This window comes from Ictidomys tridecemlineatus, chromosome 13, assembly GCF_052094955.1.
Source record: "Ictidomys tridecemlineatus isolate mIctTri1 chromosome 13, mIctTri1.hap1, whole genome shotgun sequence".
Classification (NCBI taxonomy): domain Eukaryota; kingdom Metazoa; phylum Chordata; class Mammalia; order Rodentia; family Sciuridae; genus Ictidomys; species Ictidomys tridecemlineatus.
Window position 1 is genome coordinate 43,575,807 of NC_135489.1, and position 288,358 is coordinate 43,864,164.

At 36.5% G+C, this 288,358-nt stretch overlaps 2 protein-coding genes, 2 long non-coding RNA genes, 1 other non-coding gene and 2 pseudogenes across 10 annotated transcripts; 4 read left to right on the forward strand and 3 right to left on the reverse strand.

Annotated features, from left to right (window-relative positions):
- Positions 1–27,541: 27,541 nt before the first annotated feature.
- Positions 27,542–83,311, reverse strand: Psma8 (proteasome 20S subunit alpha 8). 2 transcript variants are annotated; one of them, XM_078030219.1, is made up of 7 exons: positions 83,101–83,311; positions 70,363–70,489; positions 64,003–64,127; positions 61,720–61,842; positions 32,735–32,854; positions 32,440–32,502; positions 27,542–30,371 (listed from the first exon to the last, which is right to left on the reverse strand). In XM_078030219.1, exons 1-7 carry the CDS (start codon positions 83,200–83,202, stop codon positions 30,354–30,356), a joined length of 678 nt encoding a protein of 225 aa, XP_077886345.1. In that variant the 5' UTR covers positions 83,203–83,311; the 3' UTR covers positions 27,542–30,353. The 2 variants fall into 2 exon arrangements, with proteins under 2 accessions (XP_077886345.1, XP_005329106.2); XM_005329049.4 differs by having other exon boundaries at positions 27,542–30,991.
- A 1,381-nt stretch (positions 83,312–84,692) lies between these two features.
- Positions 84,693–103,828, reverse strand: LOC101972965 (small ribosomal subunit protein uS17 pseudogene; annotated as a pseudogene).
- A 605-nt stretch (positions 103,829–104,433) lies between these two features.
- Positions 104,434–190,338, forward strand: Ss18 (SS18 subunit of BAF chromatin remodeling complex). Of its 4 annotated transcripts, XM_013360223.4 has the most exons (11): positions 104,506–104,665; positions 107,726–107,802; positions 118,982–119,066; positions 151,910–152,063; positions 155,694–155,915; positions 169,430–169,597; positions 170,227–170,331; positions 173,184–173,276; positions 173,986–174,108; positions 176,939–177,072; positions 188,505–190,338. In XM_013360223.4, exons 1-11 carry the CDS (start codon positions 104,597–104,599, stop codon positions 188,529–188,531), a joined length of 1,257 nt encoding a protein of 418 aa, XP_013215677.2. In that variant the 5' UTR covers positions 104,506–104,596; the 3' UTR covers positions 188,532–190,338. The 4 variants fall into 4 exon arrangements, with proteins under 4 accessions (XP_077886346.1, XP_013215677.2, XP_077886347.1 ...); XM_078030221.1 differs by lacking the exon at positions 173,184–173,276; XM_078030222.1 differs by lacking the exons at positions 170,227–170,331; positions 173,184–173,276.
- On the forward strand, positions 116,006–116,923 carry LOC106145004 (small nuclear ribonucleoprotein E pseudogene; annotated as a pseudogene).
- Positions 190,339–191,157: 819 nt separating the features above from the next.
- On the reverse strand, positions 191,158–191,264 carry LOC120886687 (U6 spliceosomal RNA). The gene has a single exon (XR_005729766.1). It is a non-coding gene; the product is annotated as a U6 spliceosomal RNA (small nuclear RNA).
- Positions 191,265–236,630: 45,366 nt separating this feature from the next.
- On the forward strand, positions 236,631–246,282 carry LOC144369832 (uncharacterized). Its single transcript, XR_013429625.1, has 2 exons — positions 236,631–236,730; positions 241,575–246,282. It is a non-coding gene; the product is annotated as an uncharacterized LOC144369832 (long non-coding RNA).
- Positions 246,283–261,289: 15,007 nt separating this feature from the next.
- Positions 261,290–276,447, forward strand: LOC120886218 (uncharacterized). 2 transcript variants are annotated; one of them, XR_013429627.1, is made up of 7 exons: positions 261,290–261,795; positions 261,885–262,003; positions 266,830–267,465; positions 272,943–273,051; positions 274,197–274,252; positions 274,779–274,917; positions 275,622–276,447. It is a non-coding gene; the product is annotated as an uncharacterized LOC120886218 (long non-coding RNA). The 2 variants fall into 2 exon arrangements; XR_013429626.1 differs by having other exon boundaries at positions 261,290–262,003.
- The last annotated feature ends 11,911 nt before the right edge of the window (positions 276,448–288,358 follow it).

A 288,358-nucleotide genomic window follows, 5' to 3' on the forward strand; every position in this document is an offset into this window, starting at 1 on the left:
TATTAAAATAGGAACATCAGCTGGGCAGAGACATATGCCTGTAATCCCAGCTTCTCAAGAGGCTAAAGCATGAGAACTGCAAGATGGAGTCCAGCCAGGCCAGTTCACCAAGATCCTATGCCAAAATTTAAAAAGAAAAATAGAAGGACTGGGATGTAACTCAGTGTCCAAGACTCTGAGTTCAATTTCCACTATTATATTACTAACTTCAAAGATGAATAATCAGCCCAGGCACGATAGCACATGCCTATAATCCCAGCAGCTAGGGAGGCAGAGGCAGGAAGATCACAAGTTCAAAGCCAGCTTCAGCAAAAGCGAGGCACTTAGCAACTCAATGAGACCCTGTGTCTAAATAAAACACAAAATAGGTCTGGGGTGTGTTTCAGTGATTGAGTCCCCTGAGTTCAATCCCTGGATTCCAAAATAATAGCCAGGCACAGTGGCATATGCCTATAATCCCAGCAGCTCAGGAGGCTGAGACAGGAGGTTCATGAGTTCAAAACCAGCCTCAGCAACAGCAAGGCACCAAGCAACTCAGTGAGACCCTTTCTCTAAATAACATACAAAAAAGGACTGGGGATGTGGCTTAGTGGTTGAGTGCTCCTGAGCTCAATCCCTGGTACCCAATAAATAAATAAATAAATAATCAGAGATGGGATACAGCTCAGTTGATAGAGTGCTTGCCTTGCAGGAACAAGGTCCTGGGTTCAATCCCCAGCACGAAAGAAAAGAAAAGAAAGAAAGAAAGAAAGAAAGAAAGAAAGAAAGAAAGAAAGAAAGAAAGAAAGAAAGAAAGAAGGAAGGAAGGAAGGAAGAAAAAGAAAGGTTCAATAATCATCATAGATAAAATAATAATAAAAAAGTTTGAAATATTCCAAGAATTACCAAAACATGACACAGAGACATACAAAGTGAAAACAAAATGTTGGTAAAATGGTACCAACATACTTGATAGATGCAGAGATGCCACAGAAATTCAATTTGTAAAAAAAACAAAAACAAAAACAAAAAAACAGTAGCTGTGAAGCATAATAAAACAAAGTGCAATAAAATGAGATGTGTGTGTGTGTGTGTGTATCTACGTGCTGTCAAATATATATGTGTGTGTGTGTGTGTGTGTGTGTGTGTGTGTATAACTGAGGATTGAACCTAGGGGAATGTTACCACTACTGTTTTACCACATCCTCATTCTTTTTTATTTTTTATTTTTATTTTTCACACACAGTCTTGCTACATTGCCTAGGCTGGCTTCAAACTTGTGATCCTTTGCCTCAGCCTCCTGAGTTGCTGGGATTTCAGGCCATTGGATTCAGTTAGATCAAGGAAGAAAAGGGAGTATAAGTGGAGAATTCAAGAGGCAAGGGTCCAGGCAACTCTAAAGTTCAAGTTGATAAGGAGAAACCAACAATAAAGGATGGCAAAATAATCTCCATTGTTAAGAGGAAGATTAAGAGAGTGTGGAATCCTGGAAGGCAAGAAATGACTGAGTTTCAGATGAAGAAAGTGATCAGTTGTGTCAAATGCAGTTGGTAGGAAAAGTAAACTGAGTGCTTCTTATGCCCTGGGGATGTAGCTCAATGGTAGACTACTTGTCCATGCACTAAGGCCCTGGGGTCAATCCCCAGTAACAAAAAAAAAAAAAAAAGGCAGGTTCAGAGTGCTCTTTATGTACAACAATGCAACGTGGAGCCTTCAGAAACCTTAATAAGAAAGGTGGAACAGAAGGTGAAAACCTGATTAGAGTATTTCCAAGAAAAAAGAGAGAGGAAAAGGTTGTATTATGAAGTTTGTTTGTTTTTTAATTTTTTTTATTTGTAGGTGGACACAATGCCTTTATTTATTTATTTTTAATGTGGTGCTGAGGATCAAACTTCACACGTGCTAGACAAGCACTCTACCACTGAGCTAAAACCCCAGCCTGACTCTGAAGTTTTAATGCAAAGTGGAGCAGGGAAATGGGAAAGTAGTAGGGTTGGGAGAGGCCAAGAGAGATTTTCTTTAGGATAACAGCATGTTTGTATGCTGATACTGTAGGGAAAATTGCTGATAAAGGAGTCAATAAAAGAGATTTGTTGAAACCATGTCCTTGAAGGCAAAATGGACTAGATTCCCTCTCTAATCACCAGGACCAGGGTTGGAACTCAGGACCTACACACATGCCTGGCAAGCACTCTACCACTGAGCCCCATCCCCAGCCTAGGTTGAGCTTTGGTAAGAATAATAGGCATCCAGGTGTGACTCCAGAGGTTGAGGGAGAAGGATCCAGGTCCAAAACTAGTCTCAGCAACTTAGCAAGGTCCTAAGCAACTTAGCAAGACCCTGTCTCAAAATAAAAAATAAAAAGGGCTGAGGATGTGGCTCCGTGGTTAAACACCTCTGGGTTTAATCCCCAGCACCCCACCCCTGCAAAAAAAGAGTAATACGCAAATCATGTATGGCAACAGAAGTTCTTGGTCACAGCCACTGGCAGATGGATATTTGTAATGATGGAAACTTGAGTACGTTCTCTTTTAATGGGCTTGCCTTCCTCCAATCCAGTCCACATCCCTCACTCTTTCTCAGATGATCTTACTACCATGCAAATCTAATTAACTCTTCTACATAGAGCTTTTTAACATCTTCCCAGTACCCACAGGATAATAATTATGAACAGTTAGCATGGCACACAAAGTTCATTATGATCTCACATCTGCTAAATCGTTCAAGAATTTCACTAGGCCATGTTCTCATGAGCACTTTTCATTAGCATCATAGTTAAATTAGGAATTTCCCAAATATCCCAAGAACTTTCAGTTTCCTTCTTTGCATACAAGGACACCTCTCTTTGAAAACCTTTCCCCATTTGAAACCCTTGTTTTACCTGGCCAATTCCTATTTGGCTTTCAAAAATCAATAATCAGCTAAATGTGGTGGTGCCGGCCTATAATTCCAGCTATGCAGGAGGATCACACCTTTGATCCTGCCTCCATATAAAATTTAAAACTGGCCTGGGGATGTAGCTCATGGTAGAGCACTTGCAAGGCCCTGGGTTCAATTCCCAGTACTAAAAAAATAAGTCAAAGCCAGGTATGGTAGTGTATGCCTATAATCCCAGCAGCTTGGGATGCTGGGGCAGGAGGATCACAAATTCAAATCCAGCCTCAGCCAAAGCAAGGCACTGAGCAACTCAAGTGAGACCCTGTCTCTAAATAAAATATAAAATAGGGATGGGGGGCTGGGGTTGTAGTTCAGTGGTAAAGAACTTGCCTCGTTATAGGTGAGGCACTGGGTGTGATCCTCCATACTGCATAAAAATAAATAAAAAAAGATATTGTATCCATCTACAACTAAAAATAATTTTAAAAAATATAGGGTTGGGGATGTGGCTCAGTGGTTGAGTGCCCCTGTGTTCAATCTCCAGTACTCCCCCCTCCAAAAAAAAGTCAATAATCTACCTTGGCCCCTGTGTTCGTCAGCTTTGCTTTGTCACTGTGATCACAATACCTAATACATACAACTTAAAGGAGGAAAAGTTTATTTTGGACTCATGGTTTCTGAGGTTCAGTCTATAATCAGTGGGATCCATTGCTGTGGGTTTGAGGTGAAGTAGAACATCATGGTGGAAGGGTTTGGTGGAGGAAAGCTGCTCTGCTCATGGCAGCAGGAAGCAGAGGCAGGGAGAAGTGGGTGAGTAGGGTAGGAAGAAGACAGAGAGGAGCCAGGGATAACAAGTAGCCCAGGCCACACCCCCAGTGACCTAGTGACCTACTTCCTCCAGCTATGCTCCTCCCACCTAGAGTCACCACCCAATACCCTTTCAAACTGTTAATCCATCAAGTGAATTAATCCACCAATGAGGTGGCAACTCTCATCATCTAATCATTTGGCCTCTGAACATTCCTGTATTGCGGAACACAGGAGCTTTTCAAGGGACATTAAAGATCCAAACTATGACAGCTCCCCTGAATAAGGTCAGTGCCTCTTTCTTCTCCCATAACTTTTTACCAGACCACTCACTAAGTTTCAAGTTGCTTTTCTTGTCTATCATCTCCCAGTAAACTGTGAACTTTCTGATCACTGAGACTGTGTCAGGTTTTTCATGTGACCAGAAGAGAGAACCTAATATATAACAGAGTGTGTGTGTGTGTGTGTGTGTGTGTGTATGTATGTATGTAGTGTGTGTGTGTGTGTGTATGTATGTATGTATGTAGTGTGTGTGTGTGTGTGTGTGTGTAAAATTTTTTTCCAGTATGGGGGATTGAGCCCAGACATGCTCTACCAGTAAGCTAAAATCCCAGAATCTCTTTATATTTTATTTTGAGTCAGAGTCTCACTAAATTGCCTAGGATGACCTGGAACTTGTGATCCTCCTGCCTCAGCCCCCTAAATTGCTGTGAGTACAAGAATTTTACACCAGGCTTAGATTCATCAATTTTTAACATTTTGACTTGTTTTGTCCTTTGCTTTCTCTCTTTTGTGTTTATGTGGGTGTGTCTACAAAGATACACACACACACAAAAAAAATCTAACTTATTTATAGATTCTGTAATTGTGAATTTGCCTACTCGCTAACATTTATTTGTAACCCCCAAATCAGTACTTGAAGCACATTTGCAGTCTTTTGTAGAAGGCACAGAGCAACAAATATTTTCAGTCCTGGCTTGGACATTCTCTGCTGAGGCTGAACTTCTTATTTCAGTGTTCATATTGCAAACAAATATCTTTTTTGCTGTTGGGTGCCACATTTTTTTTTTGTGGGGGTTGAGTACTGAAGATGGAACTCAGGAGCACTTGACCACTGAGCCACATCCCCAGCCCTTATTTTGTATTTTATTTAGAGACAGGGTCTCACAGAGTTGCTTAGAACCTTGCTTTTGCTGAGGCTGGCTTTGAACTCACAATCTTCCTGCCTCAGCCTCCGGAGCAGCAGGATTATAGGTATGCGCCACCGCACCCAACTTTTAGCACCACATTCTTCATATTTTTGTGCCTTTTGTTGGCCCACAGGCATGACACTAAAGAGATATCTAGTGTTCATAGGTGCAATTAGGCTGCATTTACAGACAAAATACACACACTGGAGAATTTCAGTTCAATCACAAATTACAGTGCTGTTGGCTGTGAGCACAATGGTAATGGATCATTGATATATGCTAAACAAGGTGCCTTTAAACAGAAACACACATAAAACAAGATTATATATTGATAATGGACTCTAAGTGTTATAACTGGAAGTCACAAGAGCCTAGCCCTATATTTCTCCTGAGAGCGACGGTCCTAGGTCCTAGGAGTGTTGCTACTTCAGCATCTGCAGAGGCTTACAGACCAGAGCAGCCTTGAATGAGGAGATTCAACTGTATATACACTTTTTCCTAAAATCACTTGAAAGTAAGTCATACACATGCTCCTTTACCCTAAATACTTGAATGTATATTTCCTAAAAACAAGGACATTCACTGAACTAACCACAGTACAATAAACAAAATTAGGAAACTTACTACTGACACAATTATTTAGTCAACAGTTCTTAAATCAACAGTGATTCTTCAGTTTTTGCCAAAGGTCCCAATAATGTTCAGATAGTAATTTTTTTTTTTAAATTAGAAACTTTTTTTTTTAAGAGAGAGAGGGGGACAGAGAGAGAGAGAGAGAGAATTTTAACATTTATTTATTTTTTCTTAGTTCTCGGCGGACACAACATCTTTGTTGGTATGTGGTGCTGCTGAGGATTGAACCCGGGCCTCACGCATGCTAGGCGAGCACGCTACCGCTTGAGCCACATCCCCAACCCCAGATAGTAATTTTTGCTAGTCCAGGATCCAACACCAAATCGTATATTACTGTCTATCTATATCTTTAATCTCCTTTAATATAAAAAACTCAGTCTTTCTTTGTTTTTCATGACATTGGGTATTTTTTTTTTTTCTTTCTTAAGAGAACAGGCCACTTATTTTGTAGGATGTCCTCAATTTTGGTTTGTCTATTTTTTCTTCATGGTTAGATTCAGGTCATGCTTTTTGACAGGAATACAATGTGAGTGGTATTTTGAGCTCTGTATCATATTAGGAGACACATGGTATAAGTTCATTATTGTTTATGCTAAATTTGATTCCTTATTTATTTATTTATTTTTGATGCTAGAGATTGAACCCAGAGCCTTGGGCATGCTAAGCACTGTGCTCTGCCCCTCAGTTAAAACTCTAGCACTCCTGTATCCTTTTGATGTATTCCCATCTTTCTTCCTTCCTTCCTTCCTTCCTTCCTTCCTTTCTTTATTTTGGGGGGGGTGGAGGGGGGTTCCAGGGATTAAACTCACATTCCTAGATCCCCAGCTGTTTTATTTTTTGAGGCAGTTCTTGCTAAGATGCTTGGGGCCTCACTAGGTTGCTGAGGCTGGCTTTGAACTTGCAATCCTTGTGCCTCAGTTTCCTGAGTTGCTGGAACTACAGGCATATACCACTGTGCCTGGCCCCCATCATTTTCTTTCCTTTTCTTTAAGTAATTTGAATTCCTAAATGACCCTTCTAATTCTAATTATGATGTGGAGAATAGGCTTGGGGAAGGCATAAAAGGAAACCAAGAGACTGCTTACTTACATACCTCTTGCAGCAAATGAGTTGAGAGATGAAGGTGGTTTGAACAGTGGTGGCAGTAGTGGATATGGAAAAAATGTGCAGGTTTTAGAGGTAAAACCTATAGACCTTAGGTGTAGATTGAATAAAGTAGCTGAGTGTGTGAAGTTTTAAGAATGTCTCTCTAACCTGTACACTCAGAAAAATGAGAAATTATACCCCATCTGATTCAAATGTATGATATGTCAAGATCATTGTACTGTCATGTGTAACTAATTAAAACAAATAAAAAAGAAAAAGAAAAAAAAAGAATATCTCTCACATTTCTTCTAGCTTAAGAACCTGGATGGATGGTAAGTGATTTCATTCATGGTGATGGGGAAGATTGGAGATGAAGCAGCTCTCATGTGAAAGATCAAGAGTTCAAGTTCAGAAAAAATCAAATGGAACTTGAAAGTGAAAAAGCAGTCTAGGTTTCATGTTACCTTTACACTTGCACTTCCTGGTACAATATAGATTATACTTGAAGGGATGAGATTCGATGTTACCACTGAGAAAGAAAAGGTACTACAAAGACAGAGAAACCCATATCGAAGCTCAGCATTTCTCAGTAGCATAGAAAAAAGAGCCAATAAAGGAGACTAGAGAAATAGGAGAGGCTGCAGAGGTAGATGAAAACAACCAGCCAAGATAAAAGCTGCGGAAGAGAAAAACTAAAAAAAAAAAAAAGAGTAAAACTGTTGTTTTGGTTTCAACGTCCCCACCAAAATACATGTTGAAATATAGTCCTCATGGTTAGGTATTGCAAGGCAGGACAAGGTGAGAACTTTATTTTATTTTACTTGGTATCAGGGATTGAACTAAGGAATGCTTAATCACTGAACCACATCTCTAACCCTTTTCATTTTAAAAAAAAATTGAGATAGGATCTCAGTTGCTAAGGCTGGCCTTGAAATTGTGATCCTCCTATCTTGACCTCCTGAGCTACTGGAATTATAAGCGTGCACCACTGCATTCAGCAAAGTGGGAACTTTAAAGGCGATTGGGTCAGAGGTTTTTTTCCTCGTGAATCAATTAATATATCCATGGATTAATGTATTATCAAGAGAGTGGTTTTCTTGTTTTTATTTATTTATTTATATTTATTTTTGATATTACTGGGGATTGAACCCAGGGCCTCACACATGCTCTGGGTAAGAGCTCTATCCTCAGTTTTTTTTTGTTTGTTTGTTTGTTTGTTTTTTGATTTTTTTGTTTTGTTTTTTTTTTTTTTTTTGGTACCAGGGATTGAATCTGGGGGTGCTGAACCACTGAGCAACATCCCCAACACTTTTTATTTTTTATGACAGGGTCTCACTAAGTTGCCCAGGCTGGCCTCAAACTTGGAATCCTCCTTCCTCAGGCTTTGAAGTTATGGTTTCTAGCTAGGTATGGTGGCATATAACTGGAATCCCAGTGTCTTGGGGTTTGAGGAAGAAGGATTGCAAGTTGGATACCAGCCTCATCAATTTGGTGAGTCCCTGTGTCAAAATAAAAAATTAAAAAGGCTGAGGATGTGGCTCCTTGTGTAAAGCATCCTTGGGTTCAATCCTTATTACAAAAAGACACAAAAGGAAAAAGTAGGGGGTGGGAGGAGGGGTTCTTGCAAAAGCCAGCTGTTGTTGGGCATGGTAGTGTAAGCCTGTAATCTCAGTCTGCTACTCTGCAGTCTGTGTGGCAGGAGGATTCTAATTTCGAGGCCAGTCCGGACAACTTAGCAAGACCCTGTCACAAAATTCAAAAAGCAAAAAACAAGAAGGATTGTAGGTCAGTGGTAGTGTGTGTCCCTGGATTCAAGCCCTAGTACTGAAAAAAGAAAGAAAGAAAGAAAAAGAGAGGAGAGGAGGACTGAAGGAAGGACAAAAAAGAAAGAAAAAAGGAACCTGTCTCTGGCTAGCTGGTTCTATCTCTCTATATGGTGCCCTGCATCATCCTGGGACTCTGCCAAGTCTGTACTACCAAAAAGGCTCCTGGCAGATGCTCCTTGATCTTCAACTTCCTAGACTCTGGATCTGTGAGGAATCCATTTCTTTCTTGATAAGTTCCCGGTTTGTAGTATTCAGTCATCACAACAGGAAATGGACAAAGACAACCTAATGTAGAATGAAAGTCTCTTGTGACATGCCCACTGTCTGGCATCACTTCTGGCTTCCTGCCTTCCCACACTACTGTCCATGGGAGACCATGTTGTTTTTTTTTTTTGCCAGGGAAAAGAAGGGGAAGAGCTTTCCACAAGAAGTCGTTGATCCTAGCTAGCCTTGACAAACACCCTTCCTTGTATTCCTGTTCTCCGTCTGGTATGTTCATTACTTCCCTCTCTTCCCCGTAGGCTCTGGAAGTTCCTTGACAGAGGGTCTGGGTTCTTTTCCTGTTTAACATGCAGCTTCTTCACAATATGGCAAAGATTTTGTGGTCTCCACCTACCATCATCTCTCTGGAATTTTTTCCCTGGGCCTCCCCGGACACTCTTCCCTATCATAAGTGTGAATATGTTTCATCTTCTTTTCCCTCTACTATGAAGCAATGCATTCCATTTTGATTATATTGTTAGCTAATAAGGTATAATAAGTTCCTTTTCTTCTTTTTGTAAAAAAAGCAACTTTTGAATGAAAAAAGAAAGGCTTCAAGTTTTAAAGTTTAAAAAATCGTGTTTCCTATAGTTTTTAATACATTAAATCTGGATTTAAATTTAAATTGCAATGAGCATCCATGTATCAAGAACTATTGAGAAGACTCACAGTAAAGCAGCTATTCTCAAAATATTTTTTATCGCCAGGCATGGTGGCACATGCCTGTAATCCCAGTGATTCTGGAGGCCAAGGCAAAAGGATCACAATTTCCAAGCCAACCTGGCAACAGTGAGACCCTGTCTCAAAATCATAAAAATGGCTGAGGGTGTAGTTCAGTGGCAAGTCACCCCTGGATTCTATCCCCAGTACAAAATAAAAGAACAAAAAAATCTTTTTAGTCTTAGGAAATGCTTATACTTTTGGAAGGGGCGGGCAGGGTATACTGTGGATTGCTCAGAGGCACTTGACTACTGAGTCACATCCCTAGCCATACACACACACACACACACACACACACACACACACACACACACACACATCTCTTAAGTTGTTGATGGGCCTTTATTTTATTGATTTATATATGGTCCTGAGAATCAAACCCAGTGCCTCACACATGCCAGGCAAGTGCTCTACCACTGAGCCACATCCCCAAACCTTTTTTTTGTATTTGTCTCACTGAGTTGCTTAGCACCTCCCTGTTGCTGAGGTTGACTTTGAACTCATGATCCTCTTGCCTCAGCCTTTCAAGCCACTGGGATTACGCATGTGGGCCACCGTATCCAGCTTATACTTTTAAAGTTAGTGAGGAACCCACAAATATTCCATTTCTATGGGCTATGTCTATCCATATTTGTCAGGTTAGAAATTTAAACTGAGAATGTTATAAATTATTAATTAGATCATTTAAAAAGAAGAATGCAAAAATCTCATTACATGCTATTTTAGAAAGAGTCCAGTCAGGAGGCAGATATTGTACTACTTATTTGAAGAAGCAAATTCTAATATAGAGAATTATTAGCTGGTAGAAGATGGTTCAGTACTATAAAAGGTAGAAGAGAACTCCAACATGTCCAGACGTAGCAGATGCAAAACTCATTGCTGTGGTTTGAATGCATCTCCCCAAAGTGCACATACAGTATTTTGGGATCATGGTGTCTCCTTTGCTAATAAGTACCATGTGTTGTACAGTCAGTCCCCGGAGTTAGCAGTATTGAGAGGTGGGGACATTTAAAAGTTGATGGGTCAATACTGTGACCTTGGGGATGGGTTAGTTATCTCAGTGCTGGTTCCTAATGAAAGGATGAATTAGGACTCTTTATTCTCTGACTTCCTCTTCCTTAGGATGCCTTCGACCATGTTATGATGCAGAAGGAAGGCCTTCACCAGAAGCAGACCTTCCACCTTGGACTTTCCAGCCTTTAAAACTGTAAGCCAAAGACATTTCTCTTCCTTATAAATGACAGCCTATGGTATTGTTATAGTAGCATAAAGAGGACTAAGACAACCTCTTGAGAGAGAGTGGGCAATAAATAAGCCACAGACTAGGAGAGGACTACTCCCTGGACTGAGATTCAGATCCTCAAAGAGATGCTGATAGCGAAAAGAAACTTGCTTGAGGGACTGGGCCTCCTCGGATCTGTAAGCCATTGCAGGTGGGGAAAGCATTGCCTGAGGGTGTAAATGGAGTCCAGCTGTGAATAATAATAGATCGCCAGAGTCCAGAAGCCCTGGGTGTACCTGCAGCTATAGCTCTGCAGTGTCCCTCCAGTGCCCTCTATTGACCAAGTTTATCGTTTCGCCATTTGGAAAAGGACAAAGTTTTTCCCTTTAGGCCCAGCTCCACTATCACAAAGGAGGGCAAAGGAAAGTGGATTTCTAGTCTAGAGGAGAAACGGATCATTAGCATACATTATCAATATTTCATAAATATTTTAATCAAAGTAAAAACCCTCCCCAAATAGTGAGAATAAGGTGGTTTTACATTGTTGCAAATATCTTTTTTTTTTTAAAGAGTGAGAGAGAGGTAGAGAGAGAATTTTAATATTTATTTTTTTTAGTATTTGGCGGACACAACATCTTCGTTTGTATGTGGTGCTGAGGATCGAACCCGGGCCACACGCATGCCAGGTGAGCGTGCTACGCTTGAGCCACATCCCTAGCCCCTGCAAATATCTTTAACATCTGGAATAACTTCAGACAGCTAGACTGCATATCTATTTTTTTTTTTTAAAGAGAGAGTGAGAGGGGAGAGAGAGAGAGAGAGAGAGAGAGAGAATTTTTAATATTTATTTTTTTTTAGTTCTCGGCGGACACAACATCTTTGTTTGTATGTGGTGCTGAGAATCGAACCCGGGCCGCACGCATGCCAGGTGAGCTCGCTACCGCTTGAACCACATCCCCAGCCCTGCATATCTATTTTTTTTAAAGATTAAAGATTGTTGTGGATATTTTTCATGCGGCACTAAAACTATTGAGTACAATAAAATATTTTGAGAAGGAACTACATTTACATAGTTTTTATTACAGAGTATTGTTATAATTGTTCTTTTTTATTATTAGTCATTGTTAATCTCTCATTGTGACTAATTGATAGATTAAATTTTGTAATAGGTATGTATGATTTTTTTTTGTGTGTGTGTGTGTGTGTGTGGTGCTGGGGATGGAACCCAGGGCTTTGTGCATGCAAGGCAAGCACTCTACCAACTGAGCTATATCACCAGCCAATAATAGGTATGTATGTGTAGAAAAGAATCAGCAATATATGGGCCTAGGTACTGTCTGTCCATGGTTTCAGGCATTCACTGAGGATCTTAAAGTATATTGACCTGAATAGAAGGGAGTCTTCTGCATTCTCCATAACATCATCCATCTTACCAGCTTTATGTATAGGAAAGCTGTCAATCTCATAGTAATATATATAAGTCTTCCAACTTTTTTTTTTTTTTTTTGTACTGGGAATTGTAGCCAGGGGCACTTTACCAATGAGCTACATTCCAGCCCTTTTCTTTTTTGTATTTTGAAACAGAGAGTCACTAAATTGCTGAGGCTGGCCCTCAACTTGCAACCTTCCTGACTTACTTCGCCTCTCAAGTTGCAGAGATTACAGGCGTGTCCACCATGCCTGCCAAGTCTTCCAAAATTCTAATTTCTGCTTGAAATGTTAAACTTTGTCATTGTCAATAAACAGTATCCGTGGTTTCCTTGAAGTGATAGGTTTACTATTTTCATTTTTGAAAAAGTGTTTACCAACTATTCAAATCTGAAAAAAGCAATTTGTTCCTCCACAGTTCTTTTAAGAAATGGTGTAACAGGTGTGATGGTGACTCGGAATGCCAGCAAGGAGACCAGTCTCAGCAGCTTAGTGAGACTCTGTCTTAAAATTAAAAATAAAAAGGAACCGGTGGTTATACCTGTAATCTCAGTGGCTCTGGAGGCTGAGACAGGAGGATCACAAGTTTGAGGCCCTATCCAACTTAGACCCTCTCTCAAAATAAAAAATATAAAAAGGGCTAGGAAAGTGGTTCAGTGGTTAAGTGCCTCTGGGTTCAATTTCTGGTACCATAAATAAATAAATGGGGTTGGGGAGGCAGCTCAGTGGTAGAGCACCCCTGGATTCATTCCTGATGGTAGGGGCGGGGGGGGGGGTCGGTGGGGGTGGGAGGCAGTTCATTTAAAAGTGGATAATCCAGGTGGTACTTCAAAAATCACTTAAGGTGCTTTTCTTTAATTCAGTTATCTTATTGTGGTAAATATGAATGTCTCACTTTATTACACAGAATATTAAAAAAGACATCTAATTTTACTGCTTCATCAAGATCACTCTTAAGTAAAACTACATTTAAAAAAAAAACTGAGGGCTGGTGTTGTAGCTCAGTGGTAGAGTGCTCGCCTCACATGTGGAAAGCGCTGGGTTCGATCCTCAGCACCACATAAAAATAAAATAAAGATATTGTGTCCATCTACACCTAAAAAATATTTTTAAAACACTGAATGTGTGGCAGTAAAGAATATAACTACCGTGCATGTACAATATACAATACTACTGCATAGTTTGGTGTTTACATTAGGGTTCTCCAGACAGAACCAATAGGATATTTTAAAGTGATAGACATATGAGAAAAGATTTCTTAGGGGAATTGGTTCATATGATAGTGGAGGCTGACAAGCCCATGATACACTACCTACAAGTTGGAAAACCAGGGAGGCAACAATGCAGCTCAGTTCAAGTCTGAAGGCCTCAGAACCAGGAAGTCCATGGTGTAACTCTCAATCTGAGGCTGTAGGACTGAAGGTCTGGGCAGACAAAGGCAGGAGAACTTGCCATCCTGATGTCCAAGGAGAGGAACAGAACAAGGTTCCAGTCTTGGAACAGTGAATGTGCCTTTTCTCTGTCTTTTTTGTTTTTGTTTTTGGTACCAGGGGTTGAACTCAAGGTCACTCAACACTGAGCCACATCCCCAGCCCTATTTTGTACTTTATTTTGAGACAGGGTCTCACTGAGGTGCTTAGCACCTCCCCGTTACTGAGGCTGGCTTTGAACTCTTGATCTTCCTGCACCAACCTCCCAATCAGCGGGGATTATAGGTGTGCGTCACCGCGCCAGACTCCTCTGTCTTTTTGTTCTGTCTGGGGTTGGTAAATTGGATGGTGCCTGCTCACATCAGGTAAGGGCAGATCTTCTTTACACATCCACTGTTTCAAATGCCAATCTTTTCCAGAAACTCTTACGGACACACCCAGAAAGAATGTTTACCAGCTACCTGGATATCACTTAGCCCCGTCAAGTTGACCCCCAAAATTAACCATCACAGTGTCCCTGTTCTGATTTGTCCTGAAGCCCCAGCAAGGATATCCATCTTTGCTTTTGCATCATCAGTGGAAATGTCCAAACTGTAAAAAATTAAATAGCATTAAATAAAAATAATTAAAACACTCAAATGCTTCTTGAGACGGTCTCAGATACTAACTGGTAGACAGACTCATTTCAATAACCACTGCAATAAAGAAAACTGCCTTTCTCTCTCTCTCTCTCTCTCTCTCTCTCTCTCTCTCTCTCTCTCTCTCTCTCTCTCTCTCTCTTTCTTTCTTTCTCTCATACAGGGCACTTAACCACTGTGCCGCATCCCTAGCTCTTTTTAGTTTTAATTTTGAGACAGAGTCTCACTAAGTAGCTCAGGGCCTCAATGAATTATTGAGGCTAGCCTTGAATTTGTGATCCTTCTGCCTTAGCCTCCGGAGTCATTGGGATTACAGGCGTGTACCACTGCCCAGCTGCTTTACTTTCTTTAAGCCAGTGTTTCAAACATTTTCTTTACCAGGAACATGACACATGACATTCATTAGCATCCTACAAGGGATGCTTTGTGGAAGACAAGTTTTGGGAAACTGCTGAACTGCTCCTTTGCCCCGCTATCTTGCACTTTCCTACAAGGACCAGTTCTTAAGGAGGGTCACCTCTTTAATGGTATGTGTACTTTTCCTGACAGAAAGGAAAAATCCTTCTGCACTATCTCCTCTTTTTCAGGAGTCGGGAAGCATATAGGTTTTGTTTCCTGCTTCAGTACAGTTAAAGCTTGCTTATTTAGTAATCTTATTTTTTGGGGGGTGGGGTGGGTACCAGGAATTGAACTCAGGGACATTGAACTCTGAGCCACATCCCCAGCCCTATTTTGTATTTTAGTTAGAGACAAAGTCTCACTGAGTCACTTAGGACCTCGCTAAATTGCTGAGGTTGGCTTTGAACTCACGATCCTCCTGCCTCAGCCTCCCGAGCTGCTGGGGTTACAGGTGTGCTCCACTGTGCCCAGTTTATGTAGTAATCTTAAGTTGAGGCCCATATATAAGGCCTTACACCTGGACCCGAGAGGTCTAGTAGGAGACACAGCACGAAACAAGTTACAGCAAAGAGCTGTCAAGACACATTGGTCAGGCTTTCCACCTCGCTTGTGGGTAAGCTTCTTGGAGTCAGACTACAGAGGTGAGTCATGACACATCCAGGCTGCTCAGAGGAAGGGAAGAAACAAGTGTTCCTGATGAGAGGAAGCACGTGCTTACACTGCATGGGTCAGACATGATTCCCATTCTCTCACTTGCAGGAGAACTGCTTTACCTACACTGAGGGCAACTGCTGGTAGAAACACTTGACCCCATACCACTGACCACTGCTAATTGGACAAACAACAGAAAGTTGGTCCAAGAACAGCCAATCCTTTGGCCACAGTAACCCTTATAAAGAAAAGAAAAGAAAAGAAAAAAGGAAAGTCAGCGGGTCCAAGGACACTGCAGAATTGGAACTGAGAACCTTGGAAAGAAAAGGCAAATTAACCATGACACTGTTCTAGACATTCGCCATGTTACCAATGAATAAAGTGACATGGTTAGCATATCTGAGGAACAGCAAGAAGGCCACTGTGAATGTAGCTGAGGAAGGAAAGAAATGGCAGAAGATGAAGTACCTGGGGAGTTGGGGGAAGATCATTAGATTAGTTAAGCTTTCCATAACTACCAGAAAATACCTGAGGCAATTATAAAGAGAAAAGGTTTTTTAGCTCACAATTCTGATGGTTCCAGTCCAAGATCATGTGGCATCCATGCTTTGGGTTTCTGGTGAGGCACTGGCTGGCAATGGCAGGGGGTACACGGTGGAGCAAACTGCTTACCTCATGAACCAAGAACAACAAAGACCCCCTGGGAGACTGGGTTCCACAGTCCCCATTAAGAGCACACCCCCAAAGACCTCTAAAGGCCCCACATCTTAAAGGTTCACAGCATTTCCCAAGGAAAACATCCTAGGAACCAAGTCTCTAACACAGATACCCTAGGGGACATACTATTCGTATTCAAACCACAGCAATCACCTGACTATTCAGCTAATGAGTCTAACAGGTTCCCACTTAATGTTATTCTATCTTATTCTTGGGCTATACTGTAGGCCTATAATGGGAGCTTGCATTTTAACAAAATCCCAAAGTCTGTATACATGCTACAGCAAAAAAAAAAAAAAAAGTAATAGTTTAGATTACTTTCTTTTACAGATAAACAAATTACAATTAGCATTTTAAAAAATTTTCATATTAGGATGGAGTTTTCTGTTTCTACAAAAGACATCTCTGGGGCTGGGCTCAGCGTGCCTATAATCCAATGACTTGGGAGGCTGAGGCAGGAGGATCGCAAGTTCAAAACTTATTGAGACCCTGTCTCAAAATTTAAAAAAAATATATAAAGGGCAGGGGATGTGCCTCAGTGGTTCAGTACCCATGGGTTCAATTCCTAGTACAAAAAAAAAAAAAAGTTGGGATTTTGATGGGAATGGTGGTGACTTTGTATATAGCATTGGGTAGAATTGACATCTTAACCATATTAAGTCTTCTAGTCTATGAACACAGACTATCTTTTTCTCTTTTGTCTCATTTCTCTTTAACAACAGCAACGCTTTGCATTTTATAGTTTACAAGTCTTTTACTTCACTGGTTTAGTTACTCCTAAGTATTTTATTCTTTGTGATGTTATTACAAATAGAATTGTCTTCTTAATTTCCTTTATGAATTATTTATTGTTAGTTAATAGAAAAAAACCCTATTATTTGTGTGTTAATTTAGCATCCTGCAATGAATTGCACTGAAATCGTCTATATGTGCTAGAACTCATAAACAAATATCTTCTGTTTACAAAAATAATTTACTGATTTTTTTTTTTTTTTTTTTTACAATTTGTATGGTTTCTTTTGGTTGCCATTGTTGGTTTTGTTTGTTTGTTTGCTTGCCTAATTGTTTTGGTTAGAGCTTTGCATACTTCAAAATTGCTCTTTAGACTGCTGAGGAGCTTCCCTTTTCTCCTCCAGTTACTGAGTATTTTCATCAGAGTTGATCCTTTAAAGGTTTTCTCCATCTTGTGGCTTATCACCGATAAAGAAACCTTGAGTGTGTTTGAAAATGGGGAGCCACAGAACGGAACAAGTTGTGACTCCTAGATTTTTACTTGAAGATTGCTGTCTACAGCAGTGGAATTTGTTATTTAAGAAATAAACTCTATTATGTGGATTCACCTATCATTTAGTACTAGTACTTCTTTAATGCAAAAGAAAGAGGGTAATTTCCCAAATATATAAAAAGCTCTTATAAATCAATGAGAAGAAAGACTAAAATCCTATTGGAAAAATTAAACATAGGATCTGAACAATCAATGGAAAAATTCAAAAGGCTTTAAATGAACAAAATATTCGATATCATAATGGGAAAAGCAAATCAAAAAAAGCAAATTGTGTTAAATTTTTTTACAAAAATAAAGACACATTGGGGCTGTGTTGAGAGCCACAGCCGAAGAGGCCCCAGCAAACTTCCAGCTGCCAGCAAACTTCCAGCTGCCAGCTGATGATTGGCTCACAGCGGCCCCAGCAAACTTCTAGCTGCCAACTGATTGGCTCCTCTGCAGTGATGCTCATTGGGCTGTTTTCCCGCCCTTTCAGGCCACGGAGCTGCTCATTGGGGGACTTTTTTGGCTCCGCCCACGCGACCCAGCCAATCGGCCTCAAGAGCAGGAGGAGTGGGGGGAGGTTGAGAGGCTTGTGGGAAGCTGGTGGTGGCAGTTGGGCTCTGAGGGTTTTCCTGAAGAGCTGTGTGGTGTGGTGTGTGTGTTCTAAAAATAAAGTTCGTTTCCTTTGACAAGTGGCTCCTGAATTGTGCCCAGCCAGACTTCAGCAGGGCTGAGATTGTGGCTCAGTGGTAGAGCGCTTGCCTAGCATGTGCAGGACCCTGGGTTTGATCCTCAGCACCACATAAAATAAATAAATAAAGTAAAGATATGGTGTCTAACTAGAGCTAAAAAAATAAATATTAAAAAAAATAAAGACACATTAATTCTTAATGTGAGATTTCCTCTATTTTGGAAAAAAAAAATTTAAAACTACTGTATCAGATTGGGTTCAATTAGTGAAGCAAAACCACTGTGATATAGAAAAAGCAATTTCTATGGCAAATACACCTCACACAATTGTGGGAGTCTGTGTAGATTACGCAAGACTATTGCTCCTTTGTCTGGTATAGGGACTGAAGGCACAACACTCAGCTCTGTCTGGTAATCAGAAAAAAAAAAAACTGGATATGAATTGGGAGGAGAGAACCCACAAGGTCAAACTGGTGCCCACAAGTATCATTTTACTGTTTGCAAATATGATACCAGTGACCTTCAGGAAAAGCTGATGTTCTTTCCATGAAGATACACACACACACACACACACATACCTGGTCTGATTGCCAGAGAATCTGAAGGAAGAGAAGAGCAGGATTTGGAGGAACTAGAGTAGTTATAGGCTTGAATGTCTCTCCACACCAAGGCAAGCCAGCTAATCAACATTTGGGAGTGCTACCATGCCTAACACAAGTCGCCGAGCTGCTTCCCTTCAGCCTTTTGAATCCTATTCAAATTTCCCTGATGGTCAACCCTAATCTGGAGCTATAGAAGAAAGAGAATTCTAAGAAACAGAACTCCTGTTTAAATGTATTAAACTAAGCCAGTGTAACCACAATGGGAAGATGTGAGAAAGAGGGATTGTCACTGTTAGAAGCAGCCTAAATTCATGTAATTGTATAAAATACTTTGATCTTGCAATTCTACTTCCAGTGATTTACTTTATAAAAAATACCCTCACAAATGTGACAAATGCAAGTTTATTCATTGCAACATTATTTGCAATGACAATATTATGAAAACTAATGCTTATCAATGGAAGATTGGTTATTAAGTTGTTATATCAATAAAATGGAAGGAAAGACACATGAAAGATCCTCAGTCTTCCACTTTCATATTGTTGGAAAAACAAGGTATAGAAACAGTGTAGAATGTGCTACCATTTATATAAAAAGATATTAATATTTGTGTGTACATATATGCATCATATGTGTGTATACATATATGTATACATATCACTTGATGAATATCAAAAATATCAGTGGAAATTTATTGATAGTATGAGTTGCCTCCAAAAGAGTATCTTAGTTGCTGAAGGGATAATGAAATGGAGACATTAAAAATATTGGGCTGGGCCAGACGCAGCAGCTCACACCTGTAATCCCAGTGGCTCAGGAGGCTGAGACAGGAGGATCATGAATTCAAAACCAGCCTCAGCAATGGCAAGGTAGTAATCAACTCAGTGAGATCTTGTCTCTAAATAAAATTCAAAACTGGGCTGAAGATGTGGCTCAGTGGTCGAGCACTCCCCTAAAAAATAACAGTAATAATATAAACCAGGCATGGTGATACAATCCTGTAATCCCAACAAATTGGGAAGCTAAGGCAAGAGGATCACAATTTTGGGGCTGGCCTTAGAAACTTAGTGAGACCCTGTCTCAAAAGAAAAAAATTAAAAGGGCTGGGATGTAGCTCAGTGATAAAGCAACCTTGGTTTCAATCTCTAGTATGAATGAATAAATAATTAATTAAATAAATAAATAACAAAAATTCCTTTAATGAGAATATTACTATTCATTTCTTCAAAAAAAAATTTTTTTATCTCATATATACCTCTATGTGAAATTAAGATCTTAAAGAAATCTAGTACCTGTATTATTGTCCTTCTCCTTCTTGTGGGGGGACTGGGAATTGAACTCAGGGGCACTCAACCACTGAGCCCAATCCCCAGCTGTATTTTGTATTACAGGGTCTCACTGAATTGCTTTGAGTCTCGCTTTTTGCTGAGGCTGGCTTTGAACGTGTGATCCTCTTGCCTCACCCTTCCAAGCTGCTGGGGTTACAGGAGTGTGCCACCATGCACAACTACCTGTATTTTTTAATATGTAAAATGTATAACACAATGTACCTTTATATACATGAACTAAAACTACAGTGAAAAATCTTTTTGTAGTTAGGTTTTTTCATAAACCTTAGTATACCTAAAATTTGTGGAGTTATGACAATTGATGAATTTCTCCCTAAGGGAGTTAGTCTCAGTAGATGTACATAAAAACAAGCACACAATCACACACACATACAGAATTTTTCATTAAATTACATAAAGCCTAGAAATAACCTCTTGTCTCTAGGAAATATGAAATACATTAATTTTTGGCAAATTTGGAGAAGCATATATTTCAATCATACCCTTTTGTCAAAGATCAAGTAGAAATTTATTAAGTTCTGAATGTTCCTTAAGTCTTATACAAATCTGTTTCCTAAGAGGGCTGATAAAGAATCATTTCAAATAATGGTGAGATTGTTATTATTTCACTCACTTGTTCATCTCTTAATGTACAAGATGAAAAAATAAATTTTAAAGTGCTAAGCCTTCGTAATAAATCAGAGAAGACTTTGGCTCTGTTAGACAGTAACTTGAACATCTTGAAGACATACACAAATTAGAGTGAGTATTACAATGAGCATTCCATCCACTGTTTAATAAATATTACGTGTTGTGATGTACTGTCAAGTGAGGGTGGGAAACACTGGAAAGAATCCACTGCTGTAAAATTAGCCCAATTTATGTCTAATAATTTGTGATCTAAGCCTTACCACATATATAAACTCGAATATGTATAACCTCTTTGAAAATCAATTTCCTCATCTTCAAAAGAGGAATGTTGACATCATCCAAAATGATTTTCATGAGGATTCAATTATAGAAAATGCAAAGTTGTAGCTATCTCAGGTGTTATTATTTTTGAAAACTTGGACTTTTTTCCCCTAGTCTTTTCAGTTTTGTTCTTTTTTTTTTTTTTTGGTGGGGTGTCTTTTTTTATTGATTTAAAAAAATAACAGCAGAATGCTCAGTTTTGTTCTTGCCAAAAGAAAAAATGTAAAAATTCTGAAACAAAAGGAATGCAAATATTAACAACTTCTTTTTCAATGTAAACAATAGTAGAATCAATTATTCATCGATAATGTATTTGAGACATAAAAGATCCCATTCAGATGACCAGTAAACCAAATAATATCGATATCTTTCAAATAGAACATCCCAATTGCTATATTTCAATTTCATTAAAAGAAACAAAGTGAAAAAAAATACTGTGTATTAAATGCAGTTGAAACTTTATGTTCCATTATTTTTTTTTTTTTAGAGTTTATTTTTTAGTTGTTGATAGACCTTTATTGCTGAGGGCCATTGCCAAGTAGGAATGACGCATCAAAATTTCCTTGTCAGCGTACCCCATGTTAAATGGACTTGCCTTGGAAATTTGCTATGACATTGCATGTGTCTTTGAGAAAGGTGACCCTGCTCAAGGACAAGGGTGGATCCAGGTTTAAGGTGTATCCTGCAGGTGTATCCCGCTCCTTGGGTTTAGGGCGTTCCCAGTTTAAGACAAGTTTATGGCGGTCCCGGTTTAAGACAATCTGGGTTTAGGGAAGTTCCAGGTTTAAGGTTATTGCTGCTGGGAATAGGGTGTTCCTGCTGCCTGAGTTCCCGTTGAGTTCTCGTGGAATTGAGAAAGTATTTGGGACGTGAATGTGCGACAGAACTTGGGTTTCCCCAGAACGTGTGTAGAGGCCGGTGTGAGTTCGGGAATAAAGAATTGCTGTTTGAATCTACAAGGTGTGTGGTGGCTCGTGATTCTGTGCCCAGCCAAGACATTGGCACTTTATTTTTTTTTTATTTATATGCAGTGCTGAGAATTGAACCCAGTGCCTCACATATGCCAGGCAAGGGCACTACCGCTGAGCCACAACCCCAGCCCTATGTTCCATTCTTTTTGAAGCTGATTTTGCTTTTTGTTTTTACTACATGTAAATATATTCATAGACATCACTTGACATATTATTGTTATGCATGCTTTTAATTTTTCTGTGTTTCTCTATGGCAAAGTATGTTTACATTTTTTTCTAAACTTTTTATCTAAATTGAAATTTTTTGGATTTGTAATTGTGACAAACAGCACATAGTAAACAGAGTAGATAATTGTATGTGCAGTTTAGGGAATAAGAAAGTGAACACAAACAAAAACCAACACCCAGCTTTCACCAGTTCTTGTGCATTCCCCTCCCCAGCTCCCAATAGAAGTTCTCACCATCCTGAATTTTCCAACTATCCCGGCTCCTTTTATTTTTTTAAAATTTTATTTCATTTTATCTTTTAAATACTATATTCAGCTTTGCAGATTTTTTTTTGTACCCAGGATTGAACTCAAGGACACTCAACCACTCAGCCACATCCCCAGCCCTTTTTTATTTTGATAGGGGGTCTCTCTGAGTTGTGGACCTCACTAAGTTGCTGAGAATGGTTTGGAACTTGTGATCCTCCTGCTTCAGCCTCCTGAACCACTGGGATTATAAGGTGTGTGTGACACTGCATCAGCCTGGCCTAAACTTTTTAGAAATGTTATTGTGTATTTGATGTAGTTTTTGCTTAATATTGTTTTTGAGACTTATTCATGTTGACACATGGCTATAGTTCCTTCCTCCTTTCCCTGCAATATGGTATGCTCCTATATGAATAAATCATAATTTGTTTGCTTATTCTATTGATGACTGATAATAACTTCTCATTTTTTTCCTGTCAGGAGGAATTTGTTATTATTTTATTCACATATGCAAGTTTTGGAAAGCTTATATACCTGGAAGTAGAACTGCAGGCATATGCCTCTTTGACTTTACTAGATATCACTAACTTGCTGCCCCAGACTGTCATTTCATTTACTGTTCTAAAAGCAGTAGATAAAAGAGTTTTTTGGGTTCCATGTGTTCACCAACAATTCATTTTTAAATTTTTTGGGAGGATTGAACCAGAGGCACTTTATCACTGAGCCACATCCCCAGCCCATTTTATTTATTTATTTATTTTTATTTTGAGTTAGTGTCTCACTAAGTTGCTTAGAGCCTCAGTAAATTGCTGAAGCTGGCCTTGAACTTGTGATACTCCTGCCTCAGCCTCCTGAATTGCTGAAATTACAGATGTGCCACTATGCCCAGCATAACCAACACTTTATATAGTCATTTAAAATTTGTATAAATGACTTTATACAGTCATTTTTATTTTACAGTCTGATGGTTATAAAAAAGAGTATTTCAACATAGTTATGTGTTTGCTTGATTATTAGAATGGGAAAGCATCATTTAATAAGATCCTCACAAGAGAAAATAATGTGGGTGTCCCCTCCTGTAAACTGTTTATACATTCCATTCACTTTTCTGTTGCATTTTATTCCTTTGAAACAATAGTTCCCTGAGCTGGACTGAGAATGTAGCTTAGTGGCAAAGGACCCATCCAATATGCTTGAATTTCAGGGCTTCATCCCCAGAACTACACAGAAAGGAGAAAACAAATAGTGTTAACATTAGCAACAAAAACAGATCAAGAGCTGGGCTTAGTGGTGCATGCCTGTAATCCTAGCAGTTCCTGAGGCTGAGGCAGGAGGATTGTGAATTCAAAGCCAGCCTCAGCAATTTAGTGAGACCCTAAACAATTCAGCAAGACTCTGTCTCTAAATAAAATATAAAAAAGGGCTCGGGATGTGGCTCAGTGGTTAAGTGCCCTAGTTCAATCCCCTGTATCCCCACCGCCCCTACCCCACCCCAAAAAACAAAAAAGATCAATGGAGTAGCTGGGGCTCGGGAGGCTGAGGCAGGAGAATTGTGAGAACAAAGCCAGTCTCAGCAATGGTGAGGTGTTAAGCAACTCAGTGAGACCCTGTCTCTAAATACAAAAAAATAGGGCTGCTGATGGGGCTCATTGGTCGGGTGTCCCAGAGTTCAATTCCTGGTATCCCCTCGAAAGAAATGAAATAAAAAATTTAATAAAAACAACAATCTCAACACTGCCACCAACAAAGGGGCAAAAATAATATGCAATAAACAAAAAAGTAAAAAAATAATAATAAAAACAAAACATAAAACTTTAAAAAGGAAGAAAAATAAAATGAAAAAAGAAAAATTAGACAATTAAAAAGAAAAAATGAGGAAAGCTGGAAAAGGTAAGCAAGTGAAAAAAAGGGAAAAATTAAGTACTAAAAGAAAAATATTTAAAAATTAAAGTTAATTTTTAAAAATGTATGCTCACTTGCTCTCCTTCTGTTTCGTCTTCTTGGCTGCCATATGTAAGAAACTGTGCTATTCTTGTGCTCTCAGAAAAGTAAAAACCAAACAAAAAGAAGTAATTAAAGAGTAAAGTTTTCTTCTGGGTTGAGGTGCTTAATAGTATTTTGCAGAGTGGATGATCACAACCTATGTTCATCTGAGCTTCTTCCTATGGCTTCTTAGGCTGCCTGTCCATTGGCAAGACCAAAGGCTGGGGGTTATTCACCCCTCTTTTCCTTTGTTGTACTCACCAGACAACCAGTGAGAATTATTTGTGGTCAGTAGAACACCTCCTAGCTGCCCTGCATGGAGAAAAAGCCAATGCAGAACCAAGCTTTCCAGGCAAAGATTTACTCTGGAGTTTGGGGCTGTGCACTCTGAGGGCCAAGCAGGTGCCTACGCTGCAGCAGGTCAAGGACAGTGGAGACTTTTGTGCTGTTCACTCAGAGTTCAGGAGAGGTTATGGAATCTGTGACAGTTTGAATATGTAAAATCCTCTAAGGGCTCATGTGTTGAAGGCTTGGTCCCCAATGCAGCGATGTTTAGAGGTGGGGACTTGGGGAAGTGATTGAATTATGAGGGAACGGATCTTATCAATGGATTAATCCATTTGATGGCATTGGGAGATGGTGGAAACTTCCAATGTAGGTTTTTTGGAAGAGGTAGGTTACCGAGGGCATGCTTTGGAAGTGTACACTGCTATAGCGTTTTATTTTTAAGACAGAGTCTCACTAAATGGCCCAGGATATTCTCCTGCCACATCCTTCTGAGTTGCTGGGATTACAGGCAGGAGCCACTGTGCCAGCAGGAGCATATGTTTTATCCCTGGCCACTTCCTTGGTCCTTGGCTTCCTGGCTGCCATGAAGTGAGCAGCTTTACTCCTCCACAACCTTCCACTATGATGTGTCTACAGTGGAGCCAACTAACCATGGACTGAAATCTCTGAAACTGTGAGCCAAAATAAATCTTTCCTCTTCTAAATTCATCATCTTTGTCAAAGTGACAATAAGCTAACACAGTCTCTGTGCTGGGTGTGGTGGTGAGCCCTGTGTAGTCCACTGCCTTCTGCTCTGATATTCTTTTATTTGTGTGTGTGTGTGGGGGGTACCCAGAATTGAACGGGGGTGGGGTGGGGTGGGGTGTGGGGTGTGTCTTAACCACTGAGCAACATTCCCAGTCCTTTTTTATATTTTTATTTAGAGACAGGGTCTCACTGAGTCAATTAGGATCTTGCTAAACTGCTGAGGCTGGCTTTAAACTCGAAATCCTCCTGCCTTGGCCTCCCAAGCTGCTGGGATCACAGGCGTGGGCAACTGTGCCCAGCTCTGCTGTGATATTCTGATACTTAGCTCCCTTGCAAAATCACATATGAATGCTCATTTCTCTAGAATCCTGCTTATAGAACCACTCATTTTTAAGGGGAAGCACTCTCCATTCCATGTTACAGTATACCTTTCCCACAAGAGAATTTCCAGCAGCTTTGTGTCTGGGGCCCAACTCTCTAGACAGCTGCCCATTGAGCCAGTACAGTAATATTGCCACAGGGACCTGCAGTCAGAAAATGTTCACTCCCAGAGCAGTAAGCTCAGATAAGACCTTCTCAAGGTTGCCCCTTAGAGCATCATGAGACTACAGTGCAAAGTGAACTTCTCCAGAACCAGTTTCATGGGGATATTAGCTCTTTAGACTATTCCTACAAGGTACAGATTCCTGTGCTAGTGTCACTCACTGAGACTCTTTCATCCCTACCCCTTGCCTTCCACCACACTGCTGCGTGGCATGTATTAGGATGCATGGGTGTGGTGGTGGGCCCTGTGTAGTCCACTGCCTTTATTTGTGTGTGTGTGGGGTACCCAGGATTGAACGGGGGTGGGGGGAAGGGGGTGGGGGTGAGGTGGGGTGAGGGGGTGGGGTGGGGCTTAACCACTGAGCAACATTCCCATTCCTTTTTTATATTGTATTTAGAGACAGGGTCTCACTGAGTCAATTAGGACCTTGCTAAACTGCTGAGGCTGGCTTTAAACTTGAAATCTGGGGGTTTCTTCAAGTCTTTGTGTATTCACCATTGAACTTCAGCATTCTCCCAGTCACCCATCTTGACTAAACTTTGTGGAGAAATATGTGAGTGCTGGGTGTGGTGGTGCATGCCTGTAATCCCAGATTCAGGAGGGTGAGGCAGAAGGATCACAACTCAACAATTTACTGAGGTCCTAAGTAGTTTAGAGAGGTCCTATTTAAAAAAAAAAAAAAAAAGTCTGAGGATCAGCTTGTAGTAAGGTGGCCTTGGGTTTAGTACTCTCTGGTACTAAAAAAATGTATTAGTGCTGGGTGCCTCTAAATCTACTATCTTTTTCTAAACTTTTTTAGTAGTTGATATAAATTTATATGTGGTGCTGAGAATCAAACCCAGTACCTCACACATGCCAGGCAAGTACACTACGGCTGAGCCACAGCCCCAGACCCTGAATCTACTATCTTTTAAACCTCAACCCTAAGTGATGTCTTAAATAATAGCAGTAATGTTTGAGTTTTTTTTTTTTTGTTACAATCTTACATTAAATAAAAAATTGCTTTGTTGGGCTGGGGATATTGTTCAGTGGAAAGCAAGCACTTGCCTAGCATAAACAAGGCCTGAGTTCAACTCCCAGTATTGCATAAACAAACAAAAATTGCTTTCTACAGATGAATAAAACTTGGCCAAAATAACACTTAAGACTTCCAGTCAAGTAAAGCAATGAGCCAAAATATAACCAGACTCTGATGTCTGAGAATAACTGAGTCACTGGAGAAAAAAACCCAATGAGATAAAAAAAAAAAAAAAAGCTCTTGCCTCTCATAATTTCTCATGATTTATCTTTGTGAGGGAGAGACTGGTGAGAAATTACTCCATTTTGATGGACAGTTGTGTTGGCAAAGCATTGTAATCAGCAGCACCAGGAGGGCATAAGTTATAGAATTTGTCTCATGAGGGTCATTAAGAAAATTAAATGAGTGAATGTTTATAAAGAATTCAGAACAGTTTCTAGCATGCAACATTTTATGAATATTTATTTGTCAAGTAAAAATAATGGGTAGAATTACAACCATATCCTGAGACAATGTATCTCTATTTCTCCCAGATAGGAAATGTGGAAATGCACAGAGCTGAGCTATGGTTTATAAAAGAGCCATTAACATTTTATCTATTTACGTCAAATCCATCCAGAGGTGTAGAATGTTCTGTTTTCAGATATGTGGTGGAAACTGGGATACAGGGAGGTCTCACTTCCTCTTTTCTTCATTATCACCCAAAATAGATTTAATTTCCTTTTTAAAAGATCTGGTGTTGTTTGCTACATTTATCAGGGAAGATTCAAATAAGTTGCTCAGGAAACACTAGCAACCTACCATACTTTATTAAATTCACAGTTCATGAGGAAATAGACATTTTAGCATTCATATAACTCAAAGAATAGGCTTAACTATTTGGCATTTGACTTCTTCAGGATAAGGACTGTATCTAGGTCATTTCTGGTACCTGCACAGAGAATGTTCAATGAAGGATGAATAGTATAGAATGTCACTTCAAATTACTGCACCTTCAGGTTTCCCAGGATGTAGGGACTTACTTTGTTGCTTGTAATGCAGTCCTCTCTTCCTGGAAGTACTCCCATTTTTACTTAACTAGAGCCTGAATCCACTGTTAAATATGTATTTATTGACTATGTGGTATCTTACCATCACTATAATGTTCAACGAGTGTCAAAGAGATTAGAAGTTGGCTTCTACAGTGAGTAAGTGATTAGACTAGTTGATTAGTCTCCTCTTTCTCTCAATATCTGATTTCTTTTTTTTTTTTTAAAGAGAGAGTGAGAGAGGAGAGAGAGAATTTTTAAATATTTATTTTTCAGTTCTCGGCGGACACAACATCTTTGTTGGTATGTGGTGCTGAGGATCGAACCCGGGTCGCACGCATACCAGGCGAGCGCGCTACCGCTTGAGCCACATCCCCAGCCCCTGATTTCTTTTTTGAAAACAGGGACACTCTAGATACTTTTTTTGGAGACAGGATCTCGGTAAGTTGCTTATGGTCTTGCTAAATGCCAAGGCTGGCCTCGAATTTGCAATTCTCCCACTTCAGCCTCCTGAGTTGCATGGTCTACCATACCTGGCCAAAAATCTGATGTTTTAAAGAATGCAATCTGCAAGTTAACAGTCCTACAAGCATGTATTAAGTCATAACTTCAGGCGGCTGTGGAAACAAAGATGAAAAAGACTCAGTTCTCAGCCCTAACATTTCTTACATATCTTCTATTTTAAAAGGGAAGACAGAACCATACACTGGAGAAGATAGGGTTTTCAACAAATGGTGCTGGGAAAACCAAAAATCCATATGTAGAACAATGAAACTAAATCCCTCTCTCACCCTGTACCAAAATCAATTCAAAGTAGATCAAAGACGTAGGAAACACTGCAACTGCTAGAAGAAAGCAGAGTCAACACTCCACTAGTGCAGGCACCAACTTCCTTAATACTCCCTAAAACGCAAGAACTTAAACCCAGAATCAATAGAGGGTTTATTAAAAAGCTTCTGCACAGCAATGAAAACAATTAAGAGCATGAAAAGAAAGCCTACAGAATACAAGAAAGTCTTTCCAGCAACTACTATTCCAACAAGGGATTGATATCCAGAATATATGAAGAACTAAAAAAAACAAACAAACAAACAAAAAACCACACAACAAAAAACCAAAACAAAACCCAAATAACCCAATCGATAAATAGGAAAATAGACTAAACATACATTTCGCAAAAGAAGAAATGCAAATGACCAACAAATATATGAAAAAATGTTCAACATACTTGGCAATTAGGGTAATACAAATCAAAGCTACAGTGAAATTTCATCTCATTCCAGTTATAATGGCAATCATTATGAATACAAATATCAAATGCTGGTGAGGATGTGGGAAGAAACACACATTCATGCATTGTTTGTGGGACTGCAAATTAGTACAACCACTCTGTAAAGCAGTATGGAGATTCCTCAAAAGACTAGGAATGGAGTCACCACATAACCCAGCTATCTACTCTTTGGTATTTACTTGAAAGAACTAAAATCAGCATACTAAAGTGATACATGCATACCAATGTTTACAGCAGCACAATTCACAATAGCTAAGTTATGGAACCAGCCTAGGTGTCTGTCAAAACCTGAATGGATAAAAAAAAAAAAAGTTTGTATATACATAATGGAGTTTTACTCAGCCAAAAAGAAGAACAGAATTATGTCATTAGCTGGTAAATGAATGGAATCAGAGAATATTATTGCTAGGTGAAATAAGCCAGACTCAGAAAGTCAAGGGTTGAATGTTTTCTCTCACACATGGAAACAAGAAAAAAATAAGGATTTTTAAAGAAAGGGTATGTCATGAAAATAGATGGGAGAAGAATGGCATAGAGAAAGGGGGAAGAAGGGGGATGTGAAAGAAGAGCGACTATGGAATGAAACTGACAAAATTATGCTATGTACATGTATGAATACATTAATTCTACTTTTATGTATAACTATAATACATCAATTAAAAATAAATAAGTAAATAAATTAAAGACCAATAGAGTAGAGTAAGGGGACTGGGGAAGGGAGAAGATGAGAGAAGGGGTAAGCACTGGAGACTGAAATGAAGCAGTGTTATATGCACTTATGAATATGTCAAAATGAACTTTACTATTATGCGTAACTCTCATGCACTAACACAAATATTTTTAAAAAACCAGCATTGTAAGGGCACATAAACCAAAACTGTATTAAATCAGCATTTCTAATGATCTCTGTAATAGGCAGGGTAATGACATTATGGAAGTCATTCTGTTTTCTACCCAAAGTTATCCAGAACCACTGGAAATTCCGTGGCAGCAAAGGACAGGAAAGACTACACCAAGGCTGCTGGTAATCATCAGAAGCAATGTAATTTCCTCAGGAATGTGTCCCCAAGCAGTGAAAGTGCAAAGAACCTCACAGGGAATCTTCCAATCAGCTTCCATGGAAGCTACTTTGAAGATTATCCATACAAAATGAGTGACTGATGGTAACTTTCCAGGGAGCTGCTGTGAACTGAAGGTCTGCCATATGCCCATGCTGCTGGCTGGCTGCATACAGAGAACAATGACCTCATCTTCTTTATTGCCTTCCAAATTTTAGATGAAGGTATGTCATAGGTACATTCCAACCTGGAACCATATGTAGAAGAACATTTTGGAAATACAATTCTTATTCCTAGGAAGGGGTGGGAAGGGATGCTGAGTTGACAACTTGTACTTATACAGCTTGCACAGAGGAAACTGTTGTTTTTTTCCTCTCTGTTGGTTTTTCTAATTGTATATACAGTCCTTCTAATATCTTCTTGAATGAATAAACAACAGAGAATAAGCTAGGAAAAAATAAATGCAACTCAGTATTACATTCAATTTATTGTGGAATAGCCAGCTCTTTAACTGAGGGTGAATACTCAAACTTCACCCAAATTACTCATTTCTTAAAATTAGAATTTTTTTCTTAATTATATCTGCTTATCTAAAGAAAACCTTCACACCAATCTATGTAAGACTGAAGACAGCCACAAATTTGGCATTCTCAAAGTAGCACATTTGAGTACTAAAGGTAATACTGCAAACTAACTTATTTCTTTTAACTCTTCATTAAGTAACTCCAAGCAGTACAGCAAAACATAAAAAGCTCCTAATGCTCATTCTAAGAATTAGGCATTTTTCTTTGATTTTTTCTTCTCTGCTTCTTCCTTTTCCTTTTCTATTTCAGTTACTTGTAACTCAATTTCTTTAGCACTAAACATCTGAAAAGAAAAAAAATTAAAGCAAATTTCAATTATGCCAATGTCTAAATATTTACAACATAAAGCAATCTCATTTTCATAAGCTTATATTTTGCTTATAATTTAGCATTTTATACCTTCAAGTGTACAACAAAATGGTTCAAAAGGTTTAAAAGCCACATATGTGTAATAATTATTGTAAAGATATTAAGATAAATTTAATTATCTTAATAATAAAAAAAAGAGAGTCTGGAATTTGAAAAAAACATAATCAACTTAATGAGAAGAAATATTGTCAAAGATGTTAAGAAAACAAAGTGATTTTAGCTATTAATTCACCACCAGATTTTGCAATATAAAGAAGTTTAAATTCATAAAGTTTATTTATCTGGTCAAAAATTGAAGAGGGTTTAAAAATCAGGTCTCTGTGACTCTGATTTCAATTCCAGAATTCTTTTTATTTCACCAATAAGGTATGTGGCAGAAAGTCTATATTTGTCAATAATCTGTAAAACATATTACCTGGACATATTATATTTTATGTATTTTAAATGTAATTTTCCATGATTTGAGTGCCTTTGTACTCTCAGCTAGAGAGTTCACTGGCAAACTAGATTGAACAGAGTTTTACCTAATGAACCCTATTCCAAATGCTATTTTAGCTAATAAGTCCTCTATCAAAATACTCTGAACAGTTTATTTTGTGGCTCAATGGTTTTAATCCATAATGGCTGGAAAAGGCATATAGATAATGTCAGATTTGCCACAAAAGATGTATGGAAAGATTATCATGCTAGGTACTAAAATGTAAGCCTGAAAGAGGTTCAAGGAGCTCCAGGTGAAATGTAGAAAAATAGATCAAAACCAGCAGACAGAGGCTGAGGACACAGCTCAATAGTAGAGCCTGTGCTTAGTGCACACAAGGCTCTGGGTGCAATCCCCAGGATGGCAAAAAAACGAAACCGAAACAAACCCCCAAACCAGTACACAATCAGAAGAGGGTAGGAGTTTCCTTGATATAAGGAAGGATAACATTTATATTAGAAACCTAGAGCATCAACAATTATATAAAAGTAGTAGCTGAATGACACTGATACATTCAGGAGATCTAAAAGACAGGAAGAGTAACTGCTCTCTTAAGCAATGAATTTACAGAGAGTACATGTTCTCTAATGGCTAGGGGGCTGGCTCAGTAAGCCTTCCTTACAGAAACATAGTAAATGGTGGAGGTAGAGATCAAGTACCTCTAAGTCTTCAAAGAGAGCCCGGGACTCATAACTGCTTGAAATGAGTATGTATAAATGAGTACAATAGCTTACAGAAGCTAATACTATACAAAACAGAAGTCATCATGGTGTCAAAGGGTATGAAAGGATATCTGACACTTAAAATGAAGATTCATAGTTTCAAAATTTTAACTTCTCAAAACTATACTACTGATATTTTTTCTTCTTTGGTTAATAACATACCTTCAAAGGTTGATTTCTTCTTATTATAGCCAGTTCAATGTTTTTTCCACCAGACTGGACAACCTAATGTAGAACAAGTATATATCAGAACTACTTCAGCTGGCTTGGGGTCTAGTTCAATGGTACAATTGTGTGCCTAGCATGGGCAAGTCCCTGAGCTTGATCCCCAGCACTAAAACACACACACACACACACACACACACACACACACACACACACAATCATTCAGTAAATGTGTTTAGTAAATTAAAATGGATGAGGAAAAGTAGCTAGTTTTCTGAATGTGATCACTTACTTCTAGCAAAGCTCTTATTGCTAATTTAATAGCTTCGTTGTCATTTGATATAGCATCTTCTGTGTAATTCTTTTCTAGAAATTCTCGGACAGTTTTAGCACTTCGGCCTATTGCATTTGCCTTTCAAAATAAAAATAATAATAATTAATATCATTACAATATAAATGAATTTATGATTTTGAAGTTATGATTTTGAAGTTTTTTATTTCTTAGTAAAAACTGTGGACTTAATAACTTAGTAAACATCTCACAAACTCATTTGGTTATTATATGAATAATCCATAATGGTGACATTACTTTTATTTGCAAATATACCAATGTTTTGTCCTGATAAATGCTTTATATTAGTTCGATGGCTCCTAAGTCCTTCATAAAAGTCTTTTTTAGTCATTAGAAAACACTGAAAAAGTTGAAACTCCAAAAGGTATGGAGAAGAAAGGAGGCATAACTTTTCAATAGGATGCAAAAGGAAGAGAGAAAAAAGACATCAATGTCAATGTGAAAAAGAAAACTATTAACATGAATAGAACCAAACAGCATTTTCTTAGACTAAATGTGTACTTTGAATAGGTGTACTGGGTCACTTACTCTTTATTTCTGTAACTCTATAAGCAACAAGGGCTTCTATCCATTCTCTATTCTTTAGAAATTTCCCTCAGATGAAGGAAAGCGGTAAACTGATTTCCCTAGTTGCATGGCTATAGGTAGCAAATAGTGTGTTCTTTTAATTCAGATTAAATATCCAGATCAGTATGGATGAGGATGATGATGATTCATATTAACAGAGCACTTAAGAGCTAGAAATCATGCTATTTTAAGTGGATTGTCTCATTTAACCATCATAAAAATGATTATGAACTCCAATTCTTGGATGACAAAATGGAGGCTTGGAAAGGCTAAAATACGATTTCTGAGCCTTAGCACTATTAGTATTTTGGCCAGATAATTTGTTGTAGGCTGTCCTGTGAGTTGTAGAATATTTAGCAGCCTTTACTAATTGGATGCCAGAGGCACTTTGTTATATATATGCAATGTCTCCCAACGTATCATATGTTGCCAATGCAGTAATGTCCAGAGGTGGGATTTTGGGAAGTGACTGGATCACAAGGGCTCTAACCCCATCAGTGGATAAGTCTATTGATGGCTGGATGGGAGGTGGGATTTGGTTGAAGTAAGAAGGTCATTGTGGGGGGTGAGGGATGGAAGGATTATCTTTTTCCAGTTTCTTCCTTTCTCTGCTTTCTGGCTGCCATGAGTTGAGCAGCATCCTCTGCCATCTTCTGCCATGATATTTGTCTTACCTTAAACCTAGAGCAATGCAACTAGCCAACCTTTTCTAAGTTTTTTTTTTTTTTTGGTACCAACACAACATTTGATCCCAAGGGCACTTAACCACTGAGCCACATCCCCAGGCCTTTAAAAAAAAATTTTTTTTTTGAGACAGGTTTTACTAAATTACTCTGGCCTCACTAAATTGCTGAAGCTGGCTTGAACTTGTGGTCCTCCTGCCTCAGCCTCCTGAGCTGCTGGGATTATAGGTATGCACCACAGTGCCCAGCTCTTAAGTTTTTTCTTATCAGATATTTTGGTCAGAAGGGAAAAACTTGACTCATACCCTCCCCCACACCCAATAGAAGTTGTGACAACCAAATGTCTCGGGACATTCTCAAATCTCTTTTTTATTTTCCTACTGGGGATTCAACCAGGTGTTTGAACCACTGAGCTATATCCCCAGTGCTTTTTATTTTTTGAGACAGGGTCTTGCTAAATTTCTGAGGCTAGCCTCAAACTTGAGGTCCTCATGCTTCAGCTTCCTGAGTGGCTGGGATTTTAGGTGTACGTCACCTCACCTGGCTCAAGTAGCTTTTAAACAATCCCTGTTAACTATTGGCTCCAGTAATCTTGCCCTAAATCACATAAAACTGGGTTTTGAAACCAAGTTGTCTGAATCAAGTGTCATGCATTTAACTCTATACATGTCTTGCCTTACGCCCCTTTGTTATGATGAACTATAGAGGGGAAAGAATCAGCAGAAAGCCCATCATTTTACTGGTGTTAAATGGGGGAATGTCATAACAGCTCTACTGTGATCACAGGAAAGGAATCTCAAAGCAGATTTTAGGAAGTGGTCATGAAAATATATCTTTTTACTACATGAGATTACACTGTTCTGGCTAGAAGAAGATTTTTCTACTTCACTTTTTTCTACATTATTATATTTCAGAGGATTAAAATAAGCAACTGTGAATTTTTACATAAAATTTTGCAGCCCTGAAACTTTTCTAAGCTCACAGGGAAAGCCTGTGATTTTGGATTGTACTTGCTTCTAGGTCTTTCTATTTATTTTTGATTCTTGCAGTACTGGGGCTTGAACCCAGGGGTGCTCTACCACTGATCTATGACCCCAGTCCTTTTCATTTTTTATTTTGAGACAGGGTATTTCTAGTTTGTGATTCTCCTGCCTCAGCACTGAGTCGCTGCTGTTGCAACTGTGTGCTCTGCACTTAGGTGCTTATAGTATTTTGTTGTTTTTTTTGCAGCTGGTTGCTGCCCAGCAAGGAGGCACTTTAATAGTGGTTTATCCAAAAATATCACTGGGGGCTGGCGATGTGGCTCAGCGGTAGAGTGCTCGCCTAACACATGTGAGGTGCTGGGTTCAATCCTCAGCACCACATAAAAATAAATAAAGGCATTGTGTCCAACTACAACCAAATATATATATATATATATATATATATTTTTTTTTTTTTAAATCACTGGGTCCTTAAGGTCACCCTGTAAATTCCTGGTGGCTTTTTCGTTTACCTTCTCCAAATGCTGATGTTAAAATTCTTTAACTCTTAACAGGGCAGAGAAGCTCACATCTATAATCTAAACTACTTAGGAGGCTGAGGCAGGAAGACTGCAAGTTGATGGCCAGCCTGGGTAACTCAGTGAGATTTGGCCTCAAAATAAAATATAAAAAATACTAGGGATGTATCTCAGTGGTAGATGCTTCTGGGTTCAATCCCTAGTACTACATAACAACAATAACAAAACGAACTTTAACTCTTACCTTCCAGACTGGTTTCCTAAGATCTAGCCTGTTTCTAACACTCATATCCTCTGCCCCCATCACCTACTCTAGCCTATTTCAATAAAGGCTCTGATAGTTTTGCAATGTTTTTCCTTCCTATCTGCATAGCACATGATTTTTTTTAATGTGGTAAATACTAACAGTGTCAAATTTAATATTCATTTTTCCTTTGTGATAGACCTCTAGATAATGTGACTGCAGAAAAATGTCATTGTCTAGTGTGTGCTAATGAATAGTGGAGCCCAGTGGAGGGCGGAGAGTTCCCGGGGAGTGCGCGGGAAGTGAGGAGTGCTGGTGGAGTTCGGGCAATAAAGGAGTTCCTGTTTGAACCTACAAGTGCCTTGTGGCGGCTCGGTTATTTTGTGCCCAGGCTGCGACAACTGGGATTATATGTGTGGGACACTGCACCCAGCCATGCTAGATTTCAGAACTACTAAGCAAAAACCTATTAATTCCCTCAATTAAATGTCTATATTATTTTGAAAAAAATAAATAAAACAGGACTACAGAAAAGGGCACTTAGAAGTAGAATTTCATGCTCTGAAGGCTTTAAGTGTTTTAACCATAAAACATGAGTAGTGATTACTGTAAAACAAACCTTATATGCTTAAGACATAAACTTTCCCTCATAAGTTTTTAGTTAATAGAGAAAATAAAATAAGCAAAAAAGGAAAACATTACTTGCTGGGCACACTGGCACACGCCTGTAATCCCAGTGGCTCATAGGCTGAGGCAGGAATATCTCTAGATCAAAGTCAACCTCAGCAATGGCAAGGCACTAAGCAACTTAGTGAGACCCTCTCTCTAAATAAAATACAAAATAGGACTGGGGATGTGGTTCAGCGGTAGAGTTCCCCTGAGTTCAATCCCTGGTACCAAAAAGAAAAAGAATTACAAATGCTTCAGAAGTTCAAAAGAGCCAGTCACAGTGGTGCTGTAATTACAGCAACTCAGGAAGGTAAATCAGGAGGATCACAAGTTAGAGACCAGCCTCAGCAATTTAGTGAGGCCCTAAGCAAATTAGAAAGAACCTGTCTCTCTCCTCCCCCCCAAAGAGGCTGGGATGCCATGGATTCAAGGATCTGATTACTGTTGATGGGGCAGAGGAATATGTCAGGACCATGTTAGTAGCAAACAACCTAGGAGGTAATGTCTCTCTGCAGAAAGAAGAGACTTGATCACTAAAAGTTGTAGCTTCCCCAAGTTTAGGGTTTCTTGGCTACTAGGATAACCCATTGGTCCATCTGGGTTCCTCTGTTTTGCTTATGGCATTTTGAAGAGCATGGAGAACTGGCACAGTCATTGAGTTCATGCTGCTTGTTATGATGAGCTTGAAAGATGTAGTGTGATTGACCAAGGCTTGGCTCTTCTTTTTTTCTTTAGTGAAAGATAAAAGAGTATTTTTAGGTTGACTTCTTAATTTGTTGTTTTTAGATATACATGGCATTACAGCATATTTTGACATATTATACATACATGGAGTTTAACTTCCCATTCTTGTGGTTGTATATGATATGGAGCTACACTGGTCGTGTATTCATATATGAACATAAGAAAGTTATCAATTCATTCTACTGTCTTTCCTATTCCCATCTACCCTGCCTTACCTTCATTTCCCTTTGTCTAATCCAATGAACTTATACTCTTCCCCAGGGCACACACCTCCACATTGTGCATTAGAATCTGCATATCAGAGAACATTTGCCCTTTGGTTTTTTGGGACTGGCTTATTTCACTTAGCATGATAGTCTCCAGATCCATTCATTTTACTAGCAAATGCCATCATTTCATTCTTTTTTTATGGCTAAGTAATATTCCACTGTGTATATTCAGCACATTTTGTTTATCAACCCATCTGTTGAAGGACACCTAGACTGGTTCCATAGCTTAGCTATTGTGAATTGACCTGCTATAAACATTGATGTAGTTGTGTCACTATAGTATTCTGATTTTAAGCCCTTTGGGTATACATGGAAAAAATTTTCTAAGGAATCTCCATCATATTACTTTCCAGACTGGGTGCACCAATTTGCAGCCCTACCAGCAATGTATGAGTGAGTATTTTCCTCCACATCCTCACTAACATTTACTATTATTTATATTCTTGATAATTGCTATTCTGACTGGAGTGAGATGAAATCTCAGGGTAGTTTTAATTTGCACTTCTCTAATTGCTAGAGATGTTGGGCATTTTTTCCTATATTTGTTGACTGATAGTATTTCTTCTTTTGCGACGTGCCTGGTAAGTTCCTTTGCCCATTTATTAAATTAGGTTATTTATTGTTTTGGTGGTTTTTGAGTACTTTACATATCCTGGAAATTAATGCTATATCTGAGGTGCAGGTGGCAAAGATTTTCTCCCATTTTATAGGCTCTCTCTTCATGTTCTTGATTGTTTCCCCATTTATAGATTCTCAATTTTATTTCTTCCACTTTAGGAGTCTTGTTGAAGAATTCAGTTCCTAAGATGACATGACGGAGAAAGAGTTGGGTCTACCTTTTCTTCTACTAGGCACAAGGTCCCTGGTCCTTGATTTACTTTGAGTTGAGTTTTGATCAGGGTGAGAGACGGGGTTTAATTTCATTTAGCTACATATGGATTTCCAGTTTTCCCAGAACCATTTGTTGAAGAGGCTATCCTTTTCTCCAATGTATGTTAATGGCACCTTTGTTTAGTATGAGGTAATTGTATTTATGTGGGCTTATCTCTGTGTCTCCTATTCTGTACCATTGGTCTTCATGTCGGTTTTTGGTGCCAATATCATGCCATTTTTGTTACTATACCTCTGTAGTATAGTTTAAGGTCTGATACCTCCTGTTTTTCTACTAAGGATTGCTTTGGCTATTCTGGGCCTCTTATTTTTCCAAATTAATTTCACAGGTGCTTTTTCTATTTTCATGAAGAACATCACTGGAACCTTAATAGGAATTGTATTAAGTCTGTATAGTGCTTTTGGTAGTAAGACCATTTTAACAATATTAATTCTGCCTATCTAAGAACATGGGAGATCTTTTCATCTTCAAAGGTTTTCTTCAATTTCGTTCTTTAGTGTTCTATAGTTCTCATTGTAAAGGTCTTTCATCTCCTTTTTTAGATCAATTCCCAAATACTTATTTTTGAGGCAAGTGTGAATGGGATAGTTTTCCTATCTTTCATTGGTTTATCACTAATGTATAAGAATGCAATGATTTGTGGGTGTTAATTTTATATCCTGCTACTTTGATGAATTCATTTGTGAGTCCTAAAAGTCTCCTGATGGAGTTTTTTGGGTCTTCTAAATATAGAATCATGTCCTCAGCTAATAGGGATAGTATGAGTTCTTCTTTTCCAATTCATATTCCTTTAATTTCTTTCTTCTAACTAATTGCTCTGGCAAAAGTTTCCAGGACTATGTTGAATAGAAGTGGTGAAAGACGCCAATCCTGTCTTGTTCCAGTTTTTAGAGAAAACGCTTCCAATTTTTCTCCATTTAGAATGATGCTAGCCTTGGGTTTAGTATATATAGCTCTTACAATGTTGAGGTATGTTCTTACTGTCCCTAGTTTTTCTAATGATTTGAACACGAATGGATGCTGTATTTTGTCAAAAGCTGCATCTAATTACGATAATCATGTGATTCTTGTATTTAGGCTATTGAAGTGACTGACGAATTATGTTTATTTATTTCCGGATACTGAACCAACCTAGCATCCCTGGGGTGAACTCCACTTGATCATGGTGTTCTATCTTTTAAATATATTTTTGTATGCAATTTGCCAGTATTTTACTAAGAATTTTTGCATCTATATTTATCAAGGATATTGCTCTGAAGTTTTCTTTCCTTGATGTGTTTTTGTTTTTTGGTATCAGGGTAATACTAGCTTCATAAAATGGGTTTGGAAGTTTTCTATTTCATAGAATAATTTGATTGGTGTTAGTTCTACTTTAAAGGTCTGGTAGAACTTGGCTGAGAATCTGGTCCTGGGCTTTTTTTTCCTGGTAGGTTTTTTTTTTTGTGTTGTTCTCATGAGTTACTTTGGTAGGCTTTTGATGGTGTCTTCAACTTCACTGCTTGAAATTTATCTGTCTAAATTTTCTATGTCCTCCTGACTCAATTTGGGCAGGTCAAATGTTTCTAGAAATTTGTCATTGTCTTCAAGATTTTTTATTACATTAGAGAATAAATTTTCCAAATAAGTTCTGATTATCATCTGTGTTTCACTAGTGTCCATTGTGATATTTCCTTTTTCATAGTGCATTTTAGTAATTTGAGTTTTCTCTTTGTTAGCTTGCCTAAATGTTTATATCAATTTTCTTAATTTTTTTAAAAAACCAACTTTTTGTATCATCATGTTTTTGAATTTTTATTTGTTTCAATTTCATTAATATCAGCACTGATTTTAATTACTTCCTATCTTCTACTGATTTTGGTGTTGATTTGTTCTTCTTTTTATAGGCTTTGAGATGTAATGTTAGGTTACTTATTTGGTGACTTTCTGTTCTTTTAATAAATGAGCTTACTGCAATGAACTTTCCTCTCAGAATAGCCTTCAAAGGATCCCAGAGATTTTAGTATAATGTATTACCATTCTCATTTACCTCTAAGTATTTTTTTATTTAAACTGTGATTTTTTTCTACTAAATAATTTATTATTTAGTCTCCAGAGTAGCTTATTTTATCTTTGATTTCTAATTTCATTCCATTATGATATGATAAAATGCAAGGTATTATCTCTATGTTTTCATATTTGCTGAGAGTTGCTTTGTGGGATAAGATATGGTCCATTTTAGAGAAGGATCTGTATGCTACTGAGAAGAAAATGTATTCAGTCCTTAATGGATGAAAAATTATACATATGTCTGTTACATCTAAATTATCAATTGCATTTTTTAGTTCTATAATCTATCCAGTGATGAGAGAAGCATGTTAAAGTCATCCAGTATTATTTTATTGTGGTCCATTTGATTCTTGAAATGAAAAGGGGTTTGTCTGATGTACATAGATTTTCCATTGTTTGGGGAATAAATATTTGCAATTGTTATGTCTTGTTTATGTATAATTCCCTTAAACAGTTATGAAATGTCCTTTTTATCCCTTCTAATTTATCTTGAAGTCCATTTTACCTGATATGAGGATGGAAACCCCTGCCTGTTTACATGATCCATGTAAATGATATGTTTTTCTCCATCCTTTTACCTTCAGTCTGTGGATGTCTCTGCCTATGAGGTGAGTCTCTTAGAGATAGCATGTTGCTGGGTCTTGGGTCTTCGTCCAATCTACCAGTATATGTCTTTTGATTGACAGTTTAGGCCATTTACATGCAATGCTATTATTGAGAAAGATTTTTATTCCGTCATTTTAAGTCATTTCTGGTTTTAATTTGTATTAGTTTCTCCTTTGATTCACTATTCTTTTAGTGTAGTTCCTCCCTTTGCTTGTTTTCAGTTTTACTTTTCATTTTTCTTCATGAAATATTTTACTGAATATATTTTATAGTGCAGGATTTCTTGCTGTAAATTCTTTTACCCTTTGTTTATCATGAAAGATTTTTACTTCTTGGTCAATTCTAAAGCCTAATTTTGCTGGGTATAGTATTCTTGGCTGACATTCATTTTCTTTCAGAGCTTGGTGTTTATTATTCTATGATCTCTGAACTTTGAATGTCTTCCTTGAGAAATCAGCTGATATCTGTTTTCTTCTAAATATGACCTCTATGACCTGCTATTTTTCTCTGGAAGCCTTTAAAATCCTATCTTGATTCTGTATGTCAGGCATTGTACTTTTGCATATTTGGGATTCTGTAGCTCCTGTATTTGACTTTTCCATTTCATTCTTTAGGTTTGGGAATTTTTCTGATATTATTGACTGTGCATTCCTTTGGTTTGCATCTCTGAGCCTTCATCTATCCTGATAAACCTTAAATTTGGTCTTTCAGGTTATCCCATGTTTCTTGGGAAGTTTTGTTCATCAACTTTTTTTTATTTTTTAGTTTTAGGTGTACACAATATCTTTATTTTTTATTTTTATGTGGTGCTGAGGATTGAATACAGTGCCTCATGCATGCTAGATGTGTGCTACCACCAAGCCACAACCCCAGCCCTTGGTTCACTGTCTTTAACATCTTTTCTCCATGGTCAACTTTATCTTCAAGATTATATATTTTGTCTTCTTTACCTGAAAGTCTTGTCTTCCAAATGATCTAGTCTGTTGGTGATGCTTTCCACTGAATTTTTAATTTGGTTTATTGATTCCTTCATTTTTAGGATTTCTGATTTCTTGTTCAGAATCTTTCTTTATTGAAGTAATCTTTCACTTCCTTTATTTTCTCTAATTTCATTCCTTACATTGTCCTTTATCTTGCAGATCAGTTTAACTATGTACATTCTAAACTCCTCTGATGTTTCTTCCATAGTGTGCAGAAGGATTCTGTTATTGAAGCATCTTAGTTTGTTTTTAGCAGATTTGCTCCCTTGCTTTTTCATTTTGTTTGTGTGTCATTGCATATAACAGTATGGATCTGAGGCTGTAGAGTTTCTACCCTGTGGACTTAATATTGTGTCCCCAAAGATTTCCAGTACCTCACCATTTAGGGGGAGACAAATAATAACAACAATCAATGCAAACAATATAAGAATTAAATCAAATAATTCCTGCTATGACATCTACAACGTCAATTGTCACAATAAGTAGGAATGAGGTGATCAGTTACTGCCTACAATAAAAACAGTAAATCTGCAAAAAAGGTTTTAAATTTCAAATGGTAGACAGGGAGAGAACAGATGTGATACAGAATCTAATGATACTAGGGAGGGAGGAGAGAAGATAAAAGTAAAAAAATAAAGGAAGAGTGAAAGAATAATAGTGATTGAATATTAGTAGAAGAAAAGAGAGAAATGGAAACAGATAAATGAGAGTAAAAAATACATATAAAGTAAAATTTTTAAATAAAAATAAAAGAAACCAAAACAAAACTGAAATATACTTATCAAACATCCTAGTCCTCAACAATTGATCCACGAAAAATAACTAGCTTCAAAAATACTAGAAATGAGAAAAAGACAAATATAATTATATATAAATATCTATGAACCATTAAGGTTACAGTTAAACAGAGAAAAGAAAAAAGAAATCTCAATGAAAAGTTAAAGAATTATTTCCATGGTGTTCAAAGATTCTCAGCTTCCTTTCTCAGCAGTGTTAGGTGGGGTCATCTGGATTATGATGCTTGTTCCACCCTCAGGGCAGGATTGCTTCAGTTAGTGTGGTAATCCCATAGGCAGAACTCCTGGAGGGAAGTTTAGGTTTAGGTATGCTCCAGGTTCTTCACTGAATGCCAACTGGTCTGGAGAGTTTAAACCAATGTTCTTCCAGGGCCTAGCAATTGTCAGTCCACACTGGAAGACTGCATCCCAAGGATCTCCTTTGGGTTCCACTTGTGTGGTGGAGGAGCCAATTCTTAGTTCACTATGGTACCTGTGGACCACATGTTTCCTGGTCTTTGAGTTCTATCTCCAAACTCAATCTCTCCTGCCCCTGCCCTTTCCAATTCCTGGCCTGGCACCTCTCTCCCAGCCAGCCCTGCAAGCAGCTGGATTAGAGCAGGAGGGGAAGAGCTGGGTAAGTTTCCATGACTAGTAGTTCCCTGTGTAAACCTCTCTCCATATTTTATTTTCTTCTGGTGACTTAGGCACACTGTGTCGTGCAGTGTGGGTTTGCCAGGAGTTTGCTCCCATAGCTGTCAGCCCCTGCTCTGAGGCTGCAAAATGGTTCCTTCCTCTGTCCTCTACAAGTACCTGGGGGAGATGCAGCTTCTTTCACACACTAGGATATTGTGCAGTACACCTTTCAGGTAAGTCGGGCAGCGTCTTTGATCTCTAAACTCTCTGTACCCACACACACTTCAGTCACCCACTAAAAATGCAGGTTTCTTTAATTCCCTTGTCCCTGGCTTGTGGAGGGACCACTCTGGCTGATGCTTCTGGCCATGGCAGTGGCTATGGCGCTAAGGATTTCTTCCTTATTATATCCGATCTCCTGAGTCCCCAGTCTCCTTTGAATGTCCAGTATTATATTCCAGTAATGCCCCCCACTTCCCTTTTTTGTTCACCCATTTTGCTGAGAAGCTGCCTATCTGCTTTCTTGGTTTCTAGGAAAGTGACGTTCTCTATTCTACCATATCGAAATCTCTCTAGATTGATCTTATTAAATAAAAATAGTCTGATTTATGGTTTTCCAATTGATCTCTAAGAAAGATTATTTCCATACATAGCTTAACTTTATGTTCAGGAACCTTTCTCAAAAAGATCTGTATCAATGTATTATAGATATATACACCAGTGCTAAAATACAGGGGTCAGAAATTACAGCTTCTGGGCCAATTCACTGTTTTTATAATAAAGTTTCATTGTATATGGTCACACACACTCCTTTACATATTAACAATTTCTCATTTTATGCTATTACAACAGAGCTTAGTAATTAGAGCAGAGACTATCCTATAAGCCTAAACTATTTACCACTGGGCTTTTAAAGACAGCTCATTCCTACTATAAATCAGTAGTTTATACTCCTAAAAATTACAGAGACCTCCAAAATGCTTTTGTTTATTTTACCTATTGATATTTACCAAATTAGTGTTAAAAGAGTTCTGTTCCTTGGCCCCAAGTAAGGTTCTGTTTTTCAGAGTTGTCTATGTAGTTGGTAATCTTTATTTTTTTCAAACAGGAATATCTAACTTCTTTTATTTGCCAGACAGCATCCAATATAAATTTCCCCCAAAGCATTTAAGAACTGCAAATTTCTGACCAGTTTACAAAACCACAAACTGACACTTTATCATGATGGTCAACAGCTGGAGATCTTGATACAAGGTAATGTCTTTTTTTGGATACACAGCAAGCTAGCTTAATCTTTGCTCTAAATGCAACTGATTCTCTTTATGTTAAATGTTCCTCAGCTGTGAAGCAAACCAATGGTGTATGCAGCATTCAACTAGTACACATGACATCAACTATGTGGGACATGAAGACAAAGGGAATCTATGAAAATATGCTGATACTCATGCCATTTGCTGTGTCATTAGGAATAAATTCCTTTGTTTCAAACCCAGTGGGTCTTGTGGTTTGGGCCCCTATCCTTGAAGTAGCGGCAGGCTAATTATTAGCATGTAAGTATTATAGTATAAAATCAAATCCAGACCGAATTAGAAATCAAAACTGAAAATTTAAAAACAATTAACTAATTTATAAATACTAAATTACATATTTATTAGGCTCTCTGGTCTTCCATAACAAAATACTGGGTGGCGTAAACAATAGAATTTATTTTCTTAAAGTTCTGGAGACTAAAAATCTAAGGTCATGGTGCTGGCAATTCTGGCTTGTGGTAAGGGCTCTATTCATAGCTTGCAGACAGTCACTTTCTTACTGTGTCCTCATATGGTCTTTTTTCTATCTATGTGTACACGCAAAATGCAAAAGAAATATCTCCTTGGTATATCTTTGTCATCTTGTAAGGACACCAAAATTAGGGCCTCACCTTTACATTTAACCTTAATTATCTCCTTAAGGCTCTGTCTTCAAATACACTAGTTCAACATATCAATTTTGGGGAACACAGTTTAGTCCATAACATGTAATGTAAATACCATTTTTAATGAAAAAATTATATTTCCCCAAACAACAACATATAACTTCATGAAAAGATTGATTCTGTTTTATATTTTTGTAATGAAGTTTACTGTTTGGCTTTATTTTAAAAGCTGGATTCTTCTGTTCTGCATTCAACAATTTGCAATACTATTATTGCGGTTAAAGTGCAATCTTATGCGAATGTACAGTTATGAAAGGGAGAAATATTTTAATACCCTTCTCAGAAAGTGTGCATATTCAGAGCTGACCATGGTGGTACATGCCTGTAATACCAGTGACCTGGAAGACTGCAAGTTCAAGACCAGCCTCAGCAACTTAGTAAGACCCTGTCTCAAAATTTAAAAGTGCTGGGGATATAGCTCAGTCATAAAGTGGCCTTGGGTTCAAATCATAGTACCAGAAGAAAAGTATGAATATTCTACTCAGAAGGTTGTTTGTTTTGGGTACACTGGGGATTGAACCCAGGGACACTTTACCATTGAGCTACATCCCTAATACTTTTCATTTTTTATTTTGAAAATGAAAAGTGAGACAGGATCTTACTAAGTTCCTGGGGGTTTCACCAAGTTTCTAAGGCTGGCGTTGAACTTGAGACTCTCCTGTCTTAGCCTCCTGTGTGTCTGGAATTACAGGTGTGCATCACCGTGCCCCACCCTGGGGATGCACCAAGACTTGAAGCCAGAGAACATCATGGTAGATGCCAGAGGCAATATCAAACTCAATGACTTTGTCCTCAGAGCTAGGTTCATAGATGGGCAGAAGCTGAACAATTTCTGGCATACTCTCACATACCTTGCCCCTGAAATTGTCCTAAAGCAGGAGTATGTGAGAGTTCCCCAGTGGACATCTGGAGCCTAGATGCCCTTCTGTATTTTATACTGACAGAGAGCCACCCATTTAGGGGAACCACCGCTCAGGAGATGCTGATGCAGTTATCATGTCCCATGTTTCCATCAAAGCACAAAGGCTCATCTGCAAAATATTCACCATGAAACATAAGAAGTGGCCCACACTCAAGAAAATCTCACAGCATCCATGGCTAAAGCAAGATGAGCAGTGTGTACCCCATCATTCTAGCGAGGCACTCCCCAAAGACACAGACCCTATGATCATGATCATCCTGTTTGACATGGGTTTTGATCCATACCAAACCTGGGTGTCTCTGGCCAAAAGGGAATGTGGCAGTGATGGTCACATACCTGATACTGAACCACAGCAAGGCAAGGGGATAGGGTGAGTGTTCCAGGGAAAGCCTGTGCCTCCCAAGGATCTTTCAGATGTCCCTGTCCTCCCAAAGGGGAGTGCAGCTTAGCCTGTCCTTTGTACCTTTCCCTTTCCCTATGAGTATCAGCTACCTGAGGAGGCCCAAAAACTAGAGCCCAAGTGTGAGCCTGTCTATCATTCCTCCCATTTCCTGCCTGCAAAAGGCCCCAACTCTCAGCAGTTCCTCCCAGTCTGATTCTTCTTCCACATGCCCGATCCCTCTGCCACCTTCATTAGGCAGTCCAGAACAGAGAGCAGCAGTTCTTCTTCTCAGGATACATCCACAGAGCAAGACCCTGGCAACAGAAATGGTTGGAAGTGGGTGAAGAGGAGGATCACTGCCTATGTCTGACAAACGTGTTGCTGCATGACATGCATCAGCAATAAAGTGGCTCCAATGACATAGAAAAGAAATGCATTACATCCATAAGCAGCAGCATCCTTCCAAGGAAGGGGAGAGCTGATTCAGACACCACAAGTGGACAGCTCATCTCTCTTCTGTCCCCACCTGTGGAAGACCTCAGAGACTTTTCTGCCTGGGACACTTTGCCCTGCCTTGCCCCTCTGTTCTTTGTCCCATTTCTTCTGACCTGTTTCTTAAATTGGTTTTAGAAAATTGGACCAGAACATTTTTGTTCCAAAGATTAAAATGTAAGCTGATGAAAAGAAAGGTGGGGCCCCAAGCTGAGGGCAGCATCCCATCAGCTGTCCTCTCCAAGGTCTGGACCTCTATGCCTCTCTCTGCAGTGTAGATACTCACTGGCCTTGATCTAGAATACATGGGACTCACATGCCTTAAGCAGTATAGAGCATTCCTCTCCATAAACTAGTGCAGACAGTTTCACTCCCCCGACCTGGTGTGGAGGGAGTCTCTCCCCTTGAGCCAGTGTAGACATGACTTTTAGTTGGTGACCTTGGCCAGAAGGAATTCCTCCCTGAAGGTGTGAACAAGGTAGGTGGTAGCTGTTGGTGGCAACTGAGAATGTGCAACCTCAGTGTTCTATGGGGCATCTTCATGATACTGTGTTCAGAGAAGGAAGAGATGGACCAGTGGGCAGCATGGACCTGCCTGACGGAGCCAGGGCAGAGATGAACAGACTCAGTGCCAAGATGAAGAAGGAAGAGTTGTAGAAAGCATTGCCAGTGCCAGGAAGGAGAGACTCGAGGACGGTACACCCGGGCATGTGTGTGCCCAGCTCTGACATGGCAAGGTCCTCTGTCACTGCCCCATTCAAAGCTATCTTGATGAGGGGGTGGTAATTTCTTAAAAGTTAATTGCAATTTGGAATCTGCAACCATATGAGTGAATTGTTTTTGTACTTTTGTTACATTAAAGTATGTTGTCTTATTATTTTTTAAATTTTAATTTATTTTGTTAGTCATACATAACAGTAGAATGCATTTTGACATATAATACATACATGGAATGTACATACATCAATCAAATTGTCAATTCTATTCTGCTGCCCTTCCTATCCTCCCTACTCCTCCCCTCCTCTCCCATCCTTTCTCTTATCCAATCTAATGTGACACACTTTTTAAAAATTTTTCTCATTACAACATCATATATGTATTCTGTATAACAATGAGTTTCTCCTTCCATCTTCTGTGTAACTCCCCTTCTCCTTCTTTTTCCCTCCCACCTCTCTTCTTCCCTATTAAGTGGTAGTCTTCTTCTCATGCTCTTCTCCCTATCCCATTTTGAGTCACCCCCCTTATATCAGAGAAGACATTCAGCATTTGTTTTTTAGGGATTGGCTAACTTCACTTAGCATAATCTGCTCTAATGCCATCCATTTGCCTGAAAATGCCATGATTTTATTATTTCTTAGTGCTGAGTAATATTCCATTGTGTATAAATGCCACATTTTTTAATCCATTCATCTATTGAAGGGCATCTAGGTTGGTTCCATATTCTAGCTATTGTGAATTGTGCTGCTATAAACATTGATGTGGCTGCGTCGCTGTAGTATGCTCTTCTTAGGTCTTTTGGGTATAGTCCAAGGAGGGCAACAGCTGGGTCAAATGGTGGTTCCATTCCCAGCTTTCCCAGGAATCTCCATACTGCTTTCCACATTGGCTGCACCAATCTGCAGTCCCACCAGCAATGTATGAGTGTACCTTTTTCCCCCGCATCCTCACCAGCACTTATTGTTGTTTGACTTCATAATGGATGCCATTCAATTTCAATTTGTTGCATATGGATTTCCAGTTCTCCCAACACCATTTGTTGAAGATGCTATCCTTTCTCCACTACATGGTTTTAGCACCTTTGTCTAATATACGGTAGTTGTAATTTTATTTATTTGTCTCTGTGTCCTCTATTTTGTACCATTGGTTTACCAGCCTGTTTTGGTGCCAGTACCATGCTGTTTTTGTTACTATTGCTCTATAGTATAGTTTAAAATCTGGAATTGCGATACCACCAACTTCACTCTTCCTGCTTAGAATTACTTTAGCTATTCTGGGTCTCTTTTTTTTTTACAGATGAATTTCATGATTGCTTTTTCTATTTCTGGAATGAATGTCACTGGGATTTTGATGGGAATTGCATTGAATCTGTAAAGTGCTTTTGGTAGTATGGCCATCTTAATAATATTAATTCTACCAATCCATGAGCAAGGTAAATCCTTCCATCTTCTAAGGTCTTCTTCTATTTCTTTCTTCAGAGTTCTGTAGTTTTCATTGTATAGCTCTTTTACCTCTTTTGTTAAGTTCATTCCTAGGTATTTTTTTTTGAGGATATTGTGAATGGAGTAGTTGTCCTCATTTCCATTTCAGAGAATTTGTCACTGATATACAGGAATGCCTTTGATTTATTGGTATTGATTTTATATCCTGCCACTTTGCTGAATTCATTTACTAGTTCTAGATGTTTCTTGGTTGAATTTTTTGGGTCTGCTAGGTATAGGATCACGTCATCGGCAAATAGTGCTAATTTAAGTTCTTCTTTTCCTATATTTATGCCTTTAATTTCTTTTGTCTGTCTAATTGCTCTGGCTAGTGTTTCAAGAACTATGTTGAATAGAAGTGGTGAGAGAGGGGATCCCTGTCTTGTTCCAGATTTTAAAGGGAATGCCTTCAATTTTTCTCCATTTAGAATGATGCTGGCCTGAGGCTTAGCGTATATACCTTTTACTATTTTGAGGTAATTTCCTGTTATCCCTAATTTTTCTAGAGTTTTGAACATAAAAGTATTTTGTTGAATGCTTTTTCAGCATGTATCGAGATGATCATATGGTTCTTTTCTTTAAGTCTATTGATGTGGTGAATTACATTTATTGATTTCCATATATTGAAATATATTGAACCAGGCTTGCATCCCAGGGATGAATCCCACTTGGTCATGGTGCATGATCTTTTTGATATGTTTTTGTATCTGATTTGCAAGAATTTTATTGAGGATTTTTGCATCTAAATTCATTAGGGATATTGGTCTGTAGTTTTCTTTCTTTGAGGTGTCTTTATCTGGTTTGGGAATCAGGGTGATATTGGCCTCACAGAATGAATTTGGAAGTTCTCCCTCCTTTTCTATCTCCTGAAATAGATTGTAGAGTATTGGTATTAGTTCTTCTTTAAAGTTCTTGTAAAACTCTGCTGTATATCCGTCCAGTCCTGGGCTTTTCTTGGTTGGTAGTCTTTTGATGGCTTCTTCTATTTCCTCACTTGATATTGGTCTGTTTAGGTTGTTTATATCGTCCTGACTCAATCTGGGTAGCTCATATGTCTTAAAGAATTTATCGATGTCTTCACTATCTTTATTTTATTAGAGTATAGGGTTTCAAAATAATTTCTAATTATCTTCTGTATTTCTGAATTGTCTGTTGTGATGTTGCCTTTTTCATACCATAAGCTAGTAATCTTGGTTCTCTCTCTTCATCTCTTTGTAGTGTAGCTAGTGGTCTATCAATCTTATTTATTTTTTCAAAGAACCAACTTTTAGTTTTGTCAATTTTTTTCAATTGTTTCTTTTGTTTCGATTTCATTGATTTTAGCTCTGATTTTAATTATTTCTTGCCTTCTACTGTATTTCCTGCTGATTTGTTCTTCTTTTTCTAAGGCTTCAAGGTGAGTGTGAGGTCATTTATTTGTTGGCTTTTCCTTCTTTTAAGGAATGAACTCCATGAAATGAATTTTCCTCTTAGTACTGCTTTCATAGTGTCCCAGAGATTTCAATATGTTGTGTCTGAGTTTTCATTTACCTCTAAGAATTTTTTAATTTCCTCTTTGATGTCTTGTGTAATCCTTTGTTCATTCAGTAGCATATTGTTTAATCTCCATGTGATGTAGGATTTTTTCTTTCTTATTTTATTATTGATTTCCAATTTCATTCAATTATGATCAGATAAAATGCATGGTAGTATCTCTATTCCTTCATAATTGCTAAGATTTGCCCTGTGACATAATATATGGTCTATTTTTGAGAAGGATCCATGTGCTGCTGAGAAGAAAGTGCATCCGCTTGAAGTTGGGTCGTATATTCAGTATATATCAATTAAGTCTAAGTTATTAATTGTATTATTGAGCTCTATGGTTTCTTTATTCAACTTTTGTTTGGAAGATCTGTCCAGTGGTGAGAGAGGTGTGTTAAAATCTCCCATGATTATTGTGTTGTGGTCTATTTGACTCTTGAACTTGAGAAGAGTTTGTTTGATGAACATAGCTGCACCATTGTTTGGGGCATATATATTAATGATTGTCAAGTCTTGTTGGTGTATGGTTCCCTTAAGCAGTATGTAGTGTCCTTGTTTATCCCTTTTGATTAACTTTGGCTTGAAGTCTATTTTATTTGATACAAGTATGGACACCCCTGCTTGCTTCCGGGGTCCATATGAGTGGTATGATTTTTCCCAACCTTTCACCTTCAGTCTGTGTATGTCTTTTCCTATCAGATGAGTCTCCTGTAGGCAGCATATTGTTGGATCTTTTTTTTTTAATCCATTCTACTAGCCTATGTCTTTTGATTGGTGCATTTAAGCCATTAACATTTAGGGTTACTATTGAGATATAGTTTGTACTTCCAGCCATATTTGATTATGTATGTTACTTAACATGATTTGTTTTTCCTCTATGATTAGTTTTTCCTTTACTGTACTACCTCCCGCTGTTGGTTTTCATTGTTATTTTTCATTTCCTGTTCCTGTAATGTTTTGCCAAGGATGTTTTGAAGAGCTGGTTTTCTAGCTGCAAATTAACTTTTGTTTATCGTGGAAGATTTTTATTTCATCTTCAATCCTGAAGCTTAATTTCACCAGATACATGATTCTTGGTTGGAACCCTTTTTCTTTCAGTGTTTGAAATACGTTGTTCTAGGATCTTCTATCTTTCAGAGTCTGTGTGGAAAGATCAGCAGTTATCCTGATTGGTTTACTCCTAAACGTAATCTGCTTCCTCTCTCTTGTGGCTTTTAAGATTCTCTCCTTATTCTGTATGTTGGGCATCTTCATTATTATGTGTCTTGGTGTGGATATCTTATGATTTTGTACATTTGGTGTCCTATAGGCTTCTAGTATTTGGATTTTTCTTTCTTTTTTTTTTAAAGAGAGAGATAGAGAATTTTTGTAACATTTATTTTTTAGTTTTCAGCAGACACAACATCTCTGTTTGTATGTGGTGCTGAGGATCCAACCCAGGCTGCACGCATGCCAGGCAAGCATGTTACCGCTTGAGCCAAATCCCCAGCCCCTCTTTTTCATTCTTTAAGTCTGGGAAGTTTTCTAGTATTATTTCATTGAACAGATTGCTCATTCCCTTGGTTTGGACCTCTATACCCTCTTGTATTCCAATAACTCTTAAGTTTGGTTTCTTTATGTTATCCCATAATTCTTGGATGTTCTGCTCATGATTTCTTAACATTCTCACTGAGCTGTCTATGTTCTTTTCAAGTTGAAAAACTTTGTCTTCGTTGTCTGAAGTTCTATCTTCTAAGTGTTCTACTCTGGTGGCAATATTCTTGAGTTTTTAATTTGGTTTATTGTTTCCTGCATTTCCAGGATTTCTTTTTTTTAAATTTTTTTTAAAGATATGCACTTTATTTTTATTTTTTTTGAATTTTAATATTTATTTATTTCTTTAAGTTTTTGGTAGACACAACATCTTTGTTTGTATGTGGTGTTGAGGATCGAACTTGGGCGGCACGCATGCCAGGCGAGCATGCTACCGCTTGAGCCACATTCCCAACCCATTTCCAGGATTTCTGTTTGTTTGCTTTTTATATTCTCTCTCTCCCTATAGAGTTGATCTTTTGCTTCTTGGATTTGTTTATTAATTCATTGTCAAAGTGATCTTTCATTGTCTGAATCTGCTGTATAATGTCTTCCTTGAGACTCCTGATCATCTGAAGCATGTATATCCTGAACTCTTTGTCTGACATTCCATCAGCTGCAGATATTACCTCATCTAATGTTGAATTGACCTGTATTGTTTGTGGTCCTTTCTTTCTTTGTCTTTTCATACTGCTCATGTTTCTTTCTAGCTTTGTGAAACTGTTGTGTTAATGGTTTTCCCCTTATATATTTATATTGTTCTTGTATAGCTCTAAAATCCCTCTTTTGCGGAGAAAGACAATGTTAACAGTTCCCAATATCAACAGTACATCATCTAAGCACAAGTTTTCATTATGAATACATTTATAGTTAGATTCTAAGTCTATAGATATTGGTTTTAATTATTATTTAAGAATACAGTCATTAGCTTCATAAAAGGCATACCATATCTGGTGGCATATAGAAAACTTAATTTTAGACGAAGGATGTTATACTTAGAGGGAAGGAGTGAGGGTATGAGGTTAAACTAACTTACTCAGCAACTTTGGAGAACTCTAACCAATAGACTGGTAATTTATGGAAGAATGTATAGACTCAACCTCCTATCTATATTTAGATAGTTACCCTATGTATAGATAGCAAAAGTTAGGAAGTTGAAAGTGGGATAGAGGGAATATGAATGAAGAAAAGAAAAAAATAACAAGGAAGAAAAGTGAAATAAGAGAGAAGGAAAAGGAAAGTAAGATATAAATAAAGAAAAAAATGGGGGGAAGGTGGGGTATATGCAATTCCTCTATATTATATTACTTTGGTAATTTGGTTGTTCATGCACAATTCTTGGTTTCACATATGCTGAAGTTGTGAAAGAGAGAGGAGAGAGAAAGAGAAAAAAAAAGTCTCTCAGAACACTGTTTTCCTTGCTTCCAGTAGGTGGCATTGTCTATTCCTAGCTTGAGCCTCTGTTTTCAGGGTGGTGGGTATAGCCAGTGTGAAAGGACATGAGCTTCCACCTGTATCTTCCCTACTCTAGTCTCTGAGGTGGAAACCAGGTGCCTGTACAGTTGTTGTTTTGCGTTGATAGCTGCAATCCCCCAAAGCTTGTGGGAAATATTTTGAGTTATCGCAGCTAAGGGTGGGGGGGGTTGGAAACCGGGTACCTGGATTAGCCGCAGAACCGTGCTGGTAGCCACACCCCCTTTGATGGGTTTTAAGGGTTGATGGGCTTCCTCCAGACTAGCACTCAGGGCGGGGCCAAGCTTCCTCCTCCAGTCTGGGCTGGGCTTGGCGCTGGGCTTCCTCCTCTGTTCTGGGCTGGGCTGGTGCTGGGCTTCCTCCTCTGGTCCTTGTCTTATTATTTTTAAATAAGTTAATATTTAAACAGGTTCACTACATTATGCAGATCTTTTAAATATTGACCTATTTGATTTCTAATATCAAATAATTATGCTTGTTAATTTCTCTATCAAATATATATATATATGTCAAAATATACTTTACTGTCATGCATATCTAAAAATAAAAAATTTTAAAAAGTGAAATACCATGTTGGTATTATTATGAAAATCGGATTTTCCTCCTTCATGGGTCACTGAGATGTTTTCTTTTGCACACAAAGCCACTGAGCATCTTCCCTACTGATACCTTGGAAATTACATGGGCCATATACCTGGTTCTAAACACGAAGTGGTTAGAAGAAAAAAACAATGTTTTGAGCCAATGGCATGATCACAGTGATGGGGTTTCCAGGAGGGTCCAAGTGGTCAATCTTCACTTTTATATAAGTTGTAAGGAACCAATGAGAACATCACAGAGATGGGAAAGGGGAGATAACTACCATAATTCTTGGCAAGTACTAGTTGGGGGTCTCAAGCTGCCTATGTCAACATCAGGGACAGGAGCTAAATAGCCAGCTGGTATCTGCAGGTCACCGTGAGATCATTCCTGGTAAAAGGGATCTTTGATAGACAATACTGGATATTCCTTGATGAAGAACTTGTACAGGCTGGACAGCTATCAAGTGTGATGTACCTCTAGTGTTATCAGAAGACTTGAAGTCCAACTCATACTTCCTAGACCTGAAGAACTCAGAGACAACTATATCCATGCTAATTACAGTCTAAACAGTATAACAGGTTTTTATTGACTTTGATTTTTTCAGTAGCTCCAGGATTTCTTAATTTTCATGATGTTAGGTGCAAACATGCACTTGATCCCACTTTGTAGCATCTTTACATCTCTCTCCTTCTTCTTTTTTTTTTTTTTAACATATTTTTAGTTGTAGATGGACACAATACCTTTATTTATGTGGTGCCAAGTATGGAAGCCAGTGTCTCACACATGCTAGGCAAGTGCTCTACTATTGAGCCACAACACCAGCCCCACCATCTGTCTTTTTGATGACATTTTTCAGGTTATGGTAGTCCTCTACTCCAATATGCATGGATGAAGTTGGCTGCACTGACAGGATCATGAACTCCTGCCTGAGTTCTGACACCATGAAAGCCAGCAAAAATCATACTAAAAGCTGGAACTGGCAGGAGGAATTCAGAACTGGCAGTCTTATTTTGGAGTTGCCAGTAAAGTCTGTGATATGACAATACAGTGTACCTCCTTCTCAGTGGTGACAGTTTGAGAGAGCCCCAGAATGGGACTCACATGAACTTGGAAGTCTGTGATATGGCAATACAGTGTACCTCCTTCTCAGTGGTGACAGTTTGAGAGAGCCCCAGAATGGGACTCACATGAACTTGGATTTATTTTCTATTTCACCCATTTTGATCACCATCAATTTTCTGTCCCATGACACTCCCTTTATTGCTAACCAGGGAAGGTGCAATACTATTGATGTGCTCAGCAGCCTTTTAGACACCCTTCTCCATAGAACAAGACTTATCAAGATCCTGGTGCTATGGCCTCCACATATACCAGTTGAGACACTACTGGGTATAGCAGCTCTAAAAAGATTTTTTTTTTTAGATTCTTATTTCTATTTTATTTTATTTCACTTGTGTCCGTTTCACTGATATAGTTCCAATAGTTCCAGAATTGGAAATTTTAGGGTTTAATGGGCTCAAGTGTCTTAGGACCTATAAAGGGCTTCTTAGATGTCTTTGTAACTGGCTGTGGAAGCTCCATCTTAAATGTGGATTTATTGTTACTCTCATGTCTGCATATACTTCTCTCTTTAATATAACCGTTGTCCTTGCTCAATCCCACCCTTCCATTTTTGCCTTATTTCAGTATGCATTCTGTGTTGTGGATCCAGAATCCTGAGTCATTGTTTATTCCTTGTACACATTTTGTTGTCTGTGTCTTTGGTTTGGTTTGGTTATGTATCTGTAGTGCTACCCAAGGAATATGCTCCAGAGTCTGTATTTTGATCTCCCACCCTTTACATCTGTCTTCCCTTTCTGCTTGCCTGTCAGGTGGACTTCAAAAGAAATTTTTGTTGCAAAGACTGGAATATTGTGTTCAGTGTTCTGAGTTGAAAGGAAGCTTTACTTTTCCCAGATTCTGGAGATGGTTTCAGAGGTCTTAGTCCAGAAAAGGCCGGCTCCATTCTGCTGGGCTTGAGATGAGGCTTAACATCATGGTGGAAGAGTGTGGTGGAGGGAAGCAGCTCACATCATGGTTATCTAGAAGCCTAAAAAGACTGTCTTAAGGTGAAAAGAACAGCTTCAACATGGGATTTTCATAAGAGTTAAAGATCTCCCTGGGATGGATTTTGAAACAGACATGATGAATTTTTGACCACCAGCTCTTGTTGCCCAGGAAAGAATCAGCAGAGGGTGCTATGCTGCAAATGAAGCAAGCATTAATCTAGTGAGGTCTCTGAAAATGATTTTTTTTTTAACCTTATGGACCAGGGATTTGCAGATGGAATTTTGAGAACTGCCACTTTAGAATTTTCCTCCTTTTGAGTTCAAATATACATTTAAAAACTTATAATGGAAGTCATGCATGGTCATACATGCCTAAAATCTCAATGATTCGGGAGACTGAGATGGGCGGATCACAAGTTCAAGACCAACCTCAGTAATTTAGCAAGACCCCGAGTAACTTAGAGAGACCCTATCTCAAGATAAAAATAAAAAGGGCTGGACATGTAGCTCAGTGGTAAAATGCCTCTGGGTTCATTCACACTATCAAAAGCAACAACAAACCTCATAACATAATGACTATTCTATTCTAGCACTGGAGGTTTTTATAAAAGGATAGTTTTTAGTTAATGTAATTTGACAAACCCAGGAACCCATTACAACAATTTTAAAGAAGTTTCTTCTAAGTCCCAAAACGCAAATATTCAATGACCTCACTTACATTGAATCTAAAATAATCAAACTCATAGAAACAATAGAATAGTGGTTACTAGAGGCTGGTGGAGGGAAGGAAATGGGAACTTTCTGGTTGAAGAGTACAAACTTTCAGTCAGGATAAATAAGTTCTGGATATCTACTGCATAGCATGGTGGTTATAGTTAATAATAATAATATACTGGGGACTTAAAAATTGCTTATAGAGAATAGATTCTAGGTATGGTGATAGGTGTGTTATCAAAACATCACATTTTCACCAATACATAAAATTTTCATTTGTCATTTTTTTTTAAATTGGGAGGCCTAGAATGCAGCTCAGTGGCAGAGTGCTTACCTAACACATGGGAGGCCCTGGGTTCAAGAAACAAAAATTTAAAGTTGACTTGCCAACATGAGTAACTGATTTTGCTGACCTCTTCCATCATGGAAGGAGTAGCAGCATTATCTCACTGGAAGAGGAACTTACAGTTTACCCTTACATATGCCAAATGTACATTTACTGAATGCTTTTCAGTATTATACATCATGGTATCCCACAAAATATTGCTTCTAAGCAATGAATTAACTGTGAAGAAGCAGGGAAACTGACATATGCTCAGGGCATTCACTGGTTCTTATCATATTTTTTATAACCTTGAAGGAGCCTGTCAGATAGAAATATGAAGACTCAGTTACAGCAGCAGTTATAAGACAACATCTGTCAAGGCTAGGATTCTGTTCTATAAGATCTTGTCTGTGTCCTGAATCATGCACCAGTAATTAATTTCTTCCCAAACCTACAGATACAGAAACCAAAGAATGGATGCGCCTCATTAATATCCCTAATGGCCCACTTGTAAAATTTCTGCTTCCTGTTCCCATTTGGTTCTACTAATTTAAAGTCCTAGTCCTCAAAGTGGGGAAGGGGTTATATTGGTACCAGGAGACGTCATAATTTTAACGAACTAGGAACTGAGACTTCCTCTTGGCTATTTGGGCCTTTTCATGCCGTTGAACCTATAGAAGGAGTTGTTATCATTGTAAGGATGCTGTTTTAGTCAGCTTCTTTTGCTGCTGTGACCAAAAGACCTGACAAAAACAATTAGAAGAGGAAAATTTTATTTGCAGGCTCATGGTTTCAGAGGTCTCAATCCACAGATGACCAACTCTGTTGCTCTGGGTCCAAGGTGAGGCAAAATATCATAGTGTAAGAGTGGTAGAGGAAACAGCTCAGGACATGACAGTTATGAAGCAGAGAGATAGAAACTCCCCTCTACATGGACAAAATATATATTCCAAAGGTATGGCCCCAATGACTCATATCCTCCAGGCACACCCTACCTGCCTACAGTTACCACCCAGTTAATCCCTATCACAAGATTAATGCACTGATTAGATTAAAGCTTTCATAACCAATCATTTCACCTCAAAGCTTTCTTGCATTGTCTCATACACGAGCTTTTGGAGAACACCTAAATCTAAACCATAACAGATACTATGATTTATTCTGGTTATCAAAATTAAAAATGACTACTATACAGGGAGAAGATATTAGAACTCAAAAGAGATTTTCTGAAGGTTTCTCTTAGCACTTCCACATAAAGTGAAAAAGTTAATGGAAGGCTCTATAACCCACTAAGGCAAGATCACTAATGGACCAGAACCTTCAGAATTAAAAGTTGTGAGCTGGGTTCAATGGTACATACCTATAATCTGAGCCATTCAGGAGCTTTAGGGAGGATCAAAAGTTCAGATGCTAGTTCCAGCAACTTAATGAGACCCTGTCTCAAAAAAAAAAAAAAAAAAAAGGTGGGGTTTCCTGGGTTCAACCCCCAGTAACAAGGAAGGAAGGAAGGAAAGCTGTGTCATGTGCCAGGTAATGATCCCTCAACAAACTAAAGTACTGGCATTAGCTACTTCTATTCTCATTTCTATAACAGGTCATGAAGACAGTTTATTTTTATAACTTCCCATTTCTATTACCTATTCTACATGTTATTCTTCCTGTACCTTGTAAGACTAAAATCTAGCACTGCAAAGTGTTGTAATTCCAGTCAGTGCCATGGCTGCTCCCAACAGTCCACTGTACCATTTTGTTAGGCTACGTGAAATAATATGTCATCATAAAAACAAACAAATGGAACACAGAAAAACAAAACAAAAAACTTGATCATAGATAAAATGCCATACTCCTTCAGAAGTAGAAATCCAATCAGTTTTTATTCTATCTTTCAAAAATGGATATCAGAATTTATATAATGTGTACAGAGTGTCAATTGGCTAAGGGCGGTAACTTGTTATAGTGGAAAGAATTAAATGTTTTCAATATTGCTTCAGTATTTACTGAGTTTTAATTTTAATGTTGCTATTAAATAGGGATTAGAACCTAAATCAATCTCTTAATCCCTGAATCTCAATTACCAAATTCATAAAATAAAAAATTTTTCAAATGTTTTATTATAGATGAGTTTTTAAGTTGCATAATACTTCTTTCAACCAAAGCCTTACAAAAAAAAACATAGTATAAGAAGTGAGTAAAATAACAATAGTGAGGCACATGTGTGTGCATATTCACAACTGTTCACATGTTCTTAACTCTATCATGTGGCCTGAAGACACCACAGCAGATCACAGTTCAGATCAATGAAATGATCAATAAAATTTACAATAATTATAAGAATTCCAGGGCTGGCGTTTTGGCTCAGCAGTACAGCGCTTGCCTAGAACGTGCGAGGCCTTGAGTTTGAGCCTCAGCACCACATATAAATAAATAAAAGTATTGTGTCCAACTACAACTAAAAATAAATATTAATAAAAAGAATTCCATAATTTTCCCAAGAGAAAATTAAAATACTTCTCTGTAAGTCCCCAGAAAGCAATTTAAAATGAAAACTTCATGTAAACTTAGAAATTGCTGTTATGGTATTGAAATAAATACTAAATGTAATGATAAATGCAAACAGAAGATGGCAGGCTTTAAATTATTTAAAGATGGGAATATACTAACTTCTTTTGTTTAGGTCACTGATTTGGAAGGCACAGAAACCTAATAGATGTTAAAAAATTCTTGGCATGAAAAAGTTCTGATATTTGCAGCAGGTAAACCATACCTTCTGTTACCAATTAGATTACACAAACAGATTCAAAGATTTCATCTGGCACAAGTATTCTGGTATTTGTTGGAAGATTACAATCCACTGTTTTAGTGATCTGGTTAAATGGATTTATTTTTGTGGTACTGAGGATTGAAATCAGAGGCACTTTAACACTGAGCTACATCCTCAGCCATTTTTATTTTGAGATGAGATATCTCTAAATTGCTTAGGGATTCATTAAGTTGCTAAGTCTGGCCGCAAACTTGGAATCTTCCTGTAGTAGCCTTCTGAGCCTCTGGAATTACAGGTGTGTGTCACTGCACCCAGCTGGTTAACTGGTTTATGAAACAGTATCTTACACATATGATCAGAGTCAACCAATTTCTTAAGATATGCACAAAGACCATAGCAGTGTTTCCCACTAAACTTTTGATAAAGTCACATTTCTGAACTGTCATCTTATTCTATAAGAATATATAAAAATTCATTTCTAGAAACTGCTACTAGTTTTTCTGGGCTTTTTTATTGGATTTGAGTGCACTATAAACAATGCAGTTCGGTACAAATACAAGAATAACAATTTATTCAAGAAACAAATTACATTCCACAAATTATGTAGAGGTCATTGCTGTATACTAACAAATAAGTATATATCAGAGTTTAGGGTGCTCTGACTGACTTAGAATAGAGAACACATTAAGCATTTCAGTATGGAGTTTAAGTGCCCATCTAGTTCTTCACTAAAAGCAAAAACACTATTTTACTCAAAACAAGCATCTATATGAAGCAATACTAATTTGGAAAAAAAATGAATGCTCAATAGAAACTAGACAGTATTTCTCTTATTTGGCCATTTAGGTTTGTCAGTTAGGTCTGTCACATCTTTTCAAAAGTAAGGAAAGGATCCTGTGATTAATAAACACCAAGGCATTTCATTATCCAAAAATTGTAATTTCTGACCAGCTGACTATATTTATAAAGGTTTTGACAGTGCAAACATTTGCTTTTTAATTTTAATTTGTTATATATGACAAGATTCATTAAATTTACATTATACATATAGAGCACAATTTTTCATATCACTGGCCAGTGCAAACATTTTAATGCAGCATAATTTTGTCATGTTCCTGAAAGCTATTAAGCATTTATTTATTTATTTATTTATTTTTAAAAGATATTTTATTAGTTGTTGGTGGCCCTTTGTTTATTTTCATGTGGTGCTGAGAATCGAACCTAGTACCTCACACATGCTAGGCAAGTGCTCTACCACTGAGCCACAACCCCCGCCTGCTATTAAGCATTTAAAAGTGAAAACATTTTTTCAATTTCTCAAAAAGTATTAACAAATTGAAGACTCACTTTCCATGCATGGTAAGTACCAGAGGGATCTGTCTGATATAATCTTGGGATACCATCATCATCAAAACCTACAATTAAGGCAGAGATTCCGAAAGGTCTTCGCCCATTGCTCTGGGTATATTTCTGAAAAATAAAATTTATTTTTAGAATAACACTATTAATTATTACATACAAATTCTAATAATTAATAGAGCATTGCTATCAAAATGGTTTCCCTTCCTAATTCTTATTCTACACATTTTTAGAATTCTTTCTGGACTAATTTCAATTCATAACAAATTTTGAAAGAAATTAATGTATACAATCTATAAAATAAAACCAACTTTATATAAACTGTATAAAATTCTGTGTCTGTGTTTAATTATGTGGCTTGAAACAGCTTAATAGTAGCTTTCTTCCTGGTCTTGTCTATATATTGTTTCTATTTTCCTTTCATTTTTGCAGGGGGAGGTACTCGGGACTTACATGTTCTCAAAATGTTTTCCTATTGTGTTGTGTACATTTTGGTAACAAACTAGACTGTAACTTCTTTAATAGTAGAGAACAGTGTTCATGCCATACCCATCTTGGTTCTCAGCAAAACTGACTTCAATGAGTTGTATACTTTTGAAGCACATCCTTGGTTTACCTGGAGGAACACTATAATTGCTACTATTATCATCCAGTATCCTTACTTGATACTATTATTAACAAATATATTCTGTTCACTTATACTAAGTTATCTTTACTTAAAAACCCAAGTGAGATATTTCTTTCAGTCCCAAGACAAGGAACCCTTTGTTTCTCTTGAATAAAAAGCATGTTGTTTTTTTTCTCTCACAGACAAAGTGGCACTGGAAACCAATTATATTTCTTATTAATTCAGTGCCAGGGAACTTCCTGGATTTGTGCTCCAAGGATGGAATTCACACTGAGACTGGTGCTCCTACATGTCATACAAAAAAGCAGCCATGATAGAAAGCTAAGGACTAAAAATTTGGGCAACTTTATATAAACTGTATAAAATTCTGTGTCTGTGTTTAATTATGTGGTTTGAAACAGCTTAATAGCAGCTTTCTTCCTGGTCTTGTCTATATATTGTGTCTATTTTCCTTTTTTTTTTTTTTGCAGGGGGAGGTACTTGGGACTAAATTCAGGGGGACTCAACCACTGAGCCACATCCCCAAAATCCTGTTTTGTATTTTGAAGACAGGGTCTCACTGAGTTGCTTAGCGCAACACCTTTGCTGAGGTTGGCTTTGAACTTGTGATCCTCCTGTCTCAGCCACCCAAGCTGCTGGGATTATAGGCATGTGCCATGGTACCCAGCTTTCTATTTATTTTCTTACTTTTCAATTTTATTATATGAATTTTTAAAAAGCCACTTCAGAATTCAATGTTAATAGTTAAACTTGAACCTCTTTGAAAATAAAGTTTATGTGTTAATTCCTCTGTACTTCCTAATGTGCCTAGTGTACCTCTAGGCATGAAGTAGTTGCTCTGTAAATATACTTTAGAGGAGAAGACTTTTTACTTTTTTTTTGCTTAATCAACTTTTTGTGTGTGTGTGTGTGTGGTCCTGGGGATTGAACCCAGGGTCTTGTGCATGCGGGACAAGCACTCTACCAACTGAGCTATATCCCCTTCATCAATTTTTTTAAATAAAAAAATTATATATGCACAGGGTTAAAATAATATAAAAGAACAAAAGGTGCTCATGAGATCTATCTTCTGCCCCAGACCTTACCAGTCCCGATCCCATTGTTACAAATTTACAATTCTTTTCATAAAAATTCTATGCACAGCCTCTGCTGCCATAGACAAAATGCACATAAAACAAGAGAAAAATAATACTTGTATACATCATGATTACATTTATCATTAAACCACGTATCTATGCATGGGTTCCAGAAGAAGTCATATCTAAACTTGATCAGCTGTGTTTAGGTTCATAGGTGAAAAAAATGGGCATTTCTTTGGAAAAAAAATTAAAGAATGCTAGTATCTGTATCTCCAGAAGTATAGAAATTGCCTTAAAAGATTATAGACTTATGTTCTTTTAAGTTTTATATAATTTCCAGAATTGAAATTGACTGGGATATCTATTGATTAAGTCAATGCATTTTTATCTGAATAAGAGTGTGACTGTGAATTAACTGTGAGAAAGAATAAAGTATCTAGTAGATTAATAGATCAAATGCTTGGGGTAGCTGTACTGTTTCTATGACAGAACCTAAAACAATGGATTATTACTAGATTAGATATTTTAACTGATTTGAAGAAACTTAATAGAATATTAGCTTACCTGCTTTAAAGTTGCTATGAAGCGAGTTATATATTCTACAGTTACTGGATCTTCAACTGTAAGCTTATGGCTCTGGCACTCCACCCGGGCTCTGTTTATTACTACTCTAGCATCAGCAGTCAATCCTATAAAAATAGTCAAAATTTTACAAAAATACTTTTTTTCATTATACATATTTTCCTTCTCCAATCAAACCTTTCTTATAACATCTTTTTTCTCAATACATGACCTTTATAAAGGAATTATGATATAAGGTGTCACTTAAACATTCTGATTTATTTCCTTTTCAAACTTAATTTGATGCATTCTTTTTTGTAAAGAAAATAGTTTTCAAGATTTATGGTTTAGGGGCTAAGGATGTAGCTCAAAAAAAAAAAAAAAAAAAAAGACCCAGACATGGTGGCACACACCATAATCCCAGCGATTTGGGTTCAGCTCCTGTTAAGGCAGGAGGATCACGAGTCAAAGCCAGCCACAGCAAAAGCAAGTTGTTAAGCAAGTCAGTGAGACTCTGTCTCTAAATTAAATACAAAAACAGGGCTGGGGATGTGGTTTAGTGGTTGAGTGCCCCTGAGTTCAATCCCCAGTAAAAAGAATGATTTAAACAGTAATAATAAGCTGGATTTAATCTCCTGAAAATAAGAGTTTTACTTTATATTGTGAAACATACTTCCACTGAATTAAAACTGCATTTAATAAAACCATAATTTTTTTGGCCTAAGATCAAGATTTAAAAATCAAGATGTTGAAACAGAAAAAAGAAACTTTTTTTTCAATGCTGGGGAAAAATCCAGGGCCTATAACATGCTGTGCAAGTATTCTACCACTGAGCTACAACCCAACTCTAAATTTTTTATTTTGAGACAGTCTTGCCCCATTGGCTGAGCTTGTCCTCTTCCCTCAGCCTCCAGAGTAGCTGGGATTATAGGTGTGCACCACTGCACCCAGCCAGAAAAAGAAAACATATGACTTTGCTTTTACAGTATCAAAATGTCTTGTGATTAGTTCTCAATACTTCCATAAGGAAACAGATGTGTTCTATCAAAGGAATAACAAACTGACTACAAACTTTAACTGATAAAATGGTCACAAACATTTGTATTAAGGATTTATTTAGCATTTGACTTTTATTTCGCCATTTTCTTTCCCCACTCTCTTAATACTAACTAGATTGACAAAAAAACAAAAAAACAAAAAAACAAAAAACACAGTTTTATAAAATCTTTCTCACATAACTATCCATCTTTCATGGATTCCCTTCAACAGAGTTTCAAAACCTATTTCTAGAAACCTGAAAGAATCTGAAGACAGATAATGTTAGCTAACAATGAAGAAACTGTCTGAACCTCTGTTTGCAATCCCCCTAACACTCATGTAGGGTGTGAATCATCATCACATACACAGTCAAAGAAAAGAAACCAATTCTCTTCTCTTTGCGAAACTTATTTAAGATAAAGAAACAGCAAGAGATTGATTAGTTTACCCTACAGATGAAAACTTCAGTCAGTTTGCTTGGCATGGTGGCACATACCTGTAATCACAGGCACTAGGAAGACTAAGCAGAACGACTAAAAGTTCAAGGCCAGCCTGGGCAACTCAGCAAGGATCTGTCTTAATTAGTCAATTAATTTAAAGCAATGGGGATGTAGTTCAATGGTAGAACACTTGCCTAGCATACAGGAAACCCTAGGTATAATAGTCAATACTGCAAAAAATTTAAAACAAACAAAAATCTTCAATTAGAAATATAATCAGATATGTAATTTTGTATTGGATCAAATATATGATATGTCATTGTATTGTCTTGAGCAATTAATAAATTTTTTTAAAAAGGAAATATAATCAGATATGGTATGCCAAAGTATTTTCTCTTTAGAACGTGAAATGTGATACAAAACTAAGTGACATAAAGAAGTAGTAAATATAACTGATTCAAAGAAAAAAAATCAATGATAAATTTGCCAAACTTTATAAGTAATACAGTTTTATATGTCTGTTTTGAATATAAGTAGCAATTATATCCATCATTTGGTTAGGCAAAAGAGAACAAATTCTATTTGGGGAAAGCATTTAAAATCATAATTTCATTTTGTTTAAAAGCAAGCCACACATAGAACAAATGAGCTCTCAATTTATTTTAAATTTATACCACATTATCTTGAAAATACTATCATCATATAAAATTTATACAATGGAACTCCATATGATACATAATTTAAAAAGATTCTTTCATTCTTCTGAAGGTTTGTTTCCTAAACATTTAAAGCACAGTATAACAATATCAACAAAATGTCATTTTTTTCAAAGTGAAACTATATTTTTTTATATATGCTCACTATAAACTAGGAAACAAAAGCTACCATTCCAAAATTCATAAATATAATTATATTATACATGTTCTTCTGTAACTTGCCATTTTATATTATAATTGCTTTATATTATACATGTATATTCATATAAATATAAAATGGATACTTTCTTAAGCTAGTACATATTTTGCCACATCCTTTCTTGTTATTTATTTATTTAGGTACCAGGGATTGAACTTGAGGGTGCTTAACCACTGAACCACATCCTCAGCCCTTTTTATGTTTTATTTTGAGACAGGGTCTTGCTAAGTTGCTTAGGGCCTAGCTAGTTTGCTGAGGCTGGCTTTGACCTCATGATCCTCCTGCCTCAGCCTCCTGAGCCACTGGGATTACAGTCTTGTGCCATTGTGCCTGACCTTTTTATATATTAACCATATATGGTACTACTAGTAGTAATAATAATATCTGTTCAACACACGTCAGACATCTTTTTTTTCTTTTTGGTACTGGGGATGAATTCAGGGACACTTTGTCACTGAGCCACATCCGGAGATCTTTTCATTTGTTAGAGACAGGGTCTCACTATGTTGCTTAGGGCCTCACTAAGTTGCTGAGGCAGGCCTGAAATTTGTGATTCTCCTACCTAGCCTCCTGAGTCGCTGGAATTACCACTGTGCCCAGACACTATTTCAATGAATCATATGTATTACTCCCTTAATTCTTGTAACAAATCAATGAAGTACTCAAATGGATGAGTAAAGCGAGGAAAGGGGCATTCAAGTACTCTGTCCATAGTCCAGGTATAGTAGATAACGAAGTCTGGCTTTGAACTCAGTGGGAATAAGGACTTCAGAACGTTTGTGTTTGTGTTTTGGTACCAGGGATTGAACCCAGGGGTGCTTAACCAGTGAGCAACATCTCTAGCCCACGTTACTTTTTATTCTGAGACAGGGTCTCACTAAGTTGATGAGGTTGTCTTTGAACTTGTGATCTTCCAGCTTCAGCCTCCAAACTGCTGCAATTACAGGTGTGCTCCACCATGCCCATTTGTATTGAGGTCTTTTTAAAAAGGTACTTATTTATTTTTTTTTAGTTGTAGTTGGACACAATATCTTTATTTTTATGTGGTGCTGAGGCTCGAACCCGAATGTGCTAGGTGAGCACTCTATCGATGAGCCACAATCCCAGCTCTGTATTGAGTTTTTAAATCAAGAAATATGAGACCTCCAGCTTTGTTCTAAGATTGGGCAATTCAGGGCCATTTGAGATTTCGTAAATTTCAAATAGATTTTATTAAAAATATCATTGGGATTTTGATAGGAATGCCACTGAAGCTGTATACTGCCTTGGATAGTACTGGTATGTTCATAATAAATTAAGTCTTCCAGTTCATAAATGAGGGGCATTTACTTCTTTGTTTCTTTAATTTCTTTCAGCAACATTTCATATTTTTCAGCATAGAAGTCTTTTACCTCCTGTTAATTTATTCTAAAATAGTATCTTATTCTTTTTGATGTTACTGTAAATGAATTCTGTGTATGTGCGTGAATACAGATTGAAACTAGGAATATTCTGCCTCTTAGTACCATCTCCTGTCAGAATTTTGAGACAGTTCTATCTCAAAATAAATAAAGAACTAGTAAATGGTGCTTACTAGTTCTTTATTCGAGACAGTCTCTCTAAGTTGTTACAAGTTGAACTTGTGATCTTCCTGCTTCAGCTTCCTAAGTAAGTAGGATTAAAGGCATGCACCTCTGTGCCTAGCATGACAAAATTTTTTAAAGTTACTATTCAAATTTCTCACTGTTAGGTTTAGAAATGACTGAATTCTTTTATATCTTTTTTTTTTCTTTGCTGTACTGGGAATTGAACCCATGGCCTTGAGCATATAGGGTTAATACTCTACGAGAGCATGCACCTGATTTTTTGAGTTTTGATTTTGTGCCCTGCAACTTTGTTCAATTCATTATTTATAACAATATTTTTGTGTGGAATTGATAGAGTTTCTACTTATAAGATCACAATGTCTGTAAACATTTTACTTCTTCCTTCATAATTTGGATGCCTTTTGTTTCTTTTTCATGCACAACTACTCTGAATAGGACATTCATTACTATATTGAATAGGAGCAGAGCAAAAGAGGCACCCTTGTCTTATTCTTGATTCTGGAAGAAAAGCTTTTCAGTGTTTTACCAATAAGATGTGGGTTTTTCATATGTGATCTTAATTATGTTGAAGTAATTTCCTTTTATTCTGTAGTTATTGAGTGTTTTTTAAAACTTTTTTGTAGTTGTAGATGGATAGCATGCCTTTATTATTACATGTTATTACTATGTGTATTTTTTTATGTGGTGCTGAGGATCGAACCCAGTGCCTCCCTTGTGCAAGGCAAGTAATCTGCCATTGAGCTACAGCCCCAGCCCCTATTGTCTTCTGAGGAGTATAATTTTGAATTTTGTCAAATGCATTTTTCTGTACTAAATGATAAGATCATGTATTTTTTCCTTGAATAGTCTTTTCCTGTTAAGATGATGTATTTTATTGATTAGTTTTCTTATGCCAAACCATCCTTACACTCCAAAAATAAATTCCACTTGGTCATGAGGTATGATCCTTTTAATATGTTGAATTCAGTTTGCTAGTATTTTGTTGATATTTTTATATCACTGTTCATCAGCAACACTGTTTCTATAATTTTATCTTCTTGTAGTATCTTTGCTTTTGGCATCTTGATAATATCAGTCTCATAAAATTAATTTAGAGGTGTTCTTTTTAATTTTTTGGACAAGTTTGAAAATGATTTATTAATTCCTCTTTAAAATGTTTGGTAGAATTTACCAGTGAAGTCATTAGATCCTGGACTATTCTTTGTTGGGAATCTTTAGTAACTGATTCAATTTCTTTGTTATGCCTATTGAGATTTTAAGTTTCATATTGAGTACTTAAAGGGATCTGTGTATTTGAAGAAATTTTGTTGGTATACAATAGTACTCTCTTAAAATCCTCTATTTCTCTAAAATTGGCAGTAAAATTCCCTTTTTTTCTTATTTTGATTCAATAATGGCCATACCTTCAAAACCCATAAATTCTTATTTGTATATTTAAAGAGTTTTTACAGATTTCACCAGTTTTATATGCATTCAATTGCATGTATATGTGCATATTTGTAGTTATACTTACCACAAGTATAAGTTCATTTAGTTAGGTATGGCCATTGAGAGAGACTGGGTAAAGTTAAAGTGAACTTTCCTGAGATTTTTGGAAACTTTTTGGGAATCTATAAGTATTTCAAAATAAAAAGTTGATAGTTAGAAGGTGCAGTGGCACACACCTGTAATCCTAGTGGCTTGGGAGACTGAGGCAGGATGATCACAAGTTCAGAGCCAGCCCCAAGCAACTTAGAGAGACCCTGTCTCAAACTAAAATAATAAAAAGCGGGGCTGAGGCTGGGCTCAGTGGTAGTGCACTTGCCTGGCATGTGTGACACTGGGTTTGACTCTCAGCACCATATATAAAGAAATACAATAAAGATTTATCAACAACTAAAAAAATAAAATAAAAATTTTTTAAAAATGAATAAGGCCAGAGATGTGAGTTAAGGATTGAGCACCTCTGGGTCCAATCTCCAGTATCCCCCCCAAAAAAAGTTTATAGTAGCTAGGTATATAGCTTAATGTTAGAGTGTATACCTACCATGCATAAAGTCCTGAGTTTAATCCCTAGCACTACAAAAACAAAACAAAGTGCGTGTGCGCACACATACACACACACACACACACAAACAGCTTAAAAGGAGAACTGCTCCCTAAAGTTCTAAGTAGTTAAAATACTTCTTCTAACATTTATGCTTTATTATCAAAGCATTATCATAAATCCCAGTTTATAAAGTCACAATTTTCTTTTACAAATGTTATATTGTTTGCTTTCAATAAGCTATGAAGTATAACTATATAAACTGCATATATACAGCAAATTGCAGTAGTAGGGCCAACTGTGTTGCCCCACTGCACTAGACTACTATTATGCATCATTATTGTTGGTCCATAAGTACCTGCAAAAGCCATGCAGACATGATCATCAAGAGCACAAATTTTCCTCACAGTTCTTTCATCTTGAAGTTTAGCAACAGATTTTTTTTCTACTCCAAGCACAACTATATTGGTGCCTCTAATTCCAACCTGTTGAGTCATTAAAAAAACAGTTAATTTGAAACTTAAGACTGACAAGTTATTCTAATAAATGACTTTTCTTTAAGTATTCAATAAAATGAGAAAAGCAGACTTCTAGGAAAATAGTTGCATAGATACTAGCTTATGGGAGGCCCATTCCCTAAACTCAAAGCAAAGAAGATGGGTAGAAATTGCAAAGAAAACACCACCACTGAGAAACTACATGAACACCCTAATCACACACAACGCAATTGAAAAAGTACTATCTAATTATAGTACAAGTTTAACTAAAACAAGATGGTAATCTATGTGAATTCCTTATAGAGTGGCAATAGCAGAACTGATAATGAAAGTAGTTAAAAAAAGAAAACCTGAGGTATACAAAATTCTGCAAAAGCTCTCTCATGTATCTCACAATTTGGAGGGATAGAAATTGGAGGTTGTTGTAGCTCCACTCCAAATACACATGTTGAAATCCTGATCCCCAAAGTGATAATATTAGGCATTCGGGCCTCCTGGAGATAATTAGTTCATAAGGGTGGAGTGCTCACAGATTGGATTAGTGCCTTAGAAAAAGATCCAAGGAAGCTCATTTGCTTCTTCTACCTTGTGAGGCCAAAGCAAGTAGGCACCATCTGTGATGTAGGAAACAGGTCCTCATCGGACACTAAATTGGCCTTGATATTAGACATCTCAGTCTCTGGAATTATGAGAAATAAACTTCTTAGTTTATAAGCTAATCAGTTTATGGTACTTAAAGCCAAATGTGATGACATTAAAAATGCTTTATATAACAATGCAAAGAGGTGTTCTCTGAATCAGCATTTTTGAAGTATAAGTACACAATAGATTAATTAGAAAGACAGACTTGAGATTAAATCTTTCAGTTAAGTAAAACATAGACAATTTTTCAAGGCATTTGCTTTTATTGTTCCCTCATTTCATTTAAATCTGTCTATCCAAGAGACCTTTCCTAATCATCCTAAGATGATCAATGCTCTCTGCATATCCCATCTTCATCGAATGGACAAATGTTTAACTTTATATACTATAGGTACTCTTCTCATGGACATTATAACAATTTAACATACATTATGACTCAAAAACATCCCAGCATATTCCCCAGATTAAAACAAATCAAATGAAATTTATTGATCATAAGCTATTTCTATAACTCTCATCTAAATAATTTAACTCCCAAGGCAGATTATTTAGAAAATGTTGATAATAAATATATTAATATTAAAGTCTTTGGGATATGGCCAAAATTATGCCCAGGAGAAAATTCATTATCTTATGTATCTAATTAAATAAGAAAAAAATTAAAAATAAAGTAATAAAGCATTCAAAAAGTACAAAAAATTTCAAATATTTAAGCTTAGCTAAAGAGGAAAAATAAAGAAGCAAAAATGAATGTTTAAGGAGAAAACAATAAAATTGATAAATAATACCAAGAGTTTTTTTAAACAAAAGAAATCTCTCTATTAATCTAACCATGAGGACAGAATAAAAGAAATGTATTCAGGGGCTAAGGGTGTAGCTCAGTGGTAGAATATTTGCCTCGTATGGGTAAGGCTGCCTCACACGGGTAAGGCACTGGGGGTTTAGTCCTCAACACCACATAAAAATACATCAATCAATCAATAAAAGGTTAAAAAAACTATTTAAAAATGTATTCAAATGTGAAAAAGTAGCAATTTAAAAATTATAGCAATAATTTAATAAACTTGAAAAACTGAAAAGGATGACAGGGAAAAAATAAATCGACTCCAGAAAAGACAAAGCTGGGGTTATGGCTCAGTGGTAGAGCGCTCACCTAGTACATGTGAGGCCCTGGGTTTGATCCTCAGCACCACATAAAAATAAATTAAATAAAGATATTGTGTCCAACTACAATTAAGAAATAATTTTGTTTAAGAGAGAGAGAGAGAGAGAGAGAGAGAGAGAGAGAGAAAATTTTTTAATATTTATTTTTTAGTGGACACAACATCTTTATTTTTATGTGGTGCTGAGGATTGAACCCAGTGCCCTGTGCATGCCAGGCAAGTGCGCTACTGCTTGAGCCACATCCCCAGCCCAGAAATAATTTTTTTTAAGAAAAAAAATACAGACACCTTAGTCTCGCTAATAAATACAGATAATATTCAGAAAAAGTATTGTTCTTCAAAAATAAGTATGAGACTTGGAGGACTCAATGAATGGTGAATTCTTTTAGTTTTCTGAGTAATTCCTAAGCTATTTAAATTATTCTACGTTAAAGTTAAAACTATAGTAACACAATTATATTAAATATAGAAACAAATGTAAATAAGAAAACTTACAAAGGTATCTGATAAAATTCAACATCCATACCTAATTTACTAACAACAGAAAAACAGAAGACTATATTCCACATGATTAAATTTGTCACAAACTAGAAACCAAATTAATTTTTCTGATTCATCTCAGAAAATGAATCTCTATCTGCTCAACTGTTTAAACAAATGCCCAGTTGCTATGTGTAGTAGTCAGTTTTTTGTTATTTTAATAAAATATCTGAGATAATTAACCTATGAACAGAAAAGGTTTACTCTGATTCATGGTTTTGGAGATTCCAGTCCAAGTTCAGGTGGACTCATCATTTTGGGTTTCTGATGGGGGTGCTACATGGTAATGGTGGGAAGCAAACTACTCACATCGTGAGCCAGGAAGCAAAAGAGAAAAGGAAGAGGAAAGAGATCAGGATCCCATGATCTTCTTCTATGGCACAATTCCAGTGACCTATGCACCTCCTACAATGTTCTACCTCCTAAAAATTCCACCATCTCCCAAAAGAGACCAAAAGTAAACACATGGGTAGGGGAATGACATTCAATATTCAACTATTAGCACCATCCTTTATCACTCTCTGTCCCTCCCGATCCTTTTTCACAATTACCAAGCGTCTGTCCATTTTACCTACAGAAACTACCTACTACTTTCTATCACCATTGCAGTACAAGCAACTACCATTTTCATCATCAGGCTACGGCAACAGCCTAATAAGATTTCTCAGTTTTTACTCTCGATTCCCGACTATCTGAATCTACACAGTCCCCACTGGACCTTCATGCGGTTTCCATAAAACAACCAAGGTGGGCATTTTAAAACATCAACAGAGTCAGATTATGTTCCTATTGACTTCCCTTCCACAATTTGCCAAGGCGCTTAGTTATCTGACTCCTGCATGTGTCTCCAACAGCATGTCATATTCTTCCTTATTCATCAAGTGCCAGCCAAACTAGTGTGTTTTCTTCCTCCAAGTCTTCATGTGTTACATTCCTTCTACCTGGAACACTTATCTCTCTCAACTTAAATTTTAGCTCAAAAAGTCATTCTCTTAAAAAAAGTTATTTTCTTCTAATCAACAAATTTATAATTATTTGCTTATTATAGTTATCTTTCTAAACATTAATTCTGCAAAGGCAAGGAAACCATGAGCTGAATCTAGAAAGTGCAACACTCTACAAACCAATTAGCCCAGTCTCTTTAAGTCAAGGCATAAGAATAGGGGAAGATGTTGTTCAATAATAAAACAGAAATATTTAACCACTAAGTGCTATAAAAAGATATTTTGTGAGCAATTAGAAAAATCAGAACACAGGCTATTATAATATATTAAACAGTTATCATTAATTTCACTCATAGTGAGAATGGTTTTAAGAAACATCTTTATATTTTAGAGAAATATACTGAAATGTAATGATTATCTAGAATTTGTTTTTAAATACTTCACCCAAAAATAAATTTCATTCTTAAACTGACACCTACATAAAAATTAATTCAAAATGGATCACAGATTTAAATATAAGATGTAAAATAATAAAATTTTAGAAAAAAATAGAAAAACTTTGGAATTTAAAGCTAGGCAATAATTCTTAGAATTGATACCAAAAACATGAACTACACAAAGAAGAAATTATAAATCTTCTTTGAAGTTACAATTTATCCATGAAGTTCTATAAAAAAATGATGAAAATATATGCAACAGACTGGTAGAAAATATTTGCAAAACACATATCTGAAAAGGACTAGTATATAGAATATGTAAAGAACTGTCAAATATCAATAGTATAAAAATAAGCCATTCATTAGAAAATGCTCAAAAGATGCATTTCAACAAAGAAGACAGATGGCAAATAAGTACATGAGAATATGTTCAACCATCTATCATTAACCATTAATGTCCAACTTAGTTAATTTAATTAAAACCACAGATACGAGCCACTACACACTTATCAAGATGATTAAACCAAAAAACAGTAACACCACCAAATGCTGGCAAGGATGTAGGGAAACTAGATAACTCATACATTGCTAGTAGGAGTATAAAACTATGTAGTTACTGTAGGAAACCATTTGGCAGTTTCTTATAAACTACCCAAGCAATTACACATAACCTGCACACTGAGGCACTTATACCAGAGAAACAAAAACTTGTTTTCATTCTTTGGCTTCCTTTCTAGGGATTGTTTTATCATTAGGAAAGGATCAATGCCATCAATGTGCTGCTTTCCTCTTTACTCCCTCTTCCCAGACCACACTATTTGGGGGTTTGTCATTTTCCATATCTAATATTAAATGTGTAAGATATTTATGGCTATCCTTTGATTTTTGTTAACCAATTCACACCTGTGATTATTGTTACCATACACTCTGGATTCTAAATCACTCTTTAAAAGTTAAGCTCAGTTAAATGTAAACCTTTGCCAAGCTGTGTTCTCCAAACTAAAAGTTATGTGTAGCAAAAGTCTTGGGTTTGTACGGAAATAACAAGATTTTGTTGGTATTTATTCATGTATTTGATGTTTTAGAGCTGGATAAAATAAACTATTACCAATAAGTTATAGATACAATTTGTGTTATTCTTCACACTGGAATTAGATTTCAAATTTTTTTTGGAAGGTATTAGGAGAGTCTGATTTAAAGGTGATATTGTAAAACATGGAAGCATTCTTCCACTCTTTCCATAAAAAGAAAGTTAAAAGCTCTTAGCCTTTCTTTGATGTATCAGATATAATATTGTATTGTGTTATTTGTGAAGAGCCCCTCCCTACCTGAGATAGGGCTCTGGCTCCCACCTTACAACATGTTAGAATGGCTCCAAAATAGGCTAGACTTCAGCTCATTTAAAAGTTTTGTTTAAAAGATTGATTTCTGTTATAAAGATTACAGTGATCTCAAACAGGAGATATAATATATAACTAAGTAAAGGTTCAAGATTTTAAAAATTTATTTTCACACAAAGCCTGCATATTAAACTATAAAATGTTTTCATACTATGAGATACTATTTATATAACATTTCTTTTTTTTCTTTCTGTGTTGTGTGTGTGTGTGTGTGTGTGTGTGTGTGTGTGTTAGTTACTCAGAATTGAACCCAGGGGTCTCTACCATTGATCTAATCACCAGTGCTTCTTTATTTTTCATTCTGAAACAAGGTCTCACTACATTACCCAGACTGGCCTTGAAATTTCGATCCTCCTAACTCAGCCTCCAAAGTCTCTGGGATTACAGGTGTGTGCCACTGTGATCTGCCTATGTAATATTTCTGAAATGGAAAAATTTTAGGTATGGTGGACAGATGAATGCTGCCAGGGGTTAAGACATGATAAGAAGGATATGATGACTAGATATACAAATGTACATGTACAATAAGATCTGATACAACTTTATATACACATTAGTACAAAGAAAACTGGAGAAATCTGAATAAAATCGGTGGTGTATCAATTACAATAACCTGGCTGTGTGTGTGTGGTTTTTTTTTAAGTTGTAGATAGACACAATACCTTATTTATTTATTTTTAGGTGGTGTTGAGAATTGAACCCAGTAGCTCACATGTGTGAGACAATGAGTCATGGCTTTACCACTGAGCCATAACCCCAGCCCCTGTGTTATTTTTACTATAGTTTTGCAAAATGTTATCATTGGCAGAAAATGGTAAAGCATGCAAGGGCTTTCTCTATGTATTATTCCTTAAAACTACATGTGAATTTATAAGTACTGCAATAAAGATTTCAATTTTAACAAACTCCAGGGCTGGGAGCTAGGAAGTGGAATGCTTGCCTAGCATGTACAAAGCCCTAGTTTCAATCCTAGGCACACCAAAAAAAATAAATAAATAACAACAACAAAAATCCCACAAAACTCCAATAGAAAGAGAAATGAGTTTAACTGGAAGCAAACTGATAAAAATGTTGATAACTTTATTGAAGCTGGGTGATGGACATAGAGCAGAAATTCATTTTTCTATTATGTCTTTTTTAAAAAAATATTTTATTTTAGTTGTAGCTGGACACAATACTTTTATTTTATTTTTATGTGGTGCTGAGGATCGAACCCAGCTCCCCACATGTGCTAGGCAAGCGCTCTACTGCTGAGCCACAACCCCAGCCCTCTATTATGTCTTTATGTATTTAAAATAATCCATAATAAAAGGTTAAAAATAAACTTCAAAATAAGTAAACCTCAACTTTCTCTATTAGCCCTTTCTCACCAACATTTAAACTTATTCTAGTCTCTCTTAAACATAATCTTAAAAATCCACTCCACTTTAATCCAGCTTTTTTCCCCCCTCAACCCCTCCAAAGTCACATATTGTCATCTTCTCTCAGCTCACAGCAACCTGATTTCTATCTCCTATCTCCTCTGAGAGTTCAGACACAGGTCATTAAGGTCCTTCAAGGCACAGGCTATCCTCTCAAAGGAATATGAACAGTACTCAAGAATTTTCATTTATTCAAACTTAACATAAGTGTTAAGAATGGAAGAGAAATGATACACTTCAAAATTATAATCTCCAGGAAAGATAAATTTCCTCAATTCTAAACAGGTATATTTCATAGCCTCACAGTCTCTGTGCGTCAGGAATCTGAACATCTTTTAGCCAGAGGACTCTGGAACTCACAAGGCTGCAATCAAGTTGTGTCCCAGGACTGCGTTTATCTCATGGCTCCATTGGAAGAGGAACCATTTCCAAGCTCACACATATCATTGCTGGCAAGATCTAGTTTCTCCTATACTGCTGGATTAAGGGTCTTGGTACCACACTGAATTTTGAGCATATGTTTCTCTAAGGTCCATTGCCACGTAGTTCCCTTGGTAGGGCAACTAACAACATAAGAAGCTGGGTTCTATGACAGTGAGCTAGTAAGAGAGCAAGTAATGGCAAGCAAAAGTGAATCATCTCTTCATAATCTAATCTCTGAAATGACATTTCATCAATTTTGTATATTTCATTCCTTCAAAGTCACTCATACAGGGGCTGGGGTTAAGCTTAGTGGTAGAGCACTTGCCTAGAATGCTTGAAGCCCTGGGTTAAATCCCAGAACCACACACAAAAATTAATTAATTAATTAAAAAATGGCTGGGGATTTAGTGGTAGAACACTTGCAAGGGTTCAATCCCAGGACTGAAAAAAATTAAATCATAAGATTCATCCCACACCCAAGGAGGGGCATGAAAAACCAGGAAGTAGGGATCACTGGAGGCCATTCTGGAAGTGCTCAGACATATCTCAATTTCAGGAAGACCAAAAATATTATATTCCTGCTCAAACCTGGTGCTTCATATTCTTTATCAAAAAGACAACACTATTAACTTAGTGGTCAACCCCCCAAACAAACAGAAGCAGCATCTTTGACTCTTCCCTCTCCAATACCTCTTTTTACCCCCTCCCACCACCAGCAAACACCATCCAAATAATCATCACATCCAATACTGCTGACATCTCTTTGGAATCTGCTGTATTTCCATTTCTGCATCAACCCTAGCAAAAACTAGTAACATCTTTCATCTACACTATCTCCATAGTATCCTATCTCCCTGCTTCTAGTTATGATTTCATCTAATCTACAGATCACAATGTAGTCTGAGAAATCTTTGGAAAATGAAATGAAAGAGGAGAGAGTGTATGCACACAAGCACACAAGAGAGTAAAATGAAAACCTCAATGTGCCATTCTTCTACTTAAAACTTTACAGGTAGGAACCATTTCTCACTAGGCAAATCAAGACAGGACAAACTTGGACAAGAGGATCTATGAATTATAATATTTATTCTTTGCATGTTGTCCTTTAGCACTTCTAAACTAGAGATTTTCTCTCTATAGAAGCAAATATGGCTACCAGCATCTTGAACTCATATCCCAACAGCTCTCCCACAGAATAAAAGTTACCATTATCTCTAGTCAGAATTAACTCTCGAAGGTGGACTTATAGCACTGAGTCATGTGCTCATGACTTCTGGCCAGGAGGAAAGAAACTATGATGACTCTACCTGGCTTATGTGAGTACCTACGAGGTTGGATAAGTGTACTCATGCTACTAGATGGATAGAATAGCAATAATCTAGAAAGTTACAGTAGTCACATCAAAACCTTTTAGGCCTCTTATCTCTCAGGATCAAATATATTCTACTAAAACAGTTTTAAAAGTATTCCATGATCTGGTTCTGCTTTCTAGCTTCTTGTCTTCATATATTTCCATTACTTCACAATGTTAAGTGTCCTCCAGTTCACAGAACACAGATGTCTTCTGCTACTGGTCCTCCCACATGCTATTTCCTTTGTCTAAAATATTCTTCACTTTTTTCCTTTTTAAAATATCACTATCTCAATGGGGCTTCCCTTATACCTAGAATTCCCATAATTATATTTAATATATCCAATATGATATTCTCTATTACTATATTCATTATTTATTAATTTTCTCAATCATCTAAACTTCCTACTAAATAGCAAATTCTATAATAAAATACTGGGGTTCAACACCCAGTTTAGCATGTTAAAAATGTCTTGAAGAAATAAATAAATGTGCTTAAAGAATTATAGACAAAATTGAACTGAAGGAAAAAGAGAAAAACCAAAAGAACAGTAAATAATAATGTCTTCAATTTATTAAGTACTTTCTGTGAACGAGGCACTATGCAAGATGCTTAACATGTTTTACCCCAACTCTCACATCAACCCTAGAAAACAAGCATTATTCTGATGTCTATTTCCTACTAAAGACATTGAACCTCAGAGAAATTAATTGCCTTAAGCAACACACATCTATTTCCATATTCATGATAATGACAGCTTATTGATATACAAATATTTACTGAACAGAGTAACTTTGAAACTAGAAAAATATAAGTATGAATATGGACTCCTTCACCTTCTGGCTGGGTACTTTCAGCAAACTATGAGTGCTTCCAAATCATGTTTCTCACAAATGTAAAAAAGTGGTTAAATGCTGTCCTTAATACCAGATGTGGTACATAAAATGCCTATTACAAAATACTGCTTAAATGTTAGCTCCTTCCTACTACTTATACTGTGCAGCAGAATATAAAACAGAAATTACACCATTTAGAACCTCAAAGATCTTACTATCCGGTTGATGAGATTATTTCATTAAATATTCCTGAAATTAAATAGAATCTGATGTGAAACAGTAAACATGTACAACACCCAGCAGTACAGATTATAAAGTCAGAAAAAGAAAATGATCCACGATGAGTGTGTGAATTAGAAAAAGCTTTCATGAAGGAACAGAAATGTGTGGAGACTCTTAAAGTATAAGTAAGGGCTGAGAAGGTAGTTCAGCAAGAAGATGTGTGCTTAGTATGTGCAAGGCCCCTAGGTTCAATCCCCAACATTGCAAACAACCACCATCACAAAGTTAAAGGGATATGTAAGATGTACAACAGTAGAGAGAAAGGTGTTTTCCCCTCTTCCTCCTCACAGGGGAAGAAGCATATATATATTAATGAAATCAAGGAACTGCTCTTCAATTAACGAAGGCAGATTTAAAACAAACAACAACAACAACAAAAAACTAGGCATAGTGGCACAAGTTTTAATCCCAGCTGCTCAGGAGGGTGAGGTAGGAGGATGACAAATTTAAGGTCAGCCTAGACATCTTAGTAAGATCCTGCTTCAAAAATAAAAAATAAGATGTATCTCAGTGGTAGAGCACTCCTGGGTTCAATTTTCAACACTAGGGGGGAAAGAAAAGAAGAGAGAGAAAGAGAAGGTGGATAAGGATTATGGAAAGCTTTGATGGCAGAATTGTGGAGCTGAGATTCATAAAAGAAAGAAATATGGAGCCAATTAAGAATCTGGGGTCAGGGAAAGGACAGACTGAGGAATGATAATAAATCTTATATTTTTTTCCACAGAAATATCATGGTTTACTTTTTTTCCCTAAGAAGGAAGGTAGTACTTCTCCAAAATATTATTCAACATATTTTGCATTTAAAGAAAAAGAAACTAAAACCAAAAAAAAAAAAAAAATCCAACAGCTTTCTCACCCCATTTCATGCTGTCAGGTAATCATCTAGAGAGGAGAACCCAAGCCCTCTAAGTATGGCCCATATAACTTTCGTATTACTAAACAATATAACATGTACATACTGGCCAAAATTGGCCAATCCTGGTTTATCTGTAATTCTTCATATTAACTGTTGTTTATAGACATACTAATTTACAACCTCTTTTAATAAACAAATGCCAGTATAGACTTTACCCTATGCAAAAGGTCATAGCACCCTCAAGGAAACACAATGAATAACTTCATACAAAGATGCAAATTATAATTTCAGAATCGTGAGACAAAATTCTCATTCTTCCAATGTATCTTTAAAAATGCCCACTATAGGTATTTTTATATCCTTACCCTTTTACAGCTCATTACAAAGGAACTATCAATCAGTTCTACAGCGTTCTTAAAACATTTTAAATGAGCCAATGTGGTTTCTTATTACACCCCAGTCTTCTCCCATTACACCCTTTATTTTAGGCTCTAAAACTTGGGCATTATTTTCTAACCATATGCTACATGTCATGCTGGGGATTATATAACTTTTGTTTTTATCAAAATGGTACCCTTTTGGTTTAAGCTACATCAGGCTTTTCTTAAATTTACAATTCTAAAAAAATTACTTATAAAACAGAAGCTAAACTAGTGGGCCTAATTAAATAGAAAAATACTTTAAAATGATTCTGCTTTCTAATGTTATTTTTGCCCCATCATATTTGATAGGTTTATAATGAGAGTGAATTATTTCCTTCCATTATCAAGTGGGTAAAGAAAAGTGAGAGTAAAGACACTTGTAGACTCAGAAATGCTGTGTATTCTCACAGCTACTGTCTAATTTCCAAAACATACAACAAACATGCTCATGAAATTTTAGATATTTTTAAAAAATCAGATCCTTTTAAATTCATAGGCTAAGTCTTGAAAGTTTGGGGATAATAGATCTTTGGTCACCAGGGCACTTTTGTCCTTTTTAATTTTTATAAATCACTAAGCTTACTGAACGTAGTTAAAATTTGGCAGCAATATTACTGCTACCTTGAGTATTTGAAAGTTTTTCAGTAATGTGGTACCTAAGTCAAACAAAGTATAATCTCTCATGAAACTTCCATTATCACTTAAAAACAACAACAAAGGTGGCAAAAAGTGGAGATTCTTGGGATTTTGAGCCTCTAAAAGGCCACCAAATATTGGGGTGGAGATTTTGGTACAATTATTTTTCATGGATGTATCTGGACTACCATTTTTAGCTGTTTCCTCACGAATAAGAGTTTAATATTATGTAGGTTTAAACCATATAAAAGAAAAATTTTAATTTGGGTGGGGGAAGGTACTGTGGATTAAACCCAGAGGTGCTTTATTACTTAGCTACATTCCTCTTCTAAGTGCCTTGCCTAGCATCTGGGTGGCCATTTTAAGGCTTTCCCGCCCTAGGGTTTTTCAGAGAAAGGCTCACCACTCCCTCAAACCAATCCAACCCTGCAGCACCTGCATTCTTTCCCCGGCCAAGGGCATATCACCACTCCCTCCTACCAATCCCACCCTTAATCGTCCACATCAGGACCCGACCTGTACGGCTCTGCATTCCTGAGCCACCGCCATAAATCTCCAACCCCCAGCCTGCGTGGCCTCTCACGGGCTATGGACTGATGCCCTTTGTCAGCTCTGACAAACTCTCCTGTGTATCTCCACCTGGTCACCGTCTTTCATTTCTCGCTGGCCCATCCGGGTTCCTCGCTTTCCTGTCACCCAGTTCTTTTTAATTTTCAGACACGGTCCCTGTGAAGTGCTTAGGACTTCTCTGAATTACTGAAGCTCGCCTTGAACTTGGGATCTTCCTGCCTCAACCTCCTGAGTGGCTGGGATTACAAGCGCGCACCACAGGATCTGGACCCCTTTTTAATTTTTATGATGATTTAAACAACGGCCTCTGCCATAAAGGTACCGTTACGTTTCCCATGATTGTGTGAATTCCTGAGGCAGTGGGCTATGAGCATTCAGGTTAGCTGTGCTAGCCTTATTTACGGCCAGACATAGCATTAATACTCGTTGGGGTCCAGGTTATCAAACACAACTAGTCTTTGGTCTGTAACTATCTTTAAACAAAAACCAATGAAATCTACCAGATTTTACTCCGCCCAAATCTCAGAAGTAGCATCTCCTTCAATTAAAAAAAAAAAAAAAAAAAAGCACTTTCCACAAGTGCTGGACTCTCCCCAACACTCAAGCACTAAGCTGGGGCAGTGCGGGCGGCCTGCCAAGACCCAGGGGAATGAAGGTCGGGAAGTCGCTGCTCACCGCAGTGGATCCCTTCTTCACTGCTTCCTGGGCATATTCCACTTGGAAAAGGTGTCCGTCTGGGGAGAAGACGGTGATCGCCCGGTCATACCGAGACGCCATCGCATAAACTAAGATTCCCGCGGAGCCTAAGACGCTACCAGAGCTACACGTGGCTGGAAACCGCTTGCACCGCCACGTGCTGGTTCCCGGAAGTGCTCACGCGCGCCTCGAGCCGCCTCCCAGAAGTCTTTGCGTCTCACGCACGCGCACGCGCCTGGAGCCGCTTCCCAGAAGTCTTTGCGCCCACGCCTTTGGCTGCCTCCCAGAAATCCTAGTGCTCGACGGTCTAGGTGACCTCAGCCTCTTCCTTTGCCTTCTTGTCTCATAAATCTCCCAGATTGCCATCAGTGTAATCCTGGGCGTGATGACAGCTCACTGATTTATAAAAATGATATGCAAGATTAAGGGCTTAAAGATAAAATCTTCAAAGGTCAGGTATTTTTGTATGCACTTAATAACAGAAAGAATGGTACGTACAATTTCAGCCTCTTGCCTTTGGTTTTAAATTCTAAAGTCCCCTACCACCACCCCCTTTTTCTTTCTCTGGTTATCTTTGGTCACTTGAATCCAAGAAATGATAATTTTCAAAATAGTGTTGTTTATTCTTTTTTCTTTGTTTGTTTTGTTTTGCCTTGTGAGCAAATAGATCCTGTGAGCAAATGGTCCATTAACTAGAGGAAATTGTCCATCAAACTAATACTAATGACAGTAATTAAGAAAATACAGCAATCTGTATACGGGGTAAAGTTGGGAGTTCATAACCCACTTGAATCAAACTGTGAAAGATGATGTATTAAGAACTGTGTAATGTTTTGAACGACCAACAATAAAAAATAAATAAATAATAAAAAAATAAAAATAAAAAAAGAAAAAAAAGAAAATACTCTTTTCATTGAAGAAAAATTAAAAAATCCAAAGATGTGACTTGAATGATTTATGGGAGTTTAGCTATATCTGTATTATGTTGTAAAACATTACTACCTGTGAAACAACTCTGTCTTTATCAATAATATGAGAGTATTAAAAAATTCTTCAGCAATGTGGTCCAAAGGTCGAACATTAAATGTGCATTATAAAAATGATTCCAGGAGGTGCTAATGACCAAGTAAATTTGGCTATTATTACCTACTCTGTATTGTTTATTAGATGCTGTATTAAAATGGACAAGATCTTAAAGTTGGTGAAATCAACTTGGACTTAAGAAAAAGAGCTAGGCATGGTGGGGCATGTCTGTAATGCCAGCAACTTGGGAGTCTGAAGCAGGAGTATCTTAAGTTCAAGCCAGCCTCAGCAACTTAGCAAAATCCTGTCTCAAAAGGGTTGGGGATGTGGCTAAGTGGTTAAGTACCCCTAGATTCAATCCTGGTACTGAAAAGAAAAAAGAAAGAAAGAAAAATTATCCACAAAAGAGGAAACTCATTTTTCTTAATTCCAAAAAGCTAGAATTGAGTTGACTCTTGAGAGCAATTTGTATTCATTCCCCTTCTGGTCTCTTTTTTTCCATTGGAAAATAAGATAATTCATTTTGGGGAATGGGCAGACATCCAATCTCAGAACTTCTGGAATTGCTTCTTGGTGCCAGCAGCCTTGATGACCTTGAGCACATTACAGTGCACTATCTTGTTAAGGGGCCCGCACTTGACCAATGTGATAATATCACCAATCTGGACATACCTGAAGCAGGGGGATAGGTGCACAGACATGTTCTTGTGGTGCTTCTCCCAGTAACTGTACTTGCACATGTAATGGAAATAGTCCCAGAGGATAACAGTGGTGCCTGCATCTTCATCTTGGTCACCACACCCAAACAGAATCTGCCCTTGGATGAAAATGTTACCAGTAAAGGGACATTCTTATTAATGTAGGTGTCCTCAATGGCCTCCTTGGGTGTCCTAAAGTGCAGGCTAATATTATTGTGGTATTTAGAGGCGTCTCCTTGCCAGTTTTTCCCAGCAAGACCCCCTTCTTGTTTTGAAAGATGGTTAGCTGCTTTTGATAAGCGCACTGAGTCTAAATGTCTGCCACCTTCTCGGCTACCTGAATAAAGAACCCCTTTTCTTTAATGTGGGAAACTCTAGAAAAGTTTGATTCTACTAAGAAAAACAAAAATTTCCAACAGAACAATTTATTTTGTGGTTACAAAACTGTTGTTTGCCAGAAGATGTTTTTTTGAGAAGTATTTCGTTATTCTTGTTAAGTAACCCCCTTTTCTGTTCTATATTGAAATAATAGAAAAATAGTGGAGAGAAGTCTCCTACTCTTCTCCTAGTTTGGTCCAATGGTAATACCTTACATACCTATAGTACAATAAAATAACAAAGCTATGAAACTGACATTGGTACAACCCATAGAGGCTTTTCAGATTTCAGCAATTTTACATGCACTCCTATGTGTGTTTCTGGGTAATATATTGTGTGCTAAAACCACTACCACCATTAAGATATAGAACTGTTTCAAATCACAAAGATCCCTATACTGTCCACCTTAGAAAACATATCTTTCTACCTCCACCATCCCTGACAACCACTAATCTGTTCTCCTTCTCTATAATTCTGTCATTTCAAAAAATGTATATAAATGGAATTCTACATTATGTAAAGGTTTGTGACTTTTTTTTTTTAATTATGGACTCAGCCAGGTGCGATACCAAAAAAACAAAAACAACAAAAGAACTTATTGACTCACATTTAAGGACATTTTACAGAGGGTCTTTGTACCATTCATTTAGTTCTCCCAGTTGGTGACATCTTATATGCTTATGGTATAATATGAAAATGAGAAAACTGACATTTGAATAGAGGATTTTTGTAACTTTGATTGAAAGGAATTTTATGAATGTTATAATGTGTTATAGTGTACATTTTAGAAATATTGACAAGGATTAATTCACACATTCAGGCTTCATATTGAGACTACAATTTTAACAGTTTTGTGGTTTGGGGTAGTGTTTTATTACTGTGACCAAAAGACCTGACAAGAACAATTAGAGGAGGAAAAGTTTATTTGGGGGCTCAATATTAATTTTATAGAAGTCTAGTTCTATTCCTTAGGGCTTGAGGCAAGGCAAAACATCATGGTGGAAGAGTGTGGTGGAAGGAAACAGCTCAGAACATTGCACCATGAAGCAGGGAGAGAGAGAGACAGAGAGCTCCATTCTTTAGGGATAAAATATATACCCCAAAGACATGTTCCCAATGACCCATTTCTTCCAGCCACACCCTACTTGCCTACACTTACATTCTGGTTGATACCTATCAGGTGATTAATTTACTGGTTGGATTAAGGCTCTCATAACCTGGTCATTCCACCTTTAAATCTTCTTGCATTGTGTCACACATGAGCTTTGGAGGACACCTGATATCTAACCATAACAGGTAGATAAAATTAATTTTACTAAAACTCAGTTTCCTTACTTGTAAAATGGGGATAGTATCTACTTCACAAGGTTGTTGTGAAGAATAAATGAAATAATACATTAGTCCCCAGGTCTACTTGATACAGAGTAAATGCTTACAAAATGGTAGCTATTGTTATTTGTCATTGAGTTAACTGAAAAGTTGATTACTCTATAAAAGAGAAATTTGGAAGTGTAAAGCTATAGCATGAACCCATTTATACTTTTAAAGAATATATGTCTACAAATATATGATCCTAAATATGTGGGGAAAAGAGTGAAAGGACATACACCAAGTTGACAAAAGTGGTTTTCTTTGCAGGAGGACAGAGATTGGAAAGAGAATAGAAAGACATGGTAAACAAAGAGAAGTCACCATTTTAAACTGTTTATGTGTAACTATATTATGTTTTTTTATAGATTTTTTTTAGAGAGAGGGAAGAGAGAGAATTTTAATATTTTATTTTTTAGTTATTGGCAGACACAACATCTTTGTTTGTATGTGGTGCTGAGGATCGAACCCGGGCCACACACATGCCAGGCGAGTGTGCTACTGCTTGAGCCACATCCCCAGCCCTTATGTTATTTTTTACAACAAGCATAGTTTAGACTAACAAAAACAATGGTCAGAAACAATTTAATGCCTAGAGATTTTTAACGATGGTAATCTTAATGATTTGACCCAAATCTTCTATTGAGAACAACTAGAAATATGGGACAAAATATGTTTTCAAATCCATGTTGCAGGGTGCAGTGATACACGCCTGTAATCCCAGTGACTAGAGAGGCTGAGGAAGGAGGATCCCAAGTTCAAAGCCAGCCTTAGCAATTTAGTGAGCCCGTGAATAATTTAGCGAGACCCCATCTCAAAGCAAAATGTAAAATTCGCTGGGGATGTGGCTCAGTGGTTAAGCACCTCTGAGTTCAATTCCTGGCACACACAAAAAAACAAATAAACCAAAACAGAAAACAAAATCTATATGCTATTCCTAAAGAGCTAACAAGGAATGAACATTTGTGGTGCTTATATTTAAAGGAGAAGGAAAACCCAGAGATATTTGCCTGTTCCTGATGCCTAGTTTAGAAGTTAAAGCAAATCTTTTTTTAAAAGTGTCCCTGGATTGAACCCAGGGGTGCTTAACCACATCCCCAGTGCTTTTTATTTTTTATTTTGAGACAGGATCTTGCTCAATTGCTGAGACTGACTTGCCTCAGCTTTCCAAGCTGTTGAGATTATAGACTTGTTCCACTGCGCCCAGCTAAAGCAGATCTTAGATTAGACAAAAATTGGAGTTCAAAGCATGACGAGATGTTATGCAAATCATTTAAGCTTTTTTGTTGGAACCATTATCCCACAAGAGTGAAGTTAAAAAAGACCTATTCTACATTCTGACGTGGCTCCTACATATACCTTGCTTGCTCATATACCTTGTTCTGCTTTTTCTGCAACCACGTTTGACAAACTTTGTATGATTGAGATTGAGAAATTGAGAAGTCAAAATTGAAGAACACAGAAACACAAAGTAGTATCCTTCAAAATGCCGGGTTTCTGTTCTCATGACTAAAACGCTCAGGGGTCACTCCAGTTAAACTGGGCTAATTGGGCTTCACGAAATAACCACACAAGAGACACAAATACCTTTTTCCTTGGGGTCACTGTGACAGCTCCTCTGACCTTAAGGGTCCACAGGAAGAGAGAGAGAGCGAGAGCACACCCTGACCCCTTTTATTGAGGGGAAGTTATTTAAATGAGGCAAGGTATCAGGTTTCAGGGGGCTGAGTCTGTCTTCATGATGTCCACTGTCAGCAGGTTGACTGATATCTGGGTAGGCCACACCCAAGGACACCCTAAGAGATGGGGACACACACAAGGCACTTCCATGGAAGATTCTATCTTAAACAGGGCAAGGGGTTATATTACAAAGGAACAGGTGAGCATAGCTTCACCCATGGAACTGTAGCAAGACATACCCATGCATGAGACACCGACCCTCGACCCTCAGACCCAAGAAGGGTGGGAAAAGCTCTGCCACATTTCTGTGACTGAGCACCTCAGCACCCAGCCAGGGAGTGTGACTCAGTCACTGTAAGGTTGGTTTCCCACATCAAAAGAAACAATGGAACAGGAGTGCTGCCAACATGCCTTGTGTGAGCACTGCCTTCATATTTTACTTCTTTTAGCTGTTTAGCTTATAAGATGCAAAGAGGTTGGATCAAGTCTAAATAACTGTGCTGCCCCTTTCACATCAAAATATTGAGAACTAAATCAGGTGCGGTGGTGCACACCTATAATCCAGTGGCTTGGGAAGCGGAGACAGGAGGATTGCGAGTTCAAAGCCAGCCTCAGCAAAAGCAAGGTACTAAGCAACTCAGCAAGACCCTGTCTCTAAATAAAATACAAATAGGACTGGGACGTGGCTCAGTGGTCAAGTGCCCATGAGTTGAATTCCCAGTACAAAAAAAAGAACTACTGACAGGGAAGGCCATGCCTGCTCCTCGAATATGCCTATCTAGCTGGCAGGTAAAGAAAAGAACTTGAATGTTGATGTAAGAAATGGGGTGGGATGATAATTGAAATCCAGAATAAAAACCAGACTGATTCAACGTGTTCTGAAGGCTGTAAAATGCAGTCTAATAGATTCCTTGTGGGGTTTTTGTTGTTGTTGCTCAAAGATTTTAATTATTGGAATGTACAATTTTACAATATTCAAATAAAGTTTAAAACTTAAAAAAACCTTTTTTTTTTAGAGAGTGAGAGAATTTTAATATTTATTTTTTAGTATTTGGCGGACACAACATCTTTGTTGGTATGTGGTGCTGAGGATCGAACCTGGGCCCCACGCATGCCAGGCGAGCGCGCTACTGCTTGAGCCACATCCCCAGCCCCAGCCCCCCAAAAACCTTTTTGCAGAGATAATAACTAAGCACAATAGAAATGCTTTATTACAGTGCTTCCAATGCTTTGCCTTTTAAAAAATTACTGAAGACACCAGAGTGCTTTCTAAATGTGTGTTATGTCTATTAATATTTATCATATTAGAAATTAGAAATTATTAGTTCATGAAAAATAATAAATTTACTACATAATAATAATAAGTTTTAAATTCACCTAAATCCCTGATTGAAATAAAGCAGTGGTAGTCCTAAACTATTACATAGTTCTTTGGAGCAATACCAAAAACTTTGAAGGGAATCACAATGTTAAAATTATAATAATATTAAGACAATATCTTGCTTTTCATTACATGAATATGTATATTGACAATGAAAAGCAAAAGAATCTACTGGATTCTTATCTGTATCAAGGCAGTAGCACCAAACTTACTCTAGTACATGCTATATTCTTTATTCCTAAGCACTCACGGGGGGAAAATAACCAATTTCATTTTAGAATCTGATTTACTAAGCATTAAGTTATTAATTATTTTGTTTTTGACTCTTGAATATCTATATTTTTTAATATTTATTTTTTAGTTGTAGTTGGACACAATACCTTTATTTTATTTATTTTTATGTCGTGCTGAGGATCAAACCCATGGTCTTGCATGTGCTAGGTGAGCGCTCTACTGCTGAGCCACAATCCCTGCCCCAGAATACCTATCTTTTTACTCTTCATAATGACAAAGAGAGAAGTCCATATAAAGCATTTTTACTGTCTTTAAAACAAGATGGTTAGCTTGAAGCACCTGTGTAAATCTTTTAGTTGCTGGCTAAATCAGCCCCCTTTCTCATGGAACACCTTTTATATTAGAAAGAATGACTGACAAACTATGTTTATTCAGAGTTACTTATTTAGACAGACATTTGAAGATGAACAAAGTGAGTCTGTCTCTTCAAGAAAAACAACGTTTAATGATCTTATCTATTTCCAAAGATAAAAATTCAAGCTTTTAAGCAACAGTTGAGATTTTTGAAGACTTTTATCACTATGAACTTAACTGTTTCCCAATGATGAAAGACTACTGATAAGATTTATGGTGATGTGATTTTTTTGATGTACTAGATTTGCAAGATATAAGATATTCATAACTTTGTGAGCCAGTATTTTCCAGAACTAAAGTATGATGTACAGTTGTGCATAAGTAAAAGCAATAATCAAAGGGGTTTTTTGTTTGTTTGTTTGTTTGGTGTGTGCTTGTGTGGTGATGATGGGGATCAAACCCAGGGCCTTAGCACATGCTAGGCAAGCACTCTACTACTGAGCTATATCCCCAACCCTTAGAACTAATATTCAAATAGACCAGTGGATTTTAATGCAAAAGAGTACTAAAAGTTCTTTAATAGGATTTTAGATTACATACTTCAACTGATGTCTAGGAAACTAAATAATTGTATACTTGCTTTGAAGGGATCTAAAAGGCCTATTTAAATAATTATCTTCTTTGTTCTACTATGTATCTTTGTAAGGTTAGATTTTCTCCCTATATTTCAAGCAAAATAACATTGCAGCAGTTTGAATATAGAAGCAAATATGAGAATAAAGCTGTTTTATTGAGCCAAACATTGAGAGATTTACAGGGCTGGGGATATAGCTCAGTGGTAGGGAGCTTGCCTAGTATATACAAGATCTTGGGCTAGTTTCCAACACACACACACACACACACACACACACATAGGCAGAGAAGAGACTTGCAATGTCATTCTCATTTTTTTAAATTTGGAAAATGTAATTATCACAAAAATGTGTTAACTGTGTAAATGTATAATGAGTTTATTACTTTTCATGAACTAATAAAAGTAAAGCTTCTTTTAATTTCTAATATGATAAATATTAATAGACATAACCCACATTTAGAAAACACTCTGGGTTCTTCAATAATTTTTTAAAAGGCAAAGTGTTGAAAGCACTAGAACAAAGCATTTCTAGTGTGCTTAGTGAGTAGTTGCCTACTAGAAGCAAAAGTAAATTCTGTGCATTGAAAGATAATGTCATGCAGAGCTGCATATAATTGTTGTATTGTTGCATTTTTATATGCAGTATTCTGTGCTCAATCAAAAATAATCATGCACACTTAAAGAAAAGATGGATCAAACAACAAGATAAACAATAGGCAATAGAAAGAGGCTCATATAATACATTAAAGTTATCAAATACATATTTTTTTTGTACCAGGGATTGAACCCAAGGGCACCTAACCACTGAGCCACATCCCTATTTCTTTTAATTTTTAATTTTGAGAAAGGGTCTCACTAAATTGTTGAGGCAGCTTTGAATTTGTGATCTTCCTAAGTCTCTGGGGTTACCACCACACCTGGATCAGATATAGATTTTTGAAACAAATAAGATAATTATAATCAAGAGATTAAAAACTAGATTGAGGGGTTTGTTTATGTTTTTATTTTTGTTTTGGTAGTACTGGGGATTGAACCGAGGGTTGCTCTACTTCTAAGCTAGATCCCCAAACCCTTTTCTTGGTCTTTTTCTCCCCCATTAAGCAGTCTATCTTTAAGCTACATTCCCAGTCCTTTTTCTTTTTGTTTTGAGACAGAGCCTTCCTAAATTGTTGAGGCTAGCTTCAAATGTGGGATCCTTCTGTCTCAGCCTCCTCAGAAGCTGGGATTACACGCTTGTGTCACCAGGGCAAATCCCTTTTCAGCCTTTGAGACAGGGCCTCACTAAATTGCCCAATATGGCCTTGAATTTGTGATCATCCTGCCTAAGTCACTTGAGTAGCTGGAACTACAGGTGTGTGCCACTATGCCTGTCCTGATTGAGATTTTTTAACAGGAACTAGAACTATTAATAAATAGTCAGTTGGAAATTGTAAAAACAAGAACTATATTAACTAAAATTAAAAGGTCAATGAATGGGGCTGGGGATGTGGCTCAAGTGGTAGCGCGCTCGCCTGGCATGCGTGCGGCCCGGGTTCGATCCTCAGCACCACATACAAACAAAAATGTTGTGTCCGCCAAATACTAAAAAATAAATATTAAAATTAAAAAAAAAAGGTCAATGAATGAATTTAAGATTGGAGACCTAGTTGAAGATAGAAGTGTGGATTATAAAATAGTATAAGAAGAAAAATCTATATTAAAGCACAGAGAAAAGAATAGGGAACACTGAAAAAAATATCCTGGATATGTTGAAAAATCTAATGTATATACAGTTGGGGTGCTAGAAGATAGGAAATAAAGGTCAAAATAATACATAAAGATATTTGGTTTGGAATTTTTCAAAATTACCCAAAGAAACAAAAGATTTAGGAAAAACTGAACACTGAGCAGGATAAAATTCACATTTAGAAAAACCATAATAAACCTGCTATAAACCAAAAATTTACAGCAAGAAAAATTTAAAGCTATCCAAAGGGGGGAAATTAGCATATTACCAATAAGCAATAATTGACATTCAACTGATTTATTTCTATAATGACATACAGGATTCTATCTTCAGCATGCTAAAAGAAAAAATATGCAAGCAAGATATTCTGTATCTAGTGAAAAATGTCCCTCAAAATTGAAGGTAAATGAAGGTATTTTTCATACAAAGAAAACAAGAAAACATTACTTAAATACTTTTTAAAGAAAATACTAGATAATGTTCTTTAGACAGAAAAAAAATGATCAAAGATGTAAGTTTGGAGATGTAGGAAGAAATGAAGAGCATTAAGGTAAATACATGCCTAAATTAAAAAAATAATTGACTAAAATAATAATAATCCCTTATGTGTGTATTAAGATAAGAGTATTAAAATCAGTGATGAAATATAACTTGGGAAAGAGTGCAAATGAAATTAAGGTGTCCTCAATTGCCTTTCATTGTTGCACAGTGTTCAAAGAGTAAACGTATGTTCATTTCACAGTACTGGGGATTGAACCCATGGGCACTCTGACACTGAGCTACATCCCCATCCCATTTTATTTTTTATTTTAAGAAAAGGACTTGTATGTGTTAACATGCCTGTAATTCCAGCAACTCGGGAGACTGAGACAGGAGGATTGCAGGTTCAAAGCCAGCCTCAGCAACTTAGTGAGATCCTGTCTAAAATAAAAATTAAAAAGGGCTGGGGATGTAAGTGTCCCTGGATTCAATCCTGTACCAAAAATAAAACATAAAAAGATAGTGTCTTGCTAAATTGCCCAGTCTGGCCTCCAACTTGTGATCCTCCTGCTTCAGACTCCCAAGTAACTGGTATTGCAGGCATATACCACAACGTTTGTAATATATTAATTTTCAGGTGGTCCAGAAGACATGTTGTAATCTTTGCAAAAATCACTAAGAGAATAATGTAATATTGTGTAAAAAATATAATAATAAAAGATATCACTAGAAAGAAGGGGTTGGGAGTGTAGCTCAGTGGTATAGCTTGTGCCTATCATGTAGAAGTCCTTGGGTTCAGTCTCTTTCTTTTCTAAAAAAGATAGAAAAGAAAGAGAAAGGAATAATTACAGGCTGGAAAAATAGAAAGCAAATAGTATTTAGTAGATTTAAAGATAACTATATTAATACTTTTATTATCTATAATTATATAAACATTTTAATTATAAGAAATAGTTGTAGGGGCTATGGCTGTGGCTCAGTGGTAGCATACTTGCCTGGCATGTGGGAGGCACTGGGTTTGATTCTCAGCACCACATATAAATAAAGAAAATAAAAGTCTATCAGTAGCTAAAAGAACAACATTTATTAAAAAAATTTAATAAATAAAGCATTTATTAAAAAATAGTTTAGGGCTGGGGATGTGGCTCAAGCGGTAGCGCGCTCGCCTGGCATGCGTGTGGCCCGGGTTCCATCCTCAGAACCACATACAAACAAAGATGTTGTGTCCGCCGATAACTAAAAAATAAATATTAAAAAATTCTCTCTCTCTCTCTCTCTCCCTCCCTCTCTATTTAAAAAAAATAATTTATAGGGTAGATAAAAATAAATGCACTTATGTACTGCTTAGAATAAATAATAAGAGTTTTAAAAAGTGAAAGTGAAGAAGATACATCATGCAACATTTAACCAAAAACTCCCCAAAACAAAAAACTGCTAAAAAGTAGATCTTACCTCAAGATGCATAGCAAGGAGTTGGGCATAGTGGCACATGACTGTATTCCCAGCAACTCTGGGGACTGAGGTTGGAGGATCACAAGTTAGAGACCACCCTGGGCAATTTAGCAAGAACCTGTCTCAAAATTTAAAAAAAGTTCTGGGGATACAGCTCAGTAGTTAAGTGCCCCTGGATTTAATCCTGAGTATTGAATAATTTTTTTAAAAAAAAAGTATAGCAAGAGATTCTGACAAATATTTTATAATGACAAATCTAATCTGGAAGATCCAACAATTCTAAATTTGTACCCAATACCAAGTATTATAGGTGGAAATTTCAATAGTTTTCTTGGTAATTGATAAAATAAGCAGACTAAAAAACAAAGAAACAAACAAAAAACCCAGTATATACTATTCAAACAACATGATGAATAAAATTGACATGCTATCTCTGTCAGTATCTTTCCCATCATGTATGTACACACTAAATATATTAATCAATGAATGTAATTTACCACTTTATAGTGTGTATAAAATAACTGCAGACTTCATTTACATTTTGAACAAACATTAGATATTTACAAAAATTGACTGTATAATAGGTTTTGAGGAAAGTTTGACAAATCTCAAAGGATTAAAAGCATACAAAGTATTTTCTCTGCCAGTAGTGAAATTAGGCCAGAAACCAGTAACAATATAAATAGAAAACACCACATATTGAAAAATTTTTAAATATTTTTCAAAACTATGGATCTAAGAGGAATTAATAATGGAAATTAGTAGATACTTTTAACTGAATCATAACAAAAACATAATATGTAAAAGTTTTGTGTTAGGGCCAAAATAGTGTTGGAGGGTGGTGGTTTAAAATAGCATTAAGGGTGCTGGGGATACAGGTCAGTTAGTAGAGTGCTTATTTCATATGCACAAGGCCATGGGTTCAATCCTCAGCACCACAAGAAAAAATTAAAAAAGCATTATAGAAGAAGAAAGGCTAAAAATCAATTCCTTAAGCATCCATGTCAAGATGTTATATATATATTTAAGATGGTATATTTTAAAAACAGCATATTAAATCAAGGAAAGTGGAAGGAAAAAATAAGAATAGTGGCTGTGGCTGTGGCTCAGTGGTAGAGCACTTGCCTAGCACATGTGAGGCACTGAGTTCCATTTTTAGCATCACATGAAAATAAATAAAATAAAGATATCATTTCCATCTACAGTGAATTAAAAAAATAGAAAATAAAGCTAAAATTTGGGTTATTGAAAAACTAATAAAACTGATAGATACTGGAAAACCAAATCAAGAAAAGAAAGTAGGTATGAATAATAGTAGTAACAAGATGAATCTTAATACCATGAAAATTTTTTTGTAACTTAATGACAGTAATGAAAAATTGAGGTAAAATGAGCAAATTCTTAGAAAAGCATCAAAAACCTAACACAAGGTGGGGTGATGGAAAGAAATGTCTTGTATGTCTCAAATTTGTTAAATCCATAAATAAAAATTCTATCTTAAAGAAACTCTTGACCCAGGGATATCATCACTTGTGAATCCTATAAAACAATACCAATCTTATTCAAATTCATCAAGAGAATAGAAAAAGACTTCTTCCATACTTGTTTTATGAAGCAGTATAATCTTAACAAAACCTGATATAAGAGAAGAAAATGAATGCATACAAAAATTCTAAGCAAAATAACAAATAGAAACAAGCAACGTACAAAAAGATAAGTGTATCACAAGTTGAATTTATTCTATGAATTAATCAATGAATCTAATTTACCACTTTATAGTTTGGATGTGAGGTGTGTCCCAAAAATTCATGTGTGAGACAATGCAAGAAGGTTTAAAGGAGAAATGATTGTCTTACACCAACCTTAATCCAATCAGTGATTTAACCAGTGATGGGGATTAACTGGGATGGGGCTGAAGGTGGGTAGGCTGTGGCTGGAGGAAGTGGGTCATTGGGAGCGTGGCTTTAGGATATATATTTTGTATCTGGCAAGTAGAGTCTCTGCTGTCTTACCATCAAGTGAGCTGCTTCCCTCTGCCACTGTCTTCCACCATGATGTTCTGACTCACCTAGAGTCCTGAAGAATGGAGCTGGCTGTCTATGGACTGAGATCTCTGAAATTGTGAGCCCTCAAATAAACTTTTCCTTTTCTAAAATTGTTTTGGTCAGTCTTTTAGTCACAGCAGTGAAAAAGTTAACTGAAATACCACATTAACAGACTACAGCAGAAGCTGGCAAAGTACTGCTCCGGGACCAAATCTGTCCTACTGCTTCCCTTGTTCTTATGAGTAATGTTTTATTGGAGCACAGTTGTGCCTGTTCTTCTTTATATTGTCTATCCTTGCTTTCCTGCTAAAATGGCTAAGCTGCATAATAACACAGGGCCTGTATAGCTTGCAAAACCTAAAATATTTACTATCTGGTCCTTTATAGAAAAGGTCTTCTGATTCACAGAATAAAGGGGAAGTTTTTACTCAACAAATGCAGAAAAGCATACAATTCACCATCTCTAGCAATCTCATTGACTCAAAACAGTCTAAGAATAGGAAGACATTTCTTTAATGTCCCAAGGTCCCTCACAAGAACCCTTAAAGCTCCACGTTCCATCCCCATCACTGGGGGAAAAAAATTAAGCCAGGCACAGTGGTGCATGCTTCTAATCCCTGTGACTCAAAAAGCTGAATCAGGAGGATTGCAAGTTCCAGGCAGCCTGGACAATTTAGCGAGACTCTGTCTTAAAATAAAATGGACTGGGGAAGTAGCTCAGTGGTAAAGTACCTGTGTTCAATCCCCAGTGTGGTGAGCCGCCTCTGCCGCTTATGCAGATTGTGGTCGCCATTACAAGATGGCGCTGGCTCCGCTGTGGTATGTGACAAACAACTCCTTATTTGGGAGAGTTGGCGCATGGTTTTTCAGCACCCTATGAGAAAGTTCCACGTGGCAGCTTCGCATTGGGCCTTGAGATGCTTTATTAAGGTTGAGGGGCATCCGAGGGATCAGTAGAAGAAATATCAAGGGCCTGAATAAACCACTGAAAGAAGATTCCCAAGTTGCGTCTTCCTTGCGGGCAAGGGGTCGCGACACCCCAGCACCAAAAATTTTTGTTAAAAAGAAATCTTAAGTAAACATGATATTCAGTGGCAAGGTGTTAGAACATTTTTCATTTAAGATCAACGTAGCTGGGTGATGGTGTACAACTATAATCTCAGCAGTTTGGGAGACTGAGGAAGGAGGATCTCAAGTTTGAAGCCAGCCAGGACAATTTAGTGTGAACCTACCTCAAAATAAAAACAAAAAGTGTTGGACTGGGAAAGTAGCTCATGGTAAAATACCCTTATGTTCAATTCCCAGTACCAAAACATTTTTTTAATTGAAAAAAATTAATTTTGTTGCTAGGAAGTATGATATTAGGGTCTTTGGAGGTTCCTTTTACCTTTTGAAAGGTCTAGGAGGTGGCCAGTGTGGTGCTACATGCCTGTAATACCAGCAGCTTGGAAATTGGGAGGCTGAGGCAGGAAGATCCCAAGTTTCAGGTCAGCTTGGCCAACTTAGTGAGACCCTGTCTTGAAATTTAAAAATAAATGAATAAATAAAGGGTTTGTTTTCCTTTGCTTTCTAAAACTCATTTTCTCTTAGGAGAATATGATGGAATTTTCCAGAGGTACAAGATGTTTGAGGATCCAGTAGCTATCAGAGCAAATGGAAAATGTTGAAAGACTCCAAATTTTCATATTTAATCAGGTAAATAATTGAGAGCCGTGACTCACTTAAACAAAAGATCTTTAAGACACACAATATTTTTAAGGGTGCTAAGGGATTCTGAGGCCAAAATGCTTGAGAATTACTACCTGTGGGTTTGCAATATTATGCTTTTTATTATCATATATTTTAACTTTTTATGCTATAATTCTTCTATTGTCATCATCATTTTCTTCTTTTATTATTATTGCAGTGCTGGGGATTGAACCCAGGGTTTTATGTCCACTAGGAAAGCACTCCTAGCCTCTATTATTTTTCTTTTAAGATAATGTGTAAGAAATGTGATTATTAGTTTAATTTAATATATATTAGGATGGTAGTTTGCAATATATTCAATAACATCAACATTTTACTACATATTGTTGAAATCCCACATTATATTGGAAAACATTATATTAGTTTCTTATTACTTTTCTAGGAAGTTATCACAAACTTAGTAGCTTAAAATTACATATCTTTAAACACTGTTTTGAAGTTTGGTAAGCCTGATACCTGGGCTAAAATTCAGGTGTTAGAGAAGTTAACAGTGTCAGAAAGCTAGCAATGCCCATTTTCCTCAAGATGCCATCTCTCTGATTCTGACTTTTAAGTCTTACTATTCCCTGTTTAAGGGCACTTGAGATTTCACAGGGTTCACCTGGATAATCCAGGTTACTCTTCACATTTTAAAATCAGTTGGCTAAAACCACTTTAATTCCATGTAGAATATTAATTCCAATTTGCTATGGCACATAACATAATCAATAGTTTCCAGGGATTAGGGAGTAGTCATCTTTGTGAAATTGTTCTGTCTACCACACCCATGCCTAGGGAATTTAGTTAATAGACACTATATTATAATACTCTCTATAAATTATGAAGTAGTTGGAGAACAGTTATATGTGTATGTGTGTAAATATATATATATATATATATATTTTTTTTTTAACTAAGTGTAGAGAATATACTAAATAGCAGAGAGGGGTACATAAATTCTGGCCAGAAAAACTTTCCAAGGATAGACTCAATATCATTTCTACTCTTGAAATGAACATTTTTCTCCTTATTACTTTTTTTACTTTATTTTTGCAGTACTGGGAATTGAAACCAATGCTTTATACATGCTAGACAAGTGCTCTACTGCCGAGTTATATCTCCAGCCCTTGTACTATATTTTTATGTACAAATCTAATTCTTGTAACTTACAGTACCTGATGTGTTTTTACATAGTTTATCTGTTAAAATTGAAACAATCTGTATTGAAAAATCCAATGTAAGTTAAGGCAATCACCAGCATACTGGCTAGTACATAATAAATGCTAAATAAATAAGCATTGATGGAGGATGTTGCTGTATATTTATCATATTGAGTTAAGTTGGGTGAAACTATCCATGAAACTATGTATTTTTCAAAAAGCAATTCTTTTTTATATCATAAAATCCCAAAATATAATTGATTTGATTCATTCTTAATTCATTTAATATTTGATAATATAAGAAGTGACAATGTGCCAGATAGGCTATGTTATAATCTAAGTTGAATGAAATTTGCTGTAGTATTGAAAGTAAGTCTTTAATGGAGAATTGTGAAAAGCGATTTGTTCTGCCTAGAACAATGATTATATAAATATATAGCATATGCTGTTCTCCTTGCAATCTTGAAATCTGTGGAAGCCACAACTCAAATTGACTCATCAAATGCCACAGAGACTGTGAGCAGAAATATTTTGAAAGATATTACCTAAGGGATTGTGCCCTGAGCCCAATTATGGGCAGACAGGCTGGGTCTATGCCTTCCCAGTGTATTCTAAGAATTTATGGCAGCACAGGGGCTTAAAATATCAGCAAATTTGGTAGTACAGATGCTCTATTAATTATAAAACAATAAGTGCTAAAAGAAATTCTTTTTTAAAACAAAGTTATCTCCATTATCTGCATATACATGATTTATTTGGGGAGAGGATTAAGATTTTTAATCCCATGATTACAGTTTCACTGAATATTGGACATTATCCAGCAGCACTTCATCAGTTCATTGAAATATATTTAAGGAATACAAACAACTTCATAGAAAGCAAATTAAAAATTGAAACATTTGAAAATCAAATAAGCAATTTTCTATAGCTGCACTGTAAAGTACTATTTCTATTTTCAATTTGTTAAAACAGTCTGCTATACATTCATTAGTGTGAATAAACAAGAATGAATTGTTAATATAGATTACTTATTCTGAGTCTCTTTATACATTCTTCTATTAGTATTATTCAAAAAAATCTCCCACATCTTGATTATGTGACTTCAATTCCTCCTTCAGATGTCCCTTTGCAAAAGTAGTCTGAATAAAGGGACTGATTTTTTGTTTGTTTGTTTGTTTGGGGAGATGGTTAACTGGGGAGCTATTTTTTTTTTAAGTCCCCAGAATCATTTCCCAGATTTAGGCTAACTTTGCATATTCGTTCTTCATTCCTTTCTTAACTAAATGCCAGAGGCTCTTGATTTTCCTTTTCCTCCCAGCTCTTCTATCAATCTACCTTGGGATTTCTCTCAAACTAATGGTGAAGTGAAACAGGATTTACTACATTCCCTAAGACATCTCTGGCTGAGGCATCTCCTTGGTTTCAATCTTCCTTCTGTCTGAATTTTCAACTTTTGCAGGTAAGACTGAGTTTTACAAGAAAGCCTGAGAATGAGGCAAGGTTCTTTTTAAGTGTCTTCTTCCAGTGAGATCATTTACATTTCCAGCTGAACCTTTTGGCTAGTGCCTTCCTACAGATTTCATGTAATGAGACACATAGAAAATTATAGTATTTTTTTCCCCAAGCCAAACTGTACTCAGATTTATTAAAAATACTCTTCATAAACAATCATGGTATTTCATGTAGGACATGGATTGATGGTATAACTTTCAAACTCCCTCTATGATGGACTGCCCAAATCAGGAAGCCACCATAAAACCCAATGAAGTCTTCATTTAATGTTCTGAATAGGAAAAGTTTGGACTGAGGTTTGATATTTTACATTTAGCATGTTGTTTTAACAACTTTTCATGAGTTGAGCCTGAATTTCAGGAACTGAAATGAAAATGGCAGAATTACCAATCTGAAGATTCACAATCTAGAAAAGGAACTGCTGCACTTTTGAGGGACATCATTTCCCTAATGTCACTGGAAAGTCCAGATTGACAGGTCTTCATGAAATTGGTGAAACCAATTTTGGGAAGTCAGGTCCCAACAAGTTTCTGGGTTCATGGGAGTTAAGACTATGTCAATGGCAGAGAGGGAGAGAAGAATATAAAGATGAATTTGAGAAAATGATTGTATTTTTAAGGCATACATAATGTAAGCACAAAATAACCTGGTCAGATACAGACCTCACAAATTCAGCAAAGCCTTTATTCAGCAGCAGAGTCTATCAGTCAGGCATCAGAGCACAGCTTTCTGGACCAAAAATGGTCCCCAATTACAGCAGAGGTCTGTGTTTATATAGGTTACACACTGGGAGATGACTCAACCAATGAAGACCTTAACAGAATATATTAGTTTGGGCATTCAGGAAGCATTTGCGAGAATTTGAAATTTGTTTTTACTGGGTAAGAATGGAGGGCTCAGAGTTCAGCATTTAGTGCTTATCTCTTACCTTCCAGGGTCTAATTGTACTGTCACTGAGAAAGGATTTATATGGGGAAGGATCAATGTTTTGGCTCCTTCCCAGAGATTGTCATTTTTAGGCCTGATGGACATCTCCTTCCTAGGGATAGTCTTGTCACTGGGTAAGTTTTGTTTCCCTCCCAGGGATTGTCCTTTCACTGGGAAAGGATGTTTTGGGAAAGGATCAATGTTATTAATATGTTGTTTTCTTCCTCCTTCTCTCTTCCCAGGCTACACTGTTTTGAGGGTTGTCATTTCTATATCCTTCATATAGAATCACTGTGGTTATTTCTGCATGGGGTGCTAAGAGTGCCCTAGGCTGCTACTATGAAGGAGTAAAATACCTCAGGAGGACCCATAACCTGTTCTTAATGGATTTCCCTTCCCCACTGTCGGGAATTTGTAATTTAAAAAAAAGATGGTACCTATCCCTGGGTGTCTTCCTAGAATGGGAGTTCCACTGGGGGATTTTTTTTTTTTTTTTAAAGTGGTTAGACTTTTTTCATTGGTTCCTGTTGCTTTTTAAGATTTCTATGTTATCTGCCAAGTGGACGTAACTGGAGCAGTTGGAGTATTTAGGATTTGTTTTTTTCAGCCAGGCATGATGGAGCATGCCTGGAATTCTAGCGACTCTGGGGGTTGAGGCAGAAGGATCTCAGGTTCAAAGCCAGCTTCAGCAATTTACAATTGAGCTACATACCCCAGCCATTTTATTTTTGATTTTGAGGCAGTTTCACTAAATTGCTTAGGGCCTTGCCAATGTACTGAGGCTGTATTCCTCCTGCCTCAGCCTCCCAGTTGATGGGAATACAGGCATGTGTCATCAGGACTCTGGGCTTAAATAAGGTACTTTTGTGTAAACAAAACATGACCTTACATACTAGATGTTAGACTCACAGCCTGGTGGTAGGCAAGAATTAGTTTCTATTCTGAATTCAATAGATTATTTTTCAATTCAGTTTAATACATAAAGTACAAACATAACAGTGTTTTCTTCAAGGCTTAGAATTCCGAAGAATATTTGCCATTTGAAGGGAGGCAGTATAAACTCCCTTCCTTTATTTTTGGAATGGCTTGAGTTTTTTCAGGTTTCAGTTTAGATATAATGGAGGCCAGGCACAGGGATGCACACCTGTAATCCCAGGACTAGGGTGACTGAGGCAGAAGGATGGCAAGTTCAAGACCAGCCTCATTAACTAACCCTGTCTCAAAATAAAAACATAAAAGGACTAAGGAGGTAGTTCAGTGATGGAGTGTTTGGGTGCAATCCCTAGCGCTCCCTGCTCTCTTTATAAAGATGTCCCACTTTAACTTACATCATTCTCTTGTTTGCCAGTCTTTTGGGCTTCACATATAAGCATATTAACTTCATTTTTGGTCTGTCAACTTTATTCAAATACAAATCATTGAGCAGAGGTTCCCTGTCTATCGGTACCTAGCATAAAGCCTGGCAAAGACGACACACCCAAATTTGCTGAATGAATGAAACTGAACTTATGCAAAACAATTTATTTGAAACAAAATTTTAAAATGTCTTTTTTATTTTTCTATTTTATTTATAAATATTGAATGTTGAGTCTCAACGTTGGGTAACATTTTATATAAACTTTTATTTTTTGTTGTATGTTAGTCTAGATTTACAGAATAATTTAAAAATCCACAGCAACACATTACCCACATTTGCTTGTGTTCTTCGCTCATTCGAAAACTTTTCCCCCTTCACCCTGACTTGAAGCCTAGCAGCTTGGGCGTACTTGACAAACCACTAAGTGTATCACTGGAAACCCGAGAGCGACCGTGCTTTCAAAGCTTAATCCCAAATTAGATGAAATCGACCCACTTCTCTGCTAGCCGTGTTGGACGACTGCCCCCGAGTACCGGACACAGCCTTGGTGTCCCAATTTTGGGCCAGCATTACTTTCTAATTGTTAGACACGACTTGGCGTGCGAGCGAAGCTGTGGACTCGGAGGTGCGCTTTTGGGGCGTAACCGAGCCATTTAAATCAGCGAATCCGCGTTCACCGAGTTCTTCCACCTCTGGCTCATCTTGGCAGATGCTCCACGGGTCCGCACCAACTCCCGAGTCCAGACCGTCCTCCTCCTCTCTCCCGGCTGCCCGGACAACTCAGGGCCGCCGCTTCTTCTCAAGGAAGGGTAACGATGAAGTTGGAAAAACTGAACTAGGTCTATAACAGCGCACGAAACGCACTTTTGAGGCTGCTTCAGGGCGCCGGGGAGGGCGGCGAGCAGCACCCGCGCGAAAGGGGCGGGCCGGCTCGGGCCGCTCGCATTTCCTGTGACAGGGGCTGCCCCTGCCTCTCCCTCTCCCGCGGCGGCGGGACCATTTCCTGAATCGCTGAAGCGGAGGGAGGACTGTGGCACGGCTCTACCATTAGCACAAAGGAACGGGGGTGCCTACCAGAAAAGGTCGGGTGTGCTCCAGAGCATTCAAGAATGGAGAAGTTTTTTCGGAGCTGTGGTTTCTAAAAACCGCACAGAAACAAGATCTCCACGACCCGGAGTTCCTCGTTGAGGGCAGACCAGTTGGTTGTTTGCTCGGCACTGGAGCATCCCCCCTCCCTGCATTCCCGAGGTGGTTCCGCCCGAGAGGCCGGCGTCTTTCCCCCAGTTTGCCGTTCACCCGGAGCGCTCGGGACTTGCCGATAGTGGTGACGGCGGCAACATGTCTGTGGCGTTCGCAGCCCCGCGTCAGCGAGGCAAGGGGGAGATCACACCCGCCGCGATCCAGAAGGTGAAAGCTCTCGGGGCTGGGGATGCCAGGCTCATCCCGTCTTTGCGAGAGACCCCGAGGGCAGGGCCGGGCGGGAATCGGCCCGGCCGGGGGCGGAGGGGGAGGCGGAGGCGGGCCTGCTTGGAAGCGGCAGTCTATGGGAACCCAAGCCGCGGGCTGTGCCTGAGTGGGAGGCTGAAGAGGGCGAACCGGTTTTTTTCTTTCACGGAGTCTTCCGCGCGTTTAGGCTCTTAGAGGCACAAAAGCCCACGCAACCGTCGCCCGATTTCTCTAGGGATGGGGCGGCGTTCGGACGGCGGGGCGCGTGCGCCCGCGCGGGGAAGGGCAGTGTGTTGAAGCCTGCGGCCCCGCGCGTCGCTCAGAGTTACTTTGGCGTCGCTCCGCCCCGCCCCGCGCGCCGCGGCTGCCTGGTGGGGACCCGTCCTCAAGTCTCCCGGCGCAGAGGGAGAGTCGGAACCCCGTAAACTCCCGCGGAGTTGGGGATGTCTCTGGAGAACTTGAGAATCTTAATAGAGTCTTTGCGGGCTGACGAGGAAGAACTCCATGGACTTTGGGGGTCATCCTGGGGCCCCTTTCTGCTTTCTAGATCATCCCATGTACATTTATATTTGCAGCAAATATTTCTGGAGTGCCTATTGCAAGCTTTGGGGTTACTGTGGTGAGCAGTGAACCCTGCTCTCCTGGAGCTTGCAGTCCAGTGGTGGAGACACTCCTGACTAATTACATAAGTCGTGATAAAAACACAAGGGGCTGCGTCCTCCTTAGAAAAGCTACCGCAGTCGCTGCGGTATTACTGCCAGTTGGGGACACAAAGATTCTGTATTATCCTCCTCCCTGTTGTTGCCTATGGAGCAAGGCAGCTTTGTAAATTGTAGTGGGCTGAACTTGGAAAAGTTACTTGCTAATTTTAGCAGTTTATATTAAATATTTCCATTTTCTTTTCTGCACTCGAGCAAGGATGAAAACAGAAGTCAACTTTTAATGCCACTCAGGGAACCATTGTGTGCCCGTAGAATATGTTAATCGGTTTCTGTTTACTGTCAGATTCTTTGTGGTGTGGCATTTGACATTTGCCCAACTGTTGCTTTATCTCATGAACAAACCGGCTTGTTAGTGCCTGGAAAAGCAGTGCTTTGGTGTAGTGCGCTGGACTAAGCCTGCAGCCTGGCAAACGGCGTCAAGTACACATGCACACAAAACATGTTTCTGGAGGAGTTCTGTCTTATTTTTGGACTCTAAAAAACTCTGGAATTTTTCTTTGTTCCTACAAAGTTTTTCTTATGTAAGTCTCAGGCTGTTTATCATGGATAATTAATTTAGAGGATGCTGATTATCGTGACATGAGAGGAGAAAAATGAATTCCAAACTCAGTGCCTCATCTTTAGTGTCGAATTGATATTATATATGAGACATATTTTAATTTCAAGTTTATTAGATTGACGAATATACTGGAGAAGATACGTTGTGAATTCACTAAACTGGAGTTTGGATTAGGATGTTGAGACATTAAGTGCAAAATTTTTTTTGGCATCCAGGAATTGTATTTATTACAATCTTGTTAGACCGTTTTTCCCCCTCAGCAAGGGAAGATTATGATGAAGATACAGGAAAAAAGTCACAGCTAATGTTATTTATTTATTTTGGTACCAGGGATTAAACCCAGGGGTGTTTAACCACTGAGCCATAGCACTTTTTTCATATTTATTTATAGATAGGGTCTCCTTGAATTGGTTAGGGCTTTGGTAAATTGCTGAGGCTGGCTTTGAACTGTCATTCCTCCTGCCTCAGCCTCTTGAGCCGCTGGGAGTACAGGCATGTACCACTGTGCCCAGCACATCTAATGTTAAATGGGTCTTTTTTAATGAAAAAAAAATTAAGTTATTTAGATAGCGATTATAGCATTGTTCTTTCATTGAATTCTGGAAGACTAGGATAGGTGTATAAGGAATGTCTCTTGTTCCTTGATCTTAAAGCTCCTGGAAACTTAAGTGGTTTGTTCAGGATAGCAAAGTTGGCACTAAAACTAACTGACCTTTAATTGCCATAATTAGTACTCTTTCAAAGAGTGTGACTTATTTAACTTTCAAAGCCAAGATGGCTTAGAATTGTTACAAGAAGAATAAATTGCTATTTTTAAAAAAGTTTTGAAACAACATATATCTGGTAATCTTACAGGTCTGTACTAATATACATGTATAGAAATCTTTGTACTTTATTATTATACATATTTGGAGAATCATAAAATCATACTGGTATAGAACTTGGAAGCTAGCCACTACCTTATCAAGCCTCTTGAGCTGAAATTTTCATGTATTTACTTAATTCTGTATAATAAGGACAGACTTTCTCCTTACAATTACTAAGCTATAGAATGATGCAAAGCCAACTTGGACTCTTAAATTTTAGTCTTAACTCGCTAAAACTACTTTTACAGATAGCAGAGGTAATTAAATGTTTGAATATAAAAGAAACCTAAATTTTCCTTTCTGGGCTTCAGTTAATAATACAGAGGGAGAATACTTAGAATAGGGATATTTAAAATTATTGATTAAGTATGATATCATTCCAAAGATATAAAATAGTTTTTTTGTGGTAAACCATAGTAGGTGTAGGAAAAGACCTAAATGAATTCAGTTTCTAAATAAATAAAGTATTTCTAGAAATCTGAAGGAAGAAGTATCACTTGTTTAATACGTTGTCCATATGAACTGTGTATTGCATACTTTTATAAAAGAGATTTCTTTAGTGTGTAATGAAATTTTATGTGATCTAATTCACTAATCCCCTTTATAATTTGTTATTAAAATGAATTTTAAAATATAGCAGCAAGTAGCAACATTAACAAAGTATTTTTTAAGAGAATTATGTTTTTTGTGTTTTCATGTTTGCTTAAATTATTTTAGAATATATAACAATCGTTTCTGGGTAGCAATATATTGTTAGGGGGTGCACTTTAATGTTCTTTTATAAGCAGTATGTATTAATGCCCTCCCTCAAATTTTCTAGTTTTTTATTTTACTTGACAGACTTTACAATAAACTTTTTCTAATTTTATTTCAGATGTTGGATGAAAATAACCATCTTATTCAGTGTATAATGGACTATCAGAATAAAGGAAAGACTTCAGAGTGTTCTCAGTAAGATTGATAAGAAACATTTTTTTGTATTCATTTTTCTGTGTGTGTATTTTTTTTTTACTTTTTCATTTAAAACAGGTTGAATTATAACTAAAGTGTAAAGTTCAGTGTTTTAAAAATATTTTGTAGAGTTATGCAATTTTAGAAAGTTTTCATCTTCCCAGAAAGAATTCTTATGCCCTGTAGCAGTCATTTCCCATCCTCCTCTCTAATCTTTGAACTCCAGATCTACTTGCTATTTTTATAGATTTTAGATTTGCCTATTGGATCCAGACAATATGTGATCTGTTCTGAGTTTTTTCACATGGTAAAATGTTTTCAGGATTCATCCATGTTGAAGCACATATCAGAACTTCATTTTTATTGCCAAATGTTTTTCCACTGTACATTATTTGTCAGTAATAGACATTTGGGTGGTTTATAATACTGCTATGAACCTCTGTGTACAAGTTTCCATGTCTTTCTTGGTATTTTACAAAAGAAAACTTTCTTTGTGAGGGAGGTGGGTATCAATTTTTTTTTACACTTCTTACCCTGTTTTATAAATAATGAATTCAAATCTGTATCGATCAATCTATGGAAAAGTTAGATATTGATCTATGTAGTATGTTTATTTGCTTCTGTGATATAGATGAGAAAGCAAACCTATGTTTAATAAATAATTGGTTACTGTTTATGAGAACCACACTTTTTAAATTTGAAATTATATGTCTGAAGTAAATGGTATATCCTAATTGAAACTGATATGATAGAATAAGTTGAATATTTTATCAAACATCTCTGGAGGAGCATTGTCTAGCAGATATTTAAATGTAGGCCACATATGTAATATAAAATATTCTTGTGGATGCAGTATATAAATAAAAAGAAAAAGGTGAAATGAGTATTAATAATATATTTAAACTCATTATTTCCAAAATGTAATTTCATTATGTAATCAACATAAAAAGTATTAATGAGATATTTTACATTGTTTTATTCATACTAAGTATTGAAAATCCATTGTGTATATTACTATAATGACACATCTCATTTTGAATTAGCCACATTTCATTTTGTCTAGTACTGCTGTATTGTACAACACAGCTTTTGGATATCTTATTGAGACCATTTTGTGGGGCACATCTGTCTTTCTTAGCAATCTTACTAGTCTGTTTCCAGGCAGACATTCCCAGCAACCTCTGGCTGGCTTGCTTTTCCTTTTGTGCTGGTCTCTTAGTTGTTGTTTGATTCACTACATATTAATTTCAGGTCTTTGTTACTTTTTCTTCTTTGTGTAGAACTATTTTGAAATCAAAAAGTTGTATTTTGTTTTTGTAAAAACAAAATCATCCAGATTTGATGGTGCACACCTCTAATCCCAACTACTCTACAGGTGGAGGCAGGAGAATCACAAGTTCAAGGCTGATGTAATTAGACTCTACTTTGAAATAAAGTGAAAGGCCTGGGGGATAGGAGGATAGCTTTATGGTAGAATACTTGTTTAGCATGTGCAAGGCTGTAGGTTCAATCCCTGCTATTGTAAAAAATTTTTAAAAAATTAAAAAATCAAAGTATAAAAACAGAGAACATAAGTAATCTTTTTTATTCCCAGTCTTATTTCTCTCCCTTCCACAGTTGACTATTTTTAATGCTTTAGTATGTATCCTTCCAAAAACTTTGCTGTACATTTATATGTTGTATTCATATCTATGTAAACATACACAGATAAATATTGTTGTTCTAATATTTTTGTAGATGATAGTTTTATTTTTTGTGGTGCTGTGGCTTAAACCCAGGACCTTGCACCTGCTAGGCAAGTGCTGTACCCTGACCTGCATCCGTAGCTGTAGGTTATAGTCTTTAAATGGAATTACTGGGTCAAAGACCATGCTAAATTGCCATGTTACCCCACAAAGAGATGGTATTGGTTTGCTTTCCCTAATCAGGTTTTCAGAGTCCTGGTTTTAAACCATACCTGCCATCAGTGAGTATTAGCCATCTTTTAAATATTTTTGTCCATGTGATTGGTGAAAAGTGGTATCTTTTTAAATAAAACATTATTTTGAAATAATTTTCACGCTTAATGAAGGTTCAAAGATAGCACAAGAGACCAGGGGTGGTGGGGTGGGGGTGCTGGAAGGTATGGTGTATGCCTGTAATCTTAGCTGCTAGCAAGGCTGAGGCAGGAGGATTACAGGTTCAAAGCCAGCCTCAACAACTTAACAAGGCCCTAAACAAATTAGTGAGACCTTGTCTCAAAATAAAAAAGTAAAAGGGCTGGGGATGTGGCTCAGTGATTTAATTCTTGGTACAAAAAAAGAAAAAAACCACAAGAAATTTCTGTGTGATATTCACTGAAATTCCTCAAATGATAACATTGGCCTATTTGCTCTTTCATTTTTTTATCATAGTGTTTTTTTTTTTCCTGGAACATTTGAGAATAAGTATAGATTGTGAGTCTCTCTTCTTACTTTGAGAAATCTCAGTATTTCCTAAAAACAAAAATATATTTCTAAATTGCCAGAATGTAATTGTCAAAATCAAGAATATAATACTATTATTCATTCTTTTTTTTTAAACATATACCTTAGAGCTTTATTGAAATATATTTTACATCCTTTAACATGCAACTTTTCAGAGTATACAATTCGGTGGCTTTCAGTATATTCATAGGTTGTACCACCATCACCACTGCCTTAACATTTTTTCATCAATCTGAAAAGAGATCTCTACTATTACTCAGTCTTTATCACCTTTTCAGATTTTGCCAGTTGTCCCATTAGTGTTTTTTTTTTTTTTTTTTTCCTGGTCCAGGGTCCAATGCAGGATCAGATGTTGCATTTATTTTGCATGTCTTATCTTAATACTTTAATTTGGAACTGTTCCTTTGTCTTGTCATTATACTTTAATCTAGAATTATTCTTTTCTATCTTGAAATTGATGTTGAAGAATACAGACCAGTTATTTTTTGGACTGTATTTCTTTTAGGATTTGACTGCTGTTTCTTCAGGATTAAATTCACACTATGTACTTTGCTAGTAGTACCACAGTCACAATATTCTGTCCTTCTCAGTCCATTCTTAGTTTGTCCCAATATTGGTGATAACTTTGACTTAATTAAGGTGGTGGCTACTATTTTCTCTACCATAAAGTTATTGTTTTTTTCCTTTGTAATTTATATGTATTTTGATGGGAAAATACTTTGAGACACACATATGCTCTTATCATACTTTTACACCTTAATTTTAGCATCTCCCAGTGATTTGTTTCCTGATGTAGTTATTATTATAGTCATTGTCAAATGCTAACTAGACCCATCATTCCTTCTGTATTTATTTGGAATCCTACTTAAGAAAGATATTTTCCCTTCTCTCCCCCAATTCGTTAATTCATTCCTTTATTTATATCTGAAAGGACTTGCACATTTTTGTTGTTTTCTCTAGGTTGTAATTTATTACACTAATAATACTATTTTTTTTAACTGTTCCAGATTCAGCCACTGGGAGCCCCTCTGTATTCTTGACATTTCTCTATTTTTTGAGAATTTTCTTATTTTGTTGTACCACAAATGTTCTAGTTTTATCCCATCCTTTTTCCTGTAGAAGTCTGAATCACCAATTTCTCTAAGCCTAGTTCTTTTTTGTAGGATGATATTTAGAAACCAAGATCTGAGTATTAGATTTTTTAATTTTCTAATCAGCTGTCCATTTTGCATTTTATATGATTGATTCAACTTGGGAGACATGATTAGAATAATTATTTTTACCTTTGGCTTTAAAGAACCCAAAATATGGCCATTGGATTTTATGGCATAGGACAATTTAATTTCTTTCTTTCTTTTTTTTGTATTGGGAATTGAATCCAGGGCCATTTAACCACATCTCCACCCCTTTTAATTCATTTACTTATTTTAAGACTGGGTCTCACTAAATTCCTTAGGGCCTTGCTAAGTGCTGAGACTAACCTTGAATTTGTGATTCTCCTGCCTCAGCCTCCAACTCACTGGATTTACAGGCCTGTGTCAAAGCATCAGATCACCAGATTTAGTTTCTTATTGGACCCAGCAGCACATGTCATGAGTAGTAGATGTTCAGAGTGATAATTAACTTTTATAACTCAAGTCAGCAAAAATTTATGCTGTATTATTTTGTATATTTTCAACTTTTTCAGGAGCATATGAGATCATTTCCTTTGTTCTCTGTATATTGAAATAGACCTCATTTTCACATATGCTTGATGCAAATGGGGCTTAAATTGATTTAGGCTAGAATATTAAATTCTGCCCTTTGATGAATTTCACAACTTTCTTTTTCAGAACCAGGGACTCCTTGTGTTGCATAGGGTGAGCCTGAATTCTTGGGCTTAGTTTTCTGTTTCATTTGCCTAAGTAGCTGGGAAATGGGCATGGGCTACCAAACCTAGTTTGTAATTTAATTTAATTTTTTGTATTAAAGATGTAAGTACCACTGACCTACATCCTCAATCCTTTTTTATTTTTTTATTTTGAGACAAGTTCTCGCTAAATTGCTTAGTACTGTACTAAGTTTCTAAGCCTGGCCTGAAACTTGTGATCCTCCTGCCTCAGCCTCCAAAGTCCCTGGGATTACAGATGTGCACCACCGCATTCTGCTTCAACCCAGCCTTTATGGATTTAATTTTATTCTTATTGTTCTTTCTTTATTTTTTTTAAGAGAGTGAGAGAGGAGAGAGAGAGAGAGAGAGAGAGAGAGAGAGAGAGAGAGAGAGAGAGAGAGAGAATGAGAATTTTTAATATTTATTTTTTAGTTCTCGGCTGACACAACATCCTTGTTGGTATGTGGTGCTGAGGATCGAACCTGGGCCGCGAGCGCGCTACCACTTGAGCCACATCCCCAGCCCCTCTTATTGTTCTTTAGATATTCTTGTTTAAGTAGCTAGGGTTGGTTTGTGAGTAAAAAGAAAAAATTTCCTCTTACCAACTTTAAAAAATATTCTCAATTTTCATAATTAGAAAAAGAAAAAGGAAAATATGAGATGTGTTAAAAATTACAACTATTTAAGAATTAATAGGGGCTGGGGATGTGGCTCAAATGGTAGCGCGCTTGCCTGGCGTGCGTGCGGCCCGGGTTTGATCCTCAGCACCACATACAAAGATGTTGTGTCTGCCGAAAACTGAAAAAAAAAAAAAAAAAAGAATTAATAGGCTAATTTTAATTAAATACTTCCTTCAGATGTGATAACTTTGCCTGAAGCAGTTTTTTTTTTTTTTTTTTTTAATTAAAAGAACTATTTTGGGGACTAGGGTTGTGGCTCAGCGGTAGAGTGCTTGCCTAGCATGTGTGAAGCCCTGGGTTCTATCCTCAGCACCACATAAAAATAAATAAAATAAAGGTATTGTGTCCAACTACAACTAAAAAAGAAAAAGAATCAATACCTTATTAAAAAAAAAAGAAATATTTTGCTAGGCATGGTGGCACACACCTATTATTCCAGTGGCTGAGGCAGGAGGATTATGAGTTCAAAGCCAGCCTCAGTAATTTAACGGGGTCCTAAGAAACACTGGGAGACCCTGTCTCTAAATAAGAATACAAAGTGCTGGGGATGTTTCTCAGTGGTTAACGCTCCTGGATTCATTCCCTGGTACCAAAAAACCCAAAAAACTATTTTATGAAAAAAATATATGCATTGTAAAAAAGTAGAAAACAAATATGTTGAGATAAGTGAATGACTATCATATTTCTACCACCCAAAGATTTTTCACTGGCAATGTGTTTGTATATATTGCTTTCTCCAACTTTATTTGCAGACATATACAAACATACCATAATTTTTTTTCTGGTGTGGGGGGGGCGTCAAACAGATATGAATCAATGGTCTGAATCACTTTTGGACCTCTATGTCCAGATCCTCTTCCTTTTTCATTCTGGTAACATGAGAACGCATTTTTAAGCTGTTATGGCAGTTAAGCATTTTCTAAATTGACCAACTGATTACTTTAGTCAGTCCTTATTTTTTGCATTTTGTGTTGGGTCTAGTTGTTTCAGAGTGTTTATAAGTAGTTATGAAACTAAAAATTTAAGGGTTTTTCTTTTTGGGGGAGTGATGTTAGGAATTAATCCTGGGGCCTTGTGCATGCTGGACAAGTACTGTACCACTGAGCCACATCCCTATCCCAAGGGAACTTAATTTTAAATTTCTACTTGGGAACATCACTTTTATTCTTTAAAATGTATTCCTGTTGTCTAATAGAAATGTATCCTTTATACCTTCTGGGTAAAGTTTTTTTTTTTTTAAGAAATCTGACCTTTTCAGATTAATTTTTTAATTATATCAATAAATTTAATAGTTATTTTACATTATACAAGGTAATTGATGTAGTAGTGTATTAGTGGAATCTTTAAAAGGTGAACATTCATTCTCTCACTTAATATCTTAATAATAGTAAGTATTTGGGGATAACCATCAGTATATGAAAACAGTATTATCACCAAACATAAAACATTTTGCTAGGTGTGGTTGTGCACAAATCCTAGTAACTCAGTAGGTTGATTCATGAGAATCACAAGTTTGAGGCCTTTTGGGACCTCAGTGAGGCCCTAAGAAACTTAGTGGACCCTGTCTCAAAATAAAAAACGAAAGGGCTTGGGATATATAGCTCAGTGGTAAAGTGTCCCTGGGTTCAATCTCAGTACCAAAAATAAACAAATAAAAACCTTCAAAAGCATAAAATGTAGAATATATTTTATATCTGCTGCTAGCTTATAAAAGAATTACCAGCATCAGATTGAACATGTTTTATATGTGCCCTTAGCTTATATATTCAATTTTCTGTTCTTTTTTTTGGGGTGGTGGGTACCGGGGATTAAACTCAAGGGGCACTCAATCACTGAGCCAAATCGCCAGCCCCATTTTGTATTTTATTTTAGAGACAGGGCCTCATTGATTTGCTTAGTACCTCACTTTTTGCTGAGTCTGGCATTGAACTCGCAATCCTTCTGCCTCAGCCCCCAGAGTTGCTGGGATTACAGACATACAACACTGCGCTCAGCTACGCTTTTCTTTTTTTAATGCACTATTTTAGAAATCATAAGTGTATACATTAAGAAAATGCAGTCATGTTGCTTAATAATGGGATATTCTGAGAAATGCATCATTAGTCAGTTTCATCATTGTGCAGATGTCATGGGGTGTACAGTGTACAAACAAAGATAACTGGGTTACTTCATGAAATAATCTTATGGGATCACTATGATATATAAAGAGATATACATCCATCATTATTATATGGTATATAACTAAACTACACCAGTGATAAATGTAATGGTATTTATGGAATCTCAGGAAGATATTTAATTTTTTATTATTATTTTGTGTCTAACTGAATTTAGACTCTTGAATCTTTCCTGATTGCATTTAAGTTTACTTATACACAGACTTAGAAAACATAAATATATACTATATTTGTTAGTATTTGTCTTTGAGCCTTGTTTTATCTTAGAATAAATTTATTTGATGAATGCTGTAAAAAGCATGCAGTTTTGGGCTGGGGATATAGCTCAGCTGGTAGAGTGCTTGCCTATATGCACAAGGTCCTGTGTTCAATTCCCAGTACCACACACACACTCACACACAAATGCAGTTTCACCAAAAAGAAAAACCTATTGAAGTTAGAAAAGCCCAGTTAAAATGTTTTTTTTTTTTTTTCCCCCTACCTTTTTGTTTTGGGGGAAATGACTTTGGGGAGGTATCAGGACAAATTTAAATGTGCTTTGTGGGTTTGATGGTAATATTGTTAATGTTAATTTTAATTTCCTTATTATCATGGTTATACTGTTCTTTAAGGGAACGTCCTTATGTTTGAGAAACTGACAATGAAGTATTAGGAGTAATGGGCAGTTATATCTGCAGCTGACACACAAATGGTTTTGGAAAAAAGTATGTGTGCATACCTGTGTGTATTTAGAGACAAATGATAGGATGTGTTAAAATACTAAAATTAGGGAATCTTTTTTTTTTCCCTAAAGAGAGAGAGAGAGACAGAGAGAGAGACAGAGGGAGTGTGAGTGTGTTTGTGTTGTGTGTGTGTGTGTGTGTGTGTGTGTGTGTGTGTGTGTGTGTGTGTGTGAAAGAGAGAGAGAGAATTTTTTAATATTTATTTTTTAGTTTTCGGTGGACACAACATCTTTGTTTGTATGTGGTGCTGAGGATCGAACCCAGCGCCCCGCACATGCCAGGTGAGCATGCTACCGCTTGAGCCACCTCCCCAGCCCCTAAAAATTAGGGAATCTGAAAGAAAGATAAATGGGATTCTTTACTGTTCTCAAAACTTTTCTGCAAGTTTTAAGTAATTTTAAAATTAAAAGTTAAAAAGTTTGGCGGGGATGGAAGGATTAAGTGAACACTAGATAGGGAAGGGAGAGGGCACACTGGTAGGAAAGATGGTGGAATGCAGTGGTCATCGTTACTCTAAGTACATGTAAGAAGACACGAAGGATGTGACTCTACTTTGTGTACAACAAGAGACGTAAAAAATTGTTCTCTATATGTGTATTATGAATTGTAATGCATTCTGTTATCATAACAAATCAAAATTTTAAAAAAATTTGATGGTTAGAAGAAGGTTAGGGGAATTAATCTACTTCATAAACAATGCTCTATTTATAGTTATTTAAAATTGCAAGGGACTTTCGAAGAAATCTACTTTAACTTCATTTTTAGATAAGTGAGACTGTTGAGTGGCAGATTGGATTTAATAGTACTTTAACACTGGCTTAGTAAGTACTAATCAGCATAACAACTTTTTAATTAAAGAATCATGAATACAATTCTGGAAGTTGCTTTCTGAGGTAAAGAGCTGGTTGCTTGAATCTTTGTGAGATTCTACCATGGCTTACAATTGTGAGGGCCAGAAAGGGCAGAAGGGGATGGTGTAGCTCATCAGCCTTACTTTAGATACTTGCAAAACAGAAGCTGGATTCAGGTGTGGTTCTGTGATCAAGCTAATATGCCAGTGGATGGCTGAATTTATTGGTTTTGATGAGTACATGAACCTTGTATTAGATGATGCAGAAGAGATTCATACTAAAAGTAAAGAAAACAATTGGATAGGATCATGCTAAAAGGAGATAATATTACTCTGTTATAAAGTGTCTCCAACTAGATATGATGAATGAGTGAGAAATCACAGAGAAAGTTACATTTTTTTTTTTAGATCTTCTTTACTGGGAGTATAGTTCTAAAACATTTGTTTATATTGTTTTGATTATCCTTATGTTATTACCAGATGACAGTGAATGCTTTGTGACTCTATTAAAAAAAAAAGAATCATGAATAAACTATGCCTTTTAGTACAATTTATATTTCTATTTTTGGTGTGGTAGTCAGTGGTCCTCAGAAAATCTTGTATCTGAATATTTAATACAACCATAGTAATAATTAAATATCAGGAAAGCATGAAGGAAGAGACTTTGAAATGAAGTATATTTGTTCTAATAAAAAATGACAGATTGGCAGTATGGAAACCAGTAAGGAGGTTCCTTAAAAGACTAGGCATGGAACCACTATATGACCCAGCTATGTCACTCCTTGGTTTTTATTCTGAAGATAGTGATTAGTGATACCCACATACCCATGTTTATAGCAGCACAATTCACAATAGCCACACTATGGAACCAGCCTAGGTGTCTATCAACCGATGAATGGATAAAGAAAATGTATATATGAACAATGGAGTTTTATTCAGCCATAAAGAAAAATGAAATTATAGCTTTTGTAGGAAAGTGGATGGAACTAGAGACCATTACATTAAGCATAGTAAGTCAAACTGAAAAGTTTAGGGTTCTGTATTTTCACTCATATGTGGTAGCTAGAGGGGAAAAGGAAAAGGAATATGGAGGCAAACCTCATTAAAATCAAAAGGGGATTAGAAGAGGAAATGGACCAAGGGGTTGGAGTGGGGAGGGAGTGGGAAAGTACTGGGGAGTGATACTGGCCAGATTATATTGTTGTATGTTATTGTATAAGTGTATGAATATATAACAACAGAACTATCAGTATGTACAAGTATAATGCACCAATAAAAATGGGGAAAAAAATGACAGGTTGGTTTTTAAAGAATTCTGTATCTTTTTAAAATTTAAATTTTTAAAAATCTTTTTCTGGTGCTGGGGATAGAACGGAAGGCCCTTTTTTCTGCTAGGCAAATTCTCTACCACTGAGATACATTTTCAACCCTTAGAATCCTGTATCTTAAATTCCATTTAAGCTGTCTTCAGAATACAAAATGGTTCCCATTACTTGTTGCTGTTAGTACAATTTGAAAAACAAAACTAATCATCTGAGTAATTCAGTACAATGTAATAACTTTTTTTGGTCCTTGTTTAAGACTCATTAAAAAATAGATCATGTCTGACTAGGTACATGTTGAGGAACAGCATTAAATGTATAGACTTGTTAGTAAACTAAGGTTAGTGAGAATTAAGTTTTTTCCCCTTAATAAACAAAAATTGTGAAGCCAGTTGTTTCTAACAGGAAAAAAATATGTACCAAATAATTTGCTATGTTTTCTTTTAAGGTCTTTTTTTTAGGAAAGAATTTAATTTTGTACCTGAATTCATATACTTTAATCTGATAAAACTTTTGACTTATTTTCATTATTTTAATTCATAGTTAATATGTGGTGAGATCTTTGTTAATTTTTACCTTAAATATTGTTGAGAACCACAGCCCAGTCAAAATGATGCCTGGCATTTGCCAGAGGCAATGGTTGAAAGGTGATGCCAGTGAACCATTGAGATGGTGATTTGAATTAAGCTACATAGAATTGCTGTGATGCTGGATTGATTGAATTGTATATTTGACCTTACTGTTGGGCAATAGGGCGCCCACTACTTTGGAGTTCCTGTGCAGTTCTTGGGGTTCAGTTCTTGGGGTTCGGAGAGATTGGAAGGGCCCTGTGGTGTGTGCAGTGCTGGTGAGAGTTGGGGAATAAAGAATTGCTGTTTGAATCTACAAGGCTTTGTGGCGGCTCGGTTATTTGTGCCCAGCCAGACTGCGGCAAAATATATTATTACTTGGAATTATTTTGCAGAGGAAGTAGGAAAAATTGAAGTGTTATTGATGTTAAGCTAACAAATCTTCTATAGAAATGATTGGAATGTTTATATTTAAGCATATAGGAATAGTTTTTTTAATACTGATATTTGTTTTGTTTTAATAGGTATCAGCAGATGTTGCATACAAACTTGGTATACCTTGCTACAATAGCAGATTCTAATCAAAATATGCAGTCTCTTTTACCAGCAGTAAGTACCTTTAAAATAGTGTGAAGTAGATAGTCTTTATAGTCTTTATAGTTACGGTATAACACATTTTTGTTTAGTGATTTTTGAGTTTTGTTTAGTAAACCTTGAATTACTTTGAGAACTTGAAAGTACACAATATTATCTAAAAGCTTTATTATTTTGCTCTCATTTAATTTGAATTAATCTATCTAGAATCACTTCTTATCCTCAGAAAGTTATATCTACTCACCCATGCACCCACATATTTGCCCACCTACCTATGTATTTATCTTTTTAATTTTAATTACACAAGTAATTTGCTAATGTATCTGGAATATTTATTTCACATAAATACCAGACATCCTATAATTTCACTAATAAATGTTTCAGTGTACATTTCTGGTAGATAAGACCATTATCCTACCCAATAAAATTAACTATAATTTCTTAACATCTTGTGATAACCAATCTGTTTGCTGCATTTTTCCATCAGTTATCTCATAATGTCTAAAAGTTTTAAAGTTCAGTTGCTTCAGAATATAAACAAGGTCTGTGGATTGCATTGGTTGTTATATGTATTAAGTTTCTTTCAATGTATATCAGTTTGTCTTTTTAGATTTGCATTTATTAGAGAAATTGAGTCATCTACCATATAAATTTTATCACATTCTGGATTGTATCCTCCTGATCATTGTCCATGTTTCCTCAATCTCTTATTTCATGTAAATTGATAATTGGGTAGAGAGGCTTAATTATAGATAAGTTTGGTTTTTGGTTGAGAGTATTTATTGGTGGTAGGTACTATGTACTTCTTAGGGTATCATATCAGGAAGAACATGTTTGATGATATTTTTAGCAATGTTAAAATTGGTCAGTGAGAATTGGTAATGCCAATCTGATCAGTCCATTTTGAAGCTTACTATCTACCTTTCACCTAATTGTTTTAGTAGTCATTTATGTTTATTGAGGGTCCTATATTTCATTTTGGGATCACAGAATGGCAGATTTCTATTTTATAATTCTCTTAAAGTTAGTAAAATAAAAACTTCCTTTTACTGAATTCTTGGTTATACTGAAATTAAAAAAAAAAAAAAAAAACATTAGGAGAGTCAGGATAAAGGCTCGATGCTATCCCTTTATGAGTTTTCAGAATAACCAGTTGGTCCTTACAACCTGCCAGTGTGACCAGTGGTTTTGTTTTTACATTTATTTGAATTTACAGATTTTAATTTGAGAATTAAAAAAAAAATTGATCGATTGTACTGGGTTTATTTAACCCAAGGTGCTTTACCACTGAGCTATATGCCTATTCCTTTTTATTTTTTATTTTGAGATAGGGTCTCCCTAAGTTACCCAGGCTGACCTTGAACTTGAGTGCCTCAGCCTCCCAGAGTTGCTGGGTTTACAGGCATGTGCTGCCATCCTCAAGTGTTTTTATTAGGTTATTTTGTCCAGGCTGGTCTTGAACTCCTGAGCTCAAGTGATCCTCATGCCTTATCCTCCTGCATGCTGGTACTATAGGTGAACAATACTGTATTCAGCTTCAATTTTTATATTTTTAATATTTAAATTCATTGCAATCATTGTTTTTATTTTTTAATTTTTCTTTTGGTGCTAGAGATTGAACCCAGGGGTGTTTTCTCACTGAGTTACATCCACAGTCCTTTTTATTTTTTATTTTTAGATAAGGCTAGCCTCAAAGTTGTACTCCTTTTGCTTCTGCCTTTAGAGTTACTAGGGATGTGCTACCATGCCCAGTATAGTTATTCGTTATGATACTCAAATTATCTTTCTTTGATCAGTGGAAGTCTCTTCATTTGGCTCCTATGTGCTTCTGATGTGACTCTGGTATTATTTTATAGCTTCTTTGACTTTGTGATTTGAGAGATCAGAGTGATTTTATGTCTTAGGCCTGTAATCAACAGTGTTTTCAAGAAGTTTTTTTATTTTTCTAATGACAACTGGTATTTAGAGATCAAAATTTGAATGCTTGGAGAGCACTCTTTATTAATCAAATATTGAGATCTTAGTGATAGTTCTACTTTAGGAAGGGATTTTTATTTAGTTTTGAGTTTATGTATTTCTATCTTTTAATCTAAAATCTATGTTCCTTAATGACATTACTATAGTTCCTTATTTGCTTTGTACTCCTTTATATAAGGAATATTTTAAATATAATGATACCAAGATTACTAGTAACAGTAAGATATTTGTCCATAAGATAGATCTTATTGTGTTATTTAATCAATTAATTTTGTTTTGAACTTGAAATAGTTCTTTGTGTGACTTTTGTCATAAACTTCATTATCAACCAAGTAAAATTTAGTTTTGTGATTAGGAGGAGGAATAAGTTTATTTTCATTTGTTTCCATATGAGTAGCTCTTTGTCCCAGTATTATTTAGTGGAAAACTAAAACATTTTTTCTCTGTTTTGTGATGCCACTTCTGGCATATATCAAGTGTCTGTACATTTGTTGTTCTGTGTCTGATGTCTGTTCTGTTCCATTGGTCTATTTTCATAAATTCTACATTATCTTGTCACATTTGATGTTTATTAAACGAGTTCGTACTCTTTTTTTCTTTTTCTCAAAAAATAAGTGTCTTGGCTGTTAGTCATTTGCATTTCTATATATCCTTAAGTATCATCATGTCATGTTACATACATACATACATACTTATATTGGGATTTTCATTGATATCACCTTGACTTTAAATTAATTTGTGAAGAATTTATCTTTATAAAATTACATTTTCCAAATCATGAAATAGTATTGCACATATTTTCATTTATTTACTTCTTTCAAGTCTGTCAAGGAAGTTTTATGATTTTCTTTCAGGCTTTGAATATCTCTTCTTGGACTTATTGCTAGGTATTTTATATTTTTGGAGTTCTTGATTTTTAAGTTTTATTTTCTAACTACAGTTGCTGTTTACATGGAAATGCAATTGATTTGGAATCTCACAATCTTGTTCATTTTTATTTCTAACAGTTTTTCTGTAGATAACTTTGTTTTCTATATTCACAATCATATCATTTGTGAATAGAAAAAAAACAATTTTTTGCCAATCCTTACACCTTTTATTTCTTTCTCTTGCCTTACTTCTCTGGCTAGGATCTCCAGTACATTCCTGAATAGAAGTGGTACTAGAGAACATCCTTGTCTTGTTCCTGATCTCAAAGGGAAAGTTTTCACTGTTTGACTATTATAATTATGATGTTTAACAATGTTCATCACATTCCACCATCATTTCTAACTCCAAGCCCCTTCCCTTCCCCTTCCACCTCTCTTTGTGATGGATATTATTATCTAAAGTACATGTATGAAGACACGAATTGCTGTGAATGTACTTTGTATACAACCAAAGATATGAAAAATTGTGCTCTATATGTGTAATAAGAATTGTAATGCATTCTGCTGTCATAAATAAATAAAAAATTAAGAAAAAAGAAAGATAGAATGAAATATGAAAAAAATAAGTATGATGTTTGCTGTAGTATTGTATAGATACTTATTATCAGAATAAAGAAGTTCCCTCTGTTTCTGGCGGGCCAAGTAAGAATTGATACCTTGAATGGATTTAAAACTTTATCAAATAATTTTATTGCATTTAATGAAATGATCAAAAGCTTTTTCTTCTTTAAACTGTTAATGTGATAAATTACACTGATTGAAATTTAAATTTTTAGTCTCTCATTCTTATAATTGACATACTTGGTCACAATTTTAAAAAAATTGCTGCACTAGCAGAATTCACAATAGCTAGATTGTGGAACGAACCTAGATGCCCTTCAGTAAATGAATGGATAAAGAAAATGTGGTATATATTCACAATGGAATATTACTCTGCATTAATAGAGAATAAAATCATGGTGTTTGCAGGTAAATGGATGGAGTTGGAGAATATAATGCTAAGTGAAGTAAGCTAATCCCCAAAAAACCAAATGCTGAAGTTTTCTCTGATATAAGGATGCTGATTCATAATGGGGATGGGGTGGGGAGCATGGGAGGAATAGATGAACTTTAGATAGGGCAAAGGGGAGGGAGAAGAAGGGAGGGGGTATGGGAGTAGGAAAGACCATGGAATGAGATGGACATCATTTCCCTAATAAGTACATGTATGAAGACACACAAACACACACGCAAAAATTTTGCTGCACTTAGTTTATTAAATTTTGATCAGGATTTTTGCATCTTCGTTCATGAGTGTAAATTTTCCTTTCTTATAATGCTGTTGTCTTTTTTTTTATTTGAGATTATGTGGTGTCATAAAATGAGCTGGAGAATTTTCCCACTTTTTTTTTTACCGGAAGAATGTGCAAAATATGACTGCCATTTATTTTTTAAATGATGATTATATTATTTTAGAAAAGCCACATCATTCTAGAGTTTTCTTTGTGAGAATACTTCTGTTTACTTATTTCTTTAATGATTGATTATAGGATAGCTTATATATACCCGTACATATATATTCTTTTTTCTTTTCTTTTTGGTACTAGTGATTGAAGCCAAGGGTGCATAACCACTGAGCTACTTTCCCAGTCCTTTTTATGTTTTTACTTTGAGAAAGAGTCTTGCTGAGTTGCCTAGGCTGGACTTGAACTTGTGATCCTGCTTATTTCCCAGGTTGCTAGGATTGTAGATTTGGGCCATTGTGCCCAGCTATTTTAGTCTTTTGAAGAATCATTTTGGGCTTTGAGGCTGCTTTTCTTTTTGAATTTTTTTTAGTTATAGATAGATACAATATCTTTATTTATTTTTATGTGGTGCTGAAGATAGAACCCAGTGCCTCACCATGCTAGGCAAGAACTTTATCACTGAGCCACCACCCCAGGCCTCATTTTTGCCTTTATTGTCTTTCTCTTTTGTAGCATTTTTCAAACTTTTTGGTCTCAGAACCCCATTACATTCTTAAAATTTTTTGAGAACTCCAGAGAGCTTTCTCTTTATATCTCTTCTTTTTAATTTTTCTAATATCTTAATTTAATATTAAGAAATGAAAAAATTATTAATTTTTTTTAATTTTATTTTTTTTATTGGTTGTTCACAACATTACAAAGCTCTTGACATATCATATTTCATACATTAGATTCAAGTGGGTTATGAACTCCCATTTTTACCCTGTATACAGATTGCAGAATCACATCGGTTACACATCCACATTTTTACATAATGCCCTATTAGTAACTGTTGTATTCTGCTACCTTTCCTATCCTCTACTATCCTCCCGCCCCTCCCCTCCCATCTTCTCTCTCTACCCCATCTAATGTAATTCATTAGTCTCCTTGTTTATTTTCCCATTCCCCTCACAACCTCTTATATGTAATTTTGTATAACAATGAGGGTCTCCCTTCATTTCCATGCAGTTTCCCTTTTCTCTCCCTTTCCCTTCCACCTCATGTCTCTGTTTAATGTTAATCTTTTCTTCCTGCTCTTCCTCCCTGCTCTGTTCTTAGTTGCTCTCATTACATCAAAGAAGACATTTGGCATTTGTTTTTTAGGGATTGGGTAGCTTCACTAAGCATAATCTGCTCTAGTGCCATCCATTTCCCTGCAAATTCCATGATTTTGTCATTTTTTAGTGCTGCGTAATACTCCATGGTGTATAACTGCCACATTTTTTTTTATCCATTCATCTATTGAAGGGCATCTGGGTTGGTTCCACAGTCTAGCAATTGTGAATTGTGCTGCTATGAACATCGATGTGGCAGTATCCCTGTAATACGCTGTTTTAAGGTCTTCAGGGAATAGTCCGAGAAGGGCAATAGCTGGGTCAAATGGTGGTTCCATTCCCAGCTTTCCCAGGAATCTCCATACTGCTTTCCAAATTGGCTGCACCAATTTGCAGTCCCACCAGCAATGCACAAGTGTACCCTTTTCTCCACATCCTCGCCAGCACTTGTTGTTGTTTGACTTCATAATGGCTGCCAATCTTACTGGAGTGAGATGGTATCTTAGGGTGGTTTTGATTTGCATTTCTCTGACTGCTAGAGATGGTGAGCATTTTTTCATGTACTTGTTGATTGATTGTATGTCCTCCTCTGAGAAGTGTCTGTTCAGGTCCTTGGCCCATTTGTTGATTGGGTTACTTGTTGTCTTATTGTCTAATTTTTTGAGTTCTTTGTATACTCTGGATATTAGGGCTCTATCTGAAGTGTGAGGAGTAAAAATTTGTTCCCATGATGTAGGCTCCCTATTTACCTCTCTTATTGTTTCTCTTGCTGAGAAAAAACTTTTTAGTTCAAGTAAGTCCCATTTGTTGATTCTTGTTATTAACTCTTGTGCTATGGGTGTTCCTATTAAGGAATTTGGAACCCGACCCCAGAATATGTAGATCGGAGCCAACATTTTCTTCTTTCAGATGCAGAGTCTCTGATTTGATATTAAGCTCCTTGATCCACTTTGAGTTAACTTTTGTGCGTGGTGAGAGGAGGGGATTCAGTTTCATTTTTGTTGCATATGGATTTCCAGTTTTCCCGGCACCATTTGTTGAAGATGCTATCCTTCCTCCATTGCATGCTTTTAGCTCCTTTATCAAATATAAGATAGTTGTAGCTTTGTGGATTAGTCTCTGTGTCCTCTATTCTGTACCACTGGTTCACCCGCCTTTTTTGGTACCAGTACCATGCTGTTTTTGTTACTATTGCTCTGTAATATAGTTTGAAATCTGGTATCGCTATACCGCCTGATTCACACTTCCTGCTTAGAATTGCTTTTGCTATTCTGGGTCTTTTATTTTTCCATTTGAATTTCATGATTGCTTTATCTATTTCTACAAGAAATGCTGTTGGGATTTTGATTGGCATTGCATTAAACCTATAGAGAGCTTTTGGTAATATAGCCATTTTGATGATGTTAGTTCTGCCTATCCATGAACAGGGTATATTTTTCCATCTTCTAAGATCTTCTTCTACTTCTCTTTTTAGGGTTCTGTAGGTTTCATTGTATAAATCTTTCACCTCTTTTGTTAGGTTGATTCCCAAGTATTTTATTTTTTTTGGAGGATATTGTGAATGGAGTGTTTTTCCTCATTTCCATTTCAGAAGTTTTGTCACTGATATACAGAAATGCCTTTGATTTATGCGTGTTGATTTTATATCCTGCTACTTTGCTGAATTCATTTATTAGTTCTAGTAGTTTTTTTGTAGACCTTTTTGGGTCTTCTAGGTATATAATCTTGTCATCCGCAAATAGTGATAACTTAAGTTCTTCTTTTCCTCTTTTTATGCCTTTAATTTCTTTCATCTGTCTAATTGCTTTGGCCAGTGTTTCAAGAACTATATTGAATAGAAGTGGTGATAGAGGGCATCCCTGTCTTGTTCCAGATTTTGGAGGGAATGCCTTCAATTTTTCTCCATTCATAATGATGCTAGTCTGAGGCTTAGCATAGATAGCTTTACAATGTCAAGGAAAGTTCCTGTTATCCCTAGTTTTTCTAATGTTTTGAACATAAAGGGATGCTGCACTTTGTCGAATGCTTTTTCTGCGTCTATGGAGATGATTATATGGTTCTTATCTTTAAGTCTGTTGATGTGGTGAATAACATTTATTGATTTCTGTATATTGAACCATCCTTGCATCCCAGGGATGAATCCTACTTGATCATGGTGCACAATTTTTTTGATATGCTTTTGTATCCGATTCGCCAGAATTTTATTGAGGATTTTTGCATCTAGGTTAATCAGAGATATTGGTCTGTCGTTTTCTTTCTTTGAGTTGTCTTTGTCTGGTTTCGGAATCAGGGTGATGTTGGCCTCATAGAATGAATTTGGAAGAGCTCCCTCTTTTTCTATTTCCTGAAATAACTTGAAAAGTATTGGTATTAATTCTTCGTTAAAGGTTTTGTAAAACTCTGCTGTATACCCATCCGGTCCTGGGCTTTTCTTGGTTGGTAGTCTTTTGATTGCTTCTTCTATTTCATCCATTGATATTGATCTGTTTAAATTGTGTGTATCCTCCTGACTCAGTCTGGGCAAATCAGATGACTTAAGAAATTTATCAATGTCTTTACTATCTTCTATTTTATTGGAATATGGGTTTTCAAAATAATTTCTAATTGTCTTCTGTATTTCTGTAGCATCTGTTGTGATATTGCCTTTTTCATCCCGTATGTTACTAATTTGAGTTCTCTCTCTTCTTCTCTTCGTTAGCATGGCTAAGGGTCTGTTGATCTTATTTATTTTTTCGAAGAACCAACTTTTAGTTTTGTTAATTTTTTCAATAGTTTTTTTTGTTTCAATTTCATTGATTTCTGCTCTGATTTTAATTATTTGTTGCCTTCTGCTACATTGGCTGTTGTTTTGCTCTTCCTTTTCTAGGGCTTTGAGATCAAGTGTGAACTCATTTATTTGTTGGTTTTTCCTTTTTTTGAGGAATGACCTCCAGGCGATGAATTTCCCTCTTAAAACTGCTTTCATTGTGTCCCATAAATTCCTATATGTTGTGTCTGTATTTTCATTTATCTCTAAGAATTTTTTGATTTCCTCCTTTATGTCTTCTGTAACCCATTGATCATTCAGTAACATATTGTTTATTTTCCATGTGATGTAGGATTTTTCCTTTCTTCTTTTATCATTGATTTCCAGTTTCATTCCATTATGATCAGATAAAGTGCATGGTAGTATCTCCACCCCTTTATATTTACTGAGGGTTGCCCCATGGCATAATATATGGTCTATTTGAGAAGGATCCATGTGCTGCTGAGAAAAAAGTATATCCACTTGATGATGGTTGATATATTCTATATATGTCAGTTAAGTCTAGGTTATTGATTGTGATATTGAGTTCTATAGTTTCTTTATTCAACTTTTGTTTGGAGGATCTGTCCAATGATGAGAGAGGTGTGTTGAAGTCACCCATAATTATTGTGTTGTGGTCTATTTGATTCTTGAAGTTGAGGAGAATTTGTTTTATGAACGTCACAGCACCATTATTTGGTACATAAATATTGATAATTGTTACGTCTTGTTGGTGAATTGTTCCTTTTAACAGTATATAATGTCCTTCCTTATCACTTTTGATTAACTTAGTCTTGAAGTCGATTTTATTCGATATAAGGATGGCCACCCCTGCTTGCTTATGAGGACCGTGTGCGTGGTATATTTTTTCCCAACCTTTCACCTTCAGCCTGTGTATCTCTTTTCCAATAAGATGTGTCTCCTGGAGGCAACATATTGTTGGATTTGTGTTTTTAATCCCTGTTACCAGCCTATGTCGCTTTATTGGAGAGTTTAAGCCATTAATGTTTAGATTACTATTGATATGTGGTTTGTACTGCCAGCCATGTTTGATTATTTATCTTTTTTTTTTTTTTTAATTTAGTTTGTTTCTCCATGATTAGCTTTCTCCCCTGCCCTCTGTCATTACCGAGGCACTTCCCACTGATGGTTTTGGTTGTTGTTTTTCATTTCTTCCTCGTGTAGTGTTTTGCTCAAGATGCTTTGCAATGCTGGTTTTCTGGCTGCAAATTGTTTTAGCTTTTGTTTATCATGAAAGATTTTTTATTTTGTTGTTGTACCTGAAGCTTAATTTTGCTGGATACAGTATTCTTGGTTGGCATCCATTGTCTTTCAGTGTTTGAAATACGTTGTTTCAGGATCTTCTCGCTTTCAGCGTCTGTGATGAAAAATCCGTTGTTAACCTTATTGGTTTACCCCTGAATGTAATCTGCCTCCTTTCTCTTGTAGCTTTTAATATTTTCTCTTTGTTCTGTATATTGGCTATCTTCATAACAATGTGTCTTGGCGTTGGTCTACTGTGATTTTTTTGTGCTCGGTGTCCTGTATGCATCTACAATTTGCATATCCGTTTCCTTTTTTATTTCTGGAAAGTTTTCTGTAATTATTTCATTTAGCAGGTTACTCATTCCCTTGGTTTGAATCTCTGTACCTTCCTCTATCCCGAAGACTTGTAAGTTTGGTTTTTTTATGTTATCCCATAACTCTTGGATGTTTTTCTCGTGATTTTTTCCAAGCCTTTCTGAGTTGGCTAGACTCTTTTTCAAGATGATATATTTTGTCTTCATTATCTGACGTTCTGGCTTCTACTTGCTCCACTCTGTTAGTGACACTCTCAATTGAATTTTTAATTTGGTTTATCGTTTCCTTCATTTCTAGAATTATTGTTTGATTTTTTTATAATCTCTATCTCCTGATAAAGATGCTTAACTTCTTCTTTTATCTGTTTATGTAATTCATTTTCAATGTGTTCTTTCGCTGCTTGAATTTGCTGTCTTGTATCCTCTTTAAGGTTCCATTCCATCTGTCTAAGGTATTCCTTGAGTTCTTTATATGACCATTTTTCTGATGACTCTAGGTCCTCCTGAATATTTAGGCTGTCCTTCATTGTTTGTACTCCTTTTCTTCCTTGCTTTTTTATGCTGCTCATGTTACTTCTTGTTCTGTTTGACTGCTGAGTTACTGTTTACTCTTATAAATTTATTTGATGCTTGGGAGGAAAGATATTAGAAGAGAAGGGAAGAAGTCACTAAAGAGAATGAGAGTAGGCAGGTAGAATTCAAGGAAAGGGGAATAAGAAAATTGAAAAGAAATGAAAGACAAAAGAGAAAAAGAATAGAAAATACAAAGAAAGAAAAAATTTTTTTAAAAAAATAATGATAATAAAAAAATGAAAGTTAAAATTAAAAAAATAAATAATAATAATAAAATAAAAAAATTTTAAAAAAATTAAAAACATTTAAAAAACGTTAAAGAACAACAAGAAAAAGATGAAAATGAAAGAAAAAAAAACCCCCAAATTAAAAAAGATAATAATAATAATAAATGCAGTCATAGAGTTCGATTAACTCTCTTCCAGTAGGTGGAGCTGTGCCCACTGGGCCAAGCTTCTCCTCTCAATAGGTGGGAACCAATCACTGTGCAGCAGCTCTTCCTCCCAGACTGGGCGGGTCTCCAATCCTGAGTGTCTAGGACCTTCTCTTGTGTTTCCTCAAGCCAGGCCCCGCTCACCTGTGATGCTCACCACAATACTGGCTACAGGCCAGATCTGCTGCTCCTGGGAGCCCTGTTTTTATGAACGCCTGGGCACCCTCTCCCTGTTTGCCTCCCTCAGACCCTAAGTTTGTAGAGCTTGGGGCTGAGAACCCCCAGCGAATTTGCTTGCCCTGCGGTATCCACACCCCTGGTAGCCGGTGCAAGAGACCTCAGTTGTCAGCACTGGAGGGAGCGGTAGCCGGGAGTTCCGCGCCTCGAGTCCTGCACCACGAGTCCCGTGCCACTCCTGATTCCCTGGCCACTCCTGATTCCCTCGGTCTGGCTATCGAGCTCACGGGAGAGGTGGGAGGGGCCCTTAAGGTTCCCCCGCTGTGTGGAGAGGAATGGCTAGGTGATTACACACCTGTCGCTGCTGGTTTCAGTGACGTCAGTTCTCTGCCATGGTGGTATCCCATGCAAATAGTGACCGTTCGTTCCCTTTGCTGGGTGACCAATGCAACGGATGGGTCCTGACTGTCTCTCCCAAGCCCCGTTTCAATCCTGTGGCCACTGCCTGTGAAGGCTCGGTTGGCTTTTACCTCTGTAAGTTCAGGAGGGCCGACCAGTTATTTCAGCGGGATCGTTAGTGCTGAGTCTCGAGAAGCAGGCGAACGGGAGCTTGAATGCAGCCGATCTGGGCTCGGTGTGTGTTCTGAGAGGCCCAAACTGTTGGCCCCAGATCCTCGTCAGCTCAGCATTGCCTAGTGATCCTGAGCAAACAGCATTTAGACAGTTTACGACTCCCTATGCCCGAGCAGCTGAAGAGGTCAGAGACTTGATCTCTCCGTGCCTGCCGCCATGTTGGTTCTCTTATTAATTCTTTAAGTAACATTCTTGAAAGGAAAATTAATGAGTAGCATCATTTTTATATTTTTGCACATTTCTTTTAAATGTCTGGCTTAATAGAAGCCACCTGTATTTTTACATCTATTTATGAATTTAGTAATTTGGAAATTTTTTTTTAATTCAAGTAAAGAAAATCCAGTCTTAGGTATATAGTTTTAAAAGGGAAAACTGTTTAGTAGCCTTTTCGATTGTTCTGTATAATTTTCTTTGATGTTAAAACAGACCTCCAAGTTTCTTTTTTTTTCTTCTCCAATGCTTAGTTGCAGTATAGAGTCCTAAATTATATCGATATATGATTTTACTCTGGTACATTAAATTCTGTTGGTTTTATACTTTGAATAGATCTTTTATTCATATATAATTTTACAATATCATGCACTGGTTATTTGGAAAATAAAAGTTTGCTGAGTTAGGCAAATTTTCCATACATTGACATTTTGTGATGTGATACTGAAGATGACATTTGATAAAATTACTTCTGGTCTCACCAGGAAAGTATTGGGAATTTGTCAGGCTTGAAGTAGTAGATATGTTTGTAACATTTTCAATTTTTATTTAAAATCTTTAATTTGATCTTGGCAATAAATGCTTTCTGTGGTTTTCAAGATTCATTATTATTTGTTTTTAAGAAAATGTGTGCCGGGGCTGGGGATGTGGCTCAGGCGGTAGCGTGCTCGCCTGGCATGCTTGTGGCCTGGGTTCGATCCTCAGCACCACATACCAACAAAGATGTTGTGTCCGCCGAGAACTAAAAAATAAATATTAAAAAATTAAAAAAAAAAATTAAAAAAAAAAAAATGTGTGCCAAGTACCCAAACCTGGATAAGTATAATTAACAGTTATTATTTCAGGTAAAAATGGTGTTCCGTGAATATGATGCTTAATTCAATTAGCAAATCACAAAGTGCTTTTTAAAAAAATCTATATTTATTATTTTGCCACATCACAGCATATTTATTTATTTCAAAAAACATGAAAGAACTTTCCAGTATAGCTACACCAGTAAGACAAGGGGGATTCACGTCCTTAACTATGCCTTCTAGGGGCTGACAGTGACTTTGAGGTTTTATAGAAGGGTGAATGAGGGCAGTGGTGGGGGTTCCATGTAGCCAGAGGGATGCACAGCTTCCAAAGCAGGTGAGGTCTGTCCATCATTATTTTAGGATTGACCAGGCTTGTCTGTGATAAGAAAGTTGCTCTTGCCTTGGGGATAGTCAGAAAGTTTATGGGATCAGACCTGTTTCTGGAATCCAAGGTGACTTGGATCTAAGGAGACAGATGCAAAATGGAGACAAGAGTTGCTAGGTCTTTAATCCTGCTTTTAGCCACCCATTGGACATTTGCAGGCAAAAGTGAAGAGTCTTAAGTCCTTGTTACAATTCCCCCTGGTTTGTTCATTCCTCAATCTTGAGGGAACTAGGGCAGTCTGGCTTTACAGATCTCTTAGCCTGATGATAACTATCTCTTTGAACTATGGCTTAAGCAAGTAAGTGAAAAGGGTCAGATTTTTTTTAGCCAGAGTCAGATTTTGGGGCCCATTCAGTCCAACAAGTTTGTTTTTCTGTTTCACCAAATGATGGTAAAAAGCAGCCAATAGTGTTCCTAAGTGGAAAGAAAGCAAGAGACCTTGAAGTGAATGTACTTTTGGCAGCCTCATGGGTCCCTCTTTTTCTGCCCTTTTTGTTTTAAGTTGTGTAGTTGCAAGTGGCTAATGCCCAAATGGTATGCTTTCTCCTTACATAGCTTCTCCAAACTGTTGCCAGAGTCCTAGGCCAGATTCCTGACTGATGGTTCAGTAAATCAGATCCACCCACTTTCTTCCAAAACTGGGAAGACAAGGGGACCCATGTCCTTAATCCTGCTTCCTGTCACAGGATATTTAAAAGACATGGAGAATTTAATAAATTAATAATTTTTTACTGCTTAATTTTAAAGTGTAACTGGCTTTTTCTATATACAGTGATTAATAGTAAAGCATTTGCTCTTGCTTCAATTCATAATGTTTCAGCAGTTACATCTTCTGTTGCTTTTGCACCATCATTATAAATATTAATACAGCATACAAGACAAACAGTATTTTAGTATTCTTTTGGAAATAGTTTTGCCCTTGGAGACTTCTTAAAACTGTCTGGAGGGGCATGGGCTATAACTCAGTGGCAGAGTGCTTGCCTTGCAGGTGTGAGGTAGTGGGTTTGATCCTCAGCACCACATAAAAATAAATAAAAAATAAAGGCATGCTGTCCAGCTACAACTACCTATCTATCACTGGGTTTACTTTTTAAAAAAGTGTCTGGAGGACCACACTTTATGAACCATTGCTCTATTATCTGTTTTTGTTTATAATTAAACTTTGAACTTTGTTTCCTTTTTTTTTTTCTGACTTTTTGGTTTATTTTGCTGTTCTGAGTTTTGAGATGATTGCTTTCTTCTGCAATATTCAACCTTCCATATCCATATTAATACAGTATTTAAGGGCATTTTCTTCTAGTCATAGTTCTGATATGTGCTATATATTGTATTTATTCAGTTCTAAGTATTTTAAAATTTATTTTCTTTTTTATGGAAGAGTTGATGAAATTATTTCTAAATTTCCAGACTTTGGGGAATTTTATTATTTTCTTCATTTTTGGGTTCATTGCATTATAATTAGATATTATTTTTTATGGCTTTAGTGCTTTGTAATTCTTTGAGAGTTATTTTAGGTTTTAGCATATGACCAATTTTTAAAATGTTTTCTGTGTATTTTAAAAGATTGTGTATTTTTTAGTTATTGAAATGCCAAGTTTTAAATGTGTCTGTTGAGTCAAGTGTGTTAATCGATTCTTTTTGTGAACTACCATTTTGCCTCTAATAATGCGTTTTGTCTTTTAGTCTGCTTTGTCTAATGTTAATATCACTAAATGACTTTTCTTTAGTGTTTGCATGGTAGATAGTCATCTTTCTTCTCCCTTGTTTTAGAAATGTGTATTGTGTACAGCTTGTAGGTTTAAAAAAAAAATCAGTGTAGATCTTTTGTCTTTTAACTGGAACATTAAATTCATTCATATTGAATATATATATATATATATCTTAAGTTTAAACCTACCAATGCATTTCCTTTGTCTCAGATGTTGTATATTCCTTTCCCTGTTCCTTTGTCTTCTTTATAATTGGTTTTCATTATTTTTTCTTTGCAAGGACTGCTAGAGACTTCAGTGACCTCCTGTTGTCATGCGTTTTAAATCTGTATGTTAGCCTACAAATGATTACTATTTGTTTCTTTTTTTTCCATGTTGATCTTTTTTTTAATATTAGTTCTAATCAATTATACATGATAGTAGAAGGCTCTTCAATTCATTGTACACAAATGGAGCAGAATTTTCGCTTCTCTGGTTGTAAAGAGAGTCAAATCATTCAAGCAATCATACAATTCGTGTACCTAGGGTAATGATGTCCATCTCATTTCACCATCTTTTCTACTCCTTTCTGCCCTGCCCCCCAACTTTGCTCCATTGAAAGTTCTCCACTCATCCCATGCCTCCCTACCCCATTATTGATTAGCACCCACTTATCAGAGAAAACATTTCTGCTCCTGTTTTCTTGGGATTGGCTTATTTTGTTTAGCATGAAGTTATTCTTATTTGTTCCTTCTTTTCATTTTTTAGTATTTTTTTAGTTGTAGGTGGACACAATACCTTCATTTAATTTTTTTATGTGGTGCTGAGGATTGAACCCAGTGCCTCATGCATGTTAGGTGAGTGCTCTCCCTCTGAGCCACAACCCCAGTCCCATATTTATTTTTTTTTTGAAGTTAACATTCCTTAGACTCATTTGAATTGTAGATGCATTTCAGTTCTTACTTCAGTTTCTCTTAGATCAGTTTCAATTCTTAGATCAGTTTCTCTTTTTCCTTCTAGAAGAACATTCTATAATATTGTGGGAGTATAGGTTTGCTGATGACAAATACTTTCAGGGTTTTTGTTTTTGCCCAGTGGCATGGTAGTTGGGGAAGGTATATTTTTGAAAATTTCTTTATTTCAACATAATTTTTTTTTTATTTTTAGTTGTAGGTGGACACGATATCTTTATTTTATTTATTTATATGTGGTGCTGAAGACCTAACCCAGTGTCTCACGTGCTAGTCAAGTGTTCTACCACTGAGTCACAACCTCAGCTCAACATCATTCATCATTCTTGTTTTTTTTTTTTTTTCTTCTTTTCCTCTTGGTGCTTGGTCAACATCATTCTTCTTCTTCTTTTTAAAATATGCTTTTAGTTGTCAGTGGACCTTAATTTTATTTATTGATAATGTGGTGTTGAGAATCGAACCCAGTGCCTCACACATGCTAGGCAAGCGCTCTGCCACTGAGCCACAACTCAGCCCAACATCATTCTTTAAAACACATTTTTTTTTGCCAAGGACAGATTCTGGTTTGGCACTTGTTTTCTATCAGCATGTTGAATTCATCCTGACTTTGTATCTATTGAAAGTACAGATGTCAACCTAATTGTTGCTACTTTGAAAGATAATCTTTCTATTTTTTTTGGACTGGATTTAAGATATTTTGTTTTGTTTCAGGTTTTCTCTGATATGTCTTGATGTGGATTTCTTTTTATTTATCATGTTTGGTGTTGGTTGGAAATTTGGAAATCTGTAGGTTGATGTCTTTCAACAGTTTTGTGAAATTTTTAGTCATTACCTCTTCAAGCAGATCTTTTCTGTAAAAATCCAACTAATGTTAGACATCATAACTGAATTTTTGTGTCTCTTAATACCTCCAGATTTTTCCAATCTTTCATTTTCTGGAGATATATATATATATATATATATATATATATATATATTTTTTTTTTTCCTGAGTATAATCTGATACTTACATTTATCTGTTGAATTCTTAATATCTGCTCATAGTTTTTTTGGGGGGGGGGTACCAGGAATTGAACTCAGGGGCACTTGACAACTGACCTATTATATCCCCAGCCCTATTTTGTATTTTATTTATAGTCAGGGTCTCACTGAGTTGCCAAGCACCTCACCATTTTTGAGGCTGGCTTTGAACTCTTGATCCTCTTGCCTCAGCCTTCCGAGCTGCTGGGATTACAGGTGTTAGCAACCATGCCTGGCTTGTATATTTTTTTTAGTTCTAGAATTTTTAGTTTTAAAATCTGCTCTGCTTTTTGCTGAAATTTTGAACAGTATTGGGTAGATTTTAAAACATACCAAAATATTTTAGAGATGAGTCATATACCCAACAACTAGATTCTGCAGTTAACATTTTATTATGTTTGGTTTGTTATACATGTACACACACAAACACATATTTGTTCATCCTTCTATTAATCTGTTTTTCATTTTTTTAGGATGGCATTGTTATTTTTAATATCTGTCCAAAAATTCTAATATTTGAGATTCTTGTGGATTTGTGTTCTTTGTCTCCTGTCTCTGTTAGTTGTCATTCATCTTATATTGCCTAGTCATATATATTTGATTTTCTTGATTGTGAATCAGGAATTATTTTGGATTTTCATTGTAGAAATAATTTGCTGAGTAGGGTGATACTATCTTCCTCTAAGCAGCATTGTCATTTTCTTTTGCCAAGTGTCTAGGGACATAAGCCATTTAGTATCTCTTTAATGGGATTTCAGAGATTGAGTGTTCTAGGTATCTTTAGATGAACTGAATTGGGTATACAGACGAAGCAAAGTTTTTTACACATCTGATTGGGTCAATCTCACTGAGTTTTTTTTCCATTTCCAGGATCTTGGATTGATCATTTTTCACTAATTGGCCTGTGCTTTCATATCTGTGAGAAATTTTAAAAATATTTTTCCATCTTTTTTTTCTTTTGTTTCATTGTTTGAAACAAAAACCTTGTCTGCCTTTGTCTTTACTTTCTTTTAAGTATTAGAATTGAATTCCATTTCTTGTCTATAGAATATTAGTTACTTTTTGGCTTCTCAAATGTGATCATTTCTTTGGAGCAAGAACCAACACTTGAAGAATGACTAGTATGTATTAAGGCCTTTGAATACTTTATTTCATCCTGATAAATAACCCATTCTGTGGTTAAGGAAACTGAGTCTTAGTTAATTAACTTGACTAGAACTTATAGTTGATAAGTGGTAGCACTGAGATTTTAACATAGGTCTTACTGAAAGCAAAGTTTGTGCTTTATGTTGTATTGTTACTAATATGAAATGGAAATAAAAATGTGACCCATCTACTTTCCTCCCCAGCTGTTTAACTTAACATTTTTTAACATGTTCATCAGTGTTAATATTACATTCTTGAACATTTTCTCACTGTATATTTTTGTTTCTGGGAGATTTCATCCATGCTGTTCCTTTACTCTTTTTTTTTTTTTAATTTTTTAGTTATTGATGTACTTTTATTTATTTTTATTTATTTATATGTGATGCTGAAGATCGAACTTGGTGTTTAACACATGCTGGGCAAGTGCTACTGAGCCACAACCCCAGCCCATGTTTCTTTTATTCTTGACTTTAGTTTCCATTGATACATAGATGATCCTCATATATGGATTTTCTTGCCCAAGTGTGAGACATGAATCCAGCTTCCATAAGATATATGCATTTGGGTATTCTATAGACAAAACTCTTTTCTCCTCAGCCTGCCCTGTATTGTTCTCTGCTATAAAAAGTTCACAGCCTGTATTTTCATATTTCCTATTGCAAATGAGTATGTCAAAAATAGGATTATTGTCTCAATCCTCTCCCCTTTCTTTTACCTGCCCACAACTTGGTCTCCAAGTCTTTTTTTCCCCTTCTTGTACTTGGCATCGAGCTGCACAATAAAGGGCATGTAATTGCAACATTTAATACTAAAAACAGGAAGCAGGTTTACAGGTGAAATGTCTTTGAAGTGTTTGTAAGATTCAGTACAAATTAAGGCATCAATGTTTGTCTGATCTTGAGGTGAGACTTTGTTGAGAACAAAAAAGCAAATGAGAAAACTACAGAAAAATCTGATTTGACTCCTTTAAAAATGCAAAACAACTTTTTTACATGCTAAAAATTCTATAAGCAAAAGACAACAAATAGTTATTCTACAGTGTAATAGGGTACAATTTTAGAAATACTGTGTATTTAAAGTATATTTGAAACAGTAGAAGAAATTATTAATTCTTTGATGAGGGGCTATTGAGGATAAGGGAAAGGTCCCTTATTCTTTACATCCCAAAAGTGTAACACTATATTTTGTAGAAAATTATAGGGAGAATTTTACCATGTAAATTATTTGCTGAATAGTATATATAAAATTCAGAAGATTGTGTGATTGAACCTTGGTATGTAAAGATGTTGATCTTACTGTGTATAATAGAAATGTTTGTGTGTGCATGTGTGTTTGAAATTTCTTTTTTTTTTTTTTTCCAGAACTGTGTTAAAATCAGAGTAGCTTCTACATGTATTGGAAACCTAAAGATTATCCCTTGACATTAATTGAAAACAGTAGATCTAGTTCATCCCTACGGGATATATAGCTGACAAAGAAACAATAGCAACAACAACAACAACTAGATACTAGAAATTAAGTAATTCACTATTATTGGCACAAATAACAACAGTATTTGTACAGCTAGGTGTGGTGGTCTACACCTGTGATCCCAGTGGCTGGGAGACTTAGGCAGGAGGTTTGCAAATTTGAGTTTAGTCTTAGCAATTTAGTGAGACCCTGAGTAATTTAGCGAGACCCCATCTCAAAATAAAAAGTTCCGGGGATTGTGGCTCAGTGGTTAAATGCCCCTGGGTTCAAATCCCAGCACTGTGCTCCCCGCCTCCCCCCTCACCACAAAAATAAGACCATAGTTGTAAAATATTATTTATTGAAACATTCTTTATATTAGCAAAACCAACAAACTGGAACAAGTGTCAACATTGAGGATGAGTTAAAAAGTGAATTTTAACTGTTTAGTTAAATTCTACACTTTTGAATGAGATCACCATATATACTGGTGAAAAGTAATGTCTACATTAGAATAAAATCACAGAATCATGTTTCTCTATTTTGAAAAAGTAACTGTTTATGTCTAAATTTTTAAAAAGTTCCTGGAAATGTGCACACCAAGTGTCGAATGGTTCCCATATTTATTATTTCTACTTTTTATAATGATCATATATTTTGTAATTGAAACAAATAGGCAGATATAAAAATCATATAAACAATGAAAGTTTAAGCACGTATATCTGTTCTGGTTTTGTTTGTTTATTTGTTTTTGGTGCCAGAGATTGAACCTTGGGGCACTTAGCCATGGAACCACATCCCCAGCTCTTTTTTACGTATTTTTTTGATATTGAGTTTTGCTAAATTGGTTAGGGCCTTGCTAAGTTTCTGAGTCTGGCTTTCAACTTGCCATCCTTCTGCCTTATCTTCCAGAGTTGCTGGAATTACAGACTGCCTGTTTCTTAATGTGTGTTATTATTAACAACTTTAAGATGTGTGGTATTATTAACAACCACAGGCGCCACCTGTTGTTCAAACCTGTAGCCCTAGGGACTCTGGAGGCTGAGGCAGGAGGATCACAGGTTAAGGCCAGCCTCAGCAACTTAAGTCCTAAACAATTTAGTGAGACCCTGTCTCAGAAATTAAAAGGAGCCGGCATGGCTGGGAGGCTGAGGCAGGATGATCATCAGTTCAAAGCCAGCCTGAGCAACTCAGTGGGACTCTGTTGCTCAGTGGTCGAGTGCCTCTGGGTTCAATCTCTGATTACCCACCAACCCCTCAAAAAATGGACTGGAATGTAGCTCAGTGGTTAAGTGCCCCAGGTTCAGTCTCCACTACCAAAAACCAAAACCTAGACTCTCATCTTGCCATACTTTAGGAGTGGATTATTTTTATTTTTATTTGTTTTTTGTGGTGCTGGGAATATAACCCAAGATCTCATCATTTTAAGTACATGCTGTTCACTATGGTACATCCTCAGTCCTTTTTTGTTTTTGGGTGGGGGACTGGAGATTGAACTTAGGGGCACTTGTCCACTGAATCATATATCCAGCCCTATTTTGTACTTTATTTAGAGACACGGTCTCACTGAGTTGCTTAGCACCTTGCTTTTGCTGAGGCTGGCTTTGAATTCATGATCCTCCTGCCTTAGCCTCCCCAGCCACTGGGTTTACAAGTGTGTGCCACCCCATCCCACTCTCAGTCCTTTATTTTTGTTTTCAATTTTCAATTATATTCTGGAGAATTCCTCAATTCTAGGAAGAGTAGGGCATTTACTTTTTGTTATTTAATATTAAGTGAATTTGGAGTAACTGTTAATGAATATCTTTAGGGTTGGATAGCCTTAGGGTTTTCAGAGCTGAGATAAAATGTAATGCTGGATTTCATGTGTTGGATGTTTTCTGTTTCATAAAAAAGAGAAAGATTGAATTTAATGGAAACCTGGTGTTAAAATTGGGGAGAGTATAGTTAGTTTAAAATTGGGGAGAGTATAGTTAGTAGATGAATCAGTTTCTGGGGCCTGAGCCCTCAGGAACTTTATATAATCATCATCTTTTAAAAATAACTGGAAAATATTATTAATGTAGAAGTTCATCTGGTAAGGTTTTACGGTATGACTGAGTTCTCCATTAGATCCTTTTTTTGGGTGGAACAAGATGACATGTCAAGATTATTAAAATAAGGAACTGAATTTATTAAGTCTAAAAATCTTGCTTAGATTCAAGATTAGCCATGATGACATCCTGAAATTTCTTATGAAAATAAGTGAGGATAAGAGGGGACCTTCCTTAATTGTTTCCTTTAAGTGTAGAGTTCATTTTTAGGAGACTTACTTGATTGGCTCAATCATTTATCATTTATGTGTAAGAAGTTATTAAATATAGAAAAATTTTTATTATATTTCCTTTTTGAATAATTTATTTTTCAATCGTCTATTTCTGTGTTATTTTAGTGCCTCCTTGTGGAGAACTATATTAATGACAATTATATTAAAGATAGTTATACAACTGAAGGATTATTAAACTAAAAATTATGTTGTGGTGGTATATTCATATTCTGAAGAAACATTGAAGATAATTTATGGTTGAGATTATTTATAGTATTATGGTAAATCTTTTAAATTTGAGAACTCATTAATTTGTTTACAAAATATTAAAATGTTCTATGTGTCAGTTAATAGTCATTAGGTACTTTTGAAACATAAGTGAACAGATCAATCTTGGATTTTATATTCTATCAAGCAAGGCAGTCATAATAAATAAATAGATCATTAGCATGTTGGAAGATAAGAGCTGTGGAAAGGGAAAAATAGAACAAGAGTGGTGTTTTGGAATACTGGGGGTGGGCGTTGGGATTTGCAGTATGAAATGGAGTTAAATCTCATTGAGACGGTTGACATCTGAATAAAGACTTGAGGAAAACTGTTTTGGAAGAGAAAACAAACAGGAAGAGTGGTCCTAAAGTCAAACTATCTTTGACTTGTTAATGGAACAGCGTGAAGGTTGTTGTGGCTGGAATGGAATAAATAAGGAGGTGTGGACAGATGATAATGGAAGCTGTTAGAGGATTTTTGAGCAGAAGAATGAATTGATACATTTTAATAAGCGCATTGTGACTACTGTTGAAGAATTCAATATTGAAGAGCATAGATTGAAGCAGATAGTTAAATTAGGAGACTACAGTAAAAGTCAACATAAGAGATGTCATGGTGGCTGCATGGGGAGGTGATGGTAGAAATGGTTGAATTTGTGGTATATCTTGAAATTGAGGTCAAAGGACATGCTGAGAATTTAATGTGAGGCCAAGGAATGAGAAAGAGGAATTACGGATGACTCCCTGGTTTTCACCTGAGCAACTGGAAGGGTGAAATTGCTATCACTGAGTCTAGGGATAAGACAATTTGAAGGTATGATATAACAAGAATTAATGTCTGGTAGACTTCCAAAGGGAGATATGAAGATGGAATGGGCAATTTTGAACAGTTAAAAGCAATGTAAATTGCTGAAAGATACTGGCCCCTTATTTGATTTTGAACTGTTGTTTATATATCAAAAAATTTTTTAAAAAATTTTTGAACTCTAACACATAGCAGGGAAGACAATCATACAGATATACTTGAAATTACAGTTGTAGTAAGTTCTGTGAAGAAAGGTTACCTGGGACTTTGGGAGAAGACAGTGGAGGCTTGATTATTCTGATGTTCTGAGTAGGAGATTTTCTGGTGAATAGGGCTGGAAGTAATATTAATAATTCACAAAAGTAAATCCACTCACTTAAAGTGTGTAAACACATGAGTCTCTACAAATCCATGTAACTATCATTACAATCAAGTTAGGGAACAATGCTGTCATCCCAAAAACGTTTTTTAATGTTCATTTCTTTCTATTTTTTATATGGGCTTTTAATAACATTGATTTGTAGGAGTTCTGTATACATTCTAGAATAAGTCTTAGTAGGCTGCATATATTGCATATTTTTTTTAGAGAGAGGGAGAGAGAGAGAGAGAGAGAGAGACAGAGAGAATGAATTTTTTAATATTTATTTTTTAGTTTTCAGCGGACACAACATCTTTTGTTTGTGTGTGGTGCTGAGGATCGAACCCAGGCCGCACGCATGCCAGACGAGCGTGCTACCGCTTGAGCCACATCCCCAGCCCTTGCATTTTTTTTTTACTTTGAAAATTGTGTTTTTATTCTTCTAATGGTGTTTAATTAACTAGAGTTTCTAGTTAAAATGAATAATGTTAATAATGTTAATTTATCAGTTTTTATGGGTAATTTCTGTATCCTGTTTAGGGAATATTTTCCTCTATCAAGGTCATAATGATAATGCCTATTTTATTCTTAAAGTGTATCTATGTTCCGTTGCAGATTAAATTTGTGTATAATCTGGGCCAAGAATTAAGATTCTTTTCTCTTAGTTGTTGATGGACCATTTTATTTATTTGTATGTGGTATTGAAAAACGAACCTAGTACTTCACACAAGTGCTCTACCACTGAGCCACAACCCCAGCCCCACTTCAGGTTCTTTTTTATTCCTATTATATGCAGTTGATCTAACATCATTTATTGTAAAGATCATTTTTTCACCATTGAATGTAAGATGTTTTGTTGTTATTGTATATGTGAGTTGTTTCTCAGCCGTTCTTTTGGTCTATTTATCCTTGCATCAACCCCATGTTTCAGTTATGGTAGTTTATAATATATCTGTATATCTGGTAGTATTGTTCTTTCTTTAAGACTGTCCTGTCTATTCTATGTCCTTTGAATTTCCATATACATTTTAAAGTCAGCTTGTGAATTTCTGGGGAAAGCTTGCTGCGCTTTTGACAAGGGTTACATAGAATCTGTAGGTCAGCATCAAGGAAGCTGATTATAATATTGAATCTTACAGTGTTTCAGTGTAAAGGTATCACGTATCTCTTGTTACGTTAAAAATGTTTTTTAATTTAAAAAGTTTTTATTTTATTTTTAAATGTATGCAACTGTCAAGGGATCCTTATATACTCCTTAAATTTTTAAAATTGTTTCTTTTAGACATACATGACAGTAGAATGTATTTTTACATATCATACATACATGGAGTATAACTTAGTCTAATTAGGATTCCATTCTTGTGGTTGTATGTGATGTGGAATTAACACTGGTTGTGTATTGATTCATACATGAATGTAGGAAAGTTATGTCTGATCCATTCTACTGTCTTTGTATTCCCATCCCCACTCCCTGCCTTTCATTTCCCTTTGTCTAATTCACTGAACTTCTGCCCCCTCCCCATTGTGTGTTAGCATCCACATATAAGACAGAACATTTGGCCTTTGGTTTTTTTGGAATTGGCTTATTTCACCTAGCATTATAGTCTCCAGTTCCATCCATTTACCTACAAATGCATAAGTTCATTCTTCCTTGTGGCTGAGTAATATTCCATTGTGTGTGTTTTTATATCACATTTTATTTAACCATTTATCTATTGAAGGACACCTAGGTTGGTTCCATAGCTTAGTTATTGTGGTTTGAGCTGCTATAAACATTGATGTGGCTGTAGCACTCTAGTATACTGATTTTAAGTCCTTAGGGTATATGCTGAGGAGTAGGATGACTGAGTCAAATGATTATTCCATTCCAAGGTTTCTGAGGCCTAGAGATTCAAATTTTTGGATCATGTTATATATAATGTCAGTTTTTAAATTTCATTTTGTAATTGTTAGTAATATATAGGAATATAGTTGACTTTTTAATATGTTAAGCTTGTATCCGGTTATCCTGCTATATTCACTTATTTTAAATATGCACTTACTCATGCATCAGTGAAAATAAAGTTGTTTTCTAATCTTTATTTTTTATTCTTCTGCTTCATTTCTATACTTTATAACATTGATTTGCTTATTGGTTATTTGTTGAATACAGTTCTTGTTAATGAATATTCTTATCCTATTCCTCAATTCAAAGGGAAAGAGTTCAATATTTCATTTTAGGATATTATCTGTAATAGGTTTGTAACTTAGTTGTTTTTCAATGAAGATCGCTATTGTTTTGGTTTTCGTCACATTGAGGTTTGAATGCCGTGCCTTGTGCATACTAGATAAGTGCTTTACCACTAGGCTTCCCCCTAGCCCCAAGAATGCTCTTTCTTTTCTTAACTTTGGAAAATTTTTGTTACAAATGGGTATTGAATTTTATCAAATTATTTTTCTTTATATATTAATGGTTAACTAGATTTTACTTTGGTAATATGGTGCATTACATTAATTAATTATCAAAAATTAAATCACTTGAATCCTGGAGTAGAGCCCATTGGTTTCAATGTAATCTGGATTTGATTTTCTAAAATTTTGTTTAGCATTTTTGTTATTTATAGCATGAGAATGTGACTTTTATATTTCTTCTTGTAGTAGTATCCTTGTCAGATTTTGGTGACCTCAATAAAGAGTTAGCGGTCCCCTTATTTTTTGTTCTCTGGAAGATTGTAAATGATTAATATTAGAAATTCTTTATTATCTTTTTTCTTTTTTTTATTGGTTGTTCAAAACAGTACAAAGCTCTTGACATATCATATTTCATACATTAGATTCAAGTGGGTTATGAACTCCCATTTTTACCCTGTATACAGATTGCAGAATCACATCGGTTACACATCCACATTTTTACATAATGCCCTATTAGTAACTGTTGTATTCTGCTACCTTTCCTATCCTCTACTATCCTCCCGCCCCTCCCCTCCCATCTTCTCTCTCTACCCCATCTAATGTAATTCATTAGTCTCCTTGTTTATTTTCCCATTCCCCTCACAACCTCTTATATGTAATTTTGTATAACAATGAGGGTCTCCCTTCATTTCCATGCAATTTCCCTTTTCTCTCCCTTTCCCTTCCATCTCATGTCTCTGTTTAATGTTAATCTTTTCTTCCTGCTCTTCCTCCCTGCTCTGTTCTTAGTTGCTCTCATTATATCAAAGAAGACATTTGGCATTTGTTTTTCAGGGATTGGGTAGCTTCACTAAGCATAATCTGCTCTAGTGCCATCCATTTCCCTGCAAATTCCATGATTTTGTCATTTTTTAGTGCTGCGTAATATTCCATATTGTTTAATTTTTTGAGTTCTTTGTATACTCTGGATATTAGGGCTCTATCTGAAGTGTGAGGAGTAAAAATTTGTTCCCATGATGTAGGCTCCCTATTTACCTCTCTTATTGTTTCTCTTGCTGAGAAAAAACTTTTTAGTTCAAGTAAGTCCCATTTGTTGATTCTTGTTATTAACTCTTGTGCTATGGGTGTCCTATTAAGGAATTTGGAGCCTGACCCCAGAATATGTAGATCGGAGCCAACATTTTCTTCTATCAGACACAGAGTCTCTGATTTGATATCAAGCTCCTTGATCCACTTTGAGTTAACTTTGTGCATGGCGAGAGAAGGGGATTCAGTTTCATTTTGTTGCATATGGATTTCCAGTTTTCCCGGCACCATTTGTTGAAGATGCTATCCTTCCTCCATTGCATGCTTTTAGCCCCTTTATCAAATATAAGATAGTTGTAACTTTGTGGATTAGTCTCTGAAATTTTTTATTATCTTAATAGTTTAGAAGTGAAGCCTTAGTGAAGCCATCTATATCAGGAGATTTCTTCAGGGAAGATTTTAAATTATGGATTCAGTTTTTTTAACAGGATTATTTAGATTTTTGGTCAATTTCCAAAAGCTATATTTTTCAAAAGAATTTTTCCATTTCAAGTAAATTATCAAATGCATTGTCTAAAGTTGTTCTTTGTGTCCTCTTAACATCTTAATTTTCTCTTATTTGCTTTTTATTTCATTGAGCTTAGCTACCGTAGATAGCTTTTTTTTTCAACTTCTTAAATACACATTTGAAATATATAACTTATCCTGTAAACATACCTTAAACTCAGTCTCACAAGTTGATTCAGTTTAATCATTTCTTATTTCCATTGTGATTCCTTCTCTGAGTAATAATTTTCTATTGTTGGTTACTAGTTTAATTCTACTGTGCTTAGAAAAAAGTCCCTATATTTTGGTCTTCTGTGTTTGTTGACCTGCTTTTTTTGGTCTTGTGACTTACTAGGCAAAGTATGTTAAAATCTCCAGCCATTATTATGAATTATTCTAATTCCTTGAACCTATATTAGGAGATATATACAAATTTGTGATTGTCAAACATTCTCATTGAATTTATCCTTTTATCATAATAAGGCATAGCCTCTATTCCCAGTGATCAATCAGTTGTACAATAGTAACATAACATTGTCATCATGAGTTTGATTAATGTTTACATGGTTATGTCTTTTTCTTTTAAATAATCTGTACTCTTGAATTTAAAGTCTCTTGTAAACAGTACTTATGTGTTTTTAAATCCATTATAATGTAATATAATCTTTGCTTACATGGCAATTAAATATTAGAATGAGTTTATGAATATTTAATATAGAACGTGATATAGTAGGAATTGAATCTTATCAACCAGACATTTGCTTTCTATTTCTCTCTTTTTTGTCCTTGAATTAATCAAGTATTATTTTTTTCTATTAAATTTTTAGCTATCTACTTTTAATATGTTTTAAGTGATTTCCTTTGAGATTATATTCATCACTAATTTTTTAGATTCTAGTGTAGATCTATACTTTTAAAACTTGCAGAAAAAAAGGAAAGATCCTTAGCAATTTAACTTCATTTAACCTACTGTCTTTTGTGTTAATTTTACCCTATATTCGTAGTTTTATATATGTTTAAATCATACAAGTCATCATTAACTGTTATTTTAAATGTCAATATTAGTTTATACTCATCTATATATTTACCTTTTCTCATAACTCCTCTAGTCTGTGCTTCTATGTAAAGTCATTTCATATAACAAATTCTTTTAGCTTTTGTTCATTAAAAAATATTTTTATTTCATTTCCATGTCAGAAGGGATATTTTCTTCAATATAGAATTCTAAACTGATTGGTTTGTTTTCTTTTTTCTTTGTCTTAGCTCTTTAGAGTTGTCATTTTATAATCATCTGTTTCCATTATTTCTGATAGAAAAAAATTCAATGCTAGTCTTATTGCTGCTCCATTTTCCTTGAATGATTTTTAACTTTTTTCTTTTGACTTTGGTTTTCAGTACTTTGACTGTGATGTGTTTAAGTTAGGGTTTTCTTTATATTCTCCTTTGATTTGTAGAGCTTCATAGTTCATAAGCTAGAGGCTTCTTTCTTTCTGTTTTAGCTTTGGAAAATTCTTACAGTATTTTGCAAATAGTGTTGTGTTTTATTCTGTATCGTCTTTGTTATAACTCCAGTTAGGAGTGTGCTAGACCTTTTTATTATGTTTTCTGTGGCTTTATGTTCTTTTTTTATATTCTCTCTTTTATATCTTTGTATAATTTTTCTGTAAGTTTCTTCTCTGATCCTCTGTTTTGCTGTTTCCAACCATTGATTTCTTTTTTTTCCCCATTTTTTTCAAAATTGGTGCATTAGTTGTACATAATGGTGGGATTTGTTGTTAAGTATTTTTTACCAGCGCACAATGTAACAAAGTAATTTATCCTGATCATTCCCTAGAATTTCCCTGTTTGCTTCTCTCCTACCTAACCTTTCTCTACTCTATAGATCTTTCAATTTTCATTAGACCTACCCCCTACTACTTTTCTTTTCCTTTTTTCTGTTTAGCTTCCACATATAAGAGAAAATATAGGATCCTTGACTTTCTGAGTTTACCTTATTTTGCTTAGCATAAGTTCTTAAATTCTATTCTCCTGCAAAAGACCCAAGTCTCTGTTCATCGATGAATAAAACTCCATTATTGTGTATATGTACCACATTTTCTTTATCCATTCATCCGTTGACAGACATGCTGATTTTCACTTCAGTGATTGTATTTTCCAGTTCTAGATTTATATTTGATGGCCTTTAAAAAATTCTAGGAGTTTACTAAAGTTCTACATCTTTCCTGTCCCCTCACCTTTGAAAATATCAAGCACAGGTATTTCAAATTCTCTGTAACTCCAAAATTTGAATGAATTTGGTCTTTTAAAATTATTTGTTACTTCCTTTAGTTACTCATTCTTTTAAAATGTAATAAAATTAATTAATTTGTTTTTTGTACTGGAGGTTGAACTTGGGATGCTTTACTACTGAGTTACATTCCCCAGTCTTTCATTTATTTATTTATTTGTTTATTTATTTATTTAAAAAATATTTCTTTAATTGTTGATAGACCTTTATTTTATTTATTCATATGTGGTGCTGAGAATCGAACCCAGTGCCTCACACATGCCAGGCAAGTGTGCTACTGCTGAGCCACAGCCACAGCCCTATTTTTTTATTTTGAGATAGGATCTTGTCATGTTGTTGAGGCTGGCTTCAAACTTGCCATTCTTCTGCCTCAGGCTGTCAAATAGCTGGAATTACAGGTGTGCACTATCCATTCTCCAGTTTTATCTTAAGATTAAATTTATGAAGCATAACTTTCATCATTTTAGCCATTTTAAGGTGTATAATTCAGTGTTTGTTGTTAGTATATTCACAGTGCAGTCTTAAGTTCAGAGCACTTCCATCACCCCTGAAAATACAACTCATATATGATGTCAGTCAGTCCCACTTCCCCTTTCTCCCCATACTGTGGCAACAGCTAATCTTTTCTCTCTTTCTCTTACTTATTCTGGACATTTAATATAAATGTAGTCATACAACATGTGGCCCCTTTTGTGTCCAGCTCCTCCCACTTGGAATATTTTCAAGTTTATCCATATTATAACGTGCGTCAGTACTTCATTCCTTTTCTGTGAATGAATAGTACTCTATTGTATTCATGAACCACATTTTGTTTAGCCATTCCTCAGTTGGTGGACATCTGCGTTTTTTCCCATCTTTTGACTATTGTGAATTATGCCATAGTGAATGTTTGTATACAACTTTTGTCTGAATGTGTTTTATTTCTCTTGAATAAATACCAGGAATGGAATTGCTAGATGATATGGTAGACATACATTTAACTTCTTGAGGAACTGCCAAACTGTTTTCCAAAGTGACTATACCGTTTTACACTTTTCCTAGCATAAATGAGAATTCCTGTTTCTCTACATTTTAGCCAACACCTACCATTTGGGTAGTTATTATTATTATAGCCATCCTATTGGGTGTTGGCCATTTATGATGGTTTTTAAAATGCCTGTGATTTATGATAAAATGTCAGACATTGTGTCTAGATAGGATGGCATACCTGAAATCCCAGTTAGTTGGGAGGCTATGGAGGAGGATTGCAAGTTTGAGGCCAGCCTGGGCAATTTAGTCAGATTGTGTCTCAAAAAAATTTTTTAAAAAAAAGATTGAGGATGAGCTCAGTGGTAGAGAACCCCTGGGATCCATCCCAGTATTTAAGAAAAAGGGCAAACATAACAATTCTAGAAAGTCAAAGATTGTGTTCTTTTCTTCTAAAGAAAATTAAGTTTTCCTTTGGTATGAGAAGTACTAGGAGATCACCTTGAGTATTGAGGGTTCATTAAAAGATTTAAAGGGGTAATCTATTTCAGTTTTGACCTTAGTCTGAGGTGAGGATCTTCTGAAATATGGAGAGCTGGAGTTGTTTATGAAGTCCCCTCTAACTGGATGGGTACTCCAATCTTTTATATACCTAGTAGTAGGCAGTAGCTGGAATCTGCTTGGCTCTTTGGCCTCCTAACTGCTGTTTTCTAGTAGTTGTCTTGAATTTTTCGCTTTCTGCAGTTTTCCTTTTTTGGGGACTTTATTCTTTAATTTTCTGCCGATTTTTAAAAAACTGACTCATTCCCCCCTTAATCCAGAAGAATTTCTGCTTTGTGTTTAGGCACTTTTTACTCCATACACTGCACACTCACAGAAAAAGCCGAAGAAATTGGGGAGCTGGTCTTTTAACATTCTTCCCCCTTTTCAAGAAGTGTAGCTTCTGTTCCTCTTTGGTTACGTAGTGCTTTAGTGCTTTTAGACAGGTTTTTTTTGCATTTTGTCAGGATTTTATCACTTTTATTAGCAGAAGGGTTAGTTATTACTCTTAGGATGGTAAATAACAACTAGTGATGTTTTATGAGTTGAAATACAAATAATTAACCAGGTTTGAAAGCATGATAAGTAAAGGATAATTAAAAGTAAGATATGTAATAGACTTGATGTTTGGTTTTTGTATGTGCCTGAAAACTAAACAAGGTTATTAAGTGTTTTAAGATACAAGTTGGATAAAAAAATTAAGATGAGAGCTGAAAAGAAAATACTTAATAAATGCCAATTATCTGGATTTAGTAGTGATGAAATTAAAATTCTAACTTTTGTAGGTGCTATCAGAGTAGTACCTGCTATTTCTGTTTTAAAAAATAGTTTTTTTAAAATTGTAGATGGACAGCATGCGTTTGTTTTATTTGTTTATTTTTATGTGGTGCTAAGCATTGAACCCTGTGCTTCACACATGCTAGGCAAGGGTTCTGCCACTGAGCTACAGACCAAGCCCAGCACTTGTTATTTCTACACTATTAGCTATTCATTAAATGATTGGAGGTTTGAGTGTATGTGTTGGCTAAAGAATAACATATATATCTGTTAAGTGTTTCAGAGGCAACTGTGCTGACAAAATCTGGAAAGGTATATAGTAAATAACTGATCAACAAATATTGTGGAAAAAATTTTAAAAATAAAGCAAAAATAAAAAATGTGGGAGGAAGTTACTGGATTGGACATTATGTTCAGATCATGGGGAAGCAGAGAAAAAAGACAGAAAGTAGATCTGTAAAGAATAAGTCCTTCTAACCTGTAGGGTTAAAAATAGATATTTGGAAAGAAACTAACCATTTGCTTTCTCCACCAAAATGTTCCCAAGATGGGAGCCCTGTGTTGCAGACTGTCTTGTATCTATGTTTTTCCTTTTGCCCTTTTTTGAACTCTCAAGGTTAGTCAGTGGTTTTCTTGAAAATTTCATTAGGAAATTTGCCAAAGGCATCCTTTTGAGGCAGCTGTCTCTGTACCCTTGGAGGCCATCAGTAATGTTTCCAATCTATAGCAGTAGTCGACACAAAAATATTGAACTGAACTATTATCTTTGTGTTTTAAAACATTATTCCTTTGCCACCACTTTTCTTTCTGCACCTCAAACAGTATAAAATATGTCATATTTTTGGACCTCTGGTCCTTTTATATTTTTTATTATTCTCCCTTTTCAAGTAAAAATAATGATTAGTAAATATATTCAAATATGTAATGAAAGGAGAATTAATTTTTAATGTTATTTAAATAACAATAGCTACATTAGAAATCCTTAGTAAATAAATGAATGAGAATTCGGTTTGTATAGAATGTTAACCTTTTTGCCATTGAGATTTTATAAATTAAAATACACTTTAATTGTGGTCTGTTTTTGTCCTAGGGTGTTCAAATGCTAAGCATCTTGTGAAGTTTTGGGGGGTATTATATATGATATTTATAAGTCCATGATTAAAATACATTAGAAGAAATTGAAATGCATTTGTTGTTTTGTTTGTCCAATTTAATAATATAGTCAACTGTTATTCCATATGCATCTTTTATACATTGGTATAACTGTTTCTCTTGGTTTGCTAAACTGTCTTCTTTCAGCCACCCACACAGAATATGCCTATGGGTCCTGGAGTGATGAATCAGAGCGGCCCTCCCCCACCTCCACGCTCTCACAACATGCCTTCAGATGGAATGGTAGGTGGGGGTCCTCCTGCACCACACATGCAGAACCAGATGAACGGCCAGATGCCTGGTAAGTTTTTCTCCTCTAAGACATTAACACCAGAGTTGCTTAGCAACTGAAACGACATGGGGGCTCAAGGGATACTAGATTGTTGATGACAAAACTGCTTTGAATGCCCCCGAGTACAAGCTCTCTTAGAGTTTGTTAGCTACAGAGCTACGTGACCTGTATTCAGTGTTTATCAGGCTGCCCTTGGGCTTTGATGTAGCTGACACACAGCATTCCTCTGATGAACAGAACTGGCTAAATTTAGTCTGTCTGAAACTATGCAACATAGTTGGCTTTAGAAGCTTTTTTTGGGGGAAAAAGTCATTGTACCATGGCTTAAGAAATAAAATATGTTTACAAAAAGGTATTCTAACATCCCTGAGTTTTTATTTACTTAAAAATTTATTGATCTCTGAAGCAGTATCACTGAGAAAAACACATGGGAAAAAGAAACAAACAAAAACAAACTCTAAAGTGCTGGTGTATTTAGTATTTCTTCATAGATATTACTGATGCTGAATCAGGATTTTTATGAATACATATTTTTTAGCATAACAAATATGGAAATTGATTTTAAAGCAAAATTAAAAGCTAAGAAATAGTGTAAGCTTTCTCATATATTTTGCCATTCTTGTTTCTCTTTGTCCATTTAACTTTAGAGTCACTAGAATGGTGTCTTTTAGGCCATTGGTGCTTATTTAGTTATCATTTGCTGAAAATATCTTCAGTTTGTGTAACAATAGTAATGATGATAAGTATCATTTTTGGCAGAGTATTCTCTACCTTTAATACGAGAATATTTTTGTTTTCTAAAGACAAAGACTATTTTCAGTAGAAAAAAGCAAACGAACATGTCTAGCAATAAGGATAGTAAATTTAAATCATAGAACAGTTTATTGTTAAAGTTAATAATTAGCATCCTTACGATAGTATCTTTTCCAGCTGATTGTGTTGTTGGTAACATTGGTTCCAAGGACAACAGATATTGTAAAAGAAACAAAGGGGGAACACAGAGCAAAAGAGGCAAGGTAGCCTAGTTTAGAAGATTGATGTGACACTAATCATGTAGGAGGTAAATGCTATTTCATTGGCTCTCTTATTTCCTGCTAAGACTCTCAGCATTGATGGCTCCCACACAGTATGGAGGTAGGAATAAAGACAGAACTACTTTTTAGTTTGCAGTTAGGTTGTAGTCAGGAGAAAGCTGTTTGCTAAATCCACATTTAGCTTATTGGGACACATTGTTTTTAGAACTATAAGAGCAGTGCTAATACAGATTAGTTAGGAATTCTGTGATCTTTGATGGTAGTACCTTCGATCAGGTATACAACATAAAGGTATGTGTAATTATATTAGGTATATAACATATCTCCAGATAACACTGAAGCCCAAGACCAAGTAAGCATTTGAGAAGTGCACAATTAATATTATCCTGACATTTTTTTTTTTTTTGGCGTAAGGCTATCTGAAATAGTTACATTCTTTCCATAACCCAGAGATTATCAACCATTTAAGACTTGTATTGTAGAGCATCTAAAATAATAGTTAGGGGACTCTCCTAACAATAATAGCATCTAGTCACCCTTTTTAATGTGAACACTAATTTTAACTTGGCTCTTAGTTTCCTATTTTAGTTCTAATAGGTTATTTGATAATTTAAGTTTTAGAGATACTTATGCAATTTGATTTTGGCAACAGAACCTCTCAGTCCCAGTTCCTTTTTAAAAAAATATTGATTAAAAAATCAAAACTAGGCTGGGCATGATGGCACATGCCCATAATCCCAACAGCTGGGGAAGCTGAGGCAGGAGGATCACAAGTTCAAAGCAAGCCTCAGGAACTTAGCGAGGCCTTGTTTAAAAAAAAAGGGGGGGGTGTGGGAATGTGGCTCAGTGCTTGAGCACCCCTGGGTTAAATTCCTGATAACAAAACAAAACAAACAAAAAACCCCTAGATAATACATGATCATGTAGCCAAAATAAAAAAGTACCAAGGTTTATAGCCCTTACCTCTCCAAACTGAGTTCCAGAGAGGCATTGGTTACCCTTCAAAGCGGTTTTTCTCTTTCTTTGTCTCTACCCCCCAAAAATTTTTCTTTTTTTTTTTTTGTACTATTCTTTTTAAAAAAACAAACCGTAGCACATTGAATAGTCTTATATGTCTTCTTTCCCTCTTAAAGATTTATCATAGAAACCATTACTCTATTCAGTGTATAAAGAGCTGCCTCATTCTTTTTGGTTACTGCATCATGTATTTTTTGTTTTTGTGTTTGTTTTTTATGGATATACCCTAACTTATCTGAACCGTTTTCCTTTTGATAGAAATAAATGTTGTTTCTTGTATGTTGATAAAGTTGCGCTGCCATGAATATATTTATAAAACACATACTTTTTTACATACTTGTACCAAATATTTATATAGAATAAATTCTTAGAACTGAAATTGCTGGGTTCAAAGTATGTACATTTAAAAAATTGATAACCTTATTGTGAAGTTCCTCTATAAAAAATAATACTTATTTACATTTTTTTCTCTGGGTAGTATCTGAAAGTGCTTCTTTCTTTAAAATATAGGTTTATTAAAGTTGATTTTTGAGAATCTAAGGTGAAAATTGTATTTTAGTTTTTTTAAGTAAAGCAATCAGTCATTCCTTGTTTATGAATTCATTTTTAGGTTTCTTTGAGCTTTTTATTCATGTCTTTCATCTCCCCCTTTTTTTATTTGTTTTAATTAGTTATACATGATAATACAATGATCAAATTTTATATTTTAATTGTTTTTGGTATCAGGGATTAAACCCAGAGGTGTTTAATCACTTCACTGAGCCATATCCCCAGCCCTTTTTATTTATTATCTTGAAACAAGGTCTTGCTAAGTTGCTTAGGGCCTTGCTAAATTGGTGAGGCTGGCTTTTAACTTGTGAATCTTCCTGTTTCAGCCTCCTGAGCCCCTGGGATTATAGGTGTACAGCACTGTTTTATCAATTTTTGTTTTTAAAGGTGTGGAATTTCTAGAAAGCATTTTCCTCCCAAGATTATTTTAAAGTTTCTCCTTTTTGAGATTCTGTAATATTGTTTCTTTTTTCTTCTTTTTTAATGTTTAAAATTTTTATACATAGTAGATTAGTTTTATTGGGAGAAATGAGGTGATCCAGCTAATTTTTTTTCCAGATGACTACACCATTGCCACAATACCATTTACTGAATTAATTTTTTTGCTGCCCACTGATAACTTAATATCACTACTATTATCACTTACCTTACTATGTATTTGGGTATATTTTAGATCCTATTCTGGTTGATTGATCTGTTAATCTATTCATTCATTAGTTAGTACTACATCTTTAATTACTCCAGCTTTATGTTTTGCTGTCTCATAAAGCTAGTTTACCCTTATTACTCTTCTTTTTCAGAGTATTCTTGGCTTTCCTAATACATCAGTTTCTTAATCTCTAAGATGGGAATAATAAGAATATTCACAGTGTTTTCTATCATTCATATGAGCGATTTGTTTGCTATTAAATATTCAAATTATTGTTTAGTGTTATGACTACAATGATGAAAAAAACCTACAAATAGCTATTTTAGGTACTTTTGTATAAACCATCTCTTTAACTTTCAATATTTTGGTTCTGATCATTTTTCTTCAAAGGGCCTAACCATATGCCTATGCAGGGACCTGGACCCAATCAACTCAATATGACAAACAGTTCCATGAATATGCCTTCAAGTAGCCATGGATCCATGGGAGGTTACAACCATTCTGTGCCATCATCACAGAGCATGCCAGTACAGAATCAGATGACAATGAGTCAAGGGCAGCCAATGGGAAACTATGGCCCTCGACCAAATATGAATATGCAACCAAATCAAGGTAATTAAGCTTTGTTCTATACTAACGTGCTGAGTTTTCCTTTTAAAGTACATATTTATATCAGGTTGTTAGCTGATTCATAAAAAATTAAATAGTAAGAAACAGTCATGCTTTTAAAAAAGGGGAATGTTGAGTTTGATGCTAGATTAAATCTTTTTTTAACATTTATAAATTAAATTGCTGAAATTAGCTTTTCAAGTTTTAAAAAATTTGTCATTTGAACAGTTTATTAGGAGATTTTTTTATATTACTGCGTTGTTTTAAAGCAAATCATTGAATAATCAAACATTTTGTTTAGAGCTAGAAAAATGAGAAAATATAATTTTTGCCTTTGCAGGTACACCTTCTTAAATAAATCTGCTCTAAGGTTCATTTTACTTTTTAAGGATATATTAGTTTATATTACTTTCTTTGGACTTAGTGAGGGTTTGATATTAGAATGTTCAGTGGAGGTGCTGCTCTACTCTTCTTAGAGTGGTCTGAGTCCATTAAAGTTTATTACCAGTCTCAGAGTGAAATTGTTATCATGTTTCTCTTTTAAGTATCCTTGAATAAAAACTAAAAACCAGTAAATGGTGCTGTGTTCTGCTAATTGCCTGTTAAAACATTTGGCATCTTGCCAGCGTAAAGTTATTTCACTTACAAAATGTGGTGAGGTTAAGAATATAAAAAAATTAAGTATATTTGAAATAAAATTTCCTAGATCTGATTATAAAAAATAGATTACTGAAATGTACTCAGATAAAGAAAGTTAATGTACTACTGAATTATTTTATGATGAAATACTATTTAATTTTTAAATATTAGTAAAGAAGAAAGTATAATTTTGATGAGAGATATTGAAAACAGACTAAACTGTTGGTATAGTTTCACAAAACTGGTGTTGGTTCCATTTCCCCCCCCTGAAGTTCTTTAATGCCCATTATGAAGTATTTTCTTTCTTTTTTTATTTACTTCATTTAAAGGTTCAAAACAATAGCAAGATCCAGTCAGTGTTAAATCAGAAGGAAGGTCATTTAGATATATCTGAGAGAGTGATAAAACTGATGATGATTTTGATAGCAAGTATAATGATTTTGATAGCACACTTCTTAAAAACCTATAGTTAAGGAAAGATAGGGTGTACACAGAAATGGATGCCTCTATAGGGTAGTTTGATACAGTATGATGTGATTGGAAGAAGAAAATAAAGCAGTGAGCATGTAGAAATTAATTACTGTTTTTGGAGAAAAAGAGTCAAGATATTCATAGCAATTTAAAATGTCATTTTATACAAATGTATTATTTTTCTTTTTACTATAGTACTAATGTTACTTTTTGCTTAGTTCTCATCATTCATGAGTTTCTGGATAGAAAACACAGATAATACCAAAAATAACTATGTAGAGGTTTGATTTGAAAAAATAAATACTTTTCAAAGGAAAAAAATATGGAAATTATTGAGGAAATTCTGTTTTTAAATGTCTGTCTTGGGTACAAATAAAAATGTGCTTTTAAATTTTGGTATCTCAGAATCAAAAAACACCAAATAAAATTGTGATTCTAAAAATAAAGAAAATTTAGAAAAGTTATAGAGTATTCTGGCAGCATTCAATTTCTTTTTTGTTTTTTTGTTTGTTTCATTTTTGGTACTAGGGATTGAATGCTGGGATGTTAACTACTGAGTCATATCCCCAGCCCTTTTTATTTACTTACTTTGAGACAGGATCTTGCTAAATTGCTTAGGACCTCATTAAGTTGCTGTGGCTGGCTTTGAACTTAAGATCCTCCTGCCTCACTTTCTTGAGCTCCTGGAATTACACTTGTGCACTACAGCACCCATTTTCTTAATCATATGAATTCTTTAAAAAAGCATTAATTATATGGAACCTATTGTATCAAATTGTTTAGCATGATGAAAGTTTTAGTAATGAATTTTTATAATTCATTTCTTTATAAAACATTTTCTTAGGTAGTTTTTACAAAAAAATAAGGTATATATTTTACATCAAGTATCTTTTATTTTAGACTCAGTTATGGTAACACATACCTGTAATCCCAGCTACTTGAAGGCTGAGGCAGGAGAATTCCAAGTTCATGGCTACCCTGAGTGATTAAGCCAGACCATATCTCAAAATAAATATAATTGAAGGTTTGGGGATGTTAACTCAGCAATAGAGTACTTGACTAGAATAAATGAGAAATGGGTTCAGTCCCCAGTATTAAAAAACAAAATAAGGATTTATTTTTGTTATTTGTTTAGACCTAACTAGATGGGAAAAACTCTGTAATAGGAAAAATGTTTGCCTTTTAATAGTTTCTCACGTTTATTGAAATATTAAGTGTTCTTTGAGTTAAAATAAAAATGTTAAAATATTCTTTTGAATAGCCTCATATTTCAACACATTTATCTCTGTATCAGGAAATGCTAGAAAAATGTTAGGAGTATTTACTAACTTTTTTATTAATGGGGTTATGAGTCATGGAAAAGAAAAACTTATGAAATTTCTTAGATTATAGCTCAGTGGTATTAGTATATGGTTTGCATGCATGTAAGTTCGATCCTCAGCACAGAAAACAAAACAACAAAGAAACCTATGGTAAGTGACAAACAGAAAAAAAGGAATAATTGAAGAATTATGTTTTTAAAGAGAGCTATTTAAGTGGTAATTATTTAGTATATTGAATTAGTAGTATTAATATAACATTAATATGTTAATAATTGAGTAGTAATTAGCCAATTATCGATTATATGGTAGTAGTTTTCTATCTTTTTTTCATGTTTCCTAGGATCCATTCCAGGGCCTTAGAAATCATGTAGACAAGGAATCTACCATTGAACTACGTTCCCAGACACCAGTATTAGTTTTGTAAGCAAACCATTGCAAATATAGATACATTAATGCTAGTAGTTTTGAAGTGATTTTGGTTTTTAACCATACTTGCAAATTGCTCTAAGAATTCAAACATTTTCCCTAATTTTTCTCTTCCTTGCCTTCCTCTATTTCTGTCTCTCTCAATATCAAGAGTGAAATTAAGGAGAAAAAAGTAAATTCTAAAAATCTTCTCGTTGCAATTTGGGAGTAGATTGAAATCAGTGCAAAGGATAGATATTTTACACAGTTATAGTTTATAATTTTGATTGCTTGAAGACAAGAGAGAGAGTCTGCTAATTTACACTAGTAGCTACAATAAGGCATACAGAGTTTAGTGTTATAGTAATGATATTATTTCCAGTAATAGAAAAATGGAAGTTCTTTGTGCTTCATTATTGAGCTTTTTAATGTTTACTGGATTTTTTTTTTCTGTCATGGTGTTGCAGATTGAACGTATGACCTTAAGCATGCTAGGCAAGTGCTTATCACTGAACTACATTCAACCCTTGGGGGCGAAAAATCAGTACAAGGGCTAATATAACAACAAAATGGAAACCTATCACACAAAATATGTCATTTTAAAATGCTGCACAAAGTCAGGTGTGACGATTTTCCCTGTACTCCCGACTTCAGGGAAGTCTAAAGCAAGAAAAACACTTGAACCCAGGAGTCTGAGGCCATTCTGGGCAACAGTGAGAACCTGTCTCTTTAAAACACATAAACACAGAGAGTTGACCCCACTGAGTTTACTAACTATACATTTTGTATTCATACTTGTTAAAAAAAGAATATCAGCAATTATTGTTTTTTGAACTTTTTAAAAAATGAGCTTATGTAGTGGTATATTATAATTGTCTTTTAGTTTATTTGTAGTGACTTACATGTGCTTAGAAATCTAGAAAACTGAAGTGTTATTTTTTTTAAGTTGTAGATGAACATGATACCTTTATTTTATATATTTTTTTATTTTTATGTGGTGCTGAGTTATTAAACCCAGTGCCTCACAGATGATAGTCAAGTGCTCTACCACTGAGCCACAACCCCAGCCCCTAAAGTTTTATGATTTTCTTTCTTAAACTTACTGCAGAAGGTTCCTTTAATGTAATAGGCAATCCAACCTATACTTTCCCATGTTATTTTCACTATTATCTATCTAGTACATTGATCATCATTTTGAACCTGAAGAGAACCAGATTCCTAATAAGCTTACTCCTTTGTAGAGCATAAACCTCACCAGAATTCAAAAAACTCTAAAAAGGTAGGAAATTGGTATTTATTGCCATTTCCCTAAGTGCTGAAAATAATGGCTGAGGTTAAATAATACATCTATTCTGTGAATAGGAATTGGAATAAGATGTCATGGGATAACCTAGAAAGACAGAGTTAGTGCATTAAAAATGTTTAAGAAAGCAACAGATACATTTATTGGAGCATAGTCAGATAAGAATAGGAAGACCTTCTGAAGATGACCAACATTATATTTGATAGAATCAGCTTATTTTTCATTCCCAGACACTAATAATTGTAGCTTTCCTTATTTCCAGAATTTTACTAATTACGTATTCAAAAGGAAAGGGGGTTTCACCAATTATTACATTTGTTTTACAAATTCCATGTAAATAATTCTTTTTGAACTCATATCTTGGCAGGATCTTTGGACTAAATTGATTACTTTCTTAAAGTAAGAGTAAATAATGGTGCATTTAAACATCCTGATTCACTGATTGCATAATTTCTACAATATCAGTTGGTTTATTTCTGGTTTTGGTTTTGTTTTGAACAGTATTAAGAAAGTCTTGATTCATTTAAATGGTAAGTTCCAAATCCATGGTTTTTAAATACCATGCTTTTTATTAGTGTGCTCTTTGATTAGACTGATTCAGAGGCTTGCCATTAGAGTAGTAGGACAGTTTAACATTTAATTCTGCATACCTATTGTGACAGGTATGTTTCCTTGTGCCTTTTTGCTATTAGTATATATAAATCTACCTTATTTCTAAAATAGTATTATTCTTTGCATGAACCTAGAAAATATTTTAGCCTATTATATCTACTTTTAAAACATTTTTCTAGTCTTTTTATTATTACAAATAATTTTGGAAAAGAAATTTTTGTTTGAATAGTTGTGTTAGATTTTCATAAGACAAATTCTGGAACAGAATTGTCAGGATAAAATACATGAGAATTTAAAATATTTGAGAGAAGTTATTTTCAATAAAGATGTAAAGGATGTGTGAGGTCACATCCCTAGAGTATACGAAAGTGCTGATTTCACTACATATCTATGGTATTATTTTTTTTAATCTTTATTGAACATATATAAAATATATGAACAAAATGTTTGACTTATGTGAAATATATATATATTTTATATGCCCAAGAGCATTCTACTTCTGAACTACATCTCAGTCATTTACATTTGATTTTGAGACAGAGTCTTGCTAAGTCTCTGAGGCTTTCCTCCTGCTTCAGCACCCTGAGTTGCTGGGATTATAGTTGTGCACTGCTGGATCTACCAGTTTCTTAACTTTTATTTCTTTGATTGTTAGAGAAGATTCTGAACTTCTTCAGTTATTTGCCATTTGTGTGTTTTCTGTGAATTGCCTCTTCATGTTCTATATCGTGTGGTTTATACCTCCATTATTAATTTGAAGGAGTTCTTTATAGATTAAAGCTGTTCAAATTATATGAATTTCACATAAGTCAAACATTTTGTTCATTTTTAAGGTATGGCAGTTTAGTTTTTTGAAATGTTTTATTCCAGCAGAAGGATTCTGAAAATGATAATATTACTTTCATGGAAAAAAATATAGTTATTTCCTAATTGTAGAAGAATGTTGATTCTAAACTTTCAAAATTGTGGCCTAGATTTTAGTAATTATTGGTAAAATGCTTATTCAGCATGCTTATTAGTATATTAACAGGTCTGAGATTCCCTACAGGAAAGAAACCAATTTGATTTGGTTACCCTAAGTATGTTCACAATAGAACTTTTTCTTTTTTAGTGTTATTACTTAAAAAATTAAGAGTGTTGACTTAAGGGAGAAGTGAGTGTATTAAAAGCTATGGTATTAGAAGACATACATTATTTAACAAGTAGATAATAGGAAGGGAAAAACATCTGACGATTATTACCACATTTTAACATGGAAGCTTAGACTAAATAGGACTAGCTGGTAAGTTTGGAGGGAAGCCAAGAGATTATAGTTTCTTAGAAGCTAAGCTGATTTTAAAATCAGAATTGTGTGAGCAGGTGAGGTGAGGATTGAAAAATAACTTGGATTTTATGACAAAGATGGACAGTTTTATGGAGGGATTGGGGCAGAAGCCTGACTGACATGTTCATGAGAAAATTGAAAGAGAAAAAAAAATGGTAATAGTGAGTAAAGACAACTATTTCTAGTTATTTTTTGATACGGGAGGGGTAAAAAAGGTTTAATAGCCAGAAGAAGATATGTCAAGAAATATTTTTTAAAATCTGAGAAGATGTTAAGTCTTGTTTTATATGATAGGAATGATACATTAGAGGGGAAATTGATGATGCAGGAGAGAAAGATGAGGCACAATTGCAAGAGCCATTCATTTGAGTCAGTGTGAGGAGTTAGATGGCACAGTTCCTAGGACTACCCTTAGCTCTGAAGCTAACTGTGAAATTTTAGTCAATTGTGAAATTATAGGGGATGACCTCCTAGACTGGCCTTATTTCTGACACCAATTACAAGTTCAAGGGTTCCCTAAACCATCCTCTGGTTCAATCATGTTTTTGGAAGGATTCACAGAACTCACTGACTGCTGTTACACTCATAGATAGAATTTATTACAGAGAAAGTATACAGATTTACATTAGTTAAGGGAAGAAATGCATAGTGCGGAGCCCAGAAGTGGTACCCGATGCAGTGTTTACATTATTTGCTCCCGAAGCAGTCAGGATGCTTTCTCTCCTGGTATGGACATGTGATGATACAGAGTATTGCTAACCAGTAGGGTTCATCTGAGCCTTGATGTTAAAAGATTTTTTATTAGGGCTTTGTTATGTACGTTTAACTGATTGCCCACATGGTTGATCTCAGTCTCTAGGCATCATCCCTGCTCTATGAATCCATGTCAAAGTCCCGATTCAGGAGCTATAGGAATCCCCAATTGTTTGTGTGTGTTTGTGTGTGTGTGTTGTGTGTAATGTAATATACACATAATATACATACATCTTATTTAATGTAGTAATAAGTATTGTGATGTTATGTAACATAAAATAATTTCTTTTAGGGGTTGAAATTATAGGGGATGGTCCCTAATATTGGCCCTCACTTTTGTGAAATTATAGGGGATGGTTTCCAAGACTGGTCACACTTCTGCCTTGATGTTACTGAATATATATACTGAATATTAAGTATGACATAGAAAATTTAAAATGAAAAATATTTTAAATACTTCAGTAAATGTCATATTTGATCTCTAGTGTTTTGGTTGAATGAGAATTGTGTATACCTTCATTTCTTTTCACTGTTAAAATCAGTAAGTCTCTGAAATGCTGCTAATATTGCAAGTTTCTGTTACAAAGAATTTTAGGTTTATTATAGCCATTACATTGTAGTTCAGACTATATATTTTGTTTATACCTTTGAATCAGTATTGCCTATATTGAATGAATTTTTCAAGGTCATGATTTTTCCCCTATACATTTTTTCTAGTTATAAAATAATGTTTAATATGAAAAAACCTAAAAATACAAAAAAAATAGCCCAAAAAAAGGATGATCTCTAATTTTGATATGTAAGTTTTAAATTATTCCATAGATAAGTTTAGTTAAGTATAGTAGTCTGTACTTAGGCTATTTGTAGCAGCAAACTTATAGTTATTTAAATGTAATTATTTATAAATATTTGTTTATTTCCCCCTAGACTCTTCAGTTCTTAGAAATCAGGAACTGTGTTTTGTTTGTTCACTATTTGTCCTATTTGTTGATTGACTGATTAGCTAGATATGTATTCTCCTGCCATAACAAGTTAGAGAAATCAACTTCCTTCTTTGTTGTATTGTCATCTATCAGCTTTCATTCCAAGAATGAAACAAAGAAGGCCTTGTTAGTTAACTATCAGGTAAAATGGATAAATGAATAATATCAAAATCTTCTGGGTTTGGGAAATAAAATCTAAGTGAGTTTCACTTAAAACAGTAACTGAGCAGAATTCAGGTTCATTATTTTAAAACAAAGTTTTAAAATGGGTTCACAGGAAGTTGCAAAGATGAAATAGAGATGTTCTGTGTACCTTGGCCCCAGCTAGCTCTAGTTGCTGAAAACTCCTATTACTCTTTCCTCATTTCTTAATTTTGTTATTTTGAGAATATTGAATAGATGGAATTATACAGTGTTTGACCTTTTGAGATTGTTCACAGCATAATTAATACCTTTGGTTTTTTTCCAAATTGTTTCATACAGTAGCAGTTTATTTCTTTTTATTGTTGAGTAGTACTCCATGGTATGGATATACTACAGTTTGGCCTTTTATCTATTTTTTTTTTTTGTAGTTGTAGATGGACAGAATGCCTTTATTTTATTTGTTTATTTTTATGTGGTGCTGAGGATCGAACCCAGTGCTTCATGCATGTTAGGCAAGCACTCTTCCACTGAGCTACATTCCCAGACCCTGGCCTTTCATCTATTGAGGAACATTTTAGTTGCTTATAGTTTTGGGATTTTTACAAATAAAGATGCTATGTATAATCATATGTGTCCATGTTTTTTATTGGACATTAATTTTCATTTCTCTGAGAAATGTACCCAGGAAGTGTAATTGTCTTGAGTTGTAAAATACGTGCTTTACAAATTAAAAAATTTAATAAATATGAAAAGTCTTGCTTATTTGTAGTCTGTTCCTTCAGAATTTTTCTGGTTAGAATATTCTTTGCCAGATGGTTCATAATTTTATGACTTTCCTGCTCAGTAACAAAGCTAGGTATTCTAATGTAGCCCAGCTCCGTGGCTATCTGCTTGGGTAAGTTAGGGTCTTCACAACAGAGATACATGTGCCACATAAATGTAAATCTTTGGAACTCTTTTCAGTGAACAACAGATGTTTACCAGTGACTTAAAAAAAACAAAGAAACACTATTGTGTAAAACAGTTGAAACTATTTAAGATGAATCCTTTTAAGAAGAGTTATCTAAATAGCATAACCTTTTATTTTGCTGGATTTATTAATTCACTACACATCCTTTTCCCAGTTCTCAATCATGAGGAAGTTAAATATATAGTCTAACTCCCAGTCTAGTTTATAAAAAGCCCTGTGAATTAAAATTATGCCCTTGAGAAATTAATGATTTCTTAACTCAGCTTTATTGATATTTTGAGGTGGATAATTCTTTCTTGTGGGAACCTGTCCAGTGCATTATGGAATGTTTAGCAGTATTTCTTTCCTCTGCATACTAGATAACAATTGCACCCCGACCCCCCAGTTTTTTTTAAAAATCTTTTTCTCCCTTTTTATTGGCACATTATAATTATATATAACAGTGGGATTTGTTGTAATATATTCATACATGTAAACAATAAAACAGTATAATTTGTTCATTTTCATTCCCCAGTACATCCCCTGTTCTTCCCTCTTTGTTCCTCCCGGCTCCCCTTCTCCAACCCCAGAGTTGTGACAACTAAAACTCACCAGATTTTGCTAAATGTCCTCTGGAGGACAGATTCGTTTAAGGCTGAGAATCACAACTTTAAGGAACGGGGAATGTGAATAACTGCATGTAAGATGATCTGTGTCACTAAAGAAACAAATGATAACAAAACATTGATGATATTGTTCATAACTTTTAATACTTCTAATGAGAATTTCTGTAAAAATTTCATGTTATTAAAAAAGGAAAAAAAACCTCCCCCCGCCTTCTCCTATGGATTGAACCCAGGGGCATTTTACAACCGAGCTACATCTATCTCTAGTCCTTTTTATTTCTTATTTTGAGACAAGGTGTCGCTAAGTTGCTGAGGCTGGTTTCGAATTTATGATCCTCTGCTTCAGCCTCTCAAGTAGCTGAGATTACATGCTCCACTGCACCTAGTCAAAAAAGTTTGTATCACTTAATGAGTTGTTCTTTTTACTAACTAAAATGTATCATGGTTTTATTTTTCATTAGTTACTTAGGTAAGTAACCAGCTAAGTTTGTGCCTAGCTACTAAGTTTCTGGGATAATTGTGCATTTTCTTATTCAGCTTTTGTTCTTTTATCCTTGGTATTGTGTCCAAACATATGACTGTGAACTATTTAAAATTCTTGATGTGGACAGACGTATAATTTAGTTATGTAGAGAATCTTTTTTTTCATTTTAAATGACTGCTTAAACATATAATAGTGTAGCTACTTGAGTTTGCTAGAATACAGGAATTTTTCTCTTGTAAACCAACTATTAATACTATATTTGAGCTATAAATGGCTTATTTTGAGAATAATTGGTTAAGGAACAAGTAGTAAAATATGAATAGTAAATGATAAAATATGAAAATGAAAATAATGATTGTCAACAGTTTCCTTATAGAATCAATGTTGATTCTTATAATTATTGGTAAATTGAGGAAATTTCTTATATTTTAGGAAAATTAAGTTGATAATACCTGTTTTCGTAAGGTTTGGGGAGGATAAATAATATATATAAAGCTTTTAGCTTAGTTCATGGCTCTTAATAAGTGCTCATTTAATGTTAGTTATCATTTTTAATTATGTTGTTGAAATAATTCTTAGATTAATGAAACAATTTATAGAATTTTAGTGTGTTGGTTTGCATCTACAGATATGAATAAGTGAATATGTCAGAACATTTTTAAAAAATTATATTGTTTCAAAACTCTTCACAGATTAATTAAAACAATGTCTGTAAAATCTTTTTTCTTCTTGATCTATATAATTGTAAGTCATTGAGATTGTGGTAATTCCTGTCACATCTTTGTGCCACTTGGCTTTTGGCCCATCGTCTGGTATATAAGAAGTACTCAAATTTGATCCTCAGCTTACTCTTTTAAGAAAATTCTTTCTGACTCCGATAAAACTAAGTATTAACCATCTCAGTGGAATCAAGAATTTCAGTAATATAAAGTACAGTAATTTGAGCAATATTTTATGTTTTAAGATACGGTCATTATTTCTGTAGAATATCTAGAAGGGTATAAAACTCAAAATGGAAGTAAATAACTTGGTAATTTTTTGTTTTATGTCCTTGTAAAAAGTATATTAGTAATTAAGATATTAGTAAGAGCCTTCATATATTATACTTTGTAGTACATCTTAACATCAAAATGGTTTAAGGAAAATATAAGGAATATCCCTTAAGCATATAATAACATAATGCTGTTATTCACAGAAAATGGTTATTTATAATAGACTCATTTTGTAGTTTTATTTTACTCTATACTGTACATTTTTGAAACTTACTTTGGGGTAGTCTTTTGAGATTTAGCTCTTATTTTCATTAGTGTCTCAGGAGATGATACTCACACATTACCACTGTAGCATATTTCTTTATCATAAAGAAAATGTTTCCTAAACAATCAGAATTGAAGTTATAAAATCATAATTTTTTATCTTTAGTGGGTAAGTCTTCAAGGAAACAATGGAAAGTACGTTTTTATAGAAGAGCAAGCCTGTTCATTCTCTCTCTGATTTTAGGCTTGATCCTGAATGATGTTAGGATCCTCAGAAGGAGGAAAGTGACTGAGAATAAGGGAAGGGTGGTAATTGAGCTCTTTGGGATTGGAATTGGTGATGGTCCCAAAAGGTAAAGCACAAGCAGCATGGTCTTTGCTGTCTAGAGCTTAAGCTAGAATTACTTTTCTCCTTTAGAGCAAAGCTTAGAATTTTATTATGTATCTTTTTGGATCTCTCCCCCCCCCCCGCCCCAGTTATTATGGTTTTTCTTTTAATTTTTGTTTCAATGCATAGAGCATACACTAGTTGTATTGCTACTTTCAGTTAAGGCAAGAGGTTTTCAGACAGTGTTGGAGAAGAAAGACACAGCAAAACCTTCATTTCCTGAAGATAAATTACACAAATAATCAGGTTGCCTATTATACTGTGACTCTTAGTTTCAGTACTTAATTATATATAAAATATACTTGAAATTGTAACCTCAGTTAAGCTCATTATGGTCTTAGAACTTTTTTTTTCTGGATGCAATACCTTTATTTTATTTATTTATTTATCTGTGGTGCTGAGGATCAAACCCAGTGCCTCACACATACTAGGCAAGCGCTCTACCACTGAGCCACAACCCCAGCCCTAGAACTTTTTTACAGCAAAACTTGTTTCTGAACTACAGACTAAATATAGCTTATTTTTTAGTAGAGCTAATGAAAAATAGTGGAACAGGTATATGCTTTGAAATCAGATTTGAGATTTGTCTTAATCCCAACTAGTATCTATTGGTTATATAATCTTGATCTTTGGATTTCTTGGCTGAAAACTTGAAATAAAAAAAAAAAACAACTTGGGATTGTTCTCTGGTAGTTAGTTGTTAGGGGTTTATAGGAAATGAATGTGAAAGCATGTAACTGGCAGTATAGCTGTGCATTAAATGTTAAGTTTTCTTCCTCTCTACTCTCACTGAGCTACTTAGTTCCTATTATTAAGAGTTTATTTCCTTGTTGAAAGAAGGGCCTGGAGTAACTTTTGAAAAGACTTATTTTACAATGATAAAATTAAAAGGAAAAGAAGAATTTAGAAAAAAAAGTAGAATAAGATGAATAGGAGAAAAACATTAGCTTTGAGAGAGCATTCCTTTGGATAAAATATTTCTTTACTTAGAAAGTATTCCTGCTTACTTTGTTACTATTATGATAGGTCAGTAATACTTTTAAAGAGGTGATTTTGCTTTGCATTGTTTTCGGTTGTTTATTTAAATAATTGAATGATGAGCTCTTGGCTCTTCTAGGCAGGTTTTCCTGTAAAACTTTTCCAGGCTCTTGATTGTTTCTTTGCCTTTTATACTTTCTTCTTAAATTGTCCCCAAGACAGTCAAGGGGGGTTTATTTGTAGCTGTATAAACAGTAGACTGGCAGTGACTCAGGAGGCTGAAGCAAGAGGATTGCAAATTCAAGACCAGCCTCAGCAATTTAGTGAGGCCCTATCTCAAAATAAAAGAACTGGGGATATGGCTCCAGTGGTAAAGTGCCCCTGGGTTCAGTCCCCAGTCCTAAAATTAAATTTATGAAATTCTACTGATGTATTTGCAGATGTTTGTATAATTACCTTTTCTGTCATTATTAAGTGGCTATTCAAAATAAAACAAAATAGAAATCCAGGAATTTGATTTCTTTCCCTTTGTTTGACTACTGACTTGTGTATTTCTAAAAAGGTGGTATAGGTAAATATTAGGTAGAACATGGAAAATATATACATTCAAGATATTCATATATTTTATCTTTTTTGTCTTTATTTATTTATTTTTTGAATGACTAGAATACTGCTCTAGGGGTCAACTACCATATATTGGTTGTTTATATCCTTATTTATAGGGTTTTTTAAGGTGTGGGAGCTTTAATTCAAAGATTTGCTTTTAAGTTGATTTTATTATGTTTATTATAAATTTTGTATTATAAACAGAATCTTATAATTCTCTGAAGATGTTAAAATTCTGTGCAAAAAAAATTATGTGCATAATGTTTATTTTCAGGTCCAATGATGCATCAGCAGCCCCCTTCTCAGCAATACAATATGCCACAAGGAGGTGGGCAGCATTACCAAGGACAGCAGCCACCCATGGGAATGATGGGTCAAGTTAACCAAGGCAATCATATGATGGGTCAGAGACAGATTCCTCCCTATAGACCACCTCAACAGGGTAAGATTACATTTGGAAAATTTCCTGCTTAATATTAATAACAGTAATTGAAAGCTTTCAGTTTAGTGAACTTTTTGTCTAGGCATAGTCGGGGTTTTTTGTTGTTATTCCCCCACCTCCAAAGACAGTGGATATAGTAGGTATGAAGGGTCCTCAGAGTCATTAAATAAATAGGAACTTCCTGATACACAGGTTTCTCTTATCCTAAAATTTTTATATCAAAAACTTGCTAATTTGCATTAGGAAATACTGTTTTCTCTTTTAGAAGTTTAGAATATATGGCTAGGAACAAGCCCAATTTTATCTTGATGTGCTCTAATATCAAAATGAAAAGGAAATTAATCTTCTACCAAGTTGAACCTATTTTTAAGAACTTAGTATTTGTTTTTTCTGAGTTGTTTTGTTTGATATTGCATGTGTGGTCTTAACGTTAATTTTAATAAATGTGGTATGTAGAATTGCTGTGTTTCTATGTGTGTGTGTATATATGAATAATTAAAAGTACCAGAAATGCCAAAGTGTTGGAGGGGAATCTGCATCTGAAAAATAATCTCTCATTACATCAGAATAGAAAGCCTTTGATGACAGAGAACGAATTATTTACATCTTGACTGGTTGTGGTTTTTCAGGCCCACCACAGCAGTACTCAGGCCAGGAAGACTATTATGGGGACCAATACAGTCATGGTGGACAAGGTCCTCCAGAAGGCATGAACCAGCAATATTACCCTGATGGTAATCTCTCCTAACGTTAACCTTCCCATTTTCTATCCCTGCCCTACATTAATGTAGACAGTGAAGATGAAGAAACTATCAATTTGTTTCTTCTGAATTTAGAAACACTTTAGTAATTTAAGTATTAGTTTATAATCTAATTCAAAGTATATTTTGAGTAGCTATTCCATTAGTACCATCAGGAATCACATTCTGTCATTGGAATCCTTTTCGTATATAAGAGGATCCTTTCATATCTGTGATTGCTCATTTGAACTGAAGCGAATGTTATTGATTTACTTTTTTTTAAATAACAGCTTTATCAAGATACAATTCACATACTATAAAATTCAGCTATTGGTTTACTTTTATACATTGTATAAATACATGGAGAATATAGTTCAGTTAACATAGAGTACTTCTCAAAGAACAGTGTTCTGTTGTGTACATTAGTGTTGGATTTGAGAAGAATTAGGGGGACTATACTCTATCACAGGATATATAGATTTGTATAGATTTAGTAGAATAAGCAAGATAATTTAGAAACCAGATTTTTAGTTATTCAGCTTAGTGGGTTTCTTTTGTTTTTAAAGAGGGAAGGTAGATTGTGAAAAAATAATTAGTAAAGAAGATCACATTTTAAGAAAATCTAATTAGTAATAATAAAAGTATACAAGTAGGTTTTCACTGTGCAGTTTTAAAAATATTTCTTTGTTTGAAAATTCTTACAATGTAATTTTGAAGAAAAAATAATCCAAATCTGTAAGAGATGATAAATTAAGATGTAGTCATATTATAAAATAATTTGTCTTATTATGAAATGATTTCCCAGAAAATTCATTCATAGTAAACTCCTTTGGCATATTTAAGTTACTTAGTAGAGAAACTGAGAATTTTAAAGCTAAAGTGTCAGGAGCTGTTGACTAGATACTAATGTAAGCTAGCAAGAAGATATAATTTGGTGTATTTGAAAAATTGTTTCACAAAAAATGGTTTGGGAATATTCAAATGTTAGAGCACGGAGTATATTTAACTATATTCTTCTTTCTGTAATTAGATATTCTTATAAAATTTAGTTCAGATTTTAACAACTTGAAATACAATTAGGGAAACTTAAAGTGTTTGAATATAAAGAAAGGTACATTGGTACTCTAAAGACACTGATTTTTACCACAGAGGCTCTAAATATACAGAAAGGGCAATCATCTATAATAGTTACATCATTAAATGTTTATTAGTGATAATGACATATATGGATTATTCTTGTTTAGAGAATGATGTATTTTTCGATCTCAGATTTTTCTTGCCATGAATTATTTAGAAAGTTGGCTTTTTTATTTTTTATTTCATATGTACACATCGTATTTAGCTTTTTCTAAAAAAAACTTAGTAATTTTAGTATGGACTATAGATTTTTAAAGAGTTGAAATCTACTTTGTTAAGTTATATTGTTGAAATTAATGATTATTTTATTTGTTTAATTTTTAAATGATTTAGTTGAACTTTGGGTCCTAATTATTTCCTGAAATGTAAAATTTGCCTTATTATAGATATGACCTTTCTATTCAAAATAGATAGGTATATTATTTTTGTAAATATCAAAACCTTAAGGTTATTGTACTTTTTTATTACATTAGTGGATTTTTATTTGTACAGTATCATTTTTGCATTAATGTATATAAGTATGTCTTGATATATGCATAAATATTCCACTTATAGCAACAATTATTTTCTTAAACAGCATTAGATATTTTTTTCCCCATGTCCAGATAGTAACATAGATGAAGAGTTGGCAAACTTTTTCTGCAAAGGGCCAGATAATAAATTTTTTAGTCTGTGTAGGACATATTGTCTTGGTCTCAACCACTGAATCCTTACTTTTTCAGTTTGACATAGTCCTTAAATGAATGGCCATGACTATATATCAATAAAACTTTATTTACAAAAACAGGCCACTGGCTATATAAAGCCTACAGGACACAGTTTGCCTACCTTTGATATAGATAATTACGTAGTGGTTTGGGAATATTCAAATGTTAGAGCACTGAGTATAATATTTATTCATTAACCATATTCTTTCTTCTATAATTAGACATTCTTGTAAAATTCAGTTCAGATTTTAGCAACTTGAAAAGTCATTTTCTACAATTAGTGAAATTTATTTTAAGGATGAAAATAGAATCTAGTTATCTTACAGGTGAAATTTATTATTTCTTAAAATTGAAGGTGTACCCTAGCATTTAACACTGTTAATTTTAAGAAGGTATATGTTTATGATACTCCAGAAATATTTTCTAAAGACTTCTAAAGTGGCACCATTAATAAATATATTTTGCACCTGAAAACACTTTGAGATTATGTGAGAAAATGTTAAGAGTGTGAAAAAATTGTTTCAGTTTCTTTCAGGGGAAAAAAAGTTATGGAGCTCTTTTATATTTTGCATTGGTTTTAGCATATGCTGTGGAATTGGAGACCAGCAGAACAGGTGTTTTACAAAATATGATAATTGCTTCTTTTGTTCATTCTAATTTAATTCAAGTTATTTACATGTGAAAGGCCTGAATGCTTTCATTCTCTTTAAAAAAAAAAAAAAGAAGATAAAGTTTTTCCCTCCTCAATGAGGAATATCAGAGTCAAGTCTATAAGTGTAATGTTTCTAAAACTACTGCTTTTTGCTTTAAAAAAAATTGCACGTTATCTCAATATGAAAACAGTCACATTTGTAAATATTTGGCTAATGCAATTGAAATTATTTTTTATGTATTTCCATTTCTTTTTCTTTTTTTCAATTTTATCTGAAAGTTTAAATATTTTTAGGGTTTTCACTCAGTGGCCATTAACGTTTCTTCCTGTCTCTTGTCGAATTGATGTAGGTCATAATGATTACGGTTATCAGCAACCGTCGTATCCTGAACAAGGCTACGATAGGCCTTATGAGGATTCCTCACAACATTACTACGAAGGAGGTATCTATATACCTTCACACACATACATATATATCCCCTTCTACAGGAATGAAAATTCTTGCATAAGACAATTTCTACCCATGCAAAGCTCTTGTAGAATACTAGTTGCTGGCTGTCTTAAAAGTTACAGGGAGCCCAAAACAATCAAAATAATTTCCTTACAAATATTTAAAATGTATAACCATGACTTGCCATTTCTAACAACAATAAAAAGACTAAAACATTTAAAAATAATTTTTTCCTCAGTGGAAATTTTCTATTTGAACATAAATCCATCAATCCAATTTTTTTTTCCTCGTGTGTGTTTACATATGTATAATTTTACATATAAGTATAGTGCCTTTAGGAAACAGCTTGCTGATCTTGTGTAGCTAGTGTGTGCTCTTGTAGCTGTCTTTAATTTTGTCTTTTTTATTTTATTTAGCATAGTCATGATCTTATGACTGTGATGTTCCAGTAAATGTAATGCTCGTATGGCAGAGACGCTGAAAATGCTGCAGTTCAACCTTGCAAAATTGGCTTTAACTGCAGTTTGTTTGGCCGAAATCCTTCTGTTTGGTTTGAGTTTTTCTTTGTTTTGTTAACTTTTAAAAATCAATATGGCATTTTATTTTGTTCTTGTGTTGTTGGCTATGCATCTTAGAGGGAAAAAGTTAATTCAGCAAACTTCTCAGTGTTTTTTTTTTCCTCTTCTCCAATTATCCTTTAGGAAATTCACAATATGGCCAACAACAGGATGCTTACCAGGGACCCCCTCCACAACAAGGATATCCACCCCAGCAGCAGCAGTACCCAGGGCAGCAGGGCTACCCAGGACAGCAGCAGGGCTATGGTAATAACTTCTAGCAATTTTTATTCCCCCATCCCAATGTGATGATTTCTGTTTTGAAATATGAAAGTGGAGATATTTAACATTTAGTTTTATAAGAATTAGTTTTTAAAATTCATAGGTTTAGCCTACTCTCCTATTAGAGCATTTGTTTAAAATATTCCTCTTTGATAATAATAATAATCCAAAAATCACAAACTAAAGGTAGTTCATTGACCAAAGTTAAGATGTATAGTCATTTAAAAGACAAGAAAAAGGAATTCTCAGACCTAGTTGGTATTCATGACCAGCCAATAACTTTGTATGTGTTTGGAAAACTAATGATTGGGATTAGAATTAACTATATGTACATAACTTGCTTAGCAAATTTGTTTTTAAAAAAGAATAACTGCTAACTACAAAAAATAACATTGAGCTGGGTATGATGGTGCATGCCTGTAAGCCCAGCGGTTCAGTGAGCTGAGGCAGGAGGATCGTGAATTCATTATTAGCATCAATAACTTAGTGAGGCCCTGTATCAAAATAGAATAGAAAAAAGTGGGGCTGGGAATGTTTCTTAATTGGTTAAGTTCCTCTAGATTAAATTTCTGGTTCCAAAAATATATAAGTAGTACTGAATGATGGGGACTTGCTATCTCAGTCTTAAATTTTAGGCTACTATAGTCATTTTAGAAAATAAGGTTTAATAACATAGAAGTAGCTGCTTTTTAATACTAATACCACCTCTTGCTAAGTTGGTCTCTTTTTCACATCAGTCATAACTTACTGTTTATAGTAATTGATTTAAGCCCTGCTATTCCTATTGGCACCTTTGTCTACATATGATAGAAAACCTAAAAATCCAAGGTCAGGATGAAATTCTCTTGCCCTTTCAACATAAACATTAGAACTGATATTGGGAATCAGGTATATTCCTAAAGAAGAGAAGCTGTGGTTCCTTGATTCTAGACCTGTCTTTAGAACTATTCCATGCATTTATTATTTTTATTTAACAAAGAAGTTTGGCATGATGCCTCGAACCTGTAATTTCAGTGACTCAGGAGGCTGAAGCAGGAGGATTACAAATTCAATACCAGCCTTAGCAACTTAGTGAGAACCCTGTCTCAAAATAAAAAATAAAAAGGGGTGGGAATGTAGCTCAGTAGTAAAGAGGACCTGGGTTCAATCCCTAGTACAAAACAAACAAAATGACAACAAATAAACAAAGGATCTTGCTTACCCCTCCCCTTCATGACTATTTAAATAGTGTTTGTATTTGGAATAAATAGAATATTCTGATTTTATTGCATTTGCATAAGAACAAATGTGATGTGACTTAATCAGGCAAATTCATTGACTTAGGAGAAACATAATCCTCATTCAGAAGAGAGGGTTAAAGAAACGTTAATTGATTTAGTAGAAAATTTAGAGTTTTAATAAATGACGATATAGTAAAAGATGATTGGATTTATTTAAAATTGGAAATTTATTGTTTTCTTTTGACACTTTCTTCTGTAGTCATTGTTTTTATGCCTGGTTTTGAATGACTGGAAGAAAACATTGAAGTGTCAAAGCTTTTAGCTTATGCTTTATAAAGCATTCTTTACAGTAGATAAGAGTAGAATTTCTAAAATACGCAGATTTGTTTAGCACACCAAATCAATTCCTTGCTATCTCTGGAACTTGAAATCATTTTTGTGGGTTAAGTATAAAAAGTGATTGATTCTCAGACTAACCTTTTTTTAAAAAAATTATAGCATTAAAATTATGCATAATATTTGGGTTCATTTTGACAAGATAAGACATGCAAGGATTTTTATTTTATTCTCCATTCTTCTCCCTTCCCCTTTTCTTTTCCATTCTCCTATTTTCTCTCTCCTCTGTTGAACTTCCTTTCACTACTTTATTTATTTTTGATTGGCATTTTCTACATATATACACAAGTAAAATTCTTTTTGGTACATTTATATATGTATATAACAGGCTATTGTTAAACTCCTTCCATATTTCTACTCCTTTTCCTCCTTTCCTCCCTCCCTCCTGTTCTCCTTCTATTCTACTGATTACCATATATCTTTCTGATATCCAATCTCATTCTCTGCCATCTTCCTTCCCTTATTTTGCTCTAGCTTTAACACATGAGGAAATATTCTGCTCTTGATTTTCTTAATCTCAACTTATTTCACTTAGCTTGATTTCCTCCATTTCCATTCATTTACCAGCAAATGGCATTATTTCATTCTTCTTTATGGCTTAGTAGAACTCCATTTTTCAGAGTAACTTTTGAATCAAGTTTTTTCATATTCAACCTGTGACTTTTCAGATTTTTAGTTTCTGTTTTAAAACACTGTCATAATAAGTTTACTGATATAGAGTATAGCCATAGGATTCCTTTGGTGATGGCATATGTTAATCTGGAGTTATAAATATATCAATGCTTGGTCTATATTTTGAAATTATTTCATAATTTTTCTTTGAATCTACATTTTTTTCTTTTGTTTCTTGCTTGCTTGCAGTTAACTTTCCAGTTACAAATTATAAATTTTCAGTGTGTAAATTAATTTTGTTATTATACTTCATTATTCCTTGAGTATTTCTTCCCCATTTTATTTTATACATTTACTAATATCTAGGACATAACACAAAATAGTTTTTATTGAAGCAGCATTAGAGTATTTTCACTCTTACAACCATTGAATTTTATTTCACAAAGCATTTTGGAAAAATCTTGGTACCAAACTTTCCTTTGTAGTTTAGATATGAAAATATAGTAACATCTAATTTAAAACCCTTCTCAAATTCTAGAAACTTATTGTATTTTTGCCTAGACTTGTCTTTGTGAATTATTTTATAGGTCCTTCACAGGGTGGTCCAGGTCCTCAGTATCCTAACTATCCACAAGGACAGGGTCAGCAGTATGGGGGTTATAGACCAACACAACCTGGACCACCCCAGCCACCCCAACAGAGGCCTTATGGATATGACCAGGTAAGTTATTGGGCCAGCTGTGGAACTGTCACCTTGTTTGTTCATTGTTGATTGAGTATTTTTCACTTGAAAGTTCATATTTTCTTCTTTTGTTTCTGGGACATTTTGTAAGTAAAAAATAAGTATGTTACTTTTAAGTCTCTTTCATAGAAAGCTAGTATAGTTGATCATAGTCACTCTGACATGTAAAACACATCTTGAAATATGGCAATGGTATATTCTCATTCTCTCTCTCTCTCTCTCTCTCTCTCTCTCTCTTCTCTATTTTATCCTTAGGCACACTTAATATAGGTATTTCTTCCTCATGTTTATTGGTGAAAACTTTGCATTGACTTGGTGAGATTTGAAATCCACCTGTGTTGTTGCTTTTATTAGCTCCCCACTTAATTTCTCATGCTTCTAGAAGTTGTATGGTTTTAGATTTTACCTTTAAGTCTATGATCCAATTTTGAGTTAATTTATTGATACATTACAGAATATGAATTGAAGATTGGTGTGTTTTCTTTTCTACATAGCTAATGTTCTCAGCTATTGAGGACTCTTTTTTCTACTGAGTTATCTTTTTACTTTTACTGAAAATCAGTAAATATCTCTATTTCATAAATATCTCTATTTCTGTTTTATTGAGCTATTTTCATTTCAATCCATACTGTCTTTATTGTTTTATAATAGTCTTGAAATCACATAGTCTAGTTTTCCAACTTATTCTTTTTTCAAAATTGTTTCATCACTGTAGATTCTTTGTATTTCATATAAATTTTATAATGAATTTGTTAATTTCTACACAAAGCCTACTTGCATTTTGATTGGAATGTTCTTGAGTCTGGAGATAATTTGGGGAAGATTGCAATGATATCAGTGAGTGTTTCAACATACGAAAACGACATATTCCTTAAAAAAAATATCTTTTCAACAGAACTACTGTTTTCAGTGTATAGACGTTAACATATCATTTGGCAGAATTATCCCATAATTCTGCTGTTGTAAATTTTTTAAACATTCCAATTTCCAGTTGGTTGCTAGTATATAAACATAATTTATTTTTGTATATTGACATTTTATCAGAACTGTAACCTTATTAGTGTCATTTGTTATATCTGTAGTTTTTTTTTTGTAGATTACATCACATTTTCTATATAGAAATATTGTCTTACTTCTTTTTTTCCAAACAGAATGTTGCCCCCACCTATCCCTCCCATCTTCCCTGCCTCAACTACAGTTTTAAGTAAAAATATTTAGAGTGGACATTTTTTGTCTTGTTTCTGATCTCAGGTAGGAGGTGATCAGTTCTTCATTCTTATGTAAGGCTTTTTTTTTGGTGGATATCTTTTATCAGGTGTGGTATTCCTAGTTTGCTGAGAATTTTGGGGGATTGTGATTTTCTTTTTTTAGTTTGTAAATATATTGAATAACATTGTTTTATCTTCAAATGTTAAATCAACTTTCCTATTTGAGATATACTCTTATTTGGTCATTGTCCTTATTTGGTGTTATCCTTTCACATATTGGATTTGATTAGCTAAAATTTTGTTTAAAATTTTTCCACCTATTTTCATGAGGAAGATTGTATTCAAGTTTTCTTTCCTTATAATGTCTTTGGTTTTGTTATGAAGATCAAGTATTAGTCTATAATAGAGTGATTTGGGAAGAATTCTCCTTCTACATTTTTCTAGCAGAATTAGCAGAAAATTGATAATATTCTTTTTAAAATACTTGGTACAATTTGCCGGTGACTTGGGCTTGGAGATTCTTTGTTAAAAAGTTTTAAATTACAAATTTAATTTCTTTATTAATTATAGGAATGTTTAGGTTTTCTATTTTTCCTTGGGGAACTGTTTTTCTAGAAATTTGTTTATTTATATATGCCATTGAATAATTTCTTCATTAATCCTTTTTAAAAGATTTTTTTTTTAGTTGTAGGTGGACACAATACTTTTATTATTTATTTATTTATATGTGGTGCTGAGGATCGAACCCAGTGCTTCACGCATTAGGCGTGTGTTCTACCACTGAACCACAACCCTAGTCCCTTTATTAATCCTCTTACTAGCTCTAGAATTTATAGTGATAGTACATCTCTCATTTCTGATGCTGGTAATTTTTATCTTTCTTTTTTTACCTTGGTTATTTGTCTGGTTTTTATCTACTTCATTGATTTTTGAGTTAGCTGTTGGTTTATTTTATTTTGCCCATTTACTCTTCTGTTTTCTGTTTCTTTCTACCAGATCTTTATTATTACTTCTGCTTACTAAAGTTTCATTTGCTTTTATTTTTCTACTTTCTTAAGAAGGGAGCTGCAGCTTCATTGATTTAGGACCTTTCTAATCTAAGTGTTTGATTCCATATAAGTGCTCTGAAGCTGCATTACACAGTTTTTATGTGATCTGTTCTCATTTTCAGTAAGTTTGAACTACATTCTGATTTACTTTTGATTTCTTTTTTGACCCAAGTTATTTAGAAGTTTATGACTTAATTTTTAAATATTTAGAGATTTTCCAGATTAATTTTTAAAGTTATTGATTTCTAATTTAATTTTGTAATTATAATAGAACATAGTTGCTGTGGCTTGAATTATTTTTTGTTTATTTAGATCTATTTTATGGCCCAGAATGTGGTCTGTGAGGGTATTCTATAAATGTCAATTAGATCAGGTTGGTTGATAATATTGTTTTGTTACTGGGGATTAAACCTAGGGACACTGTATCAACTGAGCAGCATCCCCAGTCCCTATCTCCATTTTTTTCTTTTCTTTTTTCTTCTTTTTGAGACAGGATCTCCCTAGATTGCCCACAGTGGGCTCAAATTTGTTATCTTCTTGTTTCATTGTCCTATACCTGGGATTGGAGGCATGCACCACAACACCTGTCTGTAGTAAGTCTAGGTAATAGGTGATTTTTTTTTTTACACATTGAGGAAGGAATATTAAATATTTGTCTACAGCAATACATTTTTCTATTTCTCCTTTAGTGTTGTCCAGTTTTGCTTCATGTATTTTGCCTCTACATTTTTTTTAGAGAGAGAGAGAAAATTTTTTAGTATTTATTTTTCAGTTTTTAGGTGGACACAATGTCTTTATTTTATTTATTTATTTTAAAGAGAGAGAGAGAATTTTTCTTTTAATATTTATTTTTAAGTTTTCGGTGGACACAACATCTTTATTTTATTTTATGTGGTGGTGAGGATTGAATCCAGCGTCTCACGCATGCCAGGCAAACGTGTTACCACATTAGCCACATCCCCAGTCCTTGGCTCTACATTTTTAAGGCACATAAATCTTTAGAAGTTTTAGTTTTCCTGATGAATTTATTTCACATTGTTGGTATGGCTAGGTGTATCATCTTTATTATTTTTTCCCCTATTTGTCACATCTGATTTTTGTTCTCTTTTTCTTATTTTGATTTTTTTCCTTTTTTTAAAGAATAAGCTTTATATAAATATATTCACGTAACATACAGTTCACCATTTTAAAGTGTACTATTGCCAGGCGTGTGGTGGATGCCTGTAATCCCAGCGGCCCCAGAGACTGAGGCAGGAGGGTCTCGAGTTCAAAGCCAGCCTCAGCAACAGAGAGGCACTAAGCAACTCAGTGAGACCCTGTCTCTAAATAAAATACAAAATAGGGCTGGGGATGTGACTCAGTGGTCAAGTGCCCTGAGTTCAATTCATAGTACCCCTGGCCCCAAGTGTTATTCAGTGTTTTATAGTATATCCACAAAGTTCTACAGCCATCACCACTATTTTCAGTTTAGACATTTCACCACCTAAGAAAGAAACTATACTCATTAATAGTCACTCATTTCTCCCTAAATACTCACCCTCAGGCAATAGCTAGTTTGCTTTTTTTCTCTTTGAATTTGCTTATTCTGTACCTTTAAGAAAAAAGGAATCATATAGTAAGTGGTATTTTATGACTAGCATTTTGTTTTCTTTCATTTAGCATAATGTTTTCAGTGTTTGTCCATGTAGTCATTTCAAGTGAAAATAAACCACTTTATGTATTATGGTATAAGAGCCTTAGAATGGCTTACTTTTATTTCTTTTTTTCTCAACCTTCATGTTAGTGTTACAAATTTTACTTATACAAATATTATAAACCCTACACTATATGGGATTTAATTTTTAAAAATCATCCTTTAAAGTTATTTAAAGAATAAAGAAAAAAATGTTATACCTACATCTTAACCTACATAGTTCCTGTTTCTTATACTCTTCATTCCCATGTGTACATACATATGTACCTGGTATCATTTTATTTTGCCTGAAGAACTCCTTTACCATTTCATGAAATAGACATCATCTGGTGATAAATTCTTGCAGCTTTTGTACAGTTAAAAAAATATTTTTTTATCTTCGTTTTTGAAAGATATCAACTGTGGGTATAGAATCCTAGGTTGACAGATTTTTTTTCTTTTTCTTTTTTTTTTCCACAATACCTTTATTTCATTTATTTGTTTGTTTGTTTATTTTTATGTGGTGCTGAGGATTGAACCCAGGGCTTTGCATGTGCTAGGTGAGTGCTCTACTACTGAGCCACAACCCCAGCTCCTAATTTTTTTCTTTTCATACTTTAAAAATGTTTCTCTACTGTCATCTTCTTTATTTTGTTTCCAAGGAGACATTTGCTATTATTCTTTGTCTTAGTGTGTCTTTTTCTTCCCCAGCTGCTTTATAAGGTTTTTCCCTTTATCAAATTGTTTGACTGTAAATTTTTCTCTTCTGCACATTGTAATTAGAGAATTCTTTGTATAGATTTCTTCATGTTTATAATGCTTAGGATTTGTTGAGCTTCTTGGATGTGTAGCTTTTAAATTTTTATCAAACAAGAAAAATTTTTGATGGAATATTTTTCCTGTCTCTTCCCTACACTCCTTTCTCTCTTCTGTAACTCCATATATGTGTGTATATATATATATATATATATATATATATATATATATATATATATAATATATATTTTGTTTTGTTTTGTTTTTCCTTGGTGCTGGGGATTGAACCCAGAGCCTTGTCCATTCAAGGCAAGCACTCTATCAACTGAGCTATGTCCCCATTCCTCCATATATGTATATATGGCTGTCTGAAGTTGTCCCAAAGCTCACTAATCCTCTGTTTTTTTAATATAAAAAAATTTTTTTTAGTTGTAGAAGGACAGAATGCCTTTATTTTATTTATTTATTTTTTATGTGGTGCTGAGGATCAAACCTAGTGCCTCACACGTTACAAGCATTCTGCAGGTGAGCTAAAGCCCTCACCCTAATCCTCTGTTTTTAAATCTGTATTTCTTTCCATTTTATTTTGGGTTTTGTTATATCTTGAAATTATCTAATCTTTTCTTTATTGTCTATTTTGTTTTTAATCTTCCCCAAGATTTTTTTTTTAATCTTGGTCATAATAATCTGCACCTCTGGAAGTTTTAATTGGTCCTTTTTAAGTCTTTTTATGTGTCCTTAAAATTTTTGAACATATTAAAGAAAAATTTATGCTTTCTGTTAATTCTCGTCATTTCTGGTCAGTTTTGATGATTGATTTTGTTTCCTCTTTTTTGTGGGTTATATTTTCTTCCTTTATAATGTATGATAATCTTTGGATTCTAGACATTATGACTATTACTTTGTTGGGGGATAGATATATTTGTATTGCTAGAGATATTCTTGAGCTTTGTTTGAGATTTGGTTTAAGAAATTAAAAGTGCTTTGGTCTTTTCAGATTTCCTTTTAAAAATTTTTTAGGCAGGACCAGTGCAGTATCTAATCTTAATTTAAATGTTCCCAACTCTAAAGGTAAAAGCCTTTTAAGTACTCTACCAGTGAGCTTTGAAACATAAGGCTTTTTCACTTTGGCTTGCAAAAGGGAATAAGCACCATTTCTGTTTCTATGTAATATTGTTTCTTTTTCTTTATTTTTATTTTTTGGGTAATGGGTATTGAATTCAGGGGTACTTGACCACTGAACCACATGCCCAGCTTTTTTGTATTTTATTTAGAGATGAGGTCTCACTGAATTGCTTAGCGCCTCACTTTTGCTGAGACTGGCTTTGAACTCGAGATCTTCCTGCCTCAGCCTCCCCAGCCACTGGAATTACAGGCATGTGCCACCAGCCAGATATTGTTTCTTATAATCCTCTTGTATGTTTCTTCCCTCAACCCTGGGTATTTTTCTCACTCATTGGTGTATCTGTACTCTGTTGCATACTTAAGGATTCTTTCCACAGGTCTTTATGTGCAGATCTTTCTCCTCTTGTCCTATTAACTCTAGTTACCTGTTTTTCCTCCAGACTCTAAGCTTTATCTCCTTAATTCAGAGCATCTGGCAGGCTCAGCCTGTTTCCCTCCATCCACTACAGCCTGGAAATTCTCGAGGCAGTAAGCTCATCTCATTTGTTTTCTATGTCTCAGGATTCTTGTTCTTTGTTGCCTCTGTCCAGTATTCTGAATACAGTTGTTTCTCATATATATATATATATATATATATATATGATTTTTTTATTGTTTTAGGTTACAGAATAAATCCATCTTTTTAAAAAAATATTTATTTTTTAGTTGTAGTTGTACAGAATACCTTTACTTTATTTATTTCATTTATTTTTGTGTGGTGCTGAGGTTCGAACCCAAGGCCTCACACGTGCTAGGCAAGCGCTCTACCACTGAACCACAACTCCAGCCCAATAAATCCATCTTTGCCAGAAAAAAATGCTTTAATTTTTAAGCATAACATTTGTCTCCATTTGATGGATTCTTTAGTTATTGTTTATTGTCGCATTTTACTTCCCTGGATGTAAATTCTTTAAAGACATCACTTTGTATATTGTTGGGTCTTCATTATCTAGTAGACAGAACATAGTCAAAAATATTAATGAATAAAGTATAAATAGATGCATAAGGCCATTACTTTTTAGATTGAATGGCAACCACAAGAATAGAGAAAAGAGCCCTCAAAAAATTATTATGAAGAATTATTGTGAAGACTTTTAAGTGATTAGATAAGTTGAATGAAGGAATTAAAGATGATTGGTTATTCAGTTTTCTAGCATTGGAGCTTTTCTCATTCATTGCCTCTCACTAGACAATCTCTTTTTTTCATATTTAGTTTCCATTTACTATGCAATTAACTCCTAAATCTCTACTTCTAGTCTGAATTGTTCTTTTCAAAATTAGATGCCTACTGAACATCCCCACTTAGGTGTATCATATGTCTGTTAATTCAGTATAACCAAAACAAACTCAATAGTTTTTCTCCACCCAAACTTATTTCTTTTTTCAGTGTTCTTTTCAAAGAGAGGGGTACTGTCACTAAGCTAGAATGCCAGGTATTATATTTAACATTTAAGTCTCCCTTCCCTCTCCCCGTCTGATAAGTGACCAAAATTTTTTTTTTGGTTCTCTTGAACAGTTCTTTGTTTCTTTTTTTTTTTTTATAAATATGTATTTTTTAGTTGTTGATGGATTTTTATTTTATTCATTTATTTATAAGTAGTGCTAAGAATTGAACCCAGTGCCTCACACATGCCAGGCAAGTGCTCTACCACTGAGTCACAACCCCAGCCCCTCCTGAAAATTCTTGAATCTATCCACTTATAATCTTCTGCTTTGTCCTGGTTGAGATAATTATCATCTTACCTTTTCATTCATCATGGCGAGATTTTCCATATTGTCTTCTTGTTTTCTTTTTCATTACTTCTTGACATTCTTGAAAAAAAAAAAAACTACCAAAGCAAGAGAAACTGAGGCTTGGAGTGTTGGGTTGATTTACTCAAGATAACAGAGCTAAGAAGTGATGAGGGTGAATGACAAATTCTGAGTGAAAAGAGCCTGTGCTCAATTTATTATACTGTGGTCCTCCTACGCCTGGGTTTTGCTTTCTTCAGTTTCAGTTATCTGCTATTAGCCAAAATCTTAAATATTATGTCTTAACTTTTTCGAGAGAGACCACATTCACATAACATTTATTACAGTATATGTATTTGTTATTAATCTCTTGCTCTGTATACTAACAAATTAAACTTCACCATAGGTATGTCTGTATAAGAAGAAAACAATATATGTAGGGTTTGTTACTATCTGTGTTTTTAGGCATCCAGTGAGAGTCCTGGAATGTATCCTTTTTGCACAAGGTGGGGAACTATTCTAACACTTTGCCACCAATAATATTAGTGAAAAATTGAGTAGTTTGCAAAATATTTTCATGGGTCTTTTTGGGTTGCGTAACTTTTGAATTAGGATTATAATCACCCTTAACTTGTCAGATGAAAAAAATTGAGACTCAAGGAAAGTTAGGTAACTTCTTGTCCAAGGTCCAAGAAAGCCATTAAGTGGTGAAGGTTATTACTAAAAATTGGCTTCTGGCTCTAAAACCCATATTTATAACCCATTATACTGCCCTCGAGTTTGCTATTGTTGTCAGATACAGTTATACATTTTTAGGCTTGATTGTGATTTGGTTTGGCACTAGCAATATGGTTGAGTGTAGTCAAGTTATTTAAACTTTGAGTACCTTAATTTCTTTATCTGTAATATGGAGATAATATTTACTGTAGAGGTTTATGTAGACACAAAAGACTTACTACATGTCTGACACATGGTGAGGTCTTAGTTATTCGGGTACCAGAAGGGTTAACTTGTTAGTATTAACTAGACTTCTTTTTCTTCATTACCTCAGCTCTGTTTTACAAAATAATTGTTAGCTTCTACTGCTCATTATTGTATTCTTTCTTTTCTTCCAACTTCTCTCAGCATGATATACCCCTGACTTTGTGTTAGCTATTCCTTCTATTAGAATTATTCCCTGTTCTCTGCTTTCTAAATCTTAAGTGTTTTCTTAAGGTTCCCACATTCTCTGAAATATTTTTCTAATTATTTTAGTCTATGCTAATCTTTTCCTATCTGAACTTTTATTGAATTAATCTTCTGTTGTGTAATTATACTTTAATTATTCATTTCTAAGTCTTCCTTCTCCATTTTTAAGTTTATTATGGTGATGAACAATGTGTTCTGTAAATGTTTATAATTACTTAGATATAATTTATTTGGCATACATTATTGAAGATGTCTTATGTGTGAGGCTTGCCTGAATACTTGGGGCATAAAGATGGATAAAATAGGCTCCATGTCCTCAAGTAGCTCATAATGTAGTAGATAAATTATAGCTTACATTTCTGTGGCATAGTAGTTTTTAGCTTCTCTTCTGCTTTCATATCATTCATATGGGCAATGCACTTTTATCATTAACATCTCATTTCACACATTCACTAAGAAAGCATTTTCCTCTAGTATTGAGTCTCACTGATTTTCCTCTTTGAGACAGGGATTTCATTCTGTTATGCAGAGGATCACTGGGCTCACGTGATCCTCTTGAATCAGCCATCTAAGTAACTGGGAATACAGGAATGGGTCACCCCATCCTGCTGATTCATAATTCTAAAAGCCCTTTTACATGTTCTTTCTTATTTATGTATTATAGCAGATAAATCAGGTAGGAATTAATGTAGCTACTAACACAAAGGAAATTGTGATCTAAAGAGGTAGATGATGATATCTCCTCTCAATGAGTAAATAAACAATTTCAGAGTTTTAAAGACTCAAATAGAAAGTTAGTAACAGAGTTAGAACTTTTCAGCTTTAATATTTAGATACTATAACAATGGATTAATAAGCTACAGTATGCTAAGAATTGACCTTTTTCTTTAATTCTTTTTTTTTTTTTCAGTTATTGGTGGACACAGTACTTTTATTTATTTATCTTTTTACGTGGTACTGAAGATCAAACCCAGGGCCTCACATGTGCTAGGCAAGCTCTCCACCACTGAGCTATGACCCCAACCCCTTAACCTTTGTTTTTTTATTTTAAACTTTTTAATACAGAAATCTTAAATTATAAATGAGCAATATAATAAATACCCACATATATAACTATTATACAACTTCAGCAGTTATCAGCATAATGTTGCTAATGCTGTTCTTACTCCCTAAATTATTCTTTTTTCTTTTCAGAGTAAAGCAAATCCTAGATATAATTTTACCTATAAGCAATTCAATATGAGCATTGACTTTAAATTTTGCTGAATATAGCTTTGTGTAGAGTACATTACCATGAAATACTTCAATAGTATTTAGAGTAAGTAGTCCATTTTATACATGGTGACGACTAACAGCTAACAGTTATCAAGTATTTATCTATTTCTGTGGAAATATGAATTTTCAGGGTACTGTTATGGTATTGAAGTATTTTATCTCTAGAATATTTTCTTGAGTCACGTCCATGTGACTTGTAGGAAGAAGTTTAGCCATGTGAAACAATGTAAACTTCCAGTGAGTACTGTTTTTAGAAAATAGGTGCTTTTATGAACGTCTATTTTAAGCACATATAAGAAATTTTTAATAAAATATGTATTTTCTAGTTTGTCCTATAGTTTTTAGAGGAAAAGATATTACTTCTCTTCTGCAACTAACGTTAACAGGCATTTAGTGTATATTTTTACCTCACTTGTAGAATTTTGCTACTTCATCATGTCTTTTTCATTTGTAATCTTTTTTTCCTCTGCTATTCTGCCAACATACAGGTCTTCGAGACTACCTTATTAAAAACTACAATATCAAAGTGGCACATGCCTATAATTCTAACAGTTTAGGACGCTGAGGCTGAAGGATCACAGGTTCAAAGCCAGCCCCAGCAACTTAGCAAGTCCCTAAGCAATTTTGTGAGACCCTATCTCAAAATAAAACATAAAAAAAGCAAGGGAGGGGGCCCTGGGGAATGTGGTTCAGCATTGTTAAGCACCCTTAGGTACCAAAGCAAAAACAACAACAATGACAAAAATAAAACAGGAAAACAAAAAACCCAACAACTACAAAAACAAAACAAAATTTTCCTTGATTTTTATGTTGTAGCTGCCTGTCTGAATACCTTTGCTGACCCTTTTGTTGGCCTTGTGGAGAGGCCCAAATTCTTTAGTTTAGATAGAACATTCTTTACCTTTTATCTCTCAGATGCCTTTTCATTCTTACTTTACCTCAAATACTCTTGGTGTTGATTTGTAATAGTAGTTATAAGCTGGTCCCTCACCAGGTTGTCATATTAGTGTATGATTTATACACTAATATTTGCCACATCAGAGTTTTAGAATAGAACTTTTCACATATCACTGCTCAATCCAATTCAACAAAATTTGCCAAATATTTAAATTCCCACTATGTGACAGCTACTGTTTTCTAGTCTCATTTGCTAATCCCTTGGGTATTTTTGACTATGAATTTCATTTGCTATTGAATATAATATCAGAAGAAATTAGAGGGATACTGTGTACCTAATATATAACTATTTTGTTTGTTGGCAGTACTATGTACTGTGACAACATAAAAGTTATCTTTTTAAAATTTTCTGTGCTAACTGAATTTAGGTCAAACTATTATCTAATTTTTTTTTTTTAATTTATCTTTTAGGGACAGTATGGAAATTACCAGCCGTGAAAAAGTACTTACATTCCAATAACCAGTATCTATTAGCAGCCATATTGTCACCTCAGCACTGTGGACACCTCCCTGTGAAGAGTTCCTTTCATTCCATCTAGTTTTTGGAAAAACCTTATGGATAAGTGGCTGTTTCATCATTAAGCAGCCTTTGTGGTTTAGTTGTAAAAGGCTTTAGTAGCTCAAAAATATTCAATTTCACATTTCTACTCTAGATGGCAACATTGGACAGAAAATGCAATGACATAGCCAATTTGCAGTGATTTCCAAACTGTGTTTCAAATGGACTGTTACAGACTGAAAGGTGTGAACAGCTTTGTATGTTTATGAAGGTTAAGGGGATTTAATACTTTTCCACAGATTCTTTTGTAAGGGGAAGAGGGAAATGTACACTTTTTACAGCAGCAATATTTTGTATATTATGTTTATTTCATGTGGTAAATATGCAAGGCGGTACACTACGCACTGGACAAAATCAGAAATCCTCTGTTAATGTGGACTAGAGTGTGGTAAATGCTTGACTGTGTTGGTCTCAAAATGGTGTACTGTGAAGATAGAGGTGAGGGAAAAGACAAAGCACACCATATGTCCACTGTTAATGTTCTTATAGAGGAAATTAAATCCCTTTTATCTGTTAGATAATCAAGGGCACTGTGATACAGTTTTGAGTAAAGACACATTTTTTTAAAAGCCTTCCAGTTTTGTGAATTAAAACCTTTTTTATAAAGATCATTTATAATACTGTTTTAAAATATGAGGCAATAAGAATAACTTTATGTTGAATCTGAAGAGTCTTTGGTAGTAATTTCAGGTAAATGAAGTGGTAATCCTCTCCTAAAATAGCAATAACAAAGTTTTAATTTTACCTTGTTTGAGTAATCAGGGAACTTAGATAGTAATATCAAAACATTTTATAAATGATATCAAAGAAGTGTCAGCATTGATCCAGTAACTTTATTTTTTAACATTAGAAAGATAATTGGTTTATATAACAAAATAGTTTGGGAGACTTTCTAAATCTTTATTTTAACTTTCTGAACTGGAAATAATGCCATTTATAAAGGGACACTTATGTTTTCTCCCCCTTTTTATGTTGATTAATATACTACAGAGATGTTTAGGAAAAGACTCATTTATGGAGTTTTTCTGATCTGTATTAAAATCATAGAGGTTACATTTTAAATCTCTTTCTAAGCACGGCATATTTAATCGTTATTTGAGATTGTCCTGTACCTGATTATTTTAGCCAAATTCAAGGGTATTGCATTAAGCAGGAAAGCATGCATTGAGAAATTTCTAACCACAGTCATTTAAGCATAATCTGAAAATATCTAGCCCAAAGGTAAGTTGCTATTTTCATCGAAGTTGCCTGTGCCCAGGGAATTAGATGTATTCTTTATAATTGAATTGGTTTTTCCCACTTCTAACTGGAAACAAAACAGAAGGGGTGCCATAAATTTGAATAAGCAGAATATACTGTTCTCAACATACTGTAATCAAAAGGAGGAATTTCATTGTGTATCTGTGTGTGTGTGTGTGTGTGTGTGTGTGTGTGTGTGTGAGTGTGAGAGAGAGAGAGAGAGAGAGAGAGAGAGAGAGAATATGCGTGTATTTTAAGGTAAGAACAGGTTTTTTTCCAACTTGGTCATTAGAAAATGGACATCAAGTTTGAGCAGATAAAGCATGGACAGCCTTATTGTGATTGAAATGCTTATAGGTTCTGTGCCAATTTTCCACCACTGTGTACTTTGTTGCTATTTAAAACTGTATCAACTCTAACAGAAGAATAAATTATTTGTGATTTTAATTTTCTCATTTGTTTCTTTAAATTAGATCTCTTTGACTCTCTTGTTTTGTCTGGAGACTGTGCTGTGGGTTTTTATATAAGTTAGTCCAGTATAAGCAGACTATATTTGTATTCTAAGACTTTATCAAAATTCTCTTGCCATGCCCAAGTTAATTAGAATTAACTGTTCAGTAATCAGTATGTTGTGTAGGTTGTTTGTTACAGAATTCTTTCTCTGAAAATGAAGTCCATGAGGCTATAATCAAGATGACTGAATTAGATAAATGAGTTGAAGAGACAAAATTGTACTGAACCCAACCTGGTGTAGATACGTTATCTCATTTGAAATAAGCTCAACTGACATTAAGAAATAATTTGTCTTGCCAACCCATCTTCTGTTGTCTTATTCTCCTTTTAATGGAAACTAAAATTGCAATTTTAATAAGCAGAATTTCCTCCAGGACTTTCTTCCTGGAGACTGGTGCATTTGCAAGGTTTAATTGTTTTATAACAGTCCTATTTCGTAAAAGTTTTTAATTGGTGGTGACAAAAATTGCCTTACTCCTTTGATACCTAGTAGAAAGAATAACTTTACCAGTGGTTTTCTACCAATTACAACATTTCCATACAGACTACATAGTCCAAAACTTTCATTTTATCAAAATGTATTATAATAAATAAATATCATACTATCCTAACAGTTTCTAGAAGCAAAATGTTACTAATGAAAGAGCAGGTTGATTATTGATGAAACATTTGAACTATTGTGATCTAGTATAGTTAGACTTTGTTAGTATTCTGTAGCTTTATTTGGGTAGTACATCTTGGCTTTATTTATTTTTTCATGTGGAATACTTCATGAATTTGCATGTCATCCTTGCACAGGTGTCCTGGTAATCTTCTCCATATTATTCTACTTTTAATATATGTGTTGCCAAAGTAAGCACTAATTTTAATTTTTTAAATGGAGCTTTCAAACACACTGAAGTGGAAAGAATGGTATAATGAATCCCCAGTTCTAGTAACTCAACTTATTTACATCAATTCATGGCCAATCTTCTGTTGTCTACACAACATTCTACAAATTGAGGCAAATACTGTATTTTTAATCCCTAAATATTTCACTAAGGATCTCTAAAAGATATTCTTTAAAAAACAAACAAAATCTCCTTGAACCATAAAGGAGTCTTTATTTTCCTAAAATTCTGCATTTTCGGTGTTAACATTTGATTTAGAAACCCATCTTAAGAATCCATACTTATAAACCACTGCCTTTTCTTTCAATTTTAAAAGGTAATTTATATTAAATAAAAGATTAATAGAAACATTGTATAAAAAGAACATTTTCCATAATGACATTCCTTAAAGGTAACAATTTATTAAAGGTTTGGTACATTTTTTCCAACTTTATTTTAAGCACTTAAGCCAACATATATTAGTGTTTTTTTTTAAAGGAATTATACCACATACTATTTTGTAACTCCTTTTTTCTTTCTTTTTAGCCTCGAAGTATCTTAAGTGCTTCCTATTTTTGCATTGTGTCTTTTCTTTCTTTTCTTCCTTTTCCTTCTTTTCTTTCTTCCTTTCTTGTTTTTTTTCACAGCTTCTTACTGTGTGTTGCCCAGGCTGGCCTCAAATTTGTTATGTTCCCATTTCAACCTCCTCAGTAGCTGGGATTACAATCATGTGCTACTGTACCTGACTTGTCTCTCATTTTTCACTGTTGCAAAAACAAAGTTTTCATTAAGTGTCTGGTATGGGTTTTTTTGTATGCTTTTAGAATACTTCTATATAGTACATTTCTAACATGCTGGGTACAATGCTATATGCACATTTTAAGAAGTGTCAACCTAAAAATGTACATCCTTACCAATTAGTATTTATTTATTTTTTTTTTAAATTTTTTTATTGGTTGTTCACTTTTTTTTTTTTAATTTTTTTATTGGTACCAATTAGTATTTATAATTCCAGTAGATTTTTAAAAAAATGTTCTCTGAACTTAATTACATTTGAATTATTTGGGAGTCAAGCATCATTTTAAATGTCTAATGACACTTTACTTTGTGTTCTGCATTGCCTGTTTATTTTTTAGTTGTAGTTGGACACAATAAAACCTTTGTTTTATTTATTTATTTTTATGTAGTGCTGAGGATCGAACCCCAGGCATCGCGCGTGTTAGACAAGCAATCTACTGATGAGCCACAATCCCAGACCCCCCTCTTCCTTTTCCAGGGCCTCAGCCTCTTCCTGCAACATCTTCCCTTTTTTTAAATTTCACCTTAGGTTCAACATCCAAAGTAGGGTATGCAGAGGTAAGCTGTCTGGTAAGACAAAGGATTGAATGTTATTTCCCTGAAAAATCAGTGTTTCCAGCAGTACAGTATCTCTGTTCTTCAGGGTCATATTTACAGCTTTAAGATTTGTGTTTATGCTGACAATCTACACCTGTAATTGTTCCATGGACTTGTGTTCCATTCTTCAATTCAGTGGTTACAGTTTCATGACTCAAATTCATCAAAAATCTCACGAGGGGCTGGAATTATGGCTGAGCGGTAGAGCACTTGCCTCGCATGTGTGAGGCCCTGGGTTCAATCCTCAGCACCACATAAAAATAAATAAATAAATAAAGGTATTGTGTCCAAATACAACTAAAAAAAACAACCAAACAAACAAAAAAAATCTCACGAACTTCATCCTAGTGGCGGCGCCATTAACCATTTGGTCTCATAGTGCATAGTATCAGACAACCCAATACCCACCAACTAAAAGTTATGAATGGTCAGAAACGCCTACTCTGGATGCTTATTTGTTCATTATTTTTAAAACTGGTTTTGATGTCTTTTACTATATCAAAGTTTTAAGGTTTTATATAGTGTGTTATTTGTAGCCTCCCTAACTTGCATATTTATAAAAATATTCCTCATTTGCTTCCATTTTTGTAAAAACTTATGTACGTAGTATGATTAGAGCATTGTTTTTCTACCTGAGTAACCAGTTGTTTAAACATCATTTATTGCAAAAACTATATTTTTTCCAGTGATTCAAGATGCCTCTATATAAAAAAAAAATAAAAATTAAGGCATGGTTTATTCCATTTCAAGGGCCAGTTAAATTAATTTAAGCATAACTACTTAATTGCCATAAAGTTGTGAATTGCCCCCAACAATTTTTTTTTTTTTTTTTACATAACAATGACTGAGGCTGGGGCTGGAGCTCAGTGATGGAGTGCTTCCCTTGCAAGTGTGAGGTACTGGGTCCCATCCTCAGCACCATAAAAAATATTTTGTCCATCTTCAACTAAAAAAATAAATAAATAAAACCCAATGACTGGCTTTTTAATAGTAAGATAATTATTAAAATGTTTTTATATAGAATGACTAGACTCTCTCAGAGATATTTGCTTGAAATTTAGAAGGTTTTAATTCTTTGTGCCCTGCTAATTAATTACCTGTAGGTGCTCAGAAGTATCTCTATTAAGTGACTAAGGGGAAAAGAATCAATAGAAAAGCTGGTTTTATTGTTTACAAATTCAAGTCTCTGAAATAGACAAAGCAGTATAATTTTCATTAATTCAGTAAAAACCTATAAATAGGGTGAATAATTTATTGCTTGATCTGGAGAACTTTTGAAAATAAATGGGGGAGTGTTTCATATACCCATAAACCTATGTATATATAAACACAGACACACATACTTAGGTGTTTATATATTATGTACATTCCATATATGGATATATGTGTGTACTTTCAAAATTTTTGTTGTTTTCCTGATGGAGATATCCATAGTTTAATAACTTAGATATGTGAGTAATACATTTATATTCAGGTTGTGATCTTTTTTTAAAAAAAGTTGTTTTTTAAATGTAATAAATAAATATTTATATATATATTTATTAATAAATATATATTTAATTGTAGTTGTACACAATATCTTTATTTTTTTATTTTTATGTGGTGCTGAGGTTCAACCCAGAGCCTCACTCATGCTAGGCAAATGCTCTACTTCTGAGCCACAACCCCAGCCCCATGTTGTGATCTTTTAACTGTTAGAACATACTGAGAGGTTTTTCAGTACATTTTTTTTAAATGCTAAAATAGGTGAATAAGAAATTCTTTGGGACTGGGATTGTGGCTCAACGGCAGAGCGCTCGCCTAGCAGAGGCGGGACCCGGGTTTGTTTCTCAGCACCACATAAAAATAAAGGCATTGTCTTGTATCCATCTACAAAAAAAGATTCGTATTCTCATATTCTCTCTCTCTCTCTCTCTCTCAAAAAAAAGAAATTCTTAATATTCTGAGATGATTTTTAAAATAATTTCTTATCTTTATTAGGGAATATTAATCCCCCAATTTTTTTTAAATAGCCCTATCTGTATTTTGAGTAGGTACATGGCTGTCTACCTCAAGACACTTAACATCCTCTTTAGCAGCTATATAAGCTGAAGTGATGATGTGTGTATCCTCTAGATCTCATTATAAAAATGTAGTCCCTTTGCTGTATTCCATTTCCTGTGGACTGGAACATGGCATATTGTTGAAAACTTTGGTTTTATGGATTAGACATACTCGAGAGAAAGGCAGTACTTGTATATAGAGGCAGAAGTCCCCAGAATGGTCTCATAAACACCAGTCTTCTACTTATTTGCTTGGACTTTGACGTGGGGGAAGAGAGAATACTTCTATCTTATTAAATAATTTGTTATAGCAGCAGAGCCTGTACCTCTAATATAAGGTCATAAAGTGGATGGCCAGTTCACACTACCTATGGCATCATATGGAATCATAGTTTTCACAAGTGACAAGTTATTGTATTATGTATATAGTATATAATTATTCATATTCTTGACTAATGAAGTAAACAAAATTTTTAAATATTTTAATATCATCCCAAGCTTTCCATCATTTGAATGTCTTGGAATGCCACATTTAATAACACTAGATTTTGTTAAGTATTGGTAAAATATACCTAACATAATCTTACTGGTACCTATCTAGTTATAAATTTTGTAAATATGTTTTCTTTGCACTGAGATTCCATCTCACTCCAGTCAGAATGGCAATCATCAGAATACAAGAAACAATAAATGTTGGTGAGGATGGGGGAGGGGGGAATTCCATACATTTCTGGAGAAATTGGTACAACCACTTTGGAAAGCAGTATGGATATTCCTCAGAAAACTTGAAATGGAACTACCATTTGACCCAGTCATCCTACTCCTAGGTTTATTCCCAAAGAATTTAAAATCAGCATACTACAGTGATGCAGCCATATCTATGTTTATAGTGGCTCAATTCACAATAGCTAAACTATGGAACCAACATAGGTGCCCTTCAACAGATGAATGGATAAAGAAACTGGTATATATATATACACACACACAATGGAATATTACTCATCCTTAAAGAAGAATGAGATTATGGCATTTGCCGGTAAATGGATGAAACTAGAGAATATTATGCTAAGAATATTATGCTAGAACCAAAGGATGTTTTCTCTGATGTGCAGATGCTAATTCACAATGGGGGACAAGCAGAAGAATAGTGGTGTTTTGGACTAGACAGAAGTGAAGGGAGAGGAGGGTGTATGCAGGTAGGAATGATAGTAGAATGAATGGGACATTACCCTATGTGCATATATGATTACATGAACTACCAGATGAATGAGAAGTTATACACCATTTATGTATGATGTGTCAAAATGCATTCTGCATTTTGTATAACTAATTAGTACAAATAAATATATTTTAAAAACAAATAACATTTTCTATTTACCAGAGAATTATATAAGATCTCTTTTAGGTTTTTCACTATTTTCTATCACTTTAGTCTGTTTCCCTGGGTTTGTTTTTGTTTGTTTTTATTTTCCTGAGTATTTTTTGCTGTTCCCTTAATTTTCTGGCTTTTGTTATTGACATGTATTTTGATTTTATATTATGTACCAACTTTTCTTTGGGGAAAAAAGACATAACAAAAACATTTTGATTTTATACCTACAGTGGCTCTAATTATTCAGCTTGGGTCAAATGTAAAGAACTTAATGTCTACAGATGTAGCAGTTTTATCAACGGAAGGATATTTTGGGATAGTGTCATTTCATATTGTTCTATTCACATGGTCAAGTTTTGTATATTTAGGACTCCGATATCAGAGAACCCAAATATTGTTCTTAGCTATCAAGAGTTTACCTGCCTTTCTGTCAGTACATCTATACTAGGGAATTATATCTCTTAATGCTTAGTAAATTAAGAGTTAGGAAGTGTGGTGGTGGCTTTCTTTTCAGTACTAATATTCTACCCAAAGAAATTTTATTTCCTGTTCATTAATTTCAGTATTCCTCTTTCCCAAGATCTCACTTCACAGCAAGCTTTCATACTTGAAGCTCTACATGTTCGTTCTCAGTCCTCATTCCCACATAAACACAACCATTTTGAAAACATGAACTGATATTAATTACCCCCTTGGCACCAAAAAGTCAGGATTTCCTGATGCGGCATGCTAATGTAAAATGCATTAGTGCAAACGCTGGCTCCAAGGGGTAATACTCTCTAAATAAACACAGCAATGTTTTTCTTTATTCACGACTCTCAGGCTATTCTGAAAGTCATTCATCTTCCCCCCTCCCCCCTCCCAAAAAAGCGATTTGAGTTTTAATAAGTTATAACTGGATTTTCATAAGGAGGAATTGAGTTCCATGCTGCAAATCATTGGCACTTCACTCTTTGGTTTAGTGAAACAAAATCTACCCAAATGTTCCAGTGATTAAATGGCTTTGAACTATAATTTGCAGTAGTCCATTGGAAGATAATAACAGTTTTATATTTAATCTTTAGTATCACTAAAAATGTGTTTTACATTTCGACCTAATATATTTTTTTCGAATTAGAGTAAGAAAGCCATCCACTAAAGACCAGAAAGTATGTGCATGGGTGTTTTGGTTGGTTTGGGGGTATATGTGTGTCTTTTTTAATATTTCATGTAGACTTTTTGATTAAGAAACATTATTCCATGCTTAGATGTACCCTCTCCAAACATACAACTGTTGCTGCTACTACTACTATTAATAGAAAAATGTTGGTGCTACCACTACTACTAATAGAAAAAAACTGAAAACAGAGAATCAAGCTAAAGAAACCAGGCTCAAAAGCTAAGCATTTCTGTGGACCAAAAATTAATAAAAAATATAAGTTGGCGAGTAAAGCAGAAGCCATGGGTTTCCTGGGTTCTAATTTAGAAGCTAGTGATAGCCTTGAGAAACTGGTTTTCCATGGAGTAATAGAGAATATAAATGCTACACAAAGTCAACTACTGAAGCAAAGTCTGTTTTAAGGCAGGGGCTAAAATGTGACTCCTACTTTTCTCCTTTTTAGCAGGAAGCATTTAAAAAAGAAAGATGCTTTTTGGCCTTGTTTTGAGGGATCTGAGCTCGATGTTGCTAGAAGATAGATATATTAGTCTCGATCTAGAACTGAATCAAGCAATTTTGAAGTGTGGTATTAGGTATAATTAGAAGAACAGGATGTTTTTAAAATTGTAGAAGAATAGGAAGTTCTCTGAAAGATTTGGTTTTATAGTTGGTTTAGAATTCAGTGGCATAAATGGAAGTATAGAAGGAAAGAGGAAGAGTGGAAAGACAGAAAAAAAAAAGATAAAACAAAAGTCCATTAGCCAAATTTTCAAAATTATGCCAATAAACTCATTTAGTAGAACATGCATTCACACCATGTGAAATCCATTCATTCATGTCATCTTCTAATAGATATAAAATCAGAAAGCAAATGAAACAACGGGTACATATAAAATCCACTTAGAAATCTAACAAGTGAAAAATAGAGCCATTGAAATATTGGTATAATTAGAATTGAACACAGTTGAAGAGAAAATCTGTGAATTAGATAGTAGTATAAGAAAGTGTCCCATACTAGAGCACCAAGAAACATTTAAATGTATGGATAGGAACAATAAAGAGATGAAAGTATATGTAGAGTTTTAGTGTGGGATCTCCAAGAAAAAATGGAGAGATTGGTAGAAAAGCAAGATACTAACAAAAGCTGATAATTTCCCACAACTAAATTAACAATGCACATATTTCAAGTTCACAGTAGTCTAATCAGGACAAATTCATATATATGAGTACAATTCATACCAGGCATATTAGTGTTCAGGGAGAAAAAAATCTAAAAACCTACCTGAAAGGCAAGGCACATTGCCTGTTTAAAAAAAAAAAAATTTAGACAAAAAAGAATTCTCTGCATCATAAGACATGATAGAAAAAAAAAACACATGATAGTTAAATATTGAGGGAAAAATAAGTCAGTTTAAATGTGAAACCCAACTAAAGTATAATTTTAAAGTGAAGTCAAAATAAAATGTATTCAGGTTAACAAAGATTAAGAGAATATATCATCCACAGAAGACACACTTAAGAGGGGGAAAATTCAGAAGGGAGGTATAGGAAGATTTTACAGTTCTGCTCGCTGAAGGAACAGAATTCCTTGATTCTGTTGTTGACCATGTGACTTGCTGTGGCCAGTGGGATAGTAACGTGACTGAATGAAGCTTGTGAAAGTACTAAGGTAGTTTTGCTTCCACTTTTGTTCCTCACCTTTGCCCTGGAAATCTGCTCAGGCTAACCGCTGGAGGAATGTGAGAAATATAGAGGGTAAAGCTAGGTTGATACACCAACACTAGCCAACTCCTAATCAGATTCAGCAGAGCCATCCAGCCAACCATCCAAATGATCACAGATTCATAAGCAAGCCCAACTCAAATCAGCTAGAATCTGCAGACTCTTAAGCTAAACAGATGGTTCTTGTTGTACAAGCCATCAATTTGTATGTTTCTTTGTTTTGCAGTGAAATTATAGTAATAAAGAGCTGATCCATTAACAAGGTGCTAGGACAAGATAGGAAGCAAGATAAATGAATAGGCTGTAATGTGCTAAGGGTTTTTTATGGTCAGGAAACTGAAGTCAGAAAAACTCAAGAAAAACTCTTGGAAATTTTTCGGGTAAAATAACAAGGGTAATGTTAAAACTATTAATATAAAAATGTAGAAGTCATTAAAAGAATACATATACAACTCAGAAATGTATAATCAAAAAAGAAAGGGGTGGGGATAGGGGCGGGTGGTGGGTAATGCATGCTTGTAATCCCAGCAACTCTGGAGGCTGAGGAAGATACAAGAGCATCACACGTTCAAGGCCAGCCTTAGCCTGGTGAAACTGTCTCAAAAAAAAATTTTTTAAGTATACAAAGAGCAAATAAAATAAATAATAAATGTTTGAAGAGGTAAATATGTTTAACCTGATTTAGACATTTCTCATTGTATACGTGTATCAAACATTACATGGTACCCACCCCATTAATACGTACAACTCTTCCATTTTTTTGTATCATTTAAAAATAAAATTTAAACAACAAAACAAAAAGTCCAGTGATAGAGTATCCCTGGGTTTAGTCCCCTAGTGCTGAAAGAGAAAGAAAGAAAAGAAAATGTACTCATCCAATGAAAGGAATGATTAAAGGAAAGGGAGGCAAAGGTGGTTAAAAAATACAAAATATGATAGATTACATTTAAATACATCAGTAGTCTCAAACTGGTTAAACTCACTTATTGAAAGAATTTAAATTGGGGTAACACAAAATATTAAGGATATAGAACAGTTCTCTGCCATTTCTATATTATAGAAACTTCTATAATATAGAATTTATATTTAAAATTATAGAAATACAATATCAGTCTCATGGAATTTTATATTTTCTAATAACTACACTTAAAATTCAGAAACAGGGACACGTTATTTTAATATATTTTATTTAACCCAATATATCCAAAATGCTATTTCAACATGTAAGTTTATGAGACATTTTACTTACTTTTTTTCATAGGGAGTCTTAGAAATCTGGTTTGTATTTTATGCTTTCAGCATATCACTTGCAATATCTCAGATGCTTGGTAACAGTGTCCAGTAGAGGAGGCATATTGGCTATCACTGGTGCAGAAAATCAAATAAATATAGAAATCTGTACCTAACAGTATTCAGTTTTTTCAAGTACATATGATATTTTACAAAATTGACTTCATGCTTATTTACAAAAGAAGTCTAATAAAAATTAAAAAATATTATACAAATCACTTTTTCTGACAATATCATATGTGTTAGGAACTTTCAAAATTGATTAAACAACTTGTGGTTAAAGGAAAAATCACAGCAGGAATTTATAAAATTTAGGAATGAACTACAATAAAAGTTGTATATCAAAATTTGTGCCTGTAGTCAAAAATAACAATGCACACTTAAAATTTTAAGAGGGAGGGAAAAAAAGGGATGCAGATACTGTAGTTCTTAGAAGTAAATTGATGACTTTAAATGTATTTATTAAAACATACACACACACACACACAAATTCAACTCAGGAATGTAGATGAACAAAAGCTAAAATTAGATAAAACTAAAATATTAGAAAAGTGTTTTGAATAAAATAACAAAGGCAGAAATTAATAAAATTTTAAAAATTAAAGGATCATCAAAAAGAACCCAAAGCTGTTTTTTACAAAATAAAAATAAAACCAGAAATAAAATGTTATGACTCATGTCTTAGTCCATTTGGATTGCTATAACAAAATACAATGGGGAACATAGAAACAACAGGAATTTATTTCTCTAATTTCTGGAGGCAGGAAAGTCCCAGATATGGTACATGGAGGTTTGGTGTCTGGTGAGGGCTCCTGTCTTAGGTCATAGATGGTGCTTCTCCTGTGTCATAGTATGTGTCCTTATATGATGAAAGGGATGAGGAAGCTCTCTGAGATCTCTTTTACAAAAATTGGTCAGTCCCACGCTAGAGAAAGCCTTCAGGATCTTATTACCTCCCAGAGAGCCTGCCTTCTAATACCATCATCTTAGTGATTACAATTCAACACGTGAATCTGGGGAAGCGGGGCGCAGGAGGAAACTTTCAGAGGATAGTATTCCATTCTCCGACCCTACTCAAAATTCATGTCCTCATTTGCAAAATACATTCACTTTATCTCCATAGTCCTAAAAGTCTTAACTCATTCCAGCATCAACTTTAAAATCTAAATCCAAAAGCTCATTTAAATATCATCTAAATCAGATGTGGGTAAGACCCAAGCTATAATTCATCCTGATGCAAATTACTGTGAGCCCATGAAATCAAAAGAAGTTATAGCTTCCAAAATATAATAGTAGGACAAACATAAGGTAGATATTCCCATTCCAAAGGGGAGACATGGGGAAGAAGAAAGGGGTAAAAGGTCTCTGGTAAGTTTAAAGCCCAACAGGGCAAACAACATTAAATCTTAAATTCCCAGAATAATCTTTGAATCAAAAGTGTGGTTTCTGGTCACCCTGGGCAAGGGCTGGCACCTCAAGTTTCCAGCTGCCCTGCCCTCATAAGTATACTGGATTCAGCCACCTGCACTCTCCTGGGTTATAGCTTGGTTGTGATTGGATTGTCTATGGCTCTCCAGGGCTGGAATTGCAGAGCTTATGGCTGTAGGATGCAGGTATGGCACTCAAAATAAGCAGTTTTAGGGCTGGGGTTGTGGCTCAGTGGTAGAGGGCTTGCCTAGCACGTGTGAGGCACTGGGTTCGATTCTCAGCACTGCATATAAGTAAATAAATAAAATAAAGATCCATCAACATCTAAAAAAAATTTTAAAAAAATAAGCAGTTTTAGGGAGAGAAAAGAGAGTATGACTATGTGTGTGCTGTTTTATTCAGTTTTTTCCTCTGATGTGACCAAAAGACCTAACAAGAATAATTTTAGAGGAGTAAGTTTATCTGGGGGCTTAGGGTTTTGGAGATCTCAGTCCATTGATAGCTGACTCCATTCCTAGTGGCCTGAGGTGAGACAGAACATCATGGCAGAAGTGTGTGGTGGAGGAATACAGCTTAAGACACAGCAATCAGGAAGCAGAGAGACTCCCCTCACCATGGATAAAGTTTACACCCCAAAGGCACTCCCCCTAGGAACCCATGTCCCCAGCTACACCATACCTGCCTATGGTAAACAAGCCAGTCAATACCCATCAGGGCATTAATTGACTGATGAGGTTAAGATGCTCATAACCCAATCATTTCACCTCTGAACCTTCCTGCATTGACTCACTCACGAACTTTTGGGGGACAATTCACATCTAAATCATAACATGTGCTATGTATTCTAAACATTTGCTAAAGATATACACAAAAGAACTGTATGGCAAGTATGATCATGATGATCATCTAATATTTGTTGTTAATATTATAAGAGGTGAAATGTGATGTACCATGTGGTCTCTGGTTTTTTTAGAAGCCATAACTAGACTTGGGAAACAACACTAAATTCTTTGATCATCTACAGCTTTTTAATGAATTTCCTCAATGCCTAAAGGGAGTCAGTGTCAGCTCTCTGAAAACAGGGACTTTTTGTGTACTGCTGGTCACGATGCCTAGAATGATGCCCAGTATGTAATGGAGTTCCATAAATTCTGGTTGGGAATGTTGGTTATTAATTGGTATGAATCCAGACACTTAAGATTCTTATATTTAGAATTAAGTAGTAAAATAAATGAGCTACAGGTAAAAGTTAGGACTTCAACCCAGATACACTATGCTTGATCCACAATTGCAAAATCCCAATCTGCTCTGTGAACATTCTGCTACAAAACCTGGCCTGAGCCTTGGTGAGGCTATTTTGTAGCCTGTCTTTACCTAGTCAAGATTCTCCTGGAGGTGCCACGTGATATACTATCTCTGCATATATCTGGCTTTGGGAGATTTGCATAAGGAATTATGAACCTGTGTAAATGTCTACACTGCAGCTCTATAACAGAAGAATTATATTTCATTTTGAGTAGGCCTGGTCATAACAGTGGTTCACTAGTGAATGATAGCATGCACCAATATTATGGTTATGCAATGAAAAGCATAGCTAACTTTCCCCTTGTTAATAAACAAGTCTCTAAGATAATTGCCTTGGTGGACAATATTATTGTGGGAATGAAGATGGGAGAATGATGACTTTGATGACCATCTTTCCTTTCTTTGGTCTCTAACCCTCTACTCTCACAGATTCTTTAGAATCCTACATGTTAGGAAAGTGTGTGCCAATTGGCTCTTTCACTAACACAGCCAACTACCTGATACCTATAATGGTCTCACCGTCATGAGCTTTCTCTGCCTCCCTGCATCACATGGCTTTCATAGCTGTGGCCACTGGCCAGTCCTGCCTTCATGATGCTGCTTCTACTTCCCAGAATTCCTACTTCACTCTGTATAATCCACCCAAACATTTTGTTCCAAAATTTGTCCCAAACATTCCCATTCCTGGTGGCTTTCTTTACTGCATAATATTCACTCAACCATGTTCAAGCAAGCCTCCTGTTAAACCTGTTTCCTTTGGAAACTTTTATGGTTTCAAAGAATTTCCAGGTTCCTCTGGTAGATAGTTTCCTTTCATTCAGGGGTGATGGGCTTCTGGTCTGGCACATGTGATTATTAGCAGTAATTTCTCCTTTTTTGTGTGCAAAATTGATAGCAAGAGCTCCTTGGTGAGCAGGTGATAGATTTGTACACTTATACTGTGCATCAATAGAATGCTGTTGAGAGCCACAGCTGAGTAGGGATGGCGCCTGGCATTTTTGCCAGAAGGAGAGGTTGAGAGGTGACGCCAGCGAGCCGTTAAGATGATGATAATTATGTTAAGCTGTGTATAATTGCTGTGACTGGATGACGCTGGATTGAAACAGACTGTGTATGCAGTTGTATATAGATCCCTGCTGTCCTGCAATAGGGCGGCTCCTGCTGCCTCGGGCACCTGCTACTTTTGAGTTCTCTAGGAGTTCCTGTTGAGTTCTCACAGAGCCCGGTTGAGGGTGGAGAGAGTTCCCGGGGAGTGCACGTGCAGTGCTGGGGGAGTTTGGGCAATAAAGGAGTTCCTGTTTGAACCTACAAGTGCCTCGTGGCGGCTCGGTTATTTTGTGCCCAGCCAGACTGTGGCAGAATGCCAAAGTGGGAAAAGGATAATTAATGAAAATTCAGGCTGAAAAGATAAGCTACTAACTCTATCACTTCATATTTGGAAATTTAGATTAAAAATTATCTTCGGAAACAAATAGAGTCAAGCCTCCTAATTTGAACTAAATATACTATATTTCATCTAATTTAAGAGTTATTTAGTTCACATTTTAATTTATCTGAAATTGGGAGGAATTTTTCCTTTCTTTATAACACATAAAGTAGTGATGTATCTTACAATCAATAATGCTTTAGACTAGATGAATTGCAATATAAATGTTTAGAAAAATAATATACTAATATTTTTAGATTATTTATTCATTTATATTTAAAAATTTTTTCTTTTTAGTCGTATATGATATTAGAATGTATTTTGACATATCATGCATACATGGAGTATAATTTCCTATTTTTGTGGTTGTACATGATATGGAATTATACTTGTCGTGTATTCATATATAAACATAGGAAAGTTATGTCCATTTCATTCTATTGTCTTCCCATTCCCATCCTCTCTCACTTCCCCCCATTTCTGCCATGTCTAATCTGATGAACTTCCACTCCTCTCCCACCCCTTGCCTACATCCACATATTACAGAGAACATTTGGTCTTTGATTTTTTGGAATTGGCTTATTTCACTTAGCATGATAGTCTCCAGTTCCATCCATTTACTGGCAAATGCCATAATTTCATTCTTCTTTAAGGCTGAGTAATATTCCATTGTGTATATATGCCACGTTTTCTTTATCCATTTATCTATTGAAGGGTACCTAGGTTGGTCCCACCGCTTAGCTATTGTGAATTGAGCTGCTATGAACATTGATGTGGCCGCATCACTATAATATGGTGATTTTAAGTCCTTTGGATATATGCAGGGGAGTGGGATAGCTGAGTCAAATGGTGGTTCCATTTGAAGTTTTTGTTTTGTTTTGTGGTGCTGGGGATTGAACCCAGGGCCTTGTGCATGCAAGGTAGGCACTCTACCAATTGAGCTATATCCCCAGCCCTGAATTCCAGGTTTTTTGAGGAATGTCCATACTGCTTTCCAGAGTGGTTATACCAATTTGCAGTTCCACCAGCAATGTATGAGTGAATATTTTCCTCCACATCCTAGCCAAAATTTATGGTTACTTATATTCTTGATAATTGCCATTCTGACTGAAGTGAGATGAAATCTCAGTGTAGTTTTAATTTGTGTTTCTCTAATTGATAGTGATGTTGAACATTTTTCATATATATATATATATATATATATTAATATTTATTTTTTAGTTGTAAGTGTACACAATAGCTTTATTTTATTTTAACGTGGTCTGAGGCTCAAACCATGCATGCTAGGTGAGCACTCTACCACTGAGCCACAACCCCAGCCCTTTTCATATATATTTTGACTATTTATATTTCTTCTTCTGTGAAGTGTCTGTTCAGTTACTTTGCCCATTTATTGATTGGGTTATCTGTTGTTTTTTTTTTTTTTTTTTTTTGTGTGTGTGTGTGTGTTAAGTTTTTTAGTTCTTTGTATATCCTGAAGATTAATGCTCTATTTGAAGTGTAGGTGGCCAAGACTTTCTCCCATTCTGTAGGTTCTCTCTTCATGTTCTTGATTGTTTCCTTTGCTGTGAAGAGACTTTTTAGTTTGATACTATTCTGTTTATTGATTCTTGATTTTACTTCTTGTGCTTTAGGAGTCTTGTTGAGGAATTTGGTTCCTTAGACCACATGATGGAGATTTGGGCCTACTCATTCTTCTAGTAGGTGCAGGGTCTCTGGTCTAATGTATAGGTCCACTTAGAGTTGAGATTTGTGCTGGGTGAGAGTTAGGGATCTAATTTCATTTTATTACATATGGATTTCCAGTTTTCCCAGCAACATTTGTTGAAGAGGCTATCTTTTCTCCAATGTATGTTTATAGCATCTTGGTCTAGTATGAGATAACTGTATTTATATGGGTTTGTCTCTGTGTCTTCTGTTCTATACCATTGGTCTTCTTGTCTGTTTTGGTGTCAATACCATGTTGTTTTTGTTACTAAAGCTCTGTAATATAATTTAAAGTTTGGTATTGTGATGCCTCCTGCTTTACATTTCTTGCAGAGGATTGCTTTGGCTATTCTGGGTCTCTTATTTTTCCAAATGAATTTTGTGAGTACTTTTTCTATGTCTATGAAGAATTAATCAGAACCTTAATAGGAATTGCATTAAGTTTGTATAGCACTTTTGGTAGTATGGCCATTTTGACAATATTAATTCTGCCTATCCAAGAACATGGGAGATCTTTCCATCTTTTCTAAGGTCTTCTTCAATTTCTTTCTTTAGTTTTCTGTAGTTTTTATTGTAGTTATTTCACCTCTTTTGTTAGATTGATTTCCAAATCTTTTATTATCTTCAGGCAATTTTGAATGGGATAGTTTCCCTAAACTGTCTTTCAGTTTATTAATCACTGAAGTATAGGAATGTAATTGATTTGTGGGTGCTAATTTTATATCCTGCTACTTTGATGAATTCATTTATGAGTTCCAGAAGTTTTCTGGTGTAGTTTTTTTGGGTCTTCTAAATATAGAACCACATCATGAGGAAATAGAAATTATTTGGGTTTTTCTTTTCCTATTTGTATTCAAATTAAATAATTTCTTTTTCTGAAAAGAAAAATTTTCTGAAATCAATTTCATTGATTTCAGCTCGCTCTAATTGCTCTGGCTAGAGTTTCCAGGACTATGTTGAATAGAAGTGGTGAAAGAGGACATCCTATCTTATTCCAGATTTTTGAGGGACTTCTTCCAATTTTTTTCCATTTAGAATGATGTTGGCCTTAGGTTTAGCATATATAGCTTTCAAAACACTAGTTTTCCTAGTGTTTTAAACATGAATGGATGCTGTATTTTGTCAAATGCTTTTTCTGAATCTATTGAGATAATCATGTGATTCTTGTCTTTAGGTCTATTGATGTGATAAATTATGTTTAATGATTTATGTACATTGAACCAACTTGCATCCCTGGGATGAACCCCACTTCATCAGAATGCACTATCTTTTTAATATCTGTTTTTATGTGCAATTTTCCAATAGTTTGCCAAGAGTTTTTGCATCTATGTCCATCAGGGATATTGGTCTGACATTTTCTTTCCTTGCTGTGTCTTTGGTTTTGGTATCAGGGTGCTACTGGGTTCATAGAATGAATTTGGAAGGTTTCTTTACTTTTCTATTTTGTGGAATAATTTGAGGAGGATTGGTATTAGTTCTTCTTTGCAGGTCTGGTAGAACTCAGCTGAGATCCATCTGGTCCTGGGATTTTCTTTCTTGGTAGGCTTTTGATGGTGTCTTCAATTTATTGCTTGAAATTTATCTGTTTAAATTTTCTATGTCCTCCTGATTCAATTTGGGTAGGTCATATGTCTCTAGAAATTTGTCAATATCTTCAAGATTTTCTATTTTATCAGAGTATAAATTTTCAAAATAGGTTCTGATTATCATCTGAATTCAAGTAGTGTCTGTTGAGATATTTCCTTTTTCATCACGAATTTTAGTTATTTGAGTGTTCTCTCTTTTTGTTAGTTTGGCTAAGGGTTTATCAGTTTTACTTATTTTTCAAAGAACCAACTTTTTGTTTTATTAATTTGGGGGATTGTTTCTTTTGTTTCAATTTCATTTATTTTAGCTCTGATTTTAATTATTTTCTGTCTTCTACTACTTTTGGTGTTGATTTGTTCTTTTTCTAGGGCTTTGAGATGTAATGTTAGGTTATTAATTTGTTGACTTTCTATTCTTTTAATTAATGAGCTCAATGCAATGAACTTTCCTCTTCATAGTGTCCCAGAGATTTTGATATGTTCTATCAGTATTCTTATTTACCTCTTAAGTATTTTTTATTTCATCCCTAATTTCTTCTGCTGTCCATTCATCATTCAGTAGTGTATTATTTAGTCTCCAGGTTTTAGAGTAGCTTATATCATTTATTTTATCATTGATTTCTAATTTAATTCCATTATGATCTGATAGGAGGCAAAGTATTATCTCTGTGTTTTTGTATTTGCTAAGATTTGCTTTGTGATCTAAGATACAGTCTATTTTAGAGAAGGATTCATGTGCTGCTGAGAAGACAGTGTATTCAGTCACTGATGGATGAAATAATCTATATATGTCTTTTAAGTCTAAATTATTAATTTTTTTTAGTTTTATAGCTCTTTTGTTTAGTTTTTTTTGGGGGGGAATCTATCCAGTGGTGATAACGGTGTATTAAAGTCACCCAGTATTATTGTGTTGTGGTCTATTTGATTCTTGAAATTGAGAAGGATTTGCTTGATGTATGTGGATGCTCCATTGTCTAGGGCATAAATACTTATGATTGTCATGTCTTGTTGATGTATAATTCCCTTAAGAAGTATGAAATGTCCTTCTTTGTCCCTTCTGATTAATTTTGGCTTAAAGTCCACTTTATCTGATATTAGGATAGAAACCCTGCTTGTTTATAGAAACCCTGCTTGTTTACGAGATTCATGTGAATGATGTGTTTTTTCCTATCCTTTTACCTTCAGTCTATGGATGTCTTTTCCTATGAGATGAGTCTCTTGGAGACAGCATATTGTGGAGTCTTGTTTTTCAATACAATTTGCCAGTCTATGTCTTTTGATTGATGAGTTTAGGCCATTTACATTTAATGTTTTTATTGAGATGATTTTTATTCCCTGTCATTTTGATTTATTTCTGATTTTTTAAATATTTATTTTTAGTTGTAGTTGGACACAATACCTTTATTTTACTTATTTGTTTTTATGTGGTGTTGAGGATTGAACCCAGGGCCTTGCATGTGCTAGATGAACACCCTATCACTGAGGCACAACCCCTGCCCCTTATTTCTGATTTTTAATGAATTAGTTTCCTCATTTATTCACTATTCTTTTAGTGTAGTTCTTACCTTTTCTGATTTTCACTATTTTTTTATTTCTTTTTAATGAAACATTTTATTGAGTAGGTTTTATAGTGTAGGCTTTCTTGCTATGAATTCTTCTAACCTTATTGTGGAAGGTTTTTATTTCATCATCAATTCTGAACATTAATTTTGCTGGATATAGTATTCTTGGTGAAATTATTTGAGTTCTTCTTTTCCTATTTGTATTAATTTAATTTGTATTCATTTAATCCATTTTCTTTCAGAGCTTGGTATATTTATTCCAAGACCTCCTAGCTTTGAGGGTCTTGGTTGAGAGATTAGCTGAGGTCTGGATTGATCTCCCCCTAAATGTTACCTTTCATCTTTTTCTCCATCAGCCTTTAAAATTCTATCCTTATTCTGCATGTTAGGCATTTTCATAATAATGTGCCTTGGTCTATTGTAATTTGTATATTTGGAATCCTGTTAGCCTCCTGTATTTGATTTTCCATTTCATTCTTTAGGTTTGGGAAATTTTCTGGCTTCATTGAAAAGATTGTACATTCCTTTCATTTGTATCTTTGAGCCTTCATCTATGTTGATAATTCTTTAATTTGGTCTATGTTCCTTGGAAGTTCTATTCATGGCCTCTTAACATCTTTTCTCCATGGTCAACTTTGTTTTTAAGATTATATATTTTGTCTTCATTACCTGAACTTTGTCTTCCAAGTGACCTAGTTTGTTGGTGATGCTTTCCATTGAATTTTTAATTTGGGTTGTTGATTCCTTCATTTTGAGAATTTCTGCTTGTTTTTTTTTAAATCAGAATCTCTGTTTATTAAAGTGATCTTTCACTTTATTTTCTTTCTGATTTCATTCCTTATACCATCTTTTACTTAACAGATCAGTTTAACTATGTACATTCTAAACTCCTCTGACATTTCTTTTACTGTGGTATTGATGGATTCTGTTATTGGAATATCTTCATCTGGGAAAGTTTGTTCTCTTGCTTTTTCATGTTGTTTGCATGTCTACCACTGTAACAGTATGGATGTGAGGCAGTAGAGTTTCTGCCCTGTGAACTTCTAGTGTCCCTGAAAGCTTCTAGTATTTCTCTGTTTAAGGGGAGACAAATAATAACAATAACCAAAGCAAACTATATACAGCATTAAACCAAATTTTTCCTACTATGAGGTCTGCAATGTTAATTATCACAATAAACAGTAGTGATATGATCAGCTATTTACTACAATAAAAATGCCACTTTTGCAAAAGGGTTTACAATTTCAAATGGCGGGCAGGAAGAGAACAGAAGTGATACAGAATGTGATGATTATGAGTGAGGAAGAGAGAAGATAGAAGTAAAAGATTAAAGTAAGAGTGAGAGAAAGAACAATAGAAATTGCTCCCAGTGGAAGAAAAGGGAGGAAAAATAATTAAGGGAAGAAGAAAGGTAGGAGAAAAAAAAAAAATATATATATATAGTGAAATTTTTTTTAAATAAAAAGAATAGAAAACCAAACTAAAATATACTAATCAAACATCCTAGTCCTCAAAAAACTGGTCCATGAAAAATAACTGGCTTCAAAAATGCTAGAAATGAGAAAAAATCAAACATGAATATGTGTAAATGTTCATGTACCATTAATGTACAATTCAACAGAGAAAAGAAAAAAAAAGGAAAAAAGAAAAAAAAATCTTGATGAGAAGTTAAAGGATTCTTTCCATTGGAGTTCAAAAGAGTCTCAGCTTCTCTTCTCAGCAGTTTTAGATGGGGTCATTTGGAGTGTGATGCTCCACCCTCCAGATTGTTAGTGAGAGAGGTAATCCCAAATGCAGAATTCCTGGAGGCAGGGTCTAGTCTTAGTTGGGCTCCAGGCTCTTCATTGAATGCCAATTGATCTGGTGGTTTTAAATGAGCACACCTCATATGTGTCTCCTCACTGTTCTTGAACATGCCAATCACACTTCCATCTTAGGGATTTGCTTTGTCTTTTCCCTTAGACATCCACTTTGTCTTTTCTCAGACTCTTCACTGAATGCCAATTGGTCTGGCACATGTCCAGAACCCAATAATTGCTTGTCCATGCTGGAAGACTGTACCCCAGGGATCTCCCCTGGGTTTCACTTTTATGTGATGAAAGAGCCAATTCTTAGTTCCTTAAATCACCTGAAGACCCCATGTTTCCTGGTCCTGAGTTCAGTTTCCATTTCCAAACTCAATCTCTCCTGCCCCTGCCCTTCCAACTTCCTGACCAGACTTGTCTCTCCCAGCCTGTCTTGCAAGTACCTGGATTGGAGGGGGAGGGGTAGAGATGGGTGGGTTTCCATGATCAGTTGTCATGTGTGCACACCTCTCTCCTCGTTTGATTTTCTCATGATCTCTTAGGGACACTCCATGTTGAACAGTGTGTTTTCTAGACCTGTATTTCCAGCCAAACTTAGGTTTGCTAGCAAGTGACTCCCCCAGCTGCTGGTCCCTATGCTGTGGCTGCAAAATGGTCCTTTCTTTGTCCTCTGCGTGCCTGTTGGAGAGATGGCGGTTTCTTTCCCACACAAGCATATTGTGCAGCGCACCTTTCATTTAGTTGGGCAACGTCCTTGATCTCCGAAGGCTCTATACCCAGACATGCCTCAGTCGTCTTTAAAAAGAACCTCATAAGGGGTTCTTGTAATTCCTTTATGAAGGGAAAAGGAGGAACGAGAGATGGGTGAGCGAGAAATGAAAGATGGAGACAGAGATATACATGAGAGTTTATCTGTCAGAGCTGACAATAAAGGCCATCTCTATAGGAGAGAGAGGCAAAACAGGCTTGAGTTCTGGGACTTTTATGGGGAGGCTCAGAAATCAGAGCCAGGTGTGTGAAGCAGGCAGTTAAGGGTGGGGTTGGTATGAGGGAGTGGTGAGCCTTTCTCAGAAACGCCCTTGGGCGGGAAATCGAAACTTTTTCCTTAAAGTGGTGCCTGTCACTTAAGATGGCCACCCAGATGCTAAGCAAAGACCTTATACCTTATCCCTCCACTTTGCTTACGGAGGAACTACTCTGGCTGGTGCTTATAGCCTCGTTGTGGCAACAGCTGTGACACTGGGGATTTCTTCTTTATCTTATTCTGTATCCAACCTCCTGAGTTGGATATATAATAGGGGATCTGCTTTGAATGTCCAGTTTTAATATCCAGTAAAGTCACCTTTTTTTTTTTTTTTTTGTTGTTGTTGTTTTTGTTCATTCACCTGCTGAGAAGCTGCCTTCTTTCTTGATTTCATGCTAGGGAGCAGCCAAGAAAGTGACCTCCTCTATTTCACATCTTGAAATGATCCTTCATAGATTTTATAATAAACTAAATAATTTTTAAAAAGCCCTATAATTAAAAACCCACATTTTAAAAAGTATATCTATCATCTATCTATCTTTTTCTTAATCAATTCTGCAATTGTAGGATGTTTGGTTTGCTTATGGAAATTCTTAGTAGGGAAGAGTTGAACATCTTTGTACCTGTGCTTATTCTGTACAGAGGCAGTGTTGGGGGGTTAAACACAGAACCTGGAGTTAGACTGCCTGGATTTGAATCTTGCTTTCTTCCATATTTACTGTTTATGAAAAGTGCTGAATTTGGCTTTGTTGTAAGGATTAAGTGAGTTAATAGACATATATTATTCCAGCTTTCTAATGTTATTGCAGGCTAATGCATTAGTTGTAGTAATTGCAGGCTAATGCATTAAGTGTAGTAGTGCCAGGTATACAGTAACTGCCACATTTCTTTTTCTTTTTCTTTTTCTTTTTTTTTTTTTTTAGTTCTAGGTGGACACAATGTCTTTATTTTAATTTTGTTTTTAAGGAGAGGGAGAGGGGGAGAGAGAGAGAGAGAGAGAGAGAGAGAGAGAGAGAGAATCTTTTTTTTTTTTTTTTTTTTTTGCACATGGACACAACACAAGGCCTTTATTTTTTTTTTGTATGTGGTGCTGGGAATTGAACCTGGGTCCCACCCGTGCTAAGGGAGCGCTCTACCGCTGAGCCACAATCCCAGCCCCAACGTCTTTATTTTACTTTATGTGATGCTGAGGATAGAACCCAGTGCCTCATGCATGCTAGGTACGAGACACAACCCCAGTAACTGCCACATTTCTTTCCAATGAGTTTATATTAATTTATACTCCATGAATAATCTGAGTTTGTATTATCTTAGCTTTGCCAATTTTTGGCATCTAAAGAAATAAATGCTTGTTAATCTCACAGATAAAAATGGTATTTTACTGTAATACATATTTCTTCAGTTATTGATATGATTTGAATTGGACATTTTCTGTATGCTAGATATTAGTATTTCCTTATTTATCCATGTCTGTCGTTTTATCTATTTTTATCCATTTTATCTATAGTTTTAAAGGGTTCTTTTATATTTGGATAAATTCAATGGGTAATATCATACTTTTATAATATAATTATTTGGATAAATTAATTCTGTAGTCAGTTATACTTAAAAAGCAGGACCCCCCATTTTGGCTTTTAAATGTATAAGTTTAATATAATGTAGGCAAATATATCTAGTCTGTTACTTGAAAGCTTGGACAACCCTTTAACGTTCACCTATATTTTCTTTTATTTTTTTCTATCTATATTTTTTCACTTTTACAATGTTTAGATTTTTTTTAAACACATAGCTTTAATTAATCTTTAATTTAAAAAGTGGAATATATTTTTAAATAATTTTAACCAACACATTTATTGATTCATTCATTCCTCTTGTAAATAATTTGAAGTAATAAATGCTAATTTTAGGAAAATTAGAAAATACGAAAACATATAAAGAAAATTAAATTTGCCTATAATTCCACTATCTAATGAGAACCATTATTAACATTTTTAAGTTTTTCCGTATTTGTTTGTTTTTTAAATATTTATTCACAATACCTTTATTTCACTCATTTATTTTTTACGTGGTGCTGAGGATCAAACCCAGGGTCCTGCTCATGCAACATGAGCACTCTACTGCTGAGCCACAACCCCAACCCCTGTTCTTCCATTTTTAAGAAATTATTCTATATGATGATATATTTTTGTTGTTGCTTCCTTTGTCATATATTAGAATCTTTCCCTGGGCTATTTATCTTGTGTCTCTATTCTATCCTTACCCTAAACCCCATGCCTTTTAACTGTTTAGGATTGAAGGATGTTCAATGCCAGGAGGTCATAGGTGTCTCCTCACTGTTCTTTCTTTTTTTAAATATTTATTTTTTAATTGTAATTGGATGCAACACCTTTATTTTATTTATTTATTTTTATGTGGTGCTGAGGATTAAACCCAGGGCCTCACATGTGCTTGGTGAGCCACACCCCCAGTCCTCCTCACTGTTCTTGAATGTGCCAATCACACTTCCACCTTAGGGATTTTGCTTTGTCTTTTCTCTTAGACATCCACACCACTCACCTCTACTTTCATCTTCTCAGGTTTCTACATTTTATTATTACTATGGTTTTCTCTGTCCGCTCATTTAAAAATAGAAACCTCTTTCCCCTAGGTACTCCTTCTTCCCCTTTTCTAATTTCTTCTAAGTTCTTATCATCAACTCACATACTCTACTTTTTTCTTGAAACATATGCATATAAACATGCACATATCTTACATTTGTTTATTGCCTCTTTCTCCCACTACAGTATAAGCTTCATGAAGACTGGGGTTTTGTTTTCTTTATATACATTTACAATCCTTGTACCCAGAACAGTGCCTGGCACATACCAGTATATTCAATAAATACTTACTGAATGCATGAATGAGTATCTAGAAAAGAAGGACCCCCCCCTCCCCTATTCCTTTTATTTTAACTTCACTTGCTTATTTTGGTTGGTCATATATATCAGCCTTTGGTTTTTCAAGTCCTTAAGAAAGTTTTGTAACTTAATGCAGAAATATTTCTTTCCGCTACTTCTTTTCTTGCAGTACTAAAACAGTCTCTACTTCTATGCATGTACATTTTGTAGTCACTAAGCTTTTTTTTTTTTAATTCAGTATACTTTTTTTCAGTTGATTCTATTACTCTGACACTATGTGTAATATCTAATGCTTCTTGGTAGATCTGAATCTCTTGATGTCCTTTGTTTGTTGGTTTGTTTTAATCTTTAGTTTCCTTTGTTATTTTAAAAAACAAATTCCTAAGCAGTATGTTTTAAACACATTTAAAGGTATATAAAGAATGTAGTTTCTCCTTCTGTAGTTGCATGAGGTAATCAATAGTAATGGAATTTTTAAATTCTGAGACAGTCTTGCTAAACTGCTTAGAGCTTTTATATATGTAATAAGAATTATAATGCATTCCACTATATATATATATAGTGGAATGCATTATTGCTTAGAGCTTTGCTAAGTTGCTGAGGCTGGTCTCAAACTTTCAGTCTTCCTGCCTCATTCTCCCAAATTGTTCCATAATTTTCTCTGGACTCATACAGATATATAAATACTACACTTGGGTCTATTTTTTAAATTTATATATAACAGTGGAATGCATTACAATTCTTATTACATAATAGAGCACAATTTTTCATATCTCCGGTTGTATACATAGTATATTCACAGCAATTCATGTCTTCGTACATGTACTTTGGATAATAATGATCATCACATTCAACCATCATTAATTACCCCATGCCCCCTCCCTTCCCCTCCCACCCCACTTGTGTGTATTTTTTAAATGAGTAATATTATGTGCATTACATATTACTGTGTGGCTTCTTTGTAAAATATCTTTATTGATGTATTGATGGGTAGTTGTCACTCTGTATCATCAACTCTTGTTATTTTATGCTAATTATCACTCCTTTCCCAAATCTCTTTTCTCTGTGGGCTCCTTAGACTACCCTCTCTCTGGACCCCATTTCTACCTATCCATCTGCTATTTCTCATCTCCTCCCCTTGTGGTCTTTTTACTGCCTGCCTTTTAAAAGTTGGTATCCTCCAGGGTCTCATCCTTAGTTACCTTCTCTTTACCTTCTTACAAATATGTTCTCCCTGGAGGAATTTTCTCCCTATTGCTGGTTTGACTACTGTCTCTACACTTTGTGTCCCATCCCAGACCTCTCCCAGACTTCACCTCCAGCCAAGGTATGTTGCACAGTCTCATGAGGAACAATTGTTAAATTCTCAAGAATTTTGTGAGTCAGTTGCTAAATCTGCCCTTGCTCAAAATCATGTAAACTTATGATTAAATTATATTTTAGGAAAGTAATAAGTACTTAAAAGCATTGTTTCCTATTTTGCTACATTTCCTTATTGTCAATGCTCTTCAGGTTATATATGTCTGTTATTACATCTGAATGGTGGAAATTACTGGTGGAAATTACTGGTGGAATGCTATTGCCAACCATGTGTTCAATGATGTTATGTTGGCAACTTGAAAACTGTCACAGTGGGAATATTTACACCATGAAAATTGGGAAATGCTATATATTAGGACTTAATTTGTAATTCTATTGACTTTCTAGACTTCAGGAAGTGATCTGAAAAATGTTGATAATGTAGATTAAGCTAAATAGTGTGTGGTATCTATAAATGTTACATTGTGACTAACATGAAAAATTAAGGAAATATTCTTCAAATATTAAAAAATTACTATTCATTTCAGCAAAAAAGTGCTCATATCATTGATGAACCAGAGAAATCCTGACCCACATCTTCATTGTTTCACTTTCTCTTACTCCTTAACATAAATACCAACCAACATTTGAGTCATAATTATACTTTCATCAGTTTCAAATGTGGATACAAGAGCTTAGCAAAACTGAACAAAAACATTCTGTGAGAACTGATTGATGGAATAGAATTTATAATAAAGCATATTGTGTATTTTATTATTGTTGTGAATTATATCCTTCATATCAGTAAAATGTATAAAAACGTTTGTATACATATACACACGCATCTCCCCCTCCCCTGGAGAGCCAGTTAAATATTTACCAGCAAGTCACTTCTGGAGACCCTCATTATCAACTGCCTAGCAGACATTTTAAATTTAAAATGATAGGCATCTCAGACTATGTCAAAAACTGAATTTATTTTTCTCCCCAAATCTTTTTCTCTTTTGGTACACTGTATCTTGAAGACTTACAACCCTAAGGAGGTTAAAAAAAAAAAAAAAGGGAAAACAAGAGCTCTCAGTTGCTTTTTCAGCATGTCGTATCTGTAAAGCTGGAAAGAAGGTAAGAGGAAGAGAAGGTTTGTGGGAATTTTTGTTTGGCTAGCTTTAAGAAAGGGGGTCTTGCATTTAGTCATGGGGACAGAGCTATGGGAAGAGGTTAGTTGGAAGCTGAAGGAAGAGGGAATAGATGGCAAAGCCAGAAGAGGTAGGATCCTGAGCATCTAAGCCCTGAGTAAGAAGAGTCATCTCCTCCATACTGACAGCAGGTAAGGAAGTCAGGATCACGGCGTGACCAGGATGGGTTTAGGAGCAGAGCCTGGCACAATGATTCTCGTTCAGGTGGTTTTGGGGAAGTTGGACAGGTATGAGAAGAAATCCAAGCCTAGGAGTGAACTTGACTGGGGGACACTAACTTTGGCCTCATTCTGGAGGGAAGTGCTGCATCAGGAGCTGCACCACCATCATATCCCCAACTTGAGGCAGGAGACTGATCATTCATGCATGTGCTTGCTCTACGTGGGCAGGGGGCATGGCCTTCAGGTTAGGTGGGGTCTGTCTGGCTGAAGGCATGCTCCAGGGAAGTAATAAGCTGTGATTTTTTTTTTTTTGTACTGGGGATTGAACTCAGGGGCGCTTGACCACTGAGCCACATCCCTAGTCCTTTTTTTGTATTTTATTTAGAGACAGGGTCTCACTGAGTTGCTTAGCGCCTCACTTTTGCTGAGATTGACTTTGAACTTGTGATCCTCCTGCTTCAGCCTCCTGAGCTGCTCGGATTACAGGTATGTGTTACCGTGCCTGGTCACAAACTGTGATTTTAAACAATCAGCTATCAGAACAGCTGAGGGACAAGAGTACCTGCCAGCAAAGGGGGTCTGAGTGGGGCATTTGGGGGTGGGAATGAAGACAGTTCCTTATGAGTGGTCTCCCTTTTAAAAATAGCTTTTTATTTATTTATTTATTGGTACCAGAGATTAAACCCAGGGGCACTTAGCCACTGAGCCACATCCCCAGCACTTTTTATTTTGATCCAGAGTCTTGCTAAATCGCTTAGGGCATCACTAAATTGCTGAGGCTGGTCTTGAACTTGCATCAGTCTCCCAGTCTCTGGGATTATAGGCTCGGTGCCTGGCTGGTCTCCCTTTTTTTCAAAGGATAATCCAAATAAACTACTGAGGGTGAGGAGGAACCAAGAAGGACATTGAACTTGACTAGTGTAGGAAGGTTTGGAGCAGGTGCTATAAGTAGGTAATGGGAGAGGGGCTGCCCTGGGTAGTACTCAGGGTGAACTTACTCTGGAGCAGATAATGACAGCAGTTTGTATTGTTATTTAAATAGTCTTTAGCAGTCTCAGTGTAGGAGAAAAAGGCAGATGGAAGGCTTGATCCTGTGTTGAGGCTTGGCTGGGTAAGCAGTGCAAACACAATTAAACCATGTTTTGATATGGCACCTGACCCCGAACTACTTGTGAGCAGGTGAGGAATGTTTTTTGGAGAAGTTCCTCTCTCCATATTGTAGAACTATTATAAAATTCTTTAAGTTTGAAAAGAAAAATACATTAGTTTTAACATTTCTTTTCCTGTTAAGGCAGCTTATGTGTAGTCCACATTCCTGAGGGATTTAAAATATATTTTGTAGACATATAGCAATTGTAGATATTTATATGCAGCAGGGCAACATTTCAGTACTTTGTAATAATAGGAAGAATCAGATCAGGGTTGTTTTACTAGCAAGAAGCAAATGTGAGTGCCAGCCATTGGCACTATATTATGTGTGCATCTGAAAACACATACCTAGATAGAAAGGAAATTGGAAACATCACCATTATAACAAATACTTCTTTCAAAGTTTGTGTCTGTATCTCGGAAATATCTTGATCTCTGTCTCTGAGCCATTTTCTCATGGCTGTTTTGAAATATGACTTTGAAACAAAATGTAGTTGATTCTTGGGCTCAGTTCTTCCCTCTATCATACATTCACTTCCTTTCTGGATCCTCCTGGCATGAATGGAATGTACTTCCCTGCTCACGCCTGTAGGTTTGGCCACTTTCCTTGCTTTAGTTTGACAGAATCCAATGGACATTCTAGTTTTGAGCCTCAGCTCAGGAGGTGAGCACATTCTGGCTAGCCCTCTGGTCCAAGGAAGATAAGAGACATGTGGAACAGATCCACAGTCACACGTAAAGTAGAACCGTCAAAAATTCATTCACACAACCATGGCAACAGTGCTTATTGATGTGTGCCACTGTTTTTTTTTTTTTTTTTTCTGTGATTGTTATCCAGTGTTGTTTTGGCAATAGCTAAATGATACACAATTTCTTTTTTTGTCTAAAGTACTTAGTGCTTCTATAAAGTCTCCACCATTTTTTTTTTAAAAATTGGCATACTTACTTCTAATATGTTCTATATTTAATGCTATGGTCTTTATTTTGTACTGGGATTTTTGAGTCCAATCACAGTCTAAGAAAAATTTTGCCTGATTTTGCTCTCTCAGATTCTGGTAAAAATGAGAAAGCAAGTTGGATTTTATTTTCCTCAAATCATATTAAATTGTAACTAAACTTTGCCTGTCTTTTTAAATCTTTTGCTAAGGTCATGACAATGAGAAATGGATACTAGAGTTCGTACCGTGTTTTCTTTTTAAAGCATTCAGTTTTCAGAATTCTCTTTATGTTATGTAGGTCTGAAAGGTTAAAAATAACTGTCTCTTCAGAGACTTCTTCTTGGACTATATTCTTCCTTGGGATTCCCTAAGCTTTTCCTACCCAAACTTGGTCATCAACCTTGCCTAATTTTAAAATCTCCAAGACCCAATGTTCTACATAAAATCAGTGAGATCTTTCCCACCAGATAATCCCAGCAGTTGCACATTATATTCTCTGGTCTGATTCTGCATGAATTTGATTTTATATACTCTATTGTAATAATTTATTAACTTGATAAAATCTGCTGACTCCTCATGGAAAATATTGTTTATATTTTATATTTCCTGCAGCTTTTTTCCATAGCCTTTATTATTGAGTATTTACATGAGAATAGGGCCTTTGTTTTTTAAAAGTTCATCTGTGCCTGTTGTTTATTGTCTCAACAGCCCTCCACTTGTGACATACATCGTGCTTTTCATATTGAAAGCACTCACTGAACTCTGAATAATTAATCTTGCCATCCTGTTTGAGTTATCTAGTTGAATTGAATTAGCCCTGTTTTCTGGTAGAGGAACCTATAGTGAGAGAGGAGTTGGTCACTTGGGGATGTCTGGGTCCCAGTATAAAAGCCCATGTTCTGCTTACTCAAGGGGAAGCCCTGGTCCTTGGTTAGTTCTGCTGGATTACTGTCATGTGGTTTTGTGAATGCCTGCTTTTCCTCTGTAGCGTTTCTGAAGGCGAGATATCCAGGATTACAGGAAAGATGCACCTTGGAGAAAGAAATTTCACAAATAAAGTCACCACTGAATATTTCTCAGGGAGTGGTTCCTGCATAACCTGTTGGTAAGGTCAAGGCAGTGTCCTTACATAACAGCGTGGGCTGTTCTGCCGCCTGGAGCTCTTCCTACACCTTGTCTATGCCTGGACCACAGCTTTGGGATCAACTGTCTAGTAACCAGTTGAATTATTAAAAGAAGATCCATTGTGTTCACAGTAGCCATTAAACTAGCTTGATTAATCAGATTCTTTCTTTTTATGTTGTGCTCATGGATTTCCAACGTGGCTTACTAATTAGGGATCAACAGCAGTATGATTAGAAGACAAACAAAATTTTAAAAATCCATGGAGCACTTTTAATATTCAATTTGGTTTTGCAAGAAAAAGGAGAAACCATGCAGTTTTTACAGAGCACTAGGAGGAGCGTCCTGTGTATTCTTGCCCTCTGGGATGTCTTCCCGACTTTCTATTTCTCTCATTCCCCTGGATAGATTCCTGTTAAAATTCTTCAAGGCCCTTCTCAATTGCAGCAACCTCTATCTCTCAACCCATCTTTTCCTTTTGAATCCACATTATATTTTGTTTGAAGCTCTCTTATGTAAGTTATTACAGCCTACTGTCTTTATCCTCCTGCTAGATTATAAACTTCTTGGGGGCAAGGTCTATAATTAATTCATCTTTATATTCTCTGAAGGCCTAGGAGCCTTCTCTTCTTTTATTTGAATAATGTTCAATTCAATGTTAAAATAACTAATGAAATGTAATACATATATACCCTTCCCCCAGTTGGGTTAGACTTGGATGGGAAATCTCAGGCTAAAACTCTGAGGAAAACCAAATGTTAGCAAAATTGGGATAGTTATATTGTTAGGAACTTATGCAAACCAAATCTAGAATTACAGTTTTAGTGAATTTCACAAATTTTTGTAGTGTCTGTATGATAGAGACTCCAAACCTTTTGGCTCCCAATTTTCAAAAGGACCAGGTTGCCCCAGTTAGAGAGCAGGATCTGTGAATGGAAGCTCGGTTTGCCCTTCATCTACAGGAAAGAACACAATGGGGTAGAAACGGGAGAGAACTTGTTCTCCTGTGTACTCAAAAATTAATTCCACTGCTATTCACCAATCTTTAGGAATCTGGAAATAATATGCCCGTTGGCTATTTGTGTTAGAACAGATGTAAAATTAATCGGTCTAGCTAACACTAGTAGGTCTGCCTTGGCCAGTGAAAGATTTTAAAATAGTTCTTCCAAACAGGAATCATAACAAAGCTTTCCAAATCACAGTATTAGTAGGCCCAAATACTGTCACGTGTTATATGTATTCCTGTTTCCCCTCTGGTGAACTATTTTTACCTTCTCTCAAGAAACACAGGTTTGTTTTCCCTGCATAACTGCCTTCTTGCATGGCAGGTCTCTTGCCCAATATCAGTGCCATCTATAGTGGGCTGACTCCAACAGCTGGGTCTTCTGCAGCTCTTCAAGTATTGATTGACAGCCTCGGTCCCTGGCAAGTCTAGGCAGCAGGGGTGGCCCTACTGGACTGCAGAGAACATAAGTCACCCTCTGTTAGCCATGGTATTTGCAATGATGTGCCCCTAATTTTCTTCTGTTGCTTCCCCATCCTTTTACTGTTAACTTATTTTAGAGATAACTTATTTCAGTAAATGTTCTATTTCTATATTGAAATAGAATACTTCATCCTCTTCCAAGTTTGAAATATGCAAGAAAGTCATTAATTAAGCTCTTAAATAAGAATGGCATCTATAAGTCAGGAAAGTAGATTCAGGAAACTAAGAGCTTTCTATCTTAAAAAACAAACAAACAAAACAAACTCATAAATAGCATTTCACTTTGAGAGAGAGGACCTCAACTTGAGTTGTAGCTTCAACATTTTCAGTCAATCCCACACCATGGCCATTATATTTTTATTTAAACATTAATCTTAGGCATGTGAATATTTCTCTTGCTTTGTGGCAGTTATTCAGAACCTTCCTTGCTGATGCCCATTTGTGCCCAAGCATTCAGTTCCTCTTTCTCTCTCTGTCTCTCTCTCTCTTTTTTTTTTTTTTTTGGTACTATGGATTGAACTCAGGGGCACTCAACTACTGAGCCCCAGCCCCAGCCCTATTTTGTATTTTATTTAGAGTCAGGGTCTCACTGATTTCTTAGTGCCTGACCTTTGCTGAGGCTGGCTTTGAACTTGCGAATGATTCTCCTGTCTCAACCTCCCAAGCCCCTGGGGATTACAGGCAATGTGCGACCATGCTGGGCCTGTTTTTCTTTTAATTCCCAGAATTCTTTAGGGCCTTATTGGCACTTGCTTCACTGCCATTCACTCAGCCTTTTTTTAAGCTTATTTTTTTAGTTGTAGATGGACGCAATACCTTTATTTTATTTATTTATGTGGTGATGAGGATTGAACCCAGTGCCCCATACATGCGAGGCAAGCGCTGTACCACTGAGCCACAACCCTGGCCTTCACTCAGCCTTTTTTTAGTTGGATTTGTGATCCAACCCTAGCACCCACCCTTGGTGACCCAAAGCCGGCTCTGGCTGCATGGGAGTTATCTATAACTCCTCAGAGTCTCGGGTTTCTTCATCTTGGAGGAAATGGTCTCGTCTGATTTTGTGAAGGTAAACCATCATGTTCATTCAAATTTATTCACCCAACTCACCGAGGGTTGCAATGGGCGCTCGCATCTGTAGAGGAGTACGTTGTGATTTTCTGGTGAAAACAGACGAGGAGTCAAGACTTGCGGGGGAGGATGCAGAAAGTCGTGGGAGCAGGGATGCTGCTTTATCCGTTTGGAAGGGAGAGAAGGAAGGTACATGGATCAAGGCCTCCAATGGAAAGTGACACTTGAGCAGAATTTTGAAGTGCATTTGGAAGTTAAGACAGCTGAGATAGGATGAGACCATAAAAGGAACAGAGCAGTGTTAAGAAGCAGTGAACTGGCCTCTGGGGTCCTAGGTAAGTATTTTAAGCTCTGTGAGCTTTAGTTGTCAAATTTAAAAAAAAAAAAAGTGGTACTAGGGATTGAACTCAGGGGCATCAGAAGAGAGGGAGCATTATTTGTGATTTTGGATCTGTATGTTATCGTCAGTTGTTATTTACGCTTCCTACCTTGTTCTAACTATATGCTGATTGCGCTTTGGGAAAACTACCCATCTCTCACCTGTAGTGAGCCTCATGGAGCCAAGTTCACATTCAGCTTCAGGGAAAGGCATACATCTTGGGACTGGGCCTGTCAATGTCTTGCTTTTCCTAATGGCAATGACTGGTTCAGGACTGGGCACCTGCAGTCCAGCAAATCTCGATTTTTGAGATTTGTATGCTTTGTTTTAATTCTTCTTCTTCTTCTTTTTTTTTTTTGAGTTTTCTCTTTTGTCTGGGAAACCTTGAGCCTAGAAATTACGTTGAGTTAGAACTTCTTTAGTTATCTGAATCCCCTAGAAATATCTATGGGAATTTGGAGCCAACCTAAAGAAACCAGAATTCAGAAGTGAGAAAAAAAGAAGCGGAGAGTGAGGTCCCTACTGTTTCCCAGGGAGGGCAAGGCTAAAACCAGTTTTACTCCTGGACTCTTCAGTTATTAATCAATAAATCTCCATTATGCATTAAATAGTTTCTGTCCCTTGCCATTAAAAGCAAAAGTTCTGACTGAGATAAATTATTGTGAGAACCAAATAAAATAAAATATTAAAAGTGCCTGGTTCCATAGTTGATCCATTGCAGGCCTTAAGAAATGTTAGCTGCTGTCTGAGCAAAGACCCAGAAAACTGAGAACAGGCAGCACAATTTGGGGATTGCTGATGAGTTGCTAGGGTGGGGATCAATTGTGCACACAGGGAAGTGGAAGTCACAAGTTGGATCCTTTAGCTGCAAGGGCCATCTATTTATTATACCTGGATAAACAATTTGAACTTCTTCCTTCAGCACTTTTTTTTTTTTAAGTATTGGGGAGTGAATCAAGGGCATTTAACCACTGAGCTGCATCCCCAGCCCTTTGTTGTTTTTTATTTAGAAACAGGATCTCACTGAGTTACTTAAGCCCTCACTAAGTTGCTGAGGCTGGCTTTGAACTTGGGATCCTCCTGCCTCAGCCTCCTGAGTGGCTGGGATTACAGGCGCAGACCATTGTGCCCGGCTGCCTTCAGCACTTTGAAGAGTGATGCATACCACGCTGAAGAAAGTCAGCACACTATGAGCATCTGTCCTGGGCACCTGACCTGGTCTGTCAGGTGTGACAATACTCTCCTGAGCATGTGGCATTGTGGCTGAGGTCTGGAGGATAAGTAGAGTAGGAAACATAAAATTCGGACATCACTGTGGAAAATGAGTCCCAGTGAAGTTAAGACCACTAGATTGTGACTCCCATGAGGTCAGGGATTTATTTATTTATTGTTCATTGCCCTATCTTCAGCTTCTAGAATAGTACTTTGCCCAAAGTGGGTATTGAAGTATTTGTTGAATGAATGCTGTATGAATGGTAGTAGGGACAACTTTAGAAAGTGAGGTAGTCTAACAAACAATGCAGGCCAAGAATTACTAAGAATCTAAACTGAAGTATGGATGTAATAGGTATTGAGAAGGTCAATTTACTAGATCTGATGACTGGGATAATAAAAGAGCCTCAATGTATTGAGCCACTACTCTATTCAGGGATCTGTTCAATTAAGGATAAGATGCTTTATGTTGTTAGCTCACAGTGTTCCAGAGGACGGATGGGAAAAAAACTGTGCATTTGGATTTAGCAATTGAGTGAAGATTTCAGTGGCACTAAGTGGCACGGTGAGGACAGACAACAGGAGTTGAAGGAGACTGTTGAGTAAAGAAAGATCCAGAGTTATCCTCGAAGGAGCCAGACTGGTCACTTCCAGAAGACTGTCGAGTTCAGGAAATGCATGTTCTGCCACCTCAAACTTTCCTCTAGAGAGAAAGTAGATTAAAGGAATGGAAAATATGAACGAGCTCTGCTCTAATGAGGCCGAGCCGAGGGCAGAGGGGAATCTGGGAGAGTGGTCTCTGCCCTGATGATGTATGGCTGCGAGAGTGTGTTTGGATATGCGTTGTTTAGGAGTTTGTGTTCATTTGTTTATTCCATAAATATTTATGGTCTCTCCTGTGCTAGGAACTGGAGATACAGTGAACCACAACAGAGAAGCACATCCCTTCCCTCAAGGTTACATCCTAGTGGTGTGTGTGCGTGTGTGTGTGTGTGTGTGCAGAGTGGCTTGGGGAGAAAGGAAGCAGAAGGAGGTTTGGGGGATAGAGGGGTTGCAGTGTTACACAGGTGGCCAGGAGGAGTTCCCCAAGAAGGAGGTGATTGAGTGACCTGAAGAAGTCAAGGGAGAGGCACCATGACATCCCTTTGAAGTGTATTTGAGGCAGTGAAAACAGACTCATTTGAACAGCTCAGAATTTTTCAGCATGAGAAGCGAGTCTCTTCCTTTCTGTCTGAGTCACTTTGCAGAAACAATGCGGTTCAGTATGAAGCACTCTGAAAAAAAATAGTTACACAGAAGGGAACTTGTCACAGGGGCCACTTAGTCATGGCTTCCTTTAGTCAAGTGAACTGGCTCTGTGGGGGTTTGGGCTGATCAAAAGAGAGAGGCCTAGTCGCCCTGAAGATGTTAGGATAGCAGCTGTAAAGACGGGTGAAATTTAAAATCTCAATTTTCCCTTCAATGTTTATGTATAAATTTACAATTATGTTTCACTAAGTCTAAATGAGTTCATTTTGCCTTTGCTCAGAACCAGTTTATGAGAGAAATGTTACAAATCATCCTTTTGTATTTGCTAAATCTGGACCTAATTCCATTTTTCAAGAAATCGTGTTTGCAGAAATAAGGCCACATGGAAATGAACAAATAATGAAAAATTGAATATAACAAACCCCTGAGGTCCTAGAGAATTAAAACTCTGCCAGAATTATTTATAAAATGTGCGCTAGTATCCAAAAGTATTTACAATTTGCTTCATGGCTTGTAAAATCTGGTGCAATCCAAACATACTTGGTAGTTCCATGAGACTCAAAACATGTTTCTGAAATCCTGTGCCCAACTCCAGTGCAAAGCAAAGAGGCCCATATGGTGGGACCATAATCCTGACATGCAAAATTCTTTGTATCCAGAGACCTTCAGGAATAGAATAGAAGTAGGTTTCTGCATGGAAGTCTGGGCTATTCTCTAATAAGACTATAAATATATAGGAACATCCAAATATCCTATTACTCAGTGAGGTTGGTGTGAAGTGGTAAGCCAAGAACTCTGAATTTGGGATGAGTGAGGCAAGAGGATCAGGACTGCACAAAAATCAGAATGTGGAAAGAAAAGTGAATGGAGGGATGACCATAAGGCTCTTCATACACAGGGGTATCTCAACATGAAACCATCAAGTGATTTATTAATGTTCCAGCAGTGTAGACTGAGATCAAGCTTTAAAACGTTCCCCCGGATGTAGCAATGTTGGGAGGGACACAGCAGAGGGATTTTGGTATCCCCCTCCACTTCATCGGACCACACGTCCCTTGCTCCTGTGACCCATTCAGATGGCGGAAACACAAAGCCATCCATCTGCACCTCTTTGAAACAAGACTCTCACATTCCAGCATCCTTTTTAAATGAGGGATACTAGAGCCAACTCTTGCTGCTATCACAAGGTCTCACAAGGCTGTTAATCATCAAGTACTGATAGCTACTGTTCAGTGTTGGATGAATACCAATTAGAGAGATGGGGCGACCTGAGGAATGGCGAGGAGAGAGCAGTGGGGGACTGGCTTTGTTGTTTTGGGGAGGGGTTGCCAAAAAAATATTACCTGGGGCGCCAGAGCTCTTCTCGCCAACCCTGAGGGGCCGCTGATGAGAATGGCAGACTAATTTACAAAGTATAAAGTAGGGGATGTATCAGAAGCATCATATTATTATTAATAAGATTTGTTTTTCAAGATAGCAATGGCTGAATTGGACTTGTTTTTAGTGTTAGAATCAGGCAGCATTTGTCTGAACTTTACAATTCTGTTTGCACATACTCTCATGGTATCTCCTTTAGAAAAGAGGTTGTGTGAGGCTTTAGGCAAGCTCAGAATGGAAGGCTTCTAGAAAGAAAACAAACAAACAAAAAACTTACCAAACACACACAGAAGAATTGGCCAGGGAGCATTTAGGAAAACAGAATGAAGACTCTTTTCCTTTCAAGTTAAGAACATCTCATTTGGGCACATGGTCCAAATTGGAGCAGGTAGCTTAAATGGACAGGTCTTTCAGTAATGTGAGATTTTATTTGCTCATGGGCATCTCTCTGCTTAGTCAATGATGCAAATCCAGCATTGGGCAAGGAGACTGGCTCTCTTGTGTGTCCTCCTTTGTCTCTTGCAGATCCCCCTATGGTCTCAGAAGTCTCTCAGTATCTTTGGCTGCATCTCGGGGGCAGTGATTCTCAATATGATGATAAGGTTTTATGACTGGCCACTGTAGCAGAAGCAAATTCGTTGAGAGCCAACTACAGACTTGGGAATAAGGAAGGAAAAACATATTTTCCCCCAGTTCATTTTAGAGCTGTCTTCCACTGCCCCCGAGTGCTGAGAGCACAGCGTGGAGCTGCTCAGAAAACCTGATTAGGTCCCACAGTGCTCAGCACATGGAGTTTCAAGAGGCTGGGAAATTGTTCATGCCATTGGAAGTTGTATGAAAAATGGTCCATGTGGAGGCAGGACAAAAATTAAACTGAGATGACTAAGAAACATATTAACTAAAATTATGTTTGATTTGCCATCAAGAGCTCTACTCTTTTAGATGGTTGGGAGAGTGCCTCCATGGGGAGCTGAAAAGCTGTGTTCAAGGTCTCTCCTGAATTCAGAGTGTTCAGAGGGCTGATGTGAACAGTTCCAGGGCGGGGCAGGGGGAGCCACGAAGACCTTTCAACTGGGTGGGAGGCTCTTGCAATGGATTTGAGAAGAAAAGACTTGACGGAATAAGAAAAAAAAAAAAGACCCACTTTAGCTTAAAGAGATGTCCCTTTGCTTTTGAGTTCCTTGCATGTAGTAGGCACCCAATAGAGAGTGAGGTTATTCCATGAATGTGTAGTCCCCCATATGAAAAGTGTATGCAATCTGAAACCAAGTAGTGGATCTGTCCAGATGTTGTTTCTCAGATCACTATCCCATGACGAGAAACACCTCACTCTGTGAAAAGAGTCCAATGACAGCCTTGTAGGAACTTTCCTTGGAATGGAGCTTTTTGGCTTATTGTCTTGAGTGATTCATGATCTTGAGACCATGGATGTAGTCATAGCTATGCTAAAATAGCCATGTAAAAATGTAGAAATAATGGCAAACCCTCTGCCTAGTAAAGTCTTGTATTGAACATAATCATGGTGGCAAGTGACAAGCAAGGAGGGATGGGTAGGGGGAGGAGAAGAGTACAAAGCCCCCTTTGACCTTTGGTTGATAGACTAGTTACCTTAATGGCTGATTGGAGTTTGCCATCATTGAATCTTTTTTATTTGTTATTTTTTAAAATAAATTTTTGGTTGTCAATAGAACTTTATTTTATGTATTTATATGCGGCTCTGAGAATTGAACCCAGGGCCTCACACATGCTAGGCAAGTACTCCACCACTGAGCCACAACACCAGTCCCCATCATTAAATCTTCCTGTGTTATTATGAACGTCATGCTGTGAACCTCATGTAGCTTTCTTTTCTCATGTGTTTTCTTTTTTTCTTAGAGATCTTTAAAAGAAACATTTCCTTAGGTATTTATATCCTGGTAAGTCTTCCAACAAAATCATCAAAGATGAGCACCAGGCTTTTATCTCCATTATTAAGGTAGAATGAAAAAGGAGGCCATAGAAAAGGACCTTTGGGATCTGGGAAGGCACATTCCTCATGGACCACATTTACAAAGTGGCCACCTTTATAAATTTATAATATTTGAGAGATGTTACTTCACAAGGGTTTCCTTTTGCATAAAGACTATCAGATCAAAATGGATTAAACTCAAACTAACGGAGAAGAGAGTACTATCCATGGGAGAAAAATTGAAAGAAGAATAGGAATCTTCATGGACATCGGCTGCCAAATGGCAGTGGACGATGAGACCAGGGGAGACCAATGTCAGATACGTAGAGAAAAGCAATTCGTCCTAACAATATTTCAAGAGCAGAAAGATTGGTCTGAGTACTAAATTGAAAATACCTTGTTAACGTTTCTCCAAGAAGCTCAGTGAAAGCAGCTCTTGTGAAAAGAAGAGAGGATATTCAATCCCCTGGACCAGAGGGTGTTTGGGAAGAATTCTGGAAAGTACCAGAGTGGTGTGACTTTTGGGAGACCAGCCATATCATGAAGATCAAGGAAGAGAGTAACTGTATGACCCATGTGATTCTGCAACCTGTATAATCAGAAAAATGAGAAATTATACCCCATTTGATTCAAATGTATGAATTGTCAAGATCATTGTACTGTCATATGTAACTAATAAATAAAAAAAAGAGAGAGTGACAAGTGGGGAGACAGAGGAAACAATGGAGACGGCGTTGTCCAGGGACCCACAGGTTTTGTGAATTTAGGCCAACCTTGTACTTGGAAGCAGGTAGGAAACCAAGGGTGTAGATCAGTGCTTTTTAAACTATAGTAATAAAACAGGGGCCGATCTTTTTTCTGCCCATCATAAAGGGTTATAGCTAACATCCTATACAAATGTCAGGTTATCAAGAGAAAAGCATAACAAATTTATTTGATCACAGTTTTGGGTAACACAGGTGCTTTCTTTGACGATCCAAAGACCTGGGTGAACTATTCATTTTTATGCTTAGCTTCAATGAAGCATGAACAGCTGGGTAGGACAATGATTGGACAAAAAGTGGATGAAATACTGGTCATAGGCTGAGGGAGCACCCAGCAAGACCTATCTGTTTAGATTTTCCTTGGACCATTGCTGGGCGGGGAGGACCCTTTCTTCCTCCCAGGTATGAGGGTCTTAATTTCTTTATGGCTTGTGAGGGAAACGATAGAGTAATACCGTTAGGCTGTATGTCTGGCTTTGGAGACATGGGCTTCTGGTTACTCTGACCTGCCTTGGGGAAGGGAAATTCTAGTTTCTGTGGCTTTTCTAGAAGGAGAAGTAGGCATGAGAGAATGGCAGAAGAAGATCCAATGCTTTTTATCCAGGTCCTTCACTTTGAGATATCATTTTTTCTGAGCACCAACAAAACTATAAATATACACACAAATTACCTGGAGAGCTTGTTAAAATTTAAGTTCTGACTTAGTGGGGCCTTGGGTGGGGTCTAAGATTCTGTATTTGCAGCAAGCTCCCAGATACTGTTTCAAAGACTGATTTGGAATGGTAATGGCTAAGTAGCCATCATGTCTCAGTTTGTTCCACCTAAATTGTGTTTGTTTTTCTATACACTTTTTTTTTATCGGTGCATTGTAGTTGTACACAATGATGGGATTTGTTGTTGCATATTTGTACATGCACACAATATGACAATATAATTTGTCCAATGTTTAAATTGTCTTCAAAGAGAGTTTAGCATTGTGGCATGCTCAAGAATATATTTTAGTTTTATTAGGTAATTTGTTAGCGTGTTGTTAATTGTTGATATTCTGAGATGTCAGATTGTAGGTTGCTTAAGCTGCCTTTGCTAACAACTATAGTATTGATGTCTCGTTCAGATTACTGACAATTCGTGGTTTTGGTTGTTGGGATTTGACCAACTCTCTCTAGAGAAAGGGTCAGTCTGCAGAAAACACAGAAGATTTTGAGAATTGACATTACCTTTATTCAATTCTAATTGTAACAAGATGTATGATGAACTAGGACTCTAAGACTCTCTCTCTTTTTTTTGCCCTTCCCCCCATTTCTTCATTTTTTATTTAAACCACTACTGAGTCCATGGAATTCAGCCAGATCCCTGGAAATAATCCAGACCTACACATTTCTCCTGCCCATTACAACTGAAACAGGAGCAGCGAAACAGAAATAGCTCTACTTATAAAAACATTTTCCCTCTACAATTTAAGATTACAACTGGCATGCCAAATCAATATTAGGGACATGTTTAATACACTTATGTATTTTGGGGGTGGGGAATAGAAATAACACCTTTTATTTCAGAATCAATTTGAAGGCAACTGACTTCATACACTGAATAGAGATCTCAGCCCATAATCTTGGGTTCCTGAGCACACAGCACCAGTTAGGCTTCTAATTTACTCTCGGGTGACTTAATGGTATTGCTTAATTATAACAGTTGCAAATTCCATCCTCCAAAATATATCACAGGCAGCCAAACATCTGCAGGGTTTTGTAGTAGGGAGCGTGCCAAAATGAAATGCTCATTTTTTGTATTATTTTGCTTTTATTAGTTTTTAATACATATATGTAATAAACAAGATGAGCAAGACAACACTTAAATATGCACCAATGGTAATCAAATGTAAGATATTAAGTTGCAAAAATGCCCATTCTATGGAAAGGAATATGCTCCTCGGGAGAATCTAGCCTGTGACAGGGGACATTTTAAAATAACATTAACTTTTCGGTGATAGGCTACAAGTAGGAAGAGTTCTCAACATGGGAAGTATAGATCAGAGCCAGAGAAAGCCCTGCAGAATGTACTGAACACCAGCAAAAAAAAAAAAAAAAAAAAAAAGTTGTTTTCCTTTGAAGAGCAGAGCTAACTGCTGACTAATTGAAACATCTCTGTTTCTCAATACTGGATCATCCAGAAAGGTTAAGAAAGGCAGAATCATGCTAACAAAGTTAGAAATGGTGCTAGCTCTCATTTACCCTAAGCTGGCGACTGACAAATACTAATGAAAATAATATCTTATTTTCAATAAAAGATGTTTCCAAGATAAGCATAAAATATATAATGGTCATTTCCAAACTTTAAATATATCCTTTTCTGTGGCAAAGTGATTAAAAAAATGTGATGTGACTAGTACAATAGGGCTCAGAAAACTATTTTGGAGCTGGCTTTTCTTCACTTTGTCATGCAGAGGTATCTGCCCTCATTTTAAAAAAAATACATATATTTATGAATTGTATACACATTTTTAAAAAGAGTATTTTTTTACCCCCATGCCTTAAAAACATCCTGGCAAACAAAACTTTAAATTTTGCCAGTGACTCAACTCCCTTGTGCAATAGTGTTTGTGCAAATTAAAAAAAAGAAAGAGAAAGAAAAAGAAAAAAGAAATGTACAAAATATAAAAAAAAATAGCCAATTAAAAAAATTGCTTCTGTATATGCTCAGCAGGGATCTGGTAAAAATTAAGCTGGGCCTGATGAAGCTCTAAGCCCCCACATACCGCCACAGAGGGAGGAAGGCAGAATATTGCCTGCCATGAGGCAAACTGCTTAGGAGCTCGTGAAAGTCTCACTGAAACCAACTTAGCAAACGCTCCTGTCCCACAGTCTTTATGAAGATCATCTCCAATTGGATAATATCACTGCCACCGTGGAGCTAGGTGTGACTCTGATGCATGCTTACGGCTTAGTCACCTCAGTGAGGTGTTAGCTTGGAAGTCAGGGGAGCCTGGGAAGAGGATCTTATTAAACAATCCAGGTCTCCAGGCTCCTATATTTTCCTAGGCATATAGATGGTTCATTATAAGACTCACCTACTCCCTTTGCTGAACTCCTGTGTATACTTTCCAAACCCTGGCATCTTCCAGCCAGTTTTTGGTGCCCTGCTTCTTTTGGGTCTCATGACCACATTCAGGCCCTTTGTAGAGGAATCCCAGAGCCTCCCTCTAGGGGAATCCCCAAGGTCTGGCCTTTCTGAAACTGGGACTCATGCTGAAATCTCACTATCCCTACATTTGGGCCCCCTGTTCTTCTTGTGAAATCTTTTCTGAAGTCTTGTTTGCTAATTTCAGATAGATTCAAAGAGTGGCCTTATGCCCAGAGCCTCTCACCTAAAAGCTTGTTAGAAATGCAGAGACCTGCCGAGCATGGTGGTGCATGCCTGTAATCCCAGCGGCTTGAGAGGCCGAGGCAGGAGGATCACAAGTTCAAAGCCAGCCTCAGCAAATGAGAGTTGCTAAGCAACTCAGTGAGACCCTGTCTCTAAATAAAATACAAAATAGGGCTGGGGATGTGGCTCAGTGGTTGAATGGCCCTGAGTTCAATCCTTGGCATCCCCAGCCCCCTCAAAAAAAGAAATGCCAAGAGGTAAGAACTGAGGTAAGAACTCCATAAATGTGTGTTGAATTAATTAAGCCCCTTGCCCAAGACAACATAGTGGATTAGTGGCCAGATGCGAAATTACCTCTTACCCACCCCCCAAATGAAACCCCAAATTGCTTTTTAGCAAGATCCCAAGGTAAAGGCTCTGCACAATCAATTTTGTAAAGCACTGTTCTAATTCATTTTGGAGGTCTGACTGAATGAATTGGTCTATCTGGGAGCACATGCATTAGACAAAGGGACTTCTGGCCATACAGAATTTGGTACTGAAAGAACAAAAGCTTGTGATGGGAATCTCTATGAAAACAGCTGGAGAAATGGAATCCTTTTAAGTGTTGCCACAGCCACTCTTCTCCAACCTTTATCTTATCTCTTCTTAGTCTTGGGAAAAGCCAGGTAGCCAAGCATGACCCAGCAGAAATGGAATATATTGCCCTTGAAGTGTTGCATCTACTTTCTTCTGAAGCAGGGGATTGAGAAATTATTCAGAAAATATTTATTCAACTTAGGGTCATAAGAACTTCGAGCAATGGCAGTGATGACACTGGCCTGAGGATCTGGAGAGCTAGGTTCTAGGCCCAGCCTGGCCATCAACCCACTATGTTGTCTTGGGCAAGGGGCTTAATTAATTCAACACACATTTATGGAGTTCTTACCTCAGGCCAAGGCAAGAAGGTGACAAGGGAAGTGAAGGTCATCTAGTGGCTTTTTAAAAATGTGTATTGCCTTTGGTTGAATTTTTGTTTCCCGGAGGAATTCTCTTTTCAGAAAATGAAGGTTTTATACTATTAAAAGGCAAAATGACAATGAATCAATCTAGTTTTCCAGCTTTAATTAGCTTTATTTGGCATAGTGGAACTGGGCAGCAATTTGGACCTAAAATGGTTCAGAATGCCCCACTTCCCCACGTGAGGAGGTTATAGTTATAGCCAGAGAAAAGGAAGCAACTTTTGGGGGAAAAGAAGTGGGGTAGAGATGTCCCGATTGGTTCCAGATGACAACTGTCTTGTTCGAACATGGTTTCAACAGTTAAGAATCTTGCAATGAGTAGTTCAGATCGTCTTAAATGTTGTCATAAATGTCTTTCTGAGAAGGAAGAAGGGGATTTCGTACAGAGCAGGAGATGGCAACTTGACCTCAGAGTTAAAGACTGGAATGATGTAGCCATAAGCCAAGGAATGTCAACAGCCAACAGAAGGAGGAAGAAGCAAGAAATAGGTTCTCCCTTAGATCCCCTGGAGGGAGAACAGAGCTTCCAACTCTGTGATTTGGCCAGTGATATTAATTTTGAATTTGTAGGCTCCATAACTGTAAGAGAATAAATTTGTTTTAAGTCATTGAATTTGTTGTAATTTTTATATTAGCCATAGGAAAATTATAGAAGCAGTTTGGAACAAATGGTCTGTTTTGTTAAAACAAAAAGTATTGGAATCTTACAATTTGCTTTGCAAAATGGAAAGAAAATTAGAGATAAATATTTCCTTGCTAGAGTTTGAGTAGATGCCGAGTATCATGGTGTACACTTGTAATCCCAGTGCCTCAGGAGGCTGAGAAAAGAGGATTGCAAGTTCAAAGACACCCTCAGCAACTTAGTGAGACTCCAAGCAACTTGGTGAAACCCTGTCTCAAATAAATAGATAGATAGATAGATAGATAGATAGATAGATAGATAGATAGATAGGGCTGGGGATGTGGCTCAGTGGTTAAGCATCCCTGGATTCAAGTCCTGGTTAAAACAAACAAACAAACAAACAAACAAAAAACCCCAAACCCAAAGATATCTATGAAAGGGAGATATAGTTCTGTATTAACTTATTTTATGTCTGACCAAATTGTGCTGTTTTATTGTAATTAATCTTAGGTCCAATTTAGTCATAGTTACTTGTAGACCATATTTACCTACTTCTAGATAGATTGGAGATAGGTAAAAAGAGATATAAAGAGGATAGTGATTTTTCAGAGGCCTATACTTAGTCTCCAAATCTCTGGTAGCAAGGAAAATTTTCATTTACTATCATTTTGGGGCCCATGAATTCTTCTGAAATGGTCCTGTGGTGCTCCATGGAGGGTTGGGAACACATTTAGTTCATCTGGTGAGCACAACTGAAGATGAAAGTCATATCCTTACATATTCCATTTTAAATAGCATGACTAGAATTTTGTGTTTTGAGGGAACTCTCAGGCACATTTATATTGATGTGCAAATGAAATATATAAATATATATATATATATATATATTCTTTCTTTCTTTAGATTTATTTATACATGTAATAGTGCATCTAAAAATAGTGTATTAAAATAGTATAAACTAAATACTTACCGCCACTTTCCAACACTGGCTTTGCTACATTTTATTATATTTTTAATTATCTCAATAGGTATTGCAAAAGTATTAAAGAGTTCTGACCCAGGTCACATAACAATAGATGCTGACTACTCCCAAGTTCTGGACCATCAGGCCAGTGGTTTTGAAGGGGTCATCTGAGAACTGGCTTTGTAACTCTTGGCTGATTCCCATTTCCAGCCAGTAGGAACTGTTGGGGAGACATAAGAGAAGAGTTGGATATAGAAGAAATTTTAGAGCAATTGAGTATCTCAGTCTATTTGGACTGCTACAACAAAACACCATAACTTAGGTGACTTTATTAACAATAGAAATTTATTTCTCACAGTTCTGGAGGCTTGGAAGTCCAAAATCAAGGAACAGATCTGATGAAGGCCTGCTTCCTGGTTCTTAGATGATGTGTTCCTGCTGTGTTCTAAGTTGGTGGGTAGGTGAGTGATCCCTGTCTCTAGACTCTTTTTAAAGGGCATTAATCCCATTCATGAAGGGTCTGTGTCCATGGCCTAATTACTTCCTAAAGCCTCACTTTTTACTTATCACTTATCACCTTGGGGGTTAGGATTTCAACATTTGAATTCGGGGAACACAAACCATTCAGTGTTTGGAAAGTATTTTGTAATTCTTAAGGAGGAGTAGGAAGAAGTGTTTATTTCATTTCATGCCTAGGACAAGATACTTCACCATGACTGGTATTGGTTTCTTGCTTTGACAAAAAGGGGGCCTATTTGTTCCTAATTATGGGACCACCTGCACACTCAGGATTTGTGCAGCAACTAATGCCTGAGGGTTTCTCTGGAACCTGTGTGGGCTGCAAGAGAGGGAAAAATCATGTGAGACTGTCAAAGACCCTGCCATAAAGGTCCAGCTGAGGGATGAGGAGGTCTTTTTATTTTATTTTTTTAAATTTGTTCTAATTAATGATATGTGACAGCAGAATGCATTTTGATTCATTGTACACAAATGGAGCACAACTTTTCATTTCTCTGGTTGTACACAATGTAAAGTCGTACCATATGTGAGTCATACACATACCTAGGGTGATGATATCCATCTCATTCCACCATCCTGCCCCATGCTCCCCTCTCCACCTCTCCCTCCCCTTTACCCAAAGTTCTGGATGAGGGGGTCTTGGCAGGAAGATGCTGGAGGAGTAGAACTAGATGGCAGAGACTGTGGGAGGAAGGTATCACCTCCAGGAATCACAGGGAAGGGGTTCCTACTGCCCCAGAACCCACTGAAGAGCCCACGAGAGAATGAGTCAGCTATTGACGTCTTTCAGTTTAACATCCATTGCTGCTCTTACCCCCTCTGCATTCCCACTCCCCTCAGCTGGAGTTTCCCTGAGCATGAAGAGAAACAGGGCACAGTGCTAATTGAGCCAGTCGATTTTCATCATGCACATCTTGGCCGCTGTACATGTTCACCTGAACCAGCCTAGCTTCAAGTTGTAAGAAAACTCAATTTTAAATACAGTTGGAGAATTTGGCAGGTATCAGGGATTGAGCATAATATGAATGAGAATAGTCAGAGTAAATTGTATTATCTAAAAATATCCAGAAAAACTGTGGAACCTGCCTTGATTTTTATCAACAACGTGGGAAAACTGATTTAAAGGACTGCAGGAAACAAATAGACTATCAGTCCTATTTGCTCAATAGTTTTGCTCAACAATTATTATTAAAAAATTTTTTTTTGTATTTGTAGATGGACAGAATGCCTTTATTTTATTTGTTATTTTTTATGTGGTGCTAAGGATGGAACCCAGTGCCTCATGCATGCTAGGCAAGTGCTTTGCCACTGAGCTACAGCCCTAGCCCAACAATTAATTATTTTAATCCATTAATACATTTTTTAAAGGAAAAGGGAGCTTGAAAAATCAAATAATGATAATCATGTCAAACTCTTAAACTTTGTAAGTTTAAGGTATTGTAAGTCTGACAAATGGTCACACATTATTAGAGAACATGTAATGAAGGTAATTTGATAACATGCTCCTGAAAAGTCTCATTTTAGGTAATGGGTTACATTCTCTCAGGTTAGAACTTTCAAACCAAATGATAAGTGAATGTTTCTGCAACATCAGTTGGGCTACTTTAGCCATATTTGTGTCATGTGAAGTTTAACAAAATACTCTTTCTTCTCTAAAAAAGCACCTTGACCTTTGGGGCCTATATAACTCAGAGAAATAAAGCCATAATCTTCCAACTGGATGGAGACTGGAGCATTAGGGTTTTTATTGAGAAAGGGAAATGAAGTCAAATGAGGGGGAAATGTTTTTTTTTTGTAGTTTTTAGATGGGAATATTAAAAAATTAAGCCCATGTCCAGACAACTAGAGAATTCACATGGCTTTTGGAGTCACTCAAGTAAGGCTATTTGCATTATTTTGACTCCTGTTTTCTACTGAGATTTCTAACTCATAAATGTATCTGTTTATAAAATGTGTAGATGGGAAATGAAGGGTTTTATTTTGAAATATTATTGAAATTGAAACAAAAACCCCCATAATTGGTAATGTTGTATTATTCATATTTTATGATATGTTCCCCCATTTTATTCTGGGAAACTTAAAGGGGCCAAAGAGACTAACCCATTCTCCTACATGTTAATGTAAAAACTAGGTTCATTTAACAAGTCATATTATTAAAATCTTCTGACCAGCTTAAATATTAAATACATAAAGACAAGTGACATAGGTGGCTTCTCCTCTTCCTGGTTGTGCTAGTGGGTTTTACAAACTGTCTAGGGTCATCCCTTGATTTCTTTGTTCCTACCATATTCATAGTGTTGACATTTTCTTCTTTTCTATGTTTTAGAGTTAGAATAAAAGGAACAGCAAATCCTCTTTGGTGAGAGGGATTCAGTGATGGGTATAAAAGAGGCTAGACAACTCTTACACTCTCCTAGAAAACCACTTGTTAAATGAACAGATGAACCCATGCCTAAGGCCCAGTATAGAGGCATGTTGTACTGGGTCTTCTACCAATGATGGATCTTGTGGCTTTCATTACCATCAATTTCTTCTCTGCAAGTTGCTTTGTTTAACATACTAGGAAATGGGGAGAAATCTTTTTTTAAATTTATGTTTATATTAGTGCATTATAGTTTTATGTAATTCTGGTGTTCATTCTGACATATTCATGAGTGCATAAAAAAACCAAAATAACAATTCAAATCCACTTTCTTCTTGCTACCCTCACCTAGTCCTTTACCTCTGGTCTGTTGGTCTTCCTTCTATTATCTTTTTAACTGATGCATTATAATTATATATACAAATGGAATTCATTAAGTTATGTTTATACATGAACATAGCATAATTTGGTCAATTTTATCCTTTAGTTCCTGAGGAAGAAAATCTTTCTTTTTTTCTTATTTTGGTACCAGGGATTGAACCCCTGGATACTTAACCACTGAGTCACATCCCCAGCCCTGTTTTATATTTTTTTAGAGAATAGGATCTTGCTGAGTTGGTGAGGGCCTTGATAAATTGCTGATGCTGGTTTTGAACTTGTGATCCTCCCGCCTCAGCCTCCCTAGCTGCTGGGATTATTAATGTGTGCCATGATGCCCTGGTCTTTTTTTTTTTTTAATATTGAAAGTGATTATTTACTTCATAGATAACTTCTGAATTAATATAAAGAAATAACAACAATTTGTATATATACTAATTTGAAATAGTTTCACTAAGCACCAAGTAGAACAGTTTCCAGTATTTCCACCAAAACACTTTTATCACTGAAAGCTTGTGGGGGAATCTTGCTATTTTAAAATGAACTGATATTTGGGGGCATAATTCTCCCTTTTGGTAATGTTTTCCTCTTTTCTAAAATAATTGAAATCTAGATTTTAAGAATTCTGCTGTCATATATAAATAAAGAAAACAGAAAATAGAAAAAAGACTGAATGACAAGAAGGTTCAGAAGGGAAGAAGACTTTAATGCTAATTTGCCTAGGATTATTTTTATTATAAAAAGGTGATTGATGATAAAAAGATATAATATTTGATAACTCATAAGAAACTTGTCTTTCCAGATACCAGGATATAGTGATCCCTGTTTTTAATTTTTTAAAACTTTTATTGTTAAATTTTTCCCTTTTGAAATAATGCTCCTTTGCATGTAGTTTTAGGATAGGACATCCTACTAGGAATCTTGACCTTTTAATGTGTGTCTAATTATTCAAAAATTTCTAAAGGCTTTGTAGGATTACATGGAGTAAAAGCTTATACTTATATTTTTATTTTAAAATATTTTAATTTTTGCTTTTGATTTTGACATAGTTTCATAATTACAAAGACCTTGCAATCATGATACAAACAATTGCTGTATATAATTCACTTAAATCCTCCAGATTTTTATACTATATCACATTTTCTCTACCCTGTTCCCATTCTCCCTGTGTATGATGTATATATACACACAAGTATGTATTTTTAAATTCATACTTTTAAGACTTTATTTATTTTAGGGAAGGAAAAGTTTATTTGGGGCTCATGGTTTCAGAGGTCTCAGTTCATAGAGGGCTGGCTCCATAGCTCTGGGCCGCAGGTGAAGCAGAATATCATGTGGAGATAGGAAAGCAGTTCAGGAAATGACAATCAGGAAACAGAGAGTTTGAACTTTTTTCTGAAGAGTAAGTTGCACATGTGATGTTGCTCTGCCCTTTAATGCTTCAATGTGCAAATCCTAAAGCAGGACATTTTCTTATAGTGCAGTCATCAAAATCAGAATGCTAGCATTGATAAAATACTATTATCTAATGTACCTTATTCAAAATTTTGCTAATTTTCCCAAGAATGTTCTTTATAGCTGGAAAAGAATCCCAGGTGATGCATTTCGTTTGACTGTCAAGTCTCTTTAGTTCTCCTTCAATCTGCAACAGTTCCCAGTCTGCCTTTGTCATGACCTTGACATTTTTTGAAGAGTACAAATCAGTTATTTTGTAGAATGTCTCTCAATTTGGGTTTGCTTATATATTTTTCAGAGTATAAAATATTCACTATGAGGGAGTTAGAAAATTCTTGTTGCTCTAGAAACGCGTAACTTCAAAATTGATTGACTTATATGAGTTCAAATATGCGACACACTAAAGGGATTTAATCTCTGAAATTATACGTATGGTTCCTGAGCCATTGGTTCATATGTGTGCATTCTTCAGATTCTGTACATTTTGTTCTTAAATAAAAATAATAAATGGCCAAAGTCATGATCTGAAAAATTTATAACTAATTTTTAGTAAGCATTACTAATGGAATTTTTTTTCTTTTTCCTGTTTAGGTTATTTGTCTCACTTTGTCTTGAGCAATAGAATGGAGTGAAAAGTTGCCTCTGGAAGGTTCAGGAGAGGTTTAATAGATAATTGAGCTAGTTTACTGAAAAAGTTCACAGAGATGTGCTATCGACCAAAGACCTTTTTTGAGTGATGACCGGCCCATTGCTAACCAGGGATTCTTTGTCTTCTTATTGCAAAACTTTCTTCTTTTCCTCAGTTGCATCTATGTTTTGGTGACTTTATCATATTCATGCATATTGGGTAAATATGACTGTCCTCACATAACATTGTAGGGTTCCCGCCCCTTTTAATCATAAGTTTAAATTTTGGATTGAAGTGCAGTGAGGGCTTGAGAGATTGACATCCTTTCTCCTCTCCTGCAGTAAATAAACTGAAGCATGACGACTACTTCAGGAATCACACGAGAGGCTTTTATTTTAGATCCGAGGAGAGGGCTCTTGGGTAGCACCATATATGGTTATTGTTAGGATAACATGTAAGCAAAAATCTCTTTCCTACTGAGATTAAATGTTACCCACCTAGGACATGAGAAGTTGACTCCCCCCGCCATCTATTTTAGAAAAGCAAAAAGATATCATGCTAAATAACTTTAAGAAAGCATAAATAGTGAGTGACATTCCTGCCCCAGATGGCATTGATTTTAGCAGAACTGTCCACTCGACATAAGGAGCATTTTGTGCTGAAGCATCCGCAGGTCTGTGTCTCTATAACCATCAATTCCCTCTTTTCCAAGATTTTCTCTGTAACAGCAAACAGTTAGTGCAAGAATTATTGAATAACTGTCTTAGAAAACCATTGTTGCCCTTTTCACCATTAAAAAAAATGTGACTGGTCACTTAAAATACTGTACTTCTGATTAAAAAAAAACAATAACCTATTGTACAAACCTTTCTTTTGGATTTATTGTTCTTCTCCAGTGAAGCAATTAATATTAGGATTCTTTTAATTGGGCCCAAACCTTGCAATGTTTTTCTTCCAGAAAAAAAATCAATGTAAAAAAACTCCTTTGTTCTCCTGTTAATTGCTACCCCCTGCCTGCCAGAGGTAACTAAATTATTATTATTGTTATTGTTGTTTTTTGGTGGCAGGTTTTGAACAACAGGAGGTTAGTTTGCCACTTACTTCTCGCCACCTAGTGTCATCCAAAATGCTCTTGCTGAATCAACTTTTTGAGCTCTCAACTTTGTTTGCAGTCGTCTCACCTCTGTTGCTGATCTGTCAGGCCTAGGGATTCGGCTTTGTTGCACCAACGCACACTTCAAAGATGTTTCAGAATTCGCACTTCAAAATTAAAATCTACATTTTCTTTTCAGCGACTGAGCCATGAAACAGAATCACATGGGATAAGGAAGTGGTAGAGTAGAACAGAAAAAAACTACAACATAGAAGCAAGGACTTCCCAGGGAATTAACTTTCTCAAATATGTGTTTCCCAGAGCTCAGGAAACACTAATTCCTGTGTTGTTGGTATTGTTTCTTTGTTCTACTCTGCCACTTCCTTATCCCACAAGATTCCATTTCACGCCTCAGTCACCAAGTAAGAAAAATGTATATTTTGGGTTAGATTTTAACTTTAAGCACATTTTTTTGAAGGGAGACCCCGGTATTAAAAATGCTCACACTTGGGGTCTCAGCTGGAAGCTAGCAAGTGTGAGTTGAAGGACTCCCTCCCATCAGAAATAACTATGTGTGTGGAGATAGAGACAATGGCTCCCTCCTCAAGCCATAGATCCTTTAACGAGAGTCCTTTAGGGACCAATGGAACCCCAGCGTCTGAAAGGGCTGATGTCTAATATGGAAGGTTCAGAACAATTGCCCAATGACAAGGCTGTTATAATGGGACGGATCAGTCCTACCGCTGTGCTGGTGGGTGGCTGATCAAAATAATTCCATATGGTTTCTTCTTATTAGAGGGCTTTCTTTTCCAGTCATTCTTCTTAGATGATATTGTTCACTCTCCATTCTGAGAGGCACTTACTAATGTGCTGAACCATCATGGAATAAGAACTGTGTAAGAGTAGGGAGAGGAGGGTACCCTTATGAGAGTCACCCCAACTCAGAGATGGCTGGGCGATGGGTTGGCTCTTGTCAGCTCAGGGCCTTTGTACACAAGACTGACACCATGGGCTCAGGATGCTGGCTCCAGGGATTTTTCTTCTCAAACATTCCCAGTATGGTGACTTCCTCTTTTTCTCCTTTCCCAGGTGGGAAGAGAACATTTTCTTATTTCTGAGATAATAAAAACCCATTTTGCAAATGTGCATTTGCAACTTTCTCCTTGGATTTAAGGGAGTTGATTTCTCCCACCCCCAAGTGAAGTAAGTGCTTAAATATTTTCCTTATGGATCCTGGGAAAAGACTTTTTCCATGAGTTAAGGAGAAAATAGGCTCTCTGAGTATAAGTGGAAGAATTCAGTGGGCCTGGGAGGAGCAGGGAATGATAAAAATAAACATTTAAAATGATCTTCGTCAACATGTTTTATAATTTCACTTAGCAGACAGTAAAAAATTAACAACTCTTAATCTACCTGGAATTTTGGTAGACAGCATTGGGAGAAGATGGACCTTCCAAAGCCACCTGGGAGCCAGACACATCCCTAGTGACACATTTGGAATTTTTAATCATACTTAAAACTCTTTGTTCAGATAGAACACACCCTAATTTAGCCCCTAGAAAATGGTAAATCCTGTACTAGGGTTGAGGTGCACAATGAGCAGTAAAATTCTCTTCCTCATGGAGTTCAGCGCTGAGCACAAGGCATAAATACATGAAACAATACTGACAACAATAAGGTCTATAAAGAGCAAAGAAATAGTGCAGAGCTGGGGTGATTTATCTTCATGAAGTGCGGGGGCAATTAAGGAAATTTTTTTTAGAAGTGATAATGCCTGACTCTGGTTTGAAAGATGCTTAGAATTTTGACAGATGAATAAGAGATAGGCAGAGTCATTTGAGTGGAAGAGACATGGAAAGGAAGAGAGGTCTGTCCAACTCTCTAGCTTGCACTCCTCTGCTGGCTTCCCTTGGGATCTTTGAGGGACTTGGGGGAAAAAGACTTTTCAAGGTTCCTGGGACCTTGTGCATCTGCTTCCTGGATCTGGAAGTCTGGAGATTTCAAGGGGAAAAGTGAGTTCTAGATTCTCCAGAAGATTCTTGGAAGAGCAAGTGTGGAAAGTGGTTCTTGGAATTCTGTTTTGCTCCGGCAGGTCCATTTTTAGTCTCCAACGTTGCTGCTCTTCGAGTGGCATTGTGTGCTGACCTCTGCTGCTCTTTTGCTGCTGGGAAGATGTCTGGTGGTCAGAGTTGGAACAAGCCTGACAAGTCCAGGAGAAAAGCTGGCTTCCATGCAGAGGGCTATAGGAATCCAAGCTCTCACACTTTTGGAGAGAGAAGAAGGAAGAAACCCCAGCATTCCTGTTTGCTCTTTGACAATGTCTGTATGCTCCTGGTCCACCTGGGAAGGTTATCTGGTGCTGCCAATGGCTTTCAATGGATTTCAGTTGGGGCATTCAGAGAGTTCAGGAAGAGCCAGCCCTAGAAGAAAGGCTCTTCCAGTCATAGGATTCTTTGTGACTCTGTATTGTGACAGTATTTGGTTGACTCAGTTGGTCTTACCTTGGTGAGATGGTCAGCAGATGTTGACTAAGAAGTCACTGAGGATCCCTAAGGGTCCTGTTGCTGGGTTCAAGGTCACATAGATGTGAATCTGTGGAAAGTGACAGTGTGGCTGGGCAGGCAGCTGAGATAGAACATTCCGTTTCCAAAAGTATTTCAAAGACAGGATTTTAGTCCTTCTGAAGATAGGTTTCCATAGCTCACAGCAACTTCATATTAGGTGGTTCTATCCCTGGGGCTTACGTCTTATTGGCCTATGCAATGCATTCTCCTTTTACAATTAAAGACAGATCCCATATGTGCTTCTTTCTATCAGGCAACGAGAACTACGTAACTGAGGATATTTTGTACTTTACCTCAGCCACCAGGAAGCTCAGAGGTAAAGATTCTAATCGAATCCATCATTCTAATTTATCTTTCTGTTGTAAGACTCATACTACCTTATCCTTTATGACATCCTTCCATTGTATATTATAAGGAATTTAGAATTCATTATAGAAATAAGTAAGGGTATAACAAATAAATCCGTGCAATTAAACCATACATTTCATTGTCTAATGAAATATACGTTGGAAACTCTTTTTTGTATTAAGCATAAATTGAAGTTCTGACTGTGTTTATTCATTTGGAAGTATTATTGACAGAAAAGTACTCTGGATCTGTCTGGATCCTTCTGGAATGCCCATGTGGGTAGTTCTCCTGTTCAACCCCCCTAGATTCACTTGCTCATCTCCAGACACTCCTCAGCTCCCCTAAGCACTCATGTATATGTGTCTGGGTAACCATAACTGTCATTAGTTTATGTATTTCATAGAACACAGAAATTTAGAGCTGGAAGGAATATAATCACCCAAATCCCATTTAGCTAAAACGATGGATGGGCATTTTGAAACCACTAAAAGATTACGACAGAAGTTGGCGTGCTGTAGGTTATTGCATGGGCTCAATGGGACTCTCTTCAAAATGTGTAGGCTGGGCCTAAGAGACGCTGGGTGGGTTTGTGTTGTTGTTCCTTGAATGGCAAACTGAAACTTGGCTTTGGGACTTTCTTCTTAAAAATAAATTTTCATCTGGTTATTTGTTTCTGGTTTCTATTTATACATGTCTAATTTCCCTTCTGGAAGGGATGGTCTTTGAGGACAGGGGCCTATGTCTTGGTATTCTTTCTGTCTTTGGCACCAGGTCTTGGAATACAACGAGCACACAGTTAAAGTTGGCCGAGTAGATGACTGAATGGCATACTGTGTCATTGCTGGACTGGGCATTCATTGGTGGAAGGTCCTTCCTTTGTCATTTCTTTCCTGCCTCGTAAGATGCACTGCCCACAGAGACTCCATGAACAGCGGTTGGCAAAAGCAAACGATACAGGCAAAGCAGTGAGCACAATACCTGACCTTAGGAGGTTGGCAAGTTGTCACGGCCACCATCTCTACAAATCAATAGCTGCTCAGGCAAGGCCAGGCTTGGAGGAAAGAGTGAAAGGATGTGGAGATAAAGAATCAGAAAGACTTGGTGAAGTGTTGGCTGTCTGATGATGGAAGAAAAGGAGCTGAAGATGATGCCAATGTTGGGGGAAGTTTTGGACAGGGAGGGTGGTAATGCCATACCTGGAGATCATGGAAGCTGAAAAGGAGAGATTTGGGCGGGAAAAATGGTGCAGATTGGTCTGAAGCCCAGTTTCATTCCTCATCTGTGTGATCCAGCGTGGTTGCTAGGGGTCTGGCTGTCACAGTGGCATCAGGCATTATGATGAGGAAGAGGAGCAAGAAGTGGGAAGAACAGGTGAAGAGACTTCCGGGGAGATGCACCCTGGGGCTTACGTCTTATTGGCCAGAACTTGTAACACGACTGTACCTTGCTACAAGGAAGTTTGGGAAATAGAGTGTTTTATTCAGTATATGCTCTAAATAAAATAGGGAGGTCTTTTTTTTTTTTTTTTTTAACTATGGGAAAGGTGAAGCTGAATATTGAGGGGCCCCTCGCAGTGAATGTCACATAAAGCTACATGTTGAACATAGTCTCTGACTCCGAGTTCAGTGTTCTGTTACTCAGCTGAAGATTTGAACTCCATTGCAAAGGCAGAACAGAAAAGTGAGAAAAGCTCTAGGCTGAGTGATCAAGGTCCTGGCCTTGCCATTTACTGTTAGCTTGGACATGGTGAAAAAATTGTCTCCTTCTAAATCTGTAAAGTGGTTTGTTGGAGTAAGTGGTCTCTGAATGTTCATCAGCTAAAATATCTTACAATTTAAACAAACAAACAAACTATGGTAGCTAAACTTGATTGAACAAGTCCAAGGAACCTGAGTAGGTTTCTCATGGATGGGCGTTTTTATCTAAGATTCATTATGAGGGCCTATGATTTCAATGATTATAAACCCACCTCTTATCCTCAGACACAATTTGGTCAAATGAAGGCTAAAGTGTTTTGGGCTGTTTTTCTGTCTTTTCCTCCTGAACTAGATCTTGACTTTGTTCTAATCAAGTCAACAATCCTACCATAACTTGACTTCAAAGATGACTGCTGTGAATTCCTTCCCTCCTGGTACATTTTCCATGTCTCCATTGGGAAAGAGAGTCTAGAATCTGGGCTGGACTAGTCTGACAAATAGAATACCAAAGAAGAATGTGGCATAGTAGAATATGTCATGTGCCACATAATGATGTTTTGGTCAACGATAGACCACACATACAATGATGGGCCCCGTTTATAGTGGTGGGGCTGTTAGAATACAATGGAACTGAGATTTCCCACCACCTAGTGACCTGTCATAATGTTGTAGAGCAACACATTACTCACATGTTTGTGGTGATGCTGGTGTAAACAAATCTGTACTGCCAGTTGCATAAAAGTGTAGTTCATGTAATTATGTAAAGTGCCTAATACATGATAATGAGTACATAATATTTGATGACAATGTTGCTGATTTATGTATTTACTCTGCTCTCCTTATTGTTAGAGGTTACTCTTATTTACATGAAAAGTTTACTTTCCAAGGGTGTGTTGTATTATCCTGGTAGCAGCCTTACACATCCCATGTTTTCTTTATCTCTTGATTGCATTACGACCACATTCAATGATTGAACTGTACCATCTAGGTGTGTGTATGTTCTTTTTCTTAAAATATTCTTTTGTTTTTTTTGGTATTGGGGATTTAACCCAGGAGCACTCTACCACTGAGCCACATCTCCCCCTCCATCCCCCGCTTTTTTTTGCTTTTTATTTTAAGACAGGATCTCACTAAATTGCTTAGGGCCTTGCTAAGTTGCTGAGGTTGGCCTCGAACTTGCAATCCTCCTGTCTCAGTCTCCTAAACTGCTAGGATTGAGGGCATGCACCATCACACCCTGCATGAAATGTCCCCACAAGGACAAAACTGGCAAACAGTGCATTTCTTAGTACACTTCCCTGTCATTAAATGACATAACTGTTCAAGCTAGTTTCAGGCTTAGCGTTCAAGAGGAAAGGCAGTTTGTGTTTCCTGTCTTTTGGGGCTGTGCTGTAAGAAGTTCAGAACACTCTGCTAGGGACAGGAGTCATGTGGACAAGACCTGCCTGGCCAGGACTGTGAGCAAGGAGGACGTCTGGAGGAACCTTCCAGCACAACTGAGCCTCTGAAAGACTCCAGCTCTGGTCATCTGCTGGCAGCCACATGAACCCTCAGAAACTGCCAGCCGAGTCCACCAACTCACAAAACTAGGAGAGGTCACAGTGTCTTAATTGCTGGCTTTTCTTTTTTTAATTTTAACTGTAGATGGACACAATAACTATTTATTTTTATGTGGTGCTGGAGATCAAACCCAGTGCCTCACACATGCTAGGCAAGTGCTCTACCACTGAACCACAACCCCAGCCCCTCATAATTGCTGTTTTAAGCCTTTAAACTTTTTGGTGGTTTGTTGTGTGATAATATCTAATCAGAACAAAGGCACACAGGAAACATCCCCCTTCTCAGTCTACGAAGTGAATCATGATGGATCTAAATCAATGTTGGTAATTTAATGTTTTCTTTTTTTTGCAAGGGTGCTCTACTACTGAGCGATATATCCAGCCCTTTATATTTTGAGACAAGGTCTTGCTAAGTTGTTCTTGAACTTGTCACCCTCCTGCCTCAGCCTCCTGAGTAGCTGGGATTACAGGTGTGTACCACCATGCCAAGTGGCCATTCAATTATTTTGCCAAACTGTTTTAGGTATATGTATGTGACCCAGCTCCTGTCAGTGAGATGCTGAATGGCTTTTCCTTACAGATAAAAAGAAATTCAAAAGAGGCAATATCTGTGTTTTTCAGCCTGACATTCTATGTCTACATTGATTTCAGGAACTATGGCCACTATATTGTGACCATAGGGGATTACTTCAGGGTCCAAGCCAGTAAACTAAGGATGACAGAGCAAAAATGATAGAGCTCATGTCCTAAAGTCAATCCCAAAGCTCCCAACCTCTAACCTTGTTACATTCTGTGATAAACCCTTTCTGTTTAATCAGTTTGAATTGGATTTTCTAGTACTTACAGATGAACATATCTTAATTGATACAAAGGAAAAATGAATCTCTGTACCAATACTCGTCTTCCACTGATGGGAATAAGAAAAAAATTGAAGTCTCTCCTTTTTCATTTCTGCTGTTACTCTGAGCCCCAGAGTAGATAGGCCCTGCAGATACTGCAAAGGGAGTAACCAAGTTGTGGTGAAACCCAAATTGCTTTGCATCGTGAAGTCAAAGGAATTGAGTTTTGAGAAAAGAGGGCCAGGGAATAGAAAGTGAGGGGTAGGAATTGTCCTGGACATGCCCAGGTGGGGGTGTTTGGGTATGTGTGTGAGCAGCAGGATGAGAAATAAGAGGGCAAGATGAATCTGGGGAAGAAGGAGACCTTCTGTAAAGTCTGGTACACACAAAGCCTTCTTTGATCGTGAGGAGGGCTCCATGTTTGTTTTAGTGTGGAGCAAAGTTTTAGTGTTTTAGTGTGGAGAGGCAGGCAGCACAGGTGGGTGAGATGGAGGGTTAGTAGAAGAGGAAATCGGAGCCAGAAGTGGCTGGGGGAATGTGAGACCCTGGGGATTTAAGGAATCTGGAAGCTGGGATAAAAGGGGGAAGGGGCCAAGTTAGGTTTTACAAAACCTTTAACTCTGGAAGTGCAGGAGAACCTCTTCTGACATATTGAAGATTAGCTTCTTAGACAACAATTATGTACTAAAAACATGGTTTGGGGTTAAGTTTTAAGAATTCAAATTCCATATTCAAATTTCTTTGGGTCTTTGTTTTTTGACTCATAGGTTAGATCAAGACTTATTAAGCTATGTCAAGATTGCCTGAAATTATAGTAACAATTGGGGTGCTGGGGAGTAGTGTGATTCAACAGAGAGGAGTTTCTCCAGGAGGACTGGGTTCCAGCTGTGGTTCTTCAACTTGCTGGGTGATCCTGAGCAAGTGTTTAATCACCACTACCCTCAGTTTTCTCATCTGGAAACTTGATGGCTAACTCTATCAGTTCCTGGGGAAAAAAAAATTTAAAGTTCATCTTGAAATTACCAAAGTAGTCCCACCAGCAGTGTATGAGTGTACCTTTTTTCCCCACATCCTCACCAACACTTATTGTTTGTATGCATAAATAGCTCCATTCAGACTGGAGTGAGATGAAATCTTAGAGTGGTTTGATTTGCATTTATCTAATTGCTAGTGATGATGAACATTTTTTCATGTATTTGTTGAATTGTATATCATTTTTTGAGAAGTGTCTCTGAAACCAGTATGGAGATTTCTTGGAAAATTGGGAATAGAACCATCATTTGATCCAGCTTATCCCTCTCCTCGGTCTATACCCAAAAGACTTAAAACCAGCATACTATAGGGACACAGCCACATGAATGTTTATAGCAGCACAATTCACAATAGCTAAACTGTGGAACCAACCTAGATGCCCTTCTATAGATGAATGGATAAAAAAATGTGGCATATATACACAATGGAATATTACTCAGCAATAAAAGAAAATAAAATCATGGCATTTGCAGGTAAATGGATGAAGTTAGAGAAGATAATGCTAAGTGAAGTTAGCCAATCCCCAAAAACCAAATGCCAAATGTTTTCTCTGATATAAAGGAGTGGAAGCAAGGGAGGAATAGACAAACTCTAGATAGGTCAAAGGGGTTGGAGGGGAAGGGGAGGCATGGGGTTATTAATGATGGTGGAATGTGATGATCATTACTATCCAAAGTACATGTATGGGGCTGGGGATGTGGCTCAAACAGTAGAGCGCTCGCCTGGCATGTGTGTGGCCTGGGTTCGATCCTCAGCACCACATACCAACAAAGATGTTGTGTCCGCCAAGAACTAGAAAATAAATATTAAAAATTCTCTCTCTCTCTCCTCTCTCACTCTCTTTAAAAAAAAAAACAAAAAAAACAACAAAGTACATGTATGAAGACACAAATTGGGGTGAATATACTGTGTGTACAACCAGAGATATGAAAAATTGTGCTCTATATGTGTAATAAGACTTATAATGCATTCCACTGACATATAAAAATCTAAATAAAAAAAAAAGAAATTACCAAAGTAGTATATCCTTGTCAATAGAGGGAGCAATATCCTGGCATCCCACTCTCTAACACTTGTAAATCCTTGCAAGAAAACAAACAGAAGCCTGTGTTTACTATATGTAAATATCTATGGGTTATAAGTCAAGGTAACAAATTTTAAAGTAGAATATATTCTGTCTGTAAAGACAAATAATATGAAAAAAAATAAGAAGCTTAATTCTTCCTATTAAAAACAAGGGAAGAGGGGCTGGGCTCTAGCCTAGTGGCAGAGCACTTGCCTGGTACATATGAGATACTAGCCCTGGGTTTGATACTTAGCACAACATTAAAAACATAATAATAGGGCTGGGGATGTGGCTCAAGCCACACTCGCCTGGCATGTGCGGGGCGCTGGGTTCGATCCTCAGCACCACATAAAAATAAAATAAAGATGTTGTGTCCACTGAAAACTAAAAAATAAATATTAAAAAATTCTCTCTCTCTCAAAAAACCATAATAATAATAAACAAATAAAATAAAGTCATGCTACCCATCTACAACCACAACAATAAATAAATAAATAGATAAATAGATAAATAAAAAAACAAGGGAAGAGGTTTTGATCTTCCCATTTATTAGGGCATTTACTTTAGAAAACTTGTTATTGAAAATTGGCATAAATAAAAAAGTACAATGCAATTAAGAAAAGAAAGAAAACTTGTCATTGTGGGTTCCTTCTCCGTGTCTTTGAAATGTATGTAGCTCGACTTAGAAGCTAAGTAAGTCTTTTGATGGCTTTGTGACCCAGGAATGTCTTTCTCAAGGTTCTGGAAGCCATATTCTTGCCTATCACCAAGGGATAGCAACCCTATCTCCAGATTTATGAGTTGTTAGGAGACCAACTTGGGAACCTTGCCTCTGGTTGCAAAATTGCCTTCTGTCCTGTGGTTAAGTGTCTTTGTTCTTTGTATAAAACCATTAACTAATACAGGTGGTTACCCCAATTACCAGGAGAATTTAGGATGAACTTTGTGTAACAAATGGCATTGCCAAGTTCATATTTCAGGATTAATTGTTATTTATTTGAGAACATGTACATAATAAGGTTGTATTTGCTTGGCTCCATCAAGGGTAAGATTTCTTTGTCTTTGGTATTTCTCGGTGGATTGCCTGTGATATGTGTCACATTCTGGTTTAACACTGATTCAGTAATAAAACTGTTTTCTTTCTCTCCTACCTTTGTGGAGAAGGGGTCTGAGTTGGAGAATATGTTGCTTTAAATGACATTTCCCCAGCATATTCTTCATCTCAATAAATATACCTTCCTAATGAATTGCAAGATGGGATTCGAACAAAAAGATCTAAAACAAGACATGGTAGAGACAACTGGCCCTCGCTCATCTCCCCTTCCACCTTCTCGGCCCATTGCAAGGGGCCTGTGCACATGTGGATGAAAACCCACTTTGCACATACAACTTCGTCATCTCCCACTCTTCAGCCCCCCCAAACACCTTGTCAGCCCTTAGGATTGGGATACACACTTCAGAATTGTGCAGCCACCCTTGAGAGGGTGGGTTTGGGAAGGAACTCTGCATAGGCTTTAGGCACCTTGGATGGGGCATTCTGGAGTCTCAAGTGTGTGAAATGCAGTCCAGTGTTGAGGGCAAGGAACCTGTGTAAACATATGCCCTGGGTCCTGAAAGCTCCTAGTCCTCTGGAGAGAGGCATGGACAGAGAAGGGGTGGAGTGAAGCTGCAGGAGGGTCCAAATGAGGTTGTCTATAATGCAAGAGCAGGAGCAGACACCTCACTCTTTGCTTGGTCTTAAGGGTGAATCATACAAAGCGATACACTTTCTTGCCCCACAGGCATCTTGTTACTATTGATAGTTTGGTATGTATCCTCCTGCAATGGTTATTTTTATGTGTCAGGTGGGCTGGGTGGTGGTGCCAGATGCTGGTCAAACATTATTCTGGATGTTTCTATAAAGGATTTTTTTGTTTGCTTGGATGAGATTAACATTAAAGTTAGTGTTTTTTGAGTTTTGAAGATTACTATCCATAATATGGGTGAGCCTCTTACAATCAGTGGAAGACCTTAATAGAACAAAAAACCCTCTAGTAGAATAAGGAATTCTGCCATCAGATGACCCTAGACTGGAACTGTACTTTTCCCCGCTCTCCAGGCTTCTGGTTGACCCCAGGATTTACTATACCTTTCAGAATCCATGAGCTAATTCCTTCAACTGTCTCTTTTCTCTTCTCTCATAGACACAAGCATCCTGCTATCCTGCTGTTTCTGTTTCTCTAGAGAAACCCTTGCCATCCTTTTCTTGAACATTTTCAAATGTACACACTCAAACACAGATGCTTACGTGGAATTCGATTGCCCTGCAATTTGCTTTATTCACTTGGTGTCTTTTTTTTTTCCTATGGTGGTATTTATAGTCTAACTGATATAATGCAATAAAATGTTCAGCCCTGTGCTTGGCAAAATCAGCACTTGATAAATGTTAATGCATCGTTACTGGAGCACGCAGGGCTAGCATCAGAAAGCAATTGTTTATTATCTCCTGACCCTTTCAACTTTATTCAGTAGGGGATGCCTTTCCCCCTGCTCCTGGGTGAGAGCTCTGGGAGTCTCACAACTCTTCTGAGCATCCTTCTGTAACGAAAAAGTCCTCTAGTCACTTTAAGCCGTGAATGTGGTGTCAATTCAGAAATTAGAATATCCAGGAATATGTGAAAAAGAAAATTTCAAACTGGATTTACATGCAGGCCTTAAACCTCTCCCTGCTCAGCAAGGAACATCTGTATACAGGAAGTCGACTCTTGGGTTGAGTTCAAGTTCTTCATTTTCCACATTCTTTGTACATCTTGTCCTCTTCCTCTCTTCTGGTGCCGTCTGTGGTCTCTGACACTTCCAGGTTCAAAACAGGGGAGGGGTAGCAGTAGAAGGCATGAAAGTTGTTTCATGATTGGATTGTTTCGGACTTTGTAAGTCTGGCAGCTTTTAACACAGGGTTCTTTCTTTTATGGATTTTTGCATGAATTCTTTGGGGTATCTTCCAACCCCAAAGGACTTCCCATCTGAATGTCCCTCTACAAGAACCATGAACTTACTTTCAGGTGGCTGCTTTCCCATTATGCAGCCACGAGGAACACAAAGCCATCATTGGCTTCTCTCCACTAAGGGCTGCCCAACCCTCAGTTGGCCCAATTGGACAGACACCAAGAAGACATCAGTCTGAACCACCATTTGACCCAGTTATCCCACTCCTCAGTATGTATCTAAAGGACTTAAAATCAGCATACTCCTATGATGCAGCCACATTAATGTTTATAGCAGCTCAATTTGCAATAGCTAAACTATGGAACCAACCTAGATGCCCTTCAACAGATGAATGAATGAAGAAAATGTGGTATATATTCATGATGGAATATTACTCAGCCATAAGGAAGAATGAAATTATGGCAATTGTCAGTAAATGGATGAAACTGGACACTATCATGCTAAGTGAAATAAGCCAGTCCCAAAAAAACTGAAGGCCAGCTGTTCTCTCTTATATGCAGATGCTAATGCACAGTAATGGCTTGGATATGGGAGATAGAGGTTTATTGGATTAGAAAAAGGGGAATGAAGAGAAGGGAGAGGGGAATGGGAATAGGAAAGACAGTGGGATGAATTGGACATAATTTTCCTAGGTTCATATATGAATATATGGGCAGTGAAACTCCACATCATGTGCAACCACAAGAATAGGGAGTTATACTCCATGTATGTATAAAATGTCAAAATATATTCTACTGTCATGTATATCTAAAAAGAAAAAATTTTTAAAAAAGAAGAAGACATCAGGCTGGCTGTCCCTCTCCCATGGTCCCCATATGCCCCATGGATATCACTCAGGTCTTCTTGCTCTATAATCTCTGGGTGCAGGCCACCTTCAAGACAGCCATGTCCTTTTCCAATCACCAGTAGCTGGACAGACACCTCTCCTTTTGCACTTCTCAGATGGGAGAATATAGGGAGACCCAGTTCTCCCTATATTCCTTCTCTCCGCACCCCCCAATTTTAGAGGGTGTTTATTCATTTTCTCAGTAGTTTTTTTCAATCCCCAGGAGGTACTGGGGATTGAACACAGGGACACTCAACCATTGAGCCACATCCCCAGCCCTATTTTGTATTTTATTTAGAGACAGGGTCTCATTGAGTTGCTTAGCACATTGCTGTTGCTGTGGCTGGCTTTGAACTCGCGATCCTCCTGCCTCAGCCTCCTGAGCCACTGGATTACAAGCGTGTGTCCCCGCACCTGGCATCATTTTCTAAGTAGTTTTGAGTGAGCCCCTCTCTATTAACTTGAGACACACAAGGAGAATCTCAAACTTTGTGATCTTGCTGGTACATCAATAGCATTTGTCAAAGAAATATTCCTCACATCCTTTCAATTTCCCACAAATGGATCTTTTTAAAGTATTCAAATAGGTTTAAGATTTTTTATATAATTTTTATTGAAAAGTAGATGAGTATCTGGCTTTATGTGCTGTATTTTGTAAACATAGATGTTATACATCTTGGTGCAGCAATATTGGACAGAATGTCCATTTAACATCCTGTTACAGCAGTTATTAATTTTATCATTGCTGCTTTTGTCATCTACCATTTAAGAAATTATTTCATGGTGCTTCATAGTATGAATGTTGTAAAATTTTTAAATTCTTCTGCCACTGGTAGTTATTGAAGTTGCTTTGAATATTTCTTTAAGTCAAAGAGCGCATAAAGACATACTCAAAGATGTTTATCTTTGTGTACATGTTTGGAATTTCTGTAAGATATATACTTAGAAGCAGTATTCCTAGGCAATTACAATTTAAAATTGGTGTTGCTGCCCAATTGTGTTATGCTACCTCCCTAACAATGCTCTCTCGCCTTCTCGATAATATCAGCATTTGTGTTTTGGACCAGTGTCATGAATAAGGATCTTTTCCTGCCTGTTTCAATCTACATTTTTTCCTACTAACAGAGAAGTTCATCATCTTTTCATATCTTTATTAATATTTCTTCTTTAGTGAATTTGCTTTTCGTGTATTTTGCACTTTTTTCCATAGGATAATTTTTCTTTTTTTCTTATTGATTTTTATATATTTTAATATATTGTGGATATTAATCCAATAACATGGTTTGCAAACTGCGTTCCATGGAACTCCAAGATTCAGTGGAGCAGTGTATGAGGGGTGAGGCTCCTATAGCTTCCTTGGAGCTGGAAGGCAGAAAAGATGGGAATTTGATTTCCTTCACCTGTGCCTCAGTCTGAACAGCTAGCTCTTTCTCTCCCTCTCCCTCTCTCTTTCTTCTCTTCTTTTCTCTTCTTTTCTTTTCTCTTCTCTTGTCTTCTTTCTTTCTTTCTTTCTTTCTTTCTTTCTTTCTTTCTTTCTTTCTTTCTTTCTTTCTTTCTCTTTTTCTAAACCTCACTGAGAAATTAGAAAGCATTGATAAGATTGTGTGTGTTTAAAAGGATTGATCTGTTGCTAAACGTAAGTTCTTAAACTAGATCATATTTGGGTATCTCTATTGCTCTAATATACTATGATCTTCTATTCTATGAATTAAAAAATATTGATGTAGTCACTCAGGAATAGAAGATAGATCCAGGATTGGTAGATGATGCTGTGGACTGAATGTGTAGGTCCTTCCAAAATTCATAGACTGAAACTCAATCCTCAAGGCGATATTATTAGAAGAAGGGGACTTTGAGAGGTTAGGTCATGAGAGGGATTAGTGCCCCAGGAGTGCTTGTTGGTTATATGTGGACAGTGAAAAGGCTCCATATTTGAGGATCAGGCCCTTACCAGACATTAAATTTCCTAGTACTTTAATCTTGGGCTTCTCAGCCTCCTGAGCCTTGAGAAATAAATGGTTGATGCTTATAAGCAATCCAGTTTATACTAGTTTTGTTAAAGCAGCCCAAACAGACAAAGACAGATCATCATATTTTTGATAGCTTCATTTATGTATTCATTTACTAAGTGATATTATTGAGTACCTACTTTCTTCTAGGCAGTATGCAAAGTGCTTGATGCAGCTCTATGCAAGACAGACACAAGTCCAATCTCTTAGACTTATTGATTGGTGTGGAAGTCAAATAGTATATAACTAATTACAATAAAATATGTTGAGGGTTGTGAAAGCCACATAGGACACATTTTCCTAAACTAGTTTAAAAAGCAATGTGCTAGGCAGCTTTTCATTGCTGTGACAAAATGCCTGAGAGAAACAACTTAAGATAACAGGCAGCGATGGGGAGGTGATGTTCTGCTATAACCTGAAAGTGACTGTGAATGAGAGAGAGGGGAGAGAGGGGCTAAAGATTGGGGATGGGTGAACAGGACACGGGATAATACATGACTTAATAAAAAACGTTTACTTTCTTGAAATATTATGTATGATCAAGTCTTCAAATGATCAGATCTAGGGAGATTTTTTACTTACTCTCATATAACTATTTTAAATTTTAGAGTTGTCATTCCTCTCAATTTTCCTCCCTTCTCTCCTTTCCCTCCCGTTTCCTTTACTCGGATAACTTAAAAATGAAAGTTGTCTTTCTCAGAGGGATCATACCTAAATTGACAAACTCTTCAAAATGACAGTAAAATGGAAAACTTAAATGAGAAAAGAGAATTTTGACAAAAATTACAATAACACAAAGAACTACGGACTGAATTTCAACCAAAGCAATGGGTCTGGAATTTATAATCATTTTGAGGTTTCCCCCAGGAATGGACATGCAGGAGGTTATCAAGAAAGGCTTTGCTGGACTCCCAAAGGAACCGACAGAACCCAAGAGATTCGAGTGTTTCCATCTGATGGGCTTGGACTATCCCCCAAGTCCCCTTTCTCTTTCCTTTCATGATAGAACATTTAAAAGACCATCGTGAATCCTCCCAGTCTCCTTCTCTCCTCACCACTCAACACTTACCCTGATGCAATCAGCTTTAGTCCCCCTCCTCTAAAGAGGACAGTCAGTGTGACCTTCTAATGGCTAAGCCAATGGCCTCGACTCTGTCTTCCCAACCTGGCGTTTTCTGTCGTGTTTGGTACCCCTGTTCTACTTTCACCAAACTCACTTGACAGCCTTTGTTTTGGTAATAAATCTTGGTTTTCCTCCTTCCATCTTTCCCTTTCCCTTTACTGACTCTGTCTCCTCTTTTCTCCACTTCAGCCTGTGAATTCCTGAGACCATCTCCCTCTCTTCTTTCTTTCTTCTTAAGGAGGTGAGTCCCACACCTTAATATGCAGACCTGATTGGTTCAGTCCAGCAATTGTTGTCCGTCGACATCTCCCCTTGGTTCCCCCTCCTCACCCCAGCTTCTAGGTGAGGTCTGTCTCCATGAATGGTACCAGGATTCTCCAAGTTGCTCAGAGCTCAGCATGATACAGGATTCCCTCTTTTCCTTTTAACTTCCTAAATCTCGTAAATAACCCCTTTCTGCTTCTTTTTCTTCACATTTTCTCTCTCATCTCTCTTTTCCTTTGGCTTCCACCAGCTAAAGGAATCAAGCATTCCAGTTTGCTAAGAAGTTGAGATTTATACCTGGAATCCCTCTTTCCCCCACAAGTGCCCTGGTTAGAACCATAAATTAGCTAGTCAGCCTACAATAACAGTAGACCAGGTTTTAGGTACTTACTTTTTTTTTTTTTTTTTTTTTTTGCAGTACTGTGGACTGAACCCAGGGGCTCTTTATCACATAGCTACATCCCCAGCCCTTTTTATTTTTTGATTCTGAGACAGGGTTTCTTTTAGATGCCAAGGCTGGCCTCAAACCTGCCATCCTCCTGCCTAAGTCTTTGGAGTTGCTGGGATTATGGGTGTGTGCCACCACGCTGAGTTTGAGTGCCTCTGTCAATACCTCTAGCTTACCCTGAGTGTATGCTACTGGGAACCATTTATCTTTTTAAATTACTTTTTCTTTTCTTTCTTCTTTTTAATACATTTACTTGTCTGCTTTAACTTTTTTTTTTTTTTTTTGCCAATTCATCACTGCCTTTTAAATAAAATAAATGCCCTTTGGTCTTTGTTTTAGGTCCTCTATAATTTATTTCCAAACTGTTTTTGGTCTTATTTCTTGCTTCGCTCTGAAAGGAGTCAGAATAGGAGGCAAGTCCAGACCAGCATGCCCACACGGCTACCAGTGTAGACAAACAGAAGATTTAGGAACGGTCAGAATGAGGAATAAGTCCCCCTCTTAGGAGAGGCCCAACTTTGGTTCTTCCAACAATAAAACAGAAATGTCATGACTCCAGGAGTTCTTTTTTTGGGGGGGCAGGGCCTACGAGGGATTGAACTCAGGGGCACTCAACCACTGAGCCACATCCCCAGCCCTATTTTGTATTTTATTTAGAGGCAGGGTCTCACTGAGTTGCTTAGCGCCTCGCTCTTGCTGAGGCTGGCTTTGAACTCATGATCCTCCTGCCTCAGCCTCTGGGGCTGCTGGGATTACAGGCGAGTGCCACCATGCCTAGCCTGTCACTCAGTTTTTACAGCCCCTTTCTTCCAAGTCTAGGATGATGTGAAGGTCGTGTTTGATACCTCTGTCAAAGGCGGACTGCTTCACTGTCAGAGTCGCCCAACACCCCTTAGCCAACGTGGCCCCTCTGCCAACCACCCGGTTCCATAAGCATGACTAGGCAAGTATTTCCAAGGACCAAGATGTTCTAGCCTCTGAGGAAGATCTGGGAATGGAGGTGAAATCTAATCACAACTTTCTCTCCTCATTTAGAAATGGATTTTTAATCCTCTAATGGAAAAATTGCCCAGCAAGTAAGTTTAATTTCACAAGCATGGACTTGGCTTTCTTCCAAGAATTTTGGATACCTTCCCTCGCTGTTGTGTCTGATTTTTATCATATCCTGAGTGGGGCCTTTGTACATAGGAAGAATATTTTTTAATATTTGAGTTTTAAATTAATAGTTTATAAAAATTAAAAACGTTAAATCTGTTTAATTAAGCTTTTAATTTACCAATCTAGGAACATAAGAACAAATAACTTCATTTTTTTCTCAGAGTATTTAATTAAGTAAAATTGAAAGACTGAAACAACCAATCCTATTTACCAATTTAGCTTAATTCCTTACACATTAAAAATACACCAATAAATTTAATAGATTTTATTTTCTTTTATAGAACTTTGAATGCCTGACAGGGAAAATTATTGACTCTAAAACAATTACTTTCAAAACTCTCATAAATCTAAAAACTAAGTTCACATAGTAAAACAAATGATAAATAAACAGAAATAGTTTTCCTGAACCATTCCAACATGTTTGGTAAAATTCTCTTAATTTTTTTCAGGACAATCCTAAAAACAATTTTACATGTTAAGTAGGAATCACAAAGCTCAGTAATCTATCAGAATCCCTAATATTTCAAACTCTTTTATAATTACAATTGCTTTAATATCAGATGCCTACTGATTATGCCAACGATATAAATTTTTTTCCTGATTTAATACAAATTGTTCATGTTATGGGTTTGATTTATTTAATTATATTTGCATTTTATTTCCCCCCCCCCCCGCCCCGCCAGTCTTGAAAACAGTTACTTATTAGATAAGATTTATTATGGTGGATAAGCTAAGGTTGGCTATTTGGGGTTGACAAACCATGGCCAGGGGTATGAGCTGGTGGTAGGGTTTGAGGATGACATGCTTCCATAATAGTTTTCTTCCTTTTAAAAAAGAGATAGAGTGTTGCTCTGTTGCTCAGCTGGCATTGAACTCCTGGGATCAAGAGATCCTCCTGCCTCAGCCTCTCAAGTAGCTAGTACCACAGGTATATGTCACCATATCTTGCTTCTAAAGACCACAGATTAGGAGATTCCCTTTTCTCTTCCTCTGAATATTGGTGTTGGGGATTGAACCCACAGCCTTGAGCATGCTGAGCACACACTCTACTAGTGACCTCTAGCCTTCTGTGATGATTCTGTGTTACCAACTGAAGGCTTAGTTAAACTTCCATGTTTCTATGTCAAAGGGAGAACTCCTAATCCACACTTCGATCCAGTATTGTTGTCTGAGGTGAGTTTTTACATTTTTCCATATTGCTGTTAACTTTATTCCATTAATTTCCATATCATTCAGTTTAAATGAGCATCCTTTTCATCCAGGACTTGAAAGCATCTACTAAACACTATCCAGTAGAAATACAATGTGAGCCGTGAACACAAGCTTTACTTTTCTGATGGCAACCTTAACAACAACAACAACAATAACAACAAGAAAACAGGTAAAATTAATTTTAATAATATATTTTCTTGAACTCAATACATTCAAAATGCTAACATTTCAATACTTGACCAATATAATTATGTGCCTGTAAACAAAGTGTTTCAGAATACATTTCAATAGAAATAAATAATAAATTCATTATTAAATAATAAATTATAAGCATGTTAAATATGCTGTGAAGAAATAAGTAAAAGAAGGTAAGAGAGGGATCATAGAGTCTTTGAAGCAGATACAGGAATTTCCAGAGGACAGGAAAACGTCCATATTCTTAGCAAGATGGGGACCCCCATGAACTGCCTCTTAACTGGGGTTGGAATTCTAGGTCTTCAGCAAATCCTGGCAAGGTGCTCTCCTCCAACTCATTGACATCTTATATGCCACGTTCAGGTGACAGAAGAAGAGAATCTTGGAAAGCTGTGGGAACTGCTCAGATAATAGTTACACAAATAATTCATTCTTTTTTTCAAATATTTTTTTTAGTTGTAGATGGACACAATAAGTACCTTTATTTTATTTATTTATTTTTATGTGGTGCTGAGGATCAAACCCAGTGTGTCATATGTACTAAAGTGCTCTACCACTAAGCTACAACTCCAGCCCAACTAATTCATTCTTGAAGACACTGAATGTTGAGAAAGTGGGCTGCTCACTGCTGATTGTGATTACTAAAGAATAGTCAGTGTTCTTGCCCTGAGATCCAGTAAATTTATTTGTGGGACAGTAGCATAAGGAAATATAGAAAGAACCTCTATCAGTTGACTTTTGCTGTATAATAATGTACTTCAAAACAAAGTGGCTTGAAGCAAAACTCATTTATTCTGCTCATGATTCTGGGTCTTAATGAAATCCTGGCAAGGTCTGTGGGCAACTCTCCTCACTGAGGCCAGCGCCTTCCTGTTTAGGAAGGCTTGCTCAAATCTGTGTTGGGTTGGTGAGTTGGCCAGCAGCTGGGTGGTGAGAGATGGCTTTTCACATGTTCATGGTGGGTAGGTCTGCAGATGGGAGGCAAGCCAGCCAGTGCTTGTTCAGCTGGTGACCATTCCCAGTATGACAATGTGGCAAATCTCAATGTACAAGTGTTTGCATGCCCTAGGATTATTGGTATCTGCCTTTCTGAGCAAGTCATGTTGGCTGAGCTCAGACTCAGAATTGGAGGGTACTGGCAGGTACGTGGCAAGAGGGCATGGACATGGGAAGGGGAAGAATTGTTGACAGTTTTGTAATCACTCTACTATAAAACATATGCATTAAGATGTTCATCACAGTGGTTTGGCAATACATAAATGTAGTTAAAAATGTCCAATAAAAACAGTAAAAATTATGACCTAATAGAAGGACCATTTGGAAGCAATCATGCAGTAACATTAAAAATGCTTTTGAAACTAGGCACGGTGGCATGTACCTATAATCCCAGTTATTTGGGAGGCTGAGGTAGGAGGATCACAAGTTTGAGGCTGGCCTGGGCAACTTAGTGAGACCCTGTTTCAAAAATAAAATCAGAAAGGTCTGTGATAGAGTGCCCTTAGATTTAATCCCCAGTCCCAAAAATAAAAACGCTTTTGATATGTTGTTAAGTGAAAAAAGAAGGTATGATGACAGGTATAAACAAGTCAAGTGTATTAGAAAGGAATATATATCAACAATTTAATAATTGTATCAATGGATGATATTATGGGTTAGTCTTCTCTTCATTACTCAAAGCATCTGAAATTTTATACTACATATACCTTTATAAGGTTTATGTAAAATGTTATTGAAGATCAACTTTCCATGTTTATTAACAAGAGATAATTTTGCACATCTCTGAATTATTAACATGTCATATTTTAGACCACTCAGAAAATGTGTTTCAGCAACATTTTCTTTTGATAGAAAAGAAAATTTCACAATTTCTTCTTATGAAAGAATAATATAAGACTGCAAGAGCACAAAGTAATTTAAATATGTTCAGGGACCATTTTCATCTTCAGAATTAAGGATTATTTTAATTTTATATCATTGCCTTTTTTCTTTTACTTTCCTTTTTAGCTTTATCATTTTAGGATTTCCTATTTTTAATTTTCACACAGAGATTTCTTTAATTGATCATTATAATTAAGCATAAAGTCACAAATTACAAAGTCATATTTTGCTGGATCCTAGAGTTCTGAATTATTCATTCCATTTGCTGCTTGTAGATGAGTTTATCCAAAAATTTCCAGCTTATTGTTGCTGTTTTTTATTTTGAACAATTAAGGCAGAAAAGAAAAGGAAGGACTTTGTAAAATAGATCTTAGAGTTTCTATACTTTTTGGTACGTATGCGTCCTCATCCAGGCACCAATTTTCTCCCAGGAGTTCTTGATGTTATTTCTCTATAAACGTTGATGTGCTCAGTATATTCCAGCAAACCCTCCCTGTTTCTTTTTGGACCTTAAGTTATTAACCAAAGCCACTTATTGATATGCTACTTTTTTTCCAGTCAGGTAGCAAATCAATAAATTAAAGATTAGTTCTGTGCGTCAGTTCTCCTTGAACATTTGGGGCCTCTCTCTCTCCTCGGGTGAATGAGGGGGCTGGATGGGGTAGTAAAGGGCTTTCGGGTCAGACTTTTTTAACTGTCACCTCTTGTACTAATTACTGAGTTTCAAATTGTTTTAGATGAGAAAAATTGAGCATTCAAGTGTTATTAATTAAAATTACTTTGTAAACATCCTATTTTATGTTATTCTATCAGGCTCAGACCTAGTTTTAAGTTATCCTAAGTAATTATCTATTCTTTCGGGAGATAATTTGTTATTACATAAAACAAGCCCACTGCCATGCCCCCCCTCCCTTTTGTTTTCTAAATGTAGTTGGACCTTTATTTAATTTATTTATTTTTATGCAGTGCTGAGAATCGAATCCAGTGCCTGGCACATGCTAGGTAAGCGCTCTACCGCTGAGCCACAACCCCAGCCCCCTCCAGTATCCCTATTTTTACAGCCATGTAGGGGGATATGTGAGTGCCACCCTGGATGCCATCAGTCTTATCTCTTGGACTTGGTGCAGTCTGTGTACTCTGATATCCTTCTGTAGACCTTCCTCACAGCCATTGTGGAGGACCCGCCTCTCCAGGGAGAGTGTTGTAATTCAAAACCTCATGACATTGTATTGAACCACATTTGGAGTTTCTATCCCCAAATATTTGATATTACCTTCATTTTTACTTAAGAGCAGGTAGATGTCTCATCAGAAATATTTTGTGGGGATGAAAAAGAAAAGATTAGCCATAGGAAGTGAGAATTTGTAGTCACAGAAGAACAGTGTTTAGGACCAGGGGTTGTGGCTCAGCGGGAGAGTGCTCCCCTGGCACGTGCAGGGCCCTGGGTTCCATCCTCAACACCACATAAACATAAAATAAAGGTATTGTGTCCAACTACATCTAAAAAATAAATATTAAAAAAGAACATTGTCTAGTAATCAGATTTAATATGTTTTAGTGGCTAGTTTTGACTGACAGGTTTGCAGAAGACAGTGTTGGAACATGTTTAATCGTGCCGTACATTTATGGGTCTAGAGAATATGGTCAGAAAAAGTTCTATTCCAAAGAAACAGAAAGTCAAAATAATAGGAAAACTACTACGGCAAATGGGGAAAATGCAAGCTCTGATACACTGCTGGTGGGAATGACAACTGGTGTAATCCTTCTGAAAGGCGATTTGACAACTATAGAAAGTCTGTATAATAGCCTAATCCCAATGACTCAGCAATATGACTTAAAAGACTTAAAGGAACTAATTCTTTATTTAAGCAAAGATAAAAGGATGTTCAGCACAATTTGGCTACTGACAGAAAATACTGGAAACAAATCTCCAACAACAGGGATGATAAAATAACTAGGTAAATTCATTGTGTGGCATTTTATATGTCCATTGAAAATCATGCTTAGAAGATTATTTAATAATATAGGAAAATGTGTGACAAATTAAGGGCTGTTTATAGAATAATATGCCCAGTATAATTCTATTTTAGAGTATACAACCCAAGAATATTTATGCATATAAAACCAGATTGGAAATATATGCATCAAAATGGTAAGTGGTTATCTCTGGGTAAAGGCTTATGACTGATTTAATTTTCCTTCTTTGTACTTCTTTTACTTTGTAAGTTTTCTAAAATAAACATGTATTCTATTTGCAGTTGGGGAAGATTTTGGTTTAGTAAATCTTGAGAATCAAGGGGAGGGAAAGCATCACTCACGCCGTATATGGTGTGCATATATATTTGTGTGTATATATATATATCCACTACAAGAATTCCTATTAACAAAGAGACATTCGCATTTGCAAAGGAGCTCATACAGGCTGCTAAAATCTGATCTGTGTATGTACACATGGAACCAGTGGTCTGAAAACCCAATGATCTTTATGTAAAAAGGCATATGCAAAATTAATAGCCCATATAATTTTCTCATTGCACAGATATACTTAAACTTTTTTTTTTTTTAAAAGAAATCTTGGGTTGATAAAAGTAACAAAGTAGTGAAAATGTGGTACTTTTTAGACAGGACAATTATGAATCAGTCTCCCCAAGCCCACCTGGCTGAGCATTCTTGTTAGGAGAGCTGTCAGGATTTCTGGGTGGTCTCCAAATGTGTCTGTTGTCTGTGGGGACAGAGATTGCCCTCAAGAATGTGAGCTGGGAGAAAATGGGAGTTGTCCCTGTTCCTCTTGTGTTTGCCTGCTCAGTTGCATAGCCCTGTGTCCTAATAATAACTGGACAAACACTGGTTCACTCCAATACATACAATAACATGAAATAATTGTAAAAGTAACTGGAAACTTTTTTTTTTTTTTAATTTTAGCTTGGTAACAAGAGACTATCAACCCGGATAAAAGGGCATGTCCTCCTATCGGCTCTGCTCTCCCAGGATGCACAGGGTGATTTTCCTAAGAGGTCAAACAGGGTAAAATACTGTCTCCCCTATCCTCAACGTGGCCTTGAGTTTGCCTGGTAAACCTATTATCATTGAACGGTGGCTGCACATGCTTCTTGCCTGGCTGCTTTGTGAACTTGGCATTGGGGCCGCAGCTGCTTCTAAACACCTATTTTCAAATCTGGTTCATTTACAGGAATTGGGATTAACCTTCTCATCGGCAAAGCCAAGAGGCCCTGGGACCTTTCAGAGAGCCTGCACACCTCTTCTTCGCCGAGTCTTTTGCAATACACTCTTGTTCACTGGTCTATGGGAGATTCTCTGTGAGAGGCAGGAGCTGCTGAAGGTTTTCTGAGGACAAGTGCCCTCCCTCAAAGTGTGCACCTCAGAAATTCAACAATGAATTTACTTCAGCTCAAAGACTTGTCTCTCTCTCAGCAAAATACTTGGAGTCACTTTTAGGGAATTTACTTGAAATCATGTGCTACATTTTACTTGCTTGTTCTAATTCTTCTCTACTGATTAATTAAAAGACTATTAAGAATTCTACCAGTTTGGCCAAGGGTAAGTGAACAGAAGCAGCCTACCCTTTATTGATTTTTTTTGGTACAGACATATCCTCTCCTCATTCTTTCTATTACTTCCACGGGTCAGGTTGAATCCATCAGACTCACAGCTGGGGAACCCAGCTTTTCAAGGGGCACCCATGAGTGTCAGCGTTTGTAAAGGGGCTAGCATCCATCTCAGAACTTAATATCTAATTGACAGGAACATTTGTAGTGATGCAGCAATAGAGCAATCGGCGAGTACAGAGACATCATCTTGGGGCTTAATGGGAGGTGCTGGGGTCCTAGGGTTCCATCCTCATGAGCTCATTAATGCTGTTATAAAAATATCGAGCAGGAGGGGGCGCTCTCTCTGCTGCTCTTCTGCATGTGGACAACACTCAGTGTCCTTCTGTCCTACGCCCTTCTGCTTTGAGCCAGGTGAGGATACATTGGAAAGCCCACACCTTGACCTTGGACTTCCCAGCCTCCAGAATGGCGAGAATGTTTCTGTTCTTTATAAATCACTGTGATAGCAGCGCACAACGAACCCAGGTACTGGGTGAGGGTTTTCATCATTGGATAACTGTGTTTGATTTCATATATTTTTGGGCCTTGATTAGCATTTTCAATTTTTGCTTCCATTTATCTTTTTTTTTTTTCCCTCAATGTGATGATATTGTGCCTGACTCCGTGGTGGCATGTTTTAGGAGCACTGGGAAACCAGGGCATTTGTACTCTACTTACTACTTCTTATAAAGAACTTTCAAAACTATACATTCTTACTCCATCAACTGAATCATTTTTTTCCATGTCTCTTTAATTTTTCCAGTTCCTGTGGCTCCTTCCCAAAGACATGCAAACCCTCCTAGGTCTCTTCTGTTATTATTTTGATTCCTTTGTTGGTGAGATAATGCCATCCCTCACTCCAGCCCACCCTAGCCCTAGTTCTTGAGTCTTCTGCCCTGGCGTGGTCTCTTTCTACCTTCCAGTCACTCTTCAAAATCTGCAACATTCTGGATTTTGCTCTCACAAAACTCCTGACTCATGACGTTGGTTCCTCAGGTGCCCCCAACTGCTCCTGTTCAGTTTTTAGCCTGTGGACCTCTCTTTACCTCTGTCCTGTTTAATGAATCTACTTCCTGGTTGTCCAAGATGCCTTTTTCTCCCAGTTCCACATTTCTGACTGCTGTCTACTTCAGTTCTGTATGATCTGGTGTGGGCTCTTTGATCTTTCTCTCTTGTCACTTTTTAGTCTGTACCTATACGAGGTAATAGCATTTAGTGACTTCATGTTGCCCAGAAGGGAAGCCCCAACTCCTTAGGCTGATATTCAAGATCATTCATAGTCTTGTCTGACACACCTGGACAGCCAGGCCTCCTCCCCACCGTCCTGTGACTACTGCATTTAGTGTGGCCAGTCTTCTGGTAGTGACTGGCCCCATTCTTGGGCACATCTGCCTCTGCACCTTCAGCCATGTCATTCTGCACCACAGTTTGTGACTCAACAAATATAAGCTGAATAAATGAATAGAATATCTGCTCAACTATCTGACAGGTTTCTTTTCACCCTTCCTGATGTGGTTTTTAATCTTTCATCTCCACAAAGACTTTCTTGATCATTTCCTGGAAGCCATCTTTCCTCCTTTGAGCTCTTGTGGCATTTGTTTCTGTATATCAGTCCTAGGCTACTTTGTATGTTTTTATAATCTTTCCAACAACTGCCACACCATCTCTACCTATCAGGTGCAGAGTGGATGAAAGTCTTAGTACAGCCTTAAAAACTTGGGGAACTCTGTGCCCAAGCAAAAAAAAAAAAAAAAAAAAAAAAAAAGTAAACAAGAAGTTAAAACCCCCTACCTAATAAATGTTTAGTGAGCTCAAACAAAAACAGAGTGATTTCTAATTTATTTTAATACTGTAGAAATGTTCTTAGAACCCATATAGAGCAGATGAGTATCAGGATCTGACAAAGGAGTTGTAGGATATTAGAGTCAAAGCAAATAAGTTTTAAGAGATTAGGGTATTCCCCCTATATTAGCAACGTATGCTTTTTTGATATTATCTGCCAGTTCAACAATGTCTTTCATAATTTGTCATTTCTAACTCATCATCAGGTTACTCTACTGTATTTGACTAGTGGAGCCTTACTGCATTTGTAGATGGTATGGCTGGATTAAACAGTAAAAAATCACATTTGACTGCTATATGATAAGCGTGGGTATTAAAAGATGTCGCCACTTTCAGTATCATTTCATTCTGTACCAATGTATATGTAATTATGGCTGTTACTGACCTTTTTATCTCTATAACATGAATGTGACAACTCTTGAACAGAATTTTCTGCTTCTTAGTAGTAAGATACATTTTTGAACTTTTTATTTATTTTTATTTTCATTTAAAAAATTATATATATATATATATATATATATATATATATATATATATATTTAGTTGGAGTTAGACACAATACCTTTAGTTTATTTATTTTTATGTGGTGCTGAGGATCAAACCCAGGGCTCACACTTGCTAGGCAAGTGTTCTGTCGCTGAGCCACAACCCCAGCCCCCAAACTTTTTATTTTTAATTAACACATAATAATTGTGCATTTAAAAGTTTTTTTAAACATTTTTATTTTTTTGGGGGGGTATTGGAGATTAAACACAGGAACACTCAATCACTGAGCCACATCCCCAGTCCTTTTAAAATTTTGAGATAGATCTCCCTAGGTTGCTTAGGACCTTGTTAAGTTTCAGAGGTGGGTTTTGAATTGTGATCCTCTTGCCTCAGCATCCTGAGTTGCTGAGATTATCTGCGTGTGCCCTTGTGCCTGGCAAATTTTTATTTATTTATTTTTTGAGGTATGAGGAATTGATCTCAAGCCTTCATGTATGCTAGGCAAATGTTCTACCACTGAGCCACAACCTCAGTCCATAATTGTATGTATTTATGGAGTTCAATGTGATGCTTGGATACGTTGTGGGTTAAATCATGCATCTTAGCATATCTATTACTTATTTCTTTGTGGTGAGAGTATATACAATCCTCTCTTATTGCTATTTAAAAAAAAATGAAATGTATCGACTGAGTCACACTTCTAAAAATCTTTGGGTTAACTAAATTTTCATTGCAAATGTAATTGGGCTGTGAGTTGGTCCAAAGCCACAAATGAGCTCTCATAGACATATGTGAAGTGGGGTCCCCTGTCTGCGATTGAGACCTGGAGTGAATGAATATAGGAGCATTTTGGAAGAACTGAGAAGATGTTTTTAAACATTGGACTTCAGCTAGATTTCTGATGACCACTAACAAAGAAAAACCTGCTAATGAGTAGGCCACTTGTGTAATTTTTTTGTACTTAAAGTAAAATGTATAATGTCAGGCAACTATCCATGACTTACTCTAGGGAAAGGGAACAGCTAATGATCAGTCTTCTGTTTACAATTAAGGTCTGATTCCTTCTCCTAATTTTGGTTGACTTGCTATTGGTCCTCTGCACTCCTAATAGGCCTTGTGGATTCTACATAGATTTCGGCTTTGACTCCCAATTACCATGCAATTAAAGGACCTCCAAATGCTGCCCTTTAATTTTGTTTATGTTCCTTTTCTCTGGGCTCTTATTCTGCAGGCTACTTTTAGTTACCATATCAGTTCTTTATAATTCCCTATTTGTTGTTAATGATGCACTCCACCAATTTTCCTATATAGCCCTTCTTAAGAAAAACAACTTAAGAAAAAATCACCAAAATACCTGCATAAACTTGGTAGAAATGAGTGGTAGAAGAATGAACTAAACCAAGAGAATAATGGCATAAGAATATGGGTTGATCTCCAGCCCTGGACTGATGGGCAAGTAGAATAACTTGGTTTCTTTGTGCTTCACCTCCTACATTTATTTATTTAGTGGTACTAAATAAATTGGGACTGAGCCCAGGGGTGCTTTATGTCTGAGCTATATCTCCAGTTCTTTTAAAATTAAAAAAAAAATTGAGGCAGGATCTATGTTGCTGAAGTCTTTGCTAAGTTATCTGGACTGGCCTTGAATTTGTGATCCTCCTGCCTCCGTCTCCCTAGTCGCTGGGATTACTGGCATGCACCACCAGGCCTGGCTTACCTCCTAGATTTAACTGAAGACTTGGACTCTTCCTTTGTTTTCGAAGGTAGAATCCTGTTTTGTGTATTCTTTGGAGTCCCAGTGTTAACTTAATATGTCTTTAAACAATGAATAGTCAAGTCCTGTCCTTTCACCATTAGGGTCAAAGTCCTGAAGTTATTTATAAAAACTTTCCATTGCAAGGTCAGAGTCTCTGAGCCTTCTCAGGGAATAGCTGGCGAAGCTGAAATGGGAGAAAATTAGGGCAGATTCCCCATGGCAAGCTGGCCACAAAAATACATTCTAACACTGACCTTCAAGGGATCATGTCCCAACCTCACACAAAGAATCCTTCAGTGACTACGTCAGACTTTTTCTGAAACCAGTCTGAAAAGCAACTTCAGTACTGGGGATTTCAGGAAGGGAGAACAGGTGGTACCTGGTGAGGCTTCTCAAATCACCCTTGGTCTCCTCCAGCTCCACAGAGAGGTGGCCCTGGACCCCAATATCCTCCAAGGTCTGGGCGGCTAGAGTAAGAAGCCAGGGTGCAGAGCTCCTAATGAAGATCAGTTCAGCACAGTCAGCAGTAATCACCAGCAGGCCTGACCAAAAGTGCTGAGTGACTTCTCTTTCTGCCTTCTCTTGATGACTCAGAACGGTAGAGGGGAAGAGTCACTGATACGGGTTACCCCTAACCATAAATAATTGAAAGAATATGTAATGCAAATTCCAATCTATTTCATTTCCTAACAACCCCACTTCAACAGCACATTGTTCAGCTGCCGGTAAATGGAGTGGAATTGGCGTTGACAAGAGGGGTTTCTCCTGATTGTGCTTGAATTGCCCACCGAGTTGCAGAAGTGCTTTCCGGTGCAAAACAAAGAAATCAGCAAAAGCAGGCAGTTGTTTTGAGCTACCCCACTTTTCCCTTCCCTTCCTGATGAAGCAGCTAATGAAATGTGAAGTGGTCTGAAGAGCTGTGGGCAGAGGAATGACTGAGTGGAATAATGGAGAGAGGGGTGTTGCCACAGAAGTGAGTCCAGACTTCTCCGTGACAGCGTCAAACAAACTTCCAGGCTGGGGATGAGTGGAGAGCAAGGCTCAGGACCTGAGAAGGAAGGAAAATAGCTTGCTTAGGGAAGGCATCTTTCCATTTCTGGTGTCTTCTGAGATTTAAAAGCAAAACCTTTCCAAATCAGATAAGAGTCCATGCAACTGTGAAGCTGTTTAAAAACATGAACTCAAGAACAAAATGAAAAACTCCCAAGTTGAGAAATAAAAAAAGAGAAAACAAATTAAATAGGAACCCACAATTTTTTTCTTTCTCCCAAGTGAGTTAATATAAAAACTATTGCCATAGGCTATTATTCTCCTCTTCCTCTTTACCGCTCCATCCCATGCAGGAATTCTTCAAAGATCTGAGAGAGGGGACATGACAAGTTGGAAAGAAAGCAGAAGTAGCTTTGGTCTCTAAAACCTCCCCAGGGAGAACTTAGAAGAGTTGGGATGGAGGTAAGAGTTTGTTGGGGTAGGATTGGACTAGAAGATTCTCTTGGGCCATGGAGTGGAGGGGACAGCCAGGGGAAGGGATGAGAGAGATGTTGGTGCTAGACACAAGGGAGGGTGGTGGCGACACTGCTGGCTACAGAGACCACACACAGCTTTGCAGAGGCTGTTGTGCCACAAGGTGGCACCCAAAGAACAAAGGGTTCCTGTGTCCCTGCTAGAGAGGCAGCATCTGTGGAGAGAGCCGGGGGCCGAGGGGCCATGGAGGAACACAGAGCAGACACTCACTCCATGGCCTCCTGTGAAGACCACACATTTTAGCACTGTGTGCGGCTCCTCACACTTAAATACAGCCCTGGGGAAAGAGGGTAGATTCCAAATTGGCTGCCTCTGATTTTCTACCACCCTAGAAGAATATGGTATCAATAGAGAAATTAAGTGAGTTAATATAAAAACAAAGAGTTAGCAAAATGAAGCGTTATGAACCATGATTTGTACCTGCCATATGAATGGAACCAGATTGGGGTTTTTTAAGCTTCTAAAGGAAGGGTTGCAATCCCTGGAACTGGAGGAGTGCCATTTTGAGGCAAAGGCCAGGACCCAGGTAGGGAATGGGAGGGCAGAGATGAGCTGGACTCTTGGAAATAATCATGGAGTTTGGAAATAGGGGTGAACCATAAAGAACTGTGTTTTAAAAAGTGTCAGACTGTTTTAACCCCTGGGGACAGGCCCAGGAAAAGGAAGGAGGAGAGCAGGGATTGTGGTTGGTCGAACCCAGAAGGACTATGCCTTGCTTGGACCCAGAGAAGAGACTCACTTGATTCTTAGGAGACTCTTCTTGGAAGGAAAGGAGAAGTGAACTGAGTGATTCCAGCTCTGATCCTGATAGGACTAGTGGGAAGGGCAGTTGATCCTCACCTAATACTCCTCAGGCTTTGTGGGGAGGTGGGGGGATAGCACCTTTTCACAGCTGGTCCCACACATCTATAATTAGGCACATATCTTGCTGCAGTTTCTGGGCACCTGGGGACATTGTTCTTAGGAGCAGAGAGAACTCTGCAGCATACTGCCCAGGTTCAGAAAGGCAATGTTTTGCAGAGTTCCAAGAGTTTGGGGAAACACAATTTCCCTTCTTTGTGCTTTTCTTGTAGGAAAAATAATAAAGGAGAACTAGAGTTGAGAATGACAGATCTAAGTTAAGACTAAGGTGAGAGCAGACCAGAGTGTGTGACTTTCTTGACTCATGAGAATCGAGAATCAGGTGAGAATTTCTCAGGAGCCCATCCAGCCTCATCTGGGTCACCTACCCTGGGGAACCCACTCCCCCACCCACCACAAGGCTCATCTAACATTGGTGGGAATTCTACCAAACAGCCGTGAAGTTTTTGCCTGTGGCCAGACTCCCTCTGGTGGATGGGTCTGTAAATGCGGAAAGAATAGTCCTGGGGCTCCTACATTAGCAACCTCTAGATAAATGGAAGAAGAACTTGCTTTCCAAAAGGAACCCCCTCCTTGAGCCTGGGGAAGGTGGCCTCCACACTACCACAGAAAATTTTGCTTACGAAAATTCCTGTTATGGAAAACTGAATTTGAAACAGAACCCAGTTTTCTGGGGAACCAGGAGGAAGTCTAAATTTCCTCTGTGGGAATACAGACATTTATCAGAACAGTGTGGTCAGAGAATAATTCTGCATCAATGTTCATTTCTCTCTCTCTCCATATTTCCCACTCAGGCAGTCCGACACCATCTTCTGTAGACCCTGGTCTTTGGTTTGTATGTTCCCAAAGCCTAAATCGAGGCTGAATCTATCATGAGCCAATATCCCCGAGTGACCAACAGAGGCTGAGAGGGGAGACGGTTTCCTCCAAGAGGTTAGTAAAGGGCTCCCCTGGGTTTGTTGGGAAGGAAGAAACGGAAGTGAAAAAAGAGGATATCTATTTTATTTGGGGAGTGAGTCTCTTCAGAGACTCGGAAGGGAAGAATGAAAGACACCTTCATCTTTTACACCTTCTCTTGATGTGTGACGTGGTGTTGGAACAGGTGCATCTTTGGGCTCAAGTTCTCAGGGGTCCAGTTGGGTCCAGCTTGGCCATGACAGCATCTGTGTACTGTCATGAGTGACTCTGGTCTCACGAGGGTGGGTTTCCAGTTTATGTTTTGAGTGATCACAATTCCTTTGGTTTCGGGAATTTCAAGAATAGTTCCCTTTTGCTTTCTACCACTTAGCTAGAAGGTTCTAAGTGAAATCAAAGAGAAGCAGAAGAGCAGATGGGTTCCCCTTACTCTTTCTACTTGCTTACTACGTGATGTCTGCGTTCAACACCCCAAAAACGACTACTGAAGGTCTCCTGGTACATCAGGCATTGTTGGGTGCTGGAAGTCAGGTAGCAGCCTGTCACTGTGATGGAGAAGACAGGCAGGAAATCAGAAATTCACAGAACAGCGCGTGACAAGGGCTATGGCTGATTTGTATGCTGGCGGGAGAGGGACATATGATTCAGCCTTTTGGGATCTGGGAGGACTTCCCAGGTAGAGAAACTTCTCAGCTGTTTTTACTATTTTTTTTTTTTTTAAGGAGGTGAATTTTGTAAAAGAATCATGGAGATATCGACCTAGCAAGCTGACATCAGTGAGAGACTGAATCAATTCCTGGAATTTCCTATCAGTCTTCTTGTCATTTGAGATAATTAAATGTGTTTATTGCTTGGACAATGTTAGAATTTCTGTAGCTTTTAGTTAAAAGCAGTCCTGACTGATATAATCCTTGTGAAGTCAATTTTCTTATTAAAGCATGTTGTAGAGATAGTTGAAGTTCTGTATTATTTTTTGGCTATAATTATCATTCTTTCTTATTTGCATTGTGATTTATTTAAGGAGAAAGAGAAGTGGTTTTGCAGTTCCAGGAACATTGGAACACACTTTTCCTTCCTTCCTTTCTCCCTCCCTCCCTTCATTCTTTTCCTCCTTATTTCCTTCCTGGTTGAATTATTAAAATAATGCCAGTAAAATAAAACTCAGTGGGTTAAATATCACATGGTTGAATTAATTTAAATTCATTTTCATGTACAAATGAACAACGAGTAAAACATCCTATATCAAACAAATAAGTGTACTTTTTCATCTCAAGATTAAAGGCTGTGCCACAGTAAAATATCATATATAAAGCAGAATCCTGCCGATGATCTATCCTGAGTTTAATTTTATAATAATGAGATATAATTAAGTATAAAGAGGATAAGAAAGAACTTTCACTCTGACCTGGGTAGTATTTCTGGTTTTTTTTTGTTTGTTTGTTTGTTTCTTCCTTATCATTATAAATAAAGTGCTGAAGTTTTGTGCAGTGTTTTGCGTTTTCAGTATTCTCTTCTGCTATTAAAAATTTGTGGCCTCTTTAAGAATTGTAATGCAAAAATAAATAAAAATAAATAAATAAATAAATAAACACACCAAAAAAAATTGTGGCCTCTGATTTTAACTGTAATTTTAACCAAGGCTAAATGTAAGTAATAGGGACTTATAATCTTGGGGGTCTATGGTAGTCACCTTTTTCTCAGTGATTTACAGCGGGCCTTTAGGTGCTAAGACATTCCCTTTGTCCTACATGTCACATCTTCTTCCATGTGTTGTTTGCATTTTAACTTTGCAGTGACTTTTGCTTTAGAGGATTTTTATGCTGTCTGCTAGGCAGTCTTTAATTTTATAATCTCTGACTTCTGTAAACATTAAAGAGGCTTCTTTCAAAATCAGGATTATAAGAATAGTTGCCCATATTTTCTTCTACTGCAGTGTTTTCATAGATAACTTTTAAATCTTTGATCCATTTGGAATTTATTTTGGTGTAAGAAATAAGTTAAGGGGGTGGGGATGTAGCTCCATGGTACCAGGCCTGCTTAGCATGGGAGAGGCCCTGGGTTTCATCTCTAGCAAAAACAACAACAACAACAACAACAACAACAAAACCCCCCCAAAATCTCTCTCTCTCTCTCTCTCTCTCTCTCTCTCTCTCTCTCTCTCTCTCTCTCTCTCACATACACACACACACACACACAGAAATGAATTAGGAATCCAAGCTTACTTAATTTGGGGAATAGCTCATATATTGTTTTAGTAAAATGCATTAAGCATACCTTCTCCAATGCTTTGAGATGCCACCTAATCATATATGCATTGTCATGTCCCCCTGCCCCACACAATGGCAGGTTGACTTAGGAGGTCAGAGTGTGGTGCTGAGATCCCATTGCCTCTATTGTGGAGCTTCTGTGGGTTTAACTCATCTGTCCATTTACAGATGCTGCTCAACAGAAGATGGGTTCACATCTGGATTAACGCATTGAAAGTTGAAAATGTCATAAAAAGCAGACAATGCACTTAATATACCTAACCTGCACGGCCCACTGTCGAGTGCCAGCTGCTGTTTCTCATGATCTTCTCGCTGCCTGGGTGCTGCCCAGCACCTCGAGACAGAGTCTTTCCCCATATCTCAAACTCAAAATTTGAAGTATAGGCAAATATACCACCAATAATTTTTATGTTGAGCCACCGTAAGTTGGGACCTTCTGTGCATACCCACACCACTTTCTCACATAAAGAGTAATCACAGCTTTGGGCTGGGGGTATAGCTCAGTTGGTAGAGTGCTTGCCTCACATGCACAAAGCCCTGGGTTTAATCTCCAGCACCACAAAAAAAAGAGAGTAACCACAGCTTTGAGTACGAGAATTGGTAGCTCTAGTTCTCACACAGTTTTCATTTTTTTTTTCTTTCTGAGACTGGGGGCTGAACCCAGGGGCACTTTACCACTGAATACACCCCCAGCCTTTTAAATTAATTAATTAGTTAATTAATTAATTTGAGACAGAGTCTCCCCTAAGTTGTCCCAGGCTGGCCTTGAACTTGCAGTTTCCTGCCTCAGCCTTCAGAGTCTCTGGGAATACAGACATGCACCAATGCCCCCGGCTCACAGTCTTACTTTTTAAAGAATGCCTTGGTTCTTCTTGTATTTTTATTCTTCCACATGGGTTTTTAAAAAAAATACTTTTTACTATACCCAGGCATTTAATTCATTTATTGTTTTTTTTTCTGTATTGATTTTTTTCAAGAAAACAAATTATAAAAGTAACATCTGTTTGCTAGAACAAATTCAAACAATGCAGAACAATGGAGAATACTCCTGGCAACTCCCCCTCCCCCTTTACCAGAGCATCCCAGCGGGGGCTCCTACCAGCCACATGTCCATTGTCATTTCGGACTTTCTCCTCTGCTTATGCATAAACACACCTCATGAAGTGCCTCCAAAGTACCAGTGATGTTTTGACTAGGATTGCTCAATAAATATTTGGAAGGAAATATCTTCTCTCATGTTTTTGGATTTCAAATCCTGTAATGCCTAAGTGTTTCTTTTCTTTCTTTCTTTCTTTCTTTTTTTTTTTTGACATATGCCCTGTTACAACATCACAGAATATCTATACCACAGAATCATGGAAGACAATTTATGATCATAAAACACAGTTTAAAGATATGTCTTTATAGCATTTCTCAAAGTGCATTCTATAATAGGTAGGTCCTGCAAGAGATTCTGCAAAGAAAATAAGTGTTCCTTGGGCTGATGAGTTTGGAAATACTACTTGATATATTTGGGTATTTGTAATTCAGGGCCATCTATTAGAAATGCTGTTAAATCTTACTATAAAGGCTTACCAGTGTTTTCCAGGCTTATTTTATCAGGAAACCTATTTCTGCCTTTTGACACGATGCTCCTAGAACCCAATTTGGGAAATGCTCAGTTAGGCTGATGGAGCCGTTGACTGGGGGTAGGTAGTAAGGAATATAGAATAACTCCCAGTCATCGGGCTTTGATAATGGGTGATTGGTGGTGTCATCAACTGAAGTAAAGAATAAAAATGGAAGATCAGTTTTGGATATATTAAATTTTGATGCCTCTGGGAGGTTGGAGTGGAGATGTTTAGTAAGCAGAGAATATTTAGGTCTGGGACTTCAGGTGAGAGGTCACAGCTAGAGAACCGCGGGTCAGAAAGTTTGCTTTGGATTAAAGCGTGTTGTCTAAAAAGACCCATTTTAAAATGCACATACATTACCTAGGAAGGGTAAGCACTAAATTATTAATACGTATTATATTATCATATTAGCTTCCTATCATTGGAAAGCAGAGATCAGGCCCCTGAAGGGATGGAAATCAGAACTGGTGAATTGTGGGTGGAGGGTCAGCCAAGAAGGGTCTGAAGTGATGATTTCCAACCTCTTGGAATCTGAGGGCTGCTTTTTTAATGTTAAAGAGCCTGCCAACTGCCCCCAGACAGTCCAATTCTCCTAGGCTTTGATGGGAAAAATATGCCCAGGCCAAACTTTCCCAAGTTAACTTTGAAAAAAATCAACCCAAATTTAGTAAGTAATTGAGTCCTTACTCTGCTTCTGACAGCGCTGTGGTGCGTGTGGGTCCTGTCCTCTTGTTGCTCCTGTTTCCAGGCTGAGATGGATTCAGGGAACCCGACATCTCAGGCCTTGGCCAAATACTGTGCTTATGTCAAGGGAGATGATCAGCAGAGGGAGAGGAAGATGACGGCACATGTTTTAAGTCTGTCATCTGCATTCTTTTTATCTGGTTCCTGTTGAAGGGAGACAAGGAGGTGTGCAAAGAAGCAAGTTCTGGCTCTTTCTGTGGGTTTACCCCCACCACTGACTAGGTGACCCCAGAGAACACTTGCGGCCTCCTCTGCAGTAACTCTCAAAATGAGATAATGGCAATAGCTTTTCTTGCCTCCCAGGGTCCTTCTGCAGAAGTCAGTAAGATAAATAGTTGTGAAAGTAAGGAGGAAGGTTAAAAGTACTCTAAAATGTGAGGTATTTTCATGGTTGCATTTTAATATGGCTACCACTAGGTATCCTGAAGGTAGCAATTCCCCGGGAGGGGGCTTAATCATCCGGGCTCACCGTAGGGTGGACTCCATTTAACCTGTGTGTTCCAGTTGATTGGGTTATTGTGTGTAGATTGCAGGAATTTCAAGCTCTATTCCATCTTTTTCCTTTTGATATAATTTTAATGAGATTTCCCTCATTCTTTTATTGCATGGCAGGCGACCGCTAGAATAAATATAAAGAATTTTTTTTTTTTTAAATGCAGGAAACAGGAGGTCTGGGGAGATGGGAAAATGCAGAGGGAGAGGCAGGGGATCAGGGTGGAAGGCTGTTCTCAGATCCGCATGGTCTCTTGATGGCTTTAGAATTCCTGGTGCCCTGCCTTCTGTGCAGCCACTCTGAAAGATAAGAAAAGAGACCTCACCAAAGCCACGGAGAGAAATGTCTTTGTTAATTGCTTCAAGAGTAACACATCCCTCCCAGGAAACTCCATCACCAGGATCCCATCACTTTCTTTATATTTTACAGGGGAGGTCTGCATACTCCAGATTTCCCTACTCAGTCAGTGGCTTCTAGGGTGATTCTCTTGAAAGGGAAATTGTGTGGGATATTCTAGGATGCTTAGAATGCTTTGGAGATGTTAGAAGAATATATATATATATATTTTTTTTCATTAGAAAAATCTAAGTCACACATAAAAGCCATCTATCCTGCTGTGAAGGGGGTTCATTAGTCAGTCTTCTTCCTTGAATACTAGTAACTCCATCACTGAGGAGGGCGTTGTTAACCACCAAGCATTTCATTACTCAGGGATTCATTCCGCTCTTCTCCTCTGAAAGTGTGTGAGTGTGTGTGTGTGTGTGTGTGTGTGTGTGTGTGTGTGTGTGTGTACGTGCATGTTGGGAGGGTAGACTAGGGGATCAGAACATGTCACCCTGGCATATGATTTGCTGGGGACCCACCTCCAGGCAGCCACTCCAGATATTATTTTGAGCTAAAGTCAAGTGAGGAACAGCAGATATATAAAAGAAGCTCTCTGCCCTTCACCCTATTTGCCTAAAACAAGGGTAGACGCTTCATCATTGGAGACAACTCTAGATTCCTATCAGCCTATGGAAAGCACTGAGAGGAATCTATACAACAAACTTTACAAAGATTACCTTTATCTTCCATTTATTTTCCCCATATATTTACCTTCCCATGGCTTGCTGCTCCCTCACAGCCTAATCCCCTTCCCCTAACCCTTCCAAATTTATTTGTTCTTTGTGAAGACACTATGTAAGCCCCCAATTCTGAACACCCCCATGAGTTACTTATCACAGAGTTTTCCCCACCTGTATGTGTGCTGCCCATGTTGACTTCCTTGGTTTTTCTCTTTTTAATGTGTCCTCTTGTTATGCTCGAGTTCAGGACCCCCCAAAAGACCACCAGAGACCAAGATCGATGTAAGCAGCAAAGAGGTGTTTATGGCGGGCTAGCTCGGTCCTCTGCACGCGCACAGCAACTGGTGATGCTGAGAGGCCCCGAGCCCAGGGTTTGCAGCAGTTTTATACACTCTTTGGGGAAGGCAGGGACTTCACATACATCATAGCATCTCTTAGCAAATCATCACACACCGCGGGAAAATCAAACAACAACTCTGAAACATGATTAGCACATTCACTGGTGGGAACAAGTTGGGTAGGGGTGATGGGTTAGTACAAGGGGGCGGGGGATTCATTTGAACTGATTGGTTTAAGCCACGAAGGGTGTACGTGCTGAACTACATGGTTTCCCAACATGTTATCAACCACCATAAACTACTGGGCGGGTCAGCTGGCATCCCAGGTATTTCCCTGTCTCATGCTAATTGGTGGTTGTTAGGTGGTTGCTATGGATCCTCACCTAGCCTGACTGAGTCAGGGACACCTGGTGCCACAGATCTCTCCTGTTATTTGCAGACAAACAATTCAGAAGGGTTGGTATGTGCATAGGAGTGCTCTGTGGGTCTTTCCAAGGACAAGGGTCATGCCCCCTTCCTTGGACAGACTTTGCTCTGAGGTAGAGGCTGGTTTCTCAAAGGAGTTACATCAGTTTCTCACTCTGTCTGTTTAATTTCAGGCCCCCGGCAAGAGAACCCAGGAGGGAACAAGAGAAGTGTAGATACCTGATATACTGTGAAGTGCATCATTGCAACTATTTAATCCAATAACCCAACTAGGTGTCAGTTCTTCTGTTTAGTTGACAAGACACAGAGAAATGATCAATTTGTTAAAGTGAATAGCTTAAAGTAGCTAGGCTAAAGTTTGAATATAAGTCTGATTCTTGGTTAAATTCTTCCTGATATCTATCTATCTATCTATCTATCTATCTATCTATCTATCTATCTATCTATCTATCTAAAACAAAAACTGCCGATGTCTTGGGGGGCACCAGAATCACGAGCCACCACACACCTTTGTAGGTTCAAACAGCAATTCTTTATTCCCGCTCTCACACCGCCTCCACACAGGTCCAGGGGCAATCGCGTTCTGCCGTCTCCTGCACAATTCACCTACTCCATGAGGCTATCTCCAAATCCCATTTTAATCTCACGAGAACTCAACAGGAACAAGCAGCAGGAACACCCTAATCCCAGCAATAATCTTCAATCTCCAACTTCCCTAAAACCCATTATCTTAAACTGGCAACGCCTTAAACTCAAGGAGCCGGTTACTTCCTCAAACCTGATCAGCTCTAAACCCGAATCCGCCTTGGTCCTTGAGCAAGGTCACCTTATTAAAACATGCATGCAATGTCCCATCGAATGTCCTCTAAGCAGCATGGGGTACGCTTGGCAAGGAAATTTCGATGGTCATTCCTACTTGGTAATGGCCCTCAGCAAAAAACAAACAAACAAACAAACAAACAAACAAAGTCCTCTTTAGTTTGATTCAGAAAGGCTATCTTAGTCCCTTTCCTGTTACTACAACAAGATGCCTGAGGCTGGAAATTTTATAAAGAAAATGAGTTCATTGACATCACAGTTATATGGCTGAAAATCCAAGATCCAGTGGCCCCTATCTGTTGGGTCTGTGTCGAGGGTACCCTTAGCTGCATCAATTATGTTGAATGAGAACCTGCACAAGGAGGGGACTGAGCACATAAGGCAGCCTCACTTTATTATAACAATCCACTTTTGCAGGACTAACCCCGTCCCCCATGAAAGCCACATTAATTCTTTCCAAGGGCAGCACCCCCAGTGACCTAGCATTTCCCATCAAGGCTCATCTCTTTAAAGGTTCTCTCCCCTCTCAATATGGCCACCTAATGTTCCTGGCATGTGGACCTGAAGGGACACACTCCCACCTCATGTAAGCCATAGTAGTGGTAAAGAAGTTTCTTCTCATATTTAATATCTGCAGTGGCTGCCTGGAGGTGGGTCCCCAGCAAATCAATTGCTGGCATTTTTAGGCAGAGAACGATGAGGGCCGAGTCATATCAGCCTTTTCTCGTTGAGAAGATCTCTATCAACCTTTTAGATATTGCTGTGCTCTAGTTCTTTGGGCCAATGATGAAGTTTTTGAACAAAGGAAGGGAATAAAAAAAAACATACAGGGGCGTAGAGAGGATTCCCTGCAAGTATGAACCTCCACGATGAGAGGGAGGGATCAGCCAATGCCCTAGAAAATCCCCCGAAGATTTCATAAATTCTCTCAGCACCATTTGTTTTGTAGGGTTCCTTTTGTTAAAGCCCAGCAGGCTGTCCCGGGGGGTCCAGGCGCTCCATGCTCTGGAGCTTGGGAGTTAATGCCTCTGTGAAGAGGGCCTCATAGGATGGAGTAGAATATGGCCCAAGGAATCAGCAGGATCTGCCATTATAGATGTCATCATGAGGGCACATGATCAACCAGGCTTGGGTAGGTGAGCCACATCCATTAGGACTGACAGTGGGAAGCATGGAAACCATATTTACAGTGTCACTGTCTGTTTTTCTTATGACTTGGGGACAATTTCAGTGATTTCTTTCAGGACGGAAATTCCTTACAGTAATTTGACTTACTTTGCTCTGCCAATTTTACTCACTATTTACTTGGAGCATGTTACAGCTGCCAGCGCGGGAACTCCACCGTCAGTTTACATCCTCCTGAGGTGTTTGAGTACAAAGAATCCCATTCCCCTGGCTCCAGGCTCTAGATCAGTGGTTCTCAATCCTGGTTGTACATTAGGATCCCCCGAGGGGTTGTTAAAAATACTGATGGCTGGGCTCCTTCCCAAGAGGGTCTGATTTAATTGGTCTAAGTGGGACCCTATCATTGGTATTTTTTCAACAGCTCCCTGAGTGATCCTAATGAGCAGCCAAAATTGGGAACCACTGCTCTGGATGGTTGCCTCATCCTACATAACCCGTCAACTGGAGTCTCTATGGCTTCTGGGGCTGTGCAAGTACATGGTGCCTTTGTATGAATTCGAAAAAGGGGCCTCTCTTCCTGCACATGTTGGAAAATGTGCTACTTCTGGATTGACACAGCTACATGGGCACATGGCCTGGCAAGAGGAGTGCACAGCCTTCGCAGATCTGCAGGTCAGGCCTCGTGCCTTCCTACTTAGCAGGCTTCTGGTTTATCAGAGTTTCTTATGAGGTTCTCTCCTGAGTCTTGGCCTTCAGAAAATCTCATCTTTTAAAAAAATTTATATCTAACAGCAGAATGCATTGCAATTCTTATTACACATATAGAACACAATTTTTCATATCTCTGGTTGTATACAAACTATGTTCACACCAATTTGTGTCTTCATACATGTACTTTGGATTATGATGTCCATCACATTCCACCATGTTGCTAAGCCCCTGCCTGCTCCCTTCCCCTCCCACCCTTCTGCCCTATCTAGAGTTCATCTATTCCTCCCATGCTCCCCCTCCTTACCCCACTAAGAGTCAGCCTCCTTATATCAGAGAAAACACTTGGCATTTGTTTTTTTGGGATTGGCTAACTTCACTTAGCATTATCTTCTCCAACGCCATACATTTACCTACAAATGCCATGATTTTATTCTCTTTTATTGCTGAGTAATATTCCATTGTGTATATATGCCACGTTTTTTTTATCCATTCATCTATTGAAGAACATCTAGGTTGGTGCCACAGTTTAGCTTATTGCGAATTGTGCTGCTATAAACATTGATGTGGCTGTGTCCCTGTAGTATGCTGTTTTTAAGTCCTATGGGTATAGACTGAGGAGAGGGATAGCTGGATCAAATGGTGGTTCTATTCCCAATTTTCCAAGAAATCTCTAGAAAGTCTCATCTTTTTAAAGAAATAGAGAAGGAACACTTATAGAATGTGAGAAGTTCTACAGATCCTTTCCTCAACCTAAAAAAAAAATTCTAACTGGTGAGCAACCTTAAAGCAATCATTTGAGGTTTCTGGAGCTTGTCATAAGGGCATACAGTGAATGGGAAAAACATTTACTTAAGAAAATGTTACTAAGCCTCTGTAAGAATGGTGAGTCTATGGCATTTGAGCCACAATCCCCACCCTGCCCCCACCCTTGGCTCAGTGTGGTGAAATCTCTAGTTCACGGGAGAGAACTAGAAATTCCTGGGCAAGAAGACAGGAATTTCACTGTCCCTAGCTGCAGTTGAGGGCTTCAATTTCTTCCTGTAGTGGAACAAGCTGCTGGAATTTCTCCTTCCCCATTGCCTAGCTCCATATTGTAGAAGCTTTATTCTAAGCAAGCTGGGAATACTGTGGTCCGGTGTCCCTTACCTCCACTCATCCAGAGCTTCCAATTGGCATGCCAGGAGGGAGGACAAGCCAGGAAGATGAAGGCTACTGCCTCTCAGGGTTCTCACTCTAAGGGAGTCAGATTTTGGTCCTTGCTTCTAGCTCCAAAGCATTGGCACGGGGATTTTGTCCAGTGGGAGGGGCAGAATGTTCCACAGCGAGCCCTAAGGGGAATTATCGTATTCGGAACAAAGTGCAGTCAAGTTTAAGCCTGAGAGCAGTATCAAAAACAATGAGGATTTGAGCAGTAAGCAATTCCAGGGAAGCTGGTAACCAAATGATAGCAACAAGTTAAATCATAGAACAGAAAGAATTGGGGAAACAGACAGCTAAGAAGAGCTATCCTGGGGTTGAAGATGCTTTTTTTTTTTTTTTTTTTTTTTTTGCTTCAAAGACTGTCCTTGCAAAGGGGTTCAAATTTAACTAGGTTTGGATGTGGAGCCATTTACGACCCATAACTTGGCTGAAAACAATAGAATCAGCTAGCAATTTGTGGAGCCTAAGAGCTGAGTGTGACATCAATAAAGGCAGACCATTAGGGAACTAGAAGATCATGGAGGGAAATAGCAATGGAGAACCTTAGTAAAGCAACTATCACCTCAGGGTGACTGTGAATATTATCCCACAGTGCACTTTCTGAGGAGTGTCGTGAGAGTTAGGAGAAAGAGACTTCACATTAAAGAGTCCAGTCAAGTCACTAGACAAACAACCAAATGGACAAGCAATCAACACTAAAAACAAGACCCAGAGAGGTGGTGGTGGGGAATAATAGCCAGAGCTGTTCTAATCTATTATCAAAATTTTCAGTTAAAAAAAAAATCACAAGATTTACAAAGAAGCCAGGCAGTGCAACTCATACACAGGAGAAAGAACACACAGCAGAAACGTCCCTCAAGAAGACCCAGGTGTTGGACTTATCAGACAAAGATTTTGAGTCATTATTATAAATATGCTTAAGAATAAAGAAAACTTTGCTTAAAGAAGTAAAGAAGGGTATGGTGACAAGGTTTCATCAAATAGGAAATTTCAATAGCCATCAAAACTGTATGAAAAGAACCCAACAAAACTTTAAAAAGTACAATAACAAAGATGAAAAGATCATCAGATGGGCTCAACAGTATGTTTGAAATGGCTGAAGAAGGAATCAGTGAAATTGAAGACATACGGGTAAAGATAATGCAAATTGAAAAGCATAGAGGAAAAGAATGACTAATAACGAACTCACCTTAGAGAAACGTGGGACAGCATTAAGCACACCAGAATATGCAAGATGGGAGTACCAAAAGGAGAGGAAAGCATGAAAGGGGTGGAAAAAATATTTGGAGAAATGCCTGAAAATATCCCAAATTTGATTGAAAGGTAAATTTACACATCTAAGAAGTTCACAAACTTCAAGTAGGAGCCATTGTATATCAAGATACATTATAGTTAAAATGTTTCGAGTCAAATATAAAGAGATGATCTTGAAAACATCAAGAGAAAAATGACCCAGCAGGGACCAGGAACCCCAATAAATCAACAGCCAACTTCTCATCAGAAGCAATGGAAGCTGGTGGTGGGTGGGTGGGGGACAGCAGATGACATAATCAAAGTGCTGCAAGAAAAAACAGGCAGCCAGCATTCTTGTATCCAGCTACACTGTGTTTCAAAACTGAAGTGAAATAAGGAAATTTGCAAATAATAATTAAAAAAACCCATTGTTAGCAAACACATCTTCAAAGAAATGCTGAAGTTTGAAAGTGAACTATTGGAGAATCAGGGCTGAGAAAGCTAAAATTAACTCTGTAGAAATTATAGAAAAAAAAGATAAATGTTTTTCGTTCTTCATTTTCCAGATCTAAAGGCATTCTATCATTTATCTATCATCTATCTGCCTATCTCTATATTGCTAGCCTGTTACATAGACATATTTGGCAATAATAACACAAAGGAGTTGGGCAGGAGAAAAGTTGTATTGGTATAAAATGCCACCAGGGGTAACTGAGATTTATAGGTACAAATGAAAACAACCAGAAATTGTAAATAAGGTTAACGTAATAAACTCTATACTTACACACTCATTCTCATTTATTCAGCTTCTTTAAAGTTATAAGATTATATAAAGCAATAACAATGTATTTTTGGATTGGCAACTTATATGTGTGTGTGTGTGTGTGTGTGTGTGTGTGTGAAACTACAGGAAATAGAGTTACCTTGGAGTAGCATTTCTATTTCTCACTGAAATGAAGATAGTATAAATCTGAAGTAGATTCTGATAAGATGTATATTGTAAACCCTAGAGCAAGTTCTAAACCCCCAATAGTGAAAAAAAAATCACTAAAAATTATAATATTATACTAAATGATATTTATTTGGCATAAAAGAAAGAAGTTAAAGAGTAATGGAGGAAAAAAAGACTTGGTACTTTTGGAAAACAAAAAATAAATGGTAGTATAAATCCAACCATATCAATAATAACATAAATATGAATGGAATAAACAATAGGAAATGTAGCAGGGATTGTCAGAGTGGATATAAAACAAGATCCAAGTTAGATGCTGCGTGCAGGACACACACTTTAGACTCAAAATATAAGTATGTTTAAAGTAAAAGGATGGAAAATATATATTGTGCAAACAGCAATCACAAGTAGGTTGGAATAATTATACTGATATCAGAAAAATAGATTTTAAAAGAAAAAGTGTTACTAGAGATA

What these genes read in the sequence shown, in the direction of transcription:
- Psma8 (XM_005329049.4), bottom strand. Translation starts at nt 83,202, where the DNA reads ATGGCGTCTCGGTATGACCGGGCGATCACCGTCTTCTCCCCAGACGGA. An exon ending in TGTCTGCATGGCTTTTGCAG is followed by an intron (nt 64,128 to 70,362) that starts GTACTTATGGAC and finishes CTATTTTTATAG; the next exon opens with GATTGACTGCTGATGCTAGA. An exon ending in GTACTTACCATGCATGGAAA is followed by an intron (nt 32,855 to 61,719) that starts GTGAGTCTTCAA and finishes TTATTTTGAAAG; the next exon opens with GCAAATGCAATAGGCCGAAG.
- Ss18 (XM_078030220.1), top strand. Translation starts at nt 104,597, where the DNA reads ATGTCTGTGGCGTTCGCAGCCCCGCGTCAGCGAGGCAAGGGGGAGATC. An exon ending in GATGAACGGCCAGATGCCTG is followed by an intron (nt 152,064 to 155,693) that starts GTAAGTTTTTCT and finishes TTTTCTTCAAAG; the next exon opens with GGCCTAACCATATGCCTATG. An exon ending in CTATAGACCACCTCAACAGG is followed by an intron (nt 169,598 to 170,226) that starts GTAAGATTACAT and finishes GTGGTTTTTCAG; the next exon opens with GCCCACCACAGCAGTACTCA.